Source organism: Thermobia domestica, chromosome 1 (genome assembly GCF_964235325.1).
Source record: "Thermobia domestica chromosome 1, izTheDome1.hap1.1, whole genome shotgun sequence".
NCBI lineage: Eukaryota > Metazoa > Arthropoda > Insecta > Zygentoma > Lepismatidae > Thermobia > Thermobia domestica.
In genome coordinates this window covers 165,524,523-165,812,880 of record NC_137454.1, presented here as the reverse complement: position 1 = coordinate 165,812,880, position 288,358 = coordinate 165,524,523, and the positions used below count along the sequence as shown (strand labels likewise).

At 35.8% G+C, this 288,358-nt stretch overlaps 4 protein-coding genes and 3 non-coding genes across 10 annotated transcripts in view; 5 read left to right on the top strand and 2 right to left on the bottom strand.

Annotated features, from left to right (window-relative positions):
• The window catches only part of LOC145690718 (uncharacterized), a 68,103-nt gene extending 61,875 nt beyond the window's left edge, over nt 1-6,228 (bottom strand). The window contains exon 1 of the mRNA XM_081765896.1: nt 6,073-6,228. The gene's annotated coding sequence lies outside the window, so the exon portion shown is untranslated. The remainder of the gene's footprint in view (nt 1-6,072) is intronic.
• LOC145690704 (uncharacterized) overlaps nt 1-99,933 on the bottom strand; it is a 430,408-nt gene extending 330,475 nt beyond the window's left edge. Inside the window, exons 1-5 of one of the 3 annotated variants that reach the window (XM_081765884.1) lie at nt 99,587-99,933; nt 52,326-52,445; nt 45,757-45,869; nt 36,173-36,586; nt 33,695-33,808 (exon numbers count right to left, since the gene is read on the bottom strand). In XM_081765884.1, coding sequence (XP_081622010.1) covers nt 33,695-33,808; nt 36,173-36,586; nt 45,757-45,869; nt 52,326-52,445; nt 99,587-99,712 — 887 coding nt within the window. In that variant the 5' untranslated portion in view covers nt 99,713-99,933. The remainder of the gene's footprint in view (nt 1-33,694; nt 33,809-36,172; nt 36,587-45,756; nt 45,870-52,325; nt 52,446-99,586) is intronic. The other 2 variants (XM_081765876.1, XM_081765867.1) reach the window with 2 other exon arrangements.
• Nucleotides 14,139-14,220, top strand: TRNAL-AAG (transfer RNA leucine (anticodon AAG)). The gene has a single exon. It is a non-coding gene; the product is annotated as a tRNA-Leu (tRNA).
• On the top strand, nt 21,708-21,789 carry TRNAL-AAG (transfer RNA leucine (anticodon AAG)). Its single transcript has one exon. It is a non-coding gene; the product is annotated as a tRNA-Leu (tRNA).
• TRNAL-AAG (transfer RNA leucine (anticodon AAG)) lies at nt 26,327-26,408 on the top strand. Its single transcript has one exon. It is a non-coding gene; the product is annotated as a tRNA-Leu (tRNA).
• A 39,134-nt stretch (nt 99,934-139,067) lies between the features above and the next one.
• Nucleotides 139,068-258,450, top strand: LOC145690689 (uncharacterized). Of its 2 annotated transcripts, none has more exons than XM_081765855.1 (5): nt 139,068-139,170; nt 231,422-231,935; nt 239,682-239,820; nt 246,720-248,065; nt 254,021-258,450. In XM_081765855.1, the coding sequence occupies exons 1-5, from the start codon at nt 139,121-139,123 to the stop codon at nt 254,033-254,035; spliced, it is 2,064 nt and encodes a 687-aa protein (XP_081621981.1). In that variant the 5' UTR covers nt 139,068-139,120; the 3' UTR covers nt 254,036-258,450. The 2 variants fall into 2 exon arrangements, with proteins under 2 accessions (XP_081621981.1, XP_081621975.1); XM_081765849.1 differs by lacking the exon at nt 139,068-139,170 and adding an exon at nt 198,503-198,878.
• Nucleotides 258,451-268,158: 9,708 nt separating this feature from the next.
• LOC145671018 (uncharacterized) lies at nt 268,159-268,755 on the top strand. The gene has a single exon (XM_081739711.1). The coding sequence runs from the start codon at nt 268,159-268,161 to the stop codon at nt 268,753-268,755; it is 597 nt and encodes a 198-aa protein (XP_081595837.1).
• The last annotated feature ends 19,603 nt before the right edge of the window (nt 268,756-288,358 follow it).

Below are 288,358 nucleotides of genomic sequence, written 5' to 3'. Positions count from 1 at the left end.
ATTGATATAAACATGATGCGCCGAGTGTGTGAGAAACTTAATTTTCGGCTTGATGTCTGTAGAATTACTAAGGGGGTACACATCGAACATTGGTAATTGTTAACAAAAACTTTCTTAGTTTTTCTATGTGTGAAAAAAATATCGCAATATATACAGTAATACAGTTACTATAAGAGCTGTGAAATCCCTCCAATCATTTACAATAAACCTGTATTAATCAAGTCATGATTCCAATGATAGTGTCTATATCTATTCTGTGTATTTCCTCACCATAATTTTCATAATTCCTTTTGATATGTATATATACATTGGACCAGTGGTGCTATTTAACTTTTTAACAACCGTTCTCTTTCTTTCTCTCTCTCTCTCTCTATATATAGCCGGATCCAGGATTTTCTGAGGGGAGGGGGTGCACCAAACAACTGCCAGTACATATGAATTAAATTTGAGGTTTTTAAGTGTCTTTAGGCATCTGTAGTGTGGATGAGGAATTGCCCTGGAAGTGCTAAATGTCTGCTCTCGATGAATCCTTTTCGTTCAAGCTTCAGAAAATTAACTGAAACTATTGATTTTGCAAAACTCACTGCTAGCTTCTCACTTTAGGTAGTGTATATTTACAACGAAGGGGATGGTGGTGCACGTGCACCTTTGCACCCCCCTAAATCCAGCCATATATTATATATATACAGGGTGTTTCAGATAAAACGTCCAGTGTTTATAAATCCGAAACGGCTGAGAATAAAAAGATGAAACAAAAACTGAGATAGGAAAATGTCATAGGGCGCATCACATGTTGTTGTTATGGTGACCCCCCAGGGCCCTCTTTCAAGGGGCCCAGGGGCCAACTTCAAATTTTCAAATAGGAACATGTATTGAATCATACTTCATTCAATAGTACTTGAAAAACGAAACAACTTTTGTAGGAAACAATTTTCGATTTGGGCCACCGTTTTTAAATGGCCGCAAAAAGTGGGTCCTATATCAGACAAAACGTCCAGTGCTTATAAATCCGAAATGACTGAGAATAAAAAGATGAAACAAAAACTGAGATAGGAAAATGTCATAGGGCGCATCACATGGTGTTGTCGTGGAGACCACCAGGGCCCTCCTTCAAGGGGGCCCAGGGGCCAACTTCAAATTTTCAAATAGGAACATGTATTGAATCATACCTCATTCAATAGTACTTGAAAAACGAAACAACTTTTGTAGGAAACAATTTTCGATTTAGGCCACCGTTTTCAAAATGGCCGCAAAAAGTGGGTCTTGTATCAGATAAAACGTCCAGTGCTTATAGGCCTAAATCAGAAACGGCTGAGAATAGAGAGATGAAACAAAAACTGAGATAGAAACGATGATAAAGCATATCAAGTGGTGTTGTTGTGGTGACCCTCAGGAAACTCCGTGAAGGGGCCCCAGGTGCCAACTTCAAACTGATACAGGACTTTTTAGGGCCATTTTGAAAATGGTGCCCCAAATCGAAAATTGTTTCCTACAAAAGTTGTTTCGTTTTTCAAGTACTATTGAATGAGGTATTATTCAATATACGTTCCCATTTGAAAATTTGAAGTTGGCCCCTGAGCCCCCTTGAAGGAGGGCCCCGTGGGTCACCACGTCAACACCATGTGATGCGCCCTATGACATTTTCCTATCTCAGTTTCATCTTTTTATTCTCAGTCATTTCGGATTTATAAGCACTGGACGTTTTATCTGATATAGGACCCACTTTTTGCGGCAATTTAAAACGGTGGCCCAAATCAAAAATTGTTTCCTACAAAAGTTGTTTCGTTTTTCAAGTACTATTGAATGAGGTATGATTCAATACATGTTCCTATTTGAAAATTTGAAGTTGGCCCCTGGACCCCCCTGAAGGAGGGCCCTGGGGGTCACCACAACAACACCATGTGATGCGCCCTATGACATTTTCCTATCTCAGTTTTTGTTTCATCTTTTTATTCTCAGCCGTTTCGGATTTATAAGCACTGGACGTTTTATCTGAAACACCCTGTATATACATATATATATATATATATATATATATATATATATATATATATATATATATATATATATATATATATATATAGTCGCTGCGCCTCGAAGAACCGCTATGTGACATTTTTGTCGAATATGAGTTACGTCGTGCAAATAAACCGGAAAGCTGTCAGGCAGGTCCCTTATAATGTCATAAGTTGATATTCAATTGTTTCGCCACAACAATGAAAAGTTATAGATTAAAATTAAAGGCTTCTGGTTCTGATCACGTACGCATTGATTAATGTATACAAATACAAATCCTCTATGTGCTTATAAAGGGGCAAAAGAGGCTACGTAAACACAAAAATAGTTGATATAATACTGTTCAAGTAAGCTACAACAATGTGCAGTGCATAATATATGCATAACCAATTTTATTACATTTTTCAAGTGTTTCCGTATATTTGGTAAAATTTTAAGAGTTCGGAATGTTTTTTGCTTCTCCTAAAAGTTGTGGTTTTAACACATAGCGATTCTTCGAGGCGCAGCGACAAAGAGAGAGAGAGAGTTGAGTTGAGTTGAGTTGATTTCAAGTTTAACGTCCCTTTCAGCAGCGAGGCTATATGAGACGTGGACCTACTGATAAACGTAGACTCCGAACCACTTGAGCTCCCGCCGGGAATCGAACCCGGGTCTCCCGCGCCAGAGGCGCGTATGCTAACCGCTTAGCCACGAAGGAGCTCGAGAGAGAGAGAGAGAGAGAGAGCTTTCTTTAGGAAACAAACCATACAAGGCATATAAAAACAAATTTTTACTGGATATCACAAGTGACAAATAGAGACCTACACAGCATCCTAATACAAGGTGGTGTGAAGAAATTAGGTAGCAGTGCGAATATCTTCGAAACAAATTATCCAAGATAGATGGTTGTCAAAAAGTATTGAAACACCTTAATCCAGCAACAATGGTTTGGGAATTGTTGATAATGGTATGTATACGTTTCAGATACAAATAACGCTCACCACTTCATTTACACGATAACCCCAGTTCTCATTCTTAATATCTGAGCATTTGAAATTAAATAATATACGCTTATATCTTGTTCTGAAAAATCATTTTTACACCCTGTACAGAGAAGAATTTCTCAAAACAAAGATAGTTAAACTAAACTTTACTATTCCTGGATATAATAAACGGTTCTGTGAACTCGAAATAATTTAACAACCGGTTCTAGCGAACCGGTGTGACCGGCTGAATATTACCATTGCATCGGACGTGATTTGCTGTTCCTTCTGCGTACCTACTGCCATTTATGCTACTAATAGTGATTTACCTAAGAAGTATAATATAGAAATAGCATACAATGCTTTTAGACTATAACTCAGCAACGCAGCCTTTATATTTTAATGGAATTATTAATACACGCCTTCTCTATTATCATGTATGTCTTTTATGCCACCCATAGATGTTCACAGCCTATAGTATAGGCCTACCTTCTAAAAATTTTTGGACTACAGCACTGGATAAGACATTTAAAAGAATTTGAGTGTTTTCAATGAATTTAGCTCCAAAATATTAAAGTAATAAAAGTTTGATAAAATTATTTATTTGGAGTATCATCAAATGATTTGAAAGTTTTTTTCCCCTCTTAAAACAGTTTTCCAATGTTCAAATTTGTATTTCACAATTTCTGTTATAATAATAGCACTGAAATATTCAGTGAACTTCTTAAAATTATATCAATTTTATTTTCAATGAGAAGCAATAGTATAGCGTCTGAAAAAGGATTAGCAATTAGATTTCTGGGTTTTCGGCGTCTATGGCCATATTAGCCTGTCACGTATGAAACATGGCCTCCTTCTGCGATTACACTGGCTGGGAAAAAGGCAACGCTGCAACTAGTCTTTCTATCTCAACTGTGCCCCTGCTGGCGCTACTGTCGATATGTGATTTCCAGTACCTCCCTCGAAAGAGGAGGGACAAGTTGCTGCCGTCGACATCTTTCAATTGTTGAATGCGGAAGCGTTGCTACAATGAATTATTTCACGGACTTCGCTGTGCCCTGTCTTGCTAGCCACTGTTAAGTAGCCTACGATCTTCACTCGTCAAGATCAAACGATTGAATGACCAATTGGCAACACAGCAGAGGACGTTTCTTTCTTTTCCCTAAGCAAAAGGAAGGCTTCCTCCGTCAGAGGGCGGCGGGGGTGGGCCGAAATATAGTTCACATAGTTTCCGAGGGCACAGGTGGAATAGACAGGCTCTAGCCTAGTTGTCGCTCGGAGCAAGAACTCCCCTTAGCCCCCCCTCCCCTGATCAACCAAACCAAAACGCTCTCAAACTACACCTATATTGGCATCACACTGTAATTCTGCTATTTCTTTTTTTTTATTATTTAAGTGGTAAAGCTTGATTTTAAAATTGCAGTACGTAAGTAAATTTTTAGTACAAGATAAAACACCAAACTAATTAGTATTTGATTGCCAAATAATCTGAGAGTGGCATGGTTAACATATTCTTATAGTCTTATCCAGTGGTCGAAGTGAGACGGCATGCGGTGGTATGCCATACCGCCTCTGGTTTTTCAGTAATGAGGACATGCCATCTCTGGTTTTTCAGTGATCAAGACAATATTTAAATAGCCGGTATGTTGAGTCAAAATCATAATAAAACAAACCATCTCTGCTTTTTTTCCACTTCGAACACTGGTCTTATCATAATAACTGCAAATCACAGTGTTTCTGGAATTATATCGGGATGTACATATGTGTAGAATGAATCAACAGTGTCTTGTTTTACAACAGAGCATTTAATTATGACCAACAGTCAAGTTGTTGTCTCGATATTCGGACATTTTGCAAATTTCTTAAATCGACGTAAGTTAAATGAAAACACAAAATGCTAGAACTAAAATTTAACTTTACGCAGACTTTCGGATGCAAAAGTTTTTACAATGTCCTTAAAAGATAGCTTTGAAGCTAACTTATGTTCTATGAATATGAATGATCCTAAAGTTAGTGAGCATGAGCGGAGCTATGGGGGGAGGGGCACTGCCCCCAACTTGAGAATGCCACTTATGAGATCCTGTAATTTTCATTTGTATTTACAGTGCTTCCCCAGCAGACAATTCTTAACTGTGGCCATGTTGGTCTGTCGTTGTCCTGTTAAGTTTCTGAGGTATGTTTTTATGTTCTTTAGCTTGCTAAAACTCTTTTCCTTGCCTTATAGTGAAAATAAACATTTGCACACTTTTGTGCCCCTAATCCGCCGCCCGGGGCACAAGCCCCGTTTGCTCCCCTTAATTACGTCATTCGGAACGGAAGGAAAGAAGCAGCCTGGTATCATTATGTAGGTACTTTTCCGGCATTTGCCAGGTGTGACCACCCAGGTAAACCTCACTCAGGATGGCTAACCTGAAAAAGCTTTTTCGACCAAGTGATCCTGTCGGGAAACGAACCCCGAGACCGCTCCATCAAGGCGAGAGCGTTGGCGACTATGCTTCGGGGAACACGACTGGGAAAGTGTTTTCTCTAGTCAATGCCCAGTGAATAACAGAAAGGAAGTCCTACATTTTAATGAAAAGTCCCGCATTTTCTAAAAGAATGTTCCGCATACGATAAATTCCACATGGTAACCCTAACGCCACTACATTCAATTATCGAAACATCTGACTTGATTTGAAAGACTAAATCAATTTCTCACTCCACCACTTGTCTGTCAGTCAACGACAAAACAAATACATGTAAGATTCACTTCAATACAACCTATCGGCTATTCATGGAACTAAAATCCAGAAACACGGCAGCAGACGATTTCACAATTAGCCCAGTATGCACCAGCTGATTGAAAAACAGACATTCGTATGTTCAACGAAGCTAATATTGTTTCTAGCTCAATAAAAAGCTAGACTGTCCGCCATTATTTCTATTCTTAACCACATATTTGAAAATAAAACTACTATGATACAGCAGAATAGCCTGTGTGAAACTAACGAGCAATCGCAAAACAATAATTGCAATAGTACCAATTACTGAATTTAACACTCTCGTTGTAACAAATATTAACAGAAATCTAAATAAATGTATTGGTTTCACTTACCTTCGAAATATATCAATCCATTACGCAGCAGGAGGAACAGAAGAAACCTTGAAGCTTGAAAAGCATTACATCACGTAGCCCATTACCGGAAATCTTGAACGTGTATGCTTCTGCCATCTGCTGACAAACGTACAAACTACGAAGTATAACACAAACATTGAGCATTCTCCGCCTCCGAGTGTCAGTTGTTTTGCAGCAGCAACAACTGATGTGTGGTGGTTCCTTCAAATGTAGAATCACGTAAAAACATTTTTGTTGGACGTTTTCAACATCTTACCTTTCATCATCAACCAACAGGAGTAATTCTTAAGCCTGCAAGAAAACTTATGCGTTTCATGAAAATAGATAAAAAAAAAAAAAAAGGTTGTCCTGAAACATGATCTTAAAGTTGGAGGAGGCATGATCCCCCTGCAATGGTTGATGTCAACTCTAACCAATATGCCATATTGGAAAGGGATTGTGGTGGCTCAGTGATAGAGCTCTCACCTCTAGTGCGTAGCTTCCCTAGTTCAACTCCAGGCCGCTCCAAGTGGGCTTTGTAGTGGACAAGTACTGTAATGTGTAAGGGTTTTCTTCGCCTTCTCTCGTTTCCTCCCACTTTCTTCATTCCACCCACTTCATCTATTTCTTCACCGTCTCCCTTAGCTTGATATATAATAATGGTATGTTAAACTTTTTTTTTTTTTTAGAAAATGCTCACCATATGCTAAGCCTGCCATATTTTTTTCATGAGAATACGGGACACCTTCCATCCCACCGTAAGATATTTTTAATAAAGAATATGAATATTGAAGAACCCTGTGGAGCAAACATCAAGGGAAATGTGCTCTTTGACATTTTACTATATCTCAGTGATTTATAAACACTGGACGTCTTAATTGGCTGTGCAAAAACTCATTAAAATGGTAGCCATTCGTAAACGCTGTCCCACACGAACATTTTTTCCTGCAAAAGTTTTTTTTTTTTTTTCATGTTCTGTACAATGATATATCAAATGACAATTTATTATTTAAAATTTTCGAGTGATCCCCAGTATCCCATTAAAAGGGACCCTATGAAAAAAAAAAAACTCATGGTCCATTCAATGTACCCTATGGCATTTCTCTATCTCACGTTTTGTTTCATCTTTTTATATTAAACCGTAAAAACACTGGACTTTTAATCTGATTGCGCAAGAACTCAGATTTAAATGGTAACCACTCATCCACGGGGATGTCACAGTTCTCTCATAGTCTCTCAGGGTATGATTTTGTGGCCGAAATGCCAAGACAAGACTCAATGAGAACAACTGTACAGAGGCAGAGATGTGCGGCGCAAGGAAATACAAAAGAGCCTAACAACTGTAAATAACGTGTTAGAAGAAGGAACACTCAAGATGGTTGACGGTACTTCTTTTCTGTTAGCTGACGACAGAGAAGAAAATAGAATTATAATTTTTTGCGGTGATAAGAGCAAAGAGAGCTTGAAACGCTTTAATCATTTTTTCATGGATGGTACTTTCAAGTGCTCTAGTAGTTTTCTCAGATTTACAGAATCCACGCATACTTTGGCAGTACGTATGAAGAAACCAACATCAATCCAGTAGTGTTTGCTTTATTACCCAATAAGAATAAAGAGACATACAGTATATTCGTTTGTTTCGACTCATCCTTCAGTCTGTTCCTGAGTGGAAACCAGAAACAGTGAACCTGGATTTTGAATCGTCGGCCATATCTGCGCTTTGCCAAGTATTTCCTTCGACAGAAATCAGTGGGTGCTTCTTCCATTGTAAGAAATGCCTTTGGCAGAAAGTTCAGGAGATAGGACTTTCGGTGGAGTCTCGACAGAATGAGGAAATCCGTTTGCATATACTCATGTGTGCGGCTCTGGCCTTTTTAAAACCAGAGGAAGTGTACGATGACTGGCTGAAAATCAGGGGCGGATCCAAGGGGGAAGGGGGCGATTGGGGCGATCGCTCCCCCCCAGAAGAGGAAACTTTCTTATTTTATATATATAAATAAAACCCATCCCAAAGTTTGGAGCCCTTAAAAGTAGCAGTATGACAAGGGTGTGACAAGGTATGACAAAGCAGTATGAAAATGAACTTTAAAGGTCCATAGCTCTACTACTATGGGATCTACCGTAGTCGGGTTAAGACTTCATTTAGGAACTAATATGTGTGCTATCCAAAAATACATGTTTCAGAATCCTGAGGTACTTACACAACAGGGCATATAACTTGAACTACTCACCAACTGCCTCGTAGTATATATATACAGGCGCGGATCCAAGGGAGGGCTAGGCCCCCATTGATTCTCAGGTATACACTGGATAAAATGAGCTTCAATCCTACTTACTTGACACTCGATAAAGCGGCAAACTAAGATTTAACCCCTCCCTTGATTTTTCCTAGATCCGCGGATATATATGAATATATATATATATACATGGGCGGCAGTTAGGGGGGGCAAAGGGGGCAGTTGCCCCCGCACTTTTTTTAAGTAACCAATTAATGTATATAGTTTCATTTGGAAATGTAACGATTTTGTATGTGTTACTGATTAATAGGAAAAAATGCTGCCATATAATATTTGCTGTTGCGTGAATACGTATTGGTTGTCTTCCCGTGGAGTAAAGAAAGCTACAGTAATTGCGTTTTAATCGCCACAGAAAATAACCCCAAAAAATAACCTATTGGAGCACAATTTCAGCATACTTTCATTTCTTCTTACAAGGACTCGATATGTTAGTGAGCCGCTTTGAAGCTAATCGAAAGAACATTATGCAAAAAAGTAGGGCCTATTTCACAAGTTATTCTTTAATTGCACAAAAATTGACAGTTCCTAAAATGTATTTTCTTCTTTCTAAAGTAAGGAATATCGATTAAAAAGAGCGTGATAAGAAACAACTTCTACCTTTTCCATTGTTTTGTAGTGTAATATACGAGTGAAGTGTTGTGTTTAAGGATGTACGAGTGTATATACAATAAAATTTAGTAAATTGAACATAATTCTAGGTTTTAAGTTTATTTTGTATAACTGAAGTGTGGATTGTAAGTATTGTTGTGTTTTGATGTGTTCCAAGAAAGTCAAATCTGCACCTAATGGCAACGAACATATTTCAAGAAGTTGCAAAAGCAAATATTTCTTTAAATGTCGTAGCATATGCTTGTAGTATTTACTGTCTTTCATTTTCTAAGAGTAATAACATACATTTAATAGCATGTGTGGAATTAAATATTAAGTTTTTCATTAATCCTCAGTTTCAATATAACTTTTGCAAAACAAGCATCATTATTTATTACTATGATTAATATTATCCTTTCTATTTATTTGTTTTGCAAATTTATTAAATAATCTGATCACACAATTTTCCAGACAGAATTTTAAGATGTTCATGAGCAAGGAATCAAATCTCTTCTTACACTTTCGTTGTTTAAGAGTACAAAGGGCTAGTATCTACTTGCGTTGTTCTTCTCAATTTACTTAATAAACTATTATATACGATATACGGTATTTTAACTGAAAATATAGTATCCTATTAGTTATACAACCTTTCGTCAAACAAAATGTTAGAAACAACCAGGAAAACTAACATTTATATACAAATATTCAGATCATGTCTTGCCCCCTCACTTTTAACGTCCAACCGCCGCCACTGTATATATATATATATATATATATATATATATATATATATATATATATATATATATATATATATATATATATATATATATATATATATATATATATATATATATATATATATTGCAAGGATCCCCACATCACGACAGACGCACGTGTCAACTCAACACGTGCTATTATTTATAAACAACCTAGCAGACAGCAAGCCAACACGGAGGACACCGAGGAACGCCGAAAGCAGACGCCTTTCACGGAAGGGCCCGAGGAGGACAAATAAAAGGAGGAACACCGAGGGACCCAGCATCAGTCGTCCAACTGATCAAATCACCTACACCGCCCTGAGGTCGCACTGGACTAGGGATCCTCTCAACAACAAAGCCTGGCGAAGCTGCCTTGAGCTGAGGGGGCTATCCTTTCAAACTCACCGAACCGGCAGGTGCCTTGGAGACTGTCTTGAGAGAAGGGGCACCGTGCAAAACACCTATACTCCTCTATTTGGACATTAACGAGAAAACAGTGTTGTACTCTTTGTAATCAAAGACGTTTTGTATTTATCAAATTTTATAATAAAATTGGCGAAGGGATAAATCTCGTTCCATTATTGACTCTACCAAAATCATTAATATATATATATATATATATATATATATATATATATATATATATATATATATATATATATATATGTAGGGACTGAGGCATTGTTAATGGTGAGTTCAAAAGTGCGGAAAATTCCAGGAAGAGGATGAAGGCTGTTTTAAATAACTTTTTTATATACTTTTTTTTTTTAAAGGAAGTGTCTTCTCTGTGAAGAAAACAAACGATTGACGTTAAAATTCTGTCGAAAGACATGATTGTCGGATATCCTCCGTCCCCGCTCCCTTCCCCTGCTTTGAGAATAACTTCGGAAATAAGTTTTCTACAAAGATCCAGAAGGTATTGTCACTTTTTTTTTTTTTTTTTTTTTTGTAAAAGCCATTACCTCAACTCTATTTTTATTCTTAGGAACTGGAAACGAAAGAAGAAAAAGTCGCACAGCCTTGCTGACATTACAGACGAATTATGTTGCAATATTTGAAAGAACGCGTGAGCACGATAGCTTCACTACTCTTGTTTATGGAAACCAAAAAGAATGTGCTATTTTCAGTCAAGATGAGTCTCACTAGAATTGCCATTGTTTTAGTTTTCGGGATAACAAAACAAAAAAAAAAAGAGCTAATTATAACTCCCATTAACTGAACTCCAGTAATCCGAATTATCAAATATCCGGATCCATACCAGGAAATAAAAAATATGTAAAAAAAAAAAATCAAAAAATATAAAAATATAATTTCTTTTAGTGGCATGCCGTGAAAATTTCTTTCAGCGCCCGGGGCGAGACTATAGGACGGCGCCCCTATACATGTGAGTGAGATCGACAGACCAGCCACGAAGCGCCAGCATGGTTGGCACGAAGCGTAAGAAAATTTTCAAAAATAAACGCTGCTTTGCCTTGATATTGAGCTCTTTTTTTTTTATTTTTTCCTTCCATTTTATATATATGCACATGTATTTTCCTAACACTAGTAACACAATAGGACCACTTCCTAAAGCAGGAAGAGGATTTTAGTCAAGGGCGCCCATCAGGGGGCAAAAGTGGGGCGCTCGCCCCCTAGAGGAAATTGTAATTCGTAAGATCGAAAATCCAATAGATTTTTTAGAATAGTTATAGCAAAATTTGAAATTGCATTTGAAATGTCGCTTATACTTTCCCCCCTTTGGAAAGTACAACATGGGCGCCCTTAATTTCAGTACATACTAGTAATATTCCAAGTAATTTTTTCCTCTCTCCTTTTCTTTCCTTCTTTTCTTCTCTTTTCCTCCCGAATTCTGCCCCTTAATTTGACGCCCGAGGCCGTCGTCGCGCTCACCCCCCCCTCCTGACGACACGACACTGTTTTCTTTGAAATTCCTATTTAAACTAACATTAATATTTATATTTAAATCAAATTCTCTCAGTGCTTTTAAAATTGTTTATAGGTGAAAGTAATCTTATTTTCAACCTATAGGCCTACATTAGGTTTACCTTTTTGTTAAACAATAGTGATTTAACAATTTTTTTCTCACACAACATTTTTTCATTACTTTTCCAATTATCTGGATTCCTTCATATCACGATTACGCCCAAAACTCGTTAATCTGGATAATTGAAGTTTTACTGTATATAAAGAGCTGCATAAAAGAAACATTACTCCCAAATGCCACTCATTCTAGCTTTGGAACTTTTTGTATAAAATAACAGACAAATTCTGACCAAAGCATATATTAACTAATAAATAATAGCGTTACAGTTTCGGCAAATTAACTTTGCCTTCATCAGATACATTATCTATTATTTATTAGTTAATATATGCTTTGGTCAGAATTTGTCTGTTATTTTATACTCCCAAATGTTCAAGAATATCTTACTTACTTTGAAACAAAACTTCCTTAAAGTATGCTTTTCTAAATCCTGTTAATTTATATCTCATACACAATGTTGAGTTGCGCTATAGCCTACAACTCCAATATGAGGCCGTGGTGGCTCAGTAGAATCCTCCCAGGTGGTCTAGTGGCTAGCACGTGCGCCTTTAGGGTACAGGATCCGTGGTTTGATTCCCGGTGGGACAGCCTTTGTGATTTTAACTGTCCTCGATGTTTCTGTGCACCTGTCATTGTAGGTGATTGGAAAAGCCAGTTAAACGAGTAAAGGAAGTAAACCGGCAGGATGTTATTAGAAAAAGAAATATCCATAAATTTTAACTGTTCTCGTCAATCCGTCCCCTCGACACAAAAACCTAAAAACGTCTTCGTACACGATTAGATCTGATGAACATGTTTCTGTATACAAAATTTGGTAACTGTAGATCAGTGGTTCTCAAATTTTCCGATAACGCGGACCCCTTGTTCATTTGGAAAATGATTTGCGAACCCCCTTGCAATGCTATCTAAAATTCCACATGGTATTAAAAAAATATACTAATTAGAATTACCACTGACAAGAAAAATAATGCAATAAGTAATTTATTTTAAAGATACATGTTTGTTTCCTAGTGAACGAAATTTCAATTGAAAATACAGTAACTTTCAAGACTGAAAATTATTTTTAAAAAAAGGATACTGTAAAGAGGAGAAAAGGTGTGCTCACATAAGTAAGTGGTAGGGAAAGGTATCAAATGTTGCAATGAATTTTTAGATAACTTTTCATAAAAATCAATGTTCCGTGTGCATGTCATTTTGATATATTTTTTTTTTTATCTTTTCACAAATTGATTGAATCAAAGCAACTTTCTTAATTTTCTGCTGCGATCCATCATTCAAGACATTTTTACATTAACCGCACGCAATTTGAGTCAAGAGTTACTAGCAGTGGTGGATGTAGGAACATTTTAGGAGGGGTTTCTCATCATTTTTTTTTAGAAATCTCAAAATTTGGGAGGGGAGGAGCCTTGAGGTTTATAAGCATAGGAATGACTAACATTTACCTTTTTTTTCTTATCTGGAATTGGTGGTAATGATGGGAGCTTTCCGTCACTTGAAGATAAAATCCATGAAATTCCGAGACGTCGTTCAGTTCAACTGTTTTTGAAAAAGTGCTCTAACAAAGAAGGAATTTCTCTCACTTGAAGTACGGTAGTCCAATATAAGGGTTGACCGGCTTCAAGGCAGAAATTTAGTAAAGTAGGAAAACATTTAAATTTACAAACGTAGGTATAATTTCTAATTACTTTCTTTTTAGTAACTAAAAAAAAAACACTTCTTGCATAACAGCTGAGAGTTCAATTTTATTAAAACACATTTCAATTTTTAGGCGTCGCGGACCTCTTTTGAGAACTACTGATCTAGATGACTCCTCTAGGCGAAAAGCTAATGACAGATAGATATACTTATTATTTTATTAAGATTGAAGTTAATGATGGATATAAATTTTAGATCATTTAATTTTTTTAATGGTTTAATATACTTAAAGAAATATGATTTTTGCACTACACAGAATTTTAATATAATTATAACAGCCACTTGAAATGGAAAAATGAACTTTGAAAACTGAAAACAAAAGAACATTGACAACAAACTACATTAAATAAGTCCAACCCTCTGCTGAACTCAAGATATGTTTATTAAGTTTGTGCGCTTTTAAAAAATTACTATCCACGTTGTTAAATTAACTATTATTAATAACTAAACATTAACTCTTATTTATATAAAAAAAAAAGAGGGAGAAAAATATTAAAAAACGGGTCTATTTAGAACAAGGCTACATTATATCGGTAGAATTGACGTTCCCCTGGTTTATTATCAAGAACGGAAAGTTATATGTGTTTGCAGTGAATTAACATCTGGGTCAATTATTATTATTATTATTATTTTAATATACGAACTAGCCCCTTAGTATACTTACACAATAACTTGTAACAAAAAGGTAGCGTGGCCGAGCGGTCTAAGGCGCTGATTTAAGGCACCAGTCTCTTCGGAGGCGTGGGTTCGAATCCCACCGCTGCCAATATTTTAACTTGGTTACTAAATTTACTGATGTTAATCTATGAATAGTAATTATTACCCATCATTGTTTTTCTAAAGTTGTGCAATATTTGGTCAGCATAACAACTTTCATCGCGTAGTCGTAGCTGGGCGAAAGGGACTTACTCCCTCTTGAAATTTTAAGTTGTTTATTAGTATGTATGAACGTAAGGTGAACACAAAGTTGCCCCTAAAATAATCTCGACCCCCTGTCTTCGTGTTCTGGCTATATCATTGCAATTACTTCCCTTTTATTACAAAAGAATTAGTTTATTTCTTAGTTCAAATAATATCGAAATCATCTCATGATGTAACACGAACACTGAAAATTTTATGAGTGGAAATTAATCTAGGCGGAAGTGCTTAGAAGAGACTGGCGAAACATGTTCTGTGAACGTGTTCGTCTTTTGTTTTCGTAGTTCATAGACATTCTCTCTAGTGATAAATGTGACTACTGTGGTGCTACAAGATGTGTATAGCATGTAATTCTTCCTTTTGGAACACGAAGCATAGTCCAAATCCTATCCTACAATAGGGTTGCCACATTTAAAAGAATGAATATCCGGGACGCTACTAAATTACGAAAATCTTTGAAGTGCTTAAACTGAAAAGAAGTGCTATATACTAATTTACTTTCTTTCATTAGATAGAGTTGTTCAAGTATAATTATTGCGTAAAAAGAAGGAAAAAGAAAGTTGACGTGCCTGAAGTTGTACCCCATCTTTCCCAAATTACGCCAAAAGTTGCACATCGTTAGTGCATGTTAGTGCACTAAGAACTAATAGGGATGCGCACGACACGAGTCGAGACAGGATTTTCCTCAAAAAATTCGAGTCGAGATACGGCTCTTTTCAATACAGAAATATACATGTTTCGAGTCGAGACATCACTTTTACAGCACATTTTCGAGACGAGACAATGAAATGAAATGAAATCTTTGAGTTTTACGCCCCACGGTTATGCCGGTTATCGAGATGAGACAGCCACAAATCTTGTCTCGTGCGCATCCCTAAAAAGTAACGTTAGTTCTATCAGCGTTTACGAGATATTGAAGATTTTTTGATGGGGGGCCAACTTCATATGAAGTTAGCCCCCCACCAATCTTTGTGCAGACAGATTTCCACAAAACTTAGCGCATCGTTAATGCACTTCAAAACACTAAACACTAAGGTTAGTGCTACCATATTTTAGGATTTATTCAAGATTTTTGGTGGGGGTACTTCAGAAATATCGAATTTCACACAAATTGACGTAGAAATACGGGGTTAACGGCAGCCATTAGTGCATCATTAGTGCACTTAAACGCATTAAGCATTAACCTTAGTGCTACCATATTTTTGGATTTATTCAAGATTTTTGGTTGGGGCAACTTTAGAAATATCAAATTCTATACAAATTGACGTAGAAACATGGAGCTAAAGGCAATCGTTAGTGCATCGTTAGTACACTTAAAGTCATTAAGCACTAATGTTAATGCTACCATATTTTGGGATTTATTAAATACTTTTGGTGGGGCCCAACTTCAGAAATATCAAATTTTATGCAAATTGACGAAGAAATATGGGGTTAACGGCAATCGTTAGTGCAATGTTAGTGCACTTAAACGCACTAAGCACTAACATTAGTGCTACTATATTTTGGGATTTATTAAAGATTTTTGGTGGAGGGGCCAACTTCAGAAATATCAAATTTAATACAAATTGAGGTAAACATGGGGTAAACGGCAATCGTTAGTGCATCGTCAGTGCACTTAAAAGCACTAAGCACTAATGTCACTTCTACTATATTTTGGGATTTATTTAAGATTTTTGGTTAGGAGTCACGTCAGAAGTATCAAATTCCATACAAATTGATGTAGAAGCATGGGGTTAACGGCAAGCGTTAGTGCATCGTTAGTGCACTTAAGCACTAAACACTAACGTTAGTACTACCATATTTTGGGATTTATTCAAGATTTTTGGTGGGGGCAAACTTCAAAAATATCAAATTCCATACAAATAGAGGTAGAAACTTGAGGTTAACGGCAATCTTTAGTGCATCGTTAGTGCACTTAAACGCACTAAGCACTAACGTTAGTACTTCCATATTTTGGGATTTATTCAGGATTTTTGGTGTTGGGTCTAACTTCAGAAATATCAAATTCTATACAAATTGGGGCAGAAACATGGGGTTAACGGCAATCGTTAGTGCAATTAAACGCACTAAGAACTAACGTTAGTGCTACCACATTTTGGAATTTATTCAAAACTTTTGGTGGGGTCAACTTCAGAAATATCAAATTCCATACAAACTGTCAGTATATTTTAGAAGCACTAACGATTAACTAACGAATGCACTAATCACTTTGTTAGTGCCTGAAGTGGGGACAAATTCAAATGCACGCTGACCACCAAAGATATTTTACTTGTAGCACCTACACTAATAAAGCACTAACGTTAGGGGTTGGTGAACAAAGAAGCACTAACAATGCACGAACGATGGACTTATTTTTCGTTAGTGCTTGAAGTGGGAACTAAGTTCACGCTGGCCCGTAAAGGTTTTTACTTGTAGCACCTACACTATCGAAGCACTAAACTTAGATGTTGATGCAGTAGGAAGCACTAACTAATGACACTATTCTTTTCTTAGTGTTTGAAATGGCTGAGGCAGCGTGAACTTGGCCCCCCAAAAGGTTTTTATTTTTAGCCTCTATACTAATGAAGCACTAACATTAGGCGTTGACGCACTAAGAACCACTAAAGAAGCACTAACAAGTGACACTAAATTTATCATTACTGCGTCAAGTTCACGGACGTCATTAATGCTTCATTAGTGTTTGTGCTATAAGTAAAAACTTTTTCGGGGGCAAATTCACGCTATCACAGATACTTCAAGCACTAATTAAAAATTAGTGTCATTCGCTAGCGCATTGTTAGTCCTTCTTAGTGCACCAACACCTAACGTTAATGCTTCATTAGTGTAGGTGTTACAAGTAAAGAAAACTTTGAGATATAGCGTGAACTTAGCCCCCACTATAAGCACTAACAAAAAATTAGTGTTATTCGTTAGTGCATTGTTAGTATTTCTAGAAGATACAAGTAGTTTCGTTAGTACTTCACCATTAGTATAGATATGGCCAATTATAACTCATGAAACTCTAATATGAAATAAGTGGGGAATTATTAATTGTATCAAATTCCCATCATATTCAAAAGCATTATCTCTTCTAGTGTAATTGTGCTTCTTAGAGCACAAACACCTAACGTTAGTGCGTCATTAGTGTAGGTGTTACAAGTAAAAATCCTTTGGGAGGCCAGCGTGAACTTCGCACCCACACTTTAAGCACCAACGGAAAAAATAGTGCCATTCGTTAGTGCTTCTATAAAACACTAACAATTTCGATAGTGCTTCACTATTAGTATAGATATGGAGAATTACATATCCCGAAACTCATAAGAAATTTATGGCGAATTTTTTATTGAATCAAATTTCTGCCAAATTCAAAAGCACTAATGATCTCTTCTAAAGCAATCGTTAGAGCATTATTAGTGCTTCTTAGTGCATCTACACCTAACGTTAGTGCTTCATTAGTGTAGGTGCTACAATTAAAATACCTTTCGAGGCCAGAGTGAATACTAACGATTACCATTAACTCCACGTTTGTACACCTATTTGTAAAAAAGTTGATATTTCTGAAGTTGGCCCCACCAAAAATACCGAACAAATTCCAAAACATGGGAGGACGAACGTCAGTGCTTAGTGATTTAAATGCACTAACGATTGTCTTTAATCCCATGTTTCTACGTCAATTTGTTTGTATAGAATTTGATATTTCTAAAGTTTTCCCCCACCAAAAATCTTGAATAAATTTCAAAATATGGTAGCCCTAAGGTTAATGCTTAATACGTTTAAGTGTACTAATGATGCATTAACGGCTGAAGTTAACCCCATATTTCTACGTCAATTTGTGTGGAATTTGATATTTCTGAAGTTGGCTCCCCACCAATAATCTTGAATAAATCCTAAAATATGGTAGCACTAACGTTATTGTTTAGTGTTTTGAAGTGCAGTAACGCTGCACTAACGATGTGCTAAGTTTGGTGAAAATCTGTTTCCATAAAGATGGGTGGGGGCTAATTGCATATGAAGTTGGCCCCCACCACAATTCTTCAATATCTCGTAAACGCTGATAGCACTAACGTGCACTAACGATGCACTAATCTTGTGGAACGTTTGGTGTAATTTGGGATAGGTGGAGGGGGCCACTTTAGGCACGTAGAAATCTGCCGCAAATAATTTTAAAGAAGTACGTTTTCCCCACACCTCATAAGCTTCTATTAAAAAAAAAAAAAAAATACTACAAAATTTCCCATAGTTGTCTGTTCAGTTTTATTAATTAAAACAATATATTTTTCTTCTTGAATGGTCAGCGGAAAATTACCAAAAATATCGTCAGGAATAATACATTAAAATATTTCAGAAGCAAGATGCAGAGTGAGAGTACTAAAGATAACAATAAGATTGAGCTGTAATAGAGTTGCCATATTTTAAAATTAGAAAAGCAGGGGATTCTAAACCGTAAGTACTGAATTTGAACTTCTGTATTACTACTGACCTGGGATCCTTCGGACCATTTTTTTTTTTTATATAGTGATTTCTTTGTTAAGTGACACTTCCAATGTACTTTTCTAACGAAACGAAACTAAAGTAAATTTAGATTTTGCTTTTAATGTTTTATTAAGTTCAACAAATGTGAGTCTCGAATTCTAAAGTAGGTATTAAGTAAGTATTACAGTAAGATATATGTAAGGCAAAGTTTTCAAAAAAAAAAAAGCAAAAAAAAAAAGAAATGAAATGAAATCTTTAGTTTTACGTCCCACGCTTATGTCGGTTAGGCTAAAAGAGACGGTGATGATGAGTGATGAATGAAATGGTGGAATGAAGAAAGTGGGAGAAAACGGGAGAACCCCGAGGAAACCCACGCACACGGTGTTTGTCCACCACAAAGTTCACTTGGTGAGGGCTGGGATCGAACCCGAGACCCCAAGCACCAGAGGTGAACGCTCTACCACTGAAAAAAAAAGCAAGTGATATATGACAGATATTGTTCACACGGTTTTCTCTCTAAGAAACATCAAATAATCAAATAACATATTTGGAGTCTTGTTCCATGTTTTATAAAATTTCTAATCATTTTAAAGGTTGCGACTTGAAATCGTACTAACATAGAAAATTACCACAAATTGACAATGTATAAAATACAGCATGGACATTTTAAAAGAAAAAATATTAATACTGAATCTAATCTAAACAAAGTGCTAAGGATACCGTAATTCAATTTGCAATCATTTCTGAATATATATAAAGACTAAGTGAACACATAGACTATGTAAGATTTATTCAGCCTGAGTCTGGGCACGAGTCCAAATTTAATTCAATCGTGATCAAGATTGACATAAAGATGTAGCAGTTTACGTTGAATATAACAACACTTTATTAACAAAGTTGTCTTAGATTTTTCTCCAACGCAAAAAGCGGGTGCTTTTTCGTAATTAAGATATCATTAAGCGGGGGACGAATATAGGACCTGAAAATCGGGTGGAACCCGCTAAAATCGGGTGATATGGCAACCCTAAGCAGTAAAACGTTTTATCCCTGGCCCAATGAAACGAATGCTTCGTTCAATGTTAAAATAATTAAATCCATGTTTTATATATTCAAGTTTTTTTCCCACCTTTTGAATTGCCATACTCAGAAGTTGAAGTGAATAATTATATAACTAATCCTGTGAAAAATTAGCAAGTTATAATATTTCCTTCCTTTCTTCTCCGCTGAAATCCGGGACATTTAAGCAATTGCGAGATTTTTTCGGGACGCCGGGACGCAGACCTCGATTCTGCGACGGTCCCGTATTTTCCGGGACGAATGGCAACCCTATCCTACAATCATTCGTAAAGGCATCATCCTTACACCCAGTGGCGTATTTACGATTTTGTTTCGGGAGGGGCTTTGCTAGCTTTCGGGGGGGGCTTTGCCTGAAAATGTGAAAATTCTGCAAGATATTTCATTTACTTTACTATAATAAGAAGATTTCGGGGGGGGCTTAAGCCCGGAAGCCACCCCCCTAAATACGCCACTGCTTACACCTATAATTAACTGGAGCATCTGTTTCCTCGTTTAAAGAGGGTGTCATTAGATGTATCGCGACAACCTTCTTACCATTTGAAATAAAGTTGAATCGAACATGGCCGCTACTAATATAGAGGATCACGTCGTAACGTTTCCCCTCCAGCCAATATTAATACAATTTTACTTCAAATCCAATCCATACGCAGTTTCTAAAATATTCAGCTCGGCCTAGACTATTGACCACATCCTGCATACTACTATATAGAAGAAATGTAGAAGGAACTCACTCATCAACGATCAGTCCGATATCATTATGAAAATTATTAAAACTTTATATGTAATATGTCTTTGTTGGCATCGAAAGATCTAATAGACTGGTTTGTTTTGTTCTAATGGTATTATCTGTTCATGACTCTCCCCCCAGAGATGACCATTGCTGTGTCAAAGTCCTCTCACAAGCAACCGCAGTACGTACATATATACATCAATTGAAGATGTCCTATTGTTACAGCTTCTGGCAAGAGGAAGCAAACTGTTACATCTTCGAAAACTCGCTGATTGGGGTAGGGCAGTAATATTCTCATGCACCCGAGCAAATTTCAATATTGCGGCTCACAAGAACTAGCCTGTACCGGTGCTCCGAAGAGATTTATTCGGCACTACTTAACACCCCTCATAAGAAAAACATGTAACTTTTAGTTTCTGAGTTCTCATGCCTCCTCTACTCTTATTGCTCTTTCATTTACCTTTCAGTGCAGTGCTTTGACACGAGAAAAAAGGAAATAATTGATTTAGTGAGAGGAGAGAGAGACAAAACCACGCTGGTTAAAATTTCTTGACCAGAATCGAGCTTCCCCGTATCCATGACGAAGTTTCGTTGTGTCAGGTAAACGTCAAGCCAGTTCTGTCCGGGAGTTGTGGGTCATGGGGCTGATTCCTTCCATATCACGGGTCACGAAGCTCATGACGTGTTTAATTACTTGCTGGGTACACAGAGATCTTTCTTCTTGCAAAGAATTTTTGAATAGAAATGTGGTACTGTTTCATATTTTGGAACTGACTTTACTCACTCCTGTAACAAGCCTTTTTTTGCCAACATACAGCGTCTTGTGATTGACAGTTTGCCATTCAAATTTATCCGAGACTACACGCATCAAAGACACACGCAAACTTCGTTAGCAGCTCACTTAAAGAAACTATTTTTGTTGTTGTTGCAAGTAATTGAATGGATTTTAATAGCTAATGTTAAAATAGTTTTCAGTAAACTGATGGTTGTGAACGAAATTAATATAGTTACTCAATAAATGATAAATACTTACACACTAACGTATAGTTTACTTACTGAAAAAGGTATAGCAACAAGGTAGCGTGGCCGAGCGGTCTAAGGCGCTGGTTTAAGGCACCAGTCTCTTCAGAGGCGTGGGTTCGAATCCCACCGCTGCCAATATTTTAACTTGGTTACTAAACTTACTGATGTTAATCTATGAATAGTAATTATTACCCATCATTGTTTTTCTAAAGTTGTGCAATATTTGGTCAGCATGACAACTTTCATCGCGTGGTCGTAGCTGGGCAAAAGAGACTTACTCCCTCTTGAAACTTGGTTTATTAGTATGTATGAACGTAAGGTGAACACAAAGTTGCCCCTAAAATAATCTCGACCCCCTGTCTTCGTGTTCTAGCTATCTCATTGCAATTACTTCCCTTTTATTACAAAAGAATTAGTTTATTTCTTAGTTCAAATAATATCGAAATCATCTCATGATGTAACACGAACACTGAAAATTTTATGAGTGGAAATTAATCTAGGCGGAAGTGCTTAGAAGAGACTGGCGAAACATGTTCTGTGAAGGTATTCGTCTTTTGTTTTCGTAGTTCATAGACATTCTCTCTAGTGATAAATGTGACTGCTGTAATTACTGTGGTGCTACAAGATGTGTATGGCATGTAATTCTTCCTTTCAAACACCTCGCATAGTCCAAATCCTATCCTACAATCATTCGTAAGAGCACCACCACCCTTACAGCTATAATGAATTGCAGCATCTGTTTACTAGTTGAAAGAGGGTGTTATTCGATGTATGGCAGAACCATGTTACCACTTGAAATAACAAAGTTGGACCCAATATGAAGGATCATGTTGCAACATTTCCCCCTCCAATCAATACGCAGTTCGGGAAATATTCAGCTCGGTTCGGACTTTTGACCACACCCTGCATACTACTGTATAAAAGAAATGTAGAAGGAACTCACTCATCAACGGTTTGTCCGATATCATTATGATAATTATTAAAACTTTATATGTAATATGTCTTTGTTGGCATCGAAAGATCTAACGGACTGGTTGTTTTGATCTAACGGTTTTTGTCTATTCATGACTCTCCCCCCAGAGAGGACCATTGCTGTGGCAAGGGGATCAATTCAAGGTGTCCTATTGTTGCAGCTTCTGGCAAGAGGAAGCTTAAACTGTTGCATCTTCGAAAACTCGCTGATTGGGGTAGGGCAGTAATATTTCCATGCACCGGAGCAAATTTCAATATTGCGGCTCGCAAGAACTCTCCTGCACCTGTGCGCCGAAGAGGTTTATTCCGCACTATTTAACATTCCCAATAAAATAAACATGTAGCTTTTCTTTTTCTGATTCTCGTGCGCTTCCTATTCTGATAGACCTTTCAGTTACTTTTCAGTGTAGTGCTTTGACATATACATATGCCCACGAAAGAAAAAGGAAATAATTGATTTAGTGAGGGGAGAGAGAGAGAGAGAGAAAAAAAATCATGCTGGTTAAAGTTTTATCAGACTCGAGATTCTCCGTATGCATAACGAAGTTTCGTTTTTCGGGGTCAATCAAAACAGTTGTGTCCGGAAAATCTGGGTCACGGGGATGACGTCTTCAACATCCCGGGTCATGAAGTTAATGACATGTTTAATTACTTGCTGAGTACACAGAGATCTTTTTTCTTGCCAAGGATTTTTGAGCAGAAATGTGGTACTGTTTCATATTTTGAAACTGTCTTCACTCACTCCCATAGCAAACCTTTTCTGCTAGCATAGAGTGTCTAGTGAATAACAATTTGACATAATTACAGCAATAACGTGCATCTAAGCGTAAAACTTGATAGTCTACATATAAAAAGGTGATCATATCTTCTATGTAGATAGCACGTAATGTTTCTAGCATGTTGATTTCTAATTTTCAGCTATTGGAATTCCTAACAGTGCAATAGTTGAAAAGTAAGAGAAAAATATAATGACAGAAATTGAGAAGAATTCCTCCACTTTTGATGTAAAGTATATTATTTTATGACAGGGTACGTGATTCAAAACATTAACGACGCCAGTTTTAATTTCTTTCGGGGGACAAGCGAGAGACAGAAAAATTTTTGGAGTGGGTGGCTTTATATTGCTTGATCCACATTCAGTTGTGAGGCTTGAAGGGAGACAAGGTAAACAGCGTCTATCCTTTAGAATTTTATATGCATTATATTAGGCCCATTTTCTGACTTAAAATTTCCTACAATTTCTTTTTTTCTTCTTCTTATTGAAACTAAATCCTTTTCCGGAACTTGGTTCCATGAAAGTAGACAGATCACTCAGTGTATAGCGGAAACTTAAACATTATCCCTGTGTTGGATCCATATCTCTTGCATCAAACTGTAGAAGTGTAGGAGTATCAGCCGCGTGCTAAATGGAGGACCAAACACTCGCCGTGTAGAATTCGTCAAGAGACAGGGCTTTCTGTCTATTACAGGGTTGCCTGTCTAGTTTATTTTGAACAAGATTTGAAAGTGCCAGAAACACTGCTACTTTCTACTTATTGTTGTTTATTTTAAATCATTTTTCGAACTCTCTCTATAAAATGTTAAAGTGTTATAACATGCTTTTGAAGTTTTATTTTTTAAACACATTTTGTCGTTTTGCTCTAACATCCTAGGAAATGAGTACAGAAAAGTTCAGATGTATTGGCAACTCTTCCACTATTGTGGATTTCTCAAGAGTGATAAGTAGAAATGAGGTGATCACAGCGAGCTTTTTTTTCTCTCTCTGTGTGTGAGTGTTTACGTTACAATGTATTCATGGGCGCCCACAGCGAGGGACAATTGCTCCCTTGAATTTTCGAAAAAGGGTTTGGTTTTTCGAAATATTTGCCAAAGCAAATTAGATTTCCGTACTCACGCAATACAATGTTTAATATATTTACTATAGTTAATATAGTTATGCAATATCCTCTAATAATTATTATTTTACATTAAGTATTATGTTCATCACAGTGTGTATGTTTGGGAATTCATGTATGCGTTAGTGTTTTGCCACTTGGAAAAAATCTTGCGGGCGTTTCTGACTGTATTATGAGATCACTATGTGAAATGTTTCGGAAATCTCTTCGAAGTTTAGCGTCTCTTTTCTGCAACGAGGCTATATAAGACGTGATTAAGGGGTACCGTAATACGTTAAATTTTACCCGGGGCCATGTGCATCAAAGACGTACACATTAACCACTGTACTAGTAGGGGAGCTGTTTCGAAAATTTCGTTAGCAGCTTACTTAAAGTAGCTGTTCTTGTTACTGTTGCAAATCATTGAATGGATTTTAATAACTTAATGATAAAATAATTTTCAGTAAATTGCTTACGAACAAGATTCAACTCTCCTATTAGTAAACCCCACAACAAATATGTAATGTGGGTTGCATACCAGCAGGGCGTTATTAGTAGTAGAAACGTGCATAAGTTTTAACCACCCCTGTCAATCCCCCCATGGTTCGAAAATCGAAAAAGACTGCTTTGTACGTGATTAGATCTACTGAAGGCCAACCTCTCTACAATATTTGGTGGTTCCAGTTGACTGCTTGTATGCAGAAAGCTGATGTCAGACATTCTCATTGTTTTATTATTATTAAAAATAACGAAGAAAATAAATTCTAGAAAACTTCACTTTATAAAAAAAAAAAAAAAAAAGTTTAATACACTTCAAGAGATGTCACAGTTTTTGCATTTTGACACAACTATAAAGCTACTCGAGATGGAAAAATAAACTCTGAAAAACTGAAAACAAAGGAACATTGAATAAGTCCAATCCTCTGCCGGTCTCAAGTGTATTTATAAATTTTATGCGTTTATAAAAACTTACTACGCACGTTATTAAATGAAGTTAACTATTATTTTGTAAAAAAAAATACTACTATTACTCCTAAGTCTACTACTACTACTACTACTACCGATTAAGAGAGTTAACGTGACCCAGTATTTTTCAACTTTTTGGGGTTTAAAATGTAGATTTGGAAGAGGTTTGTTCAATGACACCATTTTGGGGGAAACGACATATCAATTATTCATGTACGTGTGATTACGAATCGAATGACACCCATTTTATATTAGCCGGTCACTGTTCCGCATTGCTCAAAATCCCGGATTTTCGTTAATTTTCCGGGACAAAACGATTAGAATTTTCGGGGAACTGGTATATCAATAATTCATGTATGTGTGAATAAGAATCGAGTGACACCCATTTCGTCCCAGTCGGTCACTGGTCCGCATTACCCAAATGGTCCGACTTTTTATTTTTGACCTATAATTTGATCTTGAAGCAGTCGATTTCAAATGGTGCCATTGGTCACAGCTCATCGAAATCTACATTTTAAACTTCAAAAAGTTGAAAAATAAGAGGCTACGGTAACTGCTTTTAACCTTACTACTACTACTACTACTACTACTACTACTACTACTACTACTACTACTACTACTACTACTACTACTAATAATAATAATAATAATAATAATAATAATAATAATAATAATAAAACAAAGGACCTATTTAGAACAAGACTATCTCAGTAGAATTGAGGTTTATAAGCTTATCAAGAAAAATAGTTCTATAACGAACATGAACTTTGCAGTGAATCTACATCTGGCTCAACTAAACTCTCTTACACAATATACTAACTAGCTTCTTATTATACTTGTATAACATACTGTATTAACGTGGTAGCGTGGCCGAGCGGTCTAAGGCGTTGGTTTAAGGCACCAGTCTCTTCGGAGGCGTGGGTTCGAATCCCACCGCTGCCAATATTTTAACTCAGTTGCTAAACTTACTGGTGTTAGTCTATGAAGAATGTTATTTATTACCTGCGAGTTATTTGTTATGTAACTAACTAAAATAATAAAACTTCGAATTATAGTGCCAAATGTGCTACAATGAAGCATTAAGTGATATGTCTATTACTTGTATATTTTATATGATACCTAGTATATACCTACAGTGTTCATAGCATTTCTATCTAGAAATAGAGCCGCGGTGGCTCAGTGGTAGAGCGTTCACCTCTGGTGCAGGCGAGCCCGGGTTCAAACTCTGCTCCCGCCAAGTGAACTTTTGTAGTGGGCAAATACCGTGTGCGTGGGTTTCCTCGAGTTTCTCCCGTTTCCTCCCAGTCTCTTCATTCCATTATTCATTTCTCATCATCACCGTCTCCTTTAGACTAGCCGGCATAATCGTGGGATGTAAAACTCAAAAACTTCATTTCATTTTATTTTTTCTATCTAGAAATACAATATAAAGCAAACAAATGGTGGTATGTGATTGGCTGAGAATATGGTCGGTAAATGTTTAGCACAAGGAGTCCGGAAGTACGTAAAAATTCAAAATTTACGGGAGAAATGGAAGATGCAAGTACTTAGATCTAACATAACATAACCAAATTTAACCTAACCTAAATTAAACTAACCCAAAGTAACTTGAACTAATATTAATCGACTAAACTAACCTAATATTAATAGAAATAAGCAAAATTCTATCATTTTTTCGAAAATTATAATGGACTCCTACAATAACATAATCTAACTAATTTAACCTAATCTGAACTAACCTAAACCAATCACAGGTAACCTAAACTAATCTAATGTGAACAGAAACTACCGAAATTGTAACTTTTTTTTTTTTTTTTAAGAAAAATAGCTGGACCCCTTTTGCTAAACATTGCCCGTATTGTCTCTTTTCCAATCGGTTCATTTGATTTAAAATACGTTAGAAGGATATGTGAACATACGGATTTATGTCATTATTGAGCCGCGAATTAATGAACACATTTGAAACTCGAGTAGTTAATACCAAAAAGAAAAAAAAAAACTTACCGATTTGTTTCATATTGCTTTAGAAGTCAGCCCTACTTGCTCTTATTGAATAAACACAATGTTTATTCGAGGTAATGTCTCCTACTCAACCAATTTTTGCAATTATTTTATCACTGGAGAGTCCGCTTTTTACCTCGCTTAAACTCCACATAACTGAACTGGGTTTTTGAATACAACGCACCTTATTTGGTTATACTAATAACCAGGAAATCCTCCAAGTGTTATTGTGGGCAATGTTTTTCGTTTTTCCTGTCTCTAAATTTAATGCATTGCGAAATATAGACACGTTATTATAATAGTTAATTACTACCTCCACCCCCTCTCTTCCAACTTTTCTACCCTCCTAGGACAAATATCAAAGTCCGCTGAAACACGTGTTAATTATTTTAAATTAAAAGTCCTAATATCAAATTTCATATCTCTAACGTTATGGGATTCCGAGATATGGCCATGTTGTTATAGTAATTGAAATGCCCACCCCTTTTTCCTCTTCACTTCCTTTTCTTACCTTCTAGTTTAAATATCAAAAACGTTGAAACACGTATCTAAATATTTTAAATGAGAAGTCTAAATACGAAATTTTACATCTCTAGCCTTAAGAAATTCCGAGTTACGGGCACTTATTACATTAATTGTAATCCCCACCAGTTTTTCCCTCTTAACACTTTTCTTCCCTGCTAAGTTGAATATCAAAACACGCTGAAACACGTGTCTAATTATTTCAAATCCCAAGTTTCATACTTCTAACTCTAAGAGATTCCTAAGTATGGACATTTTTAAAACAGTAACTGTCAGTTCTACTTTCCCCTTCGTTGAATTTCCAAAAATAATTCCTTAGTGGTACTTTACGTCACAAATCCTATATATTGTCCAAATTTGAAGATTTTAGTGATTTAGCCTGGGCGTTGATCAGTCAGTCAGTCGCTCAGGAAAACTTTTATATGTAGAGATTGTTTAGGCGGCGGGCAGAGATTGGTAATTAACTGTACAGTGAAAGAATGTTTGTCCGTGATTAACCATGTAATATGCAATGTAATATGTTAGGTTCTATTATTCCAATTTATATAGTTATGTTACTATTATTCTTAATACTTCAATTTTTGTACGTAGAAGTGTTAAGCTGAATCGCCTAACATTAAAGGTGTTTTTTCTTTCTTTTTTTTTTCTTTTAATGCAGATTGCAGGTATGTCCTCAACTATGATACTGATTAGTAAGTTGCATGCCTGCAACTAGAAGAATCAGGTCTCCTCAAAAAATTCTCATATCTCCGAACTCAGATCTCTTATCATTATTGTAGATTACAGTATTGCATTTTATTAAAAATATTTATTTTTAGTACCTTGTACTCGATAGTTGTAAAAAGACCGGACATCGTATGTGGTATATGTTACTACTTTGGAAAGCCAGAAATTCATTATTTGCCTTCGATTAAGATTCATCCGATATGGGAAGTAAATCAAATGAAATATGTACCATATCAGATAACAAAATTGAAATAATTTTATTGGTTGAAATACACAATACAACAGAAATATACTGTATTTCTAGGTAGAAATTCTTTGAATACTATATACTACCTACGAATACGATAAAATATAATACCACTTAATGTTTCATTGTAGCAAATTTTGACACTATAATTTACAGTTTGCATTATTTTAGTTGCGTTACGTTTATTTTTTCTTCTAAACTATTAAAATTTTTCTTAATTTACGTGTGCTGAAGCGATTTAGCGCTTATAGTAACACGTTTCTAAACTAGTGTTAGAATTAAAATTAACTAATGCAATTGGCAGATAAAAAATATTTCCAATGAGGAAAGATTACAGGTAGTACGAAATGGTTTAAAATTTAAAATAAAGTATTTTGACTGTATTATTATAGCTAACACACTTTTTCCATATACATTAACTCACTTTTATTTATAATATATTTTTATAAATCTGTTAAGTTTATTCCTATTTTATACAGGAAATTTTGTATACAGTACAGATAGATCTGTCAAGTTGCAGCGGCTAGTAGACATTGGGCAAATATGTTCTTGAACCTGAACTCACAAAGTAGGGGTGATGTATATATTTCCTGAAAGCTTGGGTCAAGGTAAGATCAAAACCGATTACCAAAATTGGGGAGGTCTCAAGCATTTCGCTTGAGGGTAGCACGTTACTCATTTTTATTAACACCTTTAAGCGTGTCTTAAGTCCGTTGCAACCCCGAAAAATCTGAAACGGTGGGACAAATATGAAAACAGAAAAAACATGTCTTTCATCATTTCAAAAGTATAACGTATCAAAGTAAAATAAATTGTCCCAGGGTCCCCTGCAAGGCCCCTGATGGGGTCCAACTCAAAATTTTTAAATAGAAAGGGGGTCAACTTGCATATCGTAAATTTGACAAATAGGCAGTAAAAGGCAAAAACAAAACTTGTTACTTTCTAATATTCAAACATTAATAATGTTTTTCTTGTTATATGAATATGTGTACAAAATGTTACTTACAGTGTATGCTGGTTGCACATGACTACAAGATGCTTCTTTAAGTTGTCAACAGTCATACTTAATCGCCTGTCAGAAAGAACGGTTTTTACAATAGAAACTGATCGTTCCACTTCAACTGAAGTAAGTGGTGCGTACATAAATGAAGCTATTGTAGATGGACTCATTTCAAGATCAATACACTTTTCACCGTGAAGAACATCACGAATTTTCAACATTTTTAGAAAGTCCTCGTTAGCTGCCACAATACGTTTGCACTTTTCATAAACAGACAGTCCCTTCTTCCCTGGCACTTTTCCTAGCTGGTCAACTGTTTCCTGAAAGATTTGTAAAGATGTTGGAAGGTTTCACCTCTTTTCTCTAGTTTCGTAATAGTCTCTGGCAACTTACCATAATGCACTGAAATGAATGCAAGATCACTGCTGAGATCTGAACAGCACAAAAGTTTTTTCACGTCGGAAATTGAAGCAGCATCCTCTTCTGATAATTGTTCCATCACAGCACGGATCGTTTCCAGGTTGTTTGCATAGTACACTGCAGCTGAAATTCAGGTCCCCCACCTCGTGATAATCGGCTGTGGAGGAAGAGGAAGCTCGGGCGCTACTTAATTAAAAATCCGACATCGGGAAGGAGATTTCAGAAATATTTTTTTGCGTGTGTTTGAAATTAGCTTGTCTACTTTAGGGTACAACATTCTTATCTCTTCAGCGATTCTATGTATGCCGTGAACTAAACATGTGATATGAATCATGTTGGGGAACAGCACTTTCAATGCCCGCGCAGCTTTCTTCACGTACGGAGCAGCATCTGTAATGAAAAGGAGGACATCATTGTGTTGTGTTCCTTCTGGCCAGATCAGAACAAGCGAATTTGTGAATAACTGAGCTATTGATGAGCCATTAGCCTTTTCGAGCTCTTCTACAATCAGAAGAAATGACAAGGATGGGGATGTTTCCATGGGTCCAATGATGACGTTGGTTAGGTATCTTCCTGTAGCATCTGTCGTCTCATCTATCGAAATCCAAATCTTTTTCCCACAAACTTCGTCACGAATCTTTTGCAGAATCTGTTCGTAGCAAGCATTTAAATATAGGGTGAGTCAAAAGTCCTTGGACACTTGCGTAAGTTTGAAAATCGACGGGAAAAGTAAAAAAGTGATTATGGGAACAGAGGTTTGATGAGGGGCCGCAACTTTTGGAGTGTATGTCATTCATGGCTGCCATTTTGAAATTCGCCATTTTGGATTCAAGTCATTTTTTTTTAAAATGGGAAGGGGGTGTATGACACATCAAATAACACTAGATTGTGCAAAAAAGGAAAAGGATCCTAGTGGAACTGATTTCTCACACTCTGTTAATGGAATTCAACGATGTAGTTCTTAGCCTACGGTCACAGTGCATCCGATTTTTCACTCTGGTGATTACGGCCGACTGGTCGGCCGACCGCGTCTGCCGACTGCTTAGTCACACTGCAACCGATTCGTCGTCAGTCTGTCTTCTTGTGAGATACAGTATGGACGAGGAATTGCTGCTATTAGAAAATCCTGTGTTAAAAATATTACATTTAGAGGAAGATAGGAGCGAATATGTAAATACTATTTTTCATATGACGAGTTTCACACGCTATTTCCAAAGTTGGTGGAGCAGCCACAGAAGTTTTTTCAGCAGTTCAGAATGGAACAGGATACATTTTGGCATATCTTACAGAAGATCCGAGGACGCATAACGAAGCAAAGTAATTTTCGAAAATGTATATCAGCAGAAGAACGGCTTGCTGTAACATGTAAGTGGGAGTCTCAATACCTGCGATGAGTTGTAAACCACCCGCTAGTCTGGCGTAGTCTGACGACAAAAACAAAATAATTTGTTTCTGATCGGTGGTCGGTAGAAGTCGACCGTAGTTGCCAGAACATGTCGGCGCCAGTCTGACCACGTACACTTCTCTCAATGCATTTGTTTATTTTACCGATCTCGTCAGAGTATGTCAGACTAAAAATCGGTGAAAGTCGGATCCACTGTGACCATAGGCTTAGAGACAAAATACAACCGGTTGGTTTTATCTCCTGTTTAATCGGTAGCTTTCATCAGTCAACATCGTCTTGATCATATCCTATACTTTCGATCGATTGTGCTATACTGATGTCAAGAATAGAAGCTACTGTGAACTAGTAAAAGCAGCACTTTAAGTGGAAGTGGCTGTGAATTTCGATATGTCTTGTAAGGATTCTTGAAACGTAATATCCCGTACATGGTTCTATTTGTAAACAGTGACAGGTGTTCATATCTACAAACAATACTACGTGCATTTACTTCAAGCCACTACGAGATACAGACGACAGATCTTCAGTACTGCCACCTATCACGTGATGGAGGAGGAACACCAGTGCTACACTGGAGCAGCTATAAAATTCAGAAGATCATCGCTACGGGCATCAATCGGTCCTTGGCTGATTAACTTCCCTTTCTTAGCTTGCAGTGGAGCTCTGGGAGAACCTTAGCCTAGTACAAGCCTTCCTGCTTACAGTGAACCTTTAAGACCTTCCTTTCCCACTTAGCTTGCAGCGGAGCTCTGTTGGGAATTAAACCCTCTCATAGCTTCAGCGGAGCTTTGAGAGATTCTTATCACAAAATTACGTAGCCTGCAGTTCTTCTTTTCCTGCTTAGTTTGCAGTGGAGTCCTGCGAGACTTCAACCGCTCTCATCGTTTGTAGCGGAGCATTGAGGATCCTACAACACCTCACACAACATGCTGCGGAGCTTTGGATAGAATCCTTCCCTTGGCTCCCTGGTCTTGAAACATCTACTCAACCTAATCATTAGAGAACTTTTTTACTTATTTTTAGTGAAATTGCATATTCTTTCTTATACCTGGAAGTTTTGTAATAAAACTGGTAGTGGGTGAAAACGATTCCCGTGTGTACGTAATTACTTTCTACCTGCATCGGCAGAACTTTACAGTATAAACAAGGATGTGGGACTAATTAGAGATGCGAACTCTTAATTAAAATACAATTAAAAGAGAACAAAGCTCCTACTTGTTTGTTGGACTTGAGTGTAGGGTAGCGTCTCTTTCAGCACCGAGGCTATATGAGACGAGAATCTTCAGCTTAAATGGGATCCAGACCAGAAGAGTTCCCACTGGGAATTGTAGTACACTGTTTATGTTTTAAGCTATTTGTTGCAAAAGTGAAACCATCGTGTGTTTGTTATGTTATAAATTACGAATAGGTATATCACAAATGTTTTGCTTTCTTCTCATGAAAATCGTAAAAATCAGTCAACCCTAGTTGCTAGTGACAGTAAAGCATAACATTTCTCAAATCTTCCAGACAACAATTTTTATAACAAAGTAAAACAATTGCACACTATGAACATTTGATTTAATAAATGAAAGAAACGAGAGCTATAATATAAAGTGAATAAATCATATTCAGCATCTCAGTTTAGCGAGAGATTAAATAAAAATATATTCTTCATAGTTTAACTTCTCTGTATCAAATGAGGGAAGTACTTTTATCAAAAAAGAAAAATAAAATAAAATTACAGCAATCAGTTAAAGTTCAAACTGAAAAGAAGCATTTATGGGTTTATTTCCTATATAGCAAGTAAAGAATGAATTTCAAAAGGAAAATCAAGAAAACATGAAGCAACATAAGCTAATTATTTTCAAGATCTATCACAGTTAAATTTGTGAAATCAATTTGAATAGAATTGAATGAGAGGTACTTACCTTTCGGCGCTCATCTCTTCAACACAGGATTGCCTCATTTGTTCTTTTGCTTCCACTGCATCCAATAACTTCCTCTCGTATTCTTCCCGTTGTTTCGACATTAACGACTCTAACCTGAAATATGAGTATCAGAAACTAAAATCTAAAATCCTCCAATTGACATCTTAATTTATTTACAAGACACAGCTGGAAAGCTATTTTACACTGGAATTTACACGTGTCAACGAGACAAAGTTTTTCGTGACGAGAAACGAGACGAAACACCATTTTTACGTCTTTTGGAAACGAGAGCGTCTCAACTCTTGTCTTGTAAACAATCCTACTGCAAATATTACTAATGGGAGAGGGAAAGTCACCCTAGACCTATAACCATATATTTTTTCTACTCTAGCATTTTTCGCCTGTGTGACTGATGAAAACCTTACAAAAACCGGTCAAGACAGCTAGAAATGGTAATAGGGTTCGGGACTTCCTGCTTGCTATGCTAAGGGACAAAGTTTAGTGGCGTTTGAAGGTGGTGCTTCGAGTTCTCTTTAAACTCTTGGCAAATGAGAGGGCTGCGATGTTACCATGTCTTGTCTACCTTGTTGGAGCAGTGAACGAGATGAACTGTAGCTATGACTAGTTTATCTGTGAGCTGTACTGCAATTGCTTAGCTACACTCCTTTACCACACGGCAATATTGCGTCATAGCCTTCATTCCACACACCTAGCCCACGCTTTAGATTGGAACGCTATGTTTCTATTCCGGCTCAGGAATAACGTTAAAATTCTAATTACTCAAATTCATATATTTTTTTAAGTATTGAAATATGTGAGTATAATATTTGTATCTCGTATAAATATTGAATGAATATTCTGTGCCCTTTCGCAGCCCAATGCATAGCCTAAATTAATGTCCCCGCCTTATCCTGCTTGTTGACACTGTTGAAGTGACCTCGTTTACATTCGAATTTGTGTTGACACACATAAGGAAACTTATGTATTATAATAGGTTTTAACATGGACTTCATTTCAACAATTACTTTCAAGGTCCAAATTTCATAATTTCCATATCTGAGTGAAATAGTCTTAAGAAGGGCCTTCTTAATGGGTACACATTTATATTTGCATGATTAACAAGAAGATTTGTGCTATTTTACATTCATTTATTTTTTGTCATATGTCCTATGAGATATATAAAAAAAATGATAGTGTTAATTCAACATAATTACACCACCGACCAGTGGTCCCAGCGCAGGTGCGCACCCAGAAAATTTTTGTTGGAAGGAGTCCAGGCTTTGGGGGGTGGGATCCACACTACAAGCCACTACGTCTATGTAGTATTGAAGGGGTATTATTCTGTACCCGAAAAGATGCGTATTTGTAAAATACTTCACCTATATTTTCTGAAAAAAACGATAAAACTTGATTGTTTTTATAAGAGAAAGATTTCAGATGAAGTGTAAGATCAAATTTTCATATTACATCAATCATTTCCCTGTTAAACAAGTGTAGTTTTGTTGAGAAAGTGTACAAGTTTATTTAGAGTTAGGAAGTTCTGCGGGGATCTGGACCCGGTGCGCTCCCCTCCTAACGCGACTACCACTTTGCGTGTTATTTCAACATCAAGGATACCGTGTTGCGGATAACACAGGCTCTGTGTTACAGTTTCACTCAGAGACGATGTTGAAGCAGTGTTACAGAAGTAGGTAAATGAACGCCGAAATAGGAACGGTATGACGGCGATCCTTCTACCTTTCATCTTCTGTTAATAATATACTAGCTAGCATGATGAACAGAAGCCATTAATATACATAATACTAGAAACTGCATTTCACAGCTACTTAAAAATATTGTATATTAGATAGATACATCAATACTATAACTACAGGCGTACACATGGCCTTGAGTCCACATCATAAATATCTAGTGAAACTTCGTATTAGTTGTAATTTTATGCTCTGAGTAAAACTTTACGTGGTATATTCAGGTCCGTATCCAGGAGTTCTAGGGGGGACCGGGCCCTAACTTCAGCCGGGTCCCCCTACATTTTTGGGCTGGCTACCGGCCTGGGTATATTTGACACTTATACCAAGTAACAAACGACGTATTGTGTTACCTGTAATCTTTCACGAAACTAGTCAGTTTTCTTTGCGTTCCACCAAAAATGCTTAAAGGAAATAAATAAAATCCATTCATTCATACCTTACTTTAAAAAGATTTACCTAAGTAGGGCTTTCCTAAGGACTGTGTGGTTCAGTGTGAAATAAATCTTTCGTGGGTCTGTGGTCTTGGTTTGTGCAAAATAAGTACAATATACTACTCGTATACATTTGAGTTGTGCGTACTGCCAGTACGCAGTACGTACATACTGTGCAGGGCAGTACATACATGTGCATGAGTCCCCTAGAAAGTACCTTCCTGTGGGCCCCTGGATTGCAACACGGCCCTAGTATTGAAGCTTCAACATTACCTACTAAACCAATGAGGACTAACCTGGAGTTTTCAGCCTTTAAGTTGTCGTTATCCTTTTCTAGCTTATCCATAGCTTCACTGTGAACATTTAAAGCTGCAGCGGCCATTTCTGATCGATGTTGTGACTTGAGAGATTCCAAAGCATAGCGGTGACTTTCTTCTTGTTCCTCCAATAATTTGTTAATCTTCTCCAGTCGGGTCTCTAATTCCAGCTTCTGATCGAGAGTCTTTTGGTAGGTCTCTCTCAGCTCAGTCAACTCTTTTTGATACTCCGCCAGTCGGGCTTCTAACTCAGCGCGTACCTGCTCAATGTTCATGCTCAACTCTTTGTCTCGCCAGGATTTCATTTCTTCCTCCTGCTTCTTCAAAGACTTCATTAATTCATTCATTTCAGCTTCGTGTTTAGCAAAAATAATTTTCTCAGCTTCTTCATGTCTGAAAAAAAGCAAACAAATAATGTATTTTGAGTTAATAAGATGAGATTTAAGTTTTAAGGTAACATCGTAACACCGTAACTGTACTTATCTCTGCTTTGACCAAGTACAACATGTACTTATTAGACAGTGGTTATGATAATTACGATTGCTTGTTAGGAAAAATAAATGCAGAGGTAAAGCAATATTTATTTGTGTAGTGAGCTTTCAATCTGAATATAACGTTGAGTGTTATGATGATTTGTTTACCCGAATTGAAATTGACTGTCTTCAAGGTAGTTCATTCTTCTGAATAGTGGTTTCAGCCTGTCGGAGATAAATTCTAGGGATTTCAACTTTGGAAACAGTTAATCTAAATGTAAAAATTTACATAATTGCATGATTTATTATAATTTAGAATTATTAAATGATGTTGATAATAAGTTTAATCGAACGATGGATTTAGTTTTGTCGAATATGGCAAATGTGGGAGTTAGCAGAGAATCATATCCCTTACTTAAATAAGATTAGCATCATCCGGCCATTGTACAATAATAAAAGTCAAACAACAGTCGACAGCAAAAGTGAAACAGAAGCAAAACAGTTGATTTTTTAAAAGTTGTATCATGAACTTTCGTTTATAGGTTAGATTTATTTTTAATTATAATGTTAACGATTTAGTAAGCAAATTTTATTACATTATCCATACAATATTCGAAAGGTGTGTTTCGCCCAAAGAGAGCTCTCGTTTTATTTATTCTTGCTGGTACACAGAAGAAATTATTCAAAACTTCAAAACGGAAGCAATACATCACAGTAAGTATAAACTTACCATCCTAATTGACTTCTATGAAAAATTGACGAACTGTGCAAGACTTAACAAATATATAAGGTCCACATATAATTCATTTATCCAAAACTTGGAAGAAAATATAAAGTCTAATCCTAAAGAACTTTGGAACTACTTAAAAAATAAGACTAAACATCTCACGTGGAGTTCATTGAAATTTGAAGGGCGAGACCTTCATCATAATGACGAAATAGCAAATACTTTACTCAATACTTCTCCACCGTATTTATATTCTCTTCATCAGATCTGAGTGTAACTATGGCAAATATCTTATTACGTAACGAGAATGAATTCATAGGAACGCTCTGTACTAATGAAATCCATTTACACGTAATAGAAGGCAATCAAAAACTTGAAATTCAGAATAGCTGTAGGATTTGATGAAAAATTCTCGTATATAATGAAGGCTTATATTGACATATTTAAATATTTCTTATTGATTGCTTTTAACCTCTACATTAAAAGGCACTTTCCCTGATAAATGGAAATCTTCGTTAGTTTGTTCGATATCTAAATCTAGTGATAAATATGATATTAACAATTTTAGATCTATTTCAGTTTTATTTACCTTTGCAAATATATTTAGACAGATCTTGTATTAACGAATCTTTGATCATGTCAAACTAGTAATTTCAACTTATCAACAGAGGTTCATTACTCGCAAATCAACAAATAATCTATAGTTAAATGAAGGGTGGCAAGTTGACGTAATATATATATTAATTTTGAGAAAGCCTTCAACAGAATAAGTCACAAAATACTGTTAAACAAACTAATTATATTTTTTCTTCATCTCTCGCTAACTTTTTAAAATTATATCTAAGTGAACCTAATCATACAGCTGCCTATAAAGAAAAATCAGATCAGTATATTGTGTTATCAGGAGTTCTTGAACCTAATTATTATTTTTATATTTCTATTATTTATCAATGATCTTCGGATCACATACATAATAATGGAAAATTATTGTTCGCTGACGACCTCAAGATAAACGCTAAGATAAAATCCATGCAGGATTGTAATAACTTACAGCATGACTTAAAGACTGTTGCAAACTAGTGTTCAGCCGATAAACTTGCAATAAACCTAAATAAATGTAATATATTATTGTTCAGTATAAAAAAATACCCTTAAATTTGATTATAAGTTTAGTAATACTTCTATAAGCAGACCTAATACAGGTAAATATCTTGGTAATACATTTGACTCGAAATTAACGTTGAATAATCACATCGAAAATATTACTCATGATGCTTTCAAATTAGGTTTCGTAATTAGAAGTGAGAAAGATTTCAACAATATTGCTACACTCATAAAAATGTTGATATTTTTATCTGTCTTTTCTCAATGTCTGATGAAGAGGACGTTAGGTCCTTGAAACTGTAACAAAAATCGTATAGTTATTAAATAATTCATTTTGCTCTGGTCAGAAAAATGTGTTTTAAAATTTATATATCAATATATATATATTTAAATAGAAGTGATATCACTGTTTTCAGTACGTACACTAGTCAGGGACAAATATCAGCAGATCGCTTTGTTCCCGTGTAATACCTATTACCATACTTTATCCAATGGGGAAAAAAGACCATCAGTTATTCCCAGAGCACTGAGCATCACATGCACATAAGTCTGTACAAGGAAGATAATGCTTTACACACTTGCAATTTGATGAACACTGCTTCGTATAACAGCACAATGTGAATTCTTGACATGAGCGTGTTGCCTCAGGAATAGTAGACCGTAGGGGTTGATATCCAATAATCGCCTTCTGCCAGCCATACTGAACAAGATCTTTTAATTTAGGGTTGCTGACTTTCCATTGCCAACATATAATTGCCTGTAAAGCTGCTTTTTTGTGTGTTGAATCAGAGCAGCTTCGGTTGGTGGAATATGCTCTACTGACCTTGTTGTCTTTGTAAACAACACTCGTCGCAAATCGCTAACTTTATCACAGGTACTAGTTTTATCATACATTAGAATCGTTAATCACTGAATGAGCTGAAAATCATATCATGATCTTCGTTAGAACTGTCATCTTCTGATAGCTGTGGAATGCATAAGCTACTTCCGGAAATTGCTTTCAAGTTTTCCATGCTGTCGTTTTATAAATGCCTGCAAATGCAGACACAGTATCACACTCTGTAAAAGCATGAAAGAATGATAAACTTTTATGGATATCTGATGACATTCAGTAAGCTATAGCATGGACTGGAATGGTTATTTTTCTTTTCAACTCCAAATGTGGTATGGAGTCATATCCAAACACTGCTAACATTACCACGTCAAAATCTACGGTCACTGTCATAATATGAGTGTGGCCAGCAGCAAGGCTGGGTTAATCCATCTGGAGGCCCGGAGCTAGAAAATATATGTGGTCCCTGCTGACTTCATTTAATACATTTCTGTGAAAGTACAGCAGAAAAGTTAAGGGAATATGTTTCCTATTTTTTGTCATATTTTATTTTATGACGATGATTGTATCTTCATGATTCTTTTTAGATAGCCAGTTAGAGATTTTGATCAGAATAGAATCCCTTGTCCACCTGGAGGCCCGGGGCTATAGGCCCCTAAGCCCCTCCCTTAATCCGGCCCTGGCCAGCAGCAGCAGCATCATTCACATGAAGTAAAAGTCTGGTGTCTGCTTCCTGATGGGTGGTTGGTGGTATTCTGCTTGTATGCAGAACATTTGAAGAAGTTTTTACCACATCATCGTATGTACATATAATGAATGTTTCATGTGGATGTATCTGCACTACACAGTCAGCAGTAAATGAAATAATTGTTCTTTATTTTTAACTACTGATAAGAAGCTGTAAAATTGTTTTGACACGCAAGTCGTTGGGCGCACCAAAATATTTTGACCCGAGCCATGTATCTCACGAGCACACACTTTCAGGCTACCTGTGAAATACCTATCAAACACAAGATCTACCCTTGATACATGTCTTAATCGTTGCTGAACATACGAGACAAATACACCAGAAACATAATCAGCAAATGTTTTTGATGACCGTGGTGGCAGCAGTGTACTACGGCTACTGTATCAAGCATTACTGCAGTTGCCTTGAGTAGGTCATCAGTCAGGGTGTTGGTTGGAGATGCTTTCTTCTTCATGCATTCGATGATATCTGACTTGCTGGATGGTTTTCTTGATTGTCCAAACTCAGATATGGATGGTAGATATGCATGATTCTCGTGTGCGAAGAAGGCATTGATATCACAATCACGCTGCTGACAGGCAACATAGAGCTTGCAAAGGATGTTCGAGTCATGGCGCAGGAAATATATATTTTTTTTTATTTTGGCTTGGAAAAAATAGGGCTTTAACTTGAAAGCTGCAGATTGTTTCGTTTTATGACATCATGTATGGATATGTCGAGTTCGGTAAGGCTTTCCCTTACATATGTACCATACTGCTTTTTACCCACTGCTGCTGCCTGACGGACAGACACTTCTGCTTTAGTTGACATAATTACTTTGGTAATAGCTATCATAAGGCTATCTTCTTTAAACGGGTTTCTTTGTTCATGAAATTGCTCTAGCACATCTGTTAAATATTTTTGGAGCCACAAATATAACACGTGTGTATGTTCTCTGTGCTCTGTATCCACACCCGTCTTATCAATTAAACCAGCCTCTTGTTCGTAGTCATAAATAAAACTTGCGATTGCTGGCCCAGTCATCATCCATTTCAGAAGGGAAGAAGGTATTTAACATATTTACACCACCACAATCGGTTTTCACGATTTTATTATTTTGTTCATGTAGATTATCTCTGCGATATGTGAAAAAGCCCTCTCACTTTTTCTACCTCAGAAATAATCTCTCTGAAACTCGGAATACACTTGGAGATGTCTAGTTGGCAATTCAAGAAGATTCTATATGAATACTGGAATCCACCCGGCATAGTGAACATGGTCACAGGCAAAGAACCCGGACAAACCTGAAGAAGAGTGTCAAGGAATATACTGAAATTTGCCAGCCATACACTCTTCACAAACTGAAGCAACAATATTTCAAGTTCTAGTGTTGTATTGCAAAACACGAACTGTGTCGATTCGCCTGTTCTCTTATTACACCATTCATCAAATGCAATATCTTGGTCACTAGAAACTTCACAGTAATGACTTACACTTCTCGCTGAAGAATATATAGAGCAGCTGCTGACACTTGATGAGCATGTTTAGTTCTTTTAACATGAGAGGTTTTAGGAGAAATTCAGCCCTCCCTGATGTAGTGACATCAGCCTTCACTAATATCTGATCCCATTCTGATCCTGCTAACCAACTTCTAATCGTACTCATGGTAGCCATTTTAATATGAAGCTCTCCCATCATTACCAAAATGTTGTCCATACTTCTCTGGATATTTCCATTGCAGTTATTTCATCAGGGCATACACTGGCTGATCACCTGTAATAACTAGTGTTTGGTAAGGATTAAGATATGAAACTACTGACGAAACAATATCCATGGCATGTCGAACCATCACTGGAGAATGAACGGCTTCTAGTAAAGGTAATAATGAGAGTTGGAATTTCAGCATACTATGGTTCACATCCTTTGGAGTGGTAGGTTGCCCATGATTATCATCTCATCAGAGGATTCGGTTTTACTTGTAATTACTGTGTGTACACAATCAAGCCAGTCTGTTGCTGCATTTATAGGACTCGAAGAATCTGGGTAAATAGGGTTATCTGTTAACATATGTGGATCACATATGACAGTAGGAACTGACTTTTGGCTAGTAAGGGTTTGGTCTTCACAACCAATGGCAAGGATTAAGATCCTTCCAGTAACATCTAGACAAAGGACAGCACTACGGTTGGCACTGATGTGGCAGGAGTGAACTGGTTGGTAGAGGAACCATCAAATTTGGGGAAGTTACTAAACATATGATTACGAAGGAAATTTGCAGATCGAGCCAAGGACATGCCAGCACTCATAGAATTACAAGAACAAGCATCACGAATAGCATCTCCAACATCATCTTCAACTTTTTTGAAGTGTTTGCAATTGAAGATTTCTGAGATATTCTGATTTGTGAGTACGTTGTGTGTTGAAATGCAAAAAATCAGAACTAAAATGGATGTAAAAATGAAAATATTAAAATTTCTCCATGAAGATATTATTTTATGAATATGACTCTGGTATAATGATTTGTAGTGTTTGTGATTCCGGATCCAACGGTGCATGGATCAAATCCGTAGGATCCATGGTTTTTAAGTTATGATAATTTAAAGTTTCAGATGGTCGACCATGTTTGTGACGTCACTGCGGCCAAGCGACGTCACTACCGGTTTGTTTTCCGGTGTTTTTCAGACTTCCTATAAGTGTACTTTTATTCTGAAAAATTTTCCGCTTGTAGACAGTCATGAAATATTTTTGCACTATTCTACTGCACTATATTGTAAAAAGGCTAGGACAGGACGGACATATGAATCCACCATTCTGGTGAATGTGTTCTGCTTCCATCAACTTATGTGCAAAACATGATAAAATTGATAGCCTTATATGTTCAAAGTCCTGCAAGGCATTAAAAAAACTATTGTAAAAATGCTTTGTAATATTTCAACATTGTAATTGAGATTTTGTCTGTTGTATTGATAAATATATTGTGTTGATAAATAAATAATCATTAATAATATGAACACATTTATAAGTGTTTAATACCTGCCGCATCCTTGTTTCTTGCCCATTGATTTAAATAGAAAAGTATTTTTTATTTGTTTATAGTGAACTGGAAATTTAATGATTTGATTTCAGTGATGTCTTCTTTAAATCTTTCTAATTGTCCTCTATTTCATGAAAATTAGATTTGGTTAAATATAATGTCAATATTTATAGATCAAATTTAACTACTAATATAAAGTAATATCTGTCATTAATTAAATTGATCAAATTTAAAGTAATTTTAAATTTACATTTCTCATAAATTCAATTTGAGAAAGCAAGGAATATGTAAGTAGATTTATTTGAAAGAGAAGAGGAAAATAATTCTGCATATAAAGTAATGGGCTAAGGGATATTAAAGAGCATAGGTACTCAATACTGTTGATAAGACATCCGTGAACCTGGCCTTACACATACAAACAATAATTTTAAAAAAGTTTGCTACAAATTAGTGCCCAATTGGTGCTGATAATCTATAATGTTTTAAAAAATGTGCTATTACACAAACGTCAAAAAACAAAAAAACGAAACGCTAGTTCCACCCATTCAACTGATTGAGATGAAAGGCATACAAAATATTAGTGCTAAATCAGTACTGACGATACCACATAGAAAAGAAACTAATGCTCTTATCAGCAAGTCACAAGATATACGAAAATCTCTAATGATGGCATCATAAAAAGAAAACAATTGATCCCTCTTTTTAATAATGAAATAAACAGTACTAGCAAACCCACAGGTATTGCGCAAGCGCAGGACACTATTGTTGTCTTCATCTCCTCCTCCCCCTCTCCTACGTTGCATCGTCAAAGTTAAATAATAAAAATTATCCCAGGCTCAAATGTCATGTATGTTGAAAATTTGATCGAGACCAGTTAAATGATAAAACTTATCCCACTAGATCGGTTGGGTGGTTCAAGAGTTAAGTACTATTTATTTTTATATATTAATCTCCCCTTCTCCTCTCTCTCCCCTAGGTCAAAATGAAAATATTGAAAAAAACAAAAAACTTTCCAGGCTCGAACGTAATCTATGTTGAAAATTTGATCGAGATCGTTCAGGTGGTTCAAGAGTTATTACGTTTTATTTATTTTTATATATCTCTCCTCGCCCCTCTTCCTACCCTAACTTCTACCGTCAAAGGGATATGATAAAAACCACCCCAGGTCCGAACCTCATCTATGTTGATAATTTGATTAAGACGGTAAAGTGGTTTAAGCATGATGAAGTCACAAGTCAGACACTTTTATTTTTATTTTTTTTAACACATATGTCCCTCCCTTCCCCTCTCCTACATTGTGCCGTGAAAGTAAAATAATGGAAACATGCCATGTCCGAACCTTATCTATGTTGAAAGTTTGATTGAGATCAGTCTGGTGGTTCAAGAGTTATAAAGTTTTATTTATTTTCATAGATTTACCATCTTCCCCTCCCTTTCCCTAAGTTCTACCATAAAAATGAAATAATAATAAAAAAACTTTCCAGCTTTGAACTTCATCTATGTTGAGAATTTGATTGAGATCGATCGGGTGGTTCAAGAGTTATTTATACTCGAACATGGTCACTTTTATTTTTATATTTATTGATTTTTGTATATTTCCCCCTCCTCTCCAGCCCCTACGTTGTTCCGTCAAAGTGAAATGGTAAAATCCATCCCAGGCAGGTACTCATCTATGTTGAAAATTTGATCGAGATTGGTCGTTTGGTTCAAGAGTTATTAAGTTTTATTTATTTTTTATAATTCCCCTCCTCCCCCTCTACTAAATTCTATCAAAGTGAATAGCTAAAAACATTCCCAGGCCAGAACTGCATTTACGTAAAAAAAAAAAAAAAAAAAAAAAAAAAATCGAGATCAGTCGGGTGGTTCAAGAGATTAATAGTCAGTCACTTTCAATTTGGATCTGAAATTTTTTGTTCACAGACACCGCTATTAATATATAGATTAATTTTCTTTCTATGCGGTATCATAAACACAGACACTTTTATTTTTGGAAAATATGCCAAGAATGCCAAGATTAGTGCTGACGATACAGCACAAAATGGAAAATTAGTGCTCTTACTAGAAAATCAGAAGATATGCGTATGAGAATCTAATGGCACTATCATCAAAGGAAATAGTTAATCTCTCATTTTCATGATGAGAAGCAGCTCTAATTTCCTTCCTATGCGGTTTCATCAGCACTGATTTAGCTCAAATTTTGGTCATAATTTACAAAATTAGTGCTACATTATTAATAATGGGTGGAGTTTCGTTCTTCTTTCACTCCAATTGATTTTTTATGTTTAATATATTTTGCTGGATTTGACAATAAGTATGGCCATAAAAATATGTCTATGAATATAAAAAATAAATAATTTTTATAAATATCTTTTTGCTACTAAATCCTAATTCATTTATCTTTTTCACTTGAATTCGCGACCCTTGCGTTGAGAAACCTTGTCATGAATAAATAGTTCTTATTAATCATTGTCTCCATAATATGTTCATTTTCTTGCCATTCCACCTTAAGACATTCAACAGCCTACACGAATCTAATAAACATGTAAGATACAGTTTTCTAATAGAGTTGATATTAAAATAGCTGAATATACTTAAAAGAAATCATGTCTTATTATAAGCTAATACTGAAATCCTGTTTGTAGAGAAAAGAAGGATAAAGCAAGTACCTTTTCCTTGTCGTTTCGAGTTCTGCCATTAAACGTTTTAATTCTTCTTCCTTCGCACCAACACTTTCTTGAAGCTTGTTCATTTCAACCACCATTTCAGAGTGTTTTTCCAACTAAAAGAAACAAAATACAAATAAATGTGAATACAAATCTCAAACCAGAACCCCTTTACAATTTGACACATTATTGATTAACTTCCCTTGTGGATGCAAGTTGATGTATTATTTCAGTGAGGAACATACGAAGTACGAAGGTAATTCGTTGCGTAGACCAGAAATGGGGAACTTTTTTCTTTTTTTGAATGGCCACATTTATAATGCCCATTTTTCAAGAAGGCCGCGTATAATAGTTTTCAATAGACTTATTATTTGTAGTATTTTAGTTATTAGTTACATAGTTACCTTAATAACTTAGCTGAAAATGTAGAACAATATAACGTCCTAAAAAGAAAAAGTAATGAAATGTATTATTCGTTTACCTTTTCCTCACCTAATGAGTTCTCTAAGATTGCTTTTGTGGAAACAGTATCGGGATGTCAGGTTTGATGTTTTCAGCCTCAATTGGTCCTCACGGTGCACATCTGTGATGAGTTCTCTAAGTATTCTTGATTCACTTCATAATCCTTACATAATTTAGTACTTTTTCACTACAGACCCAGGAGACTGCAGTTCATGTCTCTGAAGACCGTATGGGGCCTTAAGGCTGCAGGTTTCTTATCCTATCCCTGGATTAGACCATATATGCCAGGGCCGTACTGGTCAGGCGGGAAACCGGGAAATTTCTCGATGGGCCCTGGACGGTGATTTTTTTAGTGGGCCCTCCACCTCCTATCGTAAGTAGCGGTATATGAACCAAAAAGCACTTTTCACGCACTCCTTGCATACGGGAGTAAGGAACGTCTAGTACCGGGAATACAGTCAACTAATCCCAGATCAGCGTTGCCAGCCCATGATGTTGCGAAAACAGCCTTTCGCATTTTTCGTAATTCAAGTCATGAAAGGTTCCTGATTTCCCACTCTGCTTTATACTTTTGATAATATTGAAGGATTAAGTTAAATTGAAATCTCAAATAATGCCATAATTTGAAATTAAATAATAATTTACATTTTACAGCAGCGTTGTTTTCTGCATAGAAAATATACAGGGCCGGATTAAGACAATTGGGGGCCCTGGAGCGGGAAATACAAGGGAGCTCCACCAAAACTTTTATGATGAGCCCTCTCTCAACATCAAAAGTGTCCATGAATTATATATGTGACTCATGTCACGATTTTTAAACTTTTATGGTGAAAATGTTTTCAGTAATTTTTAAAATTTTTGGGGCCCCTTTGGTTGCTGTCAACCAAGGCCGTAGCTAGAGATTTCGGTGCCCGGGATGAAGTTGAATCCGGCGCTCCCCTCCCCTACACTCACCTCATAAGCTTTTCTTTTATTTATACATCTAAGAGAAGCAGCTTTTGTCGTTATGCTAGCTTAAATTTTTATCAAACTGTTTAGACAGACCATTAAAACAGCCGAAAGCGATCATTAGTATTCTTTTAGAAATAAGAGCTTTTTTAAAGAGGCTTATATTAGTTTTGTTAAACTTGACAAAACTCCTTTCGTTTAATACAAATCCAATTGGAGAATAGATATAGAAAATAGATATAGAAATTTACAACTTTTACAACATTTCAAACTATCGATAATAAATGAAATTTCAATGCATTAGAAACTGTTTTTTTTTTTAAAACATATAGTGAATATTGTGAACATATAGTGTATGCTTTTAATATATATATATATATATATATATATATATATATATATATATATATATATATATATATATATATATATATTGTGAAATGTAACGGAAATTCAGAAGGAGCCTTTTTTGCGAATTTCTCAATATTGTTCGATGGAGATAAATAATATGTTTAATGTTCCTCTTTAAAATCCAACTACATATGTTTGAAATTATAGTAACTATTTAATTTCTTAATGAATGAAAGTTCTAATTTTAAGGCTACTTATTATTAACATATTGAAAATACACATTGTGTGTATGTAGATAGATAAAAATATCACACTACTTGATACGTATGCACAAAAAAAAAAAAAAAAAAAATCCTGGCGATATAAGTAGTTGGTGGTGAAATCATCCCAATAAATTCCTTCAAATTGGAAACATGTCATGTGAATGGAATAAAAAAAAGATCACTGGTAGTGATCAGTCTTTGAAAAAGACGAAACTCGTTAGGTTAAGTTCTGACTCCGTAAGCCCCTATTTTACAGCTGCTTCAAGTTATTTATGAAATGTTATGCTAACTTCAGAAAATGTTATTTTTCCCCTTGTTTACCCACATTTTTTAATATTCTCGCGCAAACAGCAGCTTGCGGCCTTCTATATCACATCGTCATTAACAAATCATATATAATAACTTTCTTTAAGTAATAAGTAAAAGCTTGCTGTGACTTATTGAAACGTTTGAGTTGCGAGCGAAGCAAGGAAGAATTAAAAAAAAAAAAAAACCTATTCCTTTGCAATTCTACAACATAGATTTAACAAGGTGCCAATACTTTTTTGGGGGGGGGGACGCGTCGTTTATTCGTTTCCAACAGTTTTCCTTTCTTTTTTCACTTTTGCACCCTCTTGCTATCAGCGCCCGGGGCTACGGCCTCGCTAGCCCACCGCTTAGCTACGTTCTACTGTTAATATAGGACAATGGAGAAGCGTTGCATTTGTATAAATTATAAATTACTTCTGATGTTTCATATATGTATTTGTATATGCACCAGGGGCGCCTATGAAAGGTTTATGGCTCAAATGCGGTATTGTTATTTAGATATGAAGTAATCGATTTTGTGCAGATGATTGTACAGTGCAAGAGAAGAATGGAGCATTGGGCATTACGACAGATCTGTCAGTGCCAGGGGAGAAATTACTGCCTTAAAAAAGTTTTAAATCTGCATTTTAAGACTTTTCAGCATACTTGATCCGAGTGACACTCCCGGACTCCTTTTATTGTCGGGAGGGGCAGTACGTACATGTGAGTGGGCCCCCTACAAAACACTTTCCCGGTGGGCCCCTGGGTTGCAGTACGGCCCTGATGTAGGCTAACACTTGGCACGTTCAGCGCATAAGGGAATCAAGTTCATTTTGGTCATTTTGGACATATTTCATTTTTATGATCTCTATACAAAGGCGCTTTTAGATGTTAAAAGATTCATGTGTAGGTATTGTAAATAACTTTTGGTGAAAATGTACCAAGTGTACCCAGTGAAGTTTGGTGAGGATGCATCCAGTGGGTACAGTATCCGTAAGTGGTACTTGAATTTAAAGCAAATGGATGCATCTGTAGCGGAAAGTCAACCTACAGTAAACGAGTGAACGTTTGCATTGGTCTTCACGTTCTTCCAATCTTACACCCTGTGATTTTTTTCTCCTAGTTTCTGTCAAATTACATATGTATCGGTTATCTTCACCAACTATGAACCAGAATCTTCGTGTTCACATTGCATTAGTGAACCATCTAATGTTACGAGTATGGCAAGGAATGAACTACAGGGTTGATGTGCGTCTCTTGACAAAGGGAGCTCACATTGCGATGCGATTATGTGAACCAAATGTAACCAAAACAATTTTAGTTTCCGTTTTTGCATTGATACCTCTTTAACGTCTTTGAGTTTTATTAAGCGCATCTTGTTCAGATTTATAATCAGGAAGATCATTTGTAATACTACTATAGGCCCTATATTATATTGTAGTAACACATTAATCATTACTTGTCCAATACATCTCTTCTAAAACTACCTAGGTACACAGAGCAAATATGCTTTTTAACTTACGTGTGTTCGAATTTCAATTTTCTTAATTTATATATATATATATATATATATATATATATATATATATATGGGGGGGTGTATGTATGTATTGGCAGTAAAGTAAGTGTGGTCAAGTATTTTCAAGTATCTTCTATTCCTATTATCAGTTTTCCCAACTATGGGTTGATCCAGTCCGGGACAAATATTTGAGGAAAGGCTTATATATACTTATTAAGTTGGGAGTAACTTAAACAGTGAGCGACATGCCTGTTACCAGACAAAATTTATAAACAAAAAACTTTATAATTATTACAAGTTAAATGGTAAAGCTAGATTTCTAAATAGTACATAATTAGTTTTCTTGCTATTGATATATATTAATATTTTTATAACTTGCTGGTTTCTGATTTCCATTTTTACGGCATATCTGCATGAGACACATACTTTTACTTAACAAGAATTTTAGGAATGACCAAAAAAAGGATCAAAAGATTTCGATCTTGGCCAAAAATTTTAGGAATGATAAAAAATGCATCAAAAGAGTGCGATCTTTGCCAATAATAATTAGTTGTTGGATCAGGGGCCACAAAATATATGAACGGCCTCTAAATCTAGTTTTCGTATTTTCGACGAAATAAGTACATCATACTGAGTTAACTGATAGTTTGGGTTTGGCTACATTATACCGTAGAGGGGGGCTACTTAAACTTTGGAGGAAACTTTGACATTTTCGGTGATACTTTGACACCATGTTCTTCAAGATATTGTTAACTCACATTCAAGCACAATGAGATGGAAAAGAAAAGGTTGATGTAATAGGAGACAACTTGGTATCTCATTTCTCCCCAATGTTGTAAAAGTTGCAGTGAAAGAAGGAATCTATTTCACTTATCTGCCGCCTAACTCAACGCTTCTTCTGCAACCTTTAGATGTCGGAGTATTTGCCCCCCTCAAAAAACACTGGAGACAGATCTTGAAAAAATGGAGGAAGAAATCGCGTCGGAAGGGAATCATACCTAAGGAGCAAATTCAAGTTATATTGAAGAGGCTCAAATATGCTTTGGCTGCTAAAGTTCCAAGCAATCTCCAAAGTACTTTTAGAACAACTGGACTTTATCCCTTCGATAAGCAGGCTGTGCTCAAGAATCTTCCTGGCGGTAACAGTAGTGCATCTGAAAGGATCTTGGATGAAAGCCCTTTGGAATTTCCGAAGGAAGAACGAGGTTTCAACCAAGAGAGAATCCGCCACAGAAGAGTAAAGAAAGTGAACGTAGCACCTGGAGCACCAGTTACTTTGAAAAGCAACAAGAACAACAATGAACTCGAATCTGAAGAACTTCCAGAACTTGAAGTGCAAAGTGATGACTTCCCACTGGAAGAGCCAGCGTGTTCCAATGTGGCCAAGAAAAGGAAAATAGACGACAATTTTTGTTCAATTTGTAAGTGCGATTTCGCCCATTACCGAGGAAGAGATTGGATTTGTTGTGTGTTATGCAAGTTGTGGGTTTGCGGGATATGTAACAAAGGATCCAGAGATCCGTTCTATGAATGCGGAAATTGCCAATATGATATGTAATAGAACTCATTACTGTACCAGTTCTTATTACAAAACATTTTGTAGTTTCGATTTCATTTTTTTAATTATTATTATTATTTTTCTATTGTTTCACTTTGTTTGATAGCCAAGTTTTAGTTTCAGAATTTGTTAAAAGTGTTGTCAAATGTAGAAAGGGTAAATAAAAGTACAAAACTACCCCAAAATTTGCCTTTATCATCCATTAACAAAAAAAAAATGTTTTTTAAAAAATAAAATCAAGTGTTCAACAAGTCCCAAAAGCCACCCAAATTTGACCTAAAATGAAAAGAAGTAACGTGTCAAACTAGCCCCAAACCGTGGGGCTACATAATCACCAATTTAAGTCAGAATATTTTGGTGTAAGACTTAGTGTAAGGAAACGTTATTAGTAGGGGTTTGTAGCCGAAGGTCCATTTGGTGTAACTGCACACATGCAATATTATATCGAAAATAAATACGAGAGTTATGTTCAATAAACTTTCCAAAACATGTCAAAGTACCCCCCCCCCTTTACGGTATGTAGTTTTCCAGATATAAGGTGTACAAAAAATGTTTAGATTGAAATATATTGGATTTTTTGATCCAAAAAAGTAAATTTCACGAAGTATCATTATTGTAATCACAAACACACACAAAAAATTACTTTTAGTTCCGGTTTATTCCACTTTAAAAAGGGAATGTTCAGTGTTTGCATTTAGTAGGATAGAAAAAATTAACAAATTTTTTATCCTGCTAAGAATATCAAATCAATTCATTAGAATATATTGTTTTTAAAGAATTTTCAATGCAAAGAAGAAAAAACTATGAAAATACACGAAAAGACAGGAATAACAACTATTTTCTTACTTGCAACCACTGCTGCTGGAAAGATCTGTCGTGGTTACCTCAGCTGAATTTTTAAATCGGTGTTTTTTTATATATATTTGCGATTGCCATAGTTAGAAATTTGCAATTTATTTATTTATTTTTGTAACCAACGTTTTGTAACCATATGTTTATTATTCAAGAAACGGAAGATTGATTTTCGGTATTTACACTGCCCATGTGAACAAAAATTTTTCTCCGGAGCAAGACGTAGTATTCTTGGTAAAATCCCGCCCAAACTGGGACAGTTAGGAACCTCATCTTAGTGCAAAGAACAATTTATAATAATAAATATCATTAAAAAAAACTGATTACTCACTTCAGACTTGTAGAAGATTATTTTGTTATTTAAATCAGCTAATTTGGATGTTTCTGCCATTCGAACCATCTTGCACTGAAACTCCAAGTCGTCATTTCGCATGTTTAGTGAGTACACCACCTGAAAAACAGAAATAATAATAATAATAATAACTCAATGGTACGATGAAGGACGTAATAAGGCGAATATTATTAATGCCCAACAATATTGCAGACTGTCCGTTAAACTTTCAGTTCTGCTATTGGGAGTAGATGCCTACTAAAACCTAACTTTAACAACTCTTATGATCATTACAGTTTCATATATTTATGTTTCGTTAGTCACTGTAAGTTCCCGTCTCTCTGAACATGTAGCACACGTAACTTTTGTTCCACGTAGCTCGGAAGAAATCCCCTCTGGAGCTATAGCATTTTCAGCGATCACCCAACATCGTAACTGGTGAATTAAGGCAAAGAAAGGACCATAACGCTCAACTAAAAATCTTTCTGGGCTGTAATTAAGTGAGTACTTAATTTAAACAATAGTGTAATGTAGTGAGTACTTAGTTGAGAGACAAAGTTTACTCAATCGTAACTTATTTCTCTTTTTGTCCTTCAACTCCCTTCTACTTTAATACCATCACATTAGTAGTCTCTCAAACTAAGCAACCACTTCACAGCACTTCCGGAGTCTGAACTTCATACACTCACATATTCACCATTAATCTTTATGTCGATTCTAATCAAAAGAGTGAATGAAACTGACGAGGTTGGACCTTAACCTTGTATCTATTTTTATTGTCTAGACTTACCTACTTATACTTATTGTAAATACACTTCAGAAAGTTTGGAAGTGATAAATTTTTCGGTAGTTTACCACTGAAAGTTCTGAAACTTCGTCTCATATAGCCTCGCTGCTGAAAGGACATTTAAGCTCAAAATCAACAACTCAACTCAATTCAGTTCTGAAACTTTTTTTAAATGGAAACCAATAATAGCGTATTAATCAAATTCAAACCTAATTTCCTTTACTAATAATTTTTCTTAAGAAATTGGCTTGACGTTGAAGTGCCTTATAGTTGAGAAATATTAATTGGCATCTGCAACTGAATATATATATATATATATATATATATATATATATATATATATATATATATATATATATATATATATATATTTAATGAAATTGTAATGAAGTTTCAAATATTCTATTCTTATATACGTGGCGTAACTTCAGTTTCCATTTGCCCTTTAGAACCAACAGGAAAAGAAACTGGCCAACCTATTCTTGTTCTATGGCTTAGTAACTCGGCGTAACAATGTTAGACAAAGAAGCTCCTATAACATGATTTCGGGCAAATATCTTTCAGACAAGCCTTCTCAAACCATCTATTCTCAATCTACAGTCAAACCTGGATAAGTGGAGATGCAAGGAACCTCCAACATATTCCCGCTTGGTATCTCACTTACCGAGTTTCTTATTTAGCAGATTGAAGTACTCGATCTCTTACTTACGTTGGACGAAATTCCCGGTAACAGAGGTTTCTGAGTTATCCAGGTTTTACTGTATTATTTTTAGAGTATTAACATTGTTCATCGTTGCAAAATATTTTTCCTACACGTAAAAACTTTTTTTTTTTCAAAGAATGTATCTTCGTAGTCATTTATATAGAGTTATCCATATAAAAGTAATTCACCGTGGTAACATCAGATACCATCCGAAAGAGCATGAAAATGTAAACACTTGCTTACTTACATGTTGCAAGACATACTGAAAGTGGCCCTTGTTAACACTTCTGCGCACATAACATATATTGGCTGACATAGCCTGTAAATCTTCACTGATGATGCTCCAGATGATGTGAGTAATCTTTTGGTGTAATTCAGCCAGAGTATGGGGTTATTTGCATACATCTGTTCTAAGCATCCTCAGGGATAAAAATGACGGAACGACAGACCTGGGGAACGAGAGGACTACAATCCCTTTCTTATTGTGCTCTCTTCTATAAACAGTTCATGCATCAACGCCAGGGATTCGTTCGAAGTGTCGCATGTGGCTCCATCCTGTTGAAAGTAGATCGCGGAGCCAGACAGATACAGACTCCGCAAGATGTTAAACAACTTGAGGATCAGGTGGCACACAAGCGTAACTCTGAATTGCTTAGAGAATATCACACAATTATTTTCTCGTCTCTGGTTTACCTGGCCTAGCTACTTTTATGTGGGCTACCCTGCAGAGTTCAACGATACTAAAGCCAGGAACAGAATTCGGGACCACACGCACCAACAAAGGAGTGAGCGCAAATCACCACCGGTGAGAGCATTGTTGGTACGTTCTTCCATTGATAGCTAAGTCCATTCGGTAAGTGAAGCATTCAGGTCGAGACACTGAAAACTAACGCAGGGAGTTTGGGTTTTGTATTGGGCTTATTTATTTTAAAATATTCCTCCTTCCGCCTCTTCTTCTTCTTTATATTATTATTATTATTATTATTATTATTATTAATAATAATAATAATAATAATAATAATAATAATAATAATAATAATAATAATAATAATAATAATAATAATAATAATATTGGTTGATCGATTTATTGGGAGTTTAAGGTCTTCATTTAGCACCACGCTTCATGAAGCGGTACCAACTGCTTCAAGATCTAAAATAAAATAAGGCTTATCGCATAGCCGACTAGACGTAAATCTGAGTTCAATTTCCGATTATGATAAAAATATTTTAGTATAAACATAGCATTAAAAGCTATCGAACTCCAGTCTAGTAAGCCAGAAATAAAGGTGCTGGTAATTCATGCATTGACCACAAATTACTTGAACCCTTTTGTGGATTATAGCACCAGTAAGTGAAAGAGTGAAAGACTCGCCTTCCTTTACAACTGTTCATAGAATACAATATTGGAAGAGTTGCTGAAAAGCAGCTGGAAGGAGGCTTAATACTAACAACGGATCAAAAGAAGACGGTATGTGACTTTCTAAGTTTGAAAGCATACAGTCACGGAAAAATATAATGTGTATATGTAAGTAGGCCTATTAGGTTCAAGAAAAGACCATTGTTATGCCTTGGCAAAATCTCGGGGTGTTGTAGTTCTGCTTAAGGTACAGTGGTACTAGAACGAAAAAGTGAGAAACGAGAAAATCTTGAGAAAACTCACGCGTGCTATGTTATAAGCCTATCACATACTCATATGGGCAGGGATCCAACAAGAGACTCTAAACATCAGAGGTGAGTACTTTACCATGCTTCGTCGTACCCCCGGAAGATACCGGTAATCAAATAAAATTATTAGTCTAAAGTCCTGGATTATATCTTAAAGGCTAATACGGGTGACGAAGGAAAAGGAGATGACGAAATAAATACATTAATAACTTTTTTTTATATATATGAGAGAAATCCATATACGTAAGTAACGCTTGATAACAGCGGTTTAGCCAGCAATTTTTTCTTACGGGCATGGGCGGCGATTAGGGGGGCAGTTGCCCCCCACTTTTCTGAAATGGCCTATGAATGTATATAGTTTCAACCAGGGAAATTTGTATATTAACATTGATATACAAATATTCATATCATTCTTGCCCCCCCACTTTTAACGTCCAATCGCCGCCACTGCTTACGGGGGCCATGACTCTTTCAGGAGGGCAGGCATTTATATACTAAAAACAAACTAAAAGTCATGTTTCACAATATGAAACCACTCATAACTCACGTACGTATCATTATTAATATTTATAGCATGCTACCTTATTGAATCATGGGTTCTGAGAGTGTGTGAAGTTAAATCACAGGTTGTAGGAAGTGTGCTAACAATAAACTGTTCAAAAGGTAACAAAAATTGTTTATGCATACTTTTATGTTTATTGTTTGAATTTGCATTTATATTGGTATAAACTGGAAAAGAAAGAAAAGGAAAGAAAAAGAAAGAAAAAGAAAATAACACTCAGAGAGACATATTCAATAGCATAGTGATGAATTCGAAAATCCACTTCGAATTTAATGTGTTGATGTGGTTCAATCTTTGCACGTAGTTTATCTTTCATGTTCTATTATAAACATATAACCACATAAGGAACGAACTCAATGTAACGGGCCAAGCCTCAGTTGCCCCCCTTTTCCCCTTCCCTCCTTCATAACTACACAGCTGCTTGATAATCAGAAAGCCTGTAAGACTTAAAGTCTACATTGAATCTTGGCACAGAAGAACTAGTAACAGAAATGTTCATTCAAATAGCAAACTGTGCCTGTTAAGAATTAGACACGTGGATTCACAATACAAACATTTCCTACACGATTGAATTATCTCAGCGTAAGCTGAGTATAGGTGAATGTAAGACTTCATTCCTTAGAGTGAAGTCTAGAATGTAGCATATTGAATCCAGAAGTATCCTTATTTTAACAAATCAGTGTGTATTTATACGTTTTTTTTATTCTTTTCTTTTTTTATCTTTTTAGGTTCTTTTCTTGGTAAATTGTGCAAATGTGATGTGTCTTCCCCTTCCGACCAGACAGAAAGATAGGAAAAAAGATCGTTCTGCTACTAAAAGATGGAACATGTTCAACAAACATCGCTTTATCTTGGTCACGTCAAATACTTACAACGAGTGGCTGTTTCTGGACAAAACGGTGGGAGACAAGAATCTCAGTTGATGCATAACAGAACAGCTACTGTAAGGACTCACAGGAACCTCATACACACTTGCCTACAAGCCCGCTCATATACAGATATATGTACTGGTAAAAGGCTCAGGAGTTAACTAACTTCGTGATATATCCGTCTTTCTATGCATGTCTTCTAATGCATTTTGGATGGAACTATATACACATGAGGAATGATCAAAAGATAATAAGAATCATTTACCAGCAGCAGTATATTTATATTTAATTTTATCGATTCTAACACTAATTAATGCTAGTTTCTCAGGATATGTTACCTTCAAGGGCACCGATTTGTCTGTAACTTTAGGGTGCCCATTCAGATGTGTGTTTGGTTAAGACAAGGGTCTAAGAAGGCGTATATGAGGATTTTAAGACAAATTGAATTCAAATTATGCCAAATATTGTATATTCATAAAAAATACATACTGTATAACAATAAAAATACATATTCATAAAAATACATAGGGAGTCCACATGAGCATGGAGGGGGCCGAGCCCCCGGCTCTTCCAGGATCGGCGCCCTTGGTTACCTTATGTCAGATATATATATATATATATATATATATATATATATTAGGGTGGTCCAAAATTTCGAAAGATTGAAATTTTACCGTGGCACCCCCTAATTTTCTTCTTCCTTCCAAAGAAATAATACATGCAAAATTTCAAATCAATAGCTCAATATTTAGAGAGTGCACAACCTACTTAAAGTTTAAAACATTAGTGCTTTATTGTCGCTGTATTGGCAATGTGATACACTCTGGTTTTGTGCATCTGCTCTCCTATATCCAGTTATATCATTATTTATTACAATGCAAGTATGCCACTGTAGGAGATGTTCTAACAATGATCAACGAAGGCTGTCTTATCATGTTATACCAGTATTCCATTCTTTTTGACGCATCCATTGCATTTTGTATTTATCATGCCATTAGAAACAATGTAATCTTTACAAGTTTTAAACAATATTCACTGCAATGACAAATTTGTTCCCATCTACGTTACAGATTTAGCAAACAATAACTTGGTTTCGTTTCAATTGATAAGTTGCAGTCCGTCCCACTTTATGCATATTCGTTTTCCGGTGGCGGAATCAGTTAAATCACAGGTTATAGGCGATCGCCTCCCCCCCTCCCAGAAGAGGGAACTTTTCTTTTATTTTATTATAAATAAAACCCATCCCAGAGTTTGGAGCTCTTAAAAGTAGCTCTAAATAGCAGTATTACAACCCACCGCCCCCCTTCCCAGAAGTCGATCCTGGATCCGCCCCTGGGTGGAACTCGCATTTCATCTGTTTAACGATTATACAGGGTTTGTCCGGGAAGTAATAGGACTGATTTTATTCCGCCATGACCGTACTTCGGAGCGTGCACGCACCGACTGGATCCGGTAGAGGGCGTTCCTAGCTAACGAACGAGCGACTGGTCAGTTGTCTCCGAGCACACGGAGAGTCAGGACAGGCTTTTTTGCGCGACGTGTTTCTGTGAGTGGTGCAAGCCGAAAATGCAGCGTTCGTTAGAGCAGAGGTACGCGATTAAATTCTGTATTAAACTCGGTAAATCTGCGACAGAAACATTTGATATGATCAAGCAGGCTTACCCAGATGATGCTTTAACAAGAAGTGGTGTGTTTCGGTGGCACAAGGCCTTTTCGGAGGGCCGGGAAGAGGTCGCCGATGAAGACCGTGCTGGAAGACCTTCGACTTCGACAAACACCGACAATGTGACTCGTGTGCGCGAAGTTTTGAACTCAGACCGTCGACTAAGTATTCGTTTAATTGCCCAGATGTTAAATTTACCAAAAACTGTGGTTCATGAAATTGTGACGGAGCATTTGAACATGCGCAAGGTGTGCGCGAAGATTGTCCCAAAAGTCCTCACTGACGATCAGAAATTGCGGCGAGTGGAATTGTGCCAAGAAAATTTGAACATGTGTGAAAGTGACCCCCAATTTTTGAATAACGTAATCACAGGTGACGAATCACGGATCTTTGAGTATGATCCCGAGACAAAGGGGCAATCTTCCGAGTGGCAGACGCCGGCGTCTCCTCGCCCAAAAAAGGGAAGAATGAGCAAATCCAAAGTGAAAACGATGCTCATTGTCTTTTTTGACATCAAAGGCATCGTCCATCATGAATTTGTTCCTCCTGAACAAACCGTCAACGCCAAGTTTTATGTTTAAGTGCTCAAGAGACTCAAACGAAGGGTCAATCGGGTCCGACCAGACATCGGAGCCGACTGGAAGCTGCACCACGACAACGCCCCGGCTCACACCGCCTTTCTTGTGAACAGCTACCTGACCAAGGCCGGCATCCCAACGCTTCCGCAGCCGGCCTACAGCCCAGATGTGCCCCCGGACTTCTTTTTGTTTCCTCGCCTGAAACGCCCGATGAAAGGCAAGCATTTTGAGACGACAGAGGGGATCCAAGCAGCTTGCACCGCGGCTCTCAAGGCTATTCAGGAGAATGACTTCCGTGACGCCTTCAATGCTTGGAAATCGCGCTGGCAGCGCTGCATCGACACAGAAGGAGCCTATTTTGAAAGTTTTTAAAGAATTGTAACGATTGGCTCAATATATATATATATATTTAAAATCGACTCAGTCCTATTACTTTCCGGACAAACCCTGTAATCCAGGAACACCTCAGTCGGTCAGACATTTGGTGACAGTAACCTGATAATACCGAATTATAGCGGCTGATTGTTCCTGTTTGTTCACCAGAACAAAAGCTAGAAGTGTGGTGGTGAAGTGTTGGTTTGCACTGTGATGTGATAGTGAGTATGGGACAAAGTTGATATATACTTCGTTACTGTCATATGAGAAGCCACTAGAAATAAGACTAGACTTTATTTGCTAGGAACAGATAAGGAAACTCTGACCGGAAGTAAGCTACCTTCAATGCGATGTTTTGCGTGTGTTTCACCATCATCTAACTTTAAAAGAACACTCCAGGATAGTGCTAGAGATGTTATACAATAAACTGTACAATTTTGGGAAAAGGCTCGTATTCCAATTCGTGGTGAAAAGCATGCAATTGTGAAACTCGAAATATTGAGAGAGCAAGTTTAAAGAAAAGAAAGAACCGAAAATCTACTACATGTTGCGTTTGAATAATTGATTTGATATAGTAATGCAGATGCTCTTAGGATGATCAAAAATAAGGAAGACAAGGACTTCCTCGTTGCTTAGAGATAAGAGGGACGACGTGGTTGTCTGATATTGGTCAACAGAACTCTTGCTTAAAAGGAACCCAAGATGGCAAAGAAGAAGCAATGAAAACATGAATTGATGGAGGCAAGTACGAGTGCTAACACGACCATTAACGCAGTTACGCTGCTTGTTTCGAGCAATAATGACAGTGACAGTAATTTGGAATAAAGTAAAACATACTTTGATGGCGAATAGAAACCCACGCTGTAGCATACCCAGCCGAAGTTCTCAGACTCAAAACGAAAGCAGAAAACCTGGAAGAAAGTTATTGCTACCGAAGTTTCTTCTATGTTAGGTAGATGGAAATTAACTGACAGAGAAGCAACTTTTGGTATAGCAGCAACGACAAAAGGTTGGGCCTAATATGAACGAAGTTAACCCTCAGCCGTTCATCCATCAAACGAACTCCCGAACGCAATCGTTTTGGGTTAGTTGTCATCATAAAGAGCAAGTTGCAAGCAACAAGGTCCTCGTTGCCCATTGGGATACCAAAATTCTATCAGACATAATAGGAAAAGAAACCATCGATCTTCTACCTGTAATCTGGCTTGGGAGAAATCTTAATTGCTCAAAGCCCTAAAACTGAAATTTCAAACTGGACAAACTCTATGTGATGCCGTCCTACGTGCATTAAGGCCATGAAATATTATTGACTAGGTAAATACAATGTGTTCCGATACAACTGCCAGCAATACTGTTCACTACAGCGGCACTTGTATCATAATAGAGACGTAAATTAAGAAAAGCCTTTTGTATTTAGCTTGTCGTCACCACATACTGGAGATAGCTTTAGCTGAAGTTTTTAAGGAATGTATGCGTGGAGAAGTGTTTTAAAGAAACTTGGAACTCCTTGGGTCTCACACGCTATAATTCAGCAGAAAGAAATATAGATTTCGCCAACACCAAGGATGAACTTCTAAATTTCGACGTAGCCATCTTCAATGTAGCCAGCCAAGGGATGAGTATCATTAATTATTGGAACAGACTATTACCTTTCTTGGAGGAATCTCGCCTCGTGGAGTGCGATTTGCGGCAGCCCTAAGCTATTCACCACGCCAAGTGGATAGCAAAAGCACTGTAAGCATTAACAATATGAGTTTTTAGAACAAATTGAACCTTACTCATCAAGAAGGAAAAGGGTTGATTACTTTGTGTCGTTCCTTGTTAAAGGTTATGTGAAATTGCGGTTCTTATCACCAGTTGCTGCATCTACTAGAAGAAATGATCTCGAATTCCTGAAAGACCTTCTTGAATAAGAAACAGACAATCCAACCGTTTACGAAGCCCAGGGGGAAAAATCATGGTCATGTGTGGTACTCCAGTGAAGAACTCATTGGCTTGGCGTCCTTCGACGACAAAGCAAGAAATGGTGAAAAATTTGAACATAAATACAAGCAATAATGAGCATCCAAAACGCCTGCAATTAACTCGAGATGCTCTTGTTTTACTACAGGATGCCAAGATCGAGAATTTCGTAAAGAAGAACACGATGCAGTTTTTTTGAACGTCTGAGTATTCGAACAACATTTTTTGCACAAAATCTGGAGACATGGAAATCCAATAGTGACTACTTAGCTGAATATGAAATAGTTAAACACATGTAAGTATTTAATGATCATGCAAAACGCGCAGTTGCCCTCACATAAGAGTATAATTGTATTATCACAAAGGACGAGGAACAGAAACAATACCTATTTCAAGTTGTGGAACACAGGAAGAAATATCCAAACTATTCAAAGAATACCCTAAGTAAACTCAATATCTGAAAGTGAAGTGTAAAAATAGAGTAAACAAATAAACTTTACAGAGTTTTAATAGTGCAAATACACGGTGTATAATCAGTAATAATGTGCTTTTATGTATAATTGTGTAATATGTATATAAAATGTGTATAACAATATACATAACAATATATATGTATTATGTATAACAATATGTATATACCAATATTATTCAAAATTTCAATCGGCTTGCGCAGCCATTAAAAATTGTTGTAAAAATTTAAAATTTTTCAAGATGAAATTAAGTTGTGAGGCCAGGTCAACCTTAGGAGGTGCAGAGTCCAATTTTGGTCTGATCCAGATTGCTAATTTCTCTTCCTCCCGTTCCCAGTTTTACGAGAAAAAGTACCTCAAACTTGGGACATTTATATTTATTTATATCCTTAATTTGAGACCACTTTTCTAGGCACCTCATGGACACATACAGGGTGTTTCAGTCAATTAGTTCCTTTTCATTTTATTACTGTGAGCAAACAAAATACAATGGAGCGCTGTAAGTGATATTGTCGTGTACACTGAAGTTTAAAGTTTGTTTTGATACTGGCAGCACTTGAAACCTATACGTACTTCAAAATGGCGCCCACCCTTAACGACGGAACAGAAATTGTGTTTTGTACAGTGGTATCTTGAAACGAAATTGCCCACTATCGTGCAGATAATGTTCAGAAAGGAGTATAAGTATTCATATACTCCGGATAAAACTGCAATCAAAAGGTTTGCGAAGCAATTCCCTGCCGCTGGAAACGTGACAAGAAAGAAAAAACGGGAGCAAGTCTGGCGTTCTCACACCATCGAGATCATTCGTCGCAGTGTTGTGGACTCTCCAACGAAGAAATCGTTGAGACGTTTGTTTATGCTCTATGAAAAATAATGTATCGTTGACCAGCACCTGGCGTATTCTCCAGCAAGATGTGTAGATGTTCCCCTACAAAATTCATGTATTCCAGGGACAAACAAACGCTAACTGTGTTAAGAGGAAGACGTTCGCGTGTGAATTCGGTGATCACATGGAAGAAAATTCTGATGTGTTGGATAAACTGTGGATTGCAGATGAAACGTACTTCTACTTCACTGGAGACGTAAACAGACAAAATGTCTGTTTCTGAGGACTCCAAAATCCACACGTGATCGAGGAGACCAAACTTCATCCGCCCAAACTGTTAGTGTGTTATGCACTGTCAAGGTCAATCAACGGGTTATTCATCTTGAACCAACGGGTTGATTGGTCTCTTCTTCTTCGATGGACACGTCACTGCGGAAAATTACCAGGAAATGTTGGCGACCATTTTTTCTTCCTGAACTGCGACGGAAAAGGTTCCAATTATGTCGACAGTGGTTCCAACAGGACTGGGCTAGCCCTCACACGACTGTAGAAGCGCTCAGTTATTTCCATTCCAAATTCCAGGATCGAGTCATGTCAAATCGATTTCTGGCTCTCTTTGATTGCGGATTTTCCTAGCCACACACCAGACCTGACTTTGAACTCCTGCGATTTTTTTCCTATGGGGATTCCTGAAGGAGAAAATATTCGCTAGGGTTCCTCGTACACGGCAAGATCTGCGGCTAACAATCATTGATTGCTATACACTTGTCGATAGAGATATCTGTAAATGGGTCTTCCAGAACTTCACGATTTGCATGCGGGAGGTTCTCAACAGGCGTGGAGGACATATTGAACATGTCATACATTCTGTTCACCAGTAATGAAACTTAGAACAGTACACTTTACAGTGATGATTTGTTTATTTGCATACGTTAATTCGTTTGATCACAGTAATAAAATAAAAAGGAACTAATTGACTGAAATACCCTGCATGTTTAAAAATAATCCCATTGGATTCTGCACCCTCAAATTAGTATAACATGTGCAATTAGAAATGTATCCAAGCGTAAGCACTTTTAACTATTGGCATAAGCAGTACTTCGAAGATCCCAACCTTGAGGTTATTTTCCTCACGACCGTATGGACGTATATGTTTTTAAACAGTTTAATTGGATTTAGTATCCTCACTTTCTACTAGTAGCATTGTCGTTAATTTTTTAGTCTATAAAGCAAGTTATCTTGGTTTTGTTGCAACCAACTTCGGTCTTCTCTACATTTTTATTTTTAGGAGAAGTGGAGAGAACGATAAATTAGAGAGGATTGTGTCCAAATAGTTGGTGGAATTTATTTATTTACTTATTCACAGTGGTTTATTTATTTATTTATTCTCCTTTAATCCTGTTTCATCGAAGTACCCTTTTACCTTCTGCTTCACCCGTAACGCTATGAATAATTCTTTTCGTCACCAACAGCTCTGATAGCAACTATCTTTAATTTCTGGTTCTCGATAAGTAATACAAGGTGTTTCAAAATTAATATAGGGATTTTAAGGCTATTACAATTAATTTACGATTATAAATAATATATCAAATGAAAGAACAACTCAAACAGTTTTGAATGTATGCATGTGCATGCACTGTCGTCAGAAGGCGCTAGTAGCAAAGATGGCAACTAGTGAGCAGAAGGTTTTTTGTGTTTTACATTTTGCAAAGCGTGAATCTGTAGTTACAATGTAACCATCTGTGTGGAGAATTTTAAGGAGACGCTTACAAATACATTCTTATCGTTAGCAGTTGCTACAAGCTCTAAAGCTACAGACTACGGTTTACGTGCCAACTTTGCAAATGAAATGTTGCTGCATGACAATGAAGATTTTATGAATCATGTCGTCTTCATTGATGAATGGACATTTCACCTAAGTGGCGATGTGAACACTTATAATGTTCGCATGTGGGAGTCAACAAATCCCCATGAGATGGTACAGTTGCAACGAGACTTCCTTAAATTGAATGTGTCTTGTGCCATACCCCGGCGGAAAGTTTATGGGCCTTTCTCACCTATCAACTTGATGTGTGCGGTGTGACGAATGGTGCTCTTGTACCAAAAACTATTTGAGTTGCTCTTTCATTTGATGTATTATTTATAATTAAATGTAACAAATACTACAAAGCCTTAAAAACCCGACATTCGTTTTGAAACACCCTGTATGTTTGTTCACAGAAAAAGAAAGAAGAGGGAGAAAACAACTTTCAACATACGCATTTCCATGTCAACCAGTTAAAATAAGCTTGATAACATACCACACAGTTCACTGCGTTTTTTATTGGCATGAGCTATGTGAACGGTAATAACAGTTTGCGTTTTTGAGGAGCTGGTTAAGACGTTATGGCGTTATCAACTTTGAAAATGATTTTTATTGTTCACACATTCCGCGATAGGCAATGAAAGATGCAAACTACCATTTTATGGGCGGTAAACAGTAATTCTTATGTTATTGATTAATTTAACTTGCGCACAGGTTCAGTTAAGACCCACATATAAAGATAATGGCGAAAAATGAAGTGTTTCTTGTAAAAGACATTTTTTTTAGTGACCTTGTGAAGTGTTATTCTATAAGCAACTTATATTCCTATGTCCAAAAATTTTAAGTGAATGTATCTACATTACATATGTCTATGGGCGAAAATTGAGACATTTAATACCAGTAGCAACTAAAATATGAATAAAATTATTTGTATAACACTTTTAGTCAATATCTTATCACTTTCAAGCATTTTTAATTTCGTACCCTAAGTATATATTATCTTTTAGAAAAAGAGCTCAATTCTTTTTCCTGCTGGTGGTTATACGTAGTTTATTCTGTGTTGGTTGAATTGGAGTGATATCCTTACCTGTTTTGATCATTCATTTCAAAGGCAGGGGTGCCCACAAGGGGGGCTATGACGCAAACTGCGTCATTGAAATATTGGGGGGAGTAAAAATTTATGTAAATATGTTTGAGGGGGTGTAAAAATTAATCGAAAAGACTTTTTTTTCATGGAAGAACACCTATGGATAGACAATTGGGGAGGGTGCGTCATGGACATAAGGGGGGGGGCACCACTGGTCAAAGGTGAACATTTTTAAGAAGTAGAGCAAGTTGTTTTCAAACATCAAATGTTGTCAAATAGGCGCGCACACAGAATTTTTTGTTGGGAAGTGTTCATGCTTTTGGGGGGCGGAGAGATCCAATCCTACGAGCCACTACGTCTATGTAGTACTGAACGTGTATTATTCTGCATCGAAAAGACGATAAGTAATTATAAAATCTTTCATCTATATTTTTTTTATAAATGATGAGATTGATTTGATAAGAAAAAGAGTACAGATGAAGCGTAAGATCAAGTTTTCATGCTAATCAATCATTTCCCTGTTAAACAAGTATGGTTTTATTGAGAAAGTGTACAAATATATGTTGAGTTAGGAAGTTCTGGGGGAGTCCGGAACCGGTAAACCCCGGTCGGTGCGCCCCTGCTGTCATATAATACTGTTGAGCGGAATGTTAAATAAAGGAAACAAAGTATGTGTAGAGAAGGAAATAACTTGTTCTTTGCCTTTCTATTTGTGTTCCGTCTTCGGTGACTGAGGAAGTTCTTTTATTGTGGTTTTTACTAATCTGTCAGAAGGTTTCATTCTAGTTTCATTTTCTTACACTGTTTATGAACGATAAGTGCATCTTTATATTGTACATAATTTTAATTCATAAAGTTTGTGTGCAGATTCCGACACAAAAACTCCCTACATTTGGTCATAATCATCTCAACCATGATCAAAAGAAGTGATTTTGTATCAAGTCATTCACACTGGCAAGCTGCTTTAATTCAGGATGGAAATTATTAACATGAAATGTGCGGTAATTGTAAAACTATTGAGTGTCTTTCCAGCTGATGACATGACTGTTTAGTAGAACAACATTGAGAGCTCATTCGTGGCTAAGCGGTTAGCGTACGCGCCTTTGGCGTGGGAGTCCCGGGTTCGATTCCCGGCGGGAGCTCATGTGGTTCGGATTCCACGTTAATCAGTAGGTCCACGTCTCATATAGCCTCGCTGCTGAACGGGACGTTAAACTCAAACAATCAATCAATCAATAGTGGAACAACATTGAAGACCGTCCTAAACTTGTTGATATTGAAGGCACCATCGAGGATATTTTACAATGAATGATCTCCAGGCCTCTGTTTTTGGCAAATTGGTTATGGTCAAAATTATATAGTACATACCAGCGTTTTTAAAGTGGATCCCAGTTTGCGACACAAAATCGTATCATAGACTCTTTACGCTAAACCAAATGTACGTGTATGTACAGGGTGTTTCAAAACAACACCGACAACGTTTGGGAGGTGATTCCTGACACCAAGATAAGACAAAAACTGTAGATCAACCTGGGTGCACAAATGCTTTCTTTCGGAGTTATAGGCTGCCAAAAACATGAAAAAATGAATTTTAAAAGTCCATAGCTCCAAAACTATGGGACCTACTGTAGTCGAGTCAAGACTTCACTTAGGAACTAATATGTGCGCTATCCAAAAATACATGTTTCAGAATCCTAAGGTACTCACGTAACAATTTTTATAGAGGCAGTTTGACTACACGCATATAATTTGAAGTACTCACTAACTACCTCTATAAAAACTGTTACGGAAGTACCGCAGGATTCTGAAACGTTGCAGAAAACAACATATCTTTAGGAAAATTCCTAATTTCACTTTTATTATAACATCATTCACATCATTCGTGATACAGAAACATGAAGCTCCCGTAGTTTACCAATTAAGAAAAGGAACATCATTTTCAAAAAATCGAGTATAACTGGTTCAAATTTTAAAAATCGATTTAAATAAAAAAAAAGATAGAAAGCAATAACTTTTTCCTTTTTAAAAATGTTATTAAAAAAAAAACAGGACACAGCTATACCCACTCATTGAAGTTTTCCTTGAATATCACAAACTGGGAATCCTCAAAGAAAATATACGCCATATTGTGTCAAAATCGAACAAATTTAGGAAAGTTGTTCTCGAGAATTGTTTTCTTATAAAAATACTGTATCTCTGCACAGATATTTCTGTGTTTCGATGATCTTTCCTGTTATCCTTGATTAATTTAAGCGATAACAGCAATGACGATGATGTGAAAGTCTTAAACAAAATATACATTGTATACTATTGGAATCAAATAATTTTTACGAAAGTCGTCTTTTTTTTTTTTAAAAAAAAAAAATGCTATCAAAGACATGCGAAGAAAGAAGGCCACTGGAGACGACGATATACCAGCGGACTAGAGGACAAAGCAATGAAAGCATTGACTTCACTTATTAACAAGACCTACCTGAGTGAAGAATGGCCAAAGAATTTTCTAGATGAGTAGGCCAATAACAAAACCCTTTAAATCCACTTTTTAAGAAAAATGAAATAGGGGTTGAACTGGAAACCTTAATTGGAAAGCTTTTATTTCCAAATAGTATTCAGTAGAAAAGGCCATTTTAACTAGTTGGAAATTGATATTGAAATATGTGCCAATTTCCAAAACTTGTTAAATCCATCAAGGCTACAGATGCAAAACCAGTTGAATCCATCTTCCATATTTGGTTTCATGAACTGTTAAATCCCATACATGCAAATAATGTCATGAGAAAAGTACGTAGAATCAAAGTCGGTTAGTTCCATATTTCAAACAATTGGAGGTTTCGTGCTGTATAGGATTAGTTTAGTAGTTTGAAAATTTATTGCAGCTCTTGGTAAATCATTCGAAATTTTATTTGGTAAAATTTGCAGTCTGTGCTTTGGTTTTCCGAGGGGAAGGGGGGAGTGAGAATTGAGACACTAAACCTCTTAATCTAACTGTTCGTGACATGTTTCTGTGTTAATGGGCTTTTCTTTAATAATAATTAAATAAATGAACACAAGGAAATGCTACTGTGGGAGGAATGATCATTGTTTTGTTGTCCAGACAACACCAAAAGTGTCTAGAAAACGTGCACGACACCCGAAATACTAGAAACGAAATACATCTAAAAAGATGAGGAAGCAGACTATCCTATGGTTTGAAGTTGTTTGTGTTACTTTTCAGCGCGAATCTTTACTTTGAGCAGAACATTGTTGGAAATGAAAATGAAATCATTAAGTTTTACGTCCAACGCTTATGCCAGATAGGTTAAAGAAGATGGTGATAATGAGAAATGAATGAAATGGTGGAATGAAGAAAGTGGGAGGAAACGGGAAGAACCCCGAGGAAACCCACGCACACGGTGTTCGTCAACCAAAGAGCTCATTTGGCGCGAGCTAGGATCGAACCGAGAACTCCTTGCACTAGAGGTGAATGCTCTACCACTGGACCACCGCGGTCCCTACAACATTGTTAGATGAGGTTCTTCTGTGAACAATCTCTTCACCTTGAGCAGAACCTCTTTCTTAAAAAGATTCTTGCCAATTAATGTTCGAAATTAGACCTATAACATGCGTCCTGATACAACATGTTTTCACGTATTAACTATTTCTGATTCACTTTCTGTCACTGTTTTGCTCAAACTAAAGATTACACATTTTGTTTGCCTATATTTCAAATTCATACATTGGGATAATTGGCAAATCGATATCTATCCTAAGTTAATCCATAAAAGTGTACAAACTCCTCCAAAATATAGTCATTCCGTTTAGATATGTATATGGAAAGATGTAATTAACTCCGGTCATAGTTACGAAGGGTATAACCATTGAAATTAACTGAAAGCTTACTTTTTACAAAGAGGTTTCTCCAGAAATACGAAACCGAGGAAAAGGTGTTGCACCAGAGGACGACGATGATATGGATTTCCATTTAGTAGAAGATGATGGAGAGGAGCTTATATAACTTTTTTTTTTTTTTGCTCATTTGGATCTGTTGTTTTCAATTCAGAACAAAATTAATGTATCATTTATGTATCAATATTCATTTGTTCCAATCTGTATAATGTATAATTGTACAGTGTAACAATAATATATTTTAAAAAAATATTTTAGTAGGCATAATACTGATTTCTGACTGATTCCCTTGCTTTCAACAGGTTTTATATCTTGAGCCTCACCAAAATGGCCACTCATCCAGGTGCAAAAACTGTTAATTCCGTTTACACACGCAAAACCTGTTAAATATAAACCATTTTCTTCAATAACTCAATTCAGAGACTAGTTTGATTATACAGATTTCGACAGACATTCCAAATATTCACATTATTCTTTCTTTTTAAAAATGTTTCAATGTTATTTTACAATTATGCCGTGTTTAAACAGTTTTTCTCGATTTGCCACAAATTTTAAAATGTGGATTTAATGGGTTTTGCTATTAACCTACTCAGATATTACAATGGCTGTATAATCTAAGAAAACGCAGGCAAAAAAATGTAGTGATTATAGAATCGTAGCCTTATTTCCCACACTGGAAAGATTATTGCGCGCATACTGAACAGGCGATTGGAAAGTAAGATATGGGAGATGCTGGAGGAAGATCAATTTGGATTCCGAAAAGAAAAGGGCAGCAGAGACGCTATTGGGTTAATTAGAATTATACCAGAACGAGCGTAAAGGAAAAGTTGTGTTTGTGGTTTTCATCGACTGGTAAAAAGCTTTGGACAAAACTTCTGAAAATACTTAAGAAATCGGATCAGTTGGAGGGACAACTCATTCACAACCTATACACAGAACAGAGCGAAGTTGAGCTCGAATCAAGGAGAAACTAATAGTGAGGAGATTAAAAGAAGAGTCAGACAAAAACGTAGTATGTTACCCCGATTATTCAACGTTTTCATGAATGGTTAAGGAAGAAAGCATTAAATGGAGTTGGAAATTTTAATATTGAAGGGAGTACCATTAACAATGTCAGGAGTGCGGATGACAGTTATTATAGCTAGAACCGAAGGACTACAGGAGACGATGGATAAAATAGTTGACACTGGGAAGCAATATAGAATGAAAATCAACATCGAAAAATCGAGTCATTAGAATATCTAGTGGAAGCACGCCATTATGGATCCGAGTAGAACAAAGAGAGCTCGAAGAGGTCGATCAGTTCAAATATATGGGAAGTATTTACTGCACCAAAGATATCAAATCAAGAATTGCATTAACCAAAGAGGCATTCAACAAGAAAAGATCACTCCTAACTAACAGGTTTAATATTGGGCTAAGGAAGAAGCTGGTCAACTGCTATGTATGGAGTATTCCATTGTATGATTCGGAGATTTGGACATTACGGAAGTGAGAGAAGAAATATTTAGAGAGCTTTAAAGTAAGGTGTTGAAGGAAGATGGAGAAGATAAAATGGATGTAAAGAGTAACAAATGAAGATGTTTTAACATGGGTGGGAGGTGAGAGGATGCTTTTGGCTAGCATCCTTCGAAAGAAGGCCAATTGGATTGGACACATCTTGCGAAGAAAATGCCTTCTCCATACCATCATAGACGAAAAGATGGAAGGAAAGCGAGGAACGGAAATAACACGACTAAAAATTCGATGATTTGAAAAACAGAAGAAAATATTAGTAATTATAAGAGGAAGCTGAAGATCGAGAAACGGGGAGAAAACATTTCCAGATCTGGACCTAAGAAAGATAAAAAAAAAAAAAAAACCCTAAGATATACACTTATTTGCTAAACCTAAAAGAAAGCATATCCCAGTTTAATAAACATAGAATAAATTTTATTAAACATATCGAGAAAGAAACAGACTATCAGACACACAGAATACGTGTTGCATCGAAGAGCAGAATCTTGCTTATGTTTGCTTCAATATGTTGGAATGCAAATTGATATAATAAGCATTTCTTTAAATCTCCTATCTCATGGTCGCCTGAACTAAATATTTGAACTAAATGTGCTTCCTTCATATCTAATTTCATGTCACAGCCAGAGAAAACAAGAATTTTAGGAATGATACAAAAAAATGCATCAAAAGATTGCGATCTTGGCCAATAATTAATTTGTGGAGCAGGCCTCTAAATTGAGTTTTCGTATTTTACAGGAATAAGCACATCATACTGAGTTAAGTGATAGTTTAGGTTTGTCTACACTACATGTAGTTCTCCAGATATAAGGCGTACAAGAAAATTTTTGATTGAAATATATCGGATCTTTTGATCCAAAAAATTGACATTTCAGATAAAAAAAAAAAATAAACCTCTAATAAGACTGTACTTGCTCTGTTGGTGAAATGAAATCTTACTTTTGCGAAGGAAGAAACTGTCGATTTTAAATTTCAGACGATATAATAACATGGTCGTGATAAATATCCTAAACTTAATCTAATTTATTTTGATACCTGTATATTTTTCCTTTCCGCAAGAAGAGAATTTAGAACACATTGATAGAAATAACGCGTTGAAGTGGGCAGTATTTCTTCTAAAATAATTGCCTGAAATGTCACAATTTTCTGCGAAGACGTTTTCTTCCAGGAAAATACGTCTTCTATGTTGGCACTGCTCCTCTGTACGAGAGCCAAAATACTTTGTAAAGAGCAAAGAACCGCTGAATGAAAGCATTCAGTTCCGTGGTTTCCCTTTCCCATTACAAATTATTATTTTGTTTTAACAGAGGATTAACATATATACTACAGATAAATACATTTTAAAAAGCCTGGCAAGTCCAAAATTATAATTTTTCTAGAAATCGAAAAACTTCTGCCTTCCATTTATTTTACACTATATTAACATAAAATTGTGTATATAAGTAACTTCAATAACTATAATGATAAGCACGATGGCTCACTGGTATAGTGTTTATCTGGTGCGAGAGACTTCTGATTAGATTCAGGACATGAGAGTTTGTGGTGGACAACATCGTGGTTGTGGGTTTTCTCAAGGTTCTCCCGTTTTCTCTCATTCCATCCTTATTCCACCAATTATTTTATTAGTCATTCCCATTCATAGATCATTCATTAATTTAGTTTATAGGGTAGAGATCTATGCAGGAGGTGGATCCTGAAAGTCCGGACCCCTCCCGAAATCTCGAATTTTTCTGTAAATTTAGTCTAATTTTTCGGAATATTTTACAACTTTCAATATATTTTATCCTCATATTGAATTTGGGCACCTCGCAAAGCTTTGGACGTGCCCTCCTCCGAAATATTTTGTTTTCATTTTTTAATTTTAATTATTTATTTTTACATAAAAATACCTCTGAATTTGTCCAATTTTTACCAAATTTATTCCCTTCATGCGAAGAAACAACATTTAAAAAATATAAGAAAATAGGCCTATATACTGTACATGTATTTGAATATTTTTTCTTCTCTTTTCGTTTTGCGTCCTACGATTATGCCGGCTAGGCTAAAGGAGACGGTGACGATGAGAAATGAATGAAATTATGGAATGAAGAAAATGGGAGAACCCGGGAAAACCCACGCACATGGTGTTTGTCCACCACAAAGCTCACTTGGCGCGAGCCGGGATCGAACCAAGGATCTCATGCACTAGAGGTGAGCGCTCTACCACTTCTTTTTAAAAGTTAACTGACTCACCGAAGGTGTCGCAGTAACTTACTTGAACCACTTATTACTAATTTTACTTGTTTAACTGGCTTTTCCAATCTCCCAGAAGGACAGGGACACGAACACAGAAACATCGAGGACAGTTAAAATCACAAAGGTTCTCAAACCAGGAATCGAACCAGGGACCTCGTATACCAAAGGCACACATGCTAGTCACTAGACCAGCGGGGAGGGACCACTAGGCCATCCAATGAACCACCGCGGCCCTGTATTTGTATATATCATTTTAAATTTCCATACAAAATACTCCCTCATTCGTGTGGCTTGTGCTTCTAATATTTTACCGGTCCTTGTAAATACTCGTAATGACGAATAGTATGGAATACACAGGCGTATTTTGTTTATGTTTTAACTCGAAAGATGTTGCTAAAGAAATTTGTACAAACACAATTTCAATATGATAGAATCTGTTTTTATAAAAGCTGACTACACTTGCCTTTCTTTTTCTTTTTTATGAATATACCCTGATGCATGCGCGCTGACTATGTAGGTGCTCCGGGATTCCGACACCCGCACAAATAATCTTGTGGGTGCGGCGCACCCACAAGATTTTTAGTTTGGACCCGGGTTTGAACCCGTTTCTCTTGCGTTTAAGTCAGCCGTGTTACCGACTGAGCTAGGGCAGCCTCAACTTATCCTTATAATACCAGTATATTTTACTTATCACAGCACAGGCCTTTATGAAAGTGTTCGTAAAAGATTTTAACTAAAAATAAATTAACCAAACATCGAGGCTTCCCTGAAAACATATAGGCTAACACGTACGTCCATTGATATGCACCCACATAAATCTTGGAAAGTCGGCGCCATTGCCCTGACGTAAAGAAGTTACCAAAAATCACTAGTCTTTGTCAGGCCTGTAGATGTTGCCCTAAATTATGATTTTCCGCTCTAAAAAGGATGTAGAAAATATTTAAATTGACTCAAAAATAAATATGATATTCTCTGAATTTTATTTACCAATTTTACCAACTTAAATTCAGTTTAGCTCAGTTTGCTCATTTCTGCATAAAATGGGTATGTTTCTTTCTAGATACATGAAATATCTCCAATACAGGACCACACCATGTAGATTCGGAACCCCAAATTTCGTAACTCAACATAAATTTGTACATTTTCTTAATAAATTTGTACTATACTTGTTTAGCAGATATATGATCAATGTAACACGAAGATTTAATCATACATTTCATCTGTAGAATCTCTTTTCTTATAAAAACCATTCTGAGAATACAGGTGGCAGTACTTAAAAATTACCTATTGTCTTTACTAGTTTAGAATAGCACCTACTTAACGCTGTACCAGTATAGTGTCTCGTAGCATTGGATCTCCTCAAACTTACCCCTCTCAACAAAACATTTCTGGGTGCGCGTCCGTTCCCATAACATTAACAAATATGTAATTGAATTGAATTATGCACTTTCTTCGTTCTTTTAATATTTGTATGTTATTGAATTATCTTCGTAGTTTTTGCTTTGTATAGTGTAGTTTGTCGTATAGCATATCCTCTGGAAAAGAGCAACAACTTTGTTACAGTTTCGATAAATAATAAATAGTTCTTTTTCTTTCTCTCTTTCTTTTTGTTTTTCATTTTCTTTGTTTCTTTTTTGTAACCTGCGACATCTTTCTCATTACCCCCTCAATATTAATTTCTACACTCTCTAAAAAATCAGGCTGACTAGAGGTCTATTCTCTGTCATGATTTTTGGTCCAGTTCAGTGCTTGGTATTCAATCCATCATATGGAGTTCCTTCGTAGCTAAGCGGTTCGCATACGCGCCTTTTGTGCGGGAGATTCCGGGTTCGATTCCCGGCGGGAGCTGATGTGGTTTGGATTCCACGTTAATCAATGATCCCGTCTCATATAGCCTCGCTGCTGAAAGAGACGTTAAACTTAAAACAGGGATGCAAATAAGCAACATAATTTTACTCGCCCAAGAAAACAGCTACTAGCTCACATCCCACAATACAAATCATTTATTTACCTTCGACGCACCGATGAACCAAGGGAAGAAATCATTCTCTACGAGTTCGCAGTTTGCTTGTTGCGAATGTAAGTTTCAGAGTGTAGTTTGAAGACATATGTGATGAGTTGACCAACAATTAAAATAAAATAAAGAAAAGAAAAAGCAAATGCAATTTTTAAATCTTGTAGAATACACCTATTAGGATCACGCAAATGGTCCTTATTAAGATTTCAATATTAGTATGTCCGTTACTCCACACAATAATTCTTGAACGAAAGTGATTTTTTTAAAAATTTATATTATTTGAAATAGACAGAGCGATCATCTCGGCTGCGTCCGTTAATGGACCCAATACGTTAACATATTTCACAGGTAAGGGAGACTTTAACGGTAGTTATTCATATCCTATAACTTATACATGGATTCAGTGATAATTTCAGGGATGGCCCTGGCAGAAATTTCCCCACGGAGCCACGAAATTTTCCCGAGACTATATATCTTATACTGCTTAGTGTGGTTTCCCACTATTTTCCTAATACTACTTTTCACTCCCAGTGTATTGAAATTCTCCCCCAGGGAAAATCTTCTGAAATCGTCATTGCATGCAATAGTGATCACTTCAACTACCAGTATAGATACTTCATTCATAAATATAATTTCGCTTGGTCTTTATTATCTTTATTTTAGTTTATTTTTAGCTGTATTTTAAGTATGTTTTACTTTCGATCCTTATGTTTAATTAAATTATGTATGGAATGTAACGCTTTATAGGCTAACATCTTGTATGTAAAATAGTAATTTTTTTAAAAAATATCTTTAAAAAGATGTGTAGGTAAATGAGATTATTAACTTTTCCATTTGTGTTTGAGGTAATTTTCAGGGATTTATGTATGAATTTATTTATTTATCTTTCTTCTTTCCTTTTTCATTATCCTGTCTACGAGAAGCGGTAGTTTTTTTTTCTTTCTTAAACACACATCTTTACTATGCCCGATTTCGTATTCCAAACCGAGAGATAGTAATGGTTGGTATTACGATTGGATCTCAGATGATTAGCATTTATTGATTTTCACCCAACAACTGTACTTCAGCGCAAATTTGATGATGAAATAATAAAGAGTTCCACATCTTATCTACTTTGCTATTCAAATCTAAGCTTAATTTCTTCTCGTGAAAAATATGCACTAAAGATGAAAAAATACAAAAATGTCATAGTTTTAGTTCGGTAGAAATGAGATTAAAATTTTCCTTTTTAAATGAGATTAAAATTTCATAGTTAATGGTGGAGCTCTTATTCCTTGTGCAAGGAATCTCTGGTTCGATCCCAGCCTATGTATGTGATGGACAACATCTTGTCCGTGGATTTTCCCGAGGTTCTTGTGTTTCCTTCAACATTCTTATCTACTTATTATAACCTAATCATTCACTTTCATTAATCACCTGTCTCCGTTACCCAGCAAAGCATAACCGTAAAACGTAAAACAAAAAAAAACAAAAAAAAAAGAAAGAAAGAAAAAGAAAAAAAGTGGTGCCATGAATGTTGTGTAAAAGCCTTGGGTTAGAAAGCAGCTTATTTATTGCTTATGTTTAACAAAATCAATGTAATTCGACAAACTATATAGTTGATATGATGGTGAAGATACCAAGTCAGTGTTCTATTTTATATAACGTTATGATGTCCCATTTAAGATTGCGAAATTTAAGTATTTTTCTCTATAGTTGAGCTGTAATATAGACATTTCCTCTTATTATTTCGTGAAACTAATCTGAATTTGCCACTACATACCCTGAAAGTTGAGCTATACAAAACACAAAAGCCAGAAACTCTTAACAATTCTCGACCATTTCGAACAGCTAACATTTTTCTGTTTTTTTATTTTTTTTTAAATCTAATCTGGATTGTATGTTTGATCAATACTAATAATAGCATTCCTTCTGTCTGGTCCTAGTATCAACATAAATGCATACATACATTACTTGAGGCATTTGGTGCACAAGGGATTCAACTCCAATTTTGGTCATTCCAAACATATTTCATTCAAGATAACTACCTGTAGCTCCTTTCAGTGCTTAAAAATTTCATGTTCAGATAAGGTAAATAAGTCCATATATATTTAAATGGAACGTTCAAAATTTGTATCTTTTTCTTACAACTTTTGTACTTAGACCCTTGTATTCTGAACGCCTCAATTGGTAATTAGTTGCTACAAATGAGTAAGAAATACGTATAATGATTAATTGCTCATTTCTGTTTTAAACCCAAATAGGATAACTCCCTTTCTTGTTCCCTGTGAAGTATTCAAATATGAATGAAAGTTTGTACATACAAACTAACTTTTTTGAACAATTTGTTAAGAACTTTTTAAATAATATGCATCAGTACCAATTACCATATGCTTAGTTTTAATGATAGACTAATCTAAGGCTTGTATTCCATATCAGGATATCTCGAGTATCAAAAATGGTGTATAATTTCTTGAATACTAAAACTAGTAAGCTTTGACAATAAAGTTGCAAGACTAATCCTGGTATTCGCAGGGCCGGGCCTACTATATATATGTGCAACACGTGCATTTGCACGGGCGGCAGAATCTGTCTTAACTATATTATTTAAAATAAATATTTCTTGTTGGAAACAGACTTTATGACGATGTAGTTAAATTTACTAAGCTGACCTATTTGAATACTACATTCATAAACCATGTTAAGTCCCATGGGCAGTGGTAAAGCAAATGGTCAAGCAAATTTCAGTATGAACTGCTTGATTGTTGATAAAAATGCAAGAACTCAACTCAATTATCGAGCAGAAGTGAACACCTGTTCCATTTAGTTAGTTATCAAATGAAAACGAGTCTTTGTCACAAATAGTGTTGTAAAGGCCTGAGAAAGAAACGGAAATTTTGGGTAAAAAAAAACAGTTTTTTACCGATTTTTTCCCGAACTTGGAGAAAAACGGAAAAATCGAGAAAAAATGAAATTTTCGAATATTTTACTACATTATGCTTTTAAAATGAAAACTATTTTATATTTACTAGTTTAGAGTTAAAATCATTGAATAGTTATGTTTCTTGTATTAGAATAGGGAAATTTTGTAGCAACGAGCACCACTCCTTTAAAGTTAGCACCGTGATAGAATGGAGTTATGGCTACAAAAGATACTAAAATATAATCCTAGCTAGATTAATTAATATAGACGCATTTCAATTATCTTAAGTAATCTTACAGTTACCGTTTTATGGCAAGGAAGTGTTAAAATAACGACCAGAATCATTTTGGTTAATACCAGTGTGTTAAAATCAAATATATATTTTATCGATATGCGTATCTTCCTTGTGCTGTGTAAAATTTCCGAAAATTTTGAACCCATTAGAAAAAAATGTTTTGTTCGGAAATATTGGCAAAACCCGGAAAATATCATTTAAAAACTATTTCTTCGTCTGATGCTAATCTTATTTGCTGTAACGTGTCTGCAGCATATATACAACGTATTTCGCTAGCAGGAAAAATACTTAAAGCAACAGCTTTCAATTTTACCTTTTAGTTTTTTAATTTCTGATAAAAAATCCCTCTTTATTATTTGTATATTTTTCGATATCGGCTATTTTCAATCATTTTTAAATATCTCCCCTTCCCCCTCCCCTAAGTTGAGGCCTGATTTTTTTATTTAAACAGTATCGGAAGTGTTACTGTTCATCTCAAGCAACCCCGAAAACTATGGATTGGACACTAATATCGGTTATTTTCGATCATTATATATATATATATATCCCCTTCCCACTCCCTAAGTTGCGGGCCTGAATTTTTATTTAAACAGTATCGGAAGTGTTACTGTTCATCACAAACAACCCCGAAAACTATGGATTTGACATTGATATCGATCACTTTTGATCATTGCAGTGCTGAGTTTGAATTTAAGCTTAATCGGAAATGCCACTGTTCATCTCAGCAACCACGAAAACTATGGGTTCGACACTAAGATTAGTACTTTTCAATATGTATCCTCACTTCCTTCCTCCAAGTTGCACTGTCAAAGTGAAATGGTAAAATCCATCCCAGGCCCGAACCTCATCTCTGTTGAAAATTTTTATCGAGATCAGTCCGGTGGTTCAAGAGTTGTTAAGTTACAAATATAGTCACTTTCATTTTTATATATAGAGATAATTTGTCGCACTAGAAAACAGGTATTTGTTTACATTTGTACATATAGTTTATATTAAAGTCTGTGTTTGAATATTAAATAATAGTAATTATATGTCTTAGTGTATGAGTATTAGTGACATTTGCCTACTGCTCTTTCTGTTAAGAAGTAATTTCGTTAAAATTAAGAAAATTTCACCAGATCAAAGAGCACATTAAGAACTCAGTTTCATTCTAGAGCCCTATTTGTTGCAACAGAAACGCTTTATGATGGTAGATGTGTATGCAATCGTAAAAGTTCTGTAATTAATGCACAACCTGATGTAAACGACTAAAAAGCACATAAAGGAAATGCACATAAAGGCACATAAAAATACTATTTATTTTCAAGAACAATTAGAAGTTTTATCTTCGAATGTTTCTTTTTTAAATATTCACAAAATTGAAATTTCTCAACTTACATTTTTCACACGTTCAAAAAAAAAAAAGTTCCATTACTAGTAAAACTAACCTAATACAAAGATTTTTTAAAAATGTGTCCATTTTTTCCGGAAAGAAACCAGAAAAAAACGGTTTTTTACCAGCAGGTTCAAAATTTCCGGAAATTTTACAACACTAGTCACAAACAAGTTCCTTATCATTGAAGTGGAAACAAATTATTTTTTTTTAAATAACAGATGTAGAAGGAAAATCAAGAAATAAAGATAAAAGAACTAGTTGCACTAGAATTGCAAACTGATATATTGAGATCAAAGCTCGATATTGAATTCTATAAAAAGGATTACCATCTTTCCTCTGCAGGTGTGTTTGCTTTATCTTTCACTAACATAATAGACTATTATTTAAAGGAAAAAAAACATACACGAGATTGTATTTGTAGTGTTTAGGCCCCTTTCCGAGTGCGAGTGCACTTTCCCTCCCCTTCGTTGTTCATGATGGAGTAGCATACTAAAAATCATGTATTTTAAGATTTGTTCTTTCTGATGGAAGGTGGAGCGGTAAGTGGTGCGAAATTGCTTAGTGCGGGCCTGCCTAAACATTAACTGCTAGTGACTGAAAAATGTTTATGATGTGAGATTAATGATATAATGTTCTTCTTTTGCAGAACTTGTGAAGATTTGCTCAAGACTGCGTCTGAAAACATTGTAAACATCAGTCATCGAAGACACTGTGATTGTCATTAACGTTATCATAGATTCTTAGAGAGCATTTGTGCCCCGGTCATCAAAGCCACTCTTGTTCCCATAGTTAAGGATTCTCACATTGGAAAAAGGACCAACATGATAGTAAGTTAGGGAAATCAGTAACAGAGACTTATGAGATGATAGAACTATTTATCACAAAAATGCCCTATCTCGTAACATGCGTTTGAAAGATAAGCCCGATTTTTTAAAAAAATAGATGTGATGACGTTTCTGATTCCCACAGAAGTGGACATCCGTCAACCAGCCGTTCATAAGATAATGTGATGCGTGTAGCATGACCGTCTGCATGGGTGAAAGATGTGCTGGATATCAATCGCGAAGCGACCTTGAGAGAAAATCTGGAAAAATAAGATTTCTACGGGGTTTGGGGCTAAGTATTTTGACTGAAGAAGCTCTAATAATCGAATTCTGCTGCACAGAATGGATTAAGTCTATGGAGTCGAATCCTTCATATCCCTCCAGAAATCAAGGATGAAGACTATGGTAAACATATTTTTTGACAGCCAAGATATCATTCATAAGGATTGGATTCCTGTGAGTGCAACAATCAACGGTCATTTGTATCGCGACACTCTTGATCATTTGCTGATAGTACGGGACCCGAGGGGGGATGTGTGGGAAAAATTTTACCGGAGCTGATCTCTTTGGATTTGTGATCTTAAGGTGGTCAGGATGAGTGATTGATATGTCGTAAAGTTCACAGGTAGTGCATAACCAAGATGGCGGCAAAATTTCAATATGGCCGCCGTTCGGTCATATGGTTTAGCGTTTCCTTCTATAACTTAGAATTGATTGCAGATGCAGACAGCCCATCTCAATAAAAACATTCAGACTTGGTTTGTTTCCTTGCGTTGAGCCCATTGAGATTTATCTATTAAGTAGATTTGTAATTATATCGTTTAACAATAGTGCAACTTTAAGAAACGATTGCACTTGTTATATCTGCATGAAAATTTGCGTGTTAGTGTCGAATTCAATGTGTCATCTGTGTAGCTGCAATGCAGAATTATAAATTTCTTCTTTGTAAATCGTTTGAAATGTATTGAAGAAAACACCATCCAACGTTAACACATTGATAATAAGATAAATTCGATAAAGATTTATTTTTGTATTTGTTCCCTAGATGGCAAAAACAATTTGGTACGTAAATGTTGAAATTCTTTTCAGAATACAGAAGTATATCAAAACATTAAATAAATAAATATATACAATGCACCAATGTAATACATTTAGTATTTTAGGATTTAGGATTTAGATTTCTGGGCTTTCGGCATCTAAGGCCATTTATCCTTTCAAGTTTTTGAGGGATGACGTCCCTCGGCGAGCACACTATCCGGGGAAAGGGAAGGAACAAAGGATGGGGGAAGGAAGGAAGCGGTCTGGGACCTATAAGTTAGATATCACCCCGGCATTTGCCTGATGTGAATGAGGAAAACCCAGGAAAACCTCATTCAGGGTGGCTGGCATGAAAAAGCTTTTTATACTTTTTCGATTAAGTTACCCCACCGGGAATCGAATCCCGGACCGCTCGCACCGAAGACCTTTAGTATTTTGTATAGCTAAGTTAGCCACAGTTTAACTGCAAACAAAAACATATTCTATTATTTGTGAATTGACTTCAGATAAAAACTGTTTCAACGAACCCTCAGAGACTTACTCGTATGTTTATATTTCAGAATAGTTCGAGTGAACATACGGTAGGACTCTTTTCGTAAACAATTAATTGTGAGATATTAAAATGTCATTGCCACTGACAAACCCGCCTGCAAAGCAACGGAAATATGTGGATCTACCCACATCTATGCATCATATGTCAGTCGGCATCTGCAAAAGGTATAGTGAAAACCCCACTGCCTTCTTCTTTTGAAAAGCTGCAGACTTCAGCTCAGAGAAGAGGGAACATGGAACTTTACAAAAGATTGAAAGATGTTCTAACGGGCGATTGCTTATCTGTGTGGCATCATACATGCTATTCAAGCTACACCAGTGAGCAGAATGTATCACACGCTTTAAGGAACAATAAATATGCACAAGTAACTGCATTAGAAAAACACGAACCCAGTGTCGCTCATCCACCATCATCCATGGCTACTAGGCAGTCATTAGAAGCGAAAACCGACATGAAACTGTGCATATTTTGCCAAAAAATAACGATGAAAAAGTGCCGTGATTTGTACAGGATCTCTGAAAAGAATATGGCCACAAAGTTGTTTCAGACCTGTCAACGTGAACAGGATGAAGTGTTTACTCGTCTTTCTATGTGCAATGACTTCACAGATATCTTTGCTGCTGATGTTATGTATAGTAGTAGGCCCCGACGTATGTCCAGCCGAGTCAGCAAAAATTTTAGTGATGTCATAGGTCAAAGGTCAATGACCTTGGCCCGGGGTCAATGACCTAGGGGTACCTAGGACCACCCCCTCTAAATTTTGGCAGGGGTACCTTGGCCCACCCCCTAAACTTTGGCAGGGGTACATAGGACCACCCCCCTTAAATTTTGGAAATTGCCAAATCTAAAAATTTGGTGTGGTATCCTAGGACCATAGTATGTACCTCTATCAGTATTGGGTGTCTATGTCGTTCCCTTTCATGGGTAAAAAATTGCCAAAAATTCAAATTTCGGGGGTTTTTGACCTAATTTATCCCCTTTGATGAGGTCCTATTATCTTATATGGTTATATGGTCATGTGTAGGGGTTAATTACCTTTCATAACATATGGGTATATTAATGCACCCCTTGAAAAATTTGGGAGGGATACCTTGGCCCACCCCTTTAATTTTGGAAATTGACCAATTTAAACATTGGGTATTATAGTACAGGACATTAATATGTATCATGATAAATTTGGGCGGTCCACCTCGTTTCCTTCTAGGGGTACAAAATTGCCAAAATATAAATGTAAGCAATACGTTATACCACGTGTTTGGTTTTTGGCCCAATTTATCCCCCTTTGATGAGGTGTTATTATCCTATATAGTTATATGGTCATGTATACGGGTCTATTCCCTATCATAAGACATAGGTACATTTGTGCACTCCTTTAAAAATTTCGGAGGGGTACTTTGGCCCACCCCTTAAATTTTAGAAATTGCTCATTTTATATATTTGGTATTATAGTACTGGACCCTAACATGTATTATTATGATAAATTTGAGTGGTTCACCTCGTTCCCTTTTAGGGGTACGAAATTGCCAAATTTTAGTACAACCACGTGTTTGGTTTTGACCTAAGTTATCCCCTTGGATGAGGTCCTATTACCTTATATGGTTATATGGTTATGTATAGGGTCCATTTTCTATCATAAGACATAGGTACATTGATGCACCCCGGGAGGGTACCATAGCCAATCCCTTAAATTTTGGAAATTTTTCAATTTAAGCATTCGCTATCATAGTACATGACCTCAATATGTATCATGATAAATTTGGGTGGTCCACCTTGTTCCCTTTCATGAATAAAAAAAAATGCCAAAATATAAACATAAGCAATATGTTGTATCACGTGTTTGGTTTTTGGCCCAATTTAACCCGTTTGATGCGGTCTTATTACCGTATATGTTTATATGGTCATGTATATAGGTTCATTTCATACCATAAGACATGAGTACATTGATGCACCCTTTAAAATTTGGGAGGGGTATCTTGACTCATCCACTCAGTTTTAGAAATTGTTTAATATAAGCATTTGGTATCTTCGTACAGGTCTTCAATATGTACCACTATAAATTTGGATGGTCCACATCGTTCCCTTTCATGGGTAAAGAACTACTAAAAATCAAATTTCGGAGGTTATTGACTCCTATTTAATACGTTATATGGTTTATTACCTCTATATGTTTATGTTCTCTTTTAAATTTGGGAATTATAAAATGACATAATTTGGTATACGTTTTCTAGGACCCATTGGTGTTCCTCTTATGGCCAAATATTCAAAATTTAAAGGTTATTAACCGGCTTTATTATTAAATGAGTACAGGATTTATTACTTTTTCATAAGACACAGGTGTATTTGTGTACCAATCTTAAATTTTGGGAGGGGTACATTTCTTATTGTCATATCAATAATTGGTAATTGTTCTTTGGGTAAATCATTGTGAAATATTAGTATGATCACGTGATCAGTTATTGACCTATGATGGGATTAGGAGTCCAGGACATTGGTACATTTAAACTTTGTAGGATAATTTGAGAATGCGTCATTGGTATTGATTATTACAGCCAAATATAAACGTAAGCAATACGATGTACCACGTGATTGACCTTGATGAGGTAGTGTACAGGGATACATAGCTAACCTTATTGAATCTTATGACTCATAGTCTTAAGGGAATACATGCTACAACACTGGCAAAAGTTATTGTTGATGCAATTTGATTGGTTGATCACTATCTTTCGTGCAATCTGATTGGCTGATCACTATCTTTCGTGCAATCTGATTGGTTGATGATTTTCAAATCTTTGCTGCATTCAGTTTTAAGTTTTGTTTAACATTTAAAAATCTTGGTTTCGTTCAACATTTTGCACTCACTGATAAATATGATCAAAACCGTTTATTTGTTAATCGAATAGTTAAAAACCGGATAAAGTTTGACGGTTAACCGTGAAACGTAAAATTTTTTAGTTTTTAAATTTTTTGTTTGAAAGTTTTTGTTTGAAAACTCTTGTTTCAAATTTGTGTTTGAATTTTTTTGTTTCAGAATTTTGTTTGAAATTTATGTTACAAAATTTTGTTTCAAAATTTTTTGTTTGAAATCTTTTGTTTTGAAATTTTTGTTTCAAAATTTTCTTTGAAATTTTTTCGTTTAAAAATTTTTTCGTTTCAAAAATTTTGTTTTAAAGTTGGTTTGACATTTTTAAAAGTTTGTGCACTCATTAGTAAAGAACCGGAACTGTTTAGAACAAAAACCTCTGGCAACTTTTTGGTGCAATAGTACACATCAGAACATGATAATGCAACGTCATCAGTTTTGCATCATATATAAGTATCGTTCGAGTTAGTATTCATGATAACATCATCATGGCTACTTGTCTGCAGTTTTTAAACACACGTGATGTGATGAAATCATTTACCAAGATTACTGATTTACAACAGAATGTACCTTATAGAATCTTAGCTAGCCAAATGATCCCTACAAAGTTTGGATTAAGAATCGTAGTGAAGCTTGAAAATGATAAGAATATAATTTTACCAGCAAGATATTTACCCATGGAAGCATCAAAACAAGAAGAAGTGCTGCGTTTCTTAAATACTGGATCTGTATCTTTGTTATAAAAGACACTTGGGTCGAAGTCATCAATTTGAATTTGGTACACAGCCGGATTCGTCAGCAATTGTGATGAAATCATGAATTCAAACGTCAGCACATTCCTTTGACGTCAGATATAGTTGTATGAATTTGGTTGGTCAGCATGACGTCAGCAACTGTGATGAAATCATGAATTCAAACGTCAGCACATTCCTTTCCTATGACGTCAGTAATAACTATGAAATGAGCAAATACAGTGTCATCCCACGAAATCATTTGAGCAAGTTTGTTTCAGCAGGAAAGATGTGTACTTCTAACGATAAAGAGTTCATCTTCGCAAGCTATTATCCAATAAATATATTTCAAACAAAACATGTGATGATTGGTATCAGTGCTAGAACATTTGAACCAGTGATTCGATTGGGCAAAGCAGAACAATTTGGTGTACAACTGACATGTGAAGAATGGCAAATATTATGTTCACGAATCGACCAAATGAACGATTATTTTCATGATGAGCTAAATGTGACCATAGTCAAATCATTAGGCTCAAATCATGAAGTGGTGATGTGTACAGTCCTCGAAGAGAAGATGGTGCTGTTACGTAAAAAGAGTACATTGCATGTCCCTCGCAACATGGTGTATCTAACGCAAACGGAATGAAACAAATTCATCAGCGTATTTCAGTGTGTGAAACATGCAGTGGAAGTGTGCAACAAAACAAGTATATTCCTGAAAAAGTACAATTTTGAAAAATGTGTTATGCATATTGTACAACATGTATCTAGATATTGTGATGGTTGTCAACATCGTTCTTGGGTGCATACCTGTATTGATAAACAGTTTATTTGTGATCAAATGGACATTGAGTTTCCACCAATTGATATTGCAATAGACCTTAAAAGACTTCAATTGGAATTAAAATTATATGCTAAAGACAAACTAGTGCAAGAAGTTCAAAATACAGTGTATCGACAATGTCCAGATCATATATCTGGTATGGATGTATATGGAGTGTAATAAAATGATCCATTTCAATGAATTGTCTTTCTTCATTTCAAGTACAACCCCATGTTCTGACGCGTACTATTGCACCACAATGTTGCCAGAGGTTTTAGTTCCAAACAGTTCCGGTTCTTTACTAATGAGTGCACAAACTTTTAAAAATGTCAAACCAAACTTTGAAACAAAACTTTCGAAACAAAAAAAATTAAACAAAAAAATTTGGAAACGAAAAACTTCAAAACAAAAATTTCGAACAAAAATTTTTAAACAAAAAATTTTCAAACAAAATTTTGCAACAAAAAAATTTCAAACAAAATTTTGTAACAAATTTCAAACAAAATTCTGAAACAAAAAAATTCAAACACAAATTTGAAACAAGAGTTTTCAAACAAAAACTTTCAAACAAAAAATTTAAAAACTAAAAAATTTTACGTTTCACGGTTAACCGTCAAACTTTATCCGGTTTTTAACTATTCGATTAACAAATAAACGGTTTTGATCATATTTATCAGTGAGTGCAAAATGTTGAACGAAACCAAGATTTTTAAATGTTAAACAAAACTTAAAACTGAATGCAGCAAAGATTTGAAAATCATCAACCAATCAGATTGCACGAAAGATAGTGATCAGCCAATCAGATTGCACGAAAGATAGTGATCAACCAATCAAATTGCATCAACAATAACTTTTGCCAGTGTTGTAGCATGTATTCCCTTAAGACTATGAGTCATAAGATTCAATAAGGTTAGCTATGTATCCCTGTACACTACCTCATCAAGGTCAATCACGTGGTACATCGTATTGCTTACGTTTATATTTGGCTGTAATAATCAATACCAATGACGCATTCTCAAATTATCCTACAAAGTTTAAATGTACCAATGTCCTGGACTCCTAATCCCATCATAGGTCAATAACTGATCACGTGATCATACTAATATTTCACAATGATTTACCCAAAGAACAATTACCAATTATTGATATGACAATAAGAAATGTACCCCTCCCAAAATTTAAGATTGGTACACAAATACACCTGTGTCTTATGAAAAAGTAATAAATCCTGTACTCATTTAATAATAAAGCCGGTTAATAACCTTTAAATTTTGAATATTTGGCCATAAGAGGAACACCAATGGGTCCTAGAAAACGTATACCAAATTATGTCATTTTATAATTCCCAAATTTAAAAGAGAACATAAACATATAGAGGTAATAAACCATATAACGTATTAAATAGGAGTCAATAACCTCCGAAATTTGATTTTTAGTAGTTCTTTACCCATGAAAGGGAACGATGTGGACCATCCAAATTTATAGTGGTACATATTGAAGACCTGTACGAAGATACCAAATGCTTATATTAAACAATTTCTAAAACTGAGTGGATGAGTCAAGATACCCCTCCCAAATTTTAAAGGGTGCATCAATGTACTCATGTCTTATGGTATGAAATGAACCTATATACATGACCATATAAACATATACGGTAATAAGACCGCATCAAACGGGTTAAATTGGGCCAAAAACCAAACACGTGATACAACATATTGCTTATGTTTATATTTTGGCATTTTTTTTTATTCATGAAAGGGAACAAGGTGGACCACCCAAATTTATCATGATACATATTGAGGTCATGTACTATGATAGCGAATGCTTAAATTGAAAAATTTCCAAAATTTAAGGGATTGGCTATGGTACCCTCCCGGGGTGCATCAATGTACCTATGTCTTATGATAGAAAATGGACCCTATACATAACCATATAACCATATAAGGTAATAGGACCTCATCCAAGGGGATAACTTAGGTCAAAACCAAACACGTGGTTGTACTAAAATTTGGCAATTTCGTACCCCTAAAAGGGAACGAGGTGAACCACTCAAATTTATCATAATAATACATGTTAGGGTCCAGTACTATAATACCAAATATATAAAATGAGCAATTTCTAAAATTTAAGGGGTGGGCCAAAGTACCCCTCCGAAATTTTTAAAGGAGTGCACAAATGTACCTATGTCTTATGATAGGGAATAGACCCGTATACATGACCATATAACTATATAGGATAATAACACCTCATCAAAGGGGGATAAATTGGGCCAAAAACCAAACACGTGGTATAACGTATTGCTTACATTTATATTTTGGCAATTTTGTACCCCTAGAAGGAAACGAGGTGGACCGCCCAAATTTATCATGATACATATTAATGTCCTGTACTATAATACCCAATGTTTAAATTGGTCAATTTCCAAAATTAAAGGGGTGGGCCAAGGTATCCCTCCCAAATTTTTCAAGGGGTGCATTAATATACCCATATGTTATGAAAGGTAATTAACCCCTACACATGACCATATAACCATATAAGATAATAGGACCTCATCAAAGGGGATAAATTAGGTCAAAAACCCCCGAAATTTGAATTTTTGGCAATTTTTTACCCATGAAAGGGAACGACATAGACACCCAATACTGATAGAGGTACATACTATGGTCCTAGGATACCACACCAAATTTTTAGATTTGGCAATTTCCAAAATTTAAGGGGGGTGGTCCTATGTACCCCTGCCAAAGTTTAGGGGGTGGGCCAAGGTACCCCTGCCAAAATTTAGAGGGGGTGGTCCTAGGTACCCCTAGGTCATTGACCCCGGGCCAAGGTCATTGACCTTTGACCTATGACATCACTAAAATTTTTGCTGACTCGGCTGGACATACGTCGGGGCCTACTACTTGTATCGTGATGCCTATCGTCGAGAGTATTTTAATAACAAAGGAACTTCTGATACAAAAGAAAAAAATGACAGCCTTAGAGAAAGCTTTCGATAAACTTTTGGAATAAATTGATAGTAGGCTGAAAACAAATGCTTTTGAAGTTTCTTTTCTGTCTTGTCGGTTAAAGGAACTCGGCGTCTCTTACTGATAACAGCAATATTCGAATTGATAACAAAATTTAAAAAAAAAAAAAACTGTTGGTGGACCATTACGGAGAGCAAATTCTTTTTTCTCACCCAAAGGAAAAATCAAAATCGTCTCTTGTTTTTCGTTTAGACATTCCAATCGCTGATGCGTTAGAACTCCTGCGGAAAATGCCAGAAAAAGATGTGATCAAAGAAGCAGCACATAAGCTTCGAGCGGAGTTAACTGATGTGGAATATCAGTGCAATGGGAAAATCTTAGACACTTGACTGGAAGAGGATCTACAATGTACGATACCATCTACGTGGAACCGTTTTCTTGGAGAAATTTTACCTACATCGCATCATTCCACAAAAGAAATTGCAGCATCAGTGAAACGTAAACTGAAATCTGTGCTTTTTGACATTTTCCATATCACAAGAAATGGTGCTAAGACCCCGAAACACGTTATGCTTGTATCATTACACTAGATCAAAACATCTCATCACTTTGCTCAATCGGCTCGGGCACTGCATAAGTTACACTGAATTCGAAAAGTTTGATCTGTTGATGGCAAAATCCGTTCTGCACTCTGGAAAGAGCGGGCAAGTACCGTTGCCTGAAAACATCATACGTGCACTTTTGTTCATGGTGCTATTGATAATGATGACTTTCAGGAAGAAACTATAGATGGAAAGGGAACCACATACACCACAGATATGGTCCTATATCAACCTAAGCATCCTTCATCGTCGCCATCTCGGACATCGTCAAGCATAGGAAGCAGCGAGAGTGTTGACTCTTTTGACATATCTGCCGTTACCATTACTACCGACATTCTGCCATGCCAAATAATAAAGAAAGCAAATGTGAAGCAAGCTGAGTCTTCCCTTCAGCAAAAGTACAAAGATGAACTTTCTGCACCGGATTACGACCATTCCCTCGACTTCATTTGGTTTTTGTGCCGACTTTAGATAAATGGCGATGGTTTTGAGTATATGCTACCCAAATCATTGGTACCTAGCTGGACTCCATTTAATCAAGTCCTATCCAAGCAAAACATTCCGATTTCGAACATTGCCTTCTGTCCTATGCTCCCTGAGCCCCCTACGTCCCATGATGTCGTTTATATGGCCATGATTAATATTTTGGATATAACCAGGCAAAGCCAACAACATTACACTGTTCTATGGATATGCAAGTGTATGCCATCGCTAAAACAATACAGCTTCAGAACTCTGCTTTTGAAACCACGATCTTAAGAATAGGAGACTTTCATCTTGCGAAAGTGTGGTTGAGGGTACTTGGCCAATATTTGGAAGGAAGTGGAGTCGAGGATATATTCATTGAGGGAGAAATATACGGACAAGTAGCTATGTCCTCCATTTTTAATGGTAACCAATATAACAGAGGAATAAGATCGCATAAGCTATTGTATGAAGCCATTAGAAGACTTCAAATGAAGCCTTTCTTCACTGACGTGCTGGCTCAAGGAAATGATCAAGATAAAGCAGTCATTAAAAACAGCCTCCAATTAATTACAACCTTACAAAAGTATGTAAGAGCAAGCATCAGAGGATGCACGAGGTTCTATCTCCCACCATTAAACATATCCACGATTTGTTTAACAACTACATTGAAGAAGTATCCGCTCAAAGCAATACGTACAAATATTGGAAAGAGTACTGTGATATGGCAGAGATTCTGTTTGACTGCGTCAGGGCAGAGAGAGATGGAATTTGGTCCCTTCACTTAAAAACTGTGGCTCATATGGTACCACCACACAAACTATGCGAAATGGACAAGCATCTACCTAGAGGACATGAAAAGATTGCCAATCGAAATTCAACGTGAATTTGAATGTGCAAATTTTTCAATTAAACGAGCCCCTGGTCGGTTTAATTCAGTTGCATCTGATCATGCCTTAGAACAGACGCTCATTCGCTCTACTAAGGTCGAAGAGGGACTGATAGGCATATCAGCACGCTCATCAAGTCGTAATAAGCGGCAACTTTTGTATCATAAGAAGAGCGCCATGAACTGCGCCCTTTTACAGTACTGTGAAATAACGGCTGATTCGAGTGGTGATGTAAATGAATATAATCATACTGAATGGTCCGAGAAACGTCAACTGCGGGATAATGAAGATGTTTTAAAGATTATGAATTTCATATGTTCCCATGATGACATATTTGAGGAACTACGGCTAGATGTCGAGCTTCACAACATTGTCAGTGGTGTGATTGCAGCGAAAGAGGTCATTGAGTTCTTATTCAATGTTCAGCACTGTGGCAGTGACACATACAAAATGTTCGTAAAGATTTCGTAAAGATAATGTAAAATCTTCATAAATAAGATAATGTAAAAGATTCTTTGATAAAACCAAGCGCGTCCCTGTGCATAATTTTCTCAGTATGCAAAAGAATAAAGCTAAAAATACGGACATGAAATGTGATGATACGAGGACAATACATTCAATACTATCCATCGCTACTGCTCGGCAATATGACCTGAGAACTCTCCTAAAATACTAGGAATGCAATGGATGTACCCGATTGCAATGAAATGAGCTGAGCGAGCTTAAACTACGTAATCATTCCTGGCCATTATGCAATAATAAATGTCATTTTTAATTGTTGACAAAAAAATCGCGTGAAAACTTTTTCCCCATGTTAAGTCTATGCAAGCGTTTTTCGGTCATTATTCCTCGATGGTACATCGGATTTTTGATTTCGACCTATGTTGTCACTCAGCACGACATACTCTATCAGCGTGCTAAGTTTGGTTGAGATCGGCCAAACGGTCTAGGAGTAAGCGTTTTTCGGTGATTATTCCTCGATGGTACATCGGATTTTTGATTTCGACCTATGTTCTCACTCAGCACAACATACTCTATCAGCGTGCTAAGTTTGGTTGAGATCGGCCAAACGGTCTAGGAGGAAGCGTTTTTCGGTGATTATTCCTCGATGGTACATCGGATTTTTGATTTCGACCTATGTTGTCACTCAGCACGACATACTCTATCAGCGTGCTAAGTTTGGTTGAGATCGGCCAAACGGTCTAGGAGGAGTTCGCGGACAACCAAACGGCTAACCCGAGTATAAGAGCTTCGCTTCGCTCAACTCAATGAATTGCTGTCGTATGAATGTGCTTTGTGAATGCGCATCGGCTTTGTGCAATGCCGACCAGTCCTTGAAGAAGACAAACAAAGCTCTTTTAATGCATACAGTTGAAGATGTCACAAGTTGTCAGTTCAGTATCGACATATTTCTTCAACAGACAGGCAGTACGGAAACCTGTCATATATTTGATGGAATGGCGCTAATCCAAAGTGTGTCGTGTGTGTCGAAGTTTCTGACATCTCCATTCAAGAACAGTAATGTTACTCGCATAGATGTCGTGTTTGATCGTTATGACCCAAATTATCCAAAAATGATTGAAACCGAAAAAAGGGCTTAAGGAGTTGAACCAATACAGGTCGTCATAAAGAGCGCTGCTACAAATTTTCCCGAACAGTGGGGACGCTTTCTAGCCAGCAGCACTAATAAACGGTCTCTATCCTCAGTGAATACTGGTTGCAGCACATATCTTTGAAAGAAAACACAACATTTGTACTAGGCGGACACGCGGATCTTTCTTCATTCACTGCTGTGCAAAACACGGCACACCAAGCTGTCGTTGTCCACAGTCCAGATACAGATGTATTGGTTATAGGCATTCACGCGTGGCGTGAATCAAAACAACCAGGTTGTTTATCGTTGTGGATGAAAACTGGCTCTGGAAGAAATAAACACAAGGTGACCAGAACTTTTACTTTTAAGAACGGGACGCATACGAATCGGCGACGGGGAAGGGGGGGGACTTCCACATTACATTTGGGGACTCAGCAGTGTTTTCAATTTATAAAATACACAAGTAAGAATGATAACACAGCGTTTCTAGCTTAAGTACTACCCAAAAATACTTTTAACTACTTCAGCACTCAGAATTACCACTCGATTCCCATTTGAACCACAGAACACTCAATTCTCATTTGAATATTCAGAAGTTCTAGGCACGGCTGAACCTTCCCAATGAGTGTTAGTACGGAAGAGTGTAGAATTAACATTGACCATTTATATTTTGAATAATAATTACGGGACACCTAGGTCATGTTTGCTTAAAAACGGAACATTTAGGCGTCCCGTTTGAGAATCAGAAAAAAACGGGACCACGGTTGAAAATAAGGGACTGTCCCGGCTAAAACGGGACGTCTGCTCACCTTGAATAAACACCTTTTAGCACTTCACACAGCAGCCGAATGCCTCGGAAGCAATATCAGTAGTATACTTCCAGCTCTTCACTCCTTCACTGGTTGTGATATTACTAGCAAGGTTGCCATAAAACAGACTGCTTTGAAAGCTGCAGCACTCGTTGATATGCAACACCCTATGTCGATTCTGTGTAAAGCAACTAAATCCAATCAGGACGAAACCAACCGTCTGGAAGCTGTATACCTTCAACTTGTGAAGAAAAAAGGGATCAGCACTGATGAATGTCGGCATGAGGAATTCGTACATAAACCGTCAGTTGCTTGTGAGCTATCGTCACTACCTGCCACTTCTCACTGCTTCATGCTACACGTACTGCGCAGTATTTTTCAGACTCACCACTGGATCAACTGGATTAATCCTTTTCCATAAGTACTAGATCCAACAGCTTATGGGTTTCAAATGGAAGGCAGTGTGCTGCAGGCCCTGTTTATGACACAGCCCCCACGCCCTCCCGATCTCGCAGATCCTTGTAAATGAATTAACTTATGTTAAATCGACGTGTTCGTGCCGATGTAGTAAAGTCAAGTGCTGCCAGTACTGTATATGTAGTACAAAATGCAAAAATTTATTTGTTCCGTGAATTAAAACAATACAAAGCAAAAACTTGGAAGTAAGTTCAAATTATAAGTTGTATACAGATGTATAAAATTGCTACCACCATATGTGCTGAATAGAAGAATAAGGGATCCTTTAAAAAATCTTTGCCTTGTCTCATGTGTTACGTAAAATATTTTTCCTTTTGTTTTACATCTGTCGAGCATACTGAGTTAACTTGAAGGTAATAAGGCAATAAAATATTAGTTTGGGTTTACTATTCTATCGTAATCACTCATGGGCGCACAAAGAATTTTCCAGTGAGAGGGCTCAACCTCCCATATTATATATAATACATTAGAAGAAGGGGATTACAAATTTTCAGTTCAGGAGGATCCTATCAAAAAAACAAAATATCGTAGTATATAAAAATATATTACACCTCCGTGAGCCCGGGGTGACCCGAGCGCCCCCCGCCTCCCATTAGGGCGCCCATGTAATAAATCATTATGTGAGCTCCTCCCTGGTTAATTCAGCATTATCTGAGTTGTTTTTTTTTTTTTAAATATAATTCATTTGTATCTGCAGGAAACGCTAAACTATATGACCGAACGGCGGCCATATTGGAAGATCACAAATCAAAAGAGATCAGCTCCGGTAACTTTTTTCCCCACACATCCTCCCTCGGGTCCTGTACTATGAGGCGAGTTCATCGTCTGAGTTTACATCTGCGAGAACACGGTAGTTTGTTTCTCCTGGATGACAATGCTTGTCCTCACTTAGCTGTAATTGTGACACAGTCCTTAGCGAATTGGTTTCCATCGTCTTTATTCCCCACATTAGTTTCCCGCAGACGTCTTCCTATTTCCCAGACTCAAACTGCACTAAAAGGACAGAATTTCACGACTGTTCACGATATTCAGACATCTGTGATGGTACAACTTAACTGTATCCCATGGCAAGACTTCAAAACCGGTTTTAGAAACCTCGTAAAACGAGCAAATCTATGCACTAAGAGAAATGGAGATTACTTTGAATAATTCTCGGCATTGTTTGCTCCAGTATGAGTAAATTTAACTTTTCACATTACAGCATTAGTACTGAAACTTTATTGTCAAACTTTATAATACAGTATATTTTTAAAGTCCTCCAGATTTGAAAGCGGTATGAACTTCCAACATCAGCATGAAATACATTGTAGAGTGGATATTGTAAATAGGAGGCGCATCCAGAAAGTAAGTTTCCCACGCGTCACATAGCTAGGAAGTCGTATGTTGCGCGAAGCGGCTGTCTGCACATGAGAAAGTAAAGTCCTAGCATGCTGTAAGCGCCAGCGGAACTTCCCTAATGCTATCAGTAGCGCCGTAGCAGTGGTTGAAGATGGACGTTCCTATTCCAGCTCCCGCCGCGTGTGAAGTGTGGCAGTAATAAAGTTTTTGAATGCGCCGATTAAAATCCACCATCAGCTGTGTCAGGTCTATGGCCCAAACGTCATTAGCAAGCAGATGGTGCGTTGCTGGTATAGACAATTTGCAACAGGACACCAAAATGTGCATAAGTCCTGTTAGCAACCCATGTTCCATCCGCTGTGATGATCCGGTCCAGGAACTCTTCTCCCTCATCGTTGTATCGTTGCAAAAATATCAATGCTGAATCCATGCGCCTTACTTTGTGTCCTGGAGTCAGTTGCTTTGGCACCCACCTGGCACACAACTTCTTGAACGACTTGCGCTCAGTGATAATAGTGTGCAATAAGGAGAGGGAAATTGCGGGAACTGACCGCTGAGTTCCGTTATTGTGAAGCGATGATTCTGCAAGATGTGTTCCCGAACAAAGTCCACAAGGTTGTCTGTGATGCCGGTTGGCCTCCCACTGCACTGTTCATCATACACATATTGGCATCCTACTGCAAATTGTCTACACCAGTAATGCACCATCTGCTTGCTCATGACATTAGGCCCATAGACCTGGCAAAACTGACAATGAATTTCAATCGGCGCTATGCCCTGTGCCGGCGCCATTCAAAAACTTTATCACTGCTCGCACTTCACACGCGGCGGGAACTGGAATAGGAACGTCCATATTCAACTATTGCCACGACGCTACTGAGAGCATTAGGGCAAATTCCTCTGGCCACATGCGCCATGCTAGGACCTTACTCTCCTACGTGCACGCAGCCACTTTGCGCAACATAATTTCCTCGCTATGGTACTCGTGGAAAAGATACTTTCTGGATGCGACTCATACAATTTTGGAATATGTAACATTTTGACGTGACTTTCTCATGAAGAACAACTTGTCAGTTGATTACAGTATAAGGTAGCGCCCATTCAGGAGAAGGTGCAATGTGTTTTCTGGTTTGGTGAGTTCAAGTCACGTGTTCCAAAGTGCAATCGGTTCCAAAATGATTACAAAAAGAAAACCCCAGATGACTGAAGCGCTAAAAAGATAGTTTAAGAATTAAAAAAAAAAAAAAAAAAAAACTGGTTCACCACGTAGTGGTAGATCTGCAATCAGTAAGGAAGAAGTTGAATTGGTGAGAGCCATTGTATTGTGTTCCGAAGTCGAAAAATTTGTCAGAAGAAGGGCTACAGAATTAGGAATCATTACCACTGCAAAATGTGTTATCTACTTAAAGCTAAACCAGGCAAAATAAGAATGGTAAGTAAGAAAGCTTAAGTAAATTATGGGTAACTTCGCAAGGTGATGCTTAATCGGATACAGGTGATGCCGCAATGTTAAGTTACTTGTGTCGAGTGAGGTGATCAGACGTAAGTGTGGAATTTGAGATTAGGAGTACCCACGTGAGCTTGAAACACATGAAACGACAGCTCTAAGATTTATGTTGCTCTATTTCTATAGTCTTTAATTGTCCTATTCTTCAATGAATGCATACTCGCAAATCCTGTAGGTATTTCTATTTCGAGATTAAAGTTGTCAAAGTTTACGAAGTTTACTTTCGAGTTGATGAAGTTGAAGAAGTTTACTTTCGAGAAGATAAGGCACCTCTTGAATTCGCTCTTCAGATAAGATATCGTCCTTTAAGAAATGGAATTGAAGAGAGTCGGATTGGTTGCAGGGAACTTATTTCTTGGTCAGTATTATCTCAGGATTGACGCCTTGAGACATTCAATTGTGGACACTTGTTAAAGCAGGAAAACCCTTTAAATATGTATGATTTGAAAGAGAAAATTCATATAGTTAATCTATGATGGTTTCAAACACGGCGGGTCTTGTAAAACACCTTGAATTAGTACTTAATTTTAAGGAATCAAATCACCTCTTCATCAAATGTTATTTTATGCTCACTTACATATATTTTTGAATAAACTAAAATTAAGCTAACTGTTGGGCTTTATAGCGGGCGCGGTGGCTGAGTGGTCACCTCTGGTGCTTGGGGTCTCTGGTTCGATCCCAGCTCGCGCCGTGTGGACTTTGTGGTGGTCAAACACCGTGCTCGTGGGTTTTCTCGGGGTTCTCCCGTTTCCTCCCACTTTCTTCATTCCACCATTTCATTCATTTATCATCATCACCGTCTCCTTTATCCTGTCTGATATAACGTGGGACGTAAAACTCAAAATTTCATTTCATTCATTTTCGTTTTACGTGTTTTTCATTCTTAGAAATATGCAACTCCGAGGTAATGAAGGACAGAATTTACTATTAACGTGGACTTCAAATTATGACCGGGGCTTGAACCGAGTGCAGCTTGCAGGTATGTTGACTACCATACATACAAGATTAACAATCACAGTAAAAGTCGCTATTCTTCATTACACTACTTCCTCTCAAAGATAGCTTCATTACAGGGCACAATGGCTCGTTGATGGAGCACTCACTTCTGGTGCGAAGGGATTCCGGTTTGATCCTCGGCCACACGAGTTTGTGGTGGGCAGAATCTTGTCCATGGATTTTTTCGAAGTTCTCAGGTTTTCTCCCACATTCTCATTCCATCGATTACTTTCATAATCACTCAGTTTTATTAATCATCCGTGTCCTTTAACCTAAAGAGCATAAATATGGGACGTAAAATTTGAAATGTCATCACTAAACTTTTATTGGATATTAACTATTTAAAAAGACCTACCGTAATATATAAATTCCCTAAAGTAAAATCTTACCTCTCATGGTATTTCTACCTACTAAGATTATATGAACCTATAACTAGTTATAAATTAGTACGATTCAATCAACACACGTTGAATAGAATGATTCATATCCTTCTCTAGAATGTAATAGGTCTGATTGCTAAAAATTCTAAGTATTTCTCTACTGTAACTTACGGTATTTTTAAAAATTCAAATCCTAACCTAATCTAATGTAAAATATTTTTCAAAATGAAAAGTACGAATTTTAAGCTTTCTTGATATGAAACTGTTATTACATATTAACTCAATTTCATTTCAATACAGAGCTTGAAGATTCCAAGTGCTAATTGTATATCCATCGTGTTAGAAATTATCTTTGAAAACTGGTAGATCTTGAACAAAATCTAACTGCATAGTACAAGTATAATTTGAAGGATATAGGCAGTCTCATATTACTTATCATCGTCATCTTCATTACTTTGGTGCAAATAATTATATACAAAGATTGACTTCAAATTTGTGATAATGAGGTTAAAACTCATTGGAAAAATATTACTCGTATTCATCAAACAATTTTGATATTTGCGCTAATACAAAACTCCATTATAAGAAAAAGTACAATAATTAAGATTTCACTTATGTTTTATGTGATTTTAGCAACAAATTAAGCAGATTATTTCAATTGATTGATATTTTAAGTAGTGAAGACACATCGAAAAAGTTAATAAAAAATAGGTCTTAAGTGTTGACAGAATTTGTCTTTGTACTAAATTTAAAGCAGAAAAGGCAAAAAAAGAAAATTGACAAATAGCAGTTGTACAGCAAACATGGCACAATTTCAAGGCACTTACCTTTGTCAACTGAGCTATCTTTTTACACATTTTGTACAAAAGATCAGGTGGAATGTTTGAAGTGGCGAGGCCGTGTTTTTTGCCGGCAAAATTATCATCTCCAGATGCTGCGTGTTTTGTTGCCATTCTTGCTCGCTGATTGCTTGATTAATTTCTCTAACAGCGTAACACACATATAAAAACTAAAACGTCAAACCAAATTAGCAGGCCGTTCTTCATCATTCCCATTTTGAACGCTTGTTGTGTTTAACGCTACTTAAATTGTTCGCTCATTTTCCAACCACTTCAGCCACTATGTCACCAATCCACCGACTACACATCTTTCACATGTTGGATCTAAAAACAGTTAAGAAACGAAAAAGCATCAAGGGCGGTTGCACAGCGCGTGCGCCAAGGAACAAGTCAAGTGGCTGTTTAGCTAGCAAAAAATAGGCCTACTTGGATCTGGCTCGTCTTTAGGGTGTCGTATTCAAAACTCGGAAATGAGGACAGCACAGATAAATGCGCATTGACTTAATAAGACACTCGTCAAAACTAAATTATTATTACCTCTGAGAGTGAAATATTATACACGCTGATGCAGTGGTCAAAAATTATTAGTTGAATATCTACTTCAATATCAGGTGCAGAGCTTATTTCTGAAATTATAAGTTATTTAAACATCTCAATACCACTAGTAGACCTAGTAAGAAGTAATGATGATGTATCCTCTTCTTTCTCACTAATTTGTACCTTCCAATCCTCAAAACAAAACAAACACAACGCTATTTAAAATCGCAAAATTTTAACGAAGTATTTTCTGAATATATATTCATATCCATCCATCCATCTATCCATCTCTCTCTCTCTCTCTCTCTCTCTCTCTCTCTCTCTCTCTCTCTCTATATATATATATATATATATATATATATATATATATATATATATATAAAATATATATGGGGCGGATCCAAGATATGATCAAAGGAGGGGCTAAACCATATTTTGCCGTTTTATCTAGTGCAAAGCAGGATTGAAGTCCATTTTTATCCAGTGTATACCTGAGCATGAAGGGAAAGTAGGGATGCGCACGAGTCGAGTCGAGTCGAGATTTAAGCCTGTCTCGACTCGTCTCGAGAAAATGTTGTCTCGACTCGTGTCTCGAATCGACGGTGTCTGTCTCGACTCGACTCGAATTCGAGTCGAGACAAAATATACGAGTTAAAATATACTCACACATGAGCCAGAACATTATGACTACGTACCTAATTGTCAGTATGTCTACCTTTGGCACGGATAACAACGGTGAATGCTCTTGGCATGGACGCAATGATCCTTTGTAAGTCGCTGGAGAGAGTTGGCACCACATATGCACACATAGGTCACCTAATTCCTGTAAATTTCGGGGAGGAAGGCGATGCGCTCTGACGTCACGTTCAATCATATCCCAATATGTTCGATTGGGTTCAAATCCGGCGAGTTGGGGGGCCAACACATTACTTGAAACTTGCCCCTGTGTTCCTCGAACCACTCCATCACACTCCTGGCCTTGTGACATGGTGCATTATCTTGTCGAAAAATGCCACTACCGTTGGGAAACATGGTCGTCATGAAGGAGTGTACGTAGTCTGCAAGCAGTGTGCGATACGCCTCGGCCGTCATGGTGCTTTACTCGAGCTCCACTAGACACATGGATGCATAAGCGTAACCTTGGCCCATATGGTCGGGGGGCAAAACATTCGTGCACACACACACACACACACACACATATTATATATATATATATATATATATATATATATATATATATATATATATATATATATATATATATATATATATATATAAGGGCGGATCCAAGGGGCGCTAAGGGGCTATAGCCCCCCCCTTGACGCTCAGGTTTACACTGGATAAAATGGGCTTCAATTCTGATTTATACTGGATAAAACGGCAAATTATGGCTTAGCCCCTCCCTTGGTCATATCCTGGATTCGCCACTGTATATATATATATATATATATATATATATATATATATATATATATATATATATATATATATATATATATATATAATTCTCAACCTTTGTCGACCCACTGCTGGATGAAGGTCTCTCCAATTCTTTTTCACATGTATCTATATTCGGCAGTTCGTTTTCATGTTACTCCACACTGCTTCCTAATTTCGTCACACCGTATTGTATTACAACGTCTTCTAGTTCGTTTTCGTTCCCTTAGGATCCAGTCAAGGATTGCTTTTGTCCATCTATCGTCAGTTCTTCTTGCAATATGACCAGCTCCCTGACACTTGAGTCCTTTTATTTTCGCAATGATATCGGTCAGTCTTGTCATCTTCCTGATCCATGAAAAAAAAATTCTATCTCCCCGGGTTATTGCAAGCATACATCTCTCCATGCTTTTTTGAGTTGTGTATGCTCTCTCCCTATGGAAGTTTAAGAAAGAGCATTATACATTAACAACTGATCACAGAAAGTTGCGAATTCAACCAGGCGTAGATTTTAATTCCACTTTAGATTGGAAGCAGCAACATATTTCAAATAATCGCCTTTGGTATAAAAATCGATTATACAGTTTCAATTTGCGGTGGCAGCTACATGGCATGAGCGTGAACTGCGATTCTTCTTTTCTTTCATTATTAAGAGACAACAAGTTTTATTTATTGACTGTAAGATTCACAAGCTGTAATTAGAAGTATATAATATACATTGCTCACTTGTGCGCGTGTAAACTTTCTTTGTTTCGACAAAAATATATTCACAAATTTCCACTTGGTAGGTAGTCTTCGATCTTAAATTGTCAGTTTTTGAAACCAACCATACATTTGCTTCTAATGTTTTAACCAAATATTTAGCACCGTAGTTTCGAGAAACCCTCTCTGATTTTGGATCATCATTGTGTAGTTGGAGTGTGGGAATGATATAAATACTACTCTGGCAGATATCCAGCCTAACTTTACGTCAGTTTTTGCGGATGAGACTAAAAATTTTTTAGTCAATAGCCGGAACGCCTTTCCCTAAAATTATTTCGCGGAACACAATGACGCAGAACGAAACGTTCTAGATTAGTTCTTTATCGTGCTTTAATAGGATATTAATCTGCGTAAAATATGACAATAATAAACTGAAAAGATACAAATTTGGAGCGAGACAAGTACAGCACAGGAACTGAATTCGGACACCACACTGACTTACTGGAACGCAGAACTTGTGCGTTCCGGCCCATTTTAAGCCCCACTTAGTCAATGTTCCTCTGATCTTTGCCCAAACCGTCATATTGACCTGAGCCTTAAATGTTGTTAACGAATTACCTTTATTTTCACTTACGTTATTTTCCCTATGGCCTCTAAGAGGAACACATACAAATACTATCTAGAAGTGCTTCAAATACATTCAATTGCCGTTAACTATTTGTTTCGTCTAATTTACGCGCAACTGATCCCTGCAATAGTGCGTTTCAGAATTCCGCAGGATTAGAAATACAAGTCTTATGAACGTTACTTGCCTCATCAGTACCGAATTTATCTACGACCTTCTTCCAGTTACGGAAACTCTCCTTAGTAAGGGTGTCTTCAGATTTCGGAATATTTTCGGAGAATGCGTAAAAAAGCAACTTTTTTCCCTCTTTCTCCTATAAACCTACGAAAAGGTTACGTTACTCTGCTGTTATCATACGACGAAATCCTCGTATTAGTTCAAGACAAATATCTCTTTCTGAGTAAATTCTTCTTAGGAAATAATTTTAAAAATTCGATTTTTTTTTTTTTTTTTTTTCACATTCGACACGAGACAAGACCTTTCAGCAACCATTTCATCTCGCGGTTTGAATTCTCGGTACGAGACTGGCTTTGTTTCATCCCTGCCCTGAATTCCACAAAGTGCGTCTCAACTCGAAACATGTCTCTCGTTTCCAAAGACGAGACCAGATTCGGGACATGTCGTGCGTATCCCTAGACATCATGAATCCAAATGACGAACTGAGAAAGGAATGGAAACGATCTTAAAATCATTCGTTAGATTTTTGTGCTTTAACAAAAATATACAATATATATATACAATATATATATATATATATATATATATATATATATATATATATATATATATATATATATATATATATATATATATATATATATATAAAATATTCTTTGGCTTCTGTAGCAACGCCAAAGTGTATGCCACATGAAGGAGTTTGGTTTGGTGTTGGTAAACAAAACCCTTTAACAAGAAAAATTCTTACCAAAATCTGGACTTTAATATTGGACTTACCTTACAATACATACTGAAGATGATAACTGTTTTCCCTTTTAATTTACGGCCTCTGTTATACTTCCTACGTACGAAAAAAGTTTCATCTACTTCCACAATTGTTCGGGGTCTTCCTATTTAGGTGTTTTTAAAAAGTAATTTTTAAAAAGAGCAATTTCTTGATTTAGACTCTTGGAAAAAGGGGTCGGTGTGTTCAAGAACTTTACTTCTTTTAGTTTCGTATTATAGAGCCATGTATTACACTGTGATAAAATAATGAATTCAGCCCCTTTTGTTTTAATTTGGTATTATCTTTCAACCCATCCCAGAGCTTGGACTGTGACAACACTGTTCCCGTGTGAATGTTTTGATTTCTCGTGGCTACTGCAGGTCGATATGGTGATCCACAATTTATTTCTTCTCTTTTTCCCTTGTTTTTTTAAATCGTCTATTGTGTTGTTTAAATACTCATCAGTTAACTTGCAAGAAAGTGTTGTAGTTGAAGGTTGGTCTACTTGTAGATATGATATTAAACAATAAATAAAAGAATTACCATTGAAACAAGTTCTTGTGTTGTATTCAGAAAACAAAGGACTCTTTACTAAATTGCGGTTCTGAAATTAAAATATTGCAGGCATTCGTTAATACATACAGTGCATGTTGGTTCTCAGTCTTCGTACAACCTGGAATCGTTTAACATGAGTTTTACGGGAAGAAAAAAGGACACCATTTCGAGTAAACCGAAGAAACTAATTTTATACGTTTCGAACAAACTTGGGTTGCAGGATAAATTTGGCTCCAACTTAAAGGTTTTTTTAAAAAATATTTTTAGATATGGGTTAATCGGAGCACAAGGATCCAAGTCCATTTTCAAAAAGGTTCATTTTTGCTCAGCAAACGTAGTATCTTCGTAGCGAAGAGTCCGAAATAAATTAACCAAAAAACCACGTGAAAAGGTGTAGTGTAGTCTAGAGTTTCATAGGATAAGCACTAGACAAGGGCGTTTCTAGAACGGGGGAACAGGAGGGCTAATTTTTCCCTCCCTGTTCATAAATTTGAGATATTGTGTACGCTGCAGCGTGAGAAAGATTAACAAGTCAAGCTCGAAATGTCATAGTCAATGATGCATAATTACATTAAATAAATTCAGGGAGTGTCAAAAAAAAATACACCGACGGCAAACGTCATATATTCGCAACCACGAATCCGAAAAGAAAGAAAGAAAATTACGTGACAAGGTGCAATCTAGAGTTTTATATGATTACCGCTAGAGAAAGGCGTCCGTTTAGAGGTCATCCGCCTTCCTACCGCCTACCCTGAATTTCAAATTTTGGGACAATAATGCAAATTTAGAAACGTTTTGCTGAGCAGCCCGACATTAAAAAAAGAAATGAAGTCTTTACACCGAAAAAATACGGAGTTTGATCAGTTAGAATAGATTTCCATTGGCCGCAAGGAGCTATAGGCTTATATTGCTCTTTTTTTTTTTTTTTTTTTTCCTTTTTGACCCAAGGATTCCAAAGGTGGCTCTACTTTCGAGTTTCGGGCCTGCTTAAAATTCTGGAAATTGTGCCTAAGCAACTTTCCAGTTTTGATCATCTTTATTTCCTCCGTATTTATTCGGTGAAAGGACTTCAAACTTGTTCTGTAGGACTTTGCTTATCAAAAAGTTTCTAAATCTGCCTTACTGCCCCCAAAATCTGAAATTCAGAGTGGGGGTGGGCGCGGCTGCCCTCCTGCCCCCCCACTGACGCTCCTGTCTAGCGGTTGTCATATGAAACTAGCCCACACCCTTTCACGTGGTTTTAGTTTTATTTATTTCGTACTTTTGACTGCGAAGATACTACGTTTTGAAATACCATTCATTTGCTGAGCAAAACTGAACATTATTGAAGACGTACTTGGACCATTGTGCTCTGAATGTCCCAAATATTGTTTCTTTTTCAATACAATTATTGAGTTAAACAACAACCAATACACAGGCTTGCAGAAAATATTTTAAAGTTAACACAACATGAAATGTGCTTGAAACATCACTTTTGGAAAATTTATTATTTTAAAATAATTTTATTAGCATCAGTATTCCGAAATAGCAATCAAATATTTTCAACTAAAATTTTACCCACCTCCAGGTGATCAACTGAGTAAAAATTATGTACATGTGTGTACACTTCCAATAACAATACAATTATTTGAGCCAAATACCGTAAAAAAAACAAAAAAAAAAAACGTCATATTCAATCCTATGGTTATTCGAAGTCATTTTGCAAACCACTGGTGTTACACAAATTAAATTAGGTTAAAAAAAAGAAAAAAGACAAAAGGTGCGTTATGAGTGACACTCAAAAGTTAGTCCCAAAACCGCTGGTGCTGCAAAAACGAAATTTGATATATTAATGTGCATTATCACCAGTGTACTACCAAAATATTTAATCTTTTCTCGAAAGTCATCTTGAACAACAAGTGGCCAATAAAAATTCATTTAAAAACTATATAAAAGCCATTTTTAGTCAAACGATTTTATTTCTGTTATCAATGTTGCACTAATCAGTATATACAGAATGAATCTGGAATACTGGTTGCAAGTAAAGAATAAAAAGTTTTAACAAATAAGTTATTACACGATTTTGAAATATGTTTTAAACTGTTCAAAATGTTTAAAACATTTTTTTCGTTCGTGTTTTAAAACGTGTTTAAAATATTTTGAACATCTTTTTCATGTTTTAAACACGTTTTGTTCTTTTTTTTTTTTTTAAAAAAAAAAACACGTTTTGTTCTCTCTCTCTCTCTCTTTTTCTTAACTGTATTTTTTCCAACCCTGCTTTAATATAGCATCTTACCTCAAATGAAATTAAGTATACTTTGAGATTAAGGAATATTTGAAAGTATTTAGGTCAGGGATGCAAATAAACACTCGCCCCGGGCGAGTTTTTAATATCACTAATAAAATACCAAATTTAAATAAATGATTTCTATTGTGGGATGTGGGCTAGTTGCTTTTTTCTTGGGCTAGTGAAGTTTTGTTGCTTATTTACACCCCTGACTTAGGTCTTTAAATTTGTCCAGTGGAAAGTAATTTAGTTTCATTTTACCGTTCTTTTCCATCAATATTTTTTATCCTAAGCGTTATACCAAGCCGCTAATATGAACAACACTGCGGGAAGTCTAACAAGCAAGGATGATATATATATAGATACTCCCATAGGAATAGATGGGGAACCGGTTTTCGATTGGTCCATAGCTTGGGATCAACTGGGTGAATCACCTCCATCAACGAATCCGATTCCTAACTTTTGATCATCTTCATTCCGTCCAAAATTGATGGTGATGTACCAAGTAGTTCTTGAGAGTTTGCGTCTTCCGGACGGACACACGGGGAGACAGAGTAAATATATAATGGAAGATTTTAGTAAACCAAACCTGTTAAAAAGTAAAAAGAAAAAGAAAAAGAAAGAAAGATAGGAAAGAAAGAAAAAAGAAAGAAAGAAAGAAAGAAAGAAAAAAGAAAGAAAGAAAAAAGAAAGAAAAAAATAAAAAAGAAAGAAAGAAAAGAAAAGAAAAGAAAAGAAAAGAAAGAAAGAAAGAAAGAAAGAAAGAAAGAAAGAAAGAAAGAAAGAAAGAAAGAAAGAAACAAACAAAGAGAGAAAGAATTTGTTCGTTTGTTTGTTTGTTAATTTTGAAAATGGTAGGAGAAAGAAAGAAATTTGCAGAATATATTTATGAATAAAAGATAGAGTGATTGAACATATTATGAGACATTGGGAAATGTACGCTATTAACTATAAAGGGCATGGCAGAAAGAGAAATATCCAGTAGAAGACCATCTATTGAAGTATATGTATCAAATTAAAGTAGAAAATATAGGGAAGAAAAGCTACAAGATAATGAAAGGTCTGACTCATTATACTGAAGAATGGAAAAGGGCTCAAACTAATCAAGAAATTCTTAACACAAGAAAAAGAATCAGTATAGAGTTATTCGTTTATTTCTTATTGAAGACAACAGGTATCCACGTGTTGATAGTGTTCAGCACTATGCATATGTGGTTACAACTCACTTCTATGCTAAATCGGGGTTTCTCAACCTGGAGGTCGGTACTTCTAAGGGACCATGTCTCGTGCACAACTGTAGGCTCAGTGATATAGAGCTCACATCTCTTGAAAATATTTCCTGATTCGATTCCAGCTTGTGCCAGGTGTGCTTTGTGGTGGACAAACACCATGTAGGTGGGTTTTCTCGAGGTTCTGCAGTTTCCTCTCAGTTTCTTCATTCCACCAGTTCATTATTATCATTGCTGCATCCCTTAGTCTCAGAGCATAATCGTAAGCTTTGAACTAAAGAAATTCACATATTATTAATTAGTGGTAGTCACGTGAGAGTCTATATCAGAATTAATAATAATAATAATAATAATAATAATAATAATAATAATAATAATAATAATAATAATAATAATAATAATAATAATAATAATAAATAGCTTTACCTCGTTTGTGAAAAGCTGTGCTCAAAGGATTCCGATTTTGTGTTCTTTCTTTCATTTTCATCCACACACATTGTTTCTCAAGATTCTCCAGAGATAATGAGAATGAAAATTATTATTATTTACCACGCACCTAAACTTATTATTATTATTATTATTATTATTATTATTATTATTATTATTATTATTATTATTATTACTTTTTTTTTTACAGAATTAAGTTGTCTTAACGAAATAGTACGGCCCTACAATTTTATTATCACTGTCTTCTACTAAATGAAGATGTAATTGTACTCTGGAAAATCCATATAGTCATTAAAATTGTTACGTTAAACATGGATTTTTGTTTAATACGAAATCCGTTAAATGCAAGTTTTACTGTATACAGTAGAGCGTCGATTATCCGAACGTCGGTCAACCGAACGACCGCTTAACCGAACTGTGTACTCGCTCGCACCTGTTACTCTCCCACCCTACCGTCCATCATCCCCCTCACTCCCAAACCAAGTTTCCCACAGTAGTCGCCGCACTGAGCCACCGCTGGCGGAACATTGCTTCTAATGGGGCCTTCATAAGGTGCTGCTGACCGGCCAAGACGCCAGGCGCTGTGTTTCAACAATCAGCACACTTCTGTCGGTTTGGCACTGGCTGTAGAAGTACAGTACAGTACAGTACAGTACAGTACAGTTCGATTATCCGAACAAACCATTTTTCCGAACACCCATGTCCCCCAATTACTTCGGATAATCGACGCTCTACTGTATTTCCTGATCATTTGAAATACACTCCTTACTAAGAATTTATTAACTGACTTGCTGAAATACTCACTCTTCGCAACGAGAAGGCTAAGGTTTAGCAATATATCGCATTTGAAAGTGAAAAAATAAGTGAAATAAATAAATAAATAAATAAGGAAGAGGAATTCCTTTGACATTGTTCCTTATATGCATACATTTTGATTTCCCGTACCAATCTCCCCAAGCTGAAAGCCAAAAAAACGGGTAAAGAAATGAGTGAAATAAATTAATGAGGAAGAGCAACGGCTTGACGTTACTTCTGTCAATATGAGTAATATAAATAAGTAAGGAAAAGCAATGCTGCTCCTGTTAATTCCCGGGCCAGCTAACATCATCTTTCTTGCCTAAACTTGGACTTAAACGTTATCGGGGTTGTCACTGAACAGCTTAAGCATTTCGAACACTATGAGTTTGATACTAACATGGTCATTTTGGACATATTATTTTTCACTTCCCCTTTCATGAACATGGGGACCAAACTTGGACTTGAACAGCGTCGAAAATATCACTATTTATCTCAGCGATCCAGAGAATTATGACACTAATATTTGTCGGGAGCTTCCTCGTGACTATATGTTAGCGTACGCGCCTTTGGCATGGGCAAGCTGGGTTCGATTCCTGGTGGCAGATTATATGGTTCGGATCCGTAGTTAAGCAGTAGGTCCAAGTTTCGCGTAACTTTGGTGCTGAACGGGATGCTAAAAGGGTCGCTAAACTCAAATCCACCACCACTAATATCCATCGCCACGATATTTATGGTATCATGGATACATTTAAACCCCTGTCTAATCTCCCTCCTTCCTCCCTCCTTTCGAGGCGAAAGTCGAAAAAGGCTTCGTACGCGCTTAGATCTGATGAACATCTAACTGTGCACACAATTTGGCGACTCTAGGTGACCTTTATGCGAAAATCCGTTCACGGACACACACATGATTTATACTTTATAATAGATCTGGGTACAGCCATCTTCTGTGCCGCGGCGCAATGACAACCATTGGCTTCCATAACAAGCATGTGGTTTTAGTCTTCAAATGAGGAAACCAGAATTTGAATCTCACGACCAGTCATTTTAATTGGATTTACAATTTGCTTCTTCCTATTACGTTGTGAATATGATGATAATGGTGTATGTTCAAAAAAAAATGAAAGAAAGAAAGAAAGAAAGAAAAAAGAAAAAGAAAAAAGAAAGAAAGAAAGAAAAAGAGAAACTGGTGGCTAGTGTAATAAGCCTAGTGTAGTGGCTAGCGCGAGCACTTTTGATGCATAGAATCTTGGTTCGATCTCGATGGGAGAGCATTGAACACAGGTGCTCCCCCAGAAATTTTTGGGAGGGGTACTAGCTTTGGGGTGGGGGGTCCAATACTACAAGCCATTGTGTTTATGTAATATTGAACAGGTTTTATTCTGCTCCCGTAAAGACTATAAGATAATTGTAAAATATTTCCACCTATACTCTCAGAAAAGAAATGATAGATTTTTTTCTAAGAGAAAGAGTACAAATGAATTGTAAGATCAAATTTTCATCCTACATCAATCCTTTCCTTTTAGACAAGAATAGTTTTATTGAGAAAGTGTACAAATATAATTATGTTGAGTTAGGAAGCTCTGGGGGGGTCCGGAACAGGTAAACACCCGTCGGTGCGCTCCTGTTGTCATATAATACAGCTGAGCGGAATGTTAAAGGAAATAGAATTTGTGTGGAGACTGTGAAAGGAAAGAACTTGTTCTTTGTCTTTTTATTTACAGTAGGTGCGCCCCGAACACATTACGATGGATAAGATACAGGATTGCGGATTGCTGTGATAGTCACAAAGAAAGGAAAAGGCGTGCTTAGGTTTCCTGTCAACTCCCGTGGGAAGGAATATGTATTTTGACCTTTTGCACTTTTATTTTTCTATGGTGTACTACGCGGCAGCTATGATCCTTCATCTCCGAAAGAGCTCCTTGTGACATACGACCTATGCGAAGTTTCTAGTAAACACCGGTGCCTTGAGAACATTGAAGTTTATCAATCACATATTACACTCTCAATTACGTGACCAGACGATCACATTCATATTTTATGTTTTCTGTAAACTTCCATCTTACCGCTGGAATGGCGTTTCATTGTCCTCCTGTTTACAACTCGGCTATATGAAACTAACGTTAACATATATATATTCCTGACTCATTTTGATCGTTGCTAGTTCGAGATAACGAAAGTAGACTGCGTTACTAAAGAGAGAATATAAACATGCTATGAAAACGAAGGGGGAAGAAAAAGAAATAAAAAACGAGCAATCAGAAGTTTGGTCTTAACCCACAATTCCTGGAGCCTTATTAATCATTCTAGGTACTTCTGTTAAAGACGAAAGATTTTTCATTCAGTTTGCAAGTGTGTTTGTGCGTGAAAGGTTGAGCTGCGATCTAAAACAGGTCCATTCTTCAATGTAAGTACGACATACTATTATCTTTTCAATATAAATGCATGCTAATATTATTAAAGTTTTGTGCAGAGATTGTTGAATGTTACGTATCGTTGGTCGGCTGACATAGCGACGTATCTGTTTTACCTTTTCAGGAGAGAGGAAAAGTGATTTTTTTTTTTTTTTTTTGCACGTTTGTCACAGTATCGTACACAATAAAGGAATAACTTCGTTATTGTTTGGAATTGAGATACGTCGTTTTGCCAGATGAGGAAGCTTAATACGGGCTGCATAAAAACAGGCGAAAATTAATTTCGTGCCTATTTACTGTAGTGAATCAAAATGTGTTCCGTATGAACAATGCGTCGTTCCAACGGTTATGTTATGCAACAATATAGAGGTGCGTACAGCGTATTTTTATTTGATACAAATTTGTTTATTGGATTAAAAACAAAAATAATAATGCTTGCGGTGTTTCAAAGGATCCAAAGAGTTCAGTAAGGATCCAAAGAAAGTACTTGGTAAGTGGCATTTCTCAGATTTTACAGGAGAGATGATAATTAATCTTATTCGTTTGACTTCTTTTATTGTAAATGCGTTTCTTCAAAAAATTGAAGAGCTTTCAGGTTATGAAACTGGAAGAATTAATGGAATGGATTTTTTTGTGTTTTACGTCCCACGATTATGACGGCTAGGCTAAAGGAGACGGTGATGATGAGAAATGAATGAAATGGTGGAATGAAGAAAGTGGGAGGAAACGGGAGAACCCCGAGAAAACCCACGCACACGGTGTTTGTCCACCACAAAGTTCACTTGGCGGGAGCAAGGTTTGAACCCGTGACCCCACGCACCAGAGGTGTGAAGAATTATTTTTTTTTCTGCCAACAATATAGAGATTACAAAATGTTTGGATGCATATATTTCTATTTTGATATTTTCTTTTCTTTTTCTTTGGGGGGGGGGAGAAAAAGGAAAGTAAAAGAAGAGAAATCCTTCTTGCTTAAAAGGCCACGACCGCCTGACAGATATCTACTTTTGGCATATGATAGAAATGATTTTTTTTTCTTTTAAGGGTAGATAAACCAAATTCGGTATTTCTTTCTCTTCTCGGAGACTTCTTGAAACTCTTCAGTGTTGCCTGAGAGATATCTAATTCTGTAATTTCTTGTAGTAGAAGTTAAGTTGTTCGAAAGTATAGTTCTTTATGAGACAAGAGTTGAATGTTTTGTCTCGAAAAGATGTAAATAATGTCTCGTCTTTAATTAACATAAAAGCTTGATATTCGAGCTTTGCATTTTTACAAAAATTAATAAATAAATAATAAATTTAAAAAATAAAAAATAAAACCTCGAGTATATTTCGGGCACCATCACTGTTGACCTGTACAAAGTTTAAAATAATCGTTTGCCTCGAAAATGATCGTTTGCCTAGAAAATGATCGTTTGCCTACGTTTCTGACATGTATACTCGAGGGTTTATTCAAGTGTTGAGGATGCGGTCTCTTGGTTCGATCCCCGGAGGATTCACTACAGAAGAAAACATTATTATTTTCTTTTATTTTTGATTTATGTAGTCTAAAGGCTCGAAGAGCATTTTGTATTACTTTTCTTTTCTGTGTTATTAAACCCAGCATGAAAGGCAAATGTCCTAGAAGTCCCTTACCTCTTCCTCTTCCGCTTATGCAGCCGATTGACAAACTTTAGCCTGACTATGAGGGGCCAATGAGGTCGAACCAATTGAGAGAAGCAATTGATCTAACAAAGCAAATTAAAAGCGTCGCGTGTGAGACTGTTTGGTAGGCAAAAAGGTAATAGGAAGTTGCTACCAGTGTTTATTACAAATTACAAGTACAAAGACTTCCTCAATAACAGCAAAGCAATAGTTGATTAATCTTTTGATGTAAAGTCAGCTTGCGACGTACAACAGAATATTGGTGTTAATAACATCAGGCAGTGAACTCTTGAAGGCTGCTTGGCTTCCATTGATGGCTGGTTGAATTTCCACATGAAATAAAGATGTCCTAGCTTGTCCTGACTTCATATCCCGTAACACAAGGAAGATTTTAGGACTACGTAGCCTATATCATTGTTGCCTTCATTTAAAATGATTTCATTGTTGCCATTATATTTGTCTCTCAGTGATTGTTAGAATTTAGCAATAAAAAAATTAGATGAAAATTGAAACACTTTTTCGGAAATACCTAATCGGTATGTCAAGGGCTTAAAAGCGTATCTGTTTTTATTGCAAGATCTGCGTCTTGTCACATATATCGTCACAAAAATTCTATCTCGTCTTGTCTCCTGGGCTCTACACGGGGTGTCAGGAGGTTAAAGTACAAGGAGAAAGAAAGAAAACAGTCGTTAACATTTAGTTCGTTCATTGGTAGTTCAACTCCTACGTCAGTGTCAAGGTTATATTAAGTGTTCGCACGGGCGTCGATTCTGGGGCTGAGTGGGTCAAACTTTACTTAGGCTGGGCTCCCCAGAATTTGGATGTATTTACTTGGATCTTTAGTGGACATCTGACAACAAAACACGCATAACTCAACATGCTTATCTTCCCCTCCAAATTATATAGAAATTGGAGCCGTTAACACATACATCCAGTTTTAACACTGAAATCCAAATCACATACTTTACCTAGAAAAAGAAGCTGAATTCGGGGCTACCACAGCAAAAGATGTAAATCACTAAGCACTTAATCCCGAAAAGGAACTGTTTTGAGATTTAAATTTTGTTTAATTGATCAGTAAATTAGTGATGGCATTTCAGATATTTGATTCTGCTTTAACTGTTTAAGTTTCGCTTCACTGGCAACCCAAGATTTTTCCTCTTTGCGTAGTGGTTGTAAACAGGATGCTAAATCATAACAGTCGAAGTTGACAGGAAGAGAGGACATTTTTTTTAGGGGAAAGGAGTGTAAAAAAATATCCACAATGGAATGTTTTCCACATAGAAAGTTTACACATTTAAACATTCATAATTATTAGACTCTTTAACACTAGGGAAATCACTAAACGCTCATACATGCAGTGGCGGATCTAGCCCGGGGCCGGGGGGCCTAGGACCTCCCAGTTTTTCGAGTGACAAAAATAATTGAACTTATTATTTATATATTTTTGAAAGTTTATGGTAAACTAATGATATACCTTCATAGGCTTATGGCTGCCCTCCCTAGTTTTTACCTTCTAGATCCGTCGCTGAATACACGTGACATTTACGTATGAAATACACATTAATTAGATATCAATTACTGCAATTAATTTTAAAACTTCTGACAATAGCGTCACTTTATTTACCACCAGTAATTGATTAGTAGGGATTCCCAGTGGGGACACTCGGTCGAAAAAAGTGTAAAACGCTTTTCCAGGCCAGCCACCTTGAATGAGGTTTTCCTCAGTTTACCTCATTCACACCAGACAAATGCCGGGGTGGTACCTAACTTATAGGTCCCAGGGCGCTTCCTTCCTTCCCCAATCCTTTCTTCCTTTTCCCCGGATAGTGTGCTCGCCGAGGGACGTCATCCCTCAACACGTGACGGGCTAAATGGCCTCAGATACCGAAAGCCCAGAAATTTCAATCCTAAAATCCCTTGTATAGTAGGGGTAGTGGCGTACGTGGAAGTTCGTCAATGGGCTTTCAAGCTTCCAAAGTCATATAATTTCGTATACTAGATGGTACCTTAATATGATAAATGTTTATTTTAGCAAAATACCTTGCTCAAGGAGAGAGTTTAAAACCCCGAGAAAACCCTCGTGTACGCCACTAAGTAGCGGAATAGCAGTCCAAAAATGTTACGTACAGGGGGAAATCTTCCTAGGCTTTCGCGTCGTGTTGTAATTCTACGGAACATATTTAAACAGAATGGGGGATTACATCATTACAGGTATGAGCGTGTAGAGTCGTGCAACTAAAGATGTCTATGAGACGAAAATTGACACTGTCTCGTTTTGAAATGATAACGTGAAAGTGATGTATCGTCTCGCAAAGTGTGTCAATTTCTATTGGAAGAGCAATCGTCAATGAAAATTCTGTCTTCTGTGATCTCGTGGGCAACCCCAGTAGCAACTAGAATTGAACATTTCTTTATATTGTCAGGCAATTGTCATTTGTTCTTGCAATTTGTTATTTGAAACAATAAAAATACCAAATATGAAAAAGTGCCCACCTCTGCGTGATCCCTGGCGTTTGTAATAAATTCCAAACTTTAAGAAATACTATAATAATAATAATAATAATAATAATAATAATAATAATAATAATAATAATAATAATAATAATAATAATAATAATAATAATAGTAAAACTATTACATGCTGGTTGCAAGCGAGAGGCCGTCTCACAAGGAGCGAAACATTTAAAGCAGTAATTAAAATATATCTATTTATATTTTTTAAAAAAGTCAGGACGAATTCATGCATAAATTACACGTGAATACGTGCTGATTAAGATCATAATCTGTGTGTGTATGTTTAAAGTGTTGGTGTGTGTGTTGACTCGGGAGTGGGGGGATTGTGGAAGATCAGAACTAGGTTTTGCACATTTAAAAGCGGATATTTCTTGCCTGAACATATTATAAGAATTAATAAACAGGGGGGTACTAAAAATGAAAAAATCCGGTATTATATAAAATTAATGATAAATCACCCCTATTTAAAAAAATGTATATATAATGACGGATCCAGGATTTGATCAAGGGAGGGGCTGAACCATAGTTTGCCGCTTTATCCAGTGTAAAGCAGAATTGAAGCTCATTTTATCCAGTGTATACCTTTGCGTCAAGGAAGGGGGGGGGGGCTTGGATCCGCCACTATATATATTCTTCCAATAGAACGTAAAAGTTAAAGAAAAACAATCTTTTATTTTTAACTCTTCAAAATTCTTATATTTTATATTAGGATAAAGACTTTATTATATTGGTATTATATGTTTATTTGTTAGTGTCACCTTGAAGTTTCGAGGCCATATAAGGCGTGAAATTATAGTTTAAGGTGCGAGCCAAACCATTGTAATGCGTTCAATGCTCTCCACTGGGAATCGAACTCGGGACTCCGTGCACCAAAGACGCGGGGACTAATAGTTTTTATTTTTTCTTAAAATTCGTCCCAACTGGGACATTTCTCTCCAATAGTACTCTAAGCAGTCTTTTATCAGCTTTCCTATTAAATCCATTCTGGCAGGGCTACGATTACAGAAACTTCGGGAGCAGTTAAAAACGCCCAGGCTCTTTAGAAGGAATCCAACACCCAATAGATCCCACTTTTTTGTTGTTGTTGGAGATTAGTGCCCCTTTTCAGCAGCAAGGCTATAAGGGACGTGGACCTACAGTTTAAGATGGAATTAGAACCATATATTCAATGCTCTCCCACAGAGAATCGAACTTTTTATCCCGTGCGCAGTAGCTACTAGACTAGCAAAAAGACTATATTATTATTATTATTATTATTATTATTATTATTATTATTATTATTATTATTATTATTATTATTATTATTATTATTATTATTATTATTATTATTGGGGATACAGTCATTAAGTGACACGAGAAAAGTTATTGAAAGAAATTTTATTCAGAAAATACTAGACAATAGATATCACAGTGAATACTGCTTACATAACATAGGTGTAAGAGTACCAATGTATAATATAAGAAATGGACCAATATTACTTCCCTTAAATCTAAAATCTGTAATTTTAAGAAGAATGGCCAATTCTTTTAATCTAATTTGAAACATCAATTTTTACCAGTGCAGAAGAATAAATTTTAAAGTTCGACAACTATTGCCATTTAGATCTAAATTGAGAACCGCAAAAATTGTGGGAGGGATATATATATATATATATATATAGTGGCGGATCCAGGATATGATCAAGGGAGGGGCTAAACCATAATTTGCCGTTTTATTCAGTGTAAAGCAGAACTGAAACCCATTTTATCCAGTGTAAACCTGAGCGTCAAGGGGGGGGGGGCTATAGCCCCTTATCCCTCCCTTGGATCCGCCTTTGTGTATATATATATACGAGGGCTATCCAGAAAGTAGATTACGTTTTGGAATAAAAAATCAACAAAATATAGGAAACAAATTTTATTATATACAGATGAAAGCCACACACAAATACTACTTTTCGACATAGTCACCATTCAAATTAAGGCATTTATCGTAGCGATGTACGAGCTTGGAAATTCCTTCGTCGAAAAATTCGGCCGCCTGCGACGTCAACCACTTCGTTACCTCTTCTTGCAGCTGTTCGTCGTCATCAAAACGCTGCATAGCCAGCCACTTCTTCATTGCTGGGAATAGGTGGAAGTCGCTCGGTGCCAGGTCGGGACTGTACGGCGGATGAGGAAACAACTCCCACTGAAAAGATTCAAGAACTTCACGCGTGACATTTGCCGTGTGGGGCCGGGCGTTGTCGTGAATCAACAAGATCTTAGAGCTCAACATTCCTCTGCGCTTGTTTTGAATTGCTCTTCTGAGGTTTTGCAGAGTTTGGCAATACCTTTGAGCGTTTATTGTAGTGCCTCTTTCCAGGAAGTCCACCAAAATCACACCTTTTCTGTCCCAAAAAACAGTCGCCATCATCTTCCTTGCCGACATTGTTTGCATGCATTTCTTGGGTTTTTGGGGAGAACCTGTGTGGCCCCACTGCATTGATTGCAATTTCGTTTCAACAGTTCACGTGTTTCACCCATGTTTCGTCACCAGTAACGATGCGATCGAGTAAAGAGTCACCATCCTTATTGTAGGCGTCCAAAAAGTGCAACGCTGCAGCCATTCGCTGATTTTTGTGGTCCTCTGTCAAGATTTTTGGAATCCATCTTGCACAAAACTTGTGGTAACCAAGCTTTTCGCTGATGATTTCGTGCAACAAACTTCGCGAAATTTGTGGAAAACTCAAAGAAAGTTCCGTTATTGTGAACTTTCGATTTTCACGGACTTTAACATCGACTTTTTCGACAAATTCGGCAGTCACTTTGCTGGGTCTCCCACTTCGATCTTCGTCGTGAACATTGGTTCGGCCATTTTTAAATCTTATGACCCACTGTCGCACTCCACCTTCAGTGATAATGTTGTCCCCATACACTTCACACAGCTGCCGATAGATTTCTATCGGTTTACAGTTTTTTGCTGTCAGAAACCTTATTACTGCACGCACCTCGCAGCTCGCGGGATTTTCAATTAACGCAGACATTTCAAACCGTCACAGTATCTTAACGGAGCACAGCACGAACCTCTCACTAGCACGGCTAGATGCCGACTGAGCTGCGCAACGCTCTGACCCCAAGATGGCCGCGCTAGCCCCGCCCCTAGCGGACACAGACGAAAACGTAATCTACTTTCTGGATAGCCCTCGTATATATATATATATATATATATATATATATATATATATATATATATATATATATATATATATATATATATATATATATATAAAATCAAATTCACCAATATCAGTGTCGAATTCATACTTTCCGGGGTCGCTGAGATGAACAATGACACTTTCGATGTGGCCTGCAACACGGGGAGGAGAGGGAATATATAAAAATCATCGAAAATTACCAATATCAAGAAGTGCTTTAGTAATAGTAAGAAATGAGTGACTAACGAAACATATTACTATTTTCTTCTTAATTTAACCCAGCGAAACAGGTAATTGATGCTAGTACCAAATATCTTTAGTCTCAATGTTCATTTTAGCGACCTCAAAAACTATATTTTCGACACTAATATCGGTCATTTTCGATTATTTGTAAATATCTTTCCCCTCCTTTAAGTTATATCGTCAAAGTGATATGACAAAAATAATCTCATGTTCGAACTTAATCTAGGTTGAAGATTTGATCGAGATCTTGTCCGGTAGTTCAAGAGTTATTAAGTTTTATTTATTTTTATATATATCTCCCCTCCTACCTCCTCCCCTAAGTTCTATCGTCAAAATGAATAGATAAATACCATCCCAGGCCTAAACCCCATCTATATTGAAAATTTGATCGAGATCGGTCAGACGGTTCAAGAGTGAAGTCACGTAGACAGTCACTTTCATTTTTATTATTATTATTATTATTATTATTATTATTATTATTATTATTATTATTATTATTATTATTATTATTATTATTATTATTATTATTATTATTATTATTACATATATCTCCCCCTCCTACTCCCCTTCGTTGCACTGTAAAAGTGAAATGAAGAAAACATCCCAAGCCCGAACCTTATCTATGTTGAAAGTTTGATCGAGATCTGTCGGATGGTTCAAGAGTTATTAAGTTTCTCCCCTCCCATCCCCTTCCCTAAGTCTATAGTTAAAGTGATTAATTTGACAAGGAATTATTGTTTAATCCGATTACATTTTATTTTATAATTTTTATTGTTTCAGTGGGTGCCGGTAAGTTTTATTGTATGCAATATGTTTATTTTTAATAAGATGCTGTATTTTTGTCATTAGACTATTCATGGGAAAGAAACTATTATTATTATTATCATTAATAATAATAATAATAATAATAATAATAATAATAATAATAATAATAATAATAATAATAATAATAATAATAATAATAATGTCTTAAGCAACCCAAAGATCCATCGCCATAGAAACGAAAACCTGTCTGTAGATTCGACGAGCATTTTTCCTAGTTAATCATTGTTGACTTTATTACTGACTTTTCAAAGATAAAATTTCATCTTATTCTCCTACCAATTCTAGGTCCATCCAAATTTTTATCCTCAAAGACTTCTTCCGCGTGTTCTTTGCTTTGTCGTTGTGTCCTGCTCATCTTAAATATTTGAATTACATTATCTTAGGATATTCCGGAACAGAGTGTATATTTTGTAGATCCCCGCTTCATATAAAAATCTTTATTCGTCCATTAGTTCGCCTCTTTCTTCATCGTATTTTCATCAAGAATTGATTTGCGAAAATTCTCAGCATGCATTTTTCTTCCAGTTAGCGTTCAACTTTCACATCCGTACAATACAACAGACTTTTATTTTTTAACAACATATTTACTTTCAATTTCTTCGTTGCTTATTGCAAAGATTATACTTCCAAAATATGCTATTCATAAATAAGAAAAGCTTTATAGAACGATTCTTCGATTCGGGGAGTAGGGGGCAACTGCCCCTCCAGGAAAGCTACCTGGCGTTCCAAGGGGGTCCACTTTAAGAGAAAATTTTCTTATTCCATATACGATACGAATATGAAATTATTAATGAACCATCAAACAGGTTCACTACATTGTATCCTAAACAAAACAGCACACAAAAGGCAAATAAAACTAAAATGAGTCCTGTTCCCATTTCAGTAAAAAATGTTTACTACTAGGGGCCCTAGAAATAATATTTATTCGTATGGTTTTGAGATTTGTCAATGTGGTCCCCTTAATTTGTCATGTATGGAACGGGTCCAGGGGCGTGCAAGAGGGCCCACAAAGGGTAAGAGAAAAATGGAAAGAAGAGACTTATTTTCGAATTTTATGGGATGGCCCAAAACAACTTTTTCTAGGGTGATCAAATATTAATGCTTGTTCACACACAAAAAATCTAAGTCATGACCCTGAGCATATGACCTAATATTAATGTGGACTCTGAATCATAATCGGAGCTTGAAACCGGTTTAGGTTGGCGTATGCACAGAGGATCAAGCAAGATTAACTTTTACAGTAAAAGCTGTTTCCCACCTCACAATCTCTCCTCCAAGAGAGCTGAATTACAAGACCAACTAGTTTTAAAATGTGAAAGAAAGTTTACAACTATTATTGGAAGACAACGCGAGTAGCTTTCTGAAATCTGTAAGGGGACCAGAGTGAAGGAGAATTGATTGATTGATTGATTTTTTAGTTTAGCGTCCCTTTCAGCAGCGAGGCTATATGAGACCTGGACCTACTGACGTGAAAGGAGATAAGATGGCACAAAAAAAGCCATCAACCTCTCTTTTAAGAATCATACTCTCGGATTTCGAAACCATACGACGGAAAACTTAATATGCTGCCTTGAACAAAGATCTAAATAACCTGGAAAAGATTTTCATATGTTTAGTTTAATTAGAGCTAAGAACAAGGGCACATTTTTTTTAAAATCGAAACGCTGGATAGGTATTTCTTGAACATGTCTGTCCATGATAACAATTCATGATGGGGCTCAAGTCTCAGCGAACCCAAAATCGGGTTTTCAGTTTTTTTGAGGTTCGCGTTTTCTGGATTTCGCGCTGATTTACCTAATTGGACTAGCGCTGGCTCGTGATCGCGCTCACTAACCTCACTTGGGTTTTCGCTTGGTTTAATTCAGGCTGTGGGCCGTTATTTACTTACAGCGTTCGATATCACACACGCATTTACCCTCTCCCTCTCCCTCGTTAAAGTGAATGATAAAAATAATCTCAGGCCCGAACCTCACCTATGTTAAAAAATTGATCGAGACTGAGCGTTTATTATTATTATTATTATTATTATTATTATTATTATTATTATTATTATTATTATTATTATTATTATTATTATTATTATTATTATTATTATTAGTGTACTTTTGAACTTTTACGGCGAAATTACTGCAAAATATATTTTATTTCTCTATTTTTTCCTTGATTGTTTTTTTCCTTTATTCACATATTCACAGCAAAACGGTTAACGCGCTTATTTTCTGTCCACGTAATCTCAGGTTCGAATCGGTGGAGTACTGCATTGTCACCTGACTTACATCTGTGCAAATTTCATCATTCTATGACGTCGGGAAATAAGTTAAATTAAGATCGCAAGATTTGAAGATACTAACTTATTGGATCAAGATCCGGACGTCGACATAAACAATTTATATCCACACTTAGCTCATGTAATAATAACCATTTAATTTTAGGTAGAGCGATTAATTTGTTAAGATGGATAGTTTTGTTTGGACAAATAACATTAGAGATATCAGATTAGATAATTACCTAAAACTGGTGCTGTGACCTTATGACAAAATCAATAATAACTGTCATATTAAATTAGAAGTTAGATTTTGATGTAAATGAAATTGGTAATGAAGTCGAATAATAGAAGTGTGTTATCAATTCGTAACCAGCATGTACTCACCACGTTTTGATCGCAAAATAATTAAGAGGACGAACCTTCTTCTCTGATGGTCACTTCAAAACTCTCTCGAGTTCATTACTCTTTTTGTCCACCTACCTTTTCTTCCTAGTTTTTGGTAGCGCCATTTCTTCCGCTTACAATTTCATTTACAAGAATTTCCTTACGACTCGAAGTAGGAAGTGTTTGTTATTGAGTTGACATATTGCTGCATAACATAAGTTATATTTCCTATTAAAAAGAATGTTTTTATCCACACATAGTTTTGAGTTGTTACGAGACTTCTTTAATTGCTCTACACATGTGAACGCCCTAACAGCACCAGATTGGGAATTGAGTTTTTATTTCCATTTAAAATATGAAAATTTACAAAATATTAATATCAAGATTAATAAAATATTATTTACCCTTTACCAATTAACTTCAGTTATATTACAAAACGGTTGGACCAGTTTAAGTTAAAGAAAAGCATGTAAAAATAGTACGGTTTTCGATTTTTATATCTTAAAGAAAAGAAGCACAATTTTGTTGGATTTCGAATATTACGTAAACAATATTCATAATGTAAAACGTGAGATATAATTATCGACATGATCTAAGCCAAAGTTGTTCCCCGGCTGCAATGTCTGAGTGGTAGACCGCTCAACTCTAACGAAGAAAGTGGAAGGAAACGGGAGAACCCCAAGAAAACCCACGAGCACGGTGTTTGTCCACCACAAAGTCAACACGGCGCGAGCTGGGATCGAACCAGGGACCCCAAGCACCGGAGGTGAACGCTCTACCACTGAGCCACCGCGCCCCCCATCACCTAGTTGAATATATACACCAAGTCGGCTCTAGTTGACTTAGTGCAAGTGGATATTAATTTAGTTATCAAAAAATTCAGCTCAGTTTAAACACTGAGCACTATTTTATGATAAGTGAAATAATATGATTCTTTGCTCTTTTTTTTTCAATACATGTTTGTGTGAATACATGTACAATCAGCGACAAAAGCTCTTTCCGCTGGATGAAATTAGTTTCGTAAATAACTTCAGAATGGAAGAACAGTTTGGGTACAGTTTTCAGTAGATTAAAAATAATGTAATTTGGGTATACAGTTTTCAGTAGATTAAAAATAATCCAGCCTTGAATCTCGGTGTAACGGTGTACAGTATATTCCACCGTTATTTCCAAAATAAATTTGATCAAACGAAAAGAACTTTTGTCGCTGACTGTACAAATGGAAACCTAATTAACATCTTTAATTTAATATTCAGCGGTTATGTCCTATACGTTAAAAGGAGGCGGGCGATTAATGAAAGTGAAAGTACAAAGGAAATCATGGAATGAGAATACAGGAGAAAACTCAGACACGATGTTGTTCACCCAAATTCGCACGGCCTGGGATCGAACCAGGGACTCCTCACACCAGATATGAATGCTCTGCCACCTAGCCACCATATCCTCCTCTTCACTTCCAGGTCTAGCGTTAAATTGTAGTTTCAGGTCTAATATACTATAGCTTCGACGTTATGAAGAGATGCTAAATTGCGATGAATAATCGAATTACTAATTTAACACGTTCGCTGCCAAATGGCACATATATCTGCCAGGTAGCTTATTTTCATAGACTGCCATTAAACAACAAAGACCTTGGCATTGTGCCAGCCAAAAACCAAGCGGCACACATTTGTGCCAAACATCCCAATAGACCGCTTGCAGTGTTTCAGACCTTTCACGTATACCGAAGAGAAGTAAATTGACAAAGAAATCAGTAAGATCGGAGGCACATATATGTGCCGTCGGTCTATTTTAATGTAACTGAACGGCACATATATGTGCCACTGGCTTCTGGTGAAATACATAGTGGCACATAGACCCTATATGTGCCAGCAGGAGTATTTTAAAGCATATTTTTTTGTAATGTGGCAGCGAACGTGTTAATAGTAGTTTTCTAAGGACAAAAAACACTTATGTACAGAGAAAAAAACGTATGTGGCGTACGTAAAGACGTAGGTTACATGCGTAAATCCTGCAGTTTTTGGACAACTTAGTAACGTACGAGTATAGGTAACATACTGCAGCAAACGATAGCTGAAAACATATGTTTTATTTATACTTTCCGTATAAGTGTTCCATTTATACGCACTTTTCGTATGTAAAAAAGAACTGTATACAGGCGCTAAGGATTTCACATACAGATGAACGTATATAACGTATAGGTGACGTATATAACATACGTATACGAAGTAATATATGGAAGACTGTTAGATGTCAGCCATCCTACAGCGGTGTGATGTAACATCTAAGCGGGTAAAAGACAGTACATATATAGCACATGGATAACGTATGCTCCTACATATTTCCGTATAAACTTATGGATTCTGTATATTTGTACAACATACCGCTGTCCAGATAACGGATTTTTCTGTGTGTCAATGATACGAGCTCACGCTTGAATTAATTTCTAATTGCGCTTTTATACACTAATGTGAGTACGCAGACTTGAATGAAAGTATTTTAAAACATATCTGTTCGTATCATATGGGATCACGACAAAAAAAAAAAAAACTCAAAGTTGAGATAATTAATATTGAACACGCGTGAGAGGACATACATTTGGGTAGTAAAAAAATCGTCCTTAATTATTTAGTGTTGTGGTACAGTTTTTTCTGCAATATTTACATTTACTTATTTTTATTTATAGTTCCATTGACTTCAACGTTCTCAAATTTTAATATACGAGAGCGCAATTAGAAATTTATCATAGTGGGGGATATTTTTACCACTGGCATAAACGGCAGTGAGTTTTGAAACACTGTAACTAGAGGTTTACGAACACAAAAGGTAAGGACCTACTTGCAGCTACTGGTGATAATAGTGGGTAAAAATATACCAGCGGTCCTTTTTTCGTAATAATGTAGTGTCTTCCCGTTTGACCTATTCCCGTTTCGCCTACTTTTTCAGCATATTTATATCATTATCTCAATCTCATCTTATCTGTAAGTAAAACAGGTATTCCTGTTTCGCCTACGCTCACTCGACGAGGGATATTTAGTGTTACAAGGAACTTTTGAGTGTTTGAAGTAGGAACGCAATATAAAGATAATGAAAATATTAATATACCGACTAAATACCGCCATGCCATTTTCAATCAGGTTAAATCTATGGATATTAATATCTAGGAAATAATAAATTAAACCAATTTACTTAAATTTTACATAAAAGAAAATTTCAGAATTAACATTGCATAGTAATCCTTTTATTGTCTAAAATTATCATACTAATTACTAAATGCTATAGTAAGTTTGGCTTCTCTCTAAAGTGTTTTTAAGTTTCTATGCTTAAATTTCTCAACTTGACTTTTTTTTTTTTTTTAATATTAAGATTAAAGTAAATTGAGTGTGTTACCGTAACATTTAAACGTGATTTAGCAACATTCAAATCCCGTCGTTGCCTACTATCGCCATATCCACTTTAGACGTTATGCCTTGACTCAAGGCTTATTCCGGCCCATCAACTCTATAAAACTGTGGTATAAAAATTAATAATTTAGCTAAAAAAAAGTTTAAAGAAATTCAGATTTGGAAGGTAATTAACTCCCTTTACTTCCGCCCTTTACATCAGAGCCGCGTTAAATACTATGAAAGCAAAACAGCTTCTGTATCTCTTCATTCAGAGAAACACATACTCAATTTACCTAAATAGGAAGAACGAGGGAGAGAACTGACTCCATTCACTTCACCTCTACTATCTTTGGTTTGATACTCGTTCACCCCTCTGGACATGAATCAAGCATTCAAAATTGAATTTAAAAGTCAGCATCCATGCAATCCTGAGTCTTCTCTCCGGGCCTCAATTTTAATCTACTTGCAATATTACAAGTATTTCTGCATTCAGGCAGAAAAACTATTATTACATAATAAATAAATTATTACTTAATACCTAGTGTATAAAGTTTTTTTATTAACATAAAACAAAATAAATAATTAAAACAATATTTTTAGTATAAATATTTGGTACACAAAAGGTGAAAAAGTAGTTAAAGCATTTAAAAATAAAAATAACCTCAGGCCAGGGTTGTGTAAACTAAAAAATATATTTTTTATAACAAGTTATAACATAACATAACATTTAGCTAGCAAAAAAAGTTAAAAACAAAATATTTGATGACGTTTGGTAAACAAATACACATTTTTTAAAAAACTAAACAAAAAACAAAAATAACCTTTATATTTGTATACATAACAATAATATTTATTAAAAAAACTATTATTTAAACTGTTTAAAATTTAAAAATATAGTGCCAACTAGTTATAACAAACAAGTTCATTTACAAATATTTAAAACAAATTTTATAAACCAAACCATCATTCATTTAAAATTAATAATTCATTTGGATTCCACCATTTTGAATTCACTTCGTTTTGTTTAAAACTTTAACATAAAGTTTTTGAATTGGTGTTGTTAGGACATTAAATATAAACTTCAAAAAAGTATAACTAATATATGGTACGCGTATTATGCATAAAGTTTTTCTTCATTAATGCGGACGTTATCAGTAGCCGCTCATTAATTCCCAGAGGGGGACAATTAAAATAATATTTTCCAGTAGAAATATTTGGTATGCAAAAGGTGAAAAAACAGTCAAAACATCCAAAAATAAAAATAACCTGAGACCAAGGTTGTGTAAACTAAAAAATAAACTTTCCCAGAACAAGTTATAACATAACATCTAGCTAACCTCAATATGTGCATCTGTAATCTAATCTATTGTTTGAAAAAAAAAAAAGTTTAAAACAAAATATTTGGTGACGTTCTGGTAAACAAATTTTCCAAAGCTAAACAAAAAAAAAAAACATTTATATTTGTATACATAACAAATATTTATCAAAAAACTATTATTTAAACTGTCTAAAATTCAAAAATATAGTGCCAACTACTTATAACAAACAAGTTCATTTACAAATATTAAAAAAATTATAAACCAAACCATTATTCATTCAAAATCAATAATTCATTCGGTTTCCACCATTTCGAATTCACTTCGTTCCGTTCAAAAACTTCAACATAAAGTCTATGAGTAGCTGTCGCCGGGACATTAAATATAAACTCAAAAGAAGTATAACTAATATGTGGTATTATATAACAAGTTAAATTTCCTATTAGCAATTCACATATTTTAATAATTATTATATGTTTCTTTCTTTTAATAATATATTCATACATTTAACTTTTAAGTAATTATTTCTTTTATTCTAAATATTAATCAATTACATTATGCATTATTATTATTATTATTATTATTATTATTATTATTATTATTATTATTATTATTATTATTATTATTATTATTATTATTATTATTCAATTTCTTTACAATCTGTTTCATCTAAATAAAACGTCATAAATCATTTGGGTAATAGTCTCCATATAACAAACAATACACTATAACTATAATCCCACTATACTACCCATTCCATTATTATAATATACTAATACGCTTACCCATTACACTGTTATAAATAAATTTTTATTATTTTTTATTACATGTTACTATAAAGTTACTTCCACCAACACTAAGGCTGAATAATTACATTAATAAATTTTCCTAATAGGGCAGTTTGGAAGGTATAATGGTTCTTTTCTCAGAACCACGGGAGTACCGACCACCCATGTAAAGTTCGAGACACTGATCTTGAATAGATAGTCACTCGCCTTTTCAAACTGTTCTGTAAGCTTGTAAAAACAGTAAAACGTTAGACGTTACGATTATAAAGTACAACCAATCAGTACTAAAATTACAACCAATTAACTGACCAAATCAATTATTTATTCAAAAATCATAGTTTTGTAACAGTTTCACCAACTAACCAATTGGCTTATTCAAACACTGTGAAATAACAAAAGAAAATATCTAATATAAAAGAATAGCTAAAGATGCACACCTTACTTGGTGTAAAGATATTTGTGAGCATTACATATTATAAATAGCGACGTAGTACAACATAAAAGGTTATATTGTAATACATACAAGTCGCTTGTGAATTATATTTGTAAGTGCTATGGGAATCCTAAGAATCGTCGTTCTTTGCTACAAGTGTAGACCCACTTTCCCTACTTATCCCTGCTTTTGTTTACGTTCAAAAGTGGATTTTAATTAATCTCTTTACAATGACTGCTCGTAGCTAGTAAAAAGTATATCTGAAAAGTAAATTTAACATTTTCAAGGAGAACCATTTTGAGAAATAAATTTGTTCATAAATCTCTGTAAAAAAATTTTTTTAAAAATCCTTGAGACACTAAATATCCCTCGTCGAGTGAGTGTAGGCAGGCACGTAGCCAAGGGGTGGGTCCGGGGAATCCGGACCCCCCCTTCGGATCCAGAAATGAAAAATTTTAACGAAGTATGAAATAAAAAGAAACGAGAAAAAGATGAATCATCGTCAAAAATATAAAGCTACACCAAGCGTTTGGTTACTCTTTCTTATGAGGAGCTTTGTGTGGAAGATACGGAGGAATCAAGTTAAAAATGAATATTATTGTAATGGAGCATTCCGAATTCCATCTATCTCCATGCTAATCATATGAACTACAAATGATGATCGACAAACCAGTTAGATAAGATAGACTCTCAGGTAGAACTTAAGAAATGCTCAGAATCACCAATAATATATGAGCCATTTTGAATTTCGCGGCAACACTAATCCATTTTATAGGATGTCTTTACTCTCGAAAGAGATTTCGTTCTTATCCTTGACGGCATTAAACGAAGATAATAAAAAGAAGAAAGAAGAGAAGTAGAACCGAGTTCGAATGACCTCGGTAGACTGTATCTTTTTCAATATTTTTTATATTCTCTTACTCAAGATTTCTTCATAGTTTTTTATTAAAATAATTACTAACATATCCTCATTTTATAATCCTAACAAACCAATATGGATATGTTGCCAGTAAAATAGTATAGATTGATTGATCTCCTGGTATGTAACCACAATATTTCATGTCAGCCCCCCCTCCCCAATTACGAAATCCTGCTAAACGAACGAATATATGTTGACAGTAAAATAGTTTAAAATGATCGACACCCTGGTGTGATAACCACAGTATTTCGTCACGGACCCCCCCTATTGCGAAATCCTGGCTACGTGCCTGGTGTAGGGAAAACGGGAATACGTGTTTTACTTATAGATAAGATGAGATTGAGATAATGATACCTATTGCTGGAAGGTCCGTAGGTGGAACGGGAATAAATCAATAATATAGATCTTCTCACACTGAAAAAAGAGGTTTGGTCAGATTGACCAAAAAATAGGTGCTGGTGACCAAATCGTTTGGTCAATATAGCGCCAACCAAACGTTTGGTCACCAGCACGAAATCATTTGGTCACGATTGGTTTTGTTGCAGGAACCTAGTATTTGGTTACCAGTACCAAATGTGCATTTGGTAATTTTGACCATATAATGACTAAATAAGTAGGATTTGGTTGGGAGTACCAAAAATTTTATTAAAATGATCCAGATTTGGTTCTTGGAACGAAATAATTTGGTTGTAAATACTAAACCTGCGTTTAGTGAATTTGACCAAACATTTGGTAGAAATTACCAAATATTGTTGATATAGGTACTAAACTAAAAATAATACGAGGGTTATCGCAAAGGTCATAGAAACTTTTTTCTAACAAAAATAGTAAAGCAAGAAACTCTTAAACATGCAAATGGAAAGTTAGTACATATGTAAATATTACGTGTAGGTTGGATGAAAATACACATCCCATAATACCTACATTAAGGTTTAAAGCATTTTTAAAAGTACAAACAAAAAAACTTTAAAGCAAAAAGTCACCAATCGTGTACAATTCATGTCAGTGATGTGCCGTAAACTATAATTTTACGTCTACGCGATTGTCTACTGTAATCTATACGTAATCTACATTACACCTTTTCCCGTGTAGACTATGTAGACAACCACTATCAAATGTAAGGAAAAATTTCTTTGCTCGTTTGTTCATATTTCCTCATTCAGTTGTTTTGCTTCGGTGCAGTGAAAGATTAGGGAAACGACTAACATATAAAAAGTAGAGGGAATTATCTAATCTGTATGTTTACTCTGCTCTGCACATACCACTTCCTTAGATTTTCCACTTCGAGCAATGCTTTTATAATGAAATTTACAAAACTAATTCTCACCTGTGGGCTTTCAGTCTTGAATCTGCTGTATTTGCCAATTTTTTCTCGCATATTTTACAAAATGTATAATATTTTTCATTTTCCTTCATCAAGAAGAAACTAAGTATTCCAAAGTTACTATTCGCTGGTCTAGGCATTTTATTTTGTAACGCAAGGTAACAACAAAATAAAGCTCCTTTATTGTCCACGATGCCATATTAAATTACGTGTTGTTGACATATTCTACATAGTCTACGTTGTTTACATTGTCTACGCATAGTTGACACGTAAACGTAAACTATAGTTTTTTACGCGTAGACGCACATCTCTGATTCATGTTACGTTTCCACTTATCTCAAACCATCTGCGTTAAATGATTAAAAACTTCATTTCATTTTCCATTTTTTCCGTTATTTACTACCTCGTTTATACGAACGCCCACCGTGGCTGACACATCTGCTAGCTACGGACGCCCCCATTGCTAACGCTCGGGCACTCCTATTGCGCTCCTGCCATGACTCGGTTAGATAGCATTGTGATTTTTAGTAACCATCTAGTGCAAGTTAGTTCGTATTTTATGCATCGTAGTTTTTATGCCATACGTTCACACTGAATTTATATTCATGACTACTCACATTTACAAATAACAAATAGTAACCACTACCAAGTGAGCCAGAGCCAATAGCAAGTGATCTGGGGGAGAAACTAAACAACGCCCCTTATTTCTTCCGTATATTTTAGATTTTATGTATCTGTAAACTGTGAATGCACCGCTTTATTTTGCAAACTTCTGGTGTTAGTGTCACTTTATTTACACTTTTTCAGAATTTCTAGAGAGGAAATAGGAAATGCCCCAACCCCTGCCCATACATTTTTTTTTTTTTTTATCCCTGCCCTAGCGTCGTCAATGGAACTTGCTCGCTTCATCTGTATATAAAGACCTATTTGTTACATCAAACATTAAATAACAGTAAACTAATATGTACGAAAAAGTAAGCTTACCTCGATTTAAACAAATAATTATACACAATGTTACAATATTCAGTTTTTGCTGCTAAATAGTTCGTCAGTTTCATTTGTCAGTTTCATACGCTCCAACCGCTGATAGCTTCCATAAACACATTAACATTACTCAGAACTCAAGTCGTTACATGTGACTTCGTAACTAAACACTTTGGGCAGCAAAACCAAATCTTTACCAACCAAATCACTTAAGATTTGGTTGGCATAACCAAATTAATCAACCAAATGTACTGAACAAAAAATATAGTGTTCATGACCAAACACGGTTGGTATAAATGACCAAATTTTTATTAAACAAACCAAATAAAGTGACCAACTGCCCTGAACAAACAAACTTGATATTCCTGACCAAGTCATTTTTTCAGTGGCAGTGAAAAAGAATCATATTTATGTTATTCATAAAACGAAAGTGAGACATTTCAAATAAATATGGACTCTGTACCATTTAATATCTAATATAAATTAAATAAAGAATTTGTGTGTTTGTCTGTCTGTCTGTTTGTGCGGCCTGGGAGCAGACGAGTGGACCGAGAGTTACCGAATTTTATTTAGGGGTACCTTGGTCCAGGCCCCAGACCAAGACGAAGCCTTTTTTTAAAATTCGAACCGGGGGGGGGTCTTGGGGACGTTTACCGAGACATGTAAAAATAATCCAAAATTATCGATGTTAGTATCAAATCCATGGTTTCCACAGTCGGTAAGATAAATGGTGATACTCCCAGAGGCGTTGACTTCCAAATACAGCTACCATCGGCTGAGGGCCAGAGGCGTTTTTCTTTTTTAAAAAATTCGAACCAGGGGGTCTCAGGAGTCGTTTACCGGGATATGTAAAAGTAGTAGAAAATGACCGATATTTTTCCCTTTCGTTGTTCAGCTTGTTTACATAGATATTTTATCTGACCCCATGCGAAGAATGGGTATTTCAGTTAGATTTCTAATAAAAATGGCTAATTTAAATACTGTGTAGGCTATGTACAGATTTTTGTTGACAGGCATGTTGTTATTTGCCTTCAGCCTTTTTGTGGTTTTCCTAAAGGCTCTTTATAGTAATGTGGAAACTAAATTTTACTAACAACTCTTTCACCTCCTCCTCGTCCTCCTTCTCTACTACTACTACTACTACTACTACTACTACTACTACTACTAGTACTACTATTACTACTACTACTACTACTAATAATAATAATAATAAAATTATTATTATTATTATTATTATTATTATTATTATTATTATTATTATTATTATTATTATTATTATTATTATTATTATTATTATTATTATTAACAAACTTCGTCAATATACATGAAGGTCATATCATTTTTAACTCCGACAAAGTCATGTCGGAACGAAGGGTATTTTCTCCAAAATACATACCATCAGTATTGAATTTTTGAGTACCGCAAACCGATAAAAATAAATTTAAAAGAAAAGAAGAAAGAGTTACTTTTGAGAAATTATTTCTTACTGCAGTATCTTGAAGGTAAACCAGTGTATATTGAAATAATATTTCGAAGAAGATGATGAAAAAAAAAACGGACTAACAGTATATATGATTTATGTCACACAGGGCTGCTCGGACAAAAGTTAAGTATAATCATATAAGCATACCGTACTTTTGTTCCATCTTCAGTTGAAGAATACGTTTCCTCAGCCGTTGAAGGTAATGAAGTAGAAACGATAGAAAATAATTCCTTACTATAAATGAAATGAAATCTTTCAGTTTTACGCCCCACAATTATGCCGTGTGGGCTAAAGAGGACGGTGATGATGAGAAATGAATGAAATGGTGGAATGAAGAAAGTGGGAGGAAACGAGAGAACCCCAGAAAACCAACCCACACGGTATTTGTCCACCGTAAAGTCCAATTGACGCGAGCTGAGATCGAGCCAGGGACCCCACACACCAGAGGTGAACGCTTTGCCACTGAGCCACCGCGGCCCCTAATTTCTTATCTGCATGTTTACTTGAAGAGGTGACTTAGTATTCTTATTTATCTCTCTCTCTTTCTTTTAAATAAATTCCATTTCAGTTTCTTCGTTCTGAACAAAGACACTCGTCCCTTATGAGTAAATAACTGAAATGTTCGTCCTTTGCACGGGGAAAGTAGGTTTTGGAAAATATTTGAACTGTTCTTCTCCTTTGGACACGCATGTCAATGAAATTGTGATTATAAAAACCCATAAAATATTCTATTTTGGGGATTTAATCAAGGTTACAGGATAAAATCCAAATTTGACGGAGCTACTATATTCCAAAAGCCATTTCATGCGGTTTAGCCGTTTTCGTGTGACACAATAACAAACAACAGACAACATGAAGTTCATTTTGGCGAAAATGATTACAGAAACGCCCTTCCCTTCCCTTAAAACTGGAATTTTCGAAAACTTCTGAACACTTATAAGTTTATCATTCTATTCGACTAAACTTAGGACCCGGCTTCGATTTTCGATGGAAACTCATGAGGTTCGGATTTCATATAGCTTCGCTGCTGATCTAATGTTTAGCTTTTATTTGATTGATATCTTATAGATTCACTAAACCACAAAGGAGATTTCGCAACTATTAGATATATGTTAAAAACCAGGGTTGGCTGGTTTAAGCCAAAAAACGAAAAATGTTCGTAAAAGTGTGTGTTCGTAAAATCTTGATGAATACACATTTGTGGATTATCACATTTCACTCCCGAGTAATATTCGTATTATATTCAGACCTAAATTCTGCAGTCATTACTCACGGATTATACTACAAAAGCAGCTTTTTTTAAATATATATATATAACTTTATGAATGTTCCTTTTGCGATTTTTTAGTTTATTATTATTGTTATGCAACTGCTATCAAAGAAAAATTCTAAATATTGTTTCGTTTTAATAATGTTTAGTTTACTATTGATAAAATACATTGAAATGTCGTACTTATTTTGGGTGGGGGAGGGTCATACAAACCCGACTGAAATCAGAAGTATCTTTGGTATCTATTTATGTGTAAATGGGTCAGAGCCAAAGTGGACCCAAAATTTCTACCTGACATATCTCGTAGAGAACATTGGCCAGAAACCCGTCGTCCCATCAAAGACTCGCGCATCAAAAAACCAAATCATCGATCACGTGACCGTACTAACATTTGACACCCTAAGAGTCTTACCAAATTCTTTTTTTGTTTGGACAATTCCCAAATTGAAAAGGGGTACCCTTTTGTAGTCAATTAGTCTCGGTTTCGAGTTCAAATGGAGGACAATTTCTTTCGGATGTAAGTCAAGAAACGATCCACTTTAAGCTTATGTGACCCCTTCCAGCATAACCCGGCTGTTGCATAATAACACCAAGGCGAAACAATTTTATTTCTGTCAATATGTGATATAAATACATAAAGCAAAGTATTTGAACCAAAGAAACCTGGTTTAACCCCCCCAAAAACGGGTTTTTGGTTTTTTCAATGTTAAAAACTACAGTATGTTCGAAGTCATAATTATTATAGAACAAATACAAACTAGATATTCTTATGGCACTTGGTTGTCCTTTACAATGGACAAAATGATGGATGAACATGTATAGCCGAGATTATATATATATATATATATATATATATATATATATATATATATATATATATATATATAGAGAGAGAGAGAGAGAGAGAGAGAGAGAGAGAGAGAGAGAGAAGGAGAGAGAGCAAATAAAAAATACTAAAAATGTTAATGTTTTTTTTTTTTTTTTTTTAAACTTTAACGTCTCACAATTGAGGATAAGGGAGACGGTGTGATGAGATGGATAATAACGGTGGAATGATGAAAGTTATGAAGAAACTGGAGAACCCGAGAAAACCCACGCATACAGTGTCTGCCTACGACTAAGTTCTTTTGACGTGAGCTCAGATCAAACCAAGACCTCACGCATCAGTGGTGAACCCTCTACCACTGAGCCAGTGTGGTCTCTAGGTATGATTCGTTTAGGATCGGTATAACTGTAGTATTTTATCAACATAAATTTATGTATTTAAATTTACGATAATAACAAGACCATGGTTAGTGTATGGGTCTTTAGCGCGGATGACACGCGTTCGATCCGCTGTAGTTCGGATCACAAGTTAAGCTGTAGGTTCACGTCTCTTATAGTCTCGGTGCTGCGAAGAATACTCAAATGAGAAGAGGTAGGTGTAGGTGGTGACAGATGATGGGAGCATATTAAACTTTGTATACAACAGGCTGCAGAAGAAGTAGTAGGTTACCACGAACATAAAACAGCTAAGAAACAATGGATTACAGAACAAATGTTGCAGAAAATGAGGGAAAGGAAGATATGGAAACATTTTGATACAGAACAGGGCAGAAAGATGTATGGGAAGTTAAACAACGAGTTACGAAGGGAAACAAACAGAGCAAGAGAAGACTTTTACAAAAGAAAATGCAAGGACATAGAAGAATTAGAAAGAGTTGTGAAATATAAGGAAATGTATATACAAGAAGATGAAATCTATGGAACTTCAGAGGAAATAAAATAATATTACAATGGCACCAGAAAATAAGAAAGAGGACTTAGTCAGCAGGAGAAATGAAGTTGGGAAGGTGAAGAGGGATAGACTGTGACTTATATGCTAAGTGATAGACTTATATGAGAGTAGGGATAGACTGTGTGGCCCAGTAGCGTACGCAGGAATTTATTTCGGGAGGGGTCCAAACTCAATATGAGGGTATTTTATATTAAAATTCCTAAAGTTGCCCCTAAAATTAGGGTAAATTTACACAAAAGTAGAAATTTCGGGGAGGGTCCGGACCCCCAGGACCCACCCCTGCGTACGTCCCTGGTGTGGCCTAGTGTTGAAGTAGAAAATGAAGACGTGAGATGACAAAGTTATTAGTATTTTTCGGGATGAATTTGAGAAAGCTATATACAAGATTAGGAATGGAAAGGCAACAGGGTTAGATAATATACCATTCGAATTCATTAAGAATGTGGGAGATAATGGCAAGAAAGAATTGTCCCGAATGAAATATACGAAACAGAAGAGTGTCCAATGATTTCCTGAAGACAATCATGATACTGGTGTCTAAGAAATCGAACACAGAGAGATGTGGAAAGCATAGAACTATTAGTATCATATCGCATACTGCAAAAATTTTACTTCGAATACTGAACAGATGATTGTGTGGAAGAACAAATGAAAAGGTTGAAGGGAAAGAGGTTTATGTTGTATTTATTAATCTAGAAAAAGTTTTGACCTTGTGAAATGGGAATCGTTGTTGGGAATTCTAAAGGAGGTGGGTTGGAATGTAAAGATCCAAGATTCATAAGCATCTTATATATGAAGCAATAAGTAAGTGTTAGAATACAAGAAGAACTGACAGATGAGCATGGAAATTGAAAAAGAGTTCGACAGGGATGCTATGTTCTCACCCAGGGGCGGATCCAGGGGGGGGCATCTTTAATTCAGGTGTGCAGACAGATGGTCGTCTGTTCCTGGGAGCATTTTGAACCGATCCTGTACGCCGCCATTTTTCAATCAATTACTGAATGGTGCTTTTTGCTGGCACAGAACGTCCTGGAAATTTCTCCCGAAACAAATTCTTTGTTTTCACAAAAGATCCAGTGAGAATGAACCCTTCAACAATGGCAACACGCTCGGGTATCGAATACGGCATTATCACACACTGACACTCACCCGGCTTAACACAACAAGGCCTTTTTCTCAACTGGTTTCGACAAGTTTCACTGGCTGCGGCTGCACGTGATTGCTGCAGGTCACGTAGGTCGACCCGACCTCGACACGCCATCTCTTGGTAGGAAGGTAGATTATTTAAGTGTTGCCAAAAACACAATATACCAGAATATTACGACGGGCCGGTTTTACGTGCCGCACCCTGTATGAATATTCAGTTGAGAGCATGTCTGAGAATTATATGTATATATCGTATAGACAATTACCTGTACACACATTGCTCATTCATGAAATATGCATTTTTGAGTTGTGTACGTACCTTGTATGACTTCTTTACGCTGATATGGGCCGACACTCCACGGTTTCACGAATTCAGCATAGGACGTGTTGAAATTAAAGGTTTGCACGATTTTGGAGAGCCTTAACTCTGAAACACCACAAACACTGGCTCCGTTTCCAAGAATGGTTGTACTTGATATACTTCACAGATATACTATACAGATAACTGAATGGTTGTATTGTTGTTATCACTTTCTTTTTATTTATTTTCTCACCAAAGTACAAAAAAAGGAATGCACGTGATGTAATCTGGATGAGTTCATAGTATTTTGTTTCAACATACAAAGGTCAAATCACTTCTTATGCATAGTGCTTTCAATCGAATGACACTATAAGTGTAAACAATAAAGGGATTAAATTACTTGTAACGAATATACAACTTCTAATAATTGAGCATTAATAAAAGAAATATGCAGAAACATTAGATAGAAGATACTTGATAGCGGGAAATGCACATGACAACACTCAATCACCAGTATGTTTATGTTATTAACTCAATGTTTCCAACTGATTTATTTCAATCAGGAAAAAACATTTTTTTTTCCCACCCGTATTAATGAAGACAAGGCAAAAGTATTCGGTGGCTCCGCCAATATTCCCAAATTAGAAAGAAAAGAGTTATAGTGTTTTGTTGGTTCAGCAATCACCAAAACCGTTTTTCAGCCGGAAATATTTCTTATCCAGCATTGTTTCGGTTTGGTTGAGGCTACCGTGCTTGGAAACTTAAAAATATAATGAAATTCTTAGAGCTCCTTCATGGTTAACATACTCGTCTTTGGCACGGGAGACCCAGGTGAGTTCATGTGGTTTGGATCCCATGTGAAACTGTAGATCCAGGTCTCATACAGTTGCGATGATGAAAAAAGATGCTAAACAAAAAAATAAATCAAAACCTCACTGAAATTATTCTTATTCACTAAAGCACTGTGACGCAAAAGTCATTTCACTGAAAAAGTTGAAATTAGATCAACGAAACTAGCGTTAAAAATATCAATCAGTATAGCTTCGTCACCCTCATTCATTTGACAACTTTTCTATACTAAAAAAAAAAAAAAAAAAAAAACTTAATTGAAATACTGTTTTCTTTAAAACCTAACTGTTTTCTTAACAGCGTTAACTTATTCTAAATAAATTATCTTCTTTTCTAAATGTTTAATACAATAGTTGTAAATGTGTAAGTTTGCAACCCTTTTGTTGAAAGATTTTTATTATGGAACTGTATACGTGCTGTAATGAATACCTTTTAATATGATATCAGTAATCATTGCACTAAAATGCTTATTCATATTACCGACAGACTCACTCAAGGACGGACAGCCACAAACGGCATACCTTCTCCTAGTGCTCCTTCAGTAAATGATAATGAGTCACCACGACTATCTTGCCCAGAGGCTGATAAAGCTAAGGTAAGTTCACATAGGCCTAGAGTAAGTGTGTAATTTCATTGTAGCTTGTGGATTTAATCTAAATTACTATTACCAAGTAATTTGTTATTATTCAAGAATTTTAACTGAATTTTTTTATCGTTTGAAGAAAGAAAAAAAAAAAACTACTTGCCTAAGTCGAAATTTCCTTGCAGATCATTCCGTTCGACAAGTAAGGTAAGTTGTGCTTTTAAAGTTTAATTTCGCTTTTAAAGTTTATTGTGTCTTTTCAGCATCAACTACGAGATGGGGACTTGCTCCATAAAAATAAATAAAAGAAAATAAAATGCCACGTGCAAAGTAATATCATTCACTGACTAATATCAGCACTAATTAAGGTTATTTTGTGATGTTCCTGCACAGCTTTGGAGGTGACAGTTTCCCTGCCAGCTTTTTGGGTGCTGAACACCCTATATACGAAGGTAAGTAAAAAATTATCCGCAATTTTGACATAATTCTTCTTGCATTGTTCATCTGACCTCTGTCCTTGTTTATTTTATTGTTATGCTGTTGTGGTCATGCTGTAAAAATTTTATCCTAATTCCTCCATTTGTCTTACTTTTGTTGCAGATAGATCCTAGCCGCTCCATTAGAAATTTGCGCTAAAGAGGAACAACGAGAATTGATCCGGGTTTTGTGGTCGGAAGGTTGTATCAAGAACCATGATTAATTTCTAGTCGATGTGCCACTTCATCAATAGTCACTCGTCTGTCTAATAGAACCATATCACGCGCAAGCCCAATGTTGTCATCATTTGTGTGTTTCCCTAGATGGTCGTCCAGCTCCTTCCTCATGCGTAACACTTGTGCGACCATCTTTGAAGTTTCCAATACATTTGTAGACACTCCGTTATGGAAAGACACTATTCCCGTATTGTGTCGAAGGTCTTTGATGGATTGTGGCTCCTGGTACACCTTCAGACCCAGTGGTAAAAGTGAGGGTGATTGCGTGAGGACGCTGTTACCCCACTTCCAAAAAATATCTATGACGCCCACCCACTTCATAAAGAAATTACAATGGGCAAAGATAGGCACGAGGGACGATGTAACGTCATGCGTTCCCCTACCTTTTCAGATCCACTTTTACTCCTGTTCCTACCACAAAAACCGGATCACATCTCATTGTTCCTCTTTGGTGCAAATTTCTAATGGAGCGGTCAGGATCTATCTACAACAAAAGGAAGACAAGTAAAGGAATTAGGATCAAACTTTCATAGTATGACTACAACAGTATAACAATATAATAAACAAGGACAGAAGTCAGTATGAACAATGTAGATGAGTTAAGTCAAAATTGCAAATAATGTTTGGCTTACCCTCGTATATTAAGAGTACGAAAATAACCCATTGTCGTAGACTTACGAAAAACTTCCATATGTTTCTATATGAGCAAGAGGCAGATTTAATGCTCCCGTTAATCCCTCCATCCCGTTTCACCTCCCTACCAACTGAAATGTTGATATATGTTGTATGTTTCATCAATATGTACTTTGAGGACTTTAGAATTGATGTTGCTGAAGGCATACTTGAAAGTGTTACACTTCCAGAGCTAAAGATAGGTAGAAAGTCCTGTCTTACACATTATCCCTCGCGAATTCAAGTGAAAGCATAGGAGCCAGGCTTGATATGTTTAAAACAAAATGTTTAAAACAAGTGTTTAAAACATGTTTAAAACAAGGGCTGTTGTTTTATTCAGTTTGTTTTAATCGTTTTAAACAAATTGTTTTAAACGTGTTTTTTTTTCGATGCTGGTTGGACATGTTTCAAACAACTAAAATATCAGATTGAAGAAGCTAATTTAATTTTCTAACAAACAACCCATCCTCCGCAGGATTTGTGCATGGAGTAAATTACAATCAGAGTTATATTCTTATTGTAATAGCAATTACTGAACGAAATACTGCACATCAATGTGCGTATAACTAAACCAACAGAAATTCAAGTGAAGTATTTGAACATTTCTTAATTTTCAAGAATAACGGAGGTTAAACACACTATACACTATTCTAAGATCCAAATTCACATATTCAAAACTTGGGTATTTTTTGATCACTATCATTTCCATAATAATGAACAGTTCTCACATCATAAGCTAGAGGAAATGCTCTGACAAATACAATGCAACTCATAGAAAAGAGCAGTGACTAGCCTACAAGGAGCAAATGACATTTTTACTAAACAGTTGTCAAGATACAGCTCTATCTGCAACATGGGTAGCTAATAATGATTAGTGTCTACGGCATAACAACACAATTAACTCTAGACACCCGCCAGGGATTTTAGCAAAATGGTAGACTCTCACGTTCGGGGCTCTGGTGACCCCCTAATTATCACAGAGTCATGAGTTATACACCATTGGAAAGCTTATAGACCACAAATTCCAACGAGGTAACACTCGTGAAATTCCCGCCGTATTCGTAGAAAAAGAACAGACATAAAAAATCGTTAAAAATATGAAAATATTGACTTTGCGGGGCCCTGGCAATCCTTGCAGCCACCCTACGCTGACAAAATTATGCTAATCTGTAGGCCACATACTTGTGACAATAATATAAGAAATGGTAGCCATTGCTGCCATTGCGTAATGAATTCGTTTTATGTAAGAAATATTTTTAAAAAATGTGCACAGGAAAACATTCATTGAATTAGACATTCTCTCCCCTCCCCCACTATAGTACCACGTCCATATGCAAATCATTTTTGCTACACACATCATGTATACGAACAAGAATTATGCTTCTAGACCACTTCAGTGAAATATATCTTGTGTTATATGGGACCGTCCCGAAAATAAATGTAAATTAACCAAATTTGACCCCCTCTTCGTCTATAAACAACAAGTACACATACAGGTTACTATCATGTAGGGGACTGCTTCATTGCTTCACATACCAATTTTTATGGGTGTGCCACAAAGGGGGGAGGAATACCCGCCAAAACCTGATGAAAAAAATTGATGAAAAATTAAAAAAACGAACTTCATCCTCCCTCTCTCGGACGTACATACGTACCCCTATATACATAAAATGCAACTGACGGAAAGCTTCATCCCTCAAAAATACTTTGGTACCAAATCATCTTTCTAGCTTAATTAAGGACTGAGCTATTGATGTTTGTTGTAAAAATAAATGTAATTTACGTCAAAAAACTTAAACTCCAAAAATTGGCTAACTTTGCCCCCTCTCTGCTACCCTATATAAGCAAGAAGTACAAATACACGATATTACCATGTAGTGGCCTACTTCATTGCTTCATGTAACAATTTTTATGAATCTATCCCCTAAAAGGGGGAATGGCCCCCAAAAACCTGTTGAAAAAAACAACAAAAAGAAAAAGAAAAACACGATATTTACCCTCCTCCCACATACATAAAATGCACACCAACAAAGCTGCATCTTTCAGGAATAAATTGGTACCAAAACCATCTTCCAGCCTTAATTTGAGGTTTAAGACTGAGCCATTGAGGTTTAAAGCCCTGACACAGCAGTTGCGTCAATGGGCGTTTAAAGATTAAGAAGGCAGACGGCCAGTAGAACTAGTGATGGGTAAATTCCCGGGAAGATATTTTTTGGAAATATTCCCTGGGAATATTCCCAAAATGGGAATTTATCCGGGAATTTATGGACAATCACAAAGAAAATTGCATTCTACTACTATATGATGATTTCAAAATTAAATTCGTTTTTTTTTATCACAGTATATTATTACAGTTGTCTCCAGAGGATTCTTTAATATGTATATTCTGAACGGTACTATGTTACGCGTACTTTATTAATATTTTATTATATTTAGAGAGTGCACATAAATGTGTATTTACTTACAATATGTTATATGAAAGTATATGAAAGTAAATATGTGGAGAAAATGGTACAGTAAGTCCACATATTTTTACACCGCTAAACAGTTTAAATTTATAAGTAAGTGGATTTTCTAAACTTCACTCTACTACTGATATTTCAAACATATTAAATTTTTACATGTTATAAATAAATTAGATTGGGTAACTGCCAGAAGATACATGTCTCACCAATTTATCAACATTTGTACATACATATTTATGTTCACAAAATTTGCAAGATACTGAATTATCTTTATAATTCACCACATAAAATTGCCACACACGACCTTTCTTCCTACCTATTTCTCGAAATTTCATGCGTTAATTCACATGTAAGAGAAGTCCGAGTACCTCTTCAGAAATTCAGCCAAAGACAAGAGAAAGACCGACGTCTATTACTAACGATGGTTTGGGGTGTATTAATTGTACTTCATCTCTATTTCTACATTAGTTTACAAACTGGTTCCTTTTCATCATTTGTAAATTAATACTTTGCTACTTTTTAGTGCAAATGGAAATGGAACTAATGAAAGAGAGATGTTCCCATATACCTCTCTCTCAACATATGATTAGTTATATACAGTACAGTCAACGAATTTTATTTTTTTAACCTCCAAATTATTTAAAGCCGAGAAGTAAATCTTAACAAATGGATGTAAAGTAATTAGTCATACGGCTATTATAATTTGGAAAATAAAATAAAGAAATGAAAATAAATTCCTTCCCGGGAATTTATATGCCAGGGAAAAAACCGGGAATATTCCCATTTTTTAAAATTCTCCTTCCCACCAGGAATATTCCCACTACCCATCACTAAGTAGAACGTAACACAAAGAAACTAAACTACATATTCTGTGAACGGAGATCGGGAAATCCCGATTTCTTTCTCCGGAATTGAACATTTGGGCGGATCGAGATTAGGGAAGTTCCCGAAATTTAATCTAGCGGTTGAATATAGATGGCAAGCAATACCTAAGAGTGTAAAAATGTAATATATATATATATATATATATATATATATATATATATATATATATATATATATATATATATATATATATATATATATATATGCATATTTAGATTATTGTTTTAAACAAAATAAACATTTTAAACATGTTTTTTCTTTGTTTGAAACAAAGTACTTTGTTTTAAACGTTAAAATCGTTTTAAACAAAAACAAACATGTTTTAAACATAAAAAACGTTCTTTTTTTAATTTTTTTTTTCAACCCTGATAGGAGCATTTCTCTGTTCAAATTCCACCACCAAAATACTTTTTCGAAAACATAAAATGAAAAGCGAAAATTTTTTTCGAAAAACGAAAACGAAAATTGTTGCGAGAAGCGAAATTTTTTTCCAAAAACGAAAAAAAATCGAAACAGAAGGACAAAGTTTGGAGATGGAACACGAAGGGACAGATCTTCATGAAAAACGAAACTGAAGAGAAATTTGAGGTTGCGAAAGAGCAAAAAGAAATGCATCATTACATATACAGTAGATAAGCTTTACTCCCTGACTGAAATTGAATAGTATCTTATTTCACTGATGCGGCGTGTTCTAATCGTAATAGCTATTTGAGACTGCTTTCAGCTAGCTATCTCGTACTCGCCTTTGCTGATACGGTACATCTTTCATATTCTCTGTGACTGCATATTTGATAACAATAAAAGATTGTTGTTTAGAGAAAGGACACGTGTCCTACGATATCAACACTCCTGATATATTTATTGGCCTAGTGGGAGAAGCATTAGTTCGTTACGAAGAATACCCAACCGACGTTTATTACATCAGTTACCAACGCAGAGCTTGTTTCGAACTGCAATAGGATCTTGAGAAAACATCCGTACTATATAGGGAGAACTGCAAGAAGAGATATTTTCGGGAAGTATTTACAATGAGAAAGTCGAATATATGGGAACATTTCAATCGTAAAAAGGGTGGTGTTTCTTCAAAATGCAATTCCTGTCGAAGTATTATCCGAAATCGAAATTCAATGACTGGCTTGTGGTATCATTTAAGATCACGACACGTTGGTGTTATACAGGAAACATCAAGACAGCAGTCACTGGAAGAGATTATTGAGGCCGAGGGAGATCCAGAGATGGAGCCACAAAAGAAACAGAGGTAAGTGATTGCACACATCTATTGGATTCATTTGAAGCTTCTACCCCCCCCCCTTCCCCCGAGTTATATATCAGTGGTGTGGATAAGATTTGTTTAGGGGGCACTCATGTTTAACACTCTTAGGGTAAAAATAAAAAATAACGTGACACGAACACACTTAGTAGACTATTTATCTTTACACTCTTGTAACTTTTATACTAATATAAAAAAGGCTGAAATTTTGTTGCAAACTAAGGATGCTACAGTATCATGACTTTCCATAAAGATTTTAAATGTTTTGGCTTCTATAACGCAAGTAACAAGGACGGGGCATGCATGACTTTCATGAGGTTACCTAAACTGAACACAAGCTCTCAAAACTTATATTTTTGCGTTAAAATGTAATATTCTACATAGTTAAAGAAACATTATAGCCTATACTAGATTAATAAACTTTAATATAATTTCAACTGACTATCGTGTAAATTTAATAAGCATTAACAAACTTTAGCATTTATTAAAGATCTTGAGTTCCTTCATATACATTTTTATTGTTCACAAAATCGTTAACGTCTTCCGTGCGTCTCAAACATATGAATATTAAAGAGGCCTACAATACTTGAACGTCCGTAAGCATAAAAAATCTAATCAACGAAGTACATATAAAATAATAATTGGTAAAATATTGGTCTAATATTACACCACCACTTTTTATGCTGTTCTTGCATCCATCTGACAAGGTTCTGCCACATTGCATTTACAAATTACTTGCTGGACACAAAGTGTAGCGCATCTGCGACGACTTTCTGAATAGGCCTATGTCAATAATTTTATCTTCTTCAAGCTTAGAGGCTATCTCTTGTTCTATTTCAAGTGCGGCTAATGTTGATGTTCTGTCCTGACCAGACTTACAACGAAGATATGATTTGATCATTGGCGCATTTAGGGGGGCTTCGGGCTTAAGCCCTCCCTCCGAAATTTTATTTACTATATTAAAATAAATGACATATCTTGCAGAATTTTTATATTTCCAGGACTAAAGATGGCAAGCCCCCGAAACAAGATCGTAAATACGCCACTGGATTTGAGAGTCTTATGCACGCTGAAAGAACACTCACAAGAAGCTGATAACACAGACTATTTCCAGCAAATTCGTAATTTGGGGGAAAATTGCCTTGGGCAAAACAGCTCGCAGGTCCGAGATATTTGTCTCCATAAGAGATTCTACGTAATTTTTACAATAACGAATTCATATTCAGGAAAATCTATTTCGAATTGCGCAGCAAATTCTTCCATTGCCTCCTTCATCAAGAACAGTTTTGTTTTAGGATGACATGCTTGAATGCCACCAATCACAGATATATATATTTTCCTTGCAGAATTTTCTGACAAACTCGTTCACAATGTTATCATTCTCCTAAATTTTCCAAATAAGTACAGATAACGATCACTAAAGTTCATAATTGACTCTTTAAGAACATGTTGGCCCTAATTGATATATCACGTGAGTACCTTTCCATTTAAAAAAATATCACATATTTCAAAATGACGGATTTCAAAATAGCGGCGGAGGTTCCTGATCTACTTTGTTCATTTTTCTCTCGTCAATATGTGAAACTACCACTGTTTGAATTGGCAATCTTTCACTATTTTTACGATTCAACAGTTTATTTGATATATTTCTATAACATAACATAGCCCTTCTTCCACCAAATTTGACCCCCTCCCCCTCCGTTACTTATCGCGCTCAGCCGCTATAATTTTGCACATAAAAATATTTTCACATACTCTATCAGGTGCACTATTTCTCATCCTGCATCTCAATTCATCCATTTAGACACTTTACTTGTTAGCCCAGCGTTTCCCAACCAGTGTGCCGCGGCACACTGGTGTGCCGCGAATGGGCCGCGAGGAGATCGAAACAAAATTATTAATTCTATAGCAATCAAATTGCAAGACCTTGGAAAAAATGTATATTTGTATTTCACATTACTATGAACCTCTACTATAAATCTACAATTTTAAGTTTCATGCTGTGTTACATTTCTGTACATTTTTAATGTTGAAAAAAGTATTTGTTATCATTGCTATGACCATTATCGCTTTTTTTTATTGTTGCAGACTATTTCGTAACTTGAAATTTTAAAATATCATTCAATCCTTTTGCAAAGCAAACATGCATACAAATTACCTACATTTGTGTTTTAAACGCAAAACAGATTTGTTTGTTCGTTCCTTATTTAGTGATCTTCGTTCTTAGTGAAAGGTTGGATACGGTTATCGAAAAAGAAAGTGTATTTTTGAAAACCTGAGTCCTTTTTATTTCCTTGCAATTGTTTTCTATTTTCAATTGAGAATGAAAAATAAACACAATGATTTACCACGGGGGTAAAAACAGTGATAGAGCCTTTCTTCTCTGTGAAAAGGATATCAGTGATCACAAAAAAAAAAAACAAAAAAAAAACCACTGCATTTATATTTACAAATAATAATAATAATAATAATAATAATAATAATAATAATAATAATAATAATAATAATAATAATATCTATATGAGTGTGCCGCGAGAATTCAAGTTACACCTGCAGTGTGCCGCAAGTTGAGAAAGGTTGGGAAACGCTGTGTTAGCCGATTATAAAAAGTGCATTCGCATAGATTTTTAGCCCTTGGTACCTCAAGGCGACTATAAGGCTGAGATCACCATAGACTTGAAGAACCTAGCAATGTTAAAAATGACGACTCCCAGCCCCAAAGTTACTGATCTTATACTCATTTTACCGTTCACTTAATGTTTAAGAAATAGCCTATAAATTGGTTTAAAAAATAGCGGTAACCTTTTCTTAGAAGTACGAATAATTTCAGTTTATGGATAATATTTTTCATTTATTGTCGGATAAAAACAATTTGTAACATAATTTTAAATAAATATTTGAGGGGGCCAAACCAAGATTTGGGGTAGCCGGTGCCCCTCCGTGCTCCTCCCTAGCTACGTCCCTGATTATCAGGTTTCTGAAGTTTAGATGCTTGCCATATTGCAGCGTCCTTAATTTGCAACACTGAATAACAAATTTGTATTATAAATTTTCTTTTAATATTTAGATTTGAGATATGTAATAACATGGCATAGTGCCGTTAAAAATATAACTTTATATTATGTTGGCAACACTATTAATTTCTTGGTATTGCAGAGTTTATTAGACAGTGTCCCTGTGTCGTTATTTGCATCTTACAAAATTCCATCCATTTTTATCAATTTTAAAATTACACGACGTACCAAGATAAATGGTCCATCTCAAATTTTTATACTATAAAGTGGAGAAGTTCCATTATATATAAGCCTAATCAATTTTCTTTCATTTTTAAAAAATGTAAAATCTCAAATGATAGTTGCGTTTCCTTCTTTTAAAGAGACTCAAAATATTTTTCAAGTAGCCTAAAAAGAAAACATATAAATACAAGAATCGCAATCTAGTTTTTATTTTAAGCTTAACACTTGCAAATGTGTTCCGATGATGATGAGGACATTAGTTTTAGTTTAGCGTCCTACTCAGCTATAGAGACGTGAACTCACAGCTTAACGTAAAATACGAAGCACTTGAGCTCTAGCCGGGAATCGAACCCGGTCTCCCGAGCCACAGACGCATACGCTAACCAAATAGTGACGAGGGACCTCGAATGGGCTGCCTGACTAAGGAAGATGATAATGAGCACAATAATGGAATTAAGAAATTTAAAGGAAAGGGAAGAACCTGGGAAAGCCCACATGCACGGTGTTTATCCAGCAAAAATCTATACAATTAGCGAGGACGCCAAAGAGGGGCAAGGGGGTAGTTCTTTGATGCAACGCTACCCCCCGACTGCCACCTACAGACCTATGGTAATGTAGGCTAAATAATATCAGGATTATATGATAGTGCCAAATTCGTCTGTGCCGGAGTGGTTGATGTAAGATAAGAGACTCACAACACAGTTTCAACATAAATAGTAACTGAAAGCAAATTATGAATAACGTTTATTTATGAATGAATAAACATTTAAAACAACTTTGAACACTTCTGGTGTAAGTGAAAAGTATGTTTTTAATTTTGTACTTTATTTTCTCGGAAACAAAAGTAAGCAAGTGTTTTTTCCTAATTCTGTACCGAAGCGTCGCTTCTCCCTCAAAACCTGTGCCCCTCAGTTGTATAGAACTATCATTTTCGGTGCACAAAACATAGATTCCCCACCATCACCAAAATTTTCTTTCTCCCTCTCTTTACCCCTTGAAGAAATAAAAGCTGACGTCGTCACTGACATTACACTTATAATACACGATTTTTTTTCTAATAGTCAACTCAAAGGTTGGTACAGAGATTGCCGTAGTTGCGAGCAGTAGTTTTGAATATTTGATAGCACGAAGTGATTATCTACTAGTACTACAGTTTTCAATGTTTAGTTAGTAGCAACTTGGCCACAATTGAGTAGGGACCACTCGTAGGGCCAAATTTATGAGCAGTGACCCTAGTCCCCAGTCTCCCTGTAACTCACCACTGATATATGACTCGTCAAATTTTCTTCTGATTTAGGCGCTGGTTCTAAACATGAGGCATCAACTCAGAAACTACTGGCAGGTAAAAATTGGGAATACTATTTAAAAAAAAAAATAGCTTGGCGTCCGGGACTTTTCGTGAAACTACTATATATATAATACTATAGTATATATATATATATATATATATATATATATATATATATATATATATATATATATATATATATATATATATATATATGAAACTACTTCTTTCGGAGAGTCTCGTCTCCTACCTTTCAAAGTAAAATTTGAAATTATGCTATTGCACAAATTTAATAATGGAATTACGTGCATAGTCCATTGGTTATATTTTAAAATTTTGGGGTACTTGTGTTCTAAAAGGTTAATTTGTTTTGGTATGAACGTAAAACGCAAGGCAAAGTTTCTATCTATGGGGAATTAAGTAGTTGAGGTGCTACGTATATAAAAACTGCAAATTGTGATAAGAACATCCCGTTTAGTATAAATAATGTTTAAGGTTATTCAATTAAATAAAGTCGGGGAGGCATCGTCTAAACGCAAAGAAATTCAAGATGGCGGCCATATTCCAAAATAGCTACGCTGTTACAGTTTTTCTGTAATGCGTCGCAGGAAATGAGTGTTTGGTATCGGTTTATAGTTTTTTGAGGTGAAAAATTGCAAATTTTTGTGTTAAAAATGCGTTAGCATATATATATATATATATATATTGTGCTGTGCGCTAAGGGAATGTTCTGATCACAAGTACAGGATTTTATATTTCTGGTTCCTTTATAAAACAGTAAACTCGTTGTAAGAAATGTAACACCCAACTAATCCCTGTCTTTATTTTTTTTTCTTATTTTTTTTCAAATTTGAGTACGTGAAGGTGGCAATCGAAAATGGCAAAGCGTCTCCGATTAGTTCCTGCTTGGACAAAGTGTATACTGTGTTAAAAGATATCTGATGAACATTTGGTATGTTCTGCAAATAACCCAAATGCATCTTTTCCTAACACTGGATACGCAACGCTTGCGAAGAATTTAGAAAACTTTCAATCTATTTGTGCCTTACCCAGTGATACGAATATAAAACTGTTTGATGAAGATAACTATCGAGTAGAAAAAGTACTTTTAAAACGACAAGCTAAATGGCACAAAAAATGTGCATTAAATTATAACTCTACAATATTCGAAAGAGCAAAGAAACGGAAGCTTAATGAAGGTGACAAAGAGTCTACCGGTCATCTACTTCTAAAGAAGATGTGCTTCTTTTATGATGGTTCTGCGACCAGCAAGGATCAATTCTTGAATGTAACCACGTTATAAGTAGATCAAAAGGTGAGGAAGTGTGCCATTGAACAAGGAAATAGTGATCTACTAGCAAAACTTAGTGGTGGTGATATGATTGCTCTTGATGCAAAATACCATGCAAAGTGCGTAGCAGGATTGTATAACAAGTTTCGGAGTAGTCAATTGTCATCAACTTGCAATGTTCATGTATGTGAAGGGGTAGTTTTTGCACAGTTAGTTAATTTCATGGAGGAAAGTATGAAGGGTTCAGATGAAACGCAACCAGTTTTCAAGATGCGTGTCCTGACAAAAATGTACAAGATGAGACTAATGCAATTACTAGCAACGGATGAGAAAATGCCACACCTCGAGATTACGACAGAGGATTCTTGCACATTTCCCGTATATGACGGCACAAATGTCTGGCAGAGAGTATATATTAGCATATGATAAAACTGTTGGTGATACCATGTTAGAATCTTGTAAAAACAACCAAGATGAAAACGCCCTTGCTTTGTTGCTAAAATAGTAAGGAAAGAAATGCTATAACAAAAGAACACATTCAATGGTGATTTACATGCTGAAACCCAGCGTAAATCTGTTCCTCGCTCACTACTTGCCAATGTGAATATGCTCTTGTATGGATCCAACATTGAAGACAATGAAGTTGTTACACAGCCATTTTTAACAATATCGCAATTGTTTTGTTTTTATATATAATCCCGAAAACCAACTGGAAACATATTGAGGCATGAAACTGATAGAGAACCTCCGCTGCCAGTTTACATGGGTCTTTCAATATTTGGAAAAACACGAAAAAAAAGAGAGAGAGAGAGAGAGAGAGAGAGACAGATAGTGGAAAAGCTACATTCACTTGGACTTTTAATCTCCTACACCCGTGTGCTGGAACTCTCTACAGCGATGAGTGAACTTGTAAATGTCAGGTACCAAGAAGAAAAGGTATTGTGTCCATTAAAACTACGTAAAGATATATTCATAATTGGGGCGTACGATAACATAGACCACAATCCTAGTAGTTCAACTTCGGGCAGTTCCTTTCATGGGACAAGTATATTAATATTTCAAAATCCGACACCTGAATGTTTAGGAACAGTAAGGGCTGCACAAGATATACAGTATGACATAAGTAACTTCAAAAAGCGAAGTGTGCCTAGTCTTCCGGACGAGTTTGCTTTGGTGGAATCAGCAATCTTTAAGTCAAAACAACCCACTATTCCAACTTGTTCTGATGTTACATTGAAACTCATGCTGACACCCACTGCTACGAATCAGAAGAAAGAAGAAATTGCCTGGCTAAAACATGTCATCAGCCAGGGAATCGTGGGCAGTCTACCATGCTTATAGACAAACTTGCTTCAACTGATTCTGTTCCAGGAATATCATCACTTTTACCATTATTCTATAAAGATTCATCATCAATAGCTATGATCAAGCATGCGATGAACGTAACAAAACGAGTTACACAATTTCTTAAGGGAAATCACATTCCTGTCATGGTAGTGGATCAACCACTGTTTGCGTTATCGAAAGTGATTCAGTGGAACTATCCAGACATGTATGGTGAGAAGAAGTTCATGGTGATGTTTGCTGCAGAAAGCTATCTCAAAGTAACCCACGTAAAGGAAGCCAGAGGAATTCACCAAGTGACTGCAGCAGCACTATACCATTTGTTGCAAGATGCTTACCACCAGTCTGGTTCCAAGCTTGAATTTGACACTTGGTGTGAAGAGCGAGCTGCAGACAGTATCGTGTTCAAATATTGGCTGACTTGTCTTGATATGGAAATCCTATTGCTTCTCTTTGTTCGCTCAATTAGAGAAGACAACTACTTTTTGTATCGTGACTGTTTAGGAGACATGATTCCTTGGATTTTTGTCCTGGATCATCATAACTATGCCCATTGGCTACCGGTCCATCTGAAAGACCTTTTTGATACAGAGTCTCAGCTACCAGACATACATCGCTCATTTTCTTCTGGACAGTTAGTGATAAGAAAATCAAACACAATCTTTTCAGCAATCAGTATAGACCAAGCATAGCATTATATCATATATTTTTAGATAAAAATAGTGTATAATGATTTAGCCTATGTTTCAATTTTAAAAGTATATGAAACAGAAAAACACCTATAGTAATTTGTGTTTAACATAAAAAATGGCATCCCTGACGTCAAAAACCTATAAATCGATACCAAAGACTCAATTCCTGCGACGTGTAACAGAAAAACTGGAACCGCGTAGCTATTTTGAAATATAGCCGCTATCTTGGATTTCTTTGATTTTAGACGATGCCTCCCCGACTTAATTTAATTGTATAACCTTAAACATTATTTATATAAACGGGAATGTTCTTATCACAATTTGCAGTTTTTCGTTGATTTCTGCGATGTAGCACCTCAACTAAAGGTGAAACAAAAGCACAAAATCAGAGTATTATTGTCATACTCAGAAATAAAGACTCATTTACTTATGATGTTCTGTAATAAGAAAAAAACATCTTTGCTGCAACTTTAGTTTATTACTTTGGGTGTCGTGGGATGACTAACTCAAGTAAAAGAAAATGTATGATAAAACAGAACTATATTATGTTAATTATGCCATCACTTATTTTTTTAATTTTTTAATGTCTGAAATTACATGTTATAACAATACTAGTTCTTGCGGTGGCCCGTTGTTTGCCACGATTCTGTTTTGTTGTTTGGCATGATTTACATTTACCACATTTTTTTAATGCGGTTTATTACATCTCATTATCGAGAAGATTCCCATACTTAACGTGAAAGCTAAGATTTGCCAAGCACCTCTATTTCTGATCCCTTGTAAATAAATGTTAAGTGTTCTTCCCTTTGGGACGAGCATTAGCTTATTCCTGCTAAAGACCATTAAGCTCTAACCAAACGAACACAAAACATCATTAGGGGCCGCGATGGCTCAGTGATAGTGTTCACCTCTGGTGCATGGAGTCTGTGGTTAGATCCCAGCTCGCGCCAAGTGAACTTTGTGGTTGAGAAACACCATGAGCATGGCTTTTCTCGGGGTTCTCCCGTTTCCTCCCACTTTCTTAATTCCACAATTTCATTTGTTTCTCATCATCATTGTCCCCTTTAGCTTAGCCGGCACAAACGTGGGATGCATCGCAGTATCTTCATAAACTGATATAATTACAATATTGCATTTTCTCATTTAACGTAGATCTTAAAAATGCCTCTTGTTATATAATGTTCCATTTTTCCGTTATGTTATGCGGCTACTGTCAGAAAAATGGAATGAAATATTTCAGTTTTGCGTCCCACGATTATGCCATGTAGGCTAAATGAGAGGGTGATGATAAGAATGCATGCAAATCGTGAAGTGAAGAAAGTGGAAGAAAATGTCAGTTTTCTCGGGGTCCTATTATTGAAATTGTTCTAGGCATGAGTTGAACTAGGCATGAGTTGAAATTTAACCAGACCCCACGCATCAGAGGTGAATACTTTGCCAGTGAGGCACAATGGCCCCTATATACTTAAGAAATGTATGTATAATACGTTCGGGTGTATAATACGTTCACTCATCATCACCGTCTCCTTTAGCCTAACCGGCATAACCGTGGGACGTAACACTCAAAGATTTCATTTCATTTTTTTCTTCGCTTCACCGCCCACCAAGTTCTACCGCGATGGAATCCATGACCTTCCAGAACGTTGGCAGAAGGTCGTCGATGCTGACGGGTACTATTTTTGGTTCAGTTGGGTTGATTTTGAGTTTAACGTCCCTTTCAGCAACGAGGCTATGTGTGACGGGACCTATTGATTATCGTGGACCCGAACCACATGAGCTCCTATCGGGAATCGAACCCAGGTCTCCCACGCCAAAGGCGCGTACGCTGGGTACTATTTTTGATCTTGCAAATACGTCTTAGGTGACATATCGATGTTTGAAGTTGGTGGATGAAAAAGCAACAGAACTTTTGTGTGTGTGACCAGTTTTATTCACCTTGGTATATTTGTTCCTGCGTTCGTGGCGTCGACTTTCAAACTCTGGGCAGGGCGAGGCATTTGCCACAAAAAAAAAAAAAAAAAAAAACCTACAGAAAATGAAAAGTGTATATTTCCTCATTTTGTGTATACTCTTTGTGTATGCAGTTTTGTTCCAATCCAATACTTAAGTGCTTCTGAACTACCTGAAAACGAAAAACAAAAATATTTTTGGAAAATGAAAAACAAAGATTTTTCGAAAAAGGAAAAAGTGTGCGAAGAACGAAAAAGAAGAAAAACTTTTCGAAAAACGAGAAATCTTTCGAAAAACGAAAGAGGGAAAAAACTTAAAACGAAAATTTTTTCGAAAAACGAATTTTCGTAAAATCGGAAAACAAATTTTTCGAAAAAGACCATCCCTAATCCAGATCATGTAAGATGTGTCAAAGGTACAAGTTGAGAAGTGAAGCTAGATATCTGTGTTAAAAATGTCAGGTTTGTTTACACTTAGAAGATATTGTAAACAATTCCATACAATTCTTCATTATTAAAGTTTCATACGTTCGCCATTATTGTATTACAACACTTCCACCTCACATGGAGCATATTTCATAAGACTTACATTATAGGAAGGTTCGTAACGTTTCCAGTAACTGATTATAAAATATAATAGTAACTGTAGTGTCAATTTTTGTGAAAAATTACAAAAAAAAAAAAAAAAAAACCACTGACAACCTAGGACACTACAAAATCCCATATTGAGAGACAAAAAGTCCCATTATATCTACTTTCCGCCATTAGAGAATTCTGTTGACGTAGATTATACAGATGTTGCATATATAAAAAAATCTCACATATATTGCCCTTTATCCCTTTTTGAAAATATATCGTCAAAAAATCCTATGAAATGGGATTTTCCCCACAGGCTGACATCACTGAGTCAGTCTCGTGTTGCCGTGTAGACAACAAGAATTCCAAACTTTTTGCCTTTGCACTGTCCTTAGCAACTTAATAGCATTAGCTTTTTTACTTATTTTAGGTTTCATTACTAAATTTAAAAGGCGCAATTTGAGAGTACATGAGCGTGCGAATTGAATTGACGGGGAAGATGTCAGGGATTTCCCGTCTTTAAAAAATTATCCCCCTTTAGAAAATTTTCATTCCTGGGAGGGATAACTTTTTCCCCTTTTAGAATGTTTTCCAATGGTCATTAAGATAAAAAAAAACAAAAAACAGAAGAAACTTTTTTCACTTCTTAAAAGTACTTTTATCACCCTTCTTAGCTTTTTTGTAGTCGTTAGAATTACATATTTTTGGTTCGTGTTTGTGTGCAGGCCCGCAACCAGAGAGGGGCCTGGTCCCCCTAAGGCCTACCGCTCACTGGCGACAAAACAGTTGCGCAACTATCTCGTCGCTGTCGCCTGCAGTCAGCAACTTCAGGGAGACAAAACAGTTTTGTTGCCATACCCTCGCTCACTGGCGACGGCAACAGAAAAGTTGCCGAGCATTTGATATCACAATTTACATAATCGGCAACCGGAACAGTTCACATAATCGCTGGTTTCGGACATAAAAAAAACTACCGCCCATTCCAATGGTTAAATAAATAAATTTAAATAAACTATCGAAGGTAGCGTCAACAGGGGCGTTATTTCATACTTCATTTGAGGGGGGCAAGAGCACCACCGACATAAGACTTTCACGTTTTGTACTAGTATATTAGTAGACAATTGATTAAAGTATATGTATTCCTCAAACTCTTGGGGAGCAATTGCACCTCCTGCCCCCCCCCCCTAAATGACGTCCCTGAACGTCAATGAGTGACAAAAATAACAGCATTGTGTAAGCTAATACGAACGGGAACAATTATTCGAATCAAAAGATAACAAGAATAACGAAAATATAAAACGACTGGAAATAACTAACAGAACGAAACTAACAAAAGCGGCAATCCGACAACACTGTACAGTAACTGTACTCTCAATGTTCTACGTATAGCCATAAAATAAAAATTAGCCTTCTTCGTTCTTCCCGCGTATTCTTCACGTTTTAAAATCGGCCATTTTTATACAGTACAGTTTTTTTCTTTTTTATATTGAAATGGAAAGAAAATTAAAAATGATAATTTTATCTGTATTATTTTTCTAGTTGTGGGAAATTAATGAAAGTAGTAGTGTGTAGTATGACAGCGATATGTCATTATCGAAAAACGTACCTACCTGTGTTGTTTTTTCTTATCTGGAAAGCTCATTCTAGTTTCTTATAACAGGGAAACACACTTCCTTCCATAATTTCTTCTTTATATATATTTCTTCTTTATTGCTGAGCGTTTCTCTATATCCTCAATTAATTTTTCATAGTCTTTATCACTAAAGACATGCTAGTCACTAATCAAAGAATGTATTAGTTTCTATTGCGAACACTTCTTTTCACGCGCTACACACGGAACGAACTATTACGTGAAAAAACTTGTAGAAAACATTTATTTTTTACCTTTCTATTTGGAGGTACCTCGGCAACTTTTCTGTCGCCGTCGCCTCAGTGAGCGGACTCCCATAAGACTCAATGCATTTTTAGATGTTGCGCAACTGTTCTGTCGCCGAGCTGTTGCCCTGCTGTCGCCCTGCTTGGCGACACCTCGGCAACTTTTCTGTCGCCGTCGCCTCAGTGAGCGGACTCCCATAAGACTCAATGCATTTAGCCAGAGCAACAAGATAGTTGCCCGACAAAATGTTGCCAGTGAGCGGTAGGCCTAAATGTTTCCTGAGCGCGAGTCCAAATTTAACTCAATCACGATTGAGATTGTCATAGGTGTACCGGTTTACGTTGAATATACCAACACTTTATCAATTAAGTCGTCTTTGATTTTTCTCCAATACCAAAAAGCGGATGGTTTTTTATGATTAAGATATGTTTAAGCGGGGGACGAATATAGAACCTGAAAATCGGGTTGTACCCGCTAAAATCTGGTAATATGGCCACTGGCGTCTCTGGCATGAAACATTTTGGGGGTACGTCCAAGAAAGCGATTTAAATGGTACTACCTAGCCCAACCTGTTTATTATCTTGAATTCCAGTTGTTACTTTTCTGCTTACCTTCACTTACCGCCTAAGATATATAAGAAGTCTGTTATAATCGTTTCATAGCCTGAATATTACATTCCAAATAAATATAATTATTAGACTATTATTTATATGTTATTCTGTCGTTAGTAAAGAAATTAAATTAGAATACAATATTGAATATTTTGTAGTTCAAAATATGGGGGGACGCGTTCCCCTCGTCCTCCCCGCGCCAGAGACGCCCATGAATATGGCAACACTAAGCTAAATAGAAAATAAGGTATATCCCTATTTAAGATCACTACACATGCAACTCATGAAATTCAATTTGAAATCTCATCTACTTAGACTGAGATCTTCTTCCCCCCCCCCTTTTTTAAATAGTACTGCCACTCTTTCTTTTGTTAGCACTTAAATAGTACTGCCACAAAAAAGCACCACTTCAGTTTCTTAAAAAAAGAAAAGAAAGAAAGAAAAATCTAGATCGCAATACACAATTTTATTGTTGATTTGTTGCCACTCCGATAAATGTGAATATAGTGGTTTTGCATGTGTTGACTGGTTTCTTATCGCAAGTCCCAGACACCTGCAATAGTTTGTACGTGAATAAAACTCCGATCATGTTTTATTCTGTATCTTTTTTACTTACCAATAACCATAGTTGTGCCTCTTTGTGAGAAATTGCAACTTTTTTTTTATTATTATTATTCTGCCAATTGTAAAAGTATTACTCAACAAGTTTCCCTACACTTTAAGACATTTTAAGAAAAAATACCTTGTTTCCCCTCTGCAAATTTTGAGCACTTTTCCCTACGCCGAGGGAAATTTCCCTCCATGTGGCAGCTGTTAGACGAAGTGGGGAAAGATTCTTTGCTGTTTTCTTGTTACTTTATATTATTAGTGCTGTCGAATTTTTTTGTGCCATTTGCGGTTTTCGGTTTTTAAGAAAACCGCTTTTCTGAGAACCGAAACCGCAAATGCGGTTTTCGAAACCGAAACCACAAATGTGGTTTTCAAAATCGAAACCACAAAAGCGGTTTTCAAAATCGACATTTCGGTTTTATGAAATTTCACTTTTTTCAAAAACCGGTTTTTATTTATTTATTTATCTTTTTTAAACTTATTTCGACAGCACTAGTTGACACATAGCAGATAGCAAGCAGCACGGACTAGTGTTGTAAAAAAAAGTTTTTTTTTCTATGAAGTTTTTTTTTCAATGAAAAACATCGTTCTTTTTCATGTTTTTTTCAAATGTCTGTTTTTTTTTTTTTGGCAGCTATTATTTATTGATTTATGTTGAAGATTATTGAAATAATCAATAGAACTTGAGTCGAAGCCCTCGTAACTTACAAATCGTTTGTTTCCTTGTAAATATACGAGCAAAATCGTGTGATTATTCCTTTCGGGCCCAGGTCATTTTTGGCGTTTTCCTACCTTGTCAGTTAGTGACTTATTGCTCAAAAACCATTTACCCTATTGATATGGTTAAGACCTTGTTTTTTAGAAAAAGAACATGGCTATTGTTTGGTGTAAGTTACAGTGCAGTGTTGCGAGCGGGTGGGAAATTACTGAGGGAAATGTAGGGGTGAAAATTTACAAAAAAATCCCTAACCGAATTTCAAGACTTTTTGTATCTAGCACCACTGTTGCCATATGGGTCCAAGTCACCTAAAAATTTCTCTGGTGCGTTGACAAGGTACAGTGAAAACCTGAAGTCGCTGGCTTCCATTCAAAGGGAGGAAGAAAAAATTCTCTGTTTCCATACACATGAAATTTTGACACTTTTTACGCCTCAGAAGCAAAAATCAACAGATATGCCGGGGCTACAACTTCTCTAATTATCCTATTGAAACTTTTTATGGTGCGTTCTGTAGGCTAAAGAGAGGGCTTTCAGGTAGTGGTACATTTGTTCCAACGTAGCGAGCAAGAGAGAAAAAATAGAGGGGAAAGGGAAATTTGCCGAATTTTTCACTTAAAATCGGGAATTAATTGTTTTGGCTGGAAACACTGCCATAAAACAGACGTAAACTATCTGAAAGTAAACCTTGGTACCATATGAATATATCCTACAAGTATCATGGCGATATCTAACAAAGTAAGCATAATTTTATTAAAAAAATCTCATTCTAACTCAGAAATGCACATTTTTCTTACCATTTACAGAACATGGTTTATTATAAGCCTCAACTGTACTTCCCCTAATTATTCTACCGAAACTTTTTATGATGCGCTGTGTAGGCTAAGGACGAGGCTTTCAGACAGTAATACGTTTGTTCGAATGTAGCCAACAAGAGGGAAATAATAGAGACAAAAAGAGAATTTTTCCAAAATTTCCCCCTAAAATCAGAAATTAAAATTTTCTGTAGCTGGCAACAGTGCTAGTAGACACACACAAACTATCTTAAAAGAAGCTTTTGTATCCCTATAATATATCTTACAAGTATTGTGACGATATCTAATAAAGTAAGCAGATCATTAAAAAGTATTTCGGTCTACCTAAAAAAATCTCAGTTATCTTTCCACTTAGAGAACAAGGTGCACTGTAAACCTCAACTGTACTTCTCCTAACTATCCTATTGAAACTTTCTATAGTGCGTTGTGAAGGGCAAAGACAAAACTTTCAGATACTGGTACTTTTGTTCCTACGTAGCCAAAAAGAGGGATATAATAGATAAAACACGTAATTTTCCCCTAACATCTTGAATTAAAATTTTCCGTAGCTGGCAACACTGCTACCAGACAGACGAAAACTATCTTAAAATAAACACTTTACATTACTAATATATCCTACGAGTATCATGGCGATATTTAAGAAACAATGCTTCTAATTACCAAAAATATATTTCGATAAATAGAAAAGTAGAGGAAAATCAAGAGTTAGAACCTAAATCCGAATTTTCGTGCGTCCCCTAATTACCCCCCTGTAACGATATGTACCCGAGTTTGTTCAGTAAGTACAAATGTTCGACTGGCGTAAGTTGACTTGCATTCGGACGTATAGGTACGGTTTATAACAAAAATTTCGATTTTTTGCCCAAATTCAAGGCGATTTTAATTTCCGTAGTTGGCAACACTGCACGCAAGCCCGTCCAATTTATGTCAACAATTAGGTTTTCATTCGACGAATCTACCTGACAAGTCTTAAGGAGGTCGCTCTACAACGAATGAAGCTACAGGGGAAAAGTAATAAAGAAAATTCGAAAATTCTCGAATTTTTGACTGGGGTGGAATTTGAGTAGGAAATTCGACACACAGAAGAAAAAGAAACTAAAAAGATAAACTATGGACCAACCATATTTGGCAATATATATATATATATATATATATATATATATATATATATATATATATACCGATATCTTAATTAGTGGCCATACAGGAGCGGATTAAAAAAGTGACACACCCGTATGTGCCACTTTGGCCACCTGGGTCGGAAAGGGTTACAAGTGTACATTTAATTACATTGTTTTGACTATTAACTTGTGTTGTTGTAGTAATTACAGTCTTGACTAATAATAATATCGTTGTTGTAAACAATCACAATTTCTCCTTTTTACATCTTAGTTCCAATACTGATGCTGAGAAATGCAAGGTGTTTCAAAATGAATATCGGGGATTAAGTCTTCGTAGTACTTATTACATTTTACGCACAATTATAAACAATACATCAAATAAAAGAACACCTCAAACAGTTTTTACTTCAAGTGTTCGATGTGAGCTTCATGCGTCACATGGCACACATTGAGTCAATAGGTGAGAAAGGCCCATAAACTTTCCGCCATATGGCACAAAACATTCAATTCACCCAGACGTTTGCACTGTAAATACAGATTCAGTCTTTGCAAAATTAAAACACACAAAGCTTTCTGGTCTCTAGTCTCCATCTTTGCTACTTGCTCTTTCTAACAGCAGACAGGAAATAATGCATGGCATGCGTGTGTACAAACCTGTTTGAGTTGCTCTTTCATTTGATAATACTTATAATTGTAAGTTAATTGTAATAGATACTACAATGTTTCAAACCCTAATATTAATTTTGAAACACCCTGCATTACTTCAACTTATGTCATCCTATATTCATGTCTTTTATGTACACTCATGTCCAAAATTATTGTCGCATGTCTATAAATATGTTGATGTAGGAATATAATTTGATAACGAATCCGCTTGGTATTTCTTATAATGTTAGTATGTGTATAATCGGCAAAGACATGTATGTGGCAAATTTCATGTCAAAACAGCAGTAAATAAGAACAATAAAACGAAAACTTTCTTGTCCATTTAGCAACATTTTGTTTTACTCTTTCTAATTTTCGTATTTATAATTCTTTTCCTTTGAAATTTACCACAAATATACATTTTCCGATTATACACACAGCATCAGTATTAAAAGTACCCTGCAAAATCATTATCAAATTATATTCTTACAAGAAGACAGTTATAGATATGCGACAATCATTTTGAACATGAGTGTACATATCATCAGGGCCGGCCCTAGGCAATTTATCGCCCTTTGCCGCCTCCCTCTTTCTCCAGAAAGAACAAATCTTAAAAGTCACGATTTTAAGTATGCTACTCCAGCATGAACAACGAAGGGGAGTTAAACTACACTCGCACTCAGAAAGGCTTAAATACTTACTACAAATACAATATTGTTGTGTCTGTTTTTTTTTTCTTTAAATATTAATCTATTATGTTAGTGAAAGATAAAGCAAATACATCTGAAAGATGGTAATCCTTTTTATAGAATCCAATATCGAGTTTCAATCTCAACATGTCAGTTTACAATTATAGTGCAACTAGCTCTTTTACCTATATTTCTTGATTTTCCTTCTACATCTGTTATTTTTTTAAAGTGTTTCCATCTTCAATGATAACGATCTTATTTGCGACAAAGGCAAGAGAAGCTTTCATATCAGAACTCTGATAACTAACCAAAGGGGACAGGCATTCGAGAATTGAGTTCTTGTATTTGACAACAATCAAGCAATTTATTCTGGGATTTATTTTACCATTTGCTTTAGCACTGACCATGTGACTTAAACTAATGCGACCTAAACATAATTTATGAATGTAGTATTCAAATAGAAGGTCAGCTTAGTAAATTTAGCTACCATGATCATGAAGTCTATTTCCAACAAGAAACATTTATTTTAAATAAAATACCTAATACCAGATAATGCAGCCCCGTGCAAATGCACGTGTTTCACATATGGTAGAGCCAGCAATGCATATCATATATCTAGTCGACAAATTATTTATATATGATATTCAGAAAAATATTAGTAGGCAAATTAGTGTTAGTTTTTACCTTTAGACAAGTTATTTGCATTTTATACTGTTCGTGATATTATTTTCGTACTTATTAAAAGGCCTACTTTCACGAAAAAAACAAATGTTCATTTATACTTTTATTTCTTCGTTGATATTGGTGAAACAGTAAAGAAACCCGGATTATTAGTAGGTACGCTACTCATATAAATTGTAAAATATTTGTACCGTATCAGTATCTAGTGTTTAATTTATATGGCATTTTATGGTAATTACACCTACATAAAAATACTGCAGACTTAAATGACATAAGATACATTACAAATGACTATTTGAAAAAAAAAACGAAATTTAGAAAAAAACGAGAGGCAATGTTTTTTTTTCTAAAAAAAACGTACATTTCTGAAAAAAATACGAACTGTTTTTTTTTTCTATTTACAACACTAGCACTGACTGAATCAGTTCGTGAATTCGTTGACGAAGGTCATTATGATCTCTTGGTTTCGCAGTATAACCAAGTCTCCGTACAAGCATAAGGCATATGACAAAACATACTACTCTACCTCCCTTTTATCGAAAATTGTCATTTACGTTAAATGGCAACAGCTTTGAGCCGTTCCCTATATATCACTGATGAACTGATTGAGATGAAATTTGCACTGTACTATTTTTCCATGCCCGCAAAGAAAATATGTTTAAAAATTAAACCTATAAAGGATTAAGAAGGACTCATTTCTTTTGACTTGCCAGACATTAAGTTGTCAGATAGAGCTGTCGAAATGGGTTTTTGAAAAAACCGAAAACCGGTTTTTGAAAAATGTGAAATTTCATAACACCGAAATGTCGGTTTTGAAAACCGCATTTGCGGTTTTCGGTTTCAGAAAACAGGTTTTCTAGAAAACCGAAAACCGCAAACAGGGCCGTGCTGGGATACTAATGAGGGCGGTGGACAAGTCTACTAAAAGGGCGCCCATACAAACAGGAATATTATATATATATATATATATATATATATATATATATATATATATATATATATATATATCGAGAGAGAGAGAGAGAGACTTTGAAAGAAAGTATTGGTGCCATTTTATATCAAAATCACCACCAAATTTGTTTTAGTATTAACGTAAATAGCTAACCTCGAATCGAAATCCTCTTTACTATAGAAAATTTTTTTAGTTCCTGTAATAACATTTCTGTCAAATAAAAAGAAGCTAAATGTATCAACAACTTAATATAGCACGTCAATGGACGCAGGAGGTTCATTGCCGCGTTTACAAAAGCTCTCCATTGATTTCTGTCCTTAGCCAACTGAATCCAGTTTCTACTTTATGTTTCAATCTCTGCGAGAACCATTTTAATATTGTCATCCTATCTGCTCGTCGGTCGTCCTAACGGTAATTTTTCTATTTGGATTTCCAGTTACAACTTCGAAAGCGTTTCTAATTTCTTCCATTCTGGCTACATAACCTGACCATTTAAGCCTCCTAGACTTGATGACCCTAACAATGTTTGGTAAACGGTATAAAATTATGCAGTTCCTCCTTATGAAGTTTCTGCCTTACCCCATTCCCGTTCCTTTTGGAGTTTGAATATTAGTTTAAGAATCTTGTTTTCAAATACTTTTAGTCTACGATTTTCCCTCAGAGTCAGTGACCATGTTTTGCAACCACACAGCACAACAGGCATGATTATCGTTTTATATTTTGAGCTACAAATTCCTCAACAGAATTAGCGACAATAAAAGATTTTTAACTGAATAATAGCACGAAATTTTCGCTTTCAATTTACATCAAATTTTTTAGTGATTATAAGTTTGATCTGTTAATAATGATCCTAGATATTTGAAAGTATCCACTTTGTCGCAAGAAAATTAAGTTGGTATTTTAACGCATCCATAAAATGAAGTATTACGATCCCGACAAACTTCCATTTATTTAGTTTTCTCTGCATTAACTTTTAAGCCTATATCCCTTCAAGCGTTAATTAAGATTTCTGCAATCCTTTGTATTATTCTATCATTCCCTATTAAATTTACATCATCAGCATACGCCATAACCTGGCAAATACAATTCAGCTCTAGGACCTGATTGCTGTCTTTGATTTTCCTTCTAGTGTTCTCCAGAACAAAGTTAATAATGACTACAACGCATCTCCTTGTTTCAGATCATTCTCAACGTGAAAGCTCGCGTGAACAAGAATTTCTCTACTCGAACCTTACTTTGGGATTCATTTAAACATGTCTTAATTAATTTACCTTTTTCGGATTGCAAATTCTGTAAGCATGTTGTACAATGTCTCCCTCCTACCAGACAGAGTCTAAAGTCAATAATTGATGTGCCAGGATGTTGTATTCTCTCATTTCTTTTCAAGTATTAGTCAAATGGTAAACTTCTGTTCGATAGTTGATCGATTTTACCTAAATCCGGGCTGATAATCTCCAATAATTTCATCTGCGTATGGAGTCAATCTTGCTAATACAATGTTTAAGAGGATTTATTGGATGTTGACAGAAGAGAAATGCCTCGATAATTATTAAATCTGTTTTGTTGCTTTTCTTCTGAACTGGAACAATGATTGATTCCCTTCAGTCTTGTGGTAATTCCTCATTGTTCCAGGTAAGGAGAATGAGTTTGTGTATCTTGCTCTACATTTTCCCCCTCCAGCTAAAATTAAATCAACCAGAATTTCGTCTACACCCGGAGATCTGTGTTTAATTTTTTTAAATAGCGATTTCTATTTCTGTCTGGTTAGGTTCTGGAATATACGGTTATGCTCCATGCATTTCACTTTCTCCACGCGCATTAGTTTTTGGCTATGTGTTAAGCAAATCGTCAAAGGAATCTGTCCATCTATTTAAAATGCTATCTGTATCAGTGCAAACTGCTCCTTTGGTTTCTTTAATATATAAGCACGAAGTTGATAGCCTTTCTTAAGTTCGTTGATGCATTTATACATGTCCCGAATGTTTTTGTTTTCACTATTATCCTCAAGTTAATTAATTTTAACTTTCAAAAGTCGCGTTTCTTTGTTCTAAAAGTTTTGGAAGTTTTCTGCCAGATGACAATGAAATTTTATGTAGTTATTTCGTTCGGATTTTGCAGCCAACGCAGTTTCTTCTGTTTTCTCTTCTCCGCTACTTTAGTACATTCCTGGTTGAACCATGGTTTGTTCCTACGTATTTCTGCGTGCTCCAATATTTCTTCTGCTGAAATTTTAATGTTATCTCTAATTTCAATCAAGTATCTTGAACACTAGTGCACTCCGAACCTTCTAAAACCGAGAGTCTATTCGACACTTCAATCTGGCTTTCCTCTCACCTGACTCTCCTCTATTTAAAAAAATAAAAATAAACCTCTCCGTTTTCAGATATTGAATATTTTCTGCATTCAACGATAGTCTCCCTCTTACTATCACAATCAACTCCTCTGAACGACCGAACATCAGTTGTGCTAGACTGTTCTTTTCTGTCTACTAAAACATGATCAGTTTGAATATGTGATTTCCATCTGATGAAGTCCAAGTATATTTATGAATTTCGCGATGTTGGAATTTTGTAATCTTCACGATAAGGTTTCTGGATATTGCACAGTTCACGAGTCTAACGCCGTTGTCACAACCTTCCTTATGCAAACATTTATTCCCTATAATCGGTTTGAAAATACTCTTTCGTCCTATCTTCGCATTGAAACCGCCTAACAGAATTTTCATATGGTATTGCAGGAGATGATCAAATACCCGTTCTATTCTTTCGTAAAAACTGTATTTTTTTAATCGCCATCCTTATTTTCTATTGGGGCATGTGCATTTAAAACAATAATATTACACCACCGACCCTTAAGAGAAGTAAAAGAAAATCTATCATTAACAAATTCAACCTATGTAATTGCTGATATTACGTATTCGTTTGTGAACGGAAAGCCCTGTTTCTAGTTGGTAATTTTTAATTTGTTCCTCGTAAAAGCACGTAAAATTTCCTGACTTGACTCCTCCATTTCTTTCTCATCTGACTTCCTGATATCCCACTAGATCCAACCTCTATTTCTAAACTCATTTTTTACAAATATTAACGCGCCTGTCCTATAGGGAATTCTGCATCTAGTGAGATCTCATGTCGATTTTACTTTGCTGAGTTCGTGCCAAGTTATCAGTTCTGATCAGAGGATTCTGCGAACTTATCTGAACAATCCTTTTTTTACAGGATGAGGTTGTTAGCCTCACACTAAATTCTCAACCTGGAGGATCACCACTTGTCTGTCCGCGACTGCTTACTCAGTATATTCGCAGCTAACCTCTATATCCCAGAGGCCTTCTCCTCGACCCACAACCTGAGGACGGGCCGTGCCGTGGTGACAGGAAGACCACATTTTACGGAAATTAATACAGCTATATTTCAGAAATACAACAGGTACTGATTATCCGAACACTGCTTTAAAACACACAGGAACAATCAATATGCTTGGATATATGGATGCATATTAAGACTCTGAAAGCTTCGATGCCGTAAAAATAATAAATTAGAGACTAGTGTCAGTGTAGTATTACAGAAATGCATCGTACGTTTGACTATCCGAAGAACTATTCTTGATGTATCACATTGTTTCGTTTTATAGATATATAACTGTATGAATTCATAATACAAAATTGAAATACAAAAGAATAAATTTTTTAAAAAATTATGTGATTCACAGGGCATCTTATGTAAAGGGCGCCTTGTATTCTTCACAGGTTCTGTACTACCAGTTAGTATTTGAATTTATTATACAAAGCTCGTATACAGGATAACTGAAACCACTTATCTATAATGTGATGTTTTGTAGGGCGCCTTATGTAACGGGCGCACTGTACCTTTCACGGGTTCTTTACCAACAGTAACTGTGTCTATTTATTGTACAGAACTGTGCTATAGGGGCCACGGTGGCTCAGTGGTAGAGCGTTCACTTCTGGTGCTTGGGGTCCCGGGTTCGATCCCAGCCCCCGCCAAGTGAGCTTTGTGGTGGACAAACACCGTGTGCGTGGGTTTTCTCGGGGTTCTCCCGTTTCCTCCCACTTTCTTCATTCCACCATTTCATTCATTGCTCATCATCATCGTCTCCTTTAGCCTAACCGGCATAACCGTGGGACGTAAAACTCAAAGATTTCAAAAGAACTGTGCTATACAGAAGAGTAAATAAAATCGTTCATCTTTGATGTGGTCTCGGAAGGGCGCATAATGTAAAGGGCGCACTGCACCTTTCACTGGTTCTTTACCAATAAAACTGTAAGAATTTATTACTAAAAACTTGTACCTTTACTTATACTGTGATATTTCGGAGGGCGCACCGGGACACGTCCCGGTGTCCCGGTGGGCCAGCACGGGCCTGACCGCAAATGTCACAAAAATTCGACAGCACTAACGACGAGATAACAGCAAAGAATCTTTCCTCACTCCGGCTCTCAGTTACCTGGAGGGAAATTTCCCTCGGCGTAAGAAAAAACTGCTCAAAATCTGCAGAGGAGAAAGAAGGTATGTTTTCTTTTACAATCGGCAGAATAAAAAAATAAGTTGCAATTTCTCACAAAGAGGCACGGCTATCGTTATTCGGAAGTAAAATAATACAGAATAAAACGTGATCGGTGTTTCCTTCACGTCTAAACTATTGCAGGTGTCTGGGACTTGCAATGAGAAACCAGTCAACACATGCTAAACCATAACATTCACATTCGTTGGAGTGGCAACAAATCAACAATAAAATTGTGTATTGCGATCTAGATTTTCTTTCTTTCTTTTTCTTTTAAAGAAAGGGAGGTGGTGCTTTTTCGTTAATAAAAGAAAGAGTGGTAGTACTATATTACTCTTCACCCGGAAAGACGATTAGTAATTGCAAAATACTTCCACCTATATATTTTCAAAATAAAAAAAAAGAACTAGATTATTTTTATAAGAGAAAGAGTACGTTCAGATGAAGTGTAATATCAATTGTTTATTGCCGTGGGTACGCCCCTGTGATACCATAATCAGTTTGAAGTAGCTATTCACGATCTCGAAATTTTTGAAATTATATTCCGAAGAGAGGGGGGAGTAAAAACATTATAATATTATTATGTTTCTTTGAAAGACATGTATCGCGGCTTCTTGCTACACAGAATATGAATATCTTATTCATTTGTACGAATTCCGGAAATTCCACCCCCGAACGAAAGAAGGGGGGAAAGTTCACAATTTATTTGTTTTGAAATGTTTGACATAATTGCATGGAGTTTGTATTGGGGCTTTCTTGTTTCAGAAGATACCTATTTGTCAATCACTTATACAAATGTAATAATTAATTATTTATCTTTATTTTTGGAATATGTAGATAAAACCTGCATTGTCAATTTGTTCTGAAATCAAATGGCGCGAACCGGTTCTTTCCCCTCCCCATCCGCAGAATTTTTAAAAATGCCCTATTTGGGTCTATTTTTATAACTTTGGAGTCATTTCACATCCTCTTTCCGTTAACAAATGTTTTCAAACATCTGCATGGAAGGTCATTTCCAATGGGAAATAAAATATTTCAGTATTAATGCTAATGCGTTTCAGTGGGATTCAGGGAAAATATATTTAGTTTTTCTTAATGCAAAACAGAAAAAAAATGTACTGTGAACTTTAAAACAAAATACGTATACAGAGGTTGATTCATGTACATTAAGCAGAATTTCAATGCGTCACTTACTTAGGAAATTCTGTGTTTCCACTACCTATGGTGTTCAATCTACATCGCCTGGCATCGGAGTTTCCATTGCAGGAGAATGCGTTGCAGCTGGCTAATATGTTGCAGCTTAATTCCAGTTTTCTGTTCCATATGGAGATAGAAATCCTGTAGTTCCTTTTTCGCTCAGCCATATGACAATTTCAGGGCTTGCATACTGCTTTTGCGAACGAGCGAGAGGTCTAAATTCCTGTAAATTGTCGTCTGCGATGTGCGTGTATGTGTGTAGGGATGAATTTTCGGAGGTTGCTATAAACCAAGTCACAGGCAACAGCGGCGGGACGTAAATAACGAATGTGTTAAGTGACTGGTGAAAAGATATATCCAAAAATATTGAAAAATATCTGTGATATGCATGAAAGAAATGTCGGTATTTAAAAAAAACAATAAAATGATAGAAGAAATTTATTGTGATTGATATACAATTACATACCTTGGCTATTTTTTTATGTAGTCACCATGAACCACTAGACATTTCTGGTAGCATGACACAAGCTTTTGTATATCCTTTGTGTAAAAATCTGCCGCCTAAGCGTGCAGCTAATCCAGAACTAATGTTTTGAACACTTCACTGCGTTGAAGCGTTTTGATGCAAGCCACTTTTTCAGTTGAAGAAAAATACAAAATCAGTTGGTGCAAGGTCGGGGCTGTAAGGAGGATGATTGAATAGTTTCTATCTAAATCTTTGAATTGTCTCCACAGTACGAGCAGCTGTGTGTGGGAGGGCGTTGTCGTGGATCAGAAGAATTCCAGAGCGTGGCATTTTTCTACGTCGATTTTGGATGACACGTTGCCGACACACATCTGCTATAATTGTTTTAGTTCCAAGATTTCCACAAGAATCACAGCATTTTGGTCTCAAAACACGGATGCCATGATTTTGTGTACAGATGGTGTTTGTTTGAATTTCTTCCCTTAGGAAAACCAGAATGTCGTCATTGGATTGACTGCTGCTTCGATTTCCTAATAGAGTAAGGCTTCATTCATCGTCAGTATGTGAAAAAGAGGCCATTCCTGTCTTCTTGCTAGATGGCCAAAAAACATGCAGCTATCCTTCTTTGTTCTTTGTGAGCGTCTGTAGCATTTTTGCCACCCACCTTGCACACGGTTTGTGGTAACCTAGCTTGTTAGTCACAATTGGATGTACTGTTTTCACAGCCACTTCTGAAATCTCTTTGACGAGTTCAGTTTTTGTCAATCGGTGACTGGATCACACCTTCTCGTTAACACGTTCTACCAGATCGCCTGAACACTAGGCATTCTACGTTTATCGTCAAGAACATTTTAACGCCATTCCCGAAACTTCTGCGTCATAGTCTCTCCTTCCCTTCACTCATCACTATCGATCCGTAAACGGCGACATGAATGTCGATCCCGATGAATGTCAGATGCATTCTGTCCTTTAGCATTCAGAAATTGCATAACAGATTTCACTTCACATTTGGCAGCATTTTGTATTATAGCAGCCATTTCACCTTACTGCTACTCGGACGATTCTACCTGTATTGCAAGCACATAATACTAGGACATGCTCCTGTACATACTCAATTTCAACAGTGTTGTTGAACCCAGCGTAAGAAATTATCTGCTTTTTTTTGCATGTGCCTCGTAGATGTTTATTACAACTTTAAAGTGGTCACTGTGTGCTTGACTTCTATTAAAAATCTAATTGTTGTCTAAATATAAAAAAAGCCACAGTATAAGTATATTTTTAAGTTTTCCTCACAAAACTTCTATGCTGAAACATTCACATTATACTAGAATATATAATAAATTTGTCTAATAAAAGCTAACTGTCTTTATGAGATATTTACCTTGGTGCTGCATATTTAACTCTGTAGTGCATATTTACCCTCCCATCTGCGCCTAGGTCTTCCTAATGGTTGTTTCCCGATTTAATTTCCAGTTAAAACTTTGAAACCGTTCCTATTTTCTTCCATTCTGGCTACACGACCAGTCCACCTGAACCTCCTAGACTTGATCTAACAATGTTTGGTAAACGGTATAAATTACGCAATTTCTCGTTATGAAGTTTCCACCATTCCTCATTCCCATTAGTCTTAGGTCTCAATATTCGTCTCAGGATTTTATTCTCAGAAATACAGAGAATCGCAAAAATAGGAATACGAAGTAGAAACTGGATCCAATTGGCTAAGGATAGAAGTGAATGGAAAGCTTTTGTGAACACGGCATTTGCCCTCCGGGTTTCATACGCCATAGGGAGAGGGTGTGCATAGTTATCTCTCTACTGCAAATTTTAGTGTATATTTAGGTAGTTTTTAGTGCATAGTGCATAGTTTTATATATACAGTGCATACCGATCCAAACTCTAATCATAAGATTTACTTCTGGTTTCATTCGGGAATTCTATGAATGATTATAAGATTATTTTATGAAACTAAGGTAGACTTCCAAGCTATAAGAGGTCGTCTACATATTACATAACGCGGCAAGGGGATGGGAGGGGTTCGACCTTGCGTTACGAAGTGTGATAAGGGGGACGACGGGATTTATACCCTCGTTACGTAAAGCATGTTTTTTTGTTGTTGTTATTGTTGTAATTTTTGTTTTTATTCTCAGGTTTATATGCAATCTTTTAAACAAAAATATTATTCAGTTCTTTTTTCTTTTTGTAAATAAATATGTCTATTGTTTTTGAAAATTGCAAACATACGGCGTACAGTATATAAAATTAATCTTGCAGAAGGGATTCGAAGATGCTTTGTCTAGTGACGAACCATGCATGTATTACAATACTGTGCATGTATTACAATACAGTAAAACTCCGTTTTGTGATCATCACTGCGTTGCACTCACAGCACACGAAGCTTTTCTGGAGTCAGGGTTGTGAAAGACCCAGGAATTTTTTAAAAAGCTCAGCCCAGTGGGTTTTATTGGGTAAAATTGGGTTTTATTGGATAATATTGGGTTTTATTCAATCTTATGCGTATATTTAACGCCATATTCCTACTAAATATACCATTTAAGCATATATGTTCTACTATACACATGAAACTACAGAATTCCCTTGTGGGACCACGGTAGTTCACATTGGTGTGGGTTCCTAGTTCGATCCCAGCTTCCGCCAAGAGCGTTTTGTAATGGACAAACATCGTGTGCATCGGTTTTCTCGAGGTTCTCCCGTTTGCATATTTTCGAAGTACACTGAACTCTAGCCATAAGGCATTGTGAACGGTGTTACGCTTGGCAACAATGTAGGAAAAATGAATGACGTTTATATCGCGGTCACGAGTCATGACGTACATATACCACAAAGTAAAGGTGATGTGTTGTCGGTCCTGGTAGCCGAGTGGGCTAGTGCAGCAGACTAATAAGGAAAACCGTTGTTGGCATGGGTTCAAATCCTGCGTTAGGAAAGTTTTTCTTACTATTTTTAAATTTTTTTATAATACTTCTTTCGTTAAAATAAGATTAAAATAATATTCAAAAAGTGATTTAACGATTATTTTTTTAAAATTTTCATTAAACTTCTTTCATTAAAATAAGTTTGCCCTTGTACTTATACAGATCCATGGCATAATAATAATAATAATAATAATAATAATAATAATAATAATAATAATAATAATAATAATAATAATAATAATAATAATAATAATAATAATAATAATAATAATAGTAGTAGTACTAGTAGTAGTAGTAGTAGTAGTAGTAGTAGTAGTAATAGTAGTAGGAACGGGTTAGAATGCAATTCAGCATTCGTTTCCGTGCGATGTTGCCAAACCTAATGCCTTCTGGCTAGGGCTGAGTGTATTTCGAAAATATGCCTCCCGTTTCCTAGCACTTGCGTCATCCCATCATTATTATGCGTATCATCATAGTCTCCCTTAGTCCTGGTGCATATTCATGAGACATTGAACTAAACCTAGAAATAACAAAAAAGAAAGAAAAAATGCACAAGAAATCCGTGAAATCTCATGGGACACACTTTGCACCATTGACACTCGCTTATATTTCGATTTCCAGAAAGAAGGAAGAACACAATTTTCTAGAGTACCAAAGAGATGGAGAATTATATGTAATACAGAATAGGAATAAAATCCCCTCTTACACTTATGATTCAAATCTCTGAGAGAGCCGCAATGAGTTTCACTCAAAACACGCCAGGCAAATACCCGGGATAGTACCTCAGGTTCAGGATCCAAAGATAAAAAATGGCTTTATTGAATGGATGTTGTTTTTCCAAAAGAAATGTCTTTTTTTTAGAACTGAAATGTTGGAAATTGATTTTTTTTTTTTTCATTTTCAGTTGCCAATTTGGTTTCTTACAATAGATTTTACGATTAAGGGGTTTTTGTGACATACAATAATTGTACTGTGCTTCACATACTCCATCAGATACGCAAGAAGAATTAACCACGATCCTCTTGTCACATGGTTAATTCCACGATCTGATTGTTGTAAGTGTTGATGAGATAGAGATGAATATTTAGTAATTTCCATTTTCAAGTGAAGCGTTCTCGATTTGTAATTAACTGACACAGGAAAAAAAAGAACATTTCATCTTATTATATTAATACCCAAGTATATCACAGAAATAAAGGAAATGTAGCCGCATTACATTCTGATTCCATACTAGCTCAAGTGCCCCTTCTTTGCACGGGAAGAGTTTGGTTCAAGAAAAAAGTTTGAGGCTCCTCTTTCCCTTAGAGTACGCATGTCAATGAAAGAGTAGTAAGAAATTCTATTTCTGGCATGAATTTTTAACCCACTTCTCCCTTACGAAAGTTACCTCCCTCTTCCCCTAAGCCCTTTAAGAAAAGTTACATGATCCTAGCTTGAGGTAGGTACCATTTATGTTCTAAAACTCATTTCAAACTGTTCAGAAATTTCCCGTGACGCGATCACAAATAATAGATATCGTCGATTTAGATATGAAGAAAGAAATTATAAAAAAACACCCTCTTTCTTCCCTTAAAATTGAAATCTTCTAAAACAGGAAGAGATGAGTCCTCTTATACGTATTTAGTGAGGTATTTATACACTTAATTTCACCTTTCTGACAACGTGCCAGTGACATATTGTTTTTTTTTTTTTTTTTTTTTTAAACATAAATTTTAAACTTTCTCGACTTCTTTTCCTAGGATGCACCCTTGAATCAAAGTAATATAAAATCCCAGCTTATGGTATGTATAGGTATTGTATGTTCAAACATTCAAACTGCTTAACCGTTTCCCCGTGTGATGCGATCAGAAACAACAGGTAAAATCGTTTTCAAATTACAGAAAATGCTCCCCTTCCCCACTTAAAATGGGAACTCTCAAAAGCACCGGGACACGGGTCAACTTACTTTTAATGGGAAGTTTACATAAAAAATGTCACCTTCTTAACTTGACATAATCGTGAGGTACTTGGATTTTCGCATAGATTTTGACGATCCGCCCCCTCCCCATAGAACACGTATTTTAATCAGAGTAACCTGATTAAAAACCTAATAGGAGGTACGTAATAACGGCATCCAAAAATTTATTCCAAAGGGTTTAACCGTTTTCCCGTGTTGCGCACACAAACAAGATTCTTTTCATTTTTATATAATATATTACAGTTGAACAATGTTACAGATAATTTAATTGAGCGCAAACAAAATTTATTATGAATGATTCACAAACCTTTGTTTTCAATGCTATTCTGTTCTGGTGATAAATACATATTTTAAACCAATTTTGAAACTAGGCCTACACTAAGAAGTACGATTAAAGAAAGTAATTATAATCGTATTAAGATTATAATTTCAATCCAAGTTTTGAAGTATACTTTTTTGAGGTGCACTTTTTTTTGGTTTTATTGTGGGTCTTGTATGTGGGTTTAAAAAAAAAAAAAAAAAAAAAAACGTGAATTTTGGGCCTGGGAAAATTCCAACAACCCTGTCTGGAGTTAGTTGTTAGTGATCATAAAAGCTTAAAAATGCCCTTGCGTTCCCACTCGTATGGCTGTTTCTGAGAATATGATTCAAAACTTTTCATTTGAGTCATTACTCACTCTATTCTAAGGAGTATTGTAACAAAGGAGAGAGGTGGGATTTAAAAATGGTCAAAAATAGCGTTACGTATTATGTGAACGGCCCCTAAGAGTTCTAGAAATCACAAAGCGATTAATACCGATTTGCGGATACGGGAAGGAGGGAGAGTGGATGGAACCTACTCTTGAAATGCTCAATCATTATTAAAACACATTTTTTCGATAACTCTGACCGTTTTTGCTCTATTAAAATCCAATATTAAAACCGGAAGCGAGAGCTTTCTACAACTTCTGATTTCAGTAGAAGGATTAAAGCTGAGATGAAACTTGGTCTTGGAACAGTAAATCTATATCGAAGAAACCGCTTCTTGTTATGGAAATATAATTTTCTCTCTTTGCAAAATAACATTGAAACTGGAAGCTGTATGGATTTCTATCATTTCCGGTTTTGGTATGTAATAGTGATAATAGCAAAAAAAAAAAAAAAAAAAAAAAAAAGACGGCTTTTGAGATACTGAATTCACATTAAAAACCGTTTTCACTATCTTTTGCTCTGTTGTGACGAGCATAACTAACTCTACGGCCTAATGTTTCTGAACAAGTGCTTTTTATTTTTTACAAAATGGGGTTGTTAGCTTCACGCCAAATCCCTAAGCTGGAGGACCACCCCTTGTCGTCTCTCCGCCACTGTTTATTCAGTATATTCGCAGTTATCTTCAGCATATCTAGGGGCCTTTTGTTCGATCCGCAACCTGAGGACGCGCCATGCCGCGGTGACAGTTAAACTGAAAATTATATATTTCAACCATGTCCAAGTGGAACACAGGGATGAGAGTAAAGAAGAAACCTATTTTTGAGACACTGGATCCACATGAGGAAACTGTTTCTCGCCATCTCTTGTTGTTTTTGCTCTGATACATGTTGACAGATGGGTGACGGACGGATATAGTTGTTATACAGGGTGTCCGCAATGAGACTGACGGTCTTTAAAAGTGTATAGTTTCAATATGGTCAGAGTTACAGAAGAAAAAAAACACATTTTAAAGGAGAACTCAAAAAGTTTATTTGGTCTTACATACAAGTCATTCTAACCCAGGTTAACTCCACGTGAGCTCCATTTGTAACTTACAATATCTAGCCTAAACTCAATCTCTTTCTTCACGCATTCTATAACATCTGAGGTGTTACTGAAGCAATCGCATTCCTAATACGGTTCTTCAGTTCATCAAGGTTTCGCGCCTTTTCACCAGAATACACAAGGTGTTTCACATACCCCACAGGAAGAATTCCAAGGGGTAGCATCAGGAGAGTGTGGATACCACTTAATTGGCCCATCACGACCTATCCAATGGCCAGGAAATTCAGTATGAAGGTACTCCCTCACTTGTAGGATACAATGTGGCGGGGCATCATCCAATTGGAATATCACTTGAGGTTGTAAATGTTGTAACAGGGGAACAGCAAAGTGTTGAAGCATGTCTAAGAACACATTTCCTGTTATGGTTTACTCGTGAAAAAGAAGGGGCCTATAACTGCATTATGTGTTAAAGCACACCAAACATTCAATTTGGGACTGTCTCTAGAATGTTCTATGTACGCATGCGGATTCTCAAATCCCCATATCCTAACATTGTGTCTGTTAACACAACTAGGCAAGTGAAAAGTTGCCTCATCAGGAAAAACAACGTTCAATAGGGAATTATGGTCATAATCAATCCTGTCGAGAATTTCAGTAGCAAATGCTGCTCTCTGTGGCTTATCGTTGGGCTTAATTTCTTGCAACAATTGCACCTTACACGCGCGCAAGTGTAATCGTTTGTATACCCCATCGTGCACTGTTGACTTTGGAATTGCCAATTGCCTGCTCGTTGCGCGAATTGACTTCCTCGGGTTACGTAAGAAGCACTCTCTTATTGCTTCCACATTTTCTTCTGACATACGCGATTTAGTACCGCTGTGTTGTATCACTAAAAATTGATTGTTGATAAAAATTGATCCCTCCACACTTGGATACTCTTGCATGATGGAGGATCCTTGTGGTAAACACGTCGAAAGTTTCGTTGAACTTGAAGAACACTTTTTGTCTCTGCAAACCACCACACGCATTTGGCCTTTTCGACTGCCGACGCCATTTCTGTTTATCGGCGATACTAACACATCACCGGTAGTTGTTCAAGTATGAAAATTTGCTGAACAAAACTTTTGAGTTTTCCTTCAATATGAATGTTTTTTTTTTTTTTTTTTTTTTTTTTACTTCTCTATCTCTGACCATATTAACCCTTTCAGCCCTGATTTTTTGTTTATTCTCCGATTTTATTTTTATTTTGTTTTATTATTCTTTTTGACAACAAATGAAATACAACCGTCAATTTGTTTGCGGATGTCATACTTAGAGAATTATGGATGAAACATTTTGCGTGCACTAGGGTTGAAATACGCACGTAAAATACCAAATGGCATTAATCCAAAACATCGTAGTGATCTACATAGTTTAGAAACTCAAAACACATCACTAAAGCAGAAGGAGGATTTATTGCAAATAGTTTGTTTCGCCAAGAATAAAACAGCCTATTGCTGAGCTTCGTCCATCGTGATAGCCCCTAAAAGTACTCTTGAAGAAATGGGTGTAGCTTCCTGACAACAAATGAAAACACCAGAGAAATAGCGGAAAGTGATTTAGACAAGTTCAAAGAATACTGACATGAAAACTCAGCCATTTTGAATCCTCCAGAGTAACTATATTAATCTTAAAATATGATGTACACAAGTGTTAACACCAGGTATGAAAGGGTTAAAACTATATACTTTTAAAAACTGTCAGTCAAATTCCAGACACCCTGTATAAGACTTCCTATATTTATACACATCATAGTTCGGAATATTAATAATAATATTAATAATAATTCCTCAGCTTTTAACATGGAGAAAATCTATGGTATAACACCTGACTGGTTGTATATTCTATACTAGAACCCACTTCTGGTGTTTCTGTCTTCCTAAACCAGTACTCCATATCGTAAATTATATAGTAGCTTTCCTCCAATTGTTTACGATACACGTCAATACCGAATACCTTGTGCAACCAGCGGAATTTTATCTTGAAACTGCGAGCTAATCACTTGACTAAACGAGAACTAAGATTGGGGTTCTTGTTTATGGTAATTATATCCCCCATATCATCCGGATCATCATTTATGGTAGTAATTTATCTTCTTACATTTTTAAAAGCGTTTTTAAGTATGTTGGTTTCGCTCCCTATAATAAAATTCAATTGTTGATAATAAATTTCTCTTTTCTTATTGCAATAATATAATAATGTTTCTTATCACTGCACTTCATAGCAAGATTTACTTAACACTTAGGTCATAAGCGAATAAGCATTAATTCACTCTACATCAATTCTTGTAGTAAAATTCGTTGATATCACAATTACCCAAGAAAGAAATGAAGCATTCGTGTTGGCAAGCTTTTTATCAGAATGAATACAGCCATTGTTTCACCTGCCATTGCGTCATTAAATACCCTGGCAAGGAATAACTCTCCAGCAAATGATTAGGAGAAAGGCCAGAATACGACTGTGTAAATCGTTTTTTAAAACAGAATTAATTTTAACTTAAGATTTTCTGCCAACTCTGTCTACTATTATAAATCATATTTGTGAGTAAATGGATTTGCCAACCATGCATGAATGTTCCTTCAGAGCGTGATTTTAGAATAGGCATAATCATTATCATCAGTATTCTGTTCAGGCCCGTATCCAGGGGGGTCTAGGGGAAGCCGGGCCCCCCTAAAGTTTTGCTGGCTCCCCTAAAAGTTTCACAGTAGGCTTCCAAATAATTTATAATGGTGATGAACTATAATATGGTCGGATCGCCCTCCCCCTAACTTCAGCCGTGCCCCGCCTACATTTTTGGGCAGGCTACCGGCCTGATTCTGTTATTTCTGGCATATTCGTTGCCACAACAAGTGGTTATGCATTGGACTTTTCAATTGAAATGCGGATTATTCGTTTTCAGACTGTTTATCACAGTAATGACACGGGTCATGGTTTAAACCAGCCAACCCTGATTTGTGACAAGGTATATAGAATAACCTATTTTTTGTTTTTGTGATTTGAAAATATTTTATTTATTTTATCGATTCCATCCAAGGATCTTATAAAATAGAGGATCTGCCCTTACAACAAAATCTTGAAGCCATACGTCACAGTTTCGCCACCCCTACTCTGCCCACTCCGCCCAATAGGATCGCAATATTTTGAGCCAACAATCATGGCGGAAACAAAAGTAGCCAATCTGACGATGACAGAAACGAGAGTAGCCAATCAGACGTGCCGATGCTCGGTTGTTTTTTTGGCTTCATCGATTTAATAGGATGAAGATACACATGGGCAGCCATTTTGCCGATCCCAAACGTTTCAGCATTCTTGCCAATTTGATGTCGAGAACATAATCCAAACAACCCCTGCGGGGCTTCTAACCCGTTCCTACTACTACTACTACTACTACTACTACTACTACTACTACTACTACTACTACTACTACTACTACTACTACTACTACTACTACTACTACTACTACAACTACTACTACATTAGCTGTGGATCTATATAGTACAAGGGCAAACGTACTACTACTACTACTACATTTGCTGTGGATCTATATAGTACCAAATTTCACAATATTAAATCCCCACGTTAAGCGGGTTTGCATATCCAGGCCCCTAACTATGAAAATATTTACGCTCAGTCCAACCTCAATCATTTCACGAATTCAACCTGTTTTACGTATGTTATTGGGACATAATATCGATTGTGATTTATTCTAAAAATACTTTTATACATTGCAAGAGCTATAACGTTCAAATATTTACTGACAAGTAAACCTTACGTTTGGGTGAATCGAGTTGCTGACTGAGACACATATGAGAAAGTAGTACTAAATGTGGTCAGTATTTCAGTGAAGTTTTAGGTGCGAAGCTCCAGGGGTTTAGGAGATACAGCTACCAGAATATCATATGGAAGTACAGAATAGTCTTCATACAGTTGGAGGTAAAAGCTCTGTAAGACCTCTTGTAACGACAAAAGGTGAATAACAAATATATGGGTACATATTGGGACTAGGGGCAAGTCATATAGTAAGGGTATACCTGACGGTGCCCATCTTGAAATCCGCCATTTTGAATTAAGGTTAATTTTTTAAAATAGGAATAGGGTCATGTGATACATGATTTAAGGCGCAAATTTAATCAGAAGAACAATGGTGACATTAATTTTGATTTACGCGCAATTGGTAAAAAGTTACAGAGAAATTAAATATTGTTGCAGCATATGTATGTCCTTTACCCCACCTTGTAAATTTTGTGTTAATGATAATAATTAAATAAAAAGCAGGTGGATAAATATTAGGTCTGTGGTAAGAGTTGCTTTGATGGCAGCCATATTCAAATCCGCCATTTTGAATCAAACAAAAGTTTTAAACTAAACGCATAACATTCACACCTTATTAATAGCAAATATTACCATAAATCCAACGGTATAACCATGTTTGCTTTATCATTAACCAGCACAAAATTAAATGGGTCGCTCCTTACGACTACTGCTTTGACGGAATTGTTAACGATAAATGTGTCAAGTGTAACTCGATTGCCTTTGTCAGGTGTGCTCATTGTGAGCAGAGCATTTGTGCAAGTCATGCACTCTTTTCTGAACTACATATTGATTGTACTAATTGAGGAGTTTTCTGGAAGAAAGACCCAAGTTCAATTATGACTCAATTCCACTTTGGTCATTTTTCCTTAAATTAGCAACTTGTTCATGCGATAACAAATGCTGGTTAATAATAAAGCAACCGTTGGATTTACGGTAAAATTTGCTATTAATAAGGTGTCAATGTTATGCGTTTTGTTTAAAACTTTTGTCTGATTCAAAATGGCGGATTTGAACATGGCCGCCATCAAGGCAACTCTAACCATAGACCTAATATTTATCCACCTGCTTTTTTATTTAATTATTATCATTAACACAAAATTTACAAGGTGGGGTAAAGGACTAATACATATGCTGCAACAATATTTAATTTCACTGTAACTTTTTACCAATTGCGCGTAAATCAAAATTAACGTCACCATTGTTCTTCTGATTAAATTCGCGCCTTAAATCATGTATCGCATGACCCCATTCCTATTTTAAAAAATTAACCTTAATTCAAAATGGCGGATTTCAAGATGGCCGCCGTCAGGTATACCCTTACTATATGACTTGCCCCTAGTCCCAATATGTACCCATATATTTGTTATTCACCTTTTGTCGTTACAAGAGGTCTTACAGAGCTTTTACCTCCAACTGTATGAAGACTATTCTGTACTTCCATATGATATTCTGGTAGCTGTATCTCCTAAACCCCTGGAGCTTCGCACCTAAAACTTCACTGAAATACTGACCACATTTAGTACTACTTTCTCATATGTGTCTCAGTCAGCAACTCGATTCACCCAAACGTAAGGTTTACTTGTGAGAACTCATAGTCGTATCGGAATAAACAAAAGCGAGTATGGAACAGTAAACTGCTGTAACAAAAGGCAAAAGAAAATATGCAAAGGCATACAAAACGGTCGAGTGGTTTGGGTCGATACACTATCAATCACATGTTTGTGTGTTCAAATACGGTAGCAAGTTGTTTCTTTCTTAAGTGTCTTCCTATTTCCATCCGGAGGCTGAAAATATTTCTTTGAGTAACTCATTGAAAACTTCTTTTGTTTCAAATTCGATTAGAACGGAACATTATATGAATTGCGAATCTTAAATCCATAGCTAAAAAAAATGAAGTATACTCACTACTCTATTATCCTCTGATTTGTAACGAAAAACTATTTATAAACAGTGGTGACTTCAGAAAATTATCCTGGGGGGAATTTCAATATGCGGGTGGAGGGCAAACATTGGTAGTCCACATTGAGCACGATCGAATATATGGTCCTGAAGGCGGAAATTTCTTAGCTCGAGAGGGGTCTCAAATTCTCCCTCAGATCACGTCCTGAATGCATCATTGCTTAAAAGCTTTTCGTAACAAATATAATATTACACTTGTTTCTCGTTCTACATTTAGAATTGGTAAAATCATAACTTATAGAGGATTATAATAAAAGCATAAACATTACAATACCAATCACGTATAAATTATCCTGTAAGTTTCCAACTTTGGGTCAGATTAAAACTCAAATATTTGTTTTCGGATTGCACTTAGAAGTAAGTCCTCTCTATATAATCCTGATTGGAAAGCCATGTTTAACACTAATTAATTAATCAATATTTATACGAATATTTTTTTATTTTACTATTTTTACTATTCAATATTATATGCACTTCATTTCCAAAATAAAAATTTCGAAAATGTATATTGTACGATTGCAGACTCGCAAATAAATGATTATTTATCATATATATTGGTCTCTATTCAAAATTCTATTTAATCGAATCCGACAGGAACACAGACTAAATATCGAGAACAGGTGAAAAAAAGAGAGAAAAAAGCGTTGGCCCCGGAGGAGACTCGAAGTAAGTTCGAATGGTGCTTTACAAGCCGAACGCCTTAGACCACTCGGCTATGGTAACAACTAGTGATTGTAGCAAAGGCTTCGAGTAGTAGTTCTTATTACAGAATAACATTTTCTATTGCCTAAAATTTAAACCCAATTTACTTTGATATAATATATTTATTAATTTGTTTCATGAACGTTTTCGTTACTTTAATGAATGATGTATGTTGTTGATATAGATTCTATTACATGTTCTTTCGTAAATATTATAGAAAATATCAGGGTTATTTATGATCTTTCATGGAAATTGACTGGCGCATGCGCAGTACACAGACAGTTCAATTGGAAGGCGAGGAAGGAAACGCTAACACACTGTTAGAATGTTTCCCTCGCAAGCAGTAGTTCCCAACCGAGGGATGGCGGGACGCACTTCGTCCTCCTGGGGTGGCATGAAGGGTTTACGAAGTCCCTTGGTTGTCTTATATTTCTTGAATGATTATACACAATATCCAGTCACATCTTCTACACATTTGGAAGTGATAAATCGTAGTATAAATAAACCGTCCTCCACACACAGTAATTGTTGCTTTTCCAAGATTATAAGCTGAAACACTTTTTATTTCAATAGAATATAAAAGTTTCAATGGGAGGGGTTACAACCCCCTCAACCCCCTGGGTCTTCGATATGTCACCGCCTAAACTGTAACTTTCAAGTTAGAATCGAAAAATGGAGACATGTGATCTACTAAATATATTTTTAGTTCATTATACATTTTCATAAATAAAATATCCACAATTACAATGACAGTATATGCTAAGTAATTATTGTAAATCTTTGTACTTTCATTTTCCCTCTTTCTTCTCAATTGAGCTTAAAAAATGTAAAAATGGGAGGTTAAGAATCTCAAATATTACGTATATTTTAGCGTGTTACGGAATTATATTTAATAGAATCCGGCAGGATCACAAACCGAAACGTCAAGAAGAGGTAAAACCAAATTGTATTGTGGTGGGATTCGAACTACTCTTGAATGGTGCCTCAGAATCTCTAGCCGACTGCCTTAGTCCACTCGGCTAATGTGACAAGTTGAAAATATAGTAAGCGTGTTTCATGTTCAATCTTTTGTTAGAGTATGAAATTTATTTTGTATTCTCTGAAGTTTAAGCCTATTTTGGCCTGATGTAATAGTCTGTTGAAATTGTTTTATGTTTACGGTATTCTTTACTTTGACGAATGATGTTGTTAATATATGTTCTATTACGTATTCGTTCATAAATATTACAGCAATTGTCAGGATTATTTATGATCTTTCATGAAAATTGACTGGTGCATGCGCAGAAGAAACAGAAAGATGCACTTTACCGACATTTGTCATACACGCCAGAACGCAAATTTCAAATAGGTTCTCAAAATGCCTCGTTTTAAAGGTTGTGGAGAACTGTCTATTGCTCTGAGAGGAGAAATCATAGGCCGAGCAAAAATGGGACAAACTGTGCCTCAGATTGCTAGAGATCTGGGATGTGACAAACAAACGGTCAAGAAATGGGTTCAGCGACATGAAGAAGGTGGTGAATGGTTCAGGTCTCGGTCAAGAAGTGGAAGGCCAAAACTGACAACTGCAGCTCAAGATCAAGCTTTAGTTACAGAAGTAATCAACAGACCTCTACGCCACACGTCAATCCTCTTGGACAAAGCCAGAGAATATAATTGTTCTCACGAAACAATAATAAGAAGATTATTGGGGGCTGGTCTACACTGTTCAAGACCCGCTAGGAAGACTCTCCTGACTGAAACTCACAGGGCCAGATGAATGGAATGGCCACAGAATAACATAACCCAACCTCAGTCATATTGGGACTTAGCCATCTGGACCGACGAGAAGGTTTTCAAGTGTAACCAACAAGGCAGAGTTATATTGTATAGACCGCGCGGAACCAGGTATGCTGAACAAAATATTATCAGAACTTCTTGTTCACGACGAATATCAGCACACTTTTGGGGATACATGACGGCTGCTGGTCCTGGAGATTTGGTTGCGGTGCCTGAGAGAATGAACAGTAGTGTTTACATTAATATCCTCGAAAATACGTTGTTACCGTCCTTAGAAACAAACTTCCCCGAAAAGGAAGAATATATATTTATGCATGACAACAGTGCTGTTCACACTTCCCGGCAAACACGAGAGTGGCTAAGTGAACATTCAGAGTTAATTTGTATTGAGTGGTCCCTTCTATCCCCAAATTTGGACCCAATTTAACATCTGTGGGCCTACATGGTGCAAGAATGGGAAGTGAGACGTGAAGACAGAGACCAAATGTTTCTTCAAAATCATGTTATGGAACTATGGCAACATTTTCGTGACACACCGTCGTATTGCTCGAGACTTGTATCTAGTATCCCCTCCAGACTTCAAGAAGTTACTGACTCTGGAGGTGACTACACGAAGTACTAGTGTGTTATTTTTTGTGTAAACATTTATTTAAGTTTCATTTATTTATTATATTTTTTCAAGAGCAACACTTTCGTTCTTCATTCTTTTCCTTTGCTTGTTTACTTATTAGTTCGTTAAAACGTAAAGGAAGAGTAGTATATCTTCAAAAAGTATTTGTGAATTTACTTTGAACGTTTCTAAGAATACATTTACTTTTTTTCCTACTCTATATCATGCCCAATATTACTTTCATTTCAGTTAATTAATAACTTTATTTCACATCTCGGATAAAAGTATTATTGTCTTTTTAACGATATTTTTCCTTTTGATTGTGTAATTTCTGGTTTCATTGAATTATCTCAATTCGAATGAATAAATCACATTTTTTTTATTGTCCCTTCCTTAGCTAAGTTCGAATTCGAGAACAATGTGGTATAATATACGTTCTTTATTCTTCATATTGTGCAGTAATGACAATATTAATTATTTTTCGTGAGTCCAGTTGATTAGTGAGAACTTGGACAAACATTAACCTGGTGATTCTTTACGCAATGACAAGCGTAAAATACATTTTAGCTGTTCTTTATACTTCACAGCGATGAAACATTCTAACAGTGTGTTAGCGTTTCCTTCCTCGCCTTCCAATTGAACTGTCTGTGTACTGCGCATGCGCCAGTCAATTTCCATGAAAGATCATAAATAACCCTGATACTTTCTATAATATTTACGAAAGAACGTGTAATAGAATCTATATCAACAACATATATCATTCATCAAAGTAACGAAAACGTGTTCATGTAACAAATTAATAGATATATTATATCAAAGTAAATTAGGTTTAAATTTTAGGCAATAGAAAATGTTATTCTGTAATAAGAACTATTACTCGAAGCCTTTGCTATAATTACTAGTTGTTACCATAGCCGAATGGTCTAAGGCATTCGGCTTGTAAAGCACCATTCAAACTTACTTCGAGTCCAACGCTTTATTCTCTCTTTTTTTCACCTGTTCTCGATATTTCTGTCTGTGTTCCTGTCGGATTCGATTAAATAGAATTTCGAATAGAGACCAATATATATGATAAATAATCATTTATTTGCGAGTCTGCAATCGTACAATATACATTTTCGAGATTTTGATTTTGGAAATGAAGTGCATATAATATTGAATAGTAAAAATAGTAAAATAAAAAAAATATTCGTATAAATATTGATTAATTAATTAGTGTTAAACATGGTTTTCCAATCAGGATTATATAGAGAGGACTTACTTCTAAGTGCAATCCGAAAACAAATATTTGAGTTTTAATCTGACCCAAAGTTGGTAACTTACAGGATAATTTATACATGATTGGTATTGTAATTTTTATGCTTTTATTATATTCCTCTATAAGTTATGAGTTTAACAATTCTAAATGTAGAACGAGAAACAAGTGTAATATTATATTTGTTACGAAAAGCTTTTAAGCAATGATGCATTCAGGACGTGATCTGAGGGAGAATTTGAGACCCCTCTCGAGCTAAGAAATTTCCGCCTTCAGGACCATATATTCGATCGTGCTCAATGTGGACTACTAATGTTTGTCCTCCACCCGCATATTGAAATTCCCCCCAGGATAATTTTCTGAAGTCACCACTGTTTATAAATAGTTTTTTCGTTACAAATCAGAGGATAATAGAGTAGTGAGTATACTTCATTTTTTTTTAGCTATGGATTTAAGATTCGCAATTCATATAATGTTCCGTTCTAATCGAATTTGAAACAAAAGAAGTTTTCAACGAGTTACTCAAAGAAATATTTTCAGCCTCCGGATGAAAATAGGAAGACACTTAAAAAATAAACAACTTGCTACCGTATTTGAACACACAAACATGTGATTGATAGTGTATCGACCCAAACCACTCGACCGTTTTGTATGACTCTGCATATCTTCTTTTGCCTTTTGTTATAGCAGTTTACTGTTCCATACTCGCTTTTGTTTATTCCGATACGACTATGAGTTCTCAGTAAATATTTGGACGTTATAGCTCTTGCAATATATAAAAGTGTTTTTAGAATAAATCACAATCGATATTATGTCCTAATAACATACGTAAAACAGGTTGAATTCGTGAAATGATTGAGGTTGGACTGAGCGTAAATGTTTTCATAGTTAGGGGCCTGGATATGCAAACCCGCTTAACGTGGGGATTTAATTATGTGAAATTTGGTATTATACAAGGGCAAACTTATTTTAATGAAAAAAGTTTAATGAAAATTTTAAACAATGATCGTTAAATCACTTTTTGAATGTTATTTTGGCTTAAGTTTAGAGTTGCCCCTCCAGTTTCAAACCTACAAAAAAGCAGTAAAAACATTAAAACGTGCAGGTTTATTATACAGATCAATAGTATAAGCAGGAGTAGGAGTAGGAGTAGGGGTAGTAGTAGTAGGAACTGGTTAGAAGCCCCGCAGGGGTTCGTTAGGTTCTGTTCTCGACATAAAATGGGCATGCTGCTGAATCATGAAATCTTCCGCGTCTTGCAAATAGTACCAACTTCCACACATCTTTCCTCGTATTCAACATAACTTTACTACCAAACTTACACATCTAAACATCACATAGTAACTCCAAATCATAATTTCTTACCTCATTTCTCCTGTAAATTTTCCTAATATTTATAAAAAACGGAGGGGCAACTCTAAACTTAACCCGTTATTTTTAATCTTATTTTAACGAAAGAAGTGTTATAAACATTTTTAAAAGTAGTAAAAAAAACTGTCCGTAGGCAGGATTCGAACCCTCGCCAAAAGCATTTTCGTTACTAGCATGTTGCGCTAGACCACTCGCCTACCAGAGCCAACAACAATTCTCCTTTACTTTGTGCTATATGTAGATCATGTCTTGTGATATCGCATCTGTTTCGACCAATCAGATCAGAGGATATGCTGAAACGTTTGGGATCCGCAAATATGCACATGGGCAGATCCTCTATTTATAACATTCTTGATTCCATCGTCATTTCAAAGGTTATTTATATCTAGATGTGCAATTCGCTATTTAATATCCAGATTGAGAACGATGAACTATATAATAAAAATCCAATTTTGTAATTAAATATATTGAGAAATTTTGTAACAAAATAATTATAAATTTTACCATTGTAATCCTTTGGAAAACCAATCTACAATTTTATTATTTTAATGAAAACCGAACACTTAATGAAAAATTTATGTAAAGAAGAAGAAAAAGAAGAAGGAAAAGTTGTAGTTACAGAAATTTACTGACATGGAGTTTTAAGAAATCACCAAGTTAGTGCTAAAAAAAAAAAAAAAAAAAAAAGCAAAAGTTTTAATTATGTTGTAGTTAGTACGAAATGTGTACGTCTTTCTGAAATTATATATATAAATACGGGATTATACCAGTTATTTGTATCCCATATTTAATGTTATATATATATATAAAACATACGTAATTATAAGTTAAACCATGTATCTCTGTTTTCGATTTCAATAGTGAATGGTAGATATGCTTGTTCTTAAAGTTAATACGGATACGAATACCATGTTGGAGTAGGTAGTTGAGATCCCTGACCAGATCTCCTAACACCTAATAATGTCCCATTCATCTTTCATGCTGTAGATGGAATTGAATTGCCTATCATGTCGTTGGTGATAGCATATATAAATACAGATGATTGTTGTCATATCCACATTTGATCTTCTTAGTTACTTCTATTTCCTTAGACCTGTGCGAATGAGTATTGTATATTTTAATAGCTACTGACAAGGGCGCCGATTTCTCTGTAAATTTGGGGGGGAGGGCATTCAGATGCAGAAGGGATATATGAGGGTTTTAAGACAAATTGCATTCAAATTATGCAAAATATTATATGCTCTTAAATACAATAAGGGGGGCCACATCAGCTTTGGGGGCCCCTGGCCTCCACGTCCCCCCAGGATCGGCGCCCTTGGCTACTGACTACGTTTAATCGTCAGGTGTATGAAAGAATGTCACGGTGAATGTATAAAATGAAGGCAATGCTGCAATATGTTGATGCTGGTGCTGAAGAGCCCGCGTATGTGTAGTTGCAGCATATTGTTCTCTTCAGAGTATTCACGTCTGTGGCTCATAGTTAAGAAACCTGGGGTTCACTCGAGCCGACGGTTCTACCGAAAACAAAATTTATAGGTAAAATACGATGTCAAACACTTTTCGTAAAAGAAGAGTGTGAGTATAAGTAATTTCGGGTCTAGGTCAAAACCCCCACAGCCAAAACCCCCACACTCAAGAAATGTCAAAACGCCCACACGATCGGTCATAACTCCCACACAAATGGACAAATCCCCCAAACGCACGAACGGTCAAAACCTCCACAGCCAAAACCCCCACACTCAAGAAATGTCAAAACGCCCACACGATCGGTCATAACTCCCACACAAATGGACATATCTCCCAAACGCACGAACGGTCAAAACACCCACAGCCAAAACCCCCACACTCAAGAAATGTCAAAACACCCACAAAATCGGTCATAACTCCCACACAAATGGACAAAACCCCCCACACATAGCAACGGTCACAATCTCCACATAAATGGACAAAAACCCCACACAAATGGACAAAACTCCCACATGCAGAAATTGTCACAACTGCCACACAAATGGACAAAAACCCCACACAATCGGACAAATCCCCCACACTCTGAAATTATCGTGATTGCACGTCTTTGTTGCGGCTCTTTACGACGCCCACTTTAGTGTTTCTGTCATTACAAAACAGTGTAAGAAGAATAGTTGCAACATCAGTTTAAGTGGAATAAAAAATGTTCTTAAAAAGTACAAGGGCAAGACATACAACCAGGATCATTTCAGAGTGTGGGAGATTTGACCGATTGTGTGGGGGTTTTGTCCATTTGTGTGGCAGTTGTGACAATTTCTGCATGTGGGAGTTTTGTCCATTTGTGTGGGGGTTTTGTCCATTTATGTGGGGATTGTGACCGTTGCTGTGTGGGGGTTTTGGCTGTGGGGGTTATGACCGTTCGTGTATTTCGGAGATTTGTCTATTTGTATGGGGGTTATGACCGATCGTGTGGGCGTTTCGACATTTCTTGAGTGTGGGGGTTTTGGCTGTGGGGGTTATGACCGTTCGTGTGTTTGGGAGATTTGTCCATTTGTGTGGGGTTTATGACCGATCGTGTGGGCGTTTTGACATTTCTTGAGTGTGGGTGTTTTGGCTGTGGGGATTTTGACCGGTTCCCGTAATCTGTTACTGGATATCATATTGAAGTACATTTTGAATGGTAGGAACTAATTCTAACTATTTACTGAAGCGGAAGGTGAAGGAATGCGAGAATGTGAAGAAGGTGGAAATAAACGGCGAAAATGTTCCGTTAATGTTAGCAATGGACGTTTGCGACGGATGTAATGCAAACATATAGTTTTATTACAATGAATTGTGTGATAAAGAGCGTCATATTATAAAGTTTGTGCAGCGTAATGGTATGTTGAAACGTAAAATGAGTCGTGCGAAGTATGGAAAAGAAGTAACAATTCAGAACAGACAAATTTCTCCTCGCAGCGGGCCATTTGTACCCAGGAAAGCAGTGAAGCCATTTTGAAGGTAAAAATTATTACGATTATTAAGGTGTTTTTGAATGTAAAAATTATTGCTGATATTTTATGTATTTTTCCACTATCCTCGTTTGTGCGTATCCCTACTGACGCATCCCCTCCCTCCGCTCGCCCCCCCTGCTGCGCTCCTGCCCTGATCCGGTTAGATAACATTCGTGCTTTTTGGTGGCCACCTAGCACAAATTGGTTCGTGGTTTATGCACTAGCTCCTCATTTGGTGTATGTTCTGCAAAAAGAAACCGGAAAATGCAATAAATGTGTGAAGATTTGATTGAACTGTCTGCTCGAGTAATGCCGAAACCTGATGGACAATAGGTAGCATATAATACAGTATCTCCTATTTACTCATCCTTATATTGAATTATCTTCTAGATCTTGTATTGATCATCTCATGGCTGACATTCTAATTATACGTATGTGTTTTACACACTACAAAGTTCACAGTACTTCTACGGAATAACGGGCCACGACCAGGGAACTTGGCAGCGTATTTTGTAATATCCAGGCCAAAATAAAAATATTAATCTATTTGGAACCGTCTCGTGTTGGCTTGGTGATGTCCAGAGGTGTGACCCAGGATAGTGAATGGGCGGCTACAAACTCTATGAGAGAATTTAATAAAAATATTGTTTGGACTCAACGGCATCGATCATGTTCTACGCGACAATTTTTTTCTTTAATTTTAGAGGTGCGCTACTTCTTGTTGTTGCTAAGTTTGACTGTTTCTTAAGAAAACATTTTATTTCCTGTGATTCTCACACGCTTATATTCTGATAGGACTTGCTATCTCTTCATTATTATATCCTCCCTATCCAAAGTTGCTCAAGTTTTTTGCCCAAAACAAAACATTTGCACTGTCAGTTGTTCTGGGGTTTCTCAATTTGGATTCTGTGTAACAATATACATCGAATCCATACCCTGGGGTCCGCTGAACAGAACTTTTTTTTTTTTTTTTTTTATGGCTGTATACGTGTATCTTCCCCATCCAAAATCGTTTAAGTTTTCCGCCCATAAAAAATTTAGCGCGGTCATTCGTCCCAGGATTTTGAAATTTGGTTCTTACTAACTTGTCAACCTATTGGAACAAAATATATCGAATCCACGCATCCTGGGGTCCAGTGCACATTTTTTTTTTTTTTTTTTGTGCGTGTGTTTGGCTACGTTTAATCGAAACCATAGAAGTCAAAATCCCCTCCCCCTGAACTGACATGAATTAACCCGAACGGGATATTATTCAATTAAAAACACCATTTAATATGTATAGAATTTTTAGATTTTTTAAAAATTAAAACAGAATTTCTATGCCGAAGACGAAGTTTACGAGAAAAGAAAGGGAAGATTTAAGGGATGTGATAGAGAAACTTGATAATTTACAAAGAACCAAATTGTTGGATAAAAGCGTTTGAAATTATAAATTAAGGTGCGTAATCACATCTTGGAACCACCATCTGTATTCTACAACTCTTTATGACTAAATTGTTAATACGAAATTATTAATTATTAATTATTTAGTAATATTAAGATGATTAAATTGTTTTTAGTTTAGTGCTTCACGTGTATACTACATAAGATGACAATGAAAGTTATGAAGTTTTTTTCAACCACACACTTAATTTCTTTTTCAATAATAATAATAATAATAATAATAATAATAATAATAATAATAATAATAATAATAAGGAATGGGCACGAGTCGAGCTAAAACTTGACTCGACTCGAAACTCGAAGCGAATTCGAGTCGAGTTTCGCCTTTCGAGTCGAGTCAAAGGTAGTTTTCCCGAGTCGAGTTCCGAGCCGAGTCACTGTTTTGAGGTCGAGTTTCGAGTCGAGTCGACTTTGAAAAATGGCTCGCTCGTTTAGCTCGTTTTAACTCGTTTTGAAATAATTGCCTGTTTAGACTGGAAAGCGAAAGGTATGATAAATGTAAGCTGTAAAGCGGAATATTTTTAGTGTTGCTCACAAGGTGACACACTGCTCGCATCTTGCCTCGTCTCGATTAACAAGACAACAATGGATTTTTATAACGAGACAGCCTCAAATGTCGTGAACACTAACATAAGTATATACTGTAGTTCTCACCACTAAGGCTGAGACCTGCACGGTGAACGTTTTGAGCCGAAGCAGAAGCCCAACCCGTGTAGGGATATTAACTGGCGTAGCTCGGTTCAACTGAGCGAACAGCCCGAGCCGGCCTGATTCAGATGAGGCACCGACTCGGCTCAGGTGAGCCATCGTCTCGAGCGGGCTCGGTTCGGGTGAACCATCAGCTCGGTTTATTTCGGCTCGTGTCGGTTTGGGTGGGTGAGCTGTTGGCTCGGCTCGATACAGAATGAGCTGTCAGCCGAGCCGCTCGAGCCGTTGAGAACCCTAAACCCGGACGAAGCAGTTTTGAACATGTGTGGCCAGCGCCCTCTAACTTTTAACGATTTTTGGTTGGAGCCCGGATACTTGCTCCTCCGGAACTCAAACCCAGAACACCGTGAACTCCTCCTAGACTTCACGAATACCGAGGTCAGCAATCAACTACATTTTAGTATTCAGATACAAACCACCTATCTTTCATGTTTATACACGGTGTTATAATAATAATAATAATAATAATAATAATAATAATAATAATAATAATAATAATAATAATAATAATAATAATAATAATAATAATGTTATAGTAGTATCATCGATAATAATTATATTGTCTATGTAGGATATTTGAAGAAAGTACTTCAGGAACTACACACAGCAGAAACTCGAGTCAAATTCGAGTCGAGTTGTATGAAATTTTTCGAGCCGAGTTCTCGAGTTGAGATCAAAGATGTCTGTTTCGAGTCGAGTCGAGTCGCTCGTGCCCATCCATGATAATAATTAATAATAATAGTGGCAAAAGGCCATATGTGGTGGACGTGTTATTATCTCTTTAATCTTCCAATACACCTTGCAATAATTAGTCAGGTTTCTCTCTCAGTGAGTCACTATCACACTTATACATCTATCCAGAACTGTTAGTTCATGACTGAATGAGCTTTCTGTTTTTCTTCACATCAGCATTGCGACCTAATGTCTTATGATAAAAATTTTATTCCCAAATAGACTCGACATTTGCAAGTTGGAGATCTGTTCCTTCCCTGTTTAAATGCAAACCAGAAACTAGAATTAAAAAATTTTAAAAATCGTAATCGGCAGAAATTCAAATTCTCCAAGTACGCAGATTGCAGTTTGCAGCAGAGATGTTCACCCTCGCGAGGGTGGCCCTCTCGAGGGCATCCTCACCCTCAAATTCCCTCGCCCACAATTACACGAGGGCGAGGACAATCTTCGACAGTGAGGGGGCGCGAGGGCGAGGAGAAATTCCTAACACGAGAGCGAGGGTCAAATGTCGCTGTGAGGGCGAGGAGAAATTCCCAACACGAGGGCGAGGACCAACTGTCACTGCGAGGGTGAGGGTGCGCGAGGGCGAGGGTCAACTTGTTCTGCAATTGCGAGGGTTCGCGAGGGCGAGGAACAATTTCCTTCGTGAGAACGAGGGCACGCGAGCGAGAAGGACAAGCTTCCTTAACAACTATTTTGAATTTGCTGTTTAACCATTTTTGGAGGATTACGAGACAAGACGAGAATTTTTTCGAGTCTTGTGGGCAACACTAGTTCACCCAAGTCTTAGGTCTCAGATACCATTTTGGAGCTAAATGATCCGTTTGAAAAACCTATCAATTGATAAAGGTGATCACAATGTAGAGCATTTATGAACGTTTAAAGATACTCAAATCACAATATATTACAATAATGAATATGGTTTAAATGTTCTTAGATGTACTTATGGTGTAAATGTTCTTACACCTTTCGTGACGCAGAAGGATTCTGAGAACTTCTAGATAAGGGAATACATTTTGTACGTAAATTTACAGAACGAGATGAGAAGTGAGTCGTCGACAATTGAGACAATAAAGAAGTTTCCGAAAATTGAGACGAGACGAGACTTCTATAAAATTTACGAGACGAGATGATAAACCTTATTTCTCGTCTCGTCTCGTCTCATGGGCAACACTAGTTTGCACCGAAAGATGTAAAGGAAACTATTCAAATTTAATCTGAACATATTCATGGTAATATTAAGCGTCGAGTAGTTCATAATTTGTTCTATTTTACGTGATTTGCAGTAAGTTATACGATAGTATGTTAAGGAAAACAATTCAGCAAATACGCTGGAAAATTGAGGATCTGATCCTCGCGAGGCCTTCCTCACCCTCAAATGACCTCGCCTTCAATGATATGAGGGCGATGGGCAACTCCCTTCGCGAGGGTGAGGGTGAACGAGGGCGAGGACCAATTGCCACTGCCATTGCGAGGGTACGCGAGGGCGAGGAGAAGTTTCCAGTACGAGAGCGAAGGAGAACGAGGGCGATGCACAACCATCCTCGCGAGGGCGAGTGTGAACGAGGGCGAGGGTTAACTTCCACTGTGAGGGCGAGGGTGCGCGAAGGTGATGGACAACTCACTTCGCGAGGGCAAGGGTGCGTAAAGGCGAGGGTGCGCAAGGGCGATGGACAATTCCCTTCGTGAGGGCGAGGGTGCTCGAGGGCGAGGACCAACTTTCACTGCGAGGGCGAGGGTGCGCGAGGGTGATGGACAAGTTTTCAGCACGAGGACGGAAGTGAACGAGGGCGAGGGCTAACTGTCACTGCGAGGGCGAGGACAATTCCTTTCGTGAGGGCGAGGGCCAACTGCCACTATGAGGGCGAGGGTGAGTGAGGTCGGAGCAAAATGAACATCTATGGTGTGCAGTTAAATATTAACTATAAGAGCGGAAGATAGGTTATATGAATCTCAGTAATCACTGGCGCAAATCCCGGGGGCATGACAGGGACATGTTCTCTCCAATTTCGGAACTGGAGGGACTGTCCCTCCAATAATCCGATTTTGAAATGTGTCTTTTGGGAAAAAAGTGTGATGATTTTTGTCCGATTGCCACAACGGAAAGTGAGATGAAATTGATGTCCCCCCAGAATAAGTCTCAAATCTGCTCGCCTCCCAATGTTGAAGACAACTCTGGTCCCCTGATCCTCCACAGGAATATTTTTCAACTTCACACAAATATTTTGAGCATCGCTTAACAAAAAAAGGTCTTATTTGCACCCCCCCCCCCGAATGTTGAAGACAGATTTGCGCCCCTGTAGTAATTAGAAACAAAAATGTTAGGTTTGAATAATGGTGCATGATCGCATAAATTCAATTTCTAACCAAGCAATATCGATATTCAATTTCATGGAATTTTCAAATGTGCTCTATTTTATAAATGGTGAAAAAATACATACACATTCACACATTCAACTAGTTGATGGAAGAAACATTTACAGACCCAAGCCAAAGAAAAAGGAAAGATCTCATTAGTCCCTAGACGTGCCAAAAGGTAGAATACTAAATAATTCTTATGGAATTTTATTTAATTCAATTAACAAGTCTCCGGACGACTAAAACTCTTCATGCTATAATGAATTGGAAAGTTTTATTATGTTTGAAAAATGATTTCGTGACTTACAACTAGGTCTAATGCTTAAAGCGTAATTGACACTTTATTCAGGAAAACTTTATTTAGTATTCTAAAACTTTATTTACTGTCCTGAAGAAACTTCAATACAACGAAAGCACTATTCCTGAAAACACTTTTCTGTGTTTATTGGTGTGAGCGTTAATAATGCTTCAGTCAATCGAACTTATTGACATTCGAGTAGATTGTGTCTGTCCGAATGTACGACCCTCTATGACATGATAACTCTCATAAAACGTCTGTGATTTTAATGAAACTTGGAATATACATTCCTGTAATTTGCAGAAATAACTTATTATTTGGGGAGTCAATCCATCGAGTTTGAAAGGTATAAGCCACCTCATGTTGCACGCTTGAGCATCATAAAATAACGCAACGAATAAATTAATTGATTTTGATAAATAGGGACATACGCAGGGAATGGATCTTCGGGTCTGGACATCCCCCTGAAATTTCTTCTTTGTAAATTTGAGGCATGATTTCACAAATTCTAATGAAAAAAAGACTTTAAAATTACCATACACAATCCAAGTGGTCAATTTACACTGGATTCATTAATAATTAACAGTAATAATAGTAAAGGAGCAGATAAAAATGGGATCATATAACACTTAAAAGTACTATCCGAGTACTCGCGTGTTGGAACCGAGAAAGTCATGATCTCCCGATTGCTAAACAAGAGCGCTAACCACTAGTCTATCCTCAGTTAAAAAAAGCACTAAAACAACATTAATATATATATATATATATATATATATATATATATATATATATATATATATATATATATATATATATATATATATATATATATATATATATATATATATATATATATATATATATATATATAAGGGAGAAGTTTTGGTAATCTACATCACATGTACAGATTGAATATAGCATAAAGAAGTGATGAATATCGTACAGAATTCGTCCTCATTGTATTCGTAGTTTATTACAATGGAAGAGCTCGTTTGTCTTTCTGTCCATGCCACCAGAATGATCAATACCCTAAGGCGACTTCCTGCTCGGGGAGAAGAATGAACGAATTAGTAAGTTCGAAAGACACCGCGAGCAGTGAAAATTGTCATATTTTGAGGATTGCGGAATGTTAAACTAAATAATTTTGCGAGATAATGCGATGATAATCTATTAGTTTCAAACCCTTTCTGCAGAACAATATGCCATAGCACTCGTTCATCCCTGCTATGGAGATGGAAATAGTTTTCTTTCAGAACTTCAAAAGATCTTTATCTATGATAAAGACTTCTCAACGAAGACAATACTCCCTTCGAACTTTAATCCTGAATCCACTAAGAAAAAAAAAGAGCTTCTGTTGGAAATACCACGGAGGCTTAAAATATTATTTTTCCAAGAAATACTGCATGAATACGCTGTCATAGGAACGTCGATCAACTTTGATGTTTATAAATTCTTCGTAAGCAGGTGCATGTGCATAGTTTTATTTCAATCATTCGACTTTCCTGAAGTTTAGTGATTACATCGTGGTCTTGTGATATATTAGGAAACATGAGAAAAAGTTTAGTGTGGAAACACTATTATAAGAAGAATGATACAGTTTTTTGTAGTTACTGTAAGTGGGAATTTAAAAGTGGAACTGGTACTGGGGTCCTCTGGTATCATGTAAAAACTCGTCACCTAACACTTCTTATGCAACAAGATAATGAAGAGGAAACTAAGAAAACTTCGGACCATGATTATGATGATGAGAGTGCTGGTGTAAAGACAGGTGTAAAGAAGTCCAAAACTCCAGACTTATGGTAAGTGTTACTTTTTTAATATATGTTTAAAATAATATATATATATAACTGCAAGAAAATGTTGATATACACCTATAGATAATTTCTTAAGAATCTTGGAACCTGTAAGACGATTTGAGTACAGTTTATTACATCTTAAAGAGAGCCTTTTTTCTTTTCTTTTTTTTTTCTTTTTTTTTTTTTTTTTTTTTTTTACATTTCAGAATATACATTTCTGACTGAAAAGTTTTGAGCCTTGAGGAAAGTATAAGAAGTACAGATTTGGTACTTTATTTTTCAATATAATCCCCTTGGACAGCAACACACTTGCTCCAACGGAGCTGCAGTGCTTTTATCCCAGTAGGAAAGAAAATCCTTAGGTTGTGACCAGAGAAACTCCTCCACGGCTGTCGTGATGTCATTATCGGTTGCAAAACGTCGTCTTGCTAGAGCCTTTTTTAAATTCGGGAACAAGTGGAAGTCTAAGGGGGTCAGATCTGGAAAATAGGGTGGATGAAGAACGAGTTCAATAGTAGCCATAGCAACTGCTGATGTGTGGCCGGGAGCATTGTCATGATGGTAGGAAACGCCTCTGGACATTATTTGTGGCTTTTTTTTTCTTTCTTGAATTTCCACTCGGTTTTCTCAGAAGGTCATTATAGTATTGTCCTGTGATTGTATAATCCCTTTGCAAGTAATCAATGAACACCACACGTTGGGAATCCCAAAAAATAGAGGCCATCACTTTGCCAGCGGATGGGATCACCTTAAACTGTAGGTCTACGTCTCATATAGCCTTGCTGCTGAACGGGACTCTAAATTCAAAATCAGATCAAATTAATCTTGCCAGAAGTTAATAACAAAGGAAGAGGTATAGGTAGATACACACTTTTATGTACGAATATAAGACACTCCTTATATACGAAATAAATTTTTGAATGCTTGCGAGTGTTTAATATTAAGAAATGGATAGCGATGAAGAATTTTCTTTTGCTGGTAACAGAGTTGTCATTTTCAATACCATAAACTTAGTGGATTTAAAACCAACATATAGAACAGCTTTATTAATAGGTGATCCAGTGCAAAACAAGGACTGTACCGGTACATTATGTCATATTCGGCAAATAAAAAGTTGTTTGCTTCTTTTCCCCTTGTAATAATTTGTATAAATCAAGGTATACTTAGGTATAATTTCTATGTTACTATATGTAAGGGGACAGGAGCTAGGGGAATAAAATATCTGAAAAAGGGAAATTTTTGAGGGAATTTCCCGAAAATCCCTCTGTTACGGGAAAACTGTACGTGATGGAGAGAAACCGAGTGCATATTCGAATTCAGCGCAAAAAGTTCCTTTAAGATCAGGTGATTTTTCTCATGTAACAAACAAAAAGTTTAAATTTGTTAACTAGTGTTATATTCCCTATAGACTATATTTTCACCTGAATTTGTTCGCAATTTACTGTTATGCTTTCTATTGCTAGATAATCAAATGAAATGGTGTGCTCGTAGGAAACAAACAAAAGTATTGCAATTTGATTCAGCATAAAGCTTTTTATTTGAAGAAAAAAAGTCGTATAAGCGATTTTTTTACATCAACGTTCATGGACAGAATAATTTAATTACATACTTAATTTATTCCTGGATTTGGGGGATTTTTCCTTGTGTGCATATTTTTGACTAGCATTCGTTCATTGAGAACTATTCAGACAAATAGTTAAAATATGGCTATACTTTATAATCCATTTCCATATGCATTGCTTCTTCTGAAATGGAATCAACGTTTTTAAAGTAGTTAGTGATTCGTTGTTATTAAGGAGTTTGATCTACCAAAGCTCCTCGCTATCCGTGTGTCCGTCGATGAGGCAACACATCTGAAGAATTACTCGATGGATCACCATCAATTTTGGCCAAAATGTAGAGGAACAAAAATTAGGCACCGAGTTTATTGATGAGGGAGAAATTAAAACCGAAAGTGATAGCATCCCAAGAATGTATTCCATCTCCACTCTAATCTCTCTACTAAAAACCGAAACTGGTGATAGATTTCTACCACTTGCGGTTTTTGTAAAAAGATTAGAGTGGAGATAGAATACATTCTTGAGACCCATTGAATCGATTGCAAAATACCGGATTTATCGTTTTTGCTCTACGGAAATCACTATTGAAACCGGAAGCAATAGTAAATTTGAACAACTTCCGGTTTCGTAGCGTGTTGTCCATAGTAATGATATGTTGTCTTGAATCGTTTACACCAAAAGTGTTTCTTGGTATCTATTACCGTTTTCGTTCTATGGCGATAAACGTTAAAGCCGGAAATGGTTGACTTCAACTACTTCCGGTTTGAATAGAAGGTTAACGGAGCAGATGAAAGCTATTTTTGGGACGCTGAATCGGTTGGAGAAGACTATATTTTGATAATATTTACGGTTTTTGCTATATAGAAATCAGTATTTAAACCAGAAGTAACAGAAAATTTAAACCCACTTCACGTTTTGGTAGTGTTCTGGATAGTCATGATAGGCCTATATTGTCTTGAAACGCGTAATCGTGTGCAAGAAAGCGTTACGGAGCAGATGTAAACCTATTCTTAGACCTGTAAATCGATTCCAAGAAAACTGCTTCTCGTTGATCAAAAGATAACAAATGATATTGGTTCCACAGCTGAGTGCTCATCTGCCAAATTTCTTATCTGATTATTTTCAACAACATTCCTCGTTTGAGCGAACATAGACAAGACTTCTTGATCGCTTATTGAAGATTGAAACATACGATAAAATGTGGCCTATTGTGCTTCATTACTTCAATAAAGAAATTTTAAGGTTTAGATCGTACTTTCCCCCTTTTATCCGCTTATCTTTGACTGGTTTCAACTGTAGCCAATGAGGTTCATCGAGATGTCTTGGAAAAAGTGTAGACTTGTGGAAAAATGTAAACCGATTTTTTAAACGTAGTTTATAGTGAAAAATGCTTTGTATGTATGCGTATGTGTAAAATTGCAACATGGGATGGATTTTATTCCTTTATTCTTGATACATTGCAACCCAAAACAACAGGTTTATTTTAGAAGGTTGGACGAAGCTACACACCAAATTTAATAAAAATTGAATTTTGCAGAAACTATCGAAGAAACAGGCAAAGGGACAGTCAAAGAGACAGGCATAGAAATGACGGTTGAGTTGAACGGTAGAAGAGTTGCTGCGTTAGCTATATACCGGGTGATTCAATAAGAACGCACCAGGCCTATATCGCAGCTAATACTGCACGTAGAGCCTTCAAACAAAAAATTGCATCACCAAATCGTGTGTGTAGAATGCAATAAAAATAGTAACGAGACCAGTGGCGTCTCGTGAATACCTCCAACGGGCGGTAACTTCAAAATTTGCAACTGAAAATGGTATAACTGTTGGAGTCGTTCGAAAGAACATTAAATGTGAGGCAACTTTTAGAGGACAAACTTTGACATATCCTTTCTCATTTAGCCGCTAGAGGCGTTGTTGCAGACTTGTATCTGACTACCCGTAGCAGGCCTTTATCTCAGCTAATAATGCACATAGAGCCGTCAAACAAGCAATTAAACTACCAAATCGTATGTGTAGAATGCAATAAAAATAGTAGCGACACCAGTGGCGTATCGTGAATATCTCCAACGGGGGTCATCTGCAAAATTTGACATGGAAACAGGAGTTAGTTGTGCCTCCATTGAAACAAGCGCACAATGGGCGAAACATCGAGAGGAAACACCTTGGCATATTTCTTCCTCGTTCGCAGCAACACGGTCGCATTACTGGGTGAAAGTCCGATGGTGCGAGGGTGTTTCCTCTCGACGTTTCTCTCATTGTGCGCTTGTTTCAATGGAGGCACAACCAACCCCTGTTTACATGTAAAGTTTTGCAGATGACACCCGTAGGAGATATTCACGATACGCCACTGGTCTCGTCGCTATTTTTATTGCATTCCACACATACGATTTGGTGATGCAATTTTTTGTTTGAATTCTCTACGTGCAGTATTAGCTGCGATATAGGCCTGGCACGTTCTTATTGAATCACCCGGTATATGTTTTTATTTCACGTTCCAGATGGACAACTTTCTTATTCTGTTTCTCAAGATCTAAAGGAATAAGAAAATGGTTCCGTGCATGTAGCGCCCGTAGGAATTTAGGACAAAATGGCAGGAGGACAAAATGGCAGGGGACATAATGGCAGGAAATAAAGGCAGGAGGACGAAATGGCAGCGGACGAAATGGCAGGAGGACGAAATGGCAGCGGACAAAATGGCAGGAGGACGAAATGGCAGCGGACGAAATGGCAGAAGGACAGAATGGCAGGAAGTTAATTTGGCAAAAATTATAACTCCTACGGCTCGTATTTTTAGGTTTTACCTATTGTGTTTGTTAGTAGGTAACGGTTCTCGATTTATTCATTTCTATCTCAAATGTCCAAAGCATATAAATACAGCTAAATTGATTAAAGAGCGTAAAAGAGGGTAAATATCAGTTATCCATGTCTTAACTTTTTTCTTAAATTTATTTCTTTTTAACCATCTTCCAATTGATATCTTGGTTTTATAATAATTCTAAGTAGTACAACTTTTATTTATGACGAAAGAATTTTCCCGTGGACTCCCTCTGAATTTCTCTCAGGGTCTAGCTACCATGTGACAAAGAATTAAATCTACTAACTGCTTTCACACACAATATAATTTTGAAACTTGGGAGCCTAGTGGTATCTTTGTGTCTGTAGTATGTAATAATGCTGACACTCTTCATGAATTGATGTAAGAAGCGGCCGCATGATTTTCGACCAATTATTTCATCACTGGTATCTATGAGCAATGAGATAACAACAGTGGAAGACAAACTTCGTTCTTTTCAAACTTGATACTTTGAAAAACTTATGAACTCCGGTGCGCCCTCCGAAACATCACAATATAAATAAAGGTACAAGTTTTTAGTAATAAATTCTTACACTTTTATTGGTAAAGAACCCGTGAAAGGTGCAGTGCACCCTTTGCATTAGGCGCCCTTGCGAAAACACATCAAAGATAAACGATTTTTTCATTTTTCTCTATACCACAGTTCTGTACAATAAATACATTCAGTTACTGTTGGTAAAGAACCTGTGAAAGGTACAGTGCGCCCTCTACATGAGGCGCCCTACGAAACATCACATTATAGATAAGTGGTTTTAGTTATCCTGTTTACCAGCTTTGTTTCATAAATTCAAATAGTGACTGTTAATAAAGAACCTGTGAAGGATATCAGGCGCCCTTTACATAAGATGCCCTGCGAAATATCACATTATATTAAAAAAAATATATTCTTCTGTGTTTCAGTTTTATAATATAAATTCATACAGTTGCTATTGACAGAAAACAGGTAAAGAGTATAATCACTTACAAAAATATTATGAAGTTATGTAGCTATGAAACGAAACAATGTGATACATCAAGATAGGATAGTCAAACGTACGATGCATTCATGAAATACTACATTGACACTAGTCTCTAATTTACGATTTTCACGGCATCGAAACTTTCACAGTTTTAATATGCATCCATATATCCAGCATATTGATTGTTCCTATGTGTTTTAAAGCAGTGTTCGGATAATCAGTACCTAAATATATATAGCTATATTAATTTTCGTGAAATGTGGTCATCCTGTCACCACGGCATAGCGCACCCTCAGGTTGTGGATCGAGGAGAAGGCCTCTAGATATAGAGGTTCGCTGCGAACATACTTGAATAAGCAATCGCGGACAGACGACAAGGGGTGATCCTCCAGCTTGGGGATTTGGTGTGGGGCTAACAATCTCATCCTGTAAAAAGAGGCTTGTTCAGATATATTCGCAGAATCCTCGGATCAGAACTGATAACTTGTCACGAACTCAGCAAAGTAAAATCGACATGAGATTTGGAACATGGAATATTAAGTCTCTATAGGGAAGGCGCGTTAAAATTGTAACGAATGTATTTAGAAATAGAGGATAGACCTAGTGGGATATCAGGAAGTTAGATGAGAAGGAAATGGAGAAATCAAGTCGGGAAATTTTACGTCCTTTTACGGGGAACGAATTAAAAATTACCAACTAGGAACAGGGTTTTTCGTTCACAAACGAATAATATCAGCAATTACATGGGTTGAATTTGTTAATGATAGATTTTCTTTTACTTCTCTTAAGGGTCGGTGGTGTAATATTATTATTTTAAATGAACATGCCACAACAGAAAATAAGGATGACGATATAAAAGGCAGTTTTTACGAAAGAATAGAACGGGTATTTGATCATCTCCCGCAATACCGTATTAAAATTCTGTTAGGCGGTTTGAATGCGAAGGTAGGACGAGTGGGTATTTTCAAATCGATTATAGGGAATAAATGTCTGCATAAGGAAGGTTGTGACAACGATGTTAGACTCGTGAACTTTCCATCATCCAGAAACCTTATCGTGAAGATTACAAAATTTCCACATCGCGACATTCGTAAATATATTTGGACTTCATCAGATGGAAAAAACACATAATCAAACTGATCACGTTTTAGTAGACAGAAGAAAACAGTCTAGCACAACTGATGTTCTGTCGTTTAGAGGAGCTGATTCTGATAATGATTACCACCTGGTAGCAGCGATAATAAGAGAGAGACTCGTTGAATAAAGGAAATATTCAATATCTGAAAACGGAGCGGTCTAATTTAAATAAATTAAAGGAGAGTCAGGTGAGGGGGGAGCCAGATTGAATTGTCGAATAGATTCTCGGTTTTAGAAGGTTTGGAGTGCACTAGTGTTCAGGATACTTGGTTGAAATTACAGATATCATTAAAATTTCAGCAAAAGAAATGTTGGCTCACGCAAAAGTACGTAGGAACAAACCTCCGGGTCAACCACGAATGCACTAAAATAGCAGAGAAGAGAAAACAGAAGAAACAGCTTTGGCTAAAAAATCCGAACGAAATAACCACATAAAATTTCATTGTCATCTGGCGGAAAACTTCCAAAACTTTTAGAACAAAGAAACGCAAGTTTTGAAAGCTAAAATTAATTAACTTGAAGATAATAGTAAAAATCAAAACATTCGGGACATGTATAAATGCATCAACGAACTTAAGAAAGGCTATCAGCGTCGTGCTTATACATTAAAGAAAGCCAACGGAACAGTTCTCACTGATCAGAATAGCATCTTAAATAGATGGAAAGATTTCTTTGACGATTTAATTAACACATAGCCAAAAACTAATGTTCGTGGAGAAAGTAAAATGCATACTGCATAACTGTATATTTCAGAAACTAACTAATAAGAAATCGCTATTTAAAAATTAAAGAAACACACATCTCCGGTGTACACGAAATTCTGGCTGAGTTAATTTTAGCTGGAGGGGAAAAATTATAGAGCAAGATACACAAAGTCATTCTCCTTATCTGGAACAAGGAGGAATTACCACAAGAGTGAAAAGAATCGAACCATGTCCCAGTTGAGAAGAAAAGCAACAAAACTGATTATAATAATTATTGAGACATTTCTCTTCTGTCAACATCCAATAAATCCTCTTAAACATTCTATTAACAAGATTGACTCCATACACAGATGGAATTATTAGAGATTATCAGAACGGATTTAGGTAAAATCGAACAACTATCGACCAGATATTTACTATTCGACTAATACTTGAAAATAAACGGGAATACAATATTCTGGCATAGACTATGGCAGGAGGGAAACATTGTACATGCTTACAGAATTTGGAATACCGATAGAGGTAGATTAATTAAGATATGTTTAAATGAATCCCAAAGTAAAGTCCGGGTAGGATTTTTTTTCTTTGTCTACGAGTTTTTACGTCGAGAATGGCCTGAAACAAGGGGATGCGTTGTCGCCATTATTATTTAACTTGGTTCTGGAGAACACTATAAGGAAAATCAAAAACAACAATCAAGTCCTAGAGCTGAATTGTATTTACCAGGTTATGGCGTACGCTGATGATGTAAACTTAATAGGGGATGATAGAACAATAGAAAGGAATACAGAAATCTTAATTAATGCTTGCAGAGATATGAGGATAGAAGTAAACGCAAGAAAATCTAAATACGTGGAAATTTGTCGAGATCGTAATACTGTATTTTATGGATGCGTTAAAATACTAAATAATATTTACTTTCAACAGAGTGGATACCTTTACATATCTAGGATCATTATTAACAGACCAAAATTATTATTTGATGTCACCTGAAAGCAGGGATTTCATGTTATTATTCAGTTAAAAATCTTTTGTTGTCGCGAATTCTCTTGAGGAATTTGTAGCTTAAAATATAAAACGATAATCATACCTGTTGTGCTGTATGGTTGCGAAAATTGATCACTGACTCTGAGGGGAAATCGCAGACTGAAAGTATTTGAAAACAAGATTCTTAGACCAATATTCGGACTCCAAGAGGAACGGGAATGGGGAATGGCGGAAACTTCGTACGAGGAAGTGCATAATTTATACGTTTATCAAACATTATGGTCATTAAGTCTAGGAGGCTCAAATGGGCAGGTCATGTAGCCAGAATGGAAGAAATTAGAAACGCTTCCGAAGTTCTAACTGGAAATCTAAATAAGAAAATCACAATTAGGAAGACCGGGGGGCAGATGGGATGACAATATTAAAATGGTTCTCGCAGATATTGAAATATAAAGTAGAAACTGGGTATAATTGGCTAAGGACAGAAATCAATAAAGAGCTTTTGTAAACACGGCACTGAACCTCCTGTGTCCATAGGCCATACAGCTATATTAAGTTGTTGGTATATTTAGCTTCATTTTATTTGACAGAAATGTTATTACAGGAACTAAAAAGTTTTTCTATAGTAAACAGGATTTCGAGTCGAGGTTTCCACAAATTAGCTATTTACGTTAATATTAAAACAAATTTTGTGATGATTTTGATATAAAATGATACCCATACTTTTTTCAGTCTCTCTCTCTCTCTCTCTCTCTCTCTCTCTCTCTCTCTATATATATATATATATATATATATATATATATATATATATATATATATATATATATATATATATATATATATTCCAGTTTGTATGGGCGCCCTTTCAGTAGACTTGTCCACCGCCCTCATTAGTATCCCAGCACGGGCCTGCCTATGTCTACCGAAAGTTCTAGTGTTTCTTGTGAGTATTCTACAATTTGTTTCCTCCGATGATTTTTGCCCCGAGCTTCCCTTGAATTTGTCCCTATGCATATTTTATAGACTTAAAAATACTGGAGACAGTCACCAGAAAATAATGAGTACACATCCTACATATCCTCTCGTCAAAAACTTCGGAACGAGTCGAATCGACCAATTTTAATTCGTTTTCTTTGCCACAAAAAGTATCTGATCCTTTGTACAATACCGAGGTTAGTTTATTCGCAAGTTAATATGGAGGATGTATTATTTTCCCATCTTTTTTTGTGCTTTTTACTTAAAATGTTTTGCAAATAACCTCAATAACTTTTGAAACTGTTTGTCTTCACTTGAGCATATACAGATCACAGTGAGAAATAAAGATAAAAGCTGTTTCCTTCTAGTAATACCCGAAAAGATCTTAAATAAAATATATAAAAAAGAAAACGACTAAAACTAATTTCGTTCATTAAGACACTGCTGGTATGAATAGAAAGCTTGCAATAGTAAGATGTTTGTAAATAACTGTTAATTAGAATTGAAATATTATTAGCAGTTCGAATTTTGGAACATAATGAATAAATCGAAAATTTATGTTGAAATCTTCATTTATCAAGCAAGAAACAAAATAGTTTAAAATCCGACAATTCAAATTAACTTCCTGCCATTCTGTCCTCCTGCCATTTCGTCCTCTGCCATTTCGTCCGCCTGCCATTTTGTCCCCTGCCATTTCGTCCGCCTGCCATTTCGTCCTCTGCCATTTTGTCCGCCTGCCATTATTTCCTGCCATTATGTCCCCTGCCATTTTGTCCTCCTGCCATTCTGTCCGTTCCCCCGCCCGTAGACTTAGCGCCCAGTGTTTCTGGCTCACAGAAGGAATTTTATATTGATTTTATCTCACAATCAGGGATGTCCAGTTCATTTTACCACTCTTTCCACAGGTCGTTAATTCCTGTTATTTTCTTACATCCATGTTTCGTGTACTTAGCGTCCACTAAGTAAAACTGTTATGAAGAGGGAGAGAGAGAGCGAGAGAGAGACAGAGAGACCAGCCAATAGCACTGATTATGACGCTTCAATGAATCATAACCTCCGGGGGGTGAAAGGGTGAAACGCAGAAAAGTAGTTATATATATATATATATATATATATATATATATATATATATATATATATATATATATATATATATATATATATATATATATATATATATATATATATATATATATATATATATATATAATGCTCTACAATATTTAAATGTACTATACACTAAGGTTACATATTTAGCTTTTAATGTGAAAACTATGTAAAACAGACGTAATCTAGAATACCGCAATGAAGATAAGGCATACAAAAAACGGTGAACATATTCTCACGACTGAGAACCGGGACAAAATGTAAACTGGCGAAACACCGAGATAAGAGTCTTCATGGAGGTCACAATGGTTCAGTGGTAGAAACACTCACATCTGGTTCATGGGATCCCTGGTTTTATCCCATCTTGCGTCAAATGGGCTTTGTGGTAGTCAGACGCTGCGTGCATGGATAAACTCGGAGTTCTCTCGTTTTCTCTCACTTTCTTCATTCCGCCATTTCATTCATTCTCACAATCACCGTCTTCTCTATCCTACTCAAGGTTTCATTTCATTTCAAGAGCTTTCAAACCGGGACTGTCCCGGTAAAAACCTGACATATGGTAACTCTGACTATATAACAACATCGGTTTCGATACCAAAAAAGAAAAAGTCAAATTATCATATGGTATTACACAGTTTCAGAAAAAAAAACATCTAACAAGCTAGCCGCATTAAGTCTGATACATATTTCACAACTTTATGCGTAATATAAATGTATATAGTTAAGCAATTTATATCATACACTACAAGCACTGAAAAACAACGTGACGTTCTATAATAAAAAGAACGTTACTTTACGAACCAATAAGTTAATCGCTCTACGAACCTTATTGTACACATACCCTAAAGTTACAGCCTTATGCAGTAATCAATTCCAATCAGATATTGAACGAGTATGGTGTTTCCTTGAGAATAATCCATCAATAAGTTGAACAAGCGCATTTGAAGGTTAATTGTCTTCCATTTTATCCTCTTCTTCGGTAATTCATCTCGCTACTCTTGTTCGATGCAGTTGAAACCATGTCCTCATCCTTTTGCAATGTCCATCCACAAGGAAGGATGAACAGGTTCAACCTTTTGGAATTTCAAATTCGAAGCTTCTGTCAATTTACTCGTTCGTGTCTCTTTCTGTAATGTTGCTATATGAACGGGTATGTTGCGAGGAAACAAAAGAGGCTAGCAAAGAAATCGAATCGTAAGATCACCATAAGATGAAAGTCGCATACTTTAGAGACTACCTGATACGTAATGTTGATCAAAATAAATTAGAAATTCTTCAGTTTCTTCTGATACGATTTGCTGTAAGTAATCCATCCCTTCTGACCCTTGTCAGAGAGAAGGAAAACAAATCCGTCCACCATTCCATAGAAATCGGACTTTCTCATTCTCCCTGTAAAAATTCGCCAATCCCAACTGCTGGAGTATGTACTTCGTGTTCGTGTGACTTGTCTGGAACGCTTTGGCTTACGACTTCCCTCACTAGCCACGTCTGGTTGTGAATTTAATTTACATATTCCAATATTTGTTTGTTTTATCCCTCCCCGCTGGTCTAGTGGCAAGCACGCAAACTTTTGGCGTATGAGGTTCAAGGTTCGATTCCTGGTGGGAGAGCATTGAGTGACCAAAGTGGTTTGTCTATCACGTGCAATGATCAAAACACACTAACAATAAACAAAACTTTACATACAATCAGTGGCAAAGCCAGGATTTGTATTCGGGGGGGTCAGTGTCCTACTCCGGAAAACTTTTTTGTTAATGTGGAGACTGAAAGCGCAAATTTAGATTTTATTCTAGCAACTTTTTAAAATTTTGGTTCTTGGGAGTTCATATCCCGGGAAACTCCCCCTGGATACGCAACTGCATACAATGGAAAAATTAATACAGTTTGATAGACAAAAGCAACTATTATGCTTCTGACAATGGACTTATATAAGTGAATAAATAAAGAAAAGCTGCTACTAAAATAAGCAAAATTGCAAATAATTAAATCAATCAAACCAAATAATAACATATAAAGTTGCAATATGTTATATCTGACTTCATTGGGACAGTTAGAACATGATCAGAACGTTCACTCCGCTACGAGCCACAATCTCAATCTATTCTGAATCTATCTCATATTTCTTCATTAAGGCTCGAGTTTAATGGACCCACTCGGTACCCAATGCTATAAATTTTAAAAACTATCACTTAACTCACGGAAATGAAAAAAAAAATACTTATATAACATAATACAAGAACACAACCAGGGAAATGTCATAGAATCTCAATACTTACTAAGCCTTAGTAATTATTAAAGAAAGTATGCGTACGAGTGCAATGGACCCACCTGGTAGTCCTAGGCAGTGGCGGCGGTTGGACGTTAAAAGTGGGGAGGCAAGACATGATCTGAATATAGTATTTGTATGTCAATGTTATTTTTCCTGGTTGCTTGTAACACTTTGTTAGACTAAAGGCTGTATAACTATTAGGAGACTGTTATATAGACTAAAGGCTATATAACTGTATAAGTATCTTTTTCAGTTAAAATACCGTATATCTTGTTTCATATTTTGTTACGTAAATTGACAAGAGCAACACGAGATACTAACTCTTTGTACTCTTCTACAACGAAGGTGTAAGAAGAGATCTGATTCCTTGCTCCTGAAATCAAAAAATCATAAAATCATGCATCTTAAAATTCTGTCTGGAAAATTGTGTGATCAGATTAGGGACCTATTTAATAACAAATTTGCAAAACAAATAAATAGAAAGGATGATATTAATCAAATAATCATAGTAATGGATAATAAGGCTTGTTCTGCAAAAGTTATATTGAAACTGGAAATTAATGAACAACTTATATTTTTAATTCCACGCATGTTATTATATGTGTTATTACACTTAGAAAGACAGTGAATACTACAAGCATATGCTACGACATTCAAAGAAATACTTTTGCAGCTTCCCGAAACATGTTCGTTGCCATTAGATACAGTTTTCATTTTCTTGGAATACATCAAAACTCAACAATACTTAGTCACTCCACATTCCAGTTATACAAAATAATCCTAAAACCTAGAATTATGTTGAATTTAGTAAATTTAATTGTATAACAAAACTGTATATGTACACCCCTAAACTTGTATATTACACTGCAAAATTATATATTCCTTACTGAGCTCCTTCGTGGCTAAGCGGTTAACGTACGCACCTTTGACGTGGGAGACCTGGGTCAGGTACGTAGCCAGGATTTCGTGAAGGGGGGGGTCCGTGACATGAAATACTGTGGTCATCACACCAGGGGCTCGATCATTCTAAACAATTTTACTGGAACATATATTGGTTCGTTTAGTTAGGATTTCGTATCGAGCCCTTGTAAGATGAAATGAAAGTACGCTCGAATTGTCTCGCTCCAACAGCTTAATTTTTGGGCCATTTTTAGTGGCATTTTTAAAACGCAATTTCTGTAGCTTTCTTAACTTCACGGAAAGATAACCAATACGTACTCATGGAACGGCAAATATTTTATGGCACCATTTGTATTCTATGAACCAATAATACATACAAAACTTTATATTTCCAAATGAAACTATATACATTAATGGGTCATTTCAAAAAGTGGAGGGGCAACTGCCCCCCTTTTGCCCCCCTAATCGCCGCCCGTGGTCCTAGGGTTAAAAGTGTATCCTTGTATGGATATTTAGATAGAGGAAATACTAGTTCTTGCCGAATTTCTTTAACTACTTACGATATGTTCCATTATTTTTAAACTAGGGTTTAAAATGTGATTGATTGCGTTTAGGGCGGCTTATAACACTTGACACATGTTCATTAGAACGTTTTATTTTCATTTGATATAAAGAATTACCCAGCAAATTTTGGCATTTGAATTTTTTGACACCCTGTATTTACGATAGGAAATGAAGTTATGCAATGTGCATAAATAATTGCTGTTTTCCATGCAGTAGTATTTGCATTAAGGTGCGTGTAATTATTATTATTTAAAACTATACAAATTTTAAAATAACGCTGGCACATGAATTCACATCCATATATGAAAATCTCATAGGTGATTTGGTAATACTCTTAAGTCGTAATTAAATTGTACGTAATTACAGATGTACATGAAAAGTCAGAGTGTTAGAGCTGACGGTGATGAATAGAAGAGGAAGAAAAGAACACATTTCTTTCAACGTGCCTAAGGGGTTTTACAAGTGACATGACAATTATGCAGGGAGTATAGCAGGATCTTTCAAATGAAAAAATTTTGTTCTTTAGTCATCAAAAGAGAGGGTTGGAATAGATGATTTGAGTACGAAAATACATTTATACATATAAACTAGTTCTCTCTTTGGTCAACCCTAGCACACTGATAAGCATCAAATATTTTCTGGGCGCTAAGTATACGATATTATATGTGGGCGCTAAATCTACGGGCGCTAAGTGCACTCTACGAAGAAAATTGGGAAATTACTAGAAGATAATTTAAAAGGAGGTTCATTTTAGTGGGATTTACTTACTTACTTCTGAGACTTTTTTTTTTTTTTTAATGAGGAGCGTCAAAATACTTTTACTGACTGTATTTCAGTATGTGGTACATTTATTAGATGTATACGGTTTGCAGATGATGTGGCACTTGTATCGGAATCTGAAAAGAAAATAAGATGTTAGAAAACTTTAGGAAGGGCTGCAAAGAATATGGGATGAGAATAAATATTAGAATGACAAAAGCTATAGTAATTGGAACGAAGCGATCTTTGTCAAATATAGAAATAGGAGGAGAGAAAATAGAACAGGTGACTAGTTCCCGATATCTGAACAGTATTACTAGTGATATGAAGTACAAATGTAAAATGAAAGCAAGGATAGGAATGGCGAAAGAAACTTTTAGGACGAAGAAAAATCTATTTTCTAGGTCCTTGAATAAAGAACTGAGAAAAGACTCATAAAATGCTTCGTGTGGAGTATTGTGCTATATGGGAAAGAAACATGAACATTACGCAAAAATGATTAAAAACGACTGGAAGCTTCCGAAATGTGGGTGTGGGGAAGAATGGAGAAAATTAGTTGAGTCGAGCTGAAAACAGGGTGGGAGAAAAGAATAGTTTTAAATATTATTGAGAAGAGGGACAAAAACTGGTTGGAGCATCGGCTAAGAAGGAACTATATCATGAGGGACGTGTTAGAGGATATGGTGGCAGGAAAGAGAGGGAGGGGACGAGGGAGACTACAATTGATGGACGACATCAACACAGAAAAATCATACGTGAAGACTAAAAGGTTAGCGGAAGACCGTGGAGTATGGAAGTTCCTTAGTTGCGGCAAGTGACCTGCAAGTAATGGCAGAATACCTATGATGATGATGATGACGATGATAATGACTAGCACTTGAAAACCTCTGGTCTATAGCACACACATGTGTCAATACTCTACTTATAACCCAGATGTTTGGGCAGCAAGGTATAAGTTTGATATGTTTTATAGAATTGGCCCACAGATTCTATTAGTGTAGGAAATCAGTCATGGTTACTATTAAGTAAACGACATTATAGACCGAAAATTTTTATACATTCTTCGAAACTAGATAGTTCCAATATTTTCATCTTTCGTTTGATTTGTTAAAAAAAAAAAAAAAATGTGAATCACAAGGTTAGTATGTATAATTACCGGTACATCGTTCTCGATCCATGAAATCATCCGAACTTAACATTCTAATAGAACTTAATAAGTGCTTATGAAATATTATAAGTACCAAAAGTGGAGCTTGAACTTAGTCAAATTTTCGAAAACAGATTTAAAGAAAAGTTCTCCAATTGCTGATTAGAACAAAACAAGAAAGAAAGAAAGAAAGAGACCTATTAAACGTTAATTTAAGCCCCATGTTCAGCCCTCATCAGTATGGTAAGTGAGAAAGGGTGAAAAATAAAGTATCCAAAATTACTGAGAATAGTATCGAATCCATAGTTTTTGGGGTTGGAAATACGTCTGACCCGTCTGAAACAACTTTTGGAATATAGTATCTACTTCAAGGTAGGTTTTTATAATGTCATTTTGATTAAAGTTGTTATTCTATAAAGATAGGGTGTTTCAAAATTAATGCTAAAAGTAGAGTATATTATGGATTATTATCATTACAGTTTCTCTGAAATTCGTTCCCTACGGGGAAAACAGATTCAAATATTTCCCATGCACATATTCTCTCCATCACAAACTGCTCTAATGATTTTGTTTATATTTCATAAATCAAGGTTTCATTAACAATCCTAGGATATGGTATAAATCATTTTTTGGAGAATAGTACAGAAGGGGTAGTTTACCCTTTAGAGGTGATTTTTGGGATTATTTTCTCAATAACAACTCAGGCAATTTTATTTATGTTTCATAAATATATCTATTTAATTCTTAATCCTACAATGTGGTATAATTGATTTCTTATGAAATAATCCACAAGGGATAGTTATATCTTGGAGGTGATTTTTTTTCGGACGGTTTTCTCAAACACGACTCATGCAATTGTGTTCGTATTTCACAAAGAAGTATTTCATCAACAATCCTACAATATGCCATTAGTCATTTCTCATTATAAAATATACATGAGGTAGTTTACTGCTGGAGTGTTTTTTTTAATTCAAAAATGACAGACGATTTTTGTTCATATTTTATAAATAAACACTTCGTTATAGCCCTTTAATATTGTATTAATTTATTTTCCACATGTAATCCACAAGAAATAGTTTATTCTAGGATGTGAGTTTATCCAAGGACAATATCTCAAACACAACTCGTGGAATTTTATTTATATTTAATAAACAAACATTTCGTTACCAATTCTATAGTATACATAAGTCATTTTCCACGGAAGAGATTTACAGTAGAAGGAATAGTTTATTCTTGGGGGGGGGGGTGAGTTTTCTTACAATGCCCGGAAATTCTCCTATTTCCTATTATATATATTTTTTCACATCTTCTAAATAACTAATAATTCAATAATAACTGCAGCATGATATGATTTCATTGAAGAAATTGGAACGAGGAAATTTAGTACAATGTGCCGTACTTCTCTTTCTCTCTTTTTTATTATAATAATTTTGCTATTAAATACAGAGCATAAAATTCTTCCGTAATGGATTAACACTGAAAAAAAAAATCTGCGAAATGTGCGTGAAATGACGAAACGTTGGAATGCGTAACAAAAACGGAATGAAGGTGCAGGAGGGAAGATGTGTTACTTGGTTCCTGTTTACTTTGTCGTAAACACAAGTTCTTGGCATAAAGCCTAAGTAGAAAAGAGAGTAGCCAGCTACAAATATCCACATTGAGAGAGCCTGGGAATACTTCCTTATTGCCACACTGCATACCATGATGTGTCGCCAATGATTTGTCAATTGTTTCTCTCTAGTACGAAACATGGAACTCCTTAACTTCATGCATGGCCAACTAAAGACCATAGATTAGAAGCAGCTGTACAGTGCTTGTGTGTAAAGTTCTTCCTGTTTTAATGTCATATTTAAAATCGAGACATAGTTTAATGATGTTTTACGACATGTTAGGTAATCCTAATAGATTAGTAACTACAAATATTTATACACAAAGCATAAAATTACATTAATATTTTATAATCTCACGTATATTTTTTTGTAATGGATAGCAATAACGCAGAAAATTACACTAATACTTTATGATCTCACGTATATTTTTGTAATGGATAGCAATAGCAATAAAGTAGTAACAAGTGAACAGTAAATAATTATAATACCAAACAGTAAATGCTCACGCTAGTAGATGTTGTTATCTGCTCTATAGATGTCACTAATATACAGGTAATGCGCCGATTTAAAACTTATGACGATTTACTCACAACTTGAATAGGCCTATGTATTGTTTACGATTTAATTGCAAAGTAATCTGTATTGTTCCAATTCAATTTAATTATTTCAAAATGAATACTTATGATACTGAACGGTAGACGTGTTTTGCTGTTCATTATTAGGACAACGCCCGTAACCAGATTTGAGCATTACTATTTGTGTAACCCAGTGCTATTCAGCCGGGGGTACGTGAAGATGTTTTTTAGGGTACGTAATGCTGCTTCAGGGGGTCTGCTGGAAATATCTGTTGACAGTTTACCGCAAATGAAAATCGACAACTTGTCAATTTGTGCCTTTTCGATTTATGCTCGAAAAGAGTACAATGAAAATAGTGACAGTGCTATTTCAGAACTTCTTCCATTTCCATCAACATGTTTGTGTGAATAGGGTTTCTCTGCATTACTATCGATAAAAACGAAGCACAGGAATTGCTTGAATCCAGATTCAGCTCTTATGCTCGCACTCTCGAAGGTTCGACCAAGAATCGAAGAGTTGGCGTCCCGGAAACAAGTTCAGTCATCTCATTAACAGATTAGTTCTAAAGTTACTTTTAGTTTTTGAATTTTTAACAATGTCCTCAGTGTGGGAATTACCAGGGAGAATAAGGGGAAAATTTCCCTCAGTAGAACTGGATGTCTCTCATATGTTTTGAAATTTCTCATGTTGTTTTTTTTTTTTTTTTCGGATGTGCATTTTATCCCCCTGTAAATAGTCTTTTGATTAGGCACACTGATTGTCCTTTTGTTGGGTCTCTATTTGCTCCCCTTTTTAATCAACAGAACATGTGTATTAAGTTTAATAAGCCAATTCCGATTTAATTTCTTTTAAACAGCCTCAGGGGCACACAATCGGATGGCGAACTGTGTCTAGAGGTACGCGAGAAAAAAAAAAAAAAAGGTTGAATAGCACTGGTGTAACCGAATGTTAGTTGGTGGAGAAACTAAACAGCTCATACAATATTTTGGACACCAAAAGTCATAAATTATCATATTGTAATGGTGATGATGACTTAGATACCAAGAACGAAACATTCTTTTATTCTAATATAAGATTACTTGAAGATCAAAAAGTGGTCTATTTGTAATAATATCTGGTGGATTAACGATGAATTATCTAGTTCTAATAAATGAATATACCTAACAAGAATAATGACTTTAGATACTGAAAACATCATTTTGCGTTACTATAAGATTACTTGAATATTGAAAACATAATTTCTCACAGTTGATTAATTAGAGATCAAAAATAATAAATTATCACATTCAGAAACCAAGAAGAATATCTATGAACTAATTAAATAGTAAAGACAATATAAAATTCTGATTATGAATATTAGTTGTTTTTCGTCGTTATAATTATTAGTACTTTGTCAAGTTAGCATTCGATTACAGGAATGTCTTGTATAACGCGGTTAACTGCTTTCAAGAGACGTTCGCACTATTGAACCAGGGATCCCTCACACCGCAGATAACCATTCTTTTTCTTCATCTTCACAGTTCGTCCCAAGCGGGACTCATGTCTGCATGGTCTTCTGATTAATCCTTTTTTTCTTTATTTTTCAATATTGTACTTAATTGAACACAATAGGAATACAAATATAGAAACTTCGAGTACAGTTAAGAACTACTGAGCTCTTCAATGGGACTCTAACTTACAATGGATTTAGCCTCATGATCCGAAGCCAAATACCTGCTTGGCTTGCAACCTTCTTACCATTGAGCGACTAGTTCCCAGTCTTCAATTGTACAGTGAATATCGTCAAATCACAAACTAATACTACTTGACTCGACTTTACAGTATTTCCATCAATAATACATACCATTTACAGCTTTTATTTGGCTATTTTAAAACAAATTAATTGACAAATCTACAAATGTATTTAACGAGTTCCGGGACTACCTCGAAATAAAATACTTAACAATACTTAAAATACTTACCTTTAGTTTTTTTCCCCCCCTGTCACGTAGATACATCTCTCTCGCGACACTTATTCGCGGGACAAGTCGTAGAAGCTGTGTAACGCCCGAGGGAAATCGTCCACTAAAATCTGTACTACACCGTTGTTACATTCTATATTCATTGTTTCTTTATGTGTTGTTAGTGTTTCTGTATTCGTTTCAGTGTTAAGAGAATGGAGCAATGTGCTGTAATCAAGTTTTATGCGGTAACCAAGTTAAATGCTGTAAAACCGCCACTGAAACGTGTAGAATGATTCAGAATGCATATGGACATGATTTAGCACCTGCATACACAAGTTTTATTCTGCGACAGATTTCAGTCAAAACATGTGTCACAGTCCTTGAATATCTTCGTATTTGCGTGATTTGGTCCAAGCGGACATCGTGATCTTCTGTAAGCTATAATCTGCCCTCAAGGGGGAGTGTTTTGAGAATGTTGCATAGATTCAAAAGAATGTGACGGCGTTGCTGAACGGTTCAGTAAACAACTTTCCTGGGGCGTATCAGAACCTCTACGACCGGTCTTGCGGGTGTGTGACATGGAAAAGGAAGTATGTAGGTAAACTTTTCTGGCATCGTTAAGTATATTACTTGTATTTCGAGGTAGCCCCGGCACTTGACGGAACACACCGTGTATGCGTAATGATAAAACCCTTGTTGTAGCATAACCTGAGTTGCTCAATACCGCTTTATGCGAGATATTCCTGATCTTAATTTTAAGGCAATAAGAACATTAAACCCTTCTACTCATCACTTGAAGTGTTATGCGAAAATTGCAAGGAATCAATATAAGAGTATAATCTAAAATGTAAGAGCGTCCATTTCTGTTTGTTAACTGGAGAACTCCCGGAAAATAAATAATCAAGTGCAAAGAAATTAATAGCAATTTAAACAAATGAAGTTCATTTAATTTTCTTAAATGATTCAAATATTTACCAAGCATTAACACAAAAAGCAAATTATTGAGTTGAAACATTAAATTTAATTGTAAATATTATCTCTTATTATAAGGACTTATAACAAGTGTTTGTACATGGCGCATTATAAACATGGATCTCAAATGGAACAAATACATTAAAATTTACTTGTGTTCTTGTCAAGTGAATGTTTTCTGGCACAGAAGTGATTCGATCAATTATTTGAAATTCCAAATATATTATTTAATATCTAGACAGGCTTGTTCCACAGAATCTTTGTTAAAATTATAAAAAATACAGTTTATAATTGTTCTGCTGCATGGAACTACGCATTAGTTTAAAGAATCTCATATCAAGCTATTAACATGAGATTCGGTCAGTTATTGTATTTATGTTTAAATCCAAGACTCATAACTTGTGATTTAACTGGAAATTTAACTTATTTACAAAGACATTTTTACGTGTATATGTTTTATCACTGTTACCTGATTTCAGTTACTTGGAACACTTCCCAAGGAGTTACAACCAGGTATGCATTTTACAAAATGCATGTTTACGACGTTCATTATTGGAGTAGTTGTTATCCTATAGTATATAAATATGAATGTTTATCTGTCCTTTATACAAATCCACAACGTTGGTTTGATATACTTCTAGGTCGTATGGCGTTCTTCTAGGTAATTATTGGGAAGAGACCGTAGACTATTTAGATTTTTTCAAGGTATAGGGTGCTGATTAAGAGTAACTGTACCAACACAAAACCACTACATAAACCCTGCTTTTTCGATAAAACCACCTTCAAAAATGGTATGTTATTTTGCATTCCTCGGTGGAGGTTTACTTTGGGAGAGCGTAATTATTATGGCTATAAGGAACATTTTTCGAGAGACTATGATATTTAGAATTTTTCTAACGATATTCTAACGAAACCTAACCTGAATGCAGAAAATATACACGAATAGTGTCATGATGGTGCAGCTATCATGTCAGGACGAGTGAATTGTGTGCAGAAGATAACTTCGACTCAACATCCGAAAGCTGTATTGCAGTAATCTTCCATTGCAGGAAGTAGTACGAAAATGCGAGTCTTTGTGGGACGTGCGGGCCATAGTGAAAGACGTTTGAAACATCAACCTGGATTCTGCAAAACGATAGACAACATACGCACGCCGACATTGTTCTTGAACCCTGTAAAACTATCAACGAAAATAATCCTAAACATTTGTTGCCTGTTTGTCCTACTCGCTGGTGTGTTAGGCGAAAATCTCTAATCAGATTTCAATCTACTACAAACGAATTCAAATCACGTTCGAAAAGAATCATCAGTAATACAAGTGTTCCAAACGATGATCAAAAAGTAATTCTAAAAGGGCATTTAAAAAGAATGAATACATTCGGAATGATATTTTTTCTGATAGTCAGTATACGAGCTTTTGTACCTTGCGGACTACTGGCGAAAGTGCTTCAAAATTCTGAAGCTTCTGATTCTGGAGCTAAAAGAGCAGCAACACTCTGAGAAACCTACAAACGGACAGTGCATTTGAAAACATCTATAAGGAAGCAAAGGAAAATGCAGACACAGTACACCTAAAATTGTCCACTTCATCAAGATCAAAGACAACACCCATTAGGTTGGAGGAGACTGATAATCCTTCTATAGCAGCTACCCTAAAACCTGTATCAGATCTTCGAAAAATGTACTTTGAAATCATTGACTATTTGTTGCATGAAGTACAGCGTCGTTTCAATCAGCCAGGCCTCAAACAAGTCATAAAACTCTAGAAGAAACTTTGTGAAGGAGCTCTATGTGCTGGTATATCCAGTAATAACAAACTGGATATACTGAAGTAAGTGTAGTAAAAAATACAAATAACTCTGGATAATTAGTGTAATTGAATTTTCTATATAAATTTTATGAAGTCTTTAATGAAAATTCCGTTTTTCCATTTCTGGTACTAAGTCAAATACGTAGAAAAAATATTTTTTTCTTATTTTTTACTTAATTATGTAGTCTGTTTTATAATGTACAAGTTACTTTCTACCAGGGTGGATTGATTTAAATCAGTCTGATTTAAATCACGATTTTAATCAAGATTTAAATCACTTGATTTTTTAAATAAAAATCGTTGATTTAAATCAAATTTCGAAATAAATTAATTTAAAGTGAAAATAAGTAAAATCCCGTTTCTGTTCTGTTATTTCGATTATGGAAGATAATAATCATAATACAATGAGACTCAAATGTATGTACAACACAGTATGAAAACGAGTATCATGCAGAGGATGATTAGGAAAATTCCCGTTTTGAACGGGTAACGGGAGAATCCTGCTTTCTTGTCTTCGTAACATAGGGTTTTTAAATCGTTAACTATTCCAACGGAGAAATCACCATCGACATTTAAGACAAAAATTCTTTTATGTCCACGTCTATTTGTTTGTTTCCAGATAATAGGGGCGTATTTAGAGGGGCCCGATCCTCTTTCCGAAACAATAAATAAATAAATAAATAAAACTTTAGGCGAAATTTATGTACTACATACATAGAACGAAGTTCCTCGGGATCGTAATACGGCAAATTTTGGATGCGTTAAAATATCGAATAATACTTTTGATAAAGTGGATTCTTTCAAATATCTAGGATCAATATTAACAGACGAAAACGATATCTACGAAGAAATTAAATGTCGACTAAAAGCAGGGGATTCGTGTTATTATTCAGTTCAAAATCTCTTGTAGTCACGAATTCTGTCCAGGAATTTGAAGATTAAAATATATATGCTTGTTGTTCTCAGGGTGTCTAGCAAGCAAGCATAATCAAATTCCTTGACTTTCCCTGACAAAATTATAATTTTCCCTGACTCTGTCATTCTTTTTTTCTTAGTAACTCATGAAAAGTAACTTATATTTAAATCATGAAAATGAAATCTTTCAGTTTTACGTCCCACGGTTATGCCGGTTAGGCTAAAGGAGACGGTGATGATGAGTAATGAATGAAATGAAGAAAGTGGGAGGAAACGGGAGAACCCCGAGAAAACCCACGACCACGGTGTTTGTCCACCACAAAGTTCACACGGTGCAAGCTGGGATCGAACCAGGGAACCCAAGTACCGGAGGTGAACGCTCTACCAGTGAGCCACCGCGCCCCTAACTTATATTTAAAGTGAACTGGAAGTTTTCACCATTGTTTATATGCTTATACAATATTCTACAAACGTACAAACGAACCAATTCATTTACCTGTAATTTATGACTATTTTAGTGGCATTTCTTCACCCCTCACAGCCTGGGAAAGATTTTTCCCTGATACACAATGAAATTCCCTGACATTTTCCCTGACCCTGCAAATTCCCTGACTTTCCCTGACTGGTAGACACCCTGCTTCTGTATGGTTGCGAAACATGGTCGCTTACTTTGAGGGAAGAACGTAGACTGAAAGTATTTGAGAACAAGATCTTGAGACGAATATTCAGACCCAAGAGGAGCGGGAATGGGGGAGACTTCATAACGAGGAACTACTTAATTTTTACGGTTTACCAAACATTGCTAGGGTCATCAAGTCTAGGAGACTCAGGTGGGCAGGTCATGTAGCCAGGATGGAAGAAAATAGGAACACTTTCAAATTCTTAACTGGAAGACCAATCGGAAAACGACCATTAGGAAGATCTAGGCGCAGATGGGATGACAATATTAAGATGGATCTCGCAGAAATAGGAATACAAAGTAGAAACTGGATCCAGTTGGTTAAGGATAGAAGTCAGTGGAGAGTTTCCGTGAACGCGGCAATGAACCTCCGGGTTCCATAGGCCATAGAGTTAAACAGTTAATTTTGGGCGAAATTTATGTACTTTAGATGTATTTTGTGCCGCTGGGTAGTTTCGATGTTTTAAAAAATATACCCCTGCCAAATATCAGGAACTTTCGTGAAAAGAAAAGTGTCATGTTGATAAACGTTGCTGTACGTTTTTTCCTTAATGCTTAAGAAATATTGTTTCGGATTGAAATAGGTTAACGATTGAGGATTAATTCGAAATTAAACCAAAATACTTTCACTTAAATGGCATAATTGTCATTTAATATTAATTCCTAATGTTTTTTCTCCAGTTCGCGACTTGTATTATACGAAGAGAAAGATTTGATTTAAATCAAAAAAATCGATTTAAATCAAAAAAATCAACAAAAATGAATTTTATTAAAAAAAATCATGATTTTTTTCCACCCTGCTTTCTACTATAAGTGCTACAAAGTTTGTAGTTCTAAATAGCCATTTCTAATATTACAGTATACTGCAACACCAGAACTGGATTTTTAAAAATATAATTTTAATTTCCTCATTTCCAAGTGATTTAAGTAGCTTTAAGATTCTTTAATAGTGTCCGTGTGACCATGTCCAATACAGTTAAAAATTTGTACCAGTATATAAAATGGTAAAATTTGTACTTACATACAGTCATTGTGAGCAGTACATATTTTACAATTTTGTGTTTATAATTCTGATTTCAGTGGTTGAAAATTTCTGCACCAGACCAAAATCTAGCACAAAACTGACACGGGATTAATTAATCTAAAGATGTAAACAAAGATGCCTCAAATAGATGGAAATTTCACCCTCACGAAACTGTTTATAGCTTCATTATATTATTATTATTATTATTATTATTATTATTATTATTATTATTATTATTATTATTATTATTATTATTATTATTATTATTATTATTAACCAATCAAATCAAATTATTGTTACATTACAAACATGTATTCGTATTATCTTATCTAAGTTACATTCCCGTGTCTATTTTCTAGACAGCAGTTTGCCCCCCCACCAGTTGAAAAATACTTCCGACGCCACTGCCTTCTTCCATCCATTTCCTCCTCGAGGAATCATTTGTAATGGTTATCGAGAGAGGACTCTTTTTATTCATACTTTGCAATGATTTTTCCCCTGTCATTGCGTTCGGAACTCGGCAAGAAATAGAATGTAAAGAGATTTCACAAGACGGGACCAGAGTACTCTCCAAGCCACAAGATACTGCTGCCATCTCATGGAACAGCGGCGAACTTGCTGCAGTTTCTTTACTTTTCTCAATGAACGCTAGCGAATTTAAGTCTACTACAGTGAAACCTCCCTAAAGCGGACAGCCGTGGGGAATCAAAAAATGTCCGCTATAGAGAGGTGTCCGCCTTAGAGAGGTTTCAATATTTTCTTACGTAAATTAATAAACAAGGTAATGTGCAGTAATATTTTTTTTTTTTTTTTGCATGACTCATGTATTTATGAATATTACCAAAATGTTACTGTACCTGCATTACCTTGCGCCATCCAATTCAAGGCACAACATAGGAATAAAATGTTATAGTTCTCTGCGCTTTACACTTATCGCTACTTACTACGTTTTCGGTGTGTTGCTTTAATTTGTGAGTTAAATGCAGTCCAGCAATAACTTTTTTTTTTTTTTAAAGACAATATGCGTACCCATGGTCAAAAATACCAAACTTGTCTTCTGTTTGGTTAGAGATTCCAGCGGGACAATAGAATTATGTGTCATTCCAAATAGTGGGCAACTGTCAATCACTTTTGTTTCTGAAGCAGGTTAGGTGGGACTGCAATGCAACCAAAGGATATAAGAGTGTTGTGAAAGAGAGACCCTTCCTCTGGGTTGCTGAACAGACAGTTGAGGAAGCAAAATGTTGTCACACCCACACTTACTTTCTTGGTGACATACGTATGGTTTACTAAAAGTGTATTTTTACTGCACTTTACAACTTGTTTCTAGAGAAAGTGTCCGTAATACGGAGGTAAATAATACCTATAAAAGACAAGAAAGACTGTCCGTGTCCGTACTAGAGAGTGTCCGCTTTAGAGAGGTTTGCCAATATGTTTTCTCCTATTACAGTGTTTGGGGATTACAAAATATGTCCGTTATGGGAGGTGTCCGCTTTATAGAGGTGTCCGTTAGTAGAGGTTTCACTGTAATACAATTCAGTACATACACCAAAAATATTTAATGCATTCTGTGGGCTAACATCTATTTTGATGCGTTGCTTTCTGGTGATCTATTATTTCTACAGTCCTTGAATAATTCCATAAATAAGATATGGAGTTTGAGGTGGTTGCTGGACAAACTCAAAAATAAATTTGTTATATGTTACCAATTACAGCTTTCAAGTAAGCATGATTTTAATCTATAGTGTACAGCGAGTCAAGAGGTCGGGCGGAACAATTAGTGTTATCAAAGAACCAAGATTGAAAAAAAAATGTTTAAAAAAAGAACGTTTTATGTTTAAAATATTTTTTTGTTTAAAATGTTTTTAGTGTTTAAAACAAATTACTTTGTTTCAAACAAACAAACAAACAAACAAAAAAACACGTTTAAAATGTTTATTTTAAAACAAAAATCTAAGAAGATATGTACATTTATATTACACTTTTACACTCTCATAAATATTGCTTGCCATCTAACCGCGAGACCAAACTTCGGGAACTTCCCTAATTTCGATCCATCCAAATCAGGGTTGATATGTTTAAAACAAAATGTTTAAAACAAGTGTTTAAAACATGTTTAAAACGAGGGCTGTTGTTTTATTCAGTTTGTTTTAAACGTTTTAAACAAATTGTTTTAAACGTGTTTTTTTTTCGATGCTGGTTGGACATGTTTAAAACAACTAAAATATCAGATTGAAGAAGCTAATTTAATTTTCTAACAAACAACCCATCGTCCGCAGGGTTTGTGCATGGAGTAAATTACAAGCAGAGTTATATTCTTATCATAACAGCAATTACTGAACGAAATTCTGCACATCAGTGTGCTTATAACTAAACCAACAGAAGTTCAAGTGAAGTATTTGAACATTTCATGAGATATACACCATTGAAAAGCTTATAGACCACAAATTCCAACGAGATAATATGCGTGAAATTCCCGCCGTATTCGTAGAAGAAGAACAGACATAAAAAATCATTAAAAATATGAAAATATTGACTTTGCGGGGCCCTGGCAACCCTTGCAGTTACCTGCGCTGACAAAATGATGCTAATGTGTAGGCCACATACTTGTTACAATAATATAAGAAATGGTAGTCATTGCTGCCATTGCGTAATGAATTCGTTTTATGTAGGAAATATTTTTTAAAAAAATATACGCAGAAAAACATTCATTGAATTAGACATTCTCTCCCCTCCCCCACTATAGTACCACGTCCATATGCAAATCATTTTTGCTGCACACATCATGTATACGAACAAGAATTATGCTTCTAGACCACTTCAGTGAAATATATCTTGTGTTATACGGGACCGTCCCGAAAATAAATGTAAATTAACCAAATTTGACCTCCTCTTCCTCTATAAACAACAAGTACACATACAGGTTACTATCATGTAGGGGACTACTTCATTGCTTCACATACCAATTTTTATGGATGTACCACACAGAGGGGAGGAATACCCGCCAAAACCTGATGAAAAAAAAAATGATGAAAAAAAAAACTTCATCCTCCCTCTCTCGGCGGTACATACGTACCCCGTATATACATAAAATGCAAGTGACGGAAAGCTTTATCTCTCAAAAATACTTTGGTACCAAATCACCTTTCTAGCTTAGACCTAATTAAGGACTGAGCTATTGATGTTTGTTGTAAAAATAAATGTAATTTACGTCAAAAAACTGAAACTCCAAAAATTGGCTAACTTTGTCCCCTCCCTGCTCCCCATAATAAGCAAGAAGTACAAATCAGGGTTGGCAAAAACCATGGTTTTTATTGAAAAAACAAAAAAAAAAAAACGTTTTTTTGGTTTAAACCAGGTTCTTTTGGTTTAAATAATTTGCTCTATATATTCATATCATATATGGACAGAAATAAGTTTGTTTCGCCTTGATGTTATTATGCAACTACCGGGTTATGCTGGAAGGGATCACATAAGCTTAAAGCGGAATAAAAATCGTTTCTCGAGTTACATCCGAGAGAAATTGTCCTCCATTTGAACTCGGAACCAGGACTAATTGGCCACAAATGCGATACGTCTGCCGACTCACTCACGAAGGAATCCTGATAAAAATACGTTGTACTGATCTTTACATGCTTTTTAATATAACTGTCAAGAGTCATTTCAGAAGGGCAAAAAGATAAACAGTTGCACAAGTGAAACCATTATACAGAATTACATATGGACAATTTCAAAGTACTACGGAGTACAGAAGAACTAATTTAGTTCGAGTTAGTTAACAGCAACTTTTATTGGTCCAAATTAAAGAAATACAACGACTTAATTTGCATATTAGTAAGAAAAGTGAATAAAGATACGAATTATTTGAGTCCACTTTGGCTCAGACTCATTTATACATAAATAAATACCAAAGAGACTTCTCATTTCACTAAATGTCTCTCGTGGGGTCTGACCCCCCTCCCCCACACACAAAAAGTACGGCATTTCGATGTATTTTATCAATAGTAAACATTGAAACGAAACAATATTTAGAATTTTTCTTTGATTGCAATTAAATAAAAACAATAATAACAACTACAAAAAAATCACAAACAAACATTTATAAACTTTATATATATATATATATATATATATATATATATATATATTTGCTTATGCAGTATAATCTTTTTGAGTAATGAATGGGGAATTTAGGTCTGAATATAATACGAATAATATACGGGAGTGAAACGTGATAACCCACAAACGTGTGTTCATCAAGATTTTACAAACACTTACACTTTTAGGAACATTTTTCGTTTTTTGGTTTAAACCAGCCAACCCTGGTACAAATACACGACATTACCATGTAGTAACCTACTTCATTGCTTCATGTAACAATTTTTATGAATCTATCCCCCAAGAGGGGGAACGGCCCCCAAAAAACTGTTGAAAACAAAACAACAACAACAACAACAACAAAAAAAAAAAAAAACACGATATTTACCCTCCTCCCACATACATAAAATGCACACCAGGAAAGTTGCATCTTTCAGGAATAAATTGGTACCAAAACCATCTTCCAGCCTTAATTTGAGGTTTAAGACTGAGCCATTGAGGTTTAAAGCCCTGACACAGCAGTTGCGTCAATGGGAGTTTAAAGATGAAGAATGCAGACGACCAGTAGAACGTAACACAAAGAAACTAAACTACATATTCTGTAAACGGAAATCGGGAAAATCCCGATTTTTTCTCCGGAATTGAACATTTGGGCGGATCGAGATTAGGGAAGTTCCCGAAATTTGATCTAGCGGTTGAATATAGATGGCAAGTAGTACCTAAGAGTGTAAAAATGTAATATATATGCTTATGTAGATTATTGTTTTAAACAAAATAAACGTTTTAAACATGTTTTTTTCTTGTTTAAAACAAAGTACTTTGTTTTAAACGTTAAAAACGTTTTAAACAAAAAAAAACATGTTTTAAACATAAAAAACGTTTTTTATGATTTTTTTAAAAAAAACATGTTTTTTTTCAACCCTGATCCAAATGTTTAATTCCGGAGAAAGAAATCAGGAGGTTCCCGATCTCCGTTCACGGAATGTGTAAGTTTAGTTTAGTTTCTTTGTTACGTTCTATTGGTTGTCTGCATTCTTAACCTTTAAACGCCCATTGACGCAACTGCTAGGTCGGGGCTTTAAACCTCAATAAGCTCAGCCACTAATTAAGGTAGGAAGATGATTTGGTACCAATATATTCCTAAAAGATGAAGCTTTTCGGCAGGATGCATTTTATGTATGTGGGGGTACCACGGCCGAGGGAGGGAGGGTGAAGTTCATTTTTCTTAAATTTTTAAATCACATTTTTTTCATCAGGTTTTGAGGGACCATTCCTTCACCCTTTGTGGTACACTCATAAAAACTGGTACGTGAAGCAATGAAGTGATAATAACCTGCATGTGTACTTGTTGCTTATAGGGGTGGAGGGGGGGGCAAATTTGGCTAATTTACATTTATTTTCAGGACATTTCTATATAAGACAAGACATCTTTCACTGAATTGTTCTAGAAGCATAATTCTTGTTCCTATATATGATGTGTGCAGCAAAAATGATTTGCATATGAACATGGTACTATGGCGGGGAAGGGGAGAGAATGTCATATTCAATTATTTTTTTCTGCGCATAACATTTTTTTTTTTTTGAGAATATTTCCTACATAAAACAAATTCATTACGCTTTATATTGCACCAATGGCTACCACTTTTATATTATTGTCACATGTGTCTGGTCTACACATTAGCATCATTTTGTCAACGTAGGGTGACTGCAAGGGTTGCCAGGGTCCCAGAAAGTCATTTTTTGTATTTTATTTATTTATTTTTCATCTAGAAGCATACGAATATGATGGGAGTTGCATGAATATTATCTCGTTGGAATCTGTGGTCTATAAGCTTTCCAACGATGTATGAATCGCGACTTTGTGGTAATTAGGAGGGTAATTAGGAGCCCCAACATAAGAGTCTATAATTTTGTTAAAATCACTTGTGGGCTTCTAAAGGTTAATTGTGTTTTTATCCCGTAGACACTAATAAGTTAGATATCCATGTTGCAGATAGAGATACATCTTGAAAACTGTTTAGTTAAAATATGTCATTTGCTCCTTGTAGGCTAATCACTGCTCTTTGAGTTGTATTTTATTTGTCAAAGTATTTCTTATAGCTTAGGATGTGAGAACTGTTCATTATTATGGAAATGGGGTGACGAAAACATACTCAAGTTTTGAACTTTTGAAACCTTCGTTATTCTTGGAATTTAAGAAATGTTCAAATACTTCACTTGAATTTCTGTTGGTTTAGTTATATGCACATTTGGTGTGCAGAATTTTGTTCAGTAATGGCTGTTATAGTAAGAATATAACTCTGCTTGTAGTTTACTCCATGCACAAATCCTGCGGAGGATATGTTGTATTAGTTAGAAAATTAAATTAGTTTCTTCAATCTGATATTTTTTTTTAAACATGTTCAACCACTCTCGCAAACAAACACGTTTAAAACAATGTGTTTGAAACGTTGAAAACAAACTGAATAAAACAATAGCCCTCGTTTTAAACGTTTTAAACACTTGTTTTTATACATTTTGTTTTATATCAACCCTGGAAAGAAAGGACGGAGTGAGAATGTGGAAGAAAACGAGGGCACCTACGGACACAGTGTTGTCCATCACAAACTCATGTGGCCTTTGGTCGAATTGGGAATCACTTGCACCAATGGTGAGCGCTTTACTAGTGGAACTGTACCCTCTTCATAGGATGTTATAGTCATGCATTACGGTAGATCCCCTGTAAGGCTTTCTAAGTAAGATATGTGGAGGTTTGAATATAATTTTACTGTACAGCACGTTACGATAATATTTCCTACGGAAACAGCTGTTGAAATTATCTTATTTCTAGTCTTCTGCAAACCGTTTCAATCAACCGACAGTGAGTGGTTTCAAATTACTGTAATGGTACCGTAAAATTTTTATGACTGCGTAGTTGGATTTTAACTGTTATATAGTGTTTTCCATATAAATAGGTGAAAATTATTAATAATTATGTTTTGTTATCTCTTTTCAGCGAGGAAGCTTGCTCGAGTAGCAGCAGAATGAATCCTCTGGATCCAAACAATCAACGGCTTCCACCACCACCACCTTACGAAGCCAGAAGTCCGTCGTCATCTGTACCTATCTCACCAAATATGCCACCTTTAATTCCAATTACTGAGAATTCAACTCATTCCACTATTGGACCACCCAGCGTCGGAGATCCCATCAGTCAGACTAGCGCCATAATAGAACAGAACATCGATCAGAGAACTAATAATTATTATGGAAACCCATATGAGGATCTGGGTAACACTGGAACGTCTGCAATGAATAGACCACTCCCTATTCCTGTGCCAAACAATATTCACTCAGGCGGAACAGCTTATGCAGCAAACACATCTCCTTACGGCCAAGGTTGCCAAGTTAATCCTACAATGAACATACCTCCACCTCGGATGGTGAACTGGCAAGCTATTAGACCACCACCTGCCAGCACTGAATTATTTGTTGAACCACGTCCACCAGCTCCGGAGCCTCGACCGAATGTAAGTACTCTATGCAACAGCAATGAAAATTCTACATTTATAACAACAAAAAGTCCAGAGATGAGACTAGTGAATCAGTGATGCCAACCCGAAACCTTAGGAAATCCCATCTCGAGAGGCAGAAATTCTCATTTTGCTCTTGAGTTTTCCAAAGTCTACAACATTTTTAATATTTATAAAATAGTGCATGTCGCTCACTTTCTTCAATATATATGAGTGAATTCACACCCTATATCTTAATTAAACAATTTATAAATAAGTAATTAAGTGATAAAATTGAAAATGCTCGTCAAATCAAATACATTTTGTTGTTAGAAATTAGTATTTGCAGCACACATTTATGTCGTAAACTGGATAAGACAAGCTTCATTTTCCAGTAATTTCTTGTGGAACGTTTTAGATGATGATTGTTTTTCGTTTCATACTTAAAAAAATACCAAAGTTGTTAATAAGTTCAATTTTTTTTTAGATTTTGAAGTCATTTTTTAAATCACTTCCATACTATAGCATGCTTTTTACAGTAACAGAATTTGATAGTTAGCAATTATTTTATTTTTGTTGAGGACTTATTAGTTTACTCCACCCATATTGAAGTTTGTTGACGTCGATGAAGTAAATATAAGAAAAGATACCATTATATGCTGCCCATTTCTATGAAAATTCCCTTTATCCTTTTTGGAGAAATTAATGTAAAAAAAAAAAAAAAACTCACAAAGTGCAATTTTTACCACGGAGTGACATCACTGCAATGAGTAAACAAACTGACATGGATAAGGTTAAAAAAAAAAAAAAAAAAAAAAAGATGCATAACAATAACAATGTCATCTATTATTAAGATAAACCTAATTCTAAGTTACATCATCATCAAGCTTTTTATTATAACACTAGCAAGACAACAGTATTCCGCATGGTTAATGAGATAAAGCATAAAAATATTACTAACTTTTAAAATTTTAATTATGGTTTACTTATAAATATAGACCAAAGATGAGACTTTTACATCAATCGATAGACGTCGTTGGCCTTAATAAAATTACATGCTTGAGGTTAACTCTTAGCATTACCATTAAAATATTTTGTTTACTTTTATGGTTGAACCGTGTCTTCCTGATCATAATCTCGTAATTTTTAAAGCATTTTTGTACTTTGGGTACAAAATACAGGGTGTTTATTTCAAAGCAACGTTGTCATAAAATAGGTATTATGTGTAGCTACTGAGCAGCATTGCCCTATTATGTTCAAATATCATAAGAATACTCTCAGTAATTACCAACAGTTTCGTTGCAATATTTTCCTACAAAGAAAGAAACCACAAATAAAAAAAATAAAAAAAATAAAAAAGAACTTTCGCGGAACGTAGAAGATAAAGCTTCTACAATACTAAATTTGACTGTCCCCTGTTGACGAAGATTAGAAATATCTATAGAAGTGACCAACAAATCATGTATATGAATATTGTATAAAAGCAATAATGCCAATTAAATAATCACTGAAAAGTTATAATTCGTGTGCATAACTCAGTAGAAAATGCAATGTTGCTTGAGAGCAACACTGCCCAATAAAGGGTTAAATTCTTGTGTGTTGTTTTCGGGGCAGATATTGTGCCAGACTTGATAGTTAATCTTTCGAAGTCAAACTTTAATTTTCATTTCATTTCAGTAAATTTAGGTAATAATTGTGTTTCGTGATACTTGATAATACTTCAAATATAATAATAATATCCAGTTATATAGTTTCTATAAAGCAATTGCGATAACATCTGCTTCACAAATTCTCTGAGTGAACAATAGGCAGTCTATCGTGATTTAACATCATTCTAGTTAATGCCTTTCCCTTCCATGATCGCAATAGGCCTACCAGGGGTGGACTGGCTATGTAAAAAGGGCGCGGTCACATACTCTGGGAAAGCGCCGTCTATCCGAGGCTTTCGCTTGTATCGAATACCCCCTCCTATTAAAAGGAAGTGCCGGGGGCTTGCCCCGGAAAATTAGTACACAAAAAACAACAAAAGATTAAGTAGCTATTGCAGTTAATCACGATAGAATTCAATATTTTCATAAACAAAGAGACTTTGAGTACTAAATATATTAGGCCTAGATAAATCTGCACACTTTAACTGAGACTACAAAAATCACACCAGTTGTTTAAATTCTTCGGCTACATTTGTTAACAGTCTAATTATAACTGAAGATTTGAGTTAAGTTTGGGGCTTATGCTATTTTTCATACTTCTGTCCTTTTAAAGCTGTGTTCATCATAACATTAACTTATTTTTCATCTATTTTTAAAACCGTTGATAAAAAGTATACATGAAACAGTTACTACAAATAAACAAAAGTAAATTTAGAATTATATACCTACCTAGCGAAAAAAGAAATTCAAAAACAAAACTGGAAAATGAAAGTAAAGTCATTGCTTTATGCTTGAAGGAGCCTTCGCATCTTCCTGCTTTTCTCATACATTTTGTCAATAATAAGATTGTTGTCTATTTTGGTCAGAATGTCTCTTTCTGAGTTCATCAAGAACAATGTTTCCAGATGTTCATCTGTAAGTCTTGAACGGAGTCTTGTTTTTATGTATCTGATCTTTGAAAATGCTCGCTCACAGGACACTTGTGTTGTCGGTAATGTAAGGAGATACTTATAAACTTTGAATAAATCTGTGTATAGTCTTGAGTACATATTGTACTGCAGAATCACATCGAAGGTGCACTTAAAGCAAGATTTGCACTTCACTACATCACATTTTATAGACCTTAAATCCACAATATCGTCAGTCGACCCCAAATATTCCTCCTCATCCCCTATGAAATCTTCAGAAAACTTGTCCTCTTCAATCAAATCTTCAATCGTACGAAGTTCAACAGCTTCTTGATACTTTTCTTGGTTTTCATAAGGGGATTTTGAAAACTCTTCCCACATTGATGAAAACAAAAGGAAAAAAATGAAATGAAATCTTTGAGTTTTACGTCCCACGGTTATGCCGGTTAGGCTAAAGGAGACGGTGATAATGAGAGATGAGTGAAATGGTGGAATGAAGAAAGTGGGAGGAAACGGGAGAACCCCGAGAAAACCCACGAGCACGGTGTTTGTCCACCACAAAGTTCACTTGGCGGGAGCTGGGATCGAACCCGGGACCCCAAGCACCAGAGGTGAACGCTCTACCACTGAGCCACCGCGCCCCCCGAAAACGAAAGGAGTTCTTTAGGTTTTCCCTCTTCACAATCAGGAATTAATTCAGTGATTCTTTTCAGTGACAACGAAGCCAGACAAACTCTTGAACTTCTTAGGATCAAAACACTCTAAATCTAAGTATAAGCTTTGATTTTCAGGAAGTCGTTCCTGCATGCTGTTAGAAATTTGGTCTAGAACACAGTTGAAAACGGTTACTTCAAATCTGTATTCACTGTCTTCAATTACTTCATCAGAAGCTGATTCCCCTGCCATTTTCTTTCTTTTTCTACATCTTACCTCAGGCAATTCTGTTTCTATAATAACTTGTTCTAGACTAGAAACATCTGAAATGAGTCCTTCAATACTATTTGACATTTCTGTTGCAAAGTGTTCTGCTGCTTTGTAGACTTTGTCAAACTGGTCCCTATCTTCTTTCAACTTCTTTTGAATTGAGGATATCAGGCGCCATGCTTGGACATAGTCTAAGTGTTTTGTTTGCAAGTAGTCTGATAAAGGTGTGGTATGGTGAAAAATCAATAAAAGCATCATAGCCACAATGATAGTCTCAAAGGAGCACAACTTTTGAATGAGAGACATTGCATCATGTCTGACTTTGGAATTGAACTCTTGCCAATTGCCAATCACACTTAAAGCTGCTACGAGTTCCACATATACTGGTTTTGATTTTCTTGGTCTGGAATCCATTGAGTCAGGTGCCCAGTAATGAAAGTGTCCAAATATTGTTACAGCAGCGTTGCTTTTACTTCTCCATCGAGTTATCCCAATAGCCTCAAGACGGACGCTTGGGTTTTGTTCCAATACACCTCAAGTCTTATCTGGGATTCTTTCAAAAATATCTGAATTTCCTGGAGAAGCCCAAAGAAAGATATATAAACACCCAAACTCGGCTAGAGGGCAAGGCCGTAGGCCGAGTAAAGACTGGATCTGGGGGCGGAGCAGTGGGGGTGAGAGGGTTGATATATAAAAATGATCCAAAATGACCGATATTAGAGTCAAATCTATACATTTAGGGGTAAATCTAATATCATTAATAGCATTCCCACGCCGAAAACAGAAAGAGCGAGGCCTCAGGCCGAGCAAATACCGGGGTCTGGGGTGGAGCCCTAGCTGGCCAAAGGCTACCGAATTTATAAAATAATTATGTATATAGCTTTGTTGTTGTTGTTGTTGTTGTTTTTTTTAATGTGTTCAGAGAGGAAACTGTGCGCCTTCCCGAGGCTAAGACGGGTCTTAGCCCCTCGCGAGGAGGGCGCAGCGGCCATCGGGCCGGTACTTGATTATGGCCAGACCACCCCTGAGGCCTACCAGAGATGGCATGGGTCAATGAAAACTTCATCCATGACCCATTGACCCTCCTTCCTTTGTGACCTAAAATCACCCACCATGAACCACTCTGACCCACCAAAACCCATCGTCATCAACTCTGACCCATGACCAACGCCCTCCTCTCCACTGACTTAAGAGTTTACACTTGTAAGAAAACAAGGCTGTGGAATTATCAATAATCGGAGTTTGAATTTCTACGATCAACCGCTCTGTTACAATAACGATGGATCTGACGTTTACGATATAAAATAGTAAATTGCTTGTCATGGGCCATATTACGTTGAATTTCAATTCAGTTATCATATATAATGATTTCCTTGGTGAATTACAAATACTTTTCAGTGGAAAATATGATGAAATTTGAAAGTGTCAAATCAAGATAAAGTAGCCCGAGTAAGGAAAAAAAAAAGTAAAATTCGATTGTGGCTTGAAAGTCAAATAGTAAGTTCCGTTGCTGTTATTACAATTAAAATAGGAATATCCAAAGGTGCCTGAAGTTTTTTTTTTTTTTTTTTGCACTTAGATAATACTCATCTTAGGTAAGTAAATAGAAACAAATGAAAAAGAAACAAAAATGGAGGCCTTGAAAGTAAAACGTAGACAAATCCACCAGTGTTCAGAAGATACTGGCTACAATGCACTAAGCAGAGTGAGTGGGTGGGTCATAATGGATCGGTGGGTCAGAGTGGGCCACGTGCTGTTGACCCACAACCCACTCACATATCTTGTATTAAATCACTGCTGTAGGTATGATACTGACGGCCGCGCAATTCATTGTCATCATAGCAGCAGCCGCGTTGACGGCTAGTGGCTATACGCTAGAAAGCTGGCTACTATAGCATAGAATATACACGTGTTTTGGCCCGGATATCACTAAATACGCTGCCAAGTTCCCTGGTCGTGGTCCGTTGTTCTGTAGAAGTACTGTGTACTTTGTAGTGTATAAAACCCATATGTCTAATTGGAATGTCAGCCATGAGATGATCAATACAAGAAGAAGAAGATAATTCAATACAATGATGAATAAATAGAAGATACCGTATTATATGCTACCTAGGGTCGATAAGGCTTCTTAACCATGGGCCACAGACATGAATACTATGAAGAGAACAATACGCTGCATCAACATATTGCAGCATTGCCTCTATTTTACACATTCACCGTGACATTATTGTATACACCTGACGATAATACGTAGTCAGCAGCTATTTAAATATACAGTACTCATTCACCATGTCATCCTAATGAAATAGAAGTAACTAAAATGATCAAATCTGGATATCACAACGACCATCTGTAGACTATATATTTATGCTGACTATAACCAACGACATAACTGGTAACCAAATTTCATCTATAGCACGAAAGAAGACTGGGACATAATTAGGTGTTAGGAGATTTGGTCAGGGATCTCAACTACTTACTCGAACATAGTATTATTATTAGCTTCACGAACAAACATATCTATTCAATCGAAAAACAGATACATGGTTTAAATTATATATTTTATATATAATATTAAATATGGGATACTAACAACTAGGGATGGCCACAAAGTTCCGGTTCCGGCGGAACCGGTTCTCGGAGATCCGGTTTTCAGAACAGGTTCCGGACCTGGATCCGAAAACCCGGTTCCAGAACCGGATCTTAGGAACCGGTTCCAGACCTGGATCCGAAAACCCGGTTCCAGAACCGGATCTTAAGAACCGGATCTTAGGAACCGGTTCCACTTCTGGTTCTGAAAACCCGGTTCCAGAACCGGATCTAAGGAACCGGTTCCAGACCTGGATCCGAAAGCCCCCAAAGACCCGTAAAGGAGGGTTCACCTTAAAAAATAGTGCAAAGAGGACCATGCGCTTGTGCCTTCCCCGCCCAGACCCGTTTGTGCCCCCAGAAAAACAATTTTGTCCACCAGTGGGTGTTTAGCCAAATGAGTTGGCCAGTTTGCCTGTTTAACCAATGAGTTTGCCAGTTACCCACTTTATTTAGCCAAATGAGACAAGCTGCCGCCGCCTGGGCGCCTGCCTGTCGCTTCCACCATTTCATCTAGCATACTGTTCACAGCTTGCCAGCAGCTCGGGTTTAGCATAGGGATGGTCACAAAGTTTCGCGCGGAACCGGTTCTATTTTCAGAACTGGTTCCAGACCTGGATCCGAAGAACCGGTTCCAGACCTGGATCCGAAGAACCGGTTCCAGACCTGGATCCGAAGAACCGGTTCTAGACCTGGATCCGAAGAACCGGTTGTAGACCTGGATCCAAAGAACCGGTTCCAGATCTGGATCCGAAAAACCGGTTCCGGTACTGGATCTTCTAGAACCGGATCCGTTCAGACCCGAAAACCGGTTCCACCAGGAACCGGTTCTGGCCATCCCTACTAACAACTAGTATAATCACTGTATTTAGAACAATATACACGTTTAGTAGTAAATAAAACGTGATTAACCTTCAGAACTAACTTTCATGACATTTTAAAACTCCATGTCAGTAAATTCTGTCTCTACTACATTTTTTCTTTTTCTTCTTTTCATAAATTTTTCATTAAGAGTTCGGTTTTCATTAAAATAACAAAATTGTAGATTGAATTTCCAAAGGGTTACAATGGTAAAGTTTATAATTATTTTGTTACTATTTTGTTACATATTTTGAAATATATTTAATTACAAAATTGTTTTTTTTTTTTAATTATATAGTTCATTATTCCGAATCTGCATATTTACTTATAAATTGAACATCTAGATATAAATAATCTTTGAAATAACGACGAAACCGATTAAATAAACAAACTATTTCAAACTTTCAGATATGCAGATAACGTAGGAGTTGACGTATTGGATTTCTATTACAGCATAGATTTACTGTAAGGACCATGTGACAAAATGGTCCGTTACACTGCTTATGCTTAGAATAATTTCCAACTGTAGCAAGTATGTTATAGTATAGCGTGAGATACCTGGTTGGATTCCAAGTGGGAGTTGAAGTGGATCGGATCTCACGTTGAGCTGTAGGTCCACTTCTCACATAGCCTCGGACTGAAAGGGACACTAAACTGTAATGAACCAATCAAGTATGTCGTAGTAGTAGGGCCTACATCTACCAGTGATTCGTTTTAATTTTACGGAAAGAAATTTTACAGTGTAATTATTTGATAAGTGTTTGTTTCTTTCATGATATTTTCATTTCATTTTCTTTCTTTCTTTTTTTTCTTTTTCTTTTTTTTTTAAATAGAAACCAGGACCGAAACGAAACACTAGGCAGCAACGACGACCAAATGGAAGTGCCCCATATCCTGACAGAAATGCATCCATTTATCGATTAACACATCTTTTTCAGGCGATTCCTGCCGATTTACTGGCTAAAGCGTTCGGTAAGTTTGTTTTTGAACTCTCTCTAATATAGCAGAATTATTATAATCTTACAATAATCATAAACCGTGCCAGCCTTGTCAGTAGGCATACTAGCAGTGGCAGGGTTTAAATATAAGAAGTATTTCCTTCCTAGAGTAGTTGTGCTTCTATTCCGAATACCAATAATAATAATAATAATAATAATAATAATAATAATAATAATAATAATAATAATAATAATAATAATAATAGGGGAAACCGAGGTATTCGCGAACACTGAGGTAATGCCGAACACCCAAGTTTACGCCAAAGAAGCTTGTTAGAAAACAAACGATGTTGCTGCACGCTAGCTGAGAGATCTAGAAAAGTGTAGCATAAATTTGGTGACAGTCAGTTGAGTAGATTGCCAGGAAGAAGACGTTTTGTTGTTTTTGTCGATTCACTTATAACATTGATTCAACAATCTGGGTAAGTTGTCTCTTATCTATATTGTTAGAGATAAGGCTATATATTCCCCTATATTTGAATATTACTTCTTTGTAATCTTACTAACCTGCATGTAGTCAACAATTAGTTTCAACTTTAACAGTAAAATGGCGTCTCATGGGGAAATGCTGGACAGAATGTTTGCCCTTACCCCGTAGTGTTCGGGAGTACCCCATGGTGTGAAATAAATTATGAAAAAAAAATTAAATAGCTTTTTTTTAATTGAAAATTAAGTAATAAGTTAATGAAATAGGTTTGGGAATTAGATCATGTCTTGGTTATAAGCGTTATTAGATTTATTAGTTAGAATAGTTTGCTATATTTATTATTTTTAGGTCATTAGTAACCTACTTCATTATTCTATAGTCAGTAACCCTATTTTATATATATGATCCTTCATCATAGGCTGCAATTTTTTCTGTATGATTCACAGAGTGTTTTACAAATTACATCTAACCAATAAAGAACACTGTCCTTGGAAGCAAAACATTAATGAGTATATCTGTGTTTTCTATAATTCCAAATTCCAATGTTTTCATTTTATCGAATATTTTACTTAATGCACCGTTATTTCTGAATGTATTTCATAAGTGTGCATTTTGTTTAGCTTATTACCTATTAACTTTCATTTCTGTTTCAAAGATGATGAGGTCTGGTCATGTTTCTTATTAACTTGAGTTATATTTGTAATTATAATTCTTATTAAAGATTTAAATACTAAATTCCGGTATAATTTTAATGTATTTGAGTGCATTTCACTTCTTTTGTAAAGGAAAGTTCAATCAGAACAATGAGGTTTCTTTGCGTTATATTGTTTTGTCGATGATCTACACTTTGTGGGAGTGATTTGCTCAACAACTACCAAGAATTCTTCTTTGGAGACTTCTATCAGACGTTCTCGTATCTGTCCAAGAAAAGGCCTAATCTTATGAAGTATGCCATGGGAAATTTCTCGTGCAGGAATAAAAGTTGCATTGGCATTGAAATGAATAAATTGTTTGATCTCTTCAAAACGATCACAACTCATCACTTGATTTACCGCATCATGACCAGGCCTTCCGTTCCAGTAATGTCTAGTAGCTGCGAGTTGAGTAGTTGGCATGTAGAAAATCACACAAAAAGCTGTGCAAGTTTATTTGTAGTCATTTGTTGGCCGAACTTGCGTTGAATATAGCTTTGAATGTTCAACTGCGTAATGAAGAATCTCATCACTGAAAAAGTACTTGAAATATTCAGTAGGCGTTTATAGTTGTTTTATTTCTTCAGGTAAATCCTGAGGTCCAGACCCGCAACTAGAGGGAGCTAGGGGGCCTGGTCCCCCTAAACTTTTCGTGGCCCCTCCAGACCTTAACACAAAATGCTATTATTAATACAAAAAGCACAATGTAGATATTGGTAAGAGAATGTTTAATGACTTGCCTCCCCTAACGTATTCATGGTCCTCCCAAACCTCTGTGGCTGTTTGCGGGCCTGCTGAGGTCTTTGAAATTTTACATCTTCTTGGGACTTTTCCATGTTTCTAGGTCTCCGCTTGATGTTTTTCAAATCGCTTGATGACGTAGACCTCTTATCTTGAGAATTATTTATGAGACAGAGAGGGACATCATCAACACCTGAATTCATTGCATCACCAGAATTGGGTATGACGATCCTCTCAGGGGAAGGAACAACAGAATCTTCATCCAAATCCGGTAACAAAATATTGGTATTTCTTGGAAGTTCTCTAACAGCTACTGATGAACGTCCATCATTAAAAAAAAAAAAAAAAGGATCAATTGCTGTAACAGAATTGCAGAACGACTATAATAGTTGTCAATTTCGCATTGCAAGAACATAAAAGTACCTGTAAGCGCATGGTGTGACATATATGGCACATACATTTTTTCCACATTCCTCCAATACGAACATACAAAATGAAGATCGTATTGTTGGAGATACATCTCAAAGTACTTATCTTCAATGTAATATTTTTTGTTTGCAAAATTGCACACAATCTTTCGAAGAAAAAAAAATTCACTGATAAAAATCCACTTCTTCGCAAAAACCACATGTCAACGTTTTCCCGCCTAATACAACTCACAAAGAACATGCCAGATGATACCAAAACAGGGTTGAAAAAAACGTTTTTTTTTAAATCAAAAAGAACGTTTTTTATGTTTAAAACATGTTTTTTTGTTTAAAACGTTTTAAACGTTTAAAACAAAGTACTTTGTTTTAAACAAAAAAAAACATGTTTAAAATGTTTATTTTGTTTAAAACATTAATCTAAATACGCATATATATTACATTTTTACACACTTAGGTATTGCTTGCCATCTATATTCAACCACTATATCAAATTTCGGAAACATACTTAATCTGGATCCGCCCAAATGTTCAATTCCGGAGAAAGAAATCGGGATTTTCCCGATCTCCGTTCACGGAATATGTAGTTTAGTTTCCTTGTGTTACGTTCTACTGGTCGTCTGCATTCTTAATCTTTAAACGCCCATTGACGCAACTGCTGTGTCAGGGCTTTAAACCTCAATGGCTCAGTCTTAAACCTCAAATTAAGGCTGGAATATGGTTTTGGTACCAATTTATTCCTGAAAGATGCAGCTTTGCTGATGTACATTTTATGTATATGGGAGGAGGGTAAATATCGTGTTTTCTTTTTCAAGAGTTTTTTTGGGGGCCATCCCCCTCTTGGGGGATAGATTCATAAAAATTGTTACGTGAAGCAATGAAGTAGGCCACTACATGGTAATATCGCGTATTTGTACTTCTTGCTTATATGGGGGAGAAGGAAGGGGACAAAGTTAGCCAATTTATGGAGTTTAAGTGTTTTGACGTAAATTACATTTATTTTTACAAGAAACATCAATAGCTCAGTCCTTAATTAAGCTAGAAAGATGGTTTGGTACCAAAGTATTTTTAAGGGATGAAGCTTTCCGTCAGTTGCATTATATGTATATAGGGGGTACGTATGTACGGCCGAGAAAGGAAGGATGAAGTTCATTTTTTAATTTTTCATCAATTTTTTTTCATCAGGTTTTGGCGGGTATTCCTATCCCCTTTGTGGTACATCCATAAAAATTGGTATGTGAAGCAATGAAATAGTCCCCTACATGATAGTAACCTGTATGTGTACTTTTGTTTATAGAGGAAGAGGGGTCAAATTTGGTTAATTTACATTCATTTTCGGGACGGTCCCATTTAACACAAGATATATTTCACTGAAGTGGTCTAGAAGCATAATTCTTGTTTGTATACATAATGTGTGCAGCAAAAATGATTTGCATATGGACGTGCTACTAGTGGGAGAGGGGAGAGAATGTCTAATTCAATGAATGTTTTCTGCGCATATATATATATATATATATATATATATATATATATATATATATATATATATATATATATATATATATATATATATATATATATATATATATATATATATATATTTGAAAATATTTCCTACATAAAAAGAAATTCATTACGCAATGGCAGCAATGGCTACCATTTCTTACATTATTGTCACAAGAATGTGGCCTACATATTCATCGTTTTGCCAGCGTAGGGTGGCTGCAAGGGTTGCCAGGGCCCCGTAAAGTCAATATTTTCATATTTTTAATGATTTTTTATGATTGTTCTTTTTCTACGAATACGGCGGGAATTTCACGAATGTTACCCCATTGGAATTTGTGGTCTATAAGCTTTCCAATGGTGTATAACTCATGACTCTGTGATAATAAGGGAGGTCTCCAGAGCCCCGAACGTGAGAGTCTACCATTTTGTTAAAATCCCTGGCGGGCGTCTAAAGTTAATTGTGTTGTTATGCCATAGACATTAATCATTATTAGCTACTCATGTTGCAGATAGAGATGTATTTTGAAAACTGTTTAGTTAAAATATGCCATTTGCTCCTTGTAGGCTAGTCACTGCTCTTTTCTATGAGTTGTATTGTATTTGTCAGAGTATTTCTTCTAGCTTATGATGTGAGAACTCTTCATTATTATGGAAATGATAGTGATCAAAAAATACCCAAGTTTTGAATTTGTGAGTTTGGATCTTAGAATAGTGTAAATATAGTGTGTTTAACCTCCGTTATTCTTGGAAATTAAGAAATGTTGAAATACTTCATTTGAATTTCTGTTGGTTTAGTTATACGCACATTGATGTGCAGAATTTCGTTCAGTAATTGCTGTTATAATGAGCATATAACTCTGCTTGTAATTTACTCCATGCACAAATCATGCGGAGGATGGGTTGTTTTTTTAGAAAATTAAATTAACTTACTCAATCTGATATTTTAGTTGTTTTAAACATGTTCAACCACCATGGAAAAAAAAACACGTTTAAAACATTTTGTTTAAAACGTTTAAAACAAACTGAATAAAACAACAGCCCTCGTTTAAAACATGTTTTAAACACTTGTTTTAAACATTTTGTTTTAAACATATCAACCCTGTACCAAAATCTCTTATTCATACACGTCAATACCTCACACAGCAGACGAAACAGTGATTTGGCGCCTTTGATAAATTACACAAAAGCTAAAGGGAAAAAATGGGGATGTGCCATATATGGCACGGCATGCGGTAAGCAGGCACGTAGCCAAGGGAGGGGTCCGGGAGAGAGACCAGAAATGAAAAAAATAAGGAAGGATGAAACAAAATGAAATGAGAAAAAGAAGGATCGGCGCTAAAAATAAAAACTACAAGAAGCTTTTGGTTACTCTTTCTTATGAGGAGATTTGCATTACTTGCAATACATGGTGGCGAGGTGAGCGAGATATCCTGGAAGAGTCAGGGAATTTAAAATTTCTAGAAAAGTTACGGAATTCTCAAAATTTCTACTACTAGTCATTGAGATTTCAAGCTTCCAAAACCATTGCGCCGTTGTGTAACACCGTGGACATTTTTTAGCATAATTTTCGTCATCGCATCCTTCCAGTATCAAATATGTTATTTCAAAAACAACTTTCTACTGCTCCTTTAAATTATCATTTGGAACAGACAGTAATTGATGGAATAATAAAAACAAAAATTTATGTGGAAAGAAAGTTCTGTTAACATTTGATTCAACAGAGAGAAGAACGCAGATATTGTAAAATATTTTTCATGACATTATTGAGTACGTACTTTTTATAATAGTGAATATGTATTTTTTATAATAGTTGAGATCATAATGAAAGGAAAATAGTTATATTTCAAAGAACAGAGGAAGTAAATAAATATTGTGAAATCTTTTTCAATACATTTTTTAATTATTTTACTCGAGATTTCTTCATAGTTTGTTATTAAAATCCTTACCAAAATATCCTCATTTTATTGTCCTAACAAACTAATATATGTTGATAGTAAAGTAGTTTAGATTGATAGAGCTCCTGGTCCTCCAGAATTTCATGTCACACCCCTCCCCAGTACGAAATCCTAATTAAACAAACCAATATATGTTCCAGTAAAATAATTTAGAATAATCGAGTCCCTTGTGTGATGACCACAGTATTTCATGTATCGGACCCTCCCCCCCCCCTTCAAGAAATCCTGGCTACGTGTCTGCGGTAAGGGGTTAACTTGACGGTGAACGCAGTCAGTGCGTTTGAAACGAAGGTTAAAATAAAATAAATAAAACACGAGTGGAACATCAAATATAAAGTACTGGATATAGATATAGATATATAGTTTAAAGTTCGAAGTGTATGTATTCTGTTTCAAGATGATACGATTCGTGAAAACATTCTACAGTACAGTTCGGTCCAAAAAATATCCCCTCATATGTTTTCTTGAAAAGGCTTGTTCCTGACTTTAATGAGAGGCTATTTATTCATATTATGTAATACATTAATGTTTTCTGTACTGTATAATGTTTTCACGAATCGTATCATCTTGAAACAAAATATGTTCTAATACTTCCACTCTTAGAAAAATGAATTTTCTAGAAGGGGTCGGATTTTTACAAAATTATGTCCATGATTTTGTAGGAGACTATAACAGTTCACAGAGTTAGGGTATAGTTGTTGCTACCTGCCTCCTACTTGACCCTAAGACAAGAGATATTTCGCTAGCAGGTACGCAACTTGCAAACGAGTCTTGAGCTTGGGGAAATAACAGCATCATCATCATCAACAAGAACAACAACAACAACAACAACAAATAATAATAATAATAATAATAATAATAATAATAATAATAATAAAAATAATAATAATAATAATAATAATAATAATAATAATAATAATAATAATAATAATAATAATAATAATAATGGATCTAAGAAAAATGTTCCTTATTATGGAAGCTGGCAACCTTATTACTAGTTAATTGCTGATCCATTTAATTTATGTGGTATGAATATTTAATTTGGCTTGAAGTTTCACTTCAAACTCATCAGAAAGAAATGATCAAATAAATTATTACATTGAAATTATTTTGTTTCTATTTTACAGACGACCATGGAGGTGATTTCATGAGGACAATAGATTGGATTTTATTGAATCAAGATTCTCTTCCAAAAAAGAATCACACCATGGCTACAGAAATGCATCCTGCTATGAATAACACCGAGGGAAATAGCATGCCACGAATGAGTAGACCTGATGGTACTTCTGGTATTGTTGTGGGCCCACCTTTAAGATTCAACACATGCCAACTTCAACCACCAATGTTACGCAATTTATCAAGGATTAACATACCAATGCAACAAAACAACACAGTAGGCGAGATGCCACAGCTACACATGTATCCTCAAGCGCAAGTCCCGGCTCATGCTCAACAGCAAGTACAAGCTCAAGCCCAAATTCAAAATCAAGGGCTAGTACAAACATTGTCTCAGGTCGCAGCTAACTCAAGAAATCTGTCTTACTTACTTCAACGTCATAGGTTGAATGTGGCTGCCAGTATAGAGCAGCAGCAGCAGGAACAACAACATCAGCAGCAACAACAACACCAGCAGCAACAACAACACCACCACCAGCAGCAGCAACAACAACAACACCAGCAACAACAACAACAACAACAACAACAACAACAACAACCACACCAGCAGCAACAACAACTACCACAGCCACAATTGTATCCAGGCTATCATCAGAATGCAAGGTTAATTCAACCAGGACCATCCGTTTCAGGCATATCAAGCGAGGCTACCAACATTATGGTTCATGACCAACGGACCCAAAATCTCCCACAAGGCCAAGAAACAGGAGATCAGAGTTTACGATTCCATTCTCAAAATGTAAACAACGTCGATGAGTCCGTAGCATCATTTGTGCCAAATCAGAGATTCTGGAGCGGAGAAGTAACAAGAATATTTCAAGAAGCACCCAACGTTGTCAACCATTTTGAGGTAAAAAATAATACTAACACACAATATGCATTGAATTTTCTTAACTCGTACTTAGCTATATTGCAAAACGCCGTAAATTTTGAGAATCACGTGAAAGAGAAAGATGATGTGGCAAATTCTTCAGCGCAGAACGATCAGCCAACAGCTGATTGCATTCCTATTATGAAAACTACCTTTTATCGAAATCGAAATGGAGAACTGGTTATTGTTACAGGTGTTGGAAACGGCGAAGACAGCGCTGATGCAGACAGTTGTGAAATATTAGTTTTAGAAGACGATAAAAGTGCGGTAAAAGACGACGGCGTTTCGGAACCTGCTAATCGTAGAAGCACCAGCAGACAATTAGACAACTTCTTTGAAGAGCGTGACCCTGATTCAAACGATACAACGTTGTTGGTAATTGATGAAGATCATAATACTAAGCAACTTGATGAAACTAAAGATCAGGTAGGTCAAAACCAAAGTGCAACATAACTTGTTTCGTTGGCGGAGCTAGACATTTTTTCACTTTCCAGCCAGTGATAATTTCAGAAGATCCCCAGGTGAGGAATTTTTAATAGAGAGGGTGAAAGTAGCACTGCGAAAATACTGGTATCCCACGTGGAGCACCATCAGAGATATACCTGGGAAATATCGTAGCTTTGGGGGATTTCCTTTTCCCGGGCCACCTCTGAAATCATCACTGACTGCAGTAGCTCCTAATATTACACCAGGAACTTTTCTATTTATGAATTTACTACGTTACCAAATTTTTGTATTCCCCCCAGACTCAGACAGCATTTCTTGCTGGCTTCCTCCCGATTCCCCCCCCCTCTTGGAGTTGGCATAATACCGCCCCAAAGCTAAGATAAGTTGCGATTGCATGGTAGTGTTGTGCAAAGTAATAGTAGATAGTGTTCCCGTTCAGACCCCTCACATTTGATTCTGCTCTCTTGGACAAAAATTTTCTGGAAGAAATTCTGGGTTCATATGTCTCCCCGAATTACGAGATATGTGAGTGTATATCGCCATTTCATTACTTCTTTACGCCATTTAATATATTTTAAACGATAAAATCTAAACAGTAAAGCAACCGTGATCATCACATAGTACATAGTAATTTTTATAGTTAGATAGCCTACTCGTACAGAATATTGCAAGCCCGATTTGTGATTAATTCAGTATGTTACTGGTACCTCTTTGATTATACGCAGTTGACAAAACTACTATAATACAATTGAATTTGTCATATATAATAAATACAGAAGAATTCGAACACAACACTGGTTATTAAAATCGAAACATTAGGGAAGATAAAAGCAAACAGTTGACGTTTAATAAACAGGTATCTTATGGTCCAATTATGAAAATATTATAATTACCTCATTGTATGACTTGCAGCGACTCATTGTCATCAAAGCAGAACGTACAGAGGTTAGTCTTGCCTGGAGCCACGATAGATATCAATAACAACTGCAACGCAACGAGATACAGAGAGAAAAAGAAGTTGAGTGTCTTCTTAGGGTATAGTAAGGCATGAGGTTTCGACATGTTACTAAGTGCATCTGCTGTAACCAAGGAAGTCTCTGATGATCAATCATATACTACTGTAGATACTAAATATATTTGAGATCAGATCAACACACCGGTCAAAGGTTCCATCCAGGAAATCTCTGTCGCTGCATGTCAGTCGAACATTGTCCTGTTGGAAAATCATCACATTTACGAAATTCAGAAGTGAGAACACTTCAACAATGTAACGATAGCTGAACAATGAATGCCCGGTTAATTCGTAGTAGACGCAAGGAGATACGGAATCCAATTGAATTTGAACTGCACCTTGTCACGAATACAGGTACATGTTCCATTATATAAAATTTGGAGGTTCGGTGCGCAAATGAAGGAACTCCCACAATGAAGAACGTAGGATCTCTCTCCCCATCAGCCATGCATGAAACTGACCATTAATAATCAAGCTGTGCATTAAAGTCTATGAGACGTCAACTAGGTTAAGCAATATTTAAGAACAACGTATGAATATCTATATAATGTTTTTAATTGAGATCAACTCTAAAACTGTTAACAGCCTTTTTTTCAAATTACATGTTACAATTGGAACGTATTCATTACGTATTATCTTCTTTATATTTGTATATAATTCTCATACTTCATCATATTTAAATCATATTTCATCATTTATTTCACATATCGTATTTCTTTGAGGGCTGTTTCATGAAACTAGAATTAAATTCTCACTAATATATGTATATAGACAATCAATACTAATATATAAACAAAATACTAACCTAGTTGCTCCAGCTCGAACTGATTTTACTTATTTATTTTTCAGCTGATTATTAAATTTTAAATAGAGGCCTAAATATAAATACAATCATAGTTGGTTTTAGTTTTCGACATTGGATCCGAGGCTTTACTCGTTTACAGATACATATTTCTAGTATATCTATTGTCAATCAAAATCACAAATGTCTTCTTCACCATATTTGATAATATCAATTTCTTTTAATTTCGATTCGAAAAATGTTTCAATATTCTTTTAGATTTTAATTTAAAGATCATCTGATGCAGACCGGTATGCCTCTCACCATCATCCAAGAATCGTGTAATGCGACTGTTCAGCTATAAAATAGCGGCGCATTACAAACTCCCCTTTGTCTGAAAAAAAAAATTGTCACTAAATATTTTTTTTTTCAAATTTTAGTATTCACATTTTCTCCAGACATCATTTCTTTAGAACATTCTAACTATATAAGGACCAACTTATGATGAGATATTTCATAAAATTTTTCGACAATAATCAGGTTTCTTAGAACATTAAAATAATCAAATTTAATATAAAACAATTAATTTGAATTGAAATATTAACATCGTTAATAACTTTTCCAATTGAACATATCACTAAAACACAACAACAAATAATATCCCAACACCATCTGTGTTCTTAGTTTTCTTTTTACGCCGATGGTTTCTTCTCTGTTCGTCCTTCCACCGACATCGTCACCTCTTCCGGATATCTGTTTTCTTCCTTTTTCTCTTTCTGTGAATTATAAACCTTGTTCTCCTAACTCTTAATTCACGAAAAGGCATCTTCTTAATTTTTGTTTTTATCCTTCTCCTTTTTCGTGTTTGGGAACTTGTCTTCCTTGCCTTTCGTACCCAACATGGCAATACTTTTCGTTTCTTTCTTTTTCTTTTCCTTTCAACAACGTTGCTTTTTCTTCTTGATATGCTTTGTCTTTCATTTCTTGATTCCATCCTTTTCCTTCTCCATCTTCTTCTGTCGCTTATCCTTTCACTGTCTTTCTGTTTCTTTCTTTCTTTCTTTCTTTCTTTCTATTTCGGCTCCTTTTACTTCTTTCTTTTTCCACTTGCTTGTCCTTTCTTCTTCGGTATTTCCATCTCTCGTCCAATTTAAATTTCCTTCTTCTTTTCACTCTTTTCTGCAGGTTCCACAAATATTCTTTGGGTTTCCTTTTCTTCTTCTTCCAGCACTTTTCCCAAGGTTTCTTTCTAGTTTTCTTTATGATTGAATATTTATCCACGGTAGGAGCTCCTTGAAATGGTTCTTCTTCATAAGTAATAATTTCCTCTTCATAATCATTTTCTTCTTCTATTTTAGTTACATGACATAGTTCTTCAGATTCTAACATATCCATTATTTGTTCTTCGTTGCCATTGTCTTCTTCAGCCTTTCCAACTTCTTGAAATTCCACATTTATAACGTCCACTACTTCTTCCTCTCCGCCAACGATCTTGTTATGTTCTTTTCTGTCTCCAATTATCTCATACCGAAGTTCCAAGAACTTATTATCGAGCTGCATGGTTAACAATGAGAACTTCTCGTTAATTTTATTTCGTAAGTATTGTTCAAAATCAATGTTGGTACGTTTAAAATCACTCCTCATACCTTCCAAGAATTCTGAGAAAGTTTTATCACTCTTAATAGTAGTTTCTGTCTTCATTATTTTCATTAAGGTACCTCGGATCACCATGTACTGCTGCTACCAACTGTATTGTTCATTTTTCAATGAGTATTGTCTTCACTGCCGGTCGTATTCTTCACCTGCACCTCAGAAAATCCTTTGTCACGGTCGCCAATTTATGAACTGCACCTTGTCACGAATACAGGTACATGTTCCATTATATAAAATTTGGAGGTTCGGTGCGCAAATGAAGGAACTCCCACAATGAAGAACGTAGGATCTCTCTCCCCATCAGCCATGCATGAAACTGACCATTAATAATCAAGCTGTGCATTAAAGTCTATGAGACGTCAACTAGGTTAAGCAATATTTAAGAACAACGTATGAATATCTATATAATGTTTTTAATTGAGATCAACTCTAAAACTGTTAACAGCCTTTTTTTCAAATTACATGTTACAATTGGAACGTATTCATTACGTATTATCTTCTTTATATTTGTATATAATTCTCATACTTCATCATATTTAAATCATATTTCATCATTTATTTCACATATCGTATTTCTTTGAGGGCTGTTTCATGAAACTAGAATTAAATTCTCACTAATATATGTATATAGACAATCAATACTAATATATAAACAAAATACTAACCTAGTTGCTCCAGCTCGAACTGATTTTACTTATTTATTTTTCAGCTGATTATTAAATTTTAAATAGAGGCCTAAATATAAATACAATCATAGTTGGTTTTAGTTTTCGACATTGGATCCGAGGCTTTACTCGTTTACAGATACATATTTCTAGTATATCTATTGTCAATCAAAATCACAAATGTCTTCTTCACCATATTTGATAATATCAATTTCTTTTAATTTCGATTCGAAAAATGTTTCAATATTCTTTTAGATTTTAATTTAAAGATCATCTGATGCAGACCGGTATGCCTCTCACCATCATCCAAGAATCGTGTAATGCGACTGTTCAGCTATAAAATAGCGGCGCATTACAAATTTGACATTATAATGTCTAGTGTCGGGCCGATATAGCGATGAAGAATGCATGGCTCCCTCATGCTGCACCACACGGATGCGACTATTATTGTGCTGCAGAAGGTAGCGGGATTCATTTGACAAGATATGCTATTCACCCCCATCCGCTACGTTATCGACACTATTCGAGCAGCAAATGCCTATGTTATGCAGAGAAAGGAAGCCGCGACAATGGGGGACCCAAAAACTTGATCTGACACTATTGTTGACATCGAATAGTATAGTATGTGCAGACAGTCGTTGTGTGACACTCTCGAATTATTGCATGAATGTTCGTGGTGTAGCTGTATATTGAACGATAAATGTGACAGTATGATTAATTTCCGTTACTTTATGAATTAAAATTTATTTTGTTTCATTAAAAAATCCTTTAATATTTACAAAAGTTATAAACAATTTTCATTGGCCCTTCTTTACCCACTTCCCTCTCTATATACAGGATGGATAAATATCTGGGTAAAACCAAGAAATTACTGAAATAGAAGAATTGAAATTCATAAACATATGAAGCACTTCTACTTATTTGACAAATAATATGCACTAAGAAAATTTCAGCCAAAAGGGGAGCTTCTGTCATAGTACAATTGAAGGGTATAGGATTTCCTGAGTACATTTACTGATACTAATATATCCTAACCGTCACCTTTTAACTGACTTTTCTCATGAACTCCATCGTAGTTATATGGTTAGTAAACTGGCTGTCGGCTCTGGACACACAAGTTCGATTCACAGTAGTTTTCGGATCACACGTAAAGCTATAGATCCACGTTTTGTTGAGCCTTGGTGCTGAAAAGGAACATTAAACATGAAGCCAACCAACTTTAACTGACTATTTCATTGATGACTTGATTTTAACCAAAAGTTGGCCTTCATGGTTTTCCTTTCTCCTCTTAAATCAAAACATGTAAAGGTATTGTTGTAAGTGTTATAAAAATTGTCAATATTTATTATGTTCATCTACGTACATAATGTCATGTAAACAAAATGTCCAACAGGTGTACAGCCGATATATGTATGTTAGGATGATATGTATTTTTCGACTTTCATTCAAACTTTTTTTTTTTTTTTTAACTTTCACTCCCTAAAATGGTTCCATATCACTCCAAAGTAATCCATGAGAAAAATTAGCTCAATTAATTAATATTAAATGGTGCCCCAAGCGACCTCAAGTTTTGAATGCATTTACATTATACAATATGAGACAATTTTAGAGGGTGATACTAAAAAAAATCTAAGTCAAAAATAGGGATCATCCTGAAATATATATATTATATACTTTAATTGTTTGCGCGTTTGTATTGGATCCAATATACTTCGACGATCTAAGACAAATGTGTGAAGTGCATATACAGTTTAAAATTAGGATTTCTAAATTTAACTGAATATAAATCTGGAGGAGACCATATTTTTTTCTTCTTCTTTCAGGAAAAAGGAAAGTGAAATCCAACATCGACGTCGCATCCACATATTAAAATTCAATCGATTGAGATGAAGAGTGCGAGGTATTTAACCTGTAAGTACCTTCAGAGCAGGAAACTATTTTCAAATATAAGATATTTCATGTGTTTTAATGCAATAATATCATGCTTGAATTGAAAGAAGAAATAAGAGTACTTGGTATAAGAAATAAGAGTACCTAAATATAACGACACTGTAGGCACTAGAAAATACATAAAACAGTGTATTTAGGAAGATAACGTTATATTTAGCAGATCGTCATTATTATTTTAAAAGTAAAATAAAATTAAATATTCGAATTTGAACTTTATATTTGGTCTTGCGCTATATGAACAACTATAATAAAAGCTGTTAGTGTCTCTGAAGATAATGTTTTTCGCCATGTAGTGTAAACCTTGGTTGACACTCTGAATGAAGAACAGTCAAATCACACAATGATAATCATATCTCAACTGCAATGATCACTTTATTTTGTAGTGGCATATGTATCTAAACTAATACAAAGACCGAAATGTGATTATGTACTTCTTTGTGCTTTTCCATTCTTTTGAAAAAAATAAATAATAAACGAAAGAAAAGAGAGCCATATCGTGGAAACTTTGTTTTAAAGAAAATGAAAAGTAAAGCCGGTGCCTTTTAAGCATATTTTAAAGGAACCAAATAAAATATCATTTGTTTTTCTCATCTCCTGCTTCAAAATAATCCCCATTTATGTTTTTATAAGTACTGGCAGTTAGTTGTCTTTTATATTGCGAAGCTTTTTTATTTATTTTATTATTATTATTATTATTGTGTATATTATACATTTGTATATTCAATGTAGAGTGTCTGTTTTGTCTATGATTTTGCTTGAGAAGAGACAATCCTCAGGTATTTTTATAACATTGCCTACTGTTTCTTTTCTCCTTTATAATATGTTTAAGTACAGTATTATGTTTTTACTTCCTTTTTTACTGTTCCCTTTTCTTTTTATATGTGTTATTATGTACAATAAATGTCAATAGAAAAAAGTTATTTTATGTACGAGTTTACCATTACAGTATTGTGTTTTTCTTCTTTTAGTGTATATCTGTCAGAGATGTACCTTTTTATCTTCTAGTATACTCAGAGATGAATATATATATATATATATATATATATATATATATATATATATATATATATATTATGTATATCTTTCAGAGTTATAAAAATAGTTGCATTTTCCAAACTTTGATTAGTTTTATAACTTTGATAAGTCAAATATTCTTCATGATAAGTCAACTCCTTCCATATCTACTTTCACACTACTATATAAATAATTAATACTTTTGTGACCAGAGTGTATACTTATTTATTAAAATTAAAATAAGGTGTAATACTTTCGATAACTTAACGTTATCTCCATCAGACGTTAACTGAAAGAGATGTCTTCTTAACATTAAATTATTATTGTTACATAATTCTAATTGTTACATTTTATAATTTTAAATTTTAACATAAAACAATCAGGTATTGTTATAATTTACTGTTTCATTTTAAATTTATAATATAGCTAACTGTCTTTCTAATCATTATTATTTTCACTTTTCTCTTTTATTATTATCATTTTAATAAAATATTCCAAATGTTTAATTTTGAAGTTTCTCTCTGTTCTATCCCATAATTTTATTTCTATTGTTTTCTTTATATTTTCTCATATCCGTAATTTTTTACCATTCACTTTGTTCTAACAATCTTTACCATAATTCATGTATTATAAATCCATTTGTCCTATTCATTAATCTTCCACTTCTTTCTTTCGTAATTCTCCGTCCTTCTTTCCATTTTCTTATTATTGTTCTATTTTCTTGTTCTAGATCTGGGACCCCTTTCCAAACTATATCATGCCCCATTTCCTTAACAACTATATATATAAAGATACAAAAGAGGCAGTAAATTATAATAATACCTGATAGTTTCGTATTAAAAATTTAAAATTATAAAATGTAACAATTAGAATTATATAGCAATAATAATTTAATGTTAAAAACATATCTCTTCCTGTTTACGTTTCATGAAGATAACGTTAAGTTATCGAAAGTGTTACACTTTGTTTTAATTTTAATAAGGAAGTATATATTCTGGTTAGAAAAGTATTAATTATTTATCAAATGTTCTTAAATGGGTACGAGAGTTATCAAAATAGTAATTGGAATAGAGTAGCAAAAAAGGTTTTCAATATATTTTGTACCTCTTAAATTAAAAATAATAAGAATAAGAAATTAAAGATAGAATAAGAAACTTATTTCAAGCAAGAATAGGTTTTTTTGGAAATATTGTATAATATTTGTGTTCTGTTTCATTTCGAAAACAGGAACCAGTTCCTAACATTTTGCTTAATTTAGAATTGGTATAAGTATGTATTTAAGTAGACAGGGAAAAAAGAAAAAGTAAAGAAAAAAGACGATGAACAAGAACGGAGTACCTGAGCAAGGTATAAGTACATATAATTTTATATCTAAAAACACCTCAAAATTTGGAAAATACGAAATAGATACTTGAATTCAATAATTGTAAATGTGTATATTGTAATATAGCTGAATATACATTTTATTTTTCCACAAAAGGTATTCTTCATAATCGAAATTAATTCGATCTAAACATGAATCAGGGCATTTCAATAATTTTACTCGTAGCACATAGTTTTGTAGCGTAACTTTTTGTTAGTTCTTCCACGTAACTTCCTAAATACAAAATGATACTATACAGGCTGACCCATAATTATACATACGATGTTTCAAAGACTGCTGTAAAGAAACTAGCAACATAATTTAAACATAAAATTGAACTTTAACACATTACTATCATACCTTTCTTTACACGAATTTTATTTTCTGTTCTCCATGGCATTAATGCATCATTCGAATAGATACATGCCTGGAAACGAAGAGCAACGTTGTCACAAACAACTTGGCAGACCCGTACTGGAACTCTTCTGTGACAGCTTCCCGTAGTTTGGCCAAATTTTGTCCATTCAAACACCCCATAAGAAAAAGTCAGGTGATGCCAAATCGCGAGATCTAGCTGGCGCGTAATTGTTGCAGAATACAAACGTGCAGAACGCACATGTTGTTCCAAATACAATCATTTCACCATCCTGTCTGGCAAACGCTAACGATTCTAAGTCCAGTGACCGTTATCCCCACTCTCAGACTACACAGTGTTGTCATATCGAAATGTTGTGTCCAAAATTACAAATACTATAGTCAAATATCATATACATAATTATGGGCCACCCTGTAAATTGAATCTTTCTTGTTCAATTGTGAAGAAAACGAAATATTATTAATATTAATATTCAACCACTTAATAGTTTACTTTTCTCATAATTTCTAAATATTGATACCTTTTGAAATAAAGTTCTGTTGTCAATGTTAACCATAAAATAAAAGCAATCTAAGCTATATATATATATATATATATATATATATATATATATATATATATATATATATATATATACGTAGCTATTGTTTTCACAAGCTCTGGGGAGATATATTTAATCCAAGTTAGTGCAGGAAGAATGATTTCGTTTAGTTCTAACATTAATTTCGTCTGAGAAATGATTACAATCATTGTCTAGCGATTAATGTTAACATTCAATAAAAATTATACCATCTTCTCAACTTCTTGGTTATGATTTAAAATAGAACAAATTACTACTTTAAAATAATTGCTCTTCCTGTATTAAATAATTGTAAGCAATAATTTTGATTTCAGCAATTTTCTATTAAGCTATTGGCATATACGTATTAACAGAGAGTAAGAATACTGAATAATATACGTTAGAAAATAATCTGTGATATTTACAGTTTTATAGTTAATAATATATTGAAGTAGATATGCAATATTCGTTTCTACAGAAATATACTATATAAGGTTTCATATTTAAGCAATTTTCTTTTTTAAAAAGTATATTCTTTAGTAAAATGCTTTAGTTTTTTGCCGTACACTTCTAAGAAGCTTTCTTTGCTTAGATTCTGAGAATATAAATTGTAGTTCACTGCCTTGAATGCTGTCATGTTATTTCAGTACTACATTTAATTAACATTGTTCTTTTAGTGAAGAATGCGTCTCAAGAAATAGTCAATTTGTGGTTTAAAGATACAAGTTTTAGGACTTTTTTCTTAAAGTTGAAACTCAGAATAGCTAGTATGAAAGTGTAATACGAAGTTGCGTCTGAAGTTACGAGGTAACCAGACTTTGTCTGGTGGTTGAGAGTTAATCCTTAAAATACACAAAATTGTGTATGTAGATTAATATTCTCTATTCATTGTGTTTATCAATACGCTCCTGTTTCTAAAATTGTGCGTTGTATTTCGTTATTTTGATATTATTTGTAATGTTTAACATTTAGAAACAATAAATAAAACGAAATAAACGGGTTGTGTTGTGTTTAAATGATACAATATTCCTGAATACTTTGAATTGTTAAAAATATTAAAGGTACGATTTCTTAGTGACTTTTTAATTATTATTATTATTTTCATGTCATTTTATATTAATTATTTGGACTAATCCTTATTTTCTTTCAAAGTAATTTGTAGATGTATGAAGTTTGAACTTAGGTGCCAGTTTTATTATGTGTATGTGCAAACTTACACGTATATATACTAGCAGAATACCCGAGAGAATTCCGGAATTTTTCCAAAATCCGAAAAATGAAATTTCAAATCCCGGAATATTTGGTCAATCCCTATTTTGCACTATCGGCAAGTATCGGTATGCAAGTAGTGTCTGTAAGTATGTATATTGTGATAAGTAGGGCTCAGATTTTTGGTAATCCACCTTATAACCTATTTTGGTGGGAAATTGCTGAAACAATGTTTTTCAGTTAGCATTTGACATTTAGGGGTTCCAAACGCGAAATTTATGTCCACTAAATTTCACCAGAAACAGCCTTCTTCAGGCAATCAAGAAATTCTCACCAAATAAGCACAAAATTTTAAGTTTTTATTCGTTATCCGTACATATTGTACCTCAGTTCTTTCTTGTTCCCACCAGTATTGACGTTGATTTATTGTGTCCTTGCATTATCTACAACAATTCACGCAATTTTGTTTAAAATATTTCGCAACATAGTAGAAATGACATCGCAACATAAGCTCAGGAAAGCTGAGGTGAAGAAATCAAAAGGTTTCCTCAATCTCTTTGTCATGACAGAGAGTATAAATACTAACGCGACAATGTAAAAATTTTCTGAAATTATGAAATTTGGTTACTGCCTAGTGAAGCGAGTAAAATCACAAATTATAGTTGGTAAAATAAAAGATCTTGAATCAACGTTGAAAAAAAAAAATCTCATCCAAAAGAAATGTAACGATGGAGAGCAGAGAATTTTATAGCATAGATACACAGCAAAAAATGAGGTGTTAAAACAACACAAAATGACTACCACTTTAGCGTGTTACTTGTGTGTCAATTCGACACCAAGACATCGCTTTCAGAGAATATCAAAAATACCTTGTTACTGGCTGTGAGTATTTGCATCATTTTTTACTGTTTGGTACGAGTAAAGCTTTGCGAAATACGTTTCGCATTTATGGTAAGTGACTTAATAACATTCTATGTTTTCTGTAATCGGTCACAATAATATTGTTGTAAACTTGTGAATCATCTGACAACAGTTACAAAGATAGCAGAGCTTCTATCTACTTTCTTTATTTGTTATTCTTGTGTCTTAGCACGTATGAACAGAAGATGGCAGAACTGTTGCTTATGTAACTGTTGTCAAACGATTCACAGGTTTACAAGAATATTATTGTGATCGATAACAGAAAACATAGAACATTATTCGTTACTTGGCACAAGTGCTAAATATAATTCGCAAAGCTTTGCTCATATTAAACGATAAATACCAATGCAAATTCTCTCAGGTAATAACAAGTTATTTCCGATATGCTCAGAAGGCGATGTGCTTGGTGCTGTATAAACTCACAAGTAACACGCTAAAGTGGTAGTCGTTTTGTGTTGTTCCAACACTTGATTTTTTACAGTGTAAACTGGTAAAAGCTATTAACTAAAATTATATTTTTGTACAGAGGCTTGGAACTAAGGGAATAAAGATTACAAAATACATTAATTGTTATATACAACAATTAGTATACTAGAAAATTTTCTTCTATTAGTTTCAATCGAAAAAAAAATCTTAATTTCTACCAGTTTGACTTCCCTCACGAGCCGCCTTTGACTTTTTTTTTTTTACCTGTATTAACTTAGAAGCACAGTGTATTTCCAAGCACATACAATGGAACCTACTTCAAGCTGCAAAGAATAGTCTACTGGTAACAATAAGATTCAGACTTAGTAGTTTGCGAAAAACTCCGAATTCTTTGGAGTTAGAGATCCAACTAGTGTGAACGACCTGGAGTTTGCTGTAAAAACAAAGTATATTACTGTGGTGTCTGAAGACGTTGAAGGTTCATTCTCGCACTATAAAGTACTTCTGTGAAATCAAAAAAGACTGGCATTTTCCAACATTGAATTGATATAATGTTGTAAAATTAAATTCATTTATTGTATATTCCATTTTTCCACGTTTAGACACGTCAAATTGTGATATTGAATTACATTTTTGGATGTTCAGTTAAAAGTCATATTTTTCAAGTGATCAAACATCTTGATTTATAGAATTTGGTACAAGAATGTTAATAAAATAGTGTAATCGCTTAGTATAATTATTAAGATAGTTTTCACTCCACCAAAAACACCAAATTTCCGCCAAAACAGCGTTTTTTTCTTTCTTTCCATCTATCAATTTTTGTACCTTTTTTCATCAAAATTCCTAGTTCTAGTAATAAGTCCGATAGAATTTAGTGGTAAAGTAGATGATGAAATTTGTTATATGTGAGTTATTATTATTAGTATTAATATTTGAGTGGATATTATTGATGTGCGTGGTTGTCTATAATACAGCGATGGTTTCAGATTTCTCCCACTGTGTGTGAAGGGAAGGGAGACTTTGAATAAGTGGGAGCGAAAATACTGGTAATCCAGGTTGATCCCGATCGGAGAAATGCGTTGGGGAAATATCCTCCGGGCCACTCCTTGAAATAGTCATTGTTTGTATAGTATACTAGGGAGACTACTTATGAATTCTGTTTCGTTCAATGCATCCCAATATCCAATCTAATTTACTTAAGAGAGTTTATAGTAGTTTTTTAACGATATATTTGTGACAGTTAAAATTTTGGAAACCAAATCATATCATAGGATCAACCATCTATTGTTCACTGCCAAGAAAGCTTTAGAGTGAAGAAAAGAATGCAGGCAATACGCAAAGTGAATGGTCAATTATTAGAATCGTTTAAAAGAGTTCGATGAGTTCCTGTTTGGTTGCCTTATTTCCAACAATAGGCTGAGTTTATGCAGGGTGGACGTCCGAAGAAGCTTATGGTCCGAGCTGACTTTTCTCTACCATGAAGCATGATGGTGGCTTTGTGGTGTGTAATACATCTACTCATACTGGTACGTATTCCATTATAAATGATTAAAGGTTCGAAGCACTGATGAGAAACTCACACAGTGAAGCACAGGATTATATCGTTCTCGACATACTGTACATATGGATGACTGGTGATTAGATGATCAACCTGTGCATAAAATCACTTGAACTGTCAATTAGATTATACAGACAAATACATACAGAACAACATCTGAATGTCTATTTGACTTTTCAGTCTGTTTTTTTTTTCTAACATTTTTAACAGCCTGTACTAAATGATACTTTACATTCAAACATATTCATCTATCAATATTCATCACACACTCCTAATCGTAAAATATTTTCATTACATTAAAATAATTCATATTACATAATATAAACTAATTAATATGAGAAACTGTTTCCAAAGTTAGCATTAAACATCCGATATAGTCAGGGGTGCCCACAAGGGGGGGCTATGACGCAAACTGCGTCATTGAAATATTTGAGGGGGGTTAAAAATCTATATAAATATGTTCGAGGGTGTGTAAAAATTAATCGAAAAGATTTTTTCACATGGAAGAACACTTACGGATTGACAATTGAGGGGGGGGTGCATCATGGGCATGAGGGCGGGTGGGCACCACTGATATAGTCATAATTAAAAATCGTAATTATTTCGCAATCCTTATGCATATTGCTTATCCATTCTTTGAAACAGAACTTGAAATAGTTTCTCAATATTTTAAATTTTCATCTTGTCAATTAATTCAAAAACAGTTACTCATACAAATACTGATATAGTTGGATTGTGCATTGACATGTTGATCTGAGGCTTTTATTTATTTACAGATTCATATTTATAGTCTATAATATCGATCGAAAACAAATTTATTCTTCTCCATTTTTACAAACTAAATCATATATTCGAGTTTCAGTTACCTCTCTTAAGGAAGTCTCGGCCTTAGAGTCCTGTGGACTACGTCACTATATTTGTTTTAATTATAAATTGTTTGAAGTAATAATATGTACTAAAATGGCACATGCCAAGATGGCCGAATTTGCCTGTTTTAAATATAATTGTTTATTACACTGTTAATGTAATAAGGAAGGATAAGTGGCGCATGGACATATTGAAACATTATGCCCGACCCCCGGAAACTAAATTATTCCCAAAAACAGTAAAAATGAAATGAAATCTTTGAGTTTTAAGTCCCACGCCGGTTAGACTAAAGGAGACGGTGATGATGAATGAAATGGTGGAATGAAGAAAGTGAGAGAACACCGAGAAAACCCACGAACACGGTGTTTGTCCACTACAAAGTTTACTTGGCGGGGTCTGGGATCGAACCTGGGATCCCAAGCACCAGAGGTGAACGCTCTACCATTGAGCCACCGCGGCCCCAAGTGAAAAACACTATATTAAGATAGTAACAAACAATATTGTCCAAAGTAATGAATTGCAAATAGTAAAAATAGAATAAAAAATGAGAGCAAAGCTCTCCAATACTTAGCTCCCCGTTTACAGCACCATTTCTTTTGAGCGTGGCCAAAGCACGCGCTTTTCAAAAACTATTTGGTTCGACATGGTCGGCGATAAAGGGGGCAAGCGGGGGCAGTTGCCTCCGCACTTTTTTTTTGAAGTGACCACTGAATGTATATAGTTTCATTTGGAAATGTAAAGTTTTGTATGTATTAGTGGTTCATAGAAAAAAATGATGCCATATAATATTTGCCGTTGCTTGAGTACGTATTGGTTATTTGTGGAGTTAGGAAAGCTACAGGGATTGCGTTTAAATTGCAATTCAAAGCAATTAATATTACAATTGCAAATTTCTTTAAATGTCGTAGCATATGCTTGTAGTATTTACTGTTGTTCATTTTCTAAGAGTAATAACATACATTTAATGGCATGTGTGGAATTAAAAATGTAAGTTATTCATTAATCCCCAGTTTCAATATAACTTTTACAAAACAATCCTCATTATTCATTACTATGATTAATATTATCCTTTCTATTTATTTGTTTTGCAAATTTGTTATTACTCGTAAATAACCTGATCACACTATTTTTCAGACAGAATTTTAAAATGCTTATGAGCAAGGAATCAAATCTCTTCTTACACTTTCGTTCTTTAAGAGTACAAAGGGTTAGTGCCTACTTGCGTTCTCTTGTCAATTTACTTAATAAAATATGAAATACTATATACGGTATTTTAACTGAAACAATAGTATCGTTTTAGTTATACAACATTTCGTCAAACGAAGTGTTAGAAACAACCAAAAAACTAACATTGATATACAAATATTCAGATCATGTCTTTTCCCCCCACTTTTAATGCTCAATCGCCGCTACTGGGTTCGAATCCCGATAAGCGGTAGTTAGCGCTGTCATATATTCTATCATTTTTTTCTAAATTAGATTCGAAAAACTGCATTTAATTTTAATCTTAATTCCACAAGATGCAGACCAAACACACAATCATTAACTTCTAAAATTTTATGTGATGCGCTGCGGGATAGCTAGAAAATATATAATAGCGGCGCATTACAAGTGTTATGGGCTTCAAATTTTCTAGTATTCTCTTACAGGACGCATCATTCCCAGTCAGTATGTGGGCATTTTAGGTTCTATGGTACAGATGTCTCTAGCCAGTGACGGATTTTTTAAAAGATGATGATGCTCCAACTTCACCAACTGACACTACTGGAACTGTTGAGGTGTAGTTTCTTGAACATTGAGTTGAAGTACGAGATCTCTCCTGGCTCATTCAATCCCCATATCCCAATATTATTGGGTACTTGTGGCCCAAATTTTCCTCCAGAAAATGCCTGTTGAGTGGGGCAACACGAAAATATGAGCTGACTGGACTGGGACATTATTTTGGTATATTGACAACAGCAATTTGTTTTTTCTTAGCTGTAGGGCCTGGAAAAAATTATGTTTTGGTCAGTTTTGGAACTCAGAATTTCGATCAGATTTTCCCCTCGATTTTCACTGACGGAACTGAGTACCACACTGCATGAAGAATGGTATAATACAGTATTCCCTGGTAACTATTTGTGATTTATATGTCTTCATTCTCCGACAATTCAGTTATTCTGTATTCTAACGGTGATCCAATCCGTATTAATCAGATAATTTGAATTTTTAATAAATAATAGTGGGGTTTCTATTAATTTGAGAATAATCTATCTATCTATACGTTTTATCAGTGGCGGCTCTAGAATTCTATAACAGGAAATCACATCAGCAAAAGTGGTGACACTGCTTTCAACCTTCCCCTTTCGCAAAATCATTCTCTGGCTTTGGAGTCTCCTCTGAAGTTTCACTTTGAATGCATTCTTTAAATTCTGATATTAATTACAAATATTGGAGGAAAAAATTGCCATTACGTAATTATATATTCAATACACAGTGTATATGTATGTATGTATGTATATGTATCTTACATACAGAATTATTCAACTTTACATACTTAATTCAGCACAAAGAATTCGTTATTCAAAAAGTGAAAAAGGACAGGTGTTACTAACTCTACTCAATCTAAACCTTGGGGTCCGCGGTGGCTCAGTGGTAGAGCGTTCACCTCTGTGGCTTGGGGTCCCGGGTTCGATCCCAGACCCGGCCAAGTGAACCTTGTGGTGGACAAACACCGTGTGCGTGGGTTTTCTCGGGGTTCTCCCGTTTCCTACCACTTTCTTCATTCCACCATTTCATTCATTTCTCACCATCATCATCGTCTCCTTTAGCCTAGCCAGTATAACCGTGGGAGGTAAAACTGAAAGATTTCATTTCATTTCTTTTTCTTCTTCTTCTTCTTCTTTATTATTATTATTATTATTATTATTATTATTATTATTATTATTATTATTATTATTATTATTATTATTATTATTATTATTTGCTTGTTTGTTCGAAAGCAGTGTTCCCAGAGCTACACTGACATCCTCCCGGTGTAGCACCGAGGCTACAGGAGATGCAGACCAACAGTCTAAGCCATCGTAATACCTTCAACGTCTTCCACCAAAAATCGTCCCGGGACCACGTCCATCAAAGGAGCGGGCTCTAGGTTTTTAGACCAGCAGGAAGAGCATAGGCGTTACTAAAGAGGAACTACTCCCAACTAGCAACTGCTCATTACTCCAAAGAAGAAGAGTTAGTATTATTATTATTATTATTATTATTAATATTATTATTAATAATAATAATAATCATAATAATCATAATAATAATGTACAGGTGTCACAAAGGTTAGTGGTAGCCCAAGCCATCAAACCAGTATATGGCACTGTAGTTTCCCTAATTCATAATCCTTTGTTCAGACGCGCTACTCCGTTTGACTTAGTCAAGCTTAGACAGTACTGAATGGGCAGAGTGGTAAATAATCTGTGCTCTACTGGAAAATCATTTGTAAAACTAGTTTACGTATGACCTCGAGTTTGACTTTTATTTTTTAAAAGAAAATATAGGTTAGGGCTACTCAACAAAGTAAAAAAAAGTTCATAAAACAAAGTAGGTTTCTGTAGTGCAATATTTTCACAATTAATATTGAAACCCCAAAAGGTAATAGATTTCTACCACTTCCGATTTTATTAGAGAGACTCGTGCTGCTCGGTTTACTACTATCTGTAATAATCTATGGGGTGCTCATGGGCAGTTACGGGGGGTGGCGTGGGGGCATTGCCCTCCAACTTTTTGACAAAAAATAAAAATGCCACTTATAAGATTCTTCAATTCTCATTTGTGTTTACCGTGCCCCCCCCCCAACAGACAAACGGTCTGCCCCCCCAGCAGACAATTCCTAACTCCGCCCATGGGTGTGCTTCAGTAGCATGCTTCCATGCCAGGTGGGCATACAGCAGCAGCGGAATGATGAATACAGCGCATATGATTTTCCTTGTCTTGTGGTCAAACTTTGGGCTCAGCAGAATCGGAAACAGGGCTCTGACCCGTTGTGCTGCTTTGTTGGCAATGTTTGACAAATGAGTATGTTGTTCCGAGTTACTCCCAGGTACTTGGCTTCGTCTTGAAGAGTAAGGGGAGTGCCAAACAGGATGAGTTGATAGGTCTTCTTTTTGATCTGGTAAAGTTCACTACGGTGGTCTTTGCCGGATTGGAATTAGTCTTCCACTTGTGTGTCCATTTCTCCAGTTGATGGATGTGGCATTGCATGGCAACTTCTGCATAGCGATGATTATGATTGCCCGTGTCACACGCATATGTGAGTACCAATGTAGTGCAGGTTTTGGGAGATAACGATGGGTGTTATGCGGCTCCTTTTATTCTGGAAGTTCGGTTGCTCTCATTCTTTTTCGTGGATGGTGTTGTTGCTGTCCAACTTAGGATCACGTGCTTGTATGTTGATGTTGGAGAGTCATCTGCCTCTAGTATAGGAAAATTAGTTCGAAGTGCGGAAAAATAGTATAACAAGCTGAAAATTGGTGGATGTGTTCTTTGGATACCCCTGATTAACATACTCAAAATCCCAAAAAATCCCACCTGGGCAACATGCCGCCATCTTGGAAAATGGCCGCCATTGAAAATTTTTTTACTTAGGTTCCTTTTGAAGGCCATAACATCGGACACAAGAGAGATATTGATGTGCGGTTTGCGCGAGGTTATCGCAGACACTCCAGACTATTCACTGAAAACAACATTTAAACCTTTAATTGGAAATCTATGTAAACAAAGTATATAAAAATTACAACTGCGAAAATTTTTCGATACATATTTTCAATACAACTCGATTTTCGCTCTTTTCCGTTCGTGTTATCAAAAAAAGTAATGAAGCAAATGTTGTAGACCACACAAAAATACACAAGAATATATCCTAGTTTTGTCCAAAAACTCAAGTCTGAATGGTTTAATAGAGCGCGCAGTAAACGCGGCACCATGTGTAGTGCAGTATTTTTTTTCTCCGGTTGTTATGTGCCTTTTTCATTTATATGAAAAGCAATCAAAATATTTGCACTTGAAAGTATAAAACTATATCTTCATAAATTATAAGTTCGTTAGTTTCTTACGTACCAATAAACCAAGTATGTGAGTATATTTATTTTCCCAAATATGGAAAAGAAAATTTGATAAGCTAGGTTCTTTAATAGTGCATACCTGGCAACGCGTAAATTTGGCAACAGCGTTAACACATGTTAGCGTTGTTGTATCTACAACGGTTCGAAGTTTTTGTTTGTAACTCTGTCTTTATATGCAGTTTCGACAGCGTTAAAAAAAAAAACGACTAGTGAACAGTATTTGGTGGGATCAGTGGTTTTGGTTTGAAAATGAGTACCAAACTGTGCTAATTTTTGTGTTGAATAGGGTTTACAATGGATATGATGGAGTGTTGTATGTGCGATATGCAAAGACCCGATATCCGAAAATGAGGCTGTGATCGTGACTAGAGGGTTAGAAACTATTCGCTCCACTATAAGCTTGATTCGAGGAGATGACTTGCATAAGAGTTTAGTGGACAAAGAAAAAGTGACAGTGCATAATAAATGTAGGAAAGACTACACACGTCGAATTAAGAAAGTTACAGATAAGGGCAAGATATTAGCATGAACCTACGTAAAAGTCTCGAAGGGATTTTTCACTGTACGACGGAAATCGAAATTCTGGAGCGGAGTTTGGTCAGACTTGACCATTGAGCAGGTTTTGATGAAGAATATAAAGACGACCGGAGGTTTAACTCGTGGTCGTGAAATATCCGACACTGTTCTCGCACGCTGGATACATTCTATGCCGGCATCAATGAAGGTACTGGATGCTTTGGAAGATTTCGCAGGTGTAGCTATCGCAATATCACAACAGCATGTAGAACTTGGACAAGCCTGCCAAAAAAGGGACTTAAGGCACATAGAAATATTCGCAATGTGGTTACGAACGCATTCTCCTTTTGAGAAACCTCCCGATCTTCTAGTTTCTTTGCACAGTGGTGTTATAGCAGACGAAACAGTGAACAGTGATTCAGCTTACGAGCAGGGAATTAAGACCTTAAAGAAGCTTGATGGGAAATCTTTTGCGGACATCAAGCTTCAACGGAAGGACAAGGTAGTCACTCTTGCAGCAATGACGAATGCCATGGTTGTTCGGGGTGAATTGATTCCTGTGAACCCTAACCAGCAGTTCCATCGAATGGCATGCGTTGTTCGAAGTGAAGAGGAACTGGAAGGTTGTATGAACTACGAACTGGCATCGATGCCACCAGCACTCTTCGACGCAACTATGCTTAGGAAAGGCACAAAGTCAACTTAAGAGGTGTTATGGAGAAAATATGCCCTCCATCTGAAACCTTTCCTGAAACTTCAAGCTTTGTTCTAGACGGAGGAGATTTACTGCATCGAGTTCACTGGCCAAGACCAGGGACCTTCAGTGATGTATGTCAGAGCTATGTTTCATTCATCAAAGCAAATTATAAAGGACAGGTTACGATAGTTTTTGATGGTTATACGGAATGTGTACAACAAAAGCCACAGAGCGCATGCGACGAAGATCACAACTTTCGTCTTCAGAAGTGCTGGTAGAGCTGCAAACTGAAGCAAGTACTTCACAGCATCAATTTGTAGGAAATGAGGCGAACAAGGCAAGCTTCATAGCGCTTCCAGGATCACAATTAAAAGAAAATGGAATTACTGTGATCAACGCTTCGGGTGATGCTGACCGTCTCATAGTAGTTACTGCTATCGAACTGGGAAAAAGTGAGAAAAACCCTGTCGTTGTGGGCACAGACACCGACTTGCTAGTACTTCCTACGGCACTTGCACCAACAAATAATAACATTCTGTTGCTTATACCGGGCTCGAAGTCGCACCCCCCAAAATTGTTCGAATCTACGAAATTGCAGCTGGCCCTGGGTGACATGTATAATCATATGCTTTTCCTTCACGCAATATCTGGCTGTGACACCACATCGGCACCTTTCAAAAGAGGAAAAATACTCGCCTTTAAGACACTGGAAGCATCTCCAAACCTTCGCAAGAAAGTGGACATTTTTAATAAGGAGAATGCAGCAGTTGATGAGATCGTGACGGCTGGTGAAGAATTTCTTGTCGCTATGTACGGTGGAAAAATTTCCGATGGGCTTAACAAAACTCGATATAAGTGCTACGTCAGGACTGTTGCTAAACAGAAAATAGGTGCAACATTCGATTTAGCAACCCTTCCTCCAACATCAGCAGCAGCGAAGCAACATTGCTTAAGAGTGTATCATCAGGTTCAGGAAAGGCGTGGTGTGTCCCTTCCTCCAGTCGAATGTGGCTGGAAGAAAAACAGTAATGGTGAGTTAATACCTGTCCCTAGCATCAACCTCCAGCTCCAGATATGCTGATGAACCTTGTAAGCTGCAATTGCCACGTAGGGTGTGAAAAATATTGTGGTTGTCGGAAAGATGGACTTCGATGCTCACCATTTTGCAGCAAGTGTGCAATTGAGGGATGTACAAATCAAGAGGATACTGCAGATTCAATGATCTATGAAAAAGAACATGAAGACCTGACCGATAACGAAATGCCGAACCTGATATCAACCGCAAGCAAGCAACGTGGATGCTCTAAATCCGTAGGTGCCTTCAAAAGAAAATGCTCGAAGTAAAATATATGGAAGTATTGCCCATCTGGAAGTTGTTTTGTTACATTCTTGTGCAGCAACTAACTAAGGCTAAGCAAGTGACACTGCGTTTACTGCGCGCTCTATTAAACCATTCAGACTTGAGTTTTTGGACAAAACTAGGATATATTCTTGTGTATTTTTGTGTGGTCTACAACATTTGCTTCATTACTTTTTTTGATAACACGGACAGAAAAGAGCGAAAATCGAGTTGTATTGAAAATATGTATCGAAAAACTTTCGCAGTTGTAAGTTTATATACTTTGTTTACATAGATTTCCAATTAAATGTTTAAATGTTGTTTTCAGTGAATAGTCTGGAGTGTCTGCGATAACCTCGCGCAAACCGCACATCAATATCTCTCTTGTGTCCGACGTTATGGCCTTCAAAAGGAACCTAAGTAAAAAAATTTTCAATGGCGGCCATTTTCCAAGATGGCGGCATGTTGCCCAGGTGGGATTTTTTGGGATTTTGAGTATGTTAATCAGGGGTATCCAAAGAACACATCCACCAATTTTCAGCTTGTTATACTATTTTTCCGCACTTTGCCCAATTTGGGCCTAATTTTCCTATATTACTCATTGATGTTTACGATGAGCACATGGAGAGGATATTACGATATTCTTTTCATTCGTCAAATCATGAATCATGTCCTGAGCCGGTTAGAAACTTTCAGCGGGTCGTAGTTTGCCCATCACTGTATATTCTAGTATGAAATCATCATCACTTTACGTATTTCCATGAATTTAAAAATTTAGAATTAGTATGTCTTAATACATGATAAAACGGAAGTATAGCGTGATATACATACTTGGAAATTATACATTATATGGAAGTATAGTATATTATCAAATATCTTACCTAGGTAGTTACTAGTTACCGGCAACACTGCTAAAAATACACGTAAAGAAACAGTTCTTTATTCGTTGCTTGATTCGTTCTAGAGATTATTTCAGTTCGAGGCTAAGTCAAACAGGTTCTAAATCTTTGTTCTCTTCTGCGAATCCTACTTCTTGTTTCATGAAAATGAAAACACGAAATGAAATGAAATCTTTAAGTTTTAAGTCCCACGATTATGCAGGCTGGGCTAATGGAGACGGTGATGATTAGAAATGAATGAAATGGTGGAATGAAGAAAGTGGGAGAAAAAGGGAGAACACCGAGAAAAGCCACGCACACGGCGTTTGTCCATCACAAAGGTCACTTGGCTCGAGCTGGAATCGACTTAGGACCACATGCACGAGAGGTATTCTTATTTCATGTATTTATACCCATTAGGGCCTGAGCTCAGCGGAGTCATTTAAGATTTTGCGTTGGGGAGTACGTGAAGACTTTCCGATGGAAGCAGAATTTTGCGCTTATCATTACTATATTATTATACTATTGATTTATACTGGGTGTTTCAAAATAACAAAGAGAACGTCTGGAAAGTGACTTTTAATACCAAGATAACATCAAGTTCACAAGGACTTATTGGGAAAAGTGCCTATTTTCATTACTAGGGCTGCTCAAAATTATGGAAAAGCTACATGTTATTTCGGATACGAGAAACTGTGGAATGGCGCTCTATATCAGTGTAAAGAAAGTCACACATACACTGAGACAAAAAAAAAAAAAAAAAAAAAACGTGGTGCACGTAAAAATGTAGGTTACATGTGTAAATTCTATAGTTTTTGGACTTAATGTATAACTGAAAAAGTATATTTATACGTACTTTCCGTATAAGTGTTCCAAATAACTGTACTTTCCGTACGAACGAAAGAACTGTATATAGGCGATCAGGATCTCACATACAGATGGACGTATCTAATATATAGTTGATGTATGTAACATACATATATATGTACCCACACGGAAGACTTAGATGTCATATATCCTGCAACGGCATGATGTAACATCTAAGCGGGAAAAGTATGTAGCATGTGGATAACGTATGCTCCGTACTGATTTCCGTAGTAAATATAAGGATTCTGTATATTTGTACAATATATCGCTGTTCGGATAATGAATTTTTCTTAGTGTATGCCAACCGAAAATACATATTTCAGTAATGTGCAATTTCGAGCGCAAGGAATTCCCTATAGAGCATAGTTCACACACATACTCTGAAAAAAAATTATCAGATATTTAAAAGTGGGTCTAAAGTATACAAAAGGTAAGTTTTCACAACAGTGAATACGGAATGCGTCAGTAGGAAGCCTGAAGTGTAAGGGAATGGCAACCAGTGGATCATCTGACTACATCATATGAGGTCCCTTCTTAATATACTAGTCACTTTTAAAATCAAATTAAGTAAGTTAAATAATATCGAAATGACAAGTTAGTATTGTATATCGTCATTATAATTTTATTGACGGACATTGTTTCATATAAGAAAACAATGCCCTGTGTGTTACTAATGAATAAGAATTTAAGAAATATTTAATGCAAATAGTTTAATCATGCATCAATGATGAATTATAGTCCACATTTTTCGGATAGTTTCTTCCTTCAGGATTTTGGTATGGATAGTTTGGAAGATGGAGACAAAGAAAAAGAAGAAACTCTTATCAAAGCGTCAAGGGAGAATCAAGAGGATTATGATACAATGAGCAACGATGCTGCACAAAATGAGAAACCCGAATCTAAGATTAACAAAACGACCAGAAGAAAACAAAAGGTAGGTCAGCTTATATCATTTCCGAGAAGCTCTTCTTTGAAAACAATTGAGCTTACAACATATAAGCCAACTGTATCGAAATTAAGAATTTATGAGGAAAATGTTACCTATTCAAAGATATGTTGTGTCAAATGTGTTCAGTTTTCACGTCGAAAAAATTTAGTCCACCAGAAAATACAGGCAAAAACTCATCCACCTCCAATTACTGACTATTTAATAAATAACTGCTTTTCTAAAATAAAACATGGCTCAAAGAGGGCAATTTCGATATCAAAGCATTTAACAATTCACACGACAAATATTATGGTTCCAAGTATGTCTTCTGTAAAATATGTTACGTTCCCAGCTATTGAAAACATAATACTACAAGAAATGCCTTCTAACTCAGGTTCAATGAATCGTTATTTTGGGAGTAATTGGCAGCGAACCACAGACTTTGGAGAAGTCACTTTAAAACAATTAACCATTTACATGAAGAAAAGCGAATTTTTAAGTATATCTTCTATGAAATATATTCAGTTCCCAGCTAGCAATAATATAATCCTACAAGAACTGTCTTCTAACTCAGGTTCAATGAATCGTTATTTTGAGAGTAATTGGCAGCGTACCACAGACTTTGGAGAAGGCACTTTAAAACAATTAACCATTTACATGAAGAAAAGCGAATTTTCAAGTATATCTTCTATGAAATATGTTCAGTTCCCAGCTAGCAATAATATAATCCTACAAGAACTGTCTTCCAACTCAGGTTCAATGAATCGTTATTTTGAGAGTAATTGGCAGCGTACCACAGACTTTGGAGAAGTCACTTTAAAACAATTAGCCATTTACATGAAGAAAAGCGAATTTTCAAGTATATCTTCTATGAAATATGTTCAGTTCCCAGCTAGCAGTAATATAATCCTACAAGAACTGTCTTCTAACTCAGTTTCAATGAATCGTTATTTTGAGAGTAATTGGCAGCGTACCACAGACTTTGGAGAAGTCACTTTAAAACAATTAACCATTTACATGAAGAAAAGCGAATTTTCAAGTATATCTTCTATGAAATATGTTCAGTTCCCAGCTAGCAATAATATAATCCTACAAGAACTGTCTTCCAACTCAGGTTCAATGAATCGTTATTTTGAGAGTAATTGGCAGCGTACCACAGACTTTGGAGAAGTCACTTTAAAACAATTAACCATTTACATGAAGAAAAGCGAATTTTCAAGTATATCTTCTATGAAATATGTTCAGTTCCCAGCTAGCAATAATATAATCCTACAAGAACTGTCTTCTAACTCAGGTTCTATGAATCGTTATTTTGAGAGTAATTGGCAGCGTACCACAGACTTTGGAGAAGTCACTTTAAAACAATTAACCATTTACATGAAGAAAAGCGAATTTTCAAGTATATCTTCTATGAAATATGTTCAGTTCCCAGCTAGCAATAATATAATCCTACAAGAACTGTCTTCCAACTCAGGTTCAATGAATCGTTATTTTGAGAGTAATTGGCAGCGTACCACAGACTTTGGAGAAGTCACTTTAAAACAATTAACCATTTACATGAAGAAAAGCGAATTTTCAAGTATATCTTCTATGAAATATGTTCAGTTCCCAGCTAGCAATAATATAATCCTACAAGAACTGTCTTCTAACTCAGTTTCAATGAATCGTTATTTTGAGAGTAATTGGCAGCGTACCACAGACTTTGGAGAAGTCACTTTAAAACAATTAACCATTTACATGAAGAAAAGCGAATTTTCAAGTATATCTTCTATGAAATATGTTCAGTTCCCAGCTAGCAATAATATAATCCTACAAGAACTGTCTTCTAACTCAGTTTCAATGAATCGTTATTTTGGCAGTAATTGGCAGCGTACCACAGACTTTGGAGAAGTCACTTTAAAACAATTAACCATTTACATGAAGAAAAGCGAATTTTCAAGTATATCTTCTATAAAATATGTTCAGTTTCCAGCTAGCAATAATATAATCCTACAAGAACTGTCTTCCAACTCAGGTTCAATGAATCGTCATTTTGGAAGTAATTGGCAGCGTACCACAGGCTTTGGAGAAATATCTTTAAAACAACCAACAATTTACATAAAGAAAAGAGTATTCTCAAGTATATCTTCTGTATCTTCAGCTAATACAGTTTTATCGTATACTTGGGTCACACCAGAGTCTACAAGCTATTGCTTATTTTTGAAAGACAGTTCAAAAAGTAGATTATGTGCAGCAATTCAGCCGTTACTTTATACTAACCTTCTAAAATCTCACATGACATCAAATGTTGAAAGAAGAACACAAAGGAAAAAAGCAAATGAAAAGATACTTGGGAGAATTGGTTTGTGTTTTAATTCTAAAGACGCTTCTACAAGAACAAAGCCAGATAATTTGGATCATATTGATAATAAGAGTGAGTCTATTGATAAAGATAAATTGTTGAACAAATTTATTCCTTCCGGTTTTAATCAACAGGAGTCTGGGCAAGTTTCCTTTTCAGAAGAAGAAAATGAGCGTTCTGTGGAGGACTTGATTGCAAGTGTTCGAGCCTCTCCATTTTCGTCAGAAGTAGTTTGTCGTGAAGTTCCAGAGCAGTCTTCCGAAGATAAGTGTGATGATGCGAATTCTACATCTTTTAAATTATATAATAATTTCTTGTCTGCACCAAATGAATTGTCACTTGATAATAACCTTGGGACCTCTCACATGACATCAAACTTTGAAAAGGGAACACAAAAAAATAACGTAAATGAAAAGATGATTGGGAGAGTTGATTTGTGTGCTTATTCCAACGATGATGCTATAAGAACTGAGCCATATAATTTGGATCGCAATGATAATAAGGGCGAGTCTATTCAGAAACATAGACTGTTGATTCCTTCTAGTTTCAATGAACAGAAATTTTGGCGAGTCCTCTTAACAGAACCAGAAAATGAGCGTTCGGTGGAAGACTTGGTTGCAAGTGTTCGAGCCTCTTCAATTTCGTTAGAAACAGTTTGCAGTTTAATTTCAGAGGTCAATTTCAAAGATGAAAGCGACGATATAGATCCTGCATTAATTAAATTATCTAATAATTTCGAAAATAAAGTAACGGCAGCAAGTTTTCGAGTTGAAAATAAGGTGAAAAAATTGTTTGATAAGTTTGTGAAAAGATATCAGCTAGATTATAGTGCAGCTAAGTTAAGAGGACTCCATATCTTAAGAATTCACGCCGAGAAGAAGCTGAAACATGAAGTTAGGAAACTGAAGGAAGAAATCGCTGCTGTAGAAAAGGACAACACTATTCCAGAAAATATCAAAATTAAAACTATTGACAAAAAAGTAAAAAAATTTGAAAAATCCTATATAAAATATCTTCGCGAGTCTCTCCAACCATACAAGGAAACCTACAAACACATGATATTCAGATACCTTCGAGAGGGTTTAGAGAAAACATCTTCATTTTTATTCTCAGCATTTTCTGCGATATTGAAAAAACTATTTAGTCCTTCAGTGGCATTGATTGGGACTTTGGTCGTACTCGGCCTTCTTTTTGCATAACTTTTTAGGTCTTCGGCTCCCATAATTGAGCCTAAATTTCCAGTAGATTAATTTCGAAATGCTTTAAAAAATATAAAGTTAAAAAAATAAATATCACATAACTAAAAACAATAATCATCATCTTAAAATTTGGGAATTAAGCGCAGAAGAAATCGCGCATAAATTTTGAAAGTTCATATCAGACGTACTTGTTTTGATTTTCAATAATTGTTCAATAATTGTTCTGATTTTCAATAAGTGTTCGGCTCTAAAGTTGAGCCTAAATTTCCAGTATATTTAGAAGTGCATTAAAAACAAGAAGTTTTTTAAAAAATAAATAACACACAGTAAAAGCAATAAATTTGGAAAGTAATATCAGAAGAAAACTTGGAAAGTAATCGCAGAAGAAGTTCCGCATACATTACTACACAAAAAAATTTTAAACAATATAAACTTTGGATCTCTTGCTCCATTAGTTTGAGCATAAATTTTTAATCTTTGGATTTGTTTGTCATGTTTGGATTTTAGCTCGCCAGAATAGACCTCAAATTGACAGAATATTATGCATCTTATCTCCTGGACTGGTAATTTTGTTTTTAGATGAAAAGCTCCAACAGTAGAGCGTAAATTAATCCATTATCAACTGACGTATCTCTACAGTAATTTTGATTCTGATTTTAAAATAGTATTTGTGGACTTGAGCTCGGAAGAAGTGAGCATAAATCATTACAATTAACAAGAACAGCAAGAATACATTTACTTATATTCGAATTCTCTAATATACCCTTTTCTAGGAGTCAACATCTCAAATGAAGATGAGAAATGTTTGTATGGTGTATAAAGAAAAGAAACCGAACAACTGCATTCTGACGACTGGCGATACTCCTCCCCCCTTCTAACAGTGAAGCATCTGAAACCATGGTTGGTGAAACTACGATCTTCTGTTTGTGAATATTTCTGAGACTTAAAGAATTTCATGATTCATCTTTTAACTTTAGGTGGAAAAACAGTGAAGCATGAGCCATCAGGTGAATGATTCTTTTAAATGTTTGATGAACGATAAATCGTGTCGTCCTTTCTGCAGGCAAAAAGAAAAATGTTATTAAATATATTATACATGTTTTACTTGAAGAGTATTTTTTTTTTTTTTTTCATTTTCTGTTAACATAATTGAAACTTCAGAATGCCTTTCATGCTAACAGAAGGAAATAATTGTTTTTAAGAGTTTAGTAAATTTAACCCAATATTTCAAGCTAGAAAGATTTTTGAAATGTGTATATAATCAGCAGTAGCGTAGCGTGATATTCCGAAATGGGGATGCCAAAGTTAGTCACTTGTGCGATACAATACTGCTGCAATCAGCAATACGAGAGGAAATATATGATACCGAGGAAATATGGGATTATAAAAAAAATTACGCGGCCAGGCTACCCTAATTGGTGGCCTAGTGGGGCATACAGAAGCAAATGCGTGGATTACGTTAGAAGCTAATAAGCAATTGTCTCAGCTCCTTCTTGCCACTACCGTTGTGACGAGAAAACTTGCCCCATTGTTGAATGAACATTGTTTTCAGTATACTTAGTTCCCTTTATTTCTTTTTCGTGGGAAGCTTCTTTCTCTTTCTTCACACACCATCCCTCAATCTCGTTATATATATATATATATATAATGTCGCCCCTAGAAATTTGTCATCTTGGGTCCGGAACTCAGTGTATACGTACATCATTTGAAGATGTAAAAAGCACTTAAAACAACTCAGGGGGCCTGTTTCTGTGTGTCTATTTTGCTGTCAGATATCCAAACTCGAAGGGTCCAAGCAATCTTTGGGAGGAGCGGGGAGTGCTGGCTCTCTTGGCCTACTAGATCGGTGACCGTGATTCTACATAATGCTTTATATCTATGCTTGTGTGTGAGCTCCCTCAGAGTTTCTTGCTACGCCACTGGGCATACTATGTATTTGTGATGAAGGTTAAAAGTTTTCGTTTAATTATGATTACAATTACGATGCATTTAATTAGACTAAAGCATAACTCTTTTATACTATATTTACATAACCGACGTGCTTCATAAAGGCATTGAACTAGCCATTTCTGTTTTGTTCTATTTCCTGTATAGCTTAGTTCAAACTAGATAGAGTTGGAAATACTTGAGAATATGCCAGATTATATCTAAAGCAGCGTTTCCCAACCTTTTTCAACTTGCGGCACACTACGCGTATAACTTGAATTCTCGCGGCACACTCATCTATATTATTATTTGTAAATATAAACTCATCTATATTATTATTTGTAAATATAAAATACTGTTTGTGTGTGTGTGTGTGTGTGTGTGTGTGTGTGTGTGTGGGTGTGTGTGTGTGTGTGTGTGTGTGTGTGTGTGTGTGTGTGTGGTTACTGATCTCACAAAGAAAGTTCGATCACTGGTTTTCGCCCGTGCTAAATCATTGTGCTTATTTTTCATTCTAGTTTAAAAATAAAAAACAATAGCAATGAAATATTGAACTCAGGTTTTTAAGACTACGCTTTCTTTTTCGAAAACTGTATCCAACCTTTAACTAAGAAGGAAGATCACAAAATAACGAACGAACAAACAAATCTCTTATAGTTTTAAAACACAAATGTAGGCAATTTGTATGTGTTTGCTTTGTCGAAAGGATTAAGTAATATTTTAAAATTTCAAGTTACGCAATAGTCTGCAACAATAAAGAAGCAATAATGGGCAAACAGTGATAGCAAATACTTTCTCAACATTAAAAATGTACAGAAAAATAACACGGTATGAAACTTAAAATTGTAAAGGTTCACAGTACAGTTTTTCCTTTGTCTTGCAATTTGATTGCTATAAAATTAATGATTTTGTTTCGATTTCCTTGCGGCACACCGGTTGGGAAACACTGATCTAAAGCAAAATGTAGAGTTGCGAGGGGTGAAGAGGAGTGAGAAAGCAAGTAGTTGAGCATGAGCATTCGACAGAAAGCAGACGAAAACCCCGTTGCTTGTAGTAGGCCTGGATGCCCAAGGAACATAGCATACAAGAGGAAAGAATAAATGTGCATTTGAGTGACGCGCATGCGTAAGTTCCGCTTGTCAAAGTAAAGCGAGAGAGCGCATTCAGAAGATTGCAGTGGAAATATTTGTGATAATTACAAGCAAACAATTTATATATAATGAAATAGTGCTTTTTTTTTTAACAGGGAATGCCGGGCGTACTGGCGTTTCCTTATGCTACGCCGCTGATAATCAGGATAACTTTACTCCATCATTTTGGCGATTTATGAATTAGATGTTTAAATTAGTGTTGTGAGGGCCTGAAAAAAAAAAAAAAAAAAGAAAGAAAGAAATTTTGGGTAAAAAAATTACCATTTTTCCCGAGCTTGGGAAAAATTGAAATTTTTTAATATTTTACTACATTATATTTTTAAAATGAAAACTATTTTACATTTACTAGTTTACGGTTCAGATCATTGAGTTCTTATGTTTTTTTCACTAGAATAGGGAAAATTTGTGGCAACAAATATATGTACACCACTCTTTTAAAGTTAGCATCGTGGTAGAATGGAGTTATGGCTACAAAAAATACTAAAATATAATCCTAGTTAGATTAATTAATATAGACTCATTTAAATTATCTTAAGCAATCTTATGAAGTTCTCGCTTTATGGTAGGGAAGTGTTAAAATAACATGGCCAGAATCATTTTAGTTAATACCCGTGTGTTAAAATTAAATATATATATTTTATGGAGATACGTATCTTCCTTGTGCTGTAAAATTTCCGGAAATTTTGAACCCATAAGAAAAAAATTTCTGTTTGGAACTATTGGCAAAAACCGGAAAATATAATTTAAAAACTATTTCTTCGCCTGATGCTAATCTTTATTTGCTGTAACGTATCTGCACCATACGTATATACAATAATACAACGTATTTTCTACCAGGAAAAATAATTAAAGCAACAGGCTTTAATTTTACTTTTTTAAGTTTTCTGATTTCTGGTAAAAATCCATCTTTATTATTTGTATATTTTTCGAGCAACACAAAAAGAGAGATGGTCTTGTTTACACATACAGAGCACAAGTGCGTAGATTTGAGCAGCGAGAAACTTCCGTACGCTATTATTAAAGACTAGCAGAATACCCGTTCTTCACACGGGAAGAATAGGTTTCATTATGGACATAAAGGGCACCAATGAACTTAGAGACCCCAGAAACTATGAATTCTATACTAGTATCGGTCATTTTCAATTACTTTTACGTGTCACCCTTCCGCTTTAAGAGTACTGAGGGGGGCTGAATTTGGATTTAAACGGCATCGCATTCATTTCGTGTCAGCGACTCCGAAAACTATGGATTCGACATTAATATCGGCCATTTTCGATCATTTTTATATACCTACCCCTTCTCCCTCGCCCACATTGTGGTGCTGAATTTGAATTTAAACGGCAATGCAAGTATCACTATTCATCTCAGCGACGCCAAATAATATGGATTCGACACTAATATCGGACATTCTCAATCATTTTTATATATCTCTTCCTCCCCATGTTGCTGGCCTGAATTTGGATTTAAACGGCATCGATAGTGTCACTGTTCATCTCAGCGACCCCGAAAACTACGGATTCGACACTAATATAGGATTCGACACTAATCCAAATTGCAAACCATATATGGACGAGGAAGTTTTAAAGTATGCAAGAAATTCTTCAGGTCTACCGGGGACTGAGTCTAGTAACCCTCGTGACTGTTGTCAGTGATTTATCTACAACCCCCCAGCACCCCCTAAAATTTTCGGACACCCCTAAATTCCTGTCACCCTCCCAACGAAGGAGGTGTAATATTAAGAAGATTCATTCTCGTTCTGCCTAAAGCCCTCCAGGACTTTGTAGAAAATATTTTAAATGATCTTATCTCCCTAATCTTTGGAGACAGGGAATTATATGTGAGGAGGAAATTTTTAGGGAAATGCAACACTTAAAAGCTTGACTCTTAGCGTGTTTGTATGCGAGAGCGGGAACTAAATCCAAGCGGTCAAAATGCAAGGAAAATTCTGACGAGGACATAATCCAAGAGACAAAATCACAGGAGTATATTTTGGATATACCAGTGCACATCCTATATGATTATTTTCCCCTTCAATTGTCATATATTCTAAAATGTTATCTGTATTCTTTCAACTGAAATAACTTTTTTCTTTCTTTTAAAATGCTGAAAACTCAATAAAACGTAATACTGTTATAATAAAAGGGCAGATTTGCTTTAATTACTTTCACACATACCCATATAAAAAGTTCTGGTACGAAAAGTACTGTAATGTTATTTAATTTTAAAAAAGTCGTTCTTGTGTGGTAGCATGTAGCAGTCTTTTGTTTTGAGTAATGTATATTTATTTTAATTCTGAAATACTGATCAAGATTTTTTAAAAGCAAAGATCAAAATGTGAAATATATACTTACTATAACAGTCTTACATCTTTTATTGGGTTTTCAGCATTAAAAAAAAATGTTATTTTCGCAAAGTGAAGAATTTCAGATAACATTCTAGATGCATAACAGTTGAAGAAAAAAATAATCATTCTTTTATTAATCTGCACCTATGATTATGTCGCTTGAATTTTGTCCGTTTTGTTTGAATTTTCCTTGGGGTTTGTCCTCTTGAATTTTGTCCTGGATTCGTAATAATCTGTTTGGTAATTGTAACAGATGCTGTAAGAAGAATAACTATTTCTTCAAGTTTCATCATAAATTTTAGATGTTATTCTTCATGTTCTTCTCGGAAAAATGACAAGGATACAGTTCTTTATCAGCAGTGTTATTCACATCTACATAGGCGCCGACTTGAAGAAAATATTGGGGGGGCCAAAACAATTAATAAATATATAATCATATTCAGCCGTTTTCTACCAACTGCTGGATAAAGGTCCCCTTGCCTCCAGATCTCGGTCTGCTGCATCCGCTCCGCTTCTAAATTCATGACCTAAGTCAAATTTGTGTGAACGCATTAAAACAAATTCAAGTTCAAATTCTGGGAACTTCACTGCACCACATTGATCTTCACTTCTCATATCAGTGTTACCATAGTGTTGGTTGAAGCTTCAGTGCTCTATTGATTCTTTTAGGATTTTTGGTAACTTTTGTTACCTGGAGTACTATGGTCTTTGACCTCTTATTTAGGTTCTATAACAGGTACTTAAGCCGTTTTTCTATTAGCCAAGTCAAGGATGGACCAAAGAACACCCCAGATGCGTTTTGGAACAAGATGGTCAACTTGGCTGCGCCAAGTGGGTGCGCAGGGGCGTGACTTTTTACTTTTTCTTAAGGCAAATTTCAAAAAATTTTCACGCCTGTAGTTTTCACGATATCAGATTGGAATTGTACGTACCTTTGGATATTTCTCAATTTTTTCTGAGATCTCTACGTGAAGCCGAGTCCGAGCACGAGGGCCGCAAATGTCCCGAGGGGCTGATTTTTTTAAGAAAAAAATCAGTTTTCCCGATTTTTCCGGTTCAGGAATACGATATGTATATATGTGTGTGGCGCCGTTGTAAAGGGCTTGTTATACTAAAGAAAATAACGTTTAAGCCATGACTCTAGCCTAAATAGTAATGACGCAGTAAATTTTTATAATAAGTATATACGTATGTGTGTCTATAAAGAGAGAGCCTAAATTCAGACTTTCAACATTTTTTCTGCCCTTTGTTTCTAAGATACAAGATTGGAATTTTGCACACGTATTATGTACATAACAATGTATTTTTAGAAAAAAATTCAGATACCTACGTCAACCCAGGCCTAGGCCAGAGGGGCAAAATGTTTTGGTTGGATTTGCAAAAATACTTCTGAGTTTTTCCCTAATTATCTGGTTTAGGTGTATGATACGGACATGTGAGATATACCGTTGGAAAGGGCTCATTAAACTGAAGAAAATGGCGTTTGAGCCATGACTCTAGGCTAAATAGAAATGATGCAGTACCTTTTTTAAATATTTTGTACCTAGGTATATATGGAGGAAGTTCGGGTATTGTGGAATACCATTTTTGTTTCGCTTGTAACTCAGTTAATAATTGAAACAAATAAGAAAACAAGTATACGCCTTACATATGTGGCTTTATTTATGTATATCTTGATAAAGAAGTTTCGTTACAGGGGTGGGTAAAATGTATAATTTGTAAAGAAACTACTTTGGAGGGTAATATGAAATAGTCGGGTAATATGGAATACAAACACTATACAGAAAAGAAAAAAGTTTTCTGTAGAACATACAATGAATATAGTAACGATATATGAAAAGTCTGAATGCCAAGCCGTAACATTGTGATTACTTGCAAAAGTCATAAATATAATACGCTGCTTCAGGATCGGCACAGTCATTGTTTGCTCACATTAAACATAATGAACGCTGGACCCAAGCTCACCCCTTGTATCATCAGACAATTTGCTGTAATAAAAAATACACTTAGCATTGTTGTCATCATAAATGTATGTTTAATTGCCCAATACCGATAGATATTTTTGTAATTGGAATACTATACGGAATACCATGCTTTTCTTGCGAGTATTCCATATTGCCCTCCACCCCAGCTTGGAAACGAAAGAGCTGTTAAACGCATTCGAAGGCGTATAGGATAATGGCGCTTATCAAACTACCACTCTGTATATCCAACGTCATTGTAAATAAAGAATTGTTGTTCTATTAAATTTCAATAGGAAAATAAAGGTTGTAAACCACTTACCTGTAAAAGTATTCCTGAATAAGAAATCAGATTTTCACGTCTACCAACACAACGAATCTCACAATCACATGGAGACTGACTGTAGAGCATCATGGGGACGTGAGGTAGTAGTTTCTTTCCTTTCCGCTTGGAAGCAACACATCACAGGCGAGCTAATGAGGTATTCCATATTATCCGACTACTCCATAATACCCAAATTTCCTCTATTTATATACATATATGAAAAGATGGGTCACCTTCAGACTTTCAAAAATTTCTCCCGACCTCAATTTTCAAGATACAAGAACAAAATTTTGCGCACGTATTATGTATATAAGAAGATTTTTTTAAAGATTCAGATCCCTACGTGAACCCAGGCCCGGGCCAGAGGGGCATAAAAATTTCGACTTTTTTTCGAAAAATCTTATGTTTTTTTTCAATTTTTTTATTTCTGGTATATAATACGGACAAGAGAGTGGTACCGTTGGAAAGTATGATCTAGCCTGATAAAAACGAGGTATGAACCACGATCCTACGATAAACAGTAAGGAAGCAGTAGCTGCTTGAGTGGAGGTCTAAAATTTACCTCAAAAAGTGGAAATCCTAAAAAGGTTAAACGCCGGTTTGAAAACGGTGCTTTTTATCGAATAAGAAGGCTGTTCCTAATATTGAATTAAAGGCACGACGTAATTTACGACAGAAATTATTGCTCTTCTTTGGTAATTCTTCCTCAACTGGATTATATTGGGGGGGCGAGGACCCCACCTTTAAATATTGGGGGGGCCAAAAGTGCACTGCCCCCCCAAAGTCGGCGCCTATGCACATCTACTTTGGTAAAGATGAATGTGATTTTTTTAAAATACCTGCGGGCAAATGGAAAATTGATTGTCCTAGTTGCAAGAAAGTCCTTTGGCATTGTAACTGAAACGAATATAAAAGAAAGTTAATTTGGTATAAATCAAATTATTTCACATCTAGATTTTATTCACTTTTTCAGTAGTTCATCTCTAACATGCTAAGAGTCGCAGTAAGTAAAAGGTGCAACAGTTCACATCCTCGAGACGTTTGGCCAAATTAAGTAAACAGTGCAAGAGGATGCATAAGGCGACTCTTAAGAAAGAATGTTAGTGCTCTACATCACAACTCCTTTTTGGGCTTCACTTTATCAGCTGATTTGGTCTTATATACATAATTCAATACTATATGCAATAGTATCATATATACTTCTATTTTCATATTTATATTGTCAATGTAAATAGCAGCAATACAAAATGTCAATATCAATATTGAAATACTTGTATGTTTTTTTAGTTTCAATCAAATCAAAAGGTTAGATAGTCGGGGATAAGGGCCGTCTCACGTATCCTTTTACATTATTTGCTTAATATATGGCCAAACATGTCTTGAGGATGTGAACTGTGGCACCTATTACGTACTGCAAGCAGCGGTAGTCTTAGTGGGTAGGCCAGGTAGGCACGGGCCAGGTAGGCACGGGCCTACCCAAAAATTCTGAAAAAAATATATAAACACTAAAAGATACAATAAATAGTAAATACATTTTCCACTTTTTATATTAATGGTAAATAATTATTTAATAAGCAGCATCAACCACTACTGTAAAAGCAATTTCCTATAGTCATTAATTAATCAAATGTACATATGTATCGATAAGTGATGGAGCGGGCCTATTCAAAATTAAAATCCTAAAGCCGCCCCTGACTACGAGCCTTAGCATGTTGGAGGTAAACTGATGGTAAACTGAATAAAAGTTTGTTATGAAATGACTTGATACTAGACCGAAGTAAGTTTGTTTTATCTTCGTTTCAGCTACAATGTCAAACGACTTTCTTGCAACTGAGTCAATCAATTTTCCATTTCTCTGCAAGTAGCTTATTTTTTTAAAAACTCACATTCATTTTTACTGAAATATATGTGAATAACATTGTTAATAACAGAACTGTATCTTGTTATTTTTCCGAGAAGAACAAGTAGAATAACATCTAAAATTTATGATAAAACTTAAAGAAATAGTTACTCTTCTTACAGAATCTGTTACAGTTACTAAAGAAAAATTCTTATGAAGAAATCCCCCCCGGGCAGTATTCCTTGTCTCGAAAGATTAGGTAGAACGGGAATACAAGATCATTTAGAATATTTTCTACCAAGTGCTGAAGGGCTTTAGGCAGAACGGGAAGACACCATTAAAAATCTCGCTGTTTTGGTTTTTAAAAGATTTTGAAGTCTTGTTTTCAAGTGCCAATAGAATAAAACAACATACTTTCGACAAGATAAATTTTCAAGCAAAGCACGCAACGCAAGATTGAATGGAAATCAACCTTTACGCGGTTGTGATCGTTAGAACAACGTTTGATCAATCGATTGTCAACGATTTCATCTCGACGTCACACCAAGCATGAGAAAGTCGACGCTAATTTGTTGTGTCTGAGGAAGGAAATTCAATGCAATCTTTCGTTGCATCAACCTATTTTAAAGTTTGTATTTAAAAAAAAAAAGCTAATTAAAAAGACGATAATAGTATAGGACCTTAATGCAAGATTTCACCCCCCAAATTTTTTGAACACCCCACTATGTTCAAAATTCTGGATAAATCACTGACTGTTGTTCACCTTAAACCTATCGTACCTGACTTGACAACACACTCTTCTCTATTTATTGTTATTTTATATTCTGTAGCTTTGGATGTTTGCTTTCACAACAACATTTCACTGGAAAATCAATTTAAAGTGTAATTCAAAAATATTCATTTCTCCCTAAATGCTTACCATATATATATACATGGTAAGCATTTAGGGAGCAAATGAATATTCTTGAATTACGTGTGTGGTTGTACGTGCGAGAATTGGAATAAATCCAATCCACTTGGCACGGGTTGAAATGAAATGATATCTTTCAGTTTAACTTCCCACGATTATGCCCGTTAGGTTAAGGCACATGGATGATTAACGCAAGAGAACGATGATGGAAGAATTGGTGGAACGAGAATGTGGAAGAAATGGGGGTACCCGAGAAAACCCACGGATTTAATGTTGTCCATCACAAACTAACTTGGGCTGGAATCGAATCAGGTACCCCACGCACCAGAAGTAGGCTCTTTACCACTGAACCACCGTGCCCCCTCTACCCTATACTCCTGCTGTCCCGAATGTCGATCAAAACAGATTCATTTTCAGTAACAAAAAATGTGTGATTACATTGTACGTGAAGGCAGGTGCTTAAAGGGCTGCTCTGTGAGACAGGCGCTTGCTAGAAAGAACCAAGCCAGAACACCTGAATAGAGTAACACCAAGCATCGTGACTTACACTATGTTGTCAAATTTTTCATAGACATCTGATTGGTTGCGAACTCCATAATAAAATAACTATTTTTTCTTCGGTAGTTCGTCATTCGGATACAGAAATAAATATCCATTATTTCTTAATTATTTTTATTCGTATAAGACACGAAACTTTGTGCCTACACTATAGAGCCGCTCCTGTGTTTGTTGTTTCTTCTTTCGAAGGTCACAAACTTTTCTGATATACTTAGGTTGGCCAGATGTCCTGCTTTTTGACCGGACAGTCGGACTTTTGGAAATTCTGTCCCGTGTCCGGCTTACTTAGTAGTCAAGCAGGACGACCATTTGTCCTGCTTTCCAGATGTCTCATTATAAATGTTGAACTTTCCATTATTCTGATGGCTCCAGTCTCAGACATTTGAGAATTTGCAAATTATTATCAGTACATTTTTGTAAGTTGTAAAGTAAGAAAAGTTTATAGGCTAGTTCCAAAATTTGGTAGGAAACCAAGATTTTGTTCTGTTGAGGTGTGCAACATTAAATCCATTGACATGGATGGATTTTACGAAGACTTCAAGGTGTTTCAAGAAGTATCAGCCTCAGATATGTTCAAGAACTGTACAACTATTGAATAAATGTATCTAAAACTTATCGAACGTGTGAAAATACCAAGCAAAAAAGGGTTTGAGAATTTGAAGGAAGTTGTTTCATATATACTTTCCATACAAAGTAGTAATTCTTACTGCGAACAGATATTTTCATTAATGAATGCTGCTTGAACAAAAGAACGCAACCGACTTAATATCTCCACAGTTAAGTCCGAACTTCAAGTTTGTTTCGTCTTTGAAGGAAAAATTGAGAATGGAACGTGCAGTGACACATTTTAAAAAATCTTGCAGAACAAACGACTATTGAAAGCCACTCGAGGAGCAGAGAAATACGAATGAGGTAAAAATTTTAACATGTAAATGTAGCTATTTGTAAATACAGCTTTCCCAGCTTGCTTGAGCCAGTGGCGGATCCAGGGGGCGCGATCGGGGCGACTGTCCTCCCCCCCCAGAAGGGGAAACTTTCTTATTTT

Coding starts and splice junctions, on each gene's coding strand:
- LOC145690689 (XM_081765849.1), top strand. CDS start 198,628: ATGAGAAAAAGTTTAGTGTGGAAACACTATTATAAGAAGAATGATACA. Junction 198,879..231,421: donor TCCAAAACTCCAGACTTATG/GTAAGTGTTACT, acceptor ATCTCTTTTCAG/CGAGGAAGCTTGCTCGAGTA. Junction 231,936..239,681: donor CTCCGGAGCCTCGACCGAAT/GTAAGTACTCTA, acceptor TTTTTTAAATAG/AAACCAGGACCGAAACGAAA.
- LOC145671018 (XM_081739711.1), top strand. CDS start 268,159: ATGAAGAATATAAAGACGACCGGAGGTTTAACTCGTGGTCGTGAAATA.